Source organism: Colletes gigas, unplaced genomic scaffold (assembly GCF_013123115.1).
Source record: "Colletes gigas isolate AHSC1104 unplaced genomic scaffold, ASM1312311v1 Colletes_gigas_Sc00020, whole genome shotgun sequence".
Taxonomy (NCBI): Eukaryota; Metazoa; Arthropoda; class Insecta; order Hymenoptera; family Colletidae; genus Colletes; species Colletes gigas.
In genome coordinates, this window is record NW_025106649.1 from 4,422,243 (window position 1) to 4,710,600 (window position 288,358).

Genomic DNA, 288,358 nt, shown 5'->3' on the forward strand with positions numbered 1-288,358 from the left:
TATCCGTCTTTTGGTATTCAATAAAGTTCTGTGTACAAGGTTCGTCGCGTGCATTAATCCCGCAGCAAACTACATCCTACAATACCTAAGTATCAAATTTGCAGTCAGAATTGCCTCCCACCCACAGAACCCAGTCTTCCATAAGGTATTCAGAAAAAACAACCTAAACTACTTGCAACAAAGGAAAAGAACACCCCATCCACTCTGCTACAGAATCAGTAATTATCTGAAGGAGCTTGGCATGGAAATCCAGCTCACATCGAGCAGATCCATCCCCAGCATCCCTCCGTGGACCTTTCCAAGAATTAGCACTAACACCTCTCTACTGAACTACAGTCAAAAGAAATCTGATCCAATCATGCTAAAGGCTATGTTCCAAGAATTGGAAGCGGGACTCGCAAACCACGTGCATATATACACAGACGGGTCCAAGCCACCATTCGGATCCGGATACGCAATTGTCAGGAACCAGTCAACCGAAAAAGTTAAACTCCATCACAAAACACCTATCTTCCTATGCGAACTTCAAGCAATTAAACGCGCCATCAAATCAACTTTAACCGACCAAAATACAAATTTTGCAATTTTCTGTGACTCCACAAGCGCCATCTCAGCAACACAAAAACTATGGACAAGCAACCCTGTCATCCAAGAATGTCAAGAAGCCTACACCAGATCGAGCCAAAAGAACAACTCAATAACAGTAATATGGATTCCTTCCCATATTGACATAACCGGCAACGAAAAAGCGGACCGTGCAGCTAAAGAAGCAGCCAACTCATCCACCCCCAACCACCACGACAACGGCACTCACCTGGAAACGTTACTCTCCATTCTCAAAGAAAAAAGTAAAAACTGTTGGAACAAAGAGTGGAGCACATCAACCAAATCCCGTACAAAATTAATCAAAAATGACTTCTATGAAAAATCCATTACCTGGAAATTACCCAGACCAGACCAAGTGAGAGTATCACGAATCATTATAGGCCACACCAAACTGACCCATCAACACCTCCTCCAAAAAACAGGCCCACCAATATGCGAAACATGCAAAGACCTCCTAACAATAGAACACATCATCATCCACTGCAGAAAATATATTCCAATCAGGCAACGGCTCAACATAAAACCAACCCTAAAGGACAATCTGAAGGACAACACATCGACCCAAAATCTATTACAGTACCTCAAAATTACCAAATTGTACAACAAACTCTAAAAATGTATTCTCCGAGTCGCTAATAACCCTTAGCGGTTGATGCGACTTTAAACAAATAAATATAATTTTCCTTGATTGTTTTGAGATAACCGTATCAATTTGTTATGACGAACTAAATAGAACTAACTAGAAACAAAGGAAAGGTGATCCCGTTTGCCAGTTTAATACAAAGTATGGGTTGGATCTTAAATTTTAAAAGGACATAGTCGAATATTTTTAAAGGTACAAAACATAGCGTTTCATTGTAGAACAGTAACATTAGTTAGCAGGTAATGTCATAAAACTGTTTTTCCCAGCTATATCCCTTTTTACTTGAAGTATAAGGTAAAAAGTACGAGCTACAAGGTACGACTATCCGAAAATCGTTCGCATTTTATCAATGTAAATGAAGCGGCCTTTCCATCAGAGTTAAATACAAAATTTTGTAATTTCTGTAAAAACAGAACTTTCATTAGATGTAGGTGGTGCTTGAAATTGTTATGTTTTCACTGTTTTTACGAAAAGTACCATCCAGATTCATGTACTTCGTACATTGAAAATAACATATGTTAAATGTAATTGGTTAAATTCAACTTTAAAAAAAAAATATTCGAAGGTCAGACAAAAATATAATGTCACATTTAGTGTACGATTAAAATATGATTGAAAAAATAAAAAAAAAGAATTTGTTTTGGCAGGGTTTGAACCTGCAGAGCAGAAGCTCGGAACTTACAGGCAAACACTCTATCATTCACGTCACGCTGATTATTGGTGAACATAGTTCTATTTCTGAAGATAACTTTAATAATATCTCAAAGTAAAACCTAACCCAAAACCTGGTACCATTTCAACTTTTCCTTGTTAGAACCGAGTTTTCAATTTGTCTTAGCGAAAATCGCAATCACATTTTGCACATTATTCTAAAACATTTGTGATATTCGTTTTCAATGCGATTTAAGTAAGCATGTAATGTATAAGATTTCATTTAAGTTTTTCTTTTCTAGAGAAGATAGAGAAAAAGTTTATATAATTTTTTTTATATCAAATTTAATTCGTCCTAAGATTTATATGAAACATTTAAAAGATTTTTTATACATTATGCCTATACTTAGCAGTGGTTAGCAGTGGTCAGCAGGGGCCAGCAGAGGCAGGCAGAAGCCCGCACATGCTGGCAGAGGTTAGCAGAGGCCAGCAGAAACCAGCAGAGGCTGCGAGAGGCTGACAGTAGTCAGTAGTAATGGTTATACGTTGCCAGATATGTCAGCAGTGACATCTGAAATAATATGCATATGTACGCTCATACAAAGGAATAATTAAAAAAAATTTCTTTTTTTCAATAATTAAAATATTATCAGGGTGTTTTAAAACGTGCATTTCCGTAAAAAAAATTTCAAAATTTTGTTTTTATTATGGGTACTTTGCTTATGTGTGTCTACATGCATAGGTCGAAAAGTACTGTTGACTGGAAGTCGATTTCAGTTGTTCAAGAGCGAGAAGACAAATGTGAGCTTTTCTCTCTCGACTCCCACGAGGCAGTCCGAAATTACTTCGGGTAGTCTCGGAGAATCGAGAAAGAGTGCATATGTCAGTTTGCCTTTGTCGATTTTCCGAAATTCTACGAGCTCACGTACTTACGCGTGATCTGACGTAGGGTCAATAGTGTACCCTGTGCTCAATCTAGCATATCTATTCTATAATCAATTGCTAGTAATTTCATCGTTTACACGTCAGAAATTCTCGAAGAGTGTATAATAGACAATATTTTTGTCATATTTGTAATAACATTGTAATAACATTTAAAATATAAGTTTAATATGTCGTGTAACGTTTGTCAAACAAAATTCTCATTCTTTACTAGAGAAGTAAGTTACTATTTCTCGTATTTGTTCAAAGGTAGAATAGGTTATGTCGCATCATAATCGTGTAAAAGCGCTTTCGCAAAGTTTTAATTTTGTAATTTAAACATCTAAAACGCTAAAACGTATTTCAGTAAGTTTTCAGTTTCATCGTTTTTCATTGCTGTTATCTCATTTAGGTAGCTTGTCCAGGCTGTGGTTTTTCGTATTGTGCTAAGTGCCTCAAATATAAATATGATATTCCAGATAGAGGAGTGAAAAAGATTTGCGGACGTTGTTACAATAAATATAATTGTACAAAAAAAGTGAACTCTCATAACACTACTGCTATGTCGGATGAGCACGAAGAAGCTTTTGCTCCAGTGGACATTACTAAAAAGTAATATACCTTTTATAGTTATTAGAATATCAAAATTTTCTTTAACTTACATATAATAATGTGATTATTAGATTGGATTCTTTAGAAAATCCAGCAAAGCCACCAATAGTAATGTACAAGCACACCAATCACTGGGACAAATTCAAAAAGGGTTTAGAACCTGCTGATCAAGAAATAGTTGATAGATTACGAAAGTTAAAAGAAGAAGACAAAACTGCAGCTTTAAGCGTTGATGAAATAAAGAGAAGATTAGCATTGTTGAAGGACGAAGATCCGGATGCTAGTAGTCATAAAATAAATGTATAATAATATTGATCAAGAATTTACAAAATTATTTTACTATGCATCCTTCTGTGTACAGTTATCTTATTGTTTGTAGATACATCAAGTGGATACTAGGACAGACCAACAAAAAACAGAAGATTTGATACAGGAGTACCTTCAACAGCTAGAATTAACTTCAGGAAACGATCCTGTTAACGATATTCAGTCAAGGTTAAGATCATTACAGGGTACAAGTGATGTATCCAAGAAGGTATGTAAGTGCAACATAAATAACTTAGATATAATTGTATAGTATACATGGGCGTTCTTTTAGCATTTGAACGAAGATATCGACGATGATGAAAAACATGTAACAAAAACATTAATTGCAAAAGCTTTGGCTGAAGCAGAATTGGAGAAAAAATATGAAGAAGATGTGGACGAACTACAGGAAATGGAAGTCGATGTATGTGTGCCAGATTTTTTACATTTTTATAACAGCGAATAAAAAATTGTGATCATAATATTAATGGTTATAGGCAAGAAAGCATACTGATAGCGAAGATGAGAAGCCTACTTGCGTAATGTGCAATCAAACTGAAGATTTAGAACAATGTTTGGGCTGTCACGGTGACCTCTATTGTCCCATATGCTTTGAGGATAACCATGATGATTTTGAATTGCAAAAACATAAAAGAGTGCCAGCATTAAAACCAAGTCTGTATTGAGAAAAATCGTCAGAATGTTTAGAAAATATGCTTCTTAACAATTGATGCAACATGCAATTTATCATTGAGGCACTTGCTATATAATGTTTACGAAAGGTTTATGAATAGTATCACTTTCAATTTTTATATGGTCACGGATATTATTGTTGAAATAGAAGCATTTATTGCATTGTACACATAAATAATAAATAATACAAATTTGCTAACTATTATATTCATAAGCTTGAAGCTGATATTGTGATCCCATTACACAGTGTTAGTAGAAATTATTTTATGCTATATTTACTCGAATGGAAAGTAGTTTTATAATAATATTAATTAATATGATGTATTTAATGATAAATACACATGCTTTTGCTATGATACAACATTAATTTGTAGTTAAAGAAATTTACTATTAGTTTGCTCTCGATTTTTTACACCATTCTCTGTTCTCGATGTTGGTTTAAGAACTTATTTGCAGAAACGGAAATTACAGTTTGCGAACAATTATTAAAAATTATATATTTCGTTTGAAAAAAGATTGTTACCCGAAGGATCGAATGTTTTATATTTTTAAAATTTGAATGTACCAAAATTCCATGCGATTGTCCTGAAAGCATTATCGTCTTGACAATTAAAATACCAAAGTAAATTCAATGGCCCTATGTAGATGTCAGTAAAGACATCTCCTGACATCTTCAGCGGGAGTCCCCGGAGGTGGTCGGCGTCGCGACGCAAAAACCATCTGAAAATCTAAGCAGGCCTTCTATTTTTAGATGACTCGCATACGTTTGCTGTGCCAAGTTTTCGACGATGTTGGGATCGGTTACAAACGGATAAGACATTTGTCCCTTTTTAATACCATTAAGTGGTCAGCATCAGACATCTTCCTGTCAATTATTAAATCAGCAGATACATATTTAACAAAACGAAAGAAATTAAATAAATAAATTCATTAATCCTTAGCTGAAAAATTCAGGTTGAATTAAAATGAAATGAGGCTAAATTATTTATAAATATATCATTGAGTGACAAAATTATTTGTTTATTCGTTATTAAATTTTTAAATGAATTTCCGTTTCTAGTTCACAGTTGATTTCATTTTCCTTCGTATTATTCTATAAAAGGGAAACGTTATGGTTTATGTCTACAAACAATTTGCAGGAATTTGGCAGTGAATAAGTTGCGTGATGTCATACATGTTATTCTTAACAGGTCGTTGGTACCGGAATTTCCGTTACACCAGCAACTGCATTTTTCGAGGAAGCTTGTCTCGTTACATATACAATATACTCTTTTCTGATCGCATGTGTGTGTTTCTGACTTTCACAATATCAGTTCATTTTCATTTTGTTCATTTTGTTTCTCCATGAACAATCTACCGAGTTGCTAATAACCCATTCAAGTGCTTGATAATGTTCTACTTACGATGTAGGTACCTTTGTATTTGTCTATGTTTTATTTATTGCAAAATGTTTGTAAAAATGATTCGCTTGCAATACAATTTTTTTACAATATAGTAAATAGTATTTTACGTATAGTCGACTTAGTATTAGTTTATAATAAATTGAAAAATATTTCTTGTGGATTCTTCCATAATATTGTGCCACATTTTTATTCACGAAAGTAAATAGTTTTTTTTATTATAACTTTTAGAGCTTACAACTTAAAAAGTAAGTATCAATAAAAATTACGTGAAACCGTATTATTCGAGACATGGAACGGTCTCTGAAATTGAAGATTCATGCTATTTAGGAAACATTTACGAGTTCCTTCAGTTGATTTAACCATTGAAACATGAAAATGGTGTCTTTACTTCCAGTTACGAAAATGTTCTCGAGAGTGTGATTTGAAGGAGTTTCACCAAGAACATTTTTCGTTTTATTACCAGACACCAGACAGCAAATTGTGATTTTCCATTTCAAAATTCGATTAGTTTTGCATAGAATTCTTAGTAATATTATTTTAAGTTTTGCTATTTTTCAGCTCGAAAGGTATACGCTTTTTTCCTTCTTTATCAAACATTGATCTACTACCCAATAATCAGCCTTGATACTAGATATATATTTCGATTCTCAAAACTCTCAGAACTTATACTCGGGCTGAAGAAAGAATTGAGTCGAGAGTTAAGTAATAGTGGGATTAAGCAAGTAATGTAAAAACCTGTGAAGCACATAACACACCTAATATCGACTGTGTATTTAGTTAACGGTAAATTATACAACGGGCATGCAAAGAACGAAAAGAATAAACATATATAATGAGGTTTTGTGACACGTGCAATCAGTAATAGTCATCGTTCACCATCACGAGAAGCAATTAGCAATATAGAAAAAAACTTTCCCAGTTTCTTCCTAGATCTTAACAAACGTTTGATGTTCCGTTTAATAAAAATCTAGTATTTTCTTCAAGCTGATTGCATGTATATTTATTTATACATTAATCCATGAATAATTAGATTATAAATAGGTTAAAGATTCATGTAACGAAATTAACTAAGATATCATTGAGGTTAGGTTTTATAGTCGGCATTTTAAATTTCATCTTACGTAGCATGCGTAGATGTATTGTGACTGTATTTTATGTTTATATACAGGGTGTTCGGCCAACCCTGGGAAAAATTTTTAATGGAAGATTCTAAAGGCTAAAACAGGCATCGTTAAAAAGTTATACAAACATTTCTAACCTCACATTATATATTCGGAAAAGAATTTTTGTCTCGAAAATACGTAGGATTTCGGGGATATGTGTATTCACCAAAAATGATTGTAATTGACCCTCGCTACCAAAAATAATTTTTCCAGAACGATTTGAAATTTTTTAATTTTGTCGACAAAATCAATCTACTCGAATTTTTTTTTCTCGAAAGTACGTAGGATTTCGGGGATGTGTCTATTCATCAAAAATGATTGTAATTGACCCCTGCAACTGAAAATAATTTTTCCGTGAACGATTTGTTGTGATTTTTAATAACTTCTTAACGAAGCCTCAATCAACAAATTGATATTCTTGATTTTCGTCTTATTTTGGCCTCTAGAATCGCTCATGTAAATTTTTTCCCAGGGTTGGCCGAACACCCTGTATATTTTCACATATATATGTCTAATAAAAACTTTTAATATCAACAGTGATGATTGAAACTCACAAGATACAAGGAAATTGTTTCAGTTTGTAGGCGAACACGATTGATTTATAGATGGCAGTGTGATACAGCCTGATTTATGTGCTAGTCATCGAAAATTGTTTATGATTATTAATTTCAAAAATTTTACACAGTATGAAATTGGTTCCACAAAGAAAATTTTTATTAGGCAAGATAATAATAATATGGATTTAATATGTGTTATAGAAAGTCAAATTATTGCACATAATAACATCTTCTGTTTTTTTAAGTTCTATCTTCAATATTAAAATATAATGTATATTAATAGTGTATGTTCATTGCATGTCAAAATTATAACTTGATCGGAAATTTTTAGCAACTACAATATATGGTACAGTTTAAACCGTATAAATTAAAGAAATGGATTCGAAGCTACTGATTTTTGTAAATTTTGTCGAACAAAGACTCGCTATGTTAGGATAAATCATTAAATAGCGAAAAAGAATTTTAAAAAATTGAACGAAGACAACGATAATATGTCTATCTACCCTTAATGTAAATAGCAGAATGAATAAGTAAACAAAAGAAGTAAACGTACACAGGGTGTTCGGCCACCCCTGGGAAAAATTTTAATGGGGGATTCTAGAGGCCAAAATAAGATGAAAATCAAGAATATCAATTTGTTTGTATACGCATGAAAATTAAACTTTACATGGAGATATGGAATTGTGTGTATGCTGCTTTCGATAAATTGATCGAATCGGGTTGTCACAGTGACCAATATTATGAACAAATGTTTCTGTTTGTAAGGAATAAACTTACTAAAGGACTCGGCAAAGATTAAATGGAATAATTACACGGGATGTAGGAAATTGGACCACGCGTTATGGATTCCAAAGATCAGACTATATTTTCATCGAATGCGTTTGTTCATAAAATAGTTACATTCTCGCCACATATTTATACAATCTTCTACCGTGTAGTTTTTTGTTTTGTTTTCTTAGTCAGCCACTCTGTCTTTTCTTTCACGCAGTCTGTTTCTCACATACACTCATACACACGCATGTACGCTTTTCGCCGGAAAAAATACAAAATTTCTGGTTCGAAAGCACGTGATCTCTATGGATTCGTAAACAACATTATACAGAAGAAAAAAGAAAAAAAAAACAAAGGTCGGAAGTAATGAGTATCACCCTGAACAAGGAACCATAAAATGATGCACCCCATTCTCTGTTACGCTAAAAGAGAAAAACACCTAAATAATATGTAGAAATTAGTGAAAATCTTGAAGCTACGTTCAAAATTGTCCATCGAATACGTTCTTTATCGACATTCGGTAACAATAAACGGGATGCATCATTTCTTACAAGACGAACACATACAATTCTAACAATATGTACACGGTTCGTATACAGACACGTGTTTCGTCGGCGACACCAGACGCGTGATATTCAGCGCACGTGACTCACGCCTTAAATCGTCCCAACGGACGTACAATAAATTATAAATAATAATAATAATAGTAATATAAAGTTAGTTAATCAGGCCGTGCGCTGTAATACTAGAAACGGACGTGGCTTCGGTTATTGAAATTCGTCTCCGACGATCCCAACGCGTTTTCGTTAAGCAAATCGTCGGCATTAAAAAAAATTCACGTAATCGTAATGAATTAATTCTTTAGCTATTATCGATATCGGTCAAGTCATAGGTCCTGATAATACAAGACACCAAAAATATCTTGTGCTTTTTCTGTCGCTCCCTCTCTCTCACACATTATATTCCCTTTCATTCAGCTCGTCCAACGAAGGGAAGATGATGTCTGGCACGTGACGTTACTCGGTAAAAATAAAAGAAACAAAACACTCTTACATTGCAACTCTTTGCGTGTGAATGTTTTTGAAACGTATTCGTCGAATGCCTATAAACGTTTGCTGCATACAACGTACAAATAGGAGCTACAAAAGGTTAAGAGCTAAATTTCTGCTTTCGAGCGACAATTTTTACACTAAATACAAGTAACGGAATTTTCTCCTCGCGGTTTACGTTTGACCACATATCGTCGATCGTTCGGTCACAGTTTTAAAAACTGTTACTCATTCAGTTTTTGTCACTGAAAACAGAAATTACTGTGCTTTGCACACGTTGCTCTTTCTCTCTTTCTATCTGTCTCTCTTCCTTTTCCAGTGAGAATAATCGCAACAGAAAACTTTTCTAATCAATTTCGCACTAGTATTCCCCGTGCTCGGGTGACCTTTCTCCTAAAAAATAAAGACAGGAACAGCCTCTTCCAAATGCAAATAGCAGCGCATGAAATGATAATCCAATGTGATAATAATTATAAAAAAAAATAAAAAAAAAAAACAAAAAAAGAAAGAAACGTTTGTTGTTCAATGCGCCTACGAATGCTAAAAACGCTGTTTTCCTGTCGAAGTCGATCAGAAAGTTCTCCTGATGAACAACCATGCGAGTACGTCGATCCACGACGCTTCGATCCGGCACCAAGATCAACGACAAAGCTAGGACGAGGACTTGTGGTTCTTCCAGACCACCAGACTTTTATCTTCGGCTCCCCAAGTTGGTTTCAGGATCAGGATCACGAATCCTAAACCATCGTTTCTCGTTGCAACAATTTGCAAACTTGTTCCATCTTTATTTCGCGTTTGCTTCGGCTCCTTCCGGCGCTGGTAGCGGTATAGGCTTGTCAGAGACTGGTGCCTGTTTCTTCGATTTCTTGCCTTTCTTCGTCGTTTTTGGTGACTGCTTCACCTCGTCCACCTCCATCTTCTCCGTTTTCTCTTTTTGTTTTTTGTCGACTTTTTCTTTAGAAACGTTTTCCTCTTTCTTGGTTTCGTCGGATACAGTCTCTGGCTTCTTAGACGCACTCTCTGGCTTCGTCTCTTCAGAAACTGTATCTTTCTTCCTGTCAGAATCATCCTCTGGCTTCTTCTCTTCGGTGACGTTTTCCGTTTTCTCTTCAGGAATGCTCCCCTTATTTTCTTCAGAAACTTCTGTCTTCTCAAGTGTATTCACCTGTTCGGTGGTCTGCTGCACATCCATTGGCGTAGAGTCGGACTTCTCTACAGGAGCAGCGATGTCCATAGGTTCGGAAATCTTCTGTTGCTCATTGGCTTGATTATTGTCGGGATTTTTTATCTTTTCATTCGAGCTATCGTTGTCTTCGGACATTTTCGACGGAGACGATGGACCAGCTGGTAGAGGTATTGGATCGTTGGTCTGCGACTGTTCCTCCAGTTTCTGATCCACTTCCATGGACTCGCTTTGCTTGGGCTTCTGGACGTCATCGGATACTTGTTTCTCCGGTTTCTCGGGCGTCGTTTGTTGAGAAGGAAGAGGCGCCTTCGACTCCAATAGACTGATGGTTTCCTGTATGGTCCTTATCGCGTTTTTGCGCGCCTGTCGGACGTTATCTCTGCCCTCGGTCTCTATGTCGTCCAGTTTGATCAGCTCCCTGGTGAGCATTTCGTCGAGGTAGATGTACTCTTTGTCCGCTCTCGAATTTCTGGTGTACAATTTCACTTGCTCGGCGAGAGAGTCCACTTCTTTTTGAACAAGGGCTACCCTTTCCAAAGGATCCTTTGGAACGAAGGGTTTGGGCTTTGGTGGGTCTTGCTGTTGCTGTGGTTGTTGAGGCTGTTGAGGCTGTTGAGGCTGTTGAGGCTGTTGTTGTTGTGGTTGTGGTTGCTGAGGTTGTTTTTGCTGTTGTCTCGGTTGCTCGTGATGTTGTTGCTGTGGTTGTCTCTCGGCGTATTGCTGCTGTTTAGGCTGTTGGAACTGAGTTTGTTGTTGCTGTCGACGCGTGGGTTGCTCGTAAGCGGTTTGTTGAGAATAGAATGGATCTTGGAAGTCGGGCGACCATTGGTGGGACCTTCCGAACGACGACTGTCCAAAAGGGGACTGTCTCTGGAAATAAGGCGGTGAATTGAATTGCGTGGGAGAGGGTTCTCGTCTGAAATGTGGCTCGTCGAAGCTTCTAGGTAGTAAAGGTTCATCCCTGCCCTCGACGAAAATCGGTATGTGTCTGATGTTGCTCTGCTGCTGTTGTGATTTCGATTGTTGTTGCGATGGCGGCTGCGGCTGCGGCTGTGGCTGCGGTTGCTGCTGCTGCTGCTGTGGCTTCTGTGATTGCTGAGGTTGATTGTGTTGAGGCGTTATGTCTATCCTGGAGATATACCTCTGTCCCTGTGACTGTTGAGGCTCCTGGTTTTGTTGCTGCGATTGTTGCTGATTCGACGATTGTTTGTTTTCTGGCGGAGCAGACATCGAACGCTTCCCACGATTTCCTTTGCCGGGATTCTCCATGTTGTGGTGGTGTTGACCTATGTCCACCGTGTTACGCAGCCCGTACTGCGGGATCTGGCTCCTCCTGCTCGACTGCTCGAAATTTCGAGATCGATTGTCTTGCTGATTCTGGTTGGCCTCCGATTCGCCGTGAGAGCTGACACCACTCGCACCGCTGGCGGCGCTGCTTCCGCTCGCCTGACTTCTCGCGTCCTCGTCCGAATAACCCTGATAGTTGCTGTTGTTGTTGTTTCCGCCGTTCCCGGGGCCACGATTCCGGTTACGGAACGAACTGTGGAATGGTATGTCGTTTAAGAGATCAGCGAATTCCGGACGACGAGCCGCTAAATCGTCCAAGTGAGACCTAATGTCGCTGCGTCGACCAAAACCGTCGTCGTCGAACAGGAACCCCTGTAAAAGCAAAATGATTCTAGGTAAGATACACGATATTCAAAGTACAATTATTCATGCTAGACTATCGAGGATCTTGAGAACGAGGCTGCTTGTAAGCAATAAACGAGTAATTTTACCTCATCTCTCGTTCTCAGCATTTTATTTATTAACACTATTTCTATTTCAGTTTTCTGTGTAGGTATTTATTTCGATCAAAAGTAGTTTGAAGTTTTTGGTAGAAACAGTATTAATAGCTATTTTTGTATATCAACTAAATAATGCTATTTCTGTTCCACCGTCGAAGTAAAAGCAAACATTGTTTTGCCTTTTAAAGAATTAAAAAATATATATGCGATACGCTACAAGAAGTGCATAATAATTTAATCCTAAGAGCACAATTGTACATCACGGTCAAAATATCTAATAGTTTAGAAAAATGAAACACGATTCTTCATCGTGAAATCATCTCAAATATATATTACAGCGTAATAAAAAGAGTAGCAGTATCATTGATAGGAAGCAGATAACATTGTCTATGTTTATGAACAAAAATTTTATTCTGCACTTTTGACTTATTTTTTCACGAGGAATCGCCCCCTGTACGGTTATATCGCCATTGCCAGAACCGCCCTGTATACTCTGTAAGCCGCTATATTAAAAATAAAGCGACATCGATACGTAACTGAAAAAATAGCGACATCTGTTTCTCTAAATCTAACAAACAAGATTAATAAGAACGAAACGTGTAATGCATCGTTGAGTGTTCGTTAGTTCCGTGGGTGGAGCAAGTGTCCTTGTAAGTGGATCTCAATTAGTAGGTTGAAAAACCAGACTGAAAGTTGAAGTCGATGTTGTACCTTAAGTACTCTAAATCTGGGAGATCTGATTGAAGGGAGCCAAGCATGGAACGCGTTGCCAAGTGTACGTCAGACTCGACATTTAGTAACTATCGTACGAATCGAAGCTCCCGAGCTTACGAGTCGATAAGCTTCATCTAAAGTTGAGGATAGTACCAAGCATTGTTAAATCTGGGGTATCCGACTAAAAAGGAACAACAGGCGATTCGAGTCTGTATCTGGCTGATTTGATTAAAAGGAACAAAGCGTGAAATGTGTCGTTTGAGGAGTTCGTCGAATCTCGACGATATATCCAACGTGGTACTTCTGTTACGTCGCTTCAAGCTGCTAGCAATTGAGCATAATTTCCAACAAAATTGCGAAACCTTATCGAAACTATCAAGCCATGCAATAGCGAAATATTTATTGCTACATACGTGAACGCCGTGAAAGATCTGAAGTTACTTCACGAGGACCAGATGTGCGTGTTTCACAGCCTCGAAAGAAGAAAGGCGCGTTGTTGCTTAGCGCTACAGCGCCTAGATTCGCACTAGCTATTCACGCCGCTTCGTGTACAATGTATTTATGTGGGCGTTTCACTCGTGACGCTGTATATTACGGGTTTTACGTCACGAAAAAACTATATATAGGGCCGGCGCAACGTGCACGTATATGTACCTTCGAGTATGTATTTTTCCGGCTCGCCCACGTGAAATAATTCGGTCAAGCAAACCGTGAAACCACGCGTCCACAAATAATAATGATCATTCGAAAATCCATGAACAAACTTCTCTTTCGAGCAATATTTTTAAACGTCAATTACCCGCATAACACGAATGAGAACTTGACGCGCATACGAAATCGTTTTATTGCCATATCGTTCTGGACGAAATTGGACATTTGCGTTTAGAACGAAAAGTAAATTTTCCTCTAAATCATCGCCCAGCGGGTCCATTTAGACCCATGTAAACTGTTTCTTTCGGAGTCGTGAAGGTTTCGTTTTCTAAGTTTTGCCAGAGTCCAATAACGGATTTCTAATTATTCTGAACAATAATCAAAATAGACTTTGTCTGATTCTAATAGACAATGTCCTGAATACTGAAACAACGTATTTAAAATGGCACTTAACTATCAAATTCTATTAGTTACCTTGCTTCGGTAACCAATTCTAAATTATTGACTCAAAGTGTTGACCATCCCGTTCCAGTAAACGATACCCCAATTATAGGCTACTAAATGACTCCTAGATATTAGAGCATCGATTACTTAGACTATTTTACCGCGAAAAATGTTCCATAGATTTTAAAATTAGCGGCCGCTTTCATTCAGTAGCCTGGTAAAAACACTTCCCAGCACAACCATCTACCAATGCAGTAGCGAAAGACCGTCGTTCGAGCCGGGAACTATGAACACGTGGTTGTAATACTTCTGAAAGCAGTGAAAAGGCTTTGAGAGTTCTGTCTGGCCGGGAGCACAGAAAGCTTTCGCGCGTTTCTCGCTGCCTTTTAAAGGTGCACGCGCCACTCTGTCCCCTTATGAATCACTCACCGAACCGTTAATGTTACGTCTACTCGCACCTTTTTATTTCACTCCACTGTTTTCCTTTTGTCGTAGACTATCGGTTGTGTTTCGTGGCCTACCTATCAAAATTCTTTGTGTTTGTCGCTTACGACTCGCTGTCTACTATTTCTCATAAAAAAAAAAAGTTGCACAGTAATTCTTTTTCGCGATCTCATGACGAGAAGCAATTACTGGACAGCACGTTCAGAGTATCAAAAGCTAAATAAGGAGCGTGGGCCTTCTCGGGGACTCCTTTAAGATGAATCTCTTTCAGAGAAAGAACCTACTCGGAGAACGGATGATTCCTATCTGTGTCATTACACTTAGAATTGTCTTAAATTACGAAACTCTTGTTAGTTTCCTTTTCTACTGGGAACAGACAACGTCGAGCGCGTTAAAAGCTAAAAAAGGCGATCGAGTGAACGTGTAAGAACGAATCCACGTGGGACGCATTCAGTATCAGTGTGTTTTCTTACAGAGAATAAAGAATCGGAGGATTTAGTTAAGAATCGGTTACCTACTCTTAGGCTATCTCTTTCTCTGTAACAAAGCACGGCACAAAGACCCATTAACCCTTTTGCTCTGGCATACTTGTAATAAAATGCGATATCTGTGAATGGAACGCGTCGTTCGCGATCAATACGAGCCTACAAAGCGTACAGCGTACAACAGCATATCTTGGATAACTGCGAGAAACACAGGACCGAAGTCATGTATCTTGTCGAACGTAGAAAAAGATAAATGAAGGATAAATAAGAATAACACAATGTGAAAGTTATTTATTTTTTATTTTTTATTAATGGAACCTTTACTATTATATTTGTGAGGTTTTTCTGATTAAAATTAGACCAAACACGATATAATTTAGATCATATTTGCGTATTTAACCCTTCGAGTACTGTGCCGGAGTCACTTTTAACTCATCACTTTCTTCCAGGCACCCCTGGGAAAAATTTTAATGAGGGATTCTAGAGGCCAAAATAAGACGAAAATCAAGAATACTAATTTGTTGATGAAGGCTTCGTTAAAAAGTTATTAACAATTAAATTCAAAAATTTCAAATCGTTCTGGAAAAATGATTTTCGGTTGCGGGGATCAATTACAAATCATTTTTGGTCATTACATATACACCCGAAATCCTACGCCCTTTCGAGACAAAAATTCCTTACCGTAAATCTAATTAGGTGCCTACATTTTTCGACGAAAAAAAAAATTTCAAATCGTCCTGGAAAAATTATTTTTGGATACGGGGGTCAATTACAATCATTTTTGGTGAATAGACATACCCGCGAAATTCTGCGCATTTTCGAGAAAAAAATTCAGTACGGGCGGAACTTTAAACGTTAATAACTTTTTAACAAAGCCTCCATCAACAAATTGGTATTCTTGATTTTCGTCTTATTTTGGTCTCTAGAGTCCACCATTAAAATTTTTCCCAGGGGTAGACAAACACCCTGTATATCTCTATTAGTGAAATGTAGGTTTGAGTCAGAAATGACTCCGGCACAGACTGCAAAGTCCAATACAGGTTGGATTAATGAACAACCATAACTCATTCTTTTGGCACTCACGAATACGATTCTACACTCTATTAGAAGTAGATTAAAAACAAATTCTTGCCGATATTTGAGCCCAAGTCAAGTTACCCCCAGTAGTAGGGATGACTACTGTTCACTTATCCAATCGAAAATGACTCGCAATTATCCAAGCATTGCTGTATACTTAACGTTTGCAATATGCATTTGTTGTTTGTACATTTTGAGTACCACAAACGCTGAACCAATCTTCTTGGTAAACATACACTATCATCCTATCAACAGTATGGAAACAGTTATTCTAATAAAACACTCAGTAATATTATACACAAAATACTCAGTAATATTTCTTTCAATATAATTATATGATATTCTTAAATAAGACAATTTTGTACGTAGTAGTATTAACATTACTACAAATTATATTTTCCTAATTAGATAACTGTTTTCCTTAAATGCAGGTAAAAATCTATGGAAGACTAGTATTTTATAAGCATTTTGATTTATTCGTTATTCAAGAATTATATTGTTTGTTCCTCATGAATTACAAATAAATCGAATTTATTCGTAATATTTAAATTTCTTGTTCTAAATAACTTTTTCCCCAATATTGTTACTCGCGTTTACACCTCGACAAGATATAATGTTATTTATCTATATAACTTATGTTGTTATTTTGGTGTTCGTCCATCCTTGGGAAAAATTGCCACGGCTCATTTTAGAGGCCAAAATAAGACGAAAATCAAGAATATCAATTTGTTGATTGAGCCTTCGTTAAAAAGTTATTAAAAAATTAAATTAAAAAGTTTCAAATCATTCACGGAAAAATTATTTTTGGATCCAGAGGACAATTACAATCATTTTTAGTCAATAGACATACCCTCGTAATCCTACACACTTTCGAGAAAAAAATCCTTTACCGAAAATATCATTTCTGGCCAAAAATGTCTGTCTGAATTTTCTTGTGTATCTTTAAAACATCATAATTTCTGAACGGATTGAAGGATTTTAATGTTTCAAAAAGCAAATAACGCGTATTTTGATGTAGAATATGTAGAAATTCCAAAAATATCCGAAAACTTGCTCCTTGATCCCGTAAGGCGAGAAAAACCCCATAAAAATGGTTCAATTTTCAAACGGCCATAATTCCTACAATATTAGACAACTTTTCTTAAGGGCGTCAAACAAAATTACTAAAAATTAAAAACGAATTTTTAAGAAAAATCGACAAGGCAAATATTTTTCGGCGAAAAAAAATGTTTTCAAAAGGTTCTGAAAAAATTATTTTCAGTTACGGGGGTCAATTACAATGTTTGGTCAATAGACATACCCTCAAAGTCTTACTTACTTTCGAGACAACAATTTTTTACCGAAAATATACTGTGTGGCCGGAAATTTTTCTATAACTTCTTAACGAAGCCTCAATCAACAAAATAGTATCCTTGATTTTCGTCTTGTTTTGGCCTCTAGAATCTTCCATTAAAATTGTTCCCAGGGCTGACCGAACACCCTGTATATGTATATGTATACGTATACGTGTGTATTTTATGTACACATGAAATAGGGACCTCTACTTAATACATATTCCGCCTTTGATGAACGCGTCGACTCATGTTCTTCCCATCTTCCGATCTCGACGTTATGAAATGTATTAATTATTACGCGGTGCAGTTCCAGGAAAGTGCAGTTGCACACGTTTCACGCTTCGTGCTGAATATTCATCCATGGACGACATTCCTTGCGTTCCATGCCTTTTATGTGACTTTTTGCGATTTTATTGTCGCGCCACGGATCTCTCATCGCGTGCAACGTGACACAGTACACGTGGGCAACCGTGCAACAACCAATAACATACGCTACGAATGCATACGAGTATTGGGAATTCCGGACATTCCAAATCGATGATTTATAACGGAATGACGAATCGCGTTACTATTCGGGCAAAGTTACCGTTTTGACTTCGAAAAAATCCTTGATAGTTAAATTTTGCGCGAATATGTTATTAAGGGGGACATTCTCATTTAGAATTTAAAAAAATCAATTTCTTTTATTTCATTTCCAGAAAGGGTATGCCCTTGAAGATATTCCTATCGATGGCTATTGTTCAATTCGCATAATTAACAAAGTTATATTTCTAATTGACCGATTAACATCAAATTTAGAGGTCACCTTCAGCGCATGTTTGGCTAGTGTTTCATCTGAAACGATGAAACAAGAAAAAAACAATGCATACATGGTTCGCAGTCATTTAATATTCGGAACTTGATAAAGTAATATTACATAACCTAGATATATCTAGCCCTAGTATATCTAAACTGGAAAATTAAGCTATCTAGCACTGAAAGTTTTGTTTATAAATTGGTTCAGTGGTTTCTGAGTTCATAATAGACATATACGTATAAATGCATATAGATTCACAACATCCAAATTAATTTATATAATAGTAGGGACAGTGTCATAATCGCTTAATTTTCCGGATACAACGACATATACCAGGGTTTCCCGAAGTATGATACGTATATCAGCTGTGGTATGCGAGTCAAAAGTGGTACGCGTCGAGTGAGTTAAAAATACATATGATATGCAGGGTGTTCCATTATTCGTAGTGCAAATGGCGAGAGGGTGATTCCCCACGGTAAAATAACTTGAAAATATAAAATAAAATTTTTTCTTATAATGCTTCGTTTCCGAAATAACGATATTTAAAAATTTGTCGTACATCTGTACGATTGAATACGATTTGGCTGGCGCGCTGTTCATTACTCACTGTCTTTAATTATACTGATGTCTTATTCTTCATTTAAAAATTCTAATAAAATTCTAAAATGAGGATTAAAAATACTTCAGTTTACAATGAAAATTCCAAATGGTTTGAACGGTAAGTTCGGCGTGATGCGTATATGCGGCACGAAACGTATTATTTGTTTCAGTTGTTATGCAGGTTAGCGTGTAAACACGGGTTCGAGTAGGGAAAACTGGCGCTATAAATTTTTAGGGTAAGTTGTACCAACGGTTATGAGTTGAACAAGAATACTGCAACGATCATATTTGTTTTCAATACGGGAATCAATCACAGCATCGTCGACGTTCGTTTTAGTTCGTGAATTGTGTGGTGCGAGCAATGACCTAGTCGTGTGCCAGATAAGTAAATCTTTTTCAATCGTAATATTTTGGTCTACTTCGATTATTTAACGTAAAAATATTCTCATAGGTTGTTTACATACAGGGTGTTCGGTCACCCATGGGAAAAATTTTAATGGGAGATTCTAGAGGCCAAAATAAGACGACAATCAAGGATACTAAATTGTTGATTGAGGCTTCGTTAAAAAATTATAGAAATATTTCTGGCCAAAAATTATACTTTCCGTAAAGAATTTTCTTCTCGAAAGTACGTAGGATTTCGGCGGTACGTATATTCACCAAAAATTATTGTAATTGCTCCCAACAACCAAAAATAATTTTTTTAAAACGATTTGAAATTTTTTAATTTTGTCGAAAAATTTCACACCTTCTCGAATTTTTTTCTCGACAGTGGATAGGATTTCGGGGATGCGTATATTCACTAAAAATTATTGTAATTGACTCCCGCAACCAAAAATAATTTTTCCAGAACGATTTGAAATTTTTTAATTTTGTCAGTTTTGTACACCTACTCGAATTTTTTTCTCGAAAATGGTTAGAATTTCGGGGGTATGTCTGTTGACCAAAAATGATTGTAATTGACCCCTGCAATCGAAAATAATTTTTCCAGAACGATTTGAAACTTTTTAATTTCGCGGAAAAATTTAGGCACCTACCCCCTTTGTCGATCTTTGTTTTTCGTTTTTAATAAATTTGTTTGACGTCCTACGGAAATTTAGTTTTGTACTTTTTGTAGATAACTATGAGCTCCATTACCATACTAAATTTCATTACGATACGTTCACTATTATAGAAGTTACGGAGGTTTGAAAATTGAACCATTTTTATGAAGAACAACTTCAAGGAACAATTTTTCGAATATTCTTGGAATTTCTACATATACTTCACTAAAATACGTGTTGTTTTCATTTTCAAACATTAAAATCCTCCAATTCGTTCAGAAGTTATGATATTTTAAACATTTGCATGAAATTCTGAGGAAGCATTTCTGGCCAGAAATTATATTTTCGGTAAAGAATTTTCTTCTCGAAAGTACGCAGGATTTCGGGGATATGTGTATTCGCCAAAAATGATTGTAATTGACCCCCGCAACTAAAAATAATTTTTCCAGAACGATTTGAAATTTTTTAATTTTGTCGTCAAAGTCCATCTCTACTCGAATTTTTTTCTCGAAAGTACGTAGGCTTTCAGGAGTATGTCTACTCACCAAAAATGATTGTAATTGGCCCCCGCAGCCGAAAATAATTTTTCCGTGAATGATTTGAAATTTTTTAATTTAATTTTTTAATAACTTTTTAACGAAGCCTCAATCAACAAATTGATATTTTTGATTTTCGCCTTATTTTGGCCTCTAGAATCTCCCATTAAAATTTTCCCCAGAGGTGACCGAGCACCCTGTATATGTTGACTGGGACTAGTTGTTATTGCTGTCACAATTTGCCCCATCGTAAATATAAATATGAATATGTAGTTGCTATATTATAGAATGTAAGTTGCATACAGTTAATATAAATACTTCACGTTCGGTTGACACTGTGTAAAGTTTATAATATTTTTTAAATTGAATAAAAATGAGAAACTTTTCATATAAAAAATTTTTACATAAAAATTGTATGGTATGGAGGGGTTCGTAGTATGCATATAATAATTTTTATGTAAATGTAAGAATTTCAGAGATTTTTTTAATAGCATTGCATACTATCCTATTTTTAATAAAATAGCATGGATTTAGACAATTTTATTGTCCCCCAATACAAGGTCATTCGATAAAGGGTAACAGGCTGCAAAGTGACTTACATTATAAAAGATGCTCAAAGTGAAGTCCGTACGCGGTTATCATTTCCTAGTTGATTGTAGCACATGTTCATCACAAAACATTAAAAGCTATCGTGTACCAAGAGAAACCAACAACTCCACAAGATATGAAAGAAAGACTCACGAGAACATGTGCTACAATCAATCCGGAAATGATAGCACGCGTACGGACTATAGTAATCCAAGGATTGCAATGTTGCTCGACGCCAATGGGCATCACTTCGATGCATCTCTTATAATGTAAGTCACTTTGCATCCTATTAACTGTTACCGAATGACCTTGTATCGGAGGTCATTAAAATTGTCTAAACCCATGCTATTTTACTAGAAATAGGATATTATACAATGCTATTTAAAAAAGTGAAGATAACCTTGAGATCTTTGAAACTCTTTCACTTGCATAAAAATTGTTACTTGCATATTACGAGCCCCTCCATACCATACAATTTTTATACAAAAAGTTGGTTCACTCTCTATATGCAATTCTAAAGGGAAAAACCATATACGGAAAACGTTGTCGTGAGGCCTGGAAACGAGCCTAATACGGTCGAGAGGTTAAGATAAACGGGAGAAAATAAACCGTGGAGTCGACAAATGGGTCGCGATTATGTTACATTTTTTTATTCTTCCTCTTTTTCTTGTGTGTTTCACGAAGGGGACCACGCGAGAGCCGCGTCCTCGACAAAGAGAGAGAGGGAGAGAAAGAGAGAGAGATCGAGGAGAAACCTCTCCGTTAGTTTATTATTAGCGTCAACAACGCTTGTGTTTTGGAGGAACGAGCCTCGCCCGAGGAGAGCGTACTTGCAGAAGCATTCCCGTCTAAAGTTGTGCGTGCTCGACTAAATGACACGAGCATATTTTATCTCGATAAAAATTTTCAATGTCAAGTTAAAGATACAAAATATTTTATCAATCATTCATCATAATAATTGTCATAATAGATTATTTTTAACTACTTATTTCACAATACATGCATTCGTATATTCCGAAGACTCGCATAAATGCTCATTACAACGATATTGCAATTCTAAATATTCCCATTTATTTGTAATCATAGTTGTAATTATTAATTTAAATATACTTTATTAAGCTCAAGTATAAAAACAGCGCCAACTGTACCTTACCTTGTACGTATTTATGCGTATCGTTTAAAACTATTTTTTCCTGTATACGTTATGTAATAAAGATATTAATATTGTTATGATCATTCGAACCATCCGAACAATGGTAAAAGTATCTTTTGCTCAATTTTCTATTTAAGTAACGACACGAGTAGAAGAACGAAACTTTCAACTGCTTACATCTCAAAAAGGAAGCCTCTGACTAAGTGACCTAGAAATTTTTGTTCCCTTTTAATGCATAGAATTTGTATTTTTTGGCATGAACCACAATTTTTTAAAGTAATTTTAAGACTTACGTTTACACAAAAATCAACCCACTTAAATATAAAGCCTACAGTGTACATAGAATTTTTTAATTCTCAATATTTAGACAATCCTACACGCGCGTGATGGCTTATTAATTTTATTTTACATTTTTGGACTATTTTCTGTCCGAAAATCAATGTTCATTATCTGTAGAAATCTGTGACCACAAAAATTCAAAAATAAAAAGTAACAACAATCGTATAATGTTTAAAGACTGTTTGCTCTGTATTTTTCTACATTCCCGTATTAATATATTTACCGATTTCCGAAAAAATACAAGGCGCGTATAAAAAATTCTTTTCATTTTCTGGTATAGAGCAAATTTTGGTGAAAGCGAGAAGAAATCTACGACTCGACCGGACCAATGTTCCGTGGCATCGAAAAACACGTCACTCCTCGCGGATTCTATTTCTAACTTACACGCGATCTCACGAACAACCAAGAGAAGGTCGAACGAACGACCGGCGACGTTACACCGCAGAAACGAGTCCAATGATACGCATGAAGAGATCTCCGTCGATAGCATGAAAAAATGTAACGAGTGAATTTTCGATATAGCAGGCATTTATGTTAGGCGAGAGAAATATTACGTCTAAATCCAAATTTAATTTTTTATTTGATATGGAGTTATATCTCAAAACTGACAACACAAAAAATAATAAGGTGGTTATAGCTATCAGTATAAACAGTTCCGAAATTTGGTGTCGAAAACCGTATTCACACGTGGATCGTACTGTTCAGTACAATAAATGTTCATGTATGCACGGACGTATCAGAATTTTTTGATGTTTAACAATATTGGTAATTGACCGAAAATCTACACTTTTAATCCCTCAATTTATTTGCCTTATTGACGTGTATACACGCACATTCGCATGAGCGAATAATTTTGTAACTCACTGTATGTGCCAGTATCCTTGAAAAGATTAAGACGACAGTGTACCATCGATTTTTCAACATTGCAGGAATAATAAGATTTATTCCAAAATACTTGAATTTAAATTATCTTTAAAAGTGAATTCTGGTTATTTCAAAATGATGTCCAGACTCGTGTGTAGAGTACGCTTTAGCGCAGTGAATGCGACAGTCTTCCAAAATGGGCACACGCAATTTGTACATTTCTAATAATCTATATCGGTATAGCTATGTATATCTAGTAAGGGAGTTTAACGAACATTAGTTTAACAATGATTGCTGAATATAAAAACCATCACGTTTCTGTAAAATTATAACTTACTATGGAAGCGAATCGAACGATCTAGAAAAGTCTGAGCGGAAACATCCGCATGGATTACTAGGGATCAGAGATAAGTCTCTATTATCGGCTTCTATTATCGTTAAGTACGATTTCAATCGAACGTTGAAACTCGTTAATTAAAAATACGTGTTTAATCATACAGGTATCTCTTAGAAGATTATTTCCGTATCCATGACACGTTTCACGTAAACGAGGGGACTGGAAAAAAAAATATGGCACCACTTACACGGAACGGACGGTCCAAATCGATCGGTTCTCCGAATTCGGATGCTTTGTCCAAGATGACAGGCGAGTCCATTTTGTGGACTCTTTCGATCCGTGCCTGCTTAATAATACGTGGATTCCTTTTCTGCCTCTGTGTTCTTTAATAGTCTGGCTTTTTCACACACTTAACGGCCCGTTGCCGTTAAGAGCTCTCTGCAGGTTAAGGTATTGTTTTTTTTTTCACACGTTTTGCTTGTTTATTCAGGGGATCAGCAAAGAAGCTCGCTAAACTGTGCCGGCGTGGTTAACAAAAAGCCGAACAAAAATTAAACGTATTGGCAACACACTCGTTTTTTTCTAAGGGTCTGTCAATGATTACCAGAAGAGCAATGCGTGACAAAGTCGTTTTAGTCCAGCGCTTCTTCGTTCGATCTTCTTTCTTCCTGCTTAAATTTCTTGTTTTCCTTTTCCTTGTATAGGATGGCCACTCGTGTGTCACTCGTCTCTTTTCTTAGCACTATCACACACTCGCGTATCAAAAGGTTTTGTATTCAAAAAAATTGTTCTTCTCGAGAATATCGAAAACGCACGTCTTCACACACTGCTTTCAGGTCGATAGTGAAACTGTCAGCGCGCGGCCAGAGCAACTTAAATATATATTTGTTGGGTGGTACGTTTGAAACCACGTGATTACCGAGCCGAGCATAGTCGAACGTTCACGGAAACGGCCGAAAGAATACGCGAGAGTATGCTAGAATGTTCCGTTCGTCTCTTTGGTTCTTTCAAGAAACCGTTTATTTTCTGCTTATGTGCATAACCACGCGATGTTTACAGTGAACGGAAAATAATGATTGAATTTATCGGGTGTTTGAATATCTGTATGGATAAATGCTAGAATCGCTCGCATTCGTTAGAACTTGTTAGAAATGATGTTGTAGTCGTTAAAATTTGCAAAGATGATAACATTTTTCCTCGACAATGACTTGCTACCATTATTGAAATAAACACAATACATATTTTTAACACTTTTTATAAAAAAATATTATATGTACGATTACCCATTTCGATTCTGAATTTGCGATTAATAAATAGAATTATAAGATTGCATAACTGTTTGAAGTACACGATAGACACACGTGCAGTATTTAATATCGAAAATGTAATTGTTTAGTTCGTTTTAAAGCCGGGTTAAAGTATTTTTCGAAGGTGATTCATTGCTTCTACCAACTTCGGTCGGTAGTGTCGAGTTTTTCCTTGTTTTCTTTTTACAATCGGCCTGGTGGCAAGGCTGTACTCTGGACTTGTTTACCTATATCCTTTTATAGTAAGCTCGAATACCCTTCGTTCGTATTTTTATTCGAAAAATTGGACAACATGGTTTCTCTCGATGCTGCCTATAATCGTTATAAATCGTCACTATAAATAGACCACTGGCTAAATATAAATTTATTATCGCGTTATGGTTTTTAAAAATAGTATTACGACAAATGGAGCTTAATTTTTTTAAATTTAATATAATCATGAATCATCGAAGGTGTATTATTAGATCACGTCTGATTCAAAGATACCATCGCATCACGAAACATATAGATTACGTATTGCGCCCGCTAAAAATTCAATCGAATGATTAACAAATAAAAAAACTCATGCATCAACGATACGTATTTTTAGAAGCGCTCAAATTACGAAATAGAATTATAGCGAATCTATATACAATACCAAGAGTAGGCAACAATTTTAAGTGGAAATTGAAGAGCATCGAATGCACAGAAAGTTATTAAAGCTATTACATACTGACAAAAAAGCATTGAATAGAATCTCGTCAAGAGTTCATCTTTACCGCGAAGAATTAAAAATAGTTTTACGTTTCATCTGTTAACACTTTGACGGCCACGCTATCCATATATGGGCGACAGGATTTACCATTATGATACTAGAAAAATTAATTCTCAAGTTACGACGTCAAAGGAAATAAGTTTGAATAGAATTTGTGAATTTTAACAAGGTTAAGAAAATAACTACTGAAACAAATTTTAGGTTATGTAGCTTACAATGGTCTAAAATCAACAGTTTACTTTTGCAGAATATTATACGGTTTTCATCTGGCAGTGAACGTGTTAAGCAGGCATTTGAGGAAGCATTTTGTCGCTTGATCTTCCAACGTCAACTTGGCCTCTAGATCGATTCTCGACTGTATTACCAGCAAAGTATGAGGTCCGCCATTGAATATTAGTCACACGATCAAATTCTGGCCCGATTCCAGACTCTTCTGCTTAAAGTGAAAATACGTGTGTGCAGATCGAGTGGCCAGGTAGACACGTTTCACGATCAAGACGTTGCGTTGTGACACGGCAATAAGCCGAGACCTTGCTTGATCCTAACCTAACTTCCACAACAACTGATGTCAGATTTTCGACGTATTAATTCCTATGCTACATAGCAAATGTTGTCGGTAGTATAGTAGAAGCAAGACTCTGACCTAAAGAATTTCATGACTAGAGCCCTATAAATATCCGGAGATAAGCAATCGACAGTAGTAGCGGATACGAGGAACAAACGAAGGGGGGGAGTTGAGACTACAAGGAATTTAGCACAGCCCCATTTGAGCACAAAATGTTTATTCGTTGTTAGACGTTGAATAATCATTTAAACTTTAATATTTCTATTTTTACTTATTATTTCTAAGCATGAGGTTCTTGCATATTTTTCGCAGATTTTGCAGATTTTTTATTAATCCCCTTACCTCCTCAGCTTTTTTTAGATACGTCACTGATCGTCAATTAATTTAGCAAAGTCGCACTGTGTCGATTATAAGTCGAGTATCTTCTACGCAACTGCAAGTGGCATAATGATATTGTGTACATTCTGTGGCTCGGTTATGCCACTGAGATGTAATTAATGAGATATAGGAACCGTCAGATGATACTCCGTGACTGGATAGACGCCAAGTGCAGTAGGAACAAGGTTTTATAATCTAATCGACGATTTTAAATCGCTTTTCAAAAACTTCCTCACCTTTGAATACCATTTCGGTAATTTATTTGAATAGAATTTGTACAAAATTTTTAGTTTCGCGTAGTAAACTTTAATCGTGTTTGATACTTCCTGAAAGTATTTTATATACATATTATAAGATAAATTGTGGCAGCGTAGCGTGGAATTGGTGCAACTGATCAATCACTGATGGTGATGACGGATCGATCCGTGCCGTTTAATTGCGGTAATTGTCATTGCATAATCGTAACAAGAATTACAGGTCATTTTAAAAATTGAATAGCATTACACGCCTCGTTAACGCGCCCTGCCCATTAACAAGATTCGTTCCATATATTTTTAAATCCATTCGTTGCTTCTAATAAAATTATGTCAAATAATCGCTTTTGATTTTGAAGAATTTTGAACACGTTCGTGTGAGTCAAATGATCTTCACGGCTGTTTTTGATTATTAGTAATGATGTGTTGTTCGGTAGCGATGCGCGGGATATTTGCGAACTACTCAAGGATCTCTCGAACTTGAACAACGTTTTATATACATACATGTTCATACATATGATGAATGTTTTCAAAAGAAACTTGACAATAATATATGCTCTATTGTATTTACGTATAAAAATACTATCGTACGAACACCATGGAATAGAAGCATTAATAAATTAGTACAGAAAGAAAAAATGCTTATCGGTTCAAACTCGAAATCTCTGAATATACAGGGTGTTCGGCCACTCTTGGAGAAAATTTTAATGGGAGATTCTAGAGGCCAAAATAAAACGAAAATCAAGAATACTAATTTGTTGATTGAGGTTTTGTTAAAACGTTATAGCAACATTTCCGGCCAGACAGTATACTTCCGGTAAAGAATTTTTTTCTCGAAAGTACGTAGAATTTCGGGGATATGTGTCTTCGCCAAAAATGATTGCAATTGACCCCCGCAACTAAAAATAATTTTTTTAGAACGATTTGAAATTTTTTAATTTTGTCGAAAAATTTATCCACATTCCTGAATTTTTTTCTCGAAAGTGCGTAGCATTACGAGGGTATGTGTATTAACAAAAAATCATTGTAATTACCCCCTGCAACCAAAAGTAATTTTTTTAGAACGATTTGAAATTTTTTAATTGCGCCAAAAAATTTCAGCACCTGCTCGAATTTTTTTCTCAAAAGTGCGTAGAAATTCGGGGGTATGCCTATTCACCAAAAATAATTGTAATTGACCCCCGCAACCGAAAATAATTTTTCCGTGAATGATTTGAAATTTTTGAATTTAATTTTTTAATAACTCTAGAAATCCTCATTAAAATTTTTCCCATGGGTGGCTGCACACCCTGTATAAGAGCTGTCGTTCTGAAAGGTCCCGGTGACCGATCGATATGAAATCTAGCGAATGGGAAGATGGAGAGGTACGGATCTTAAATATAAAATATTAGATTCCGGTATTTAATAGTTTCCAAGATGTTAGGTTAGGTTTGGCTATTTTTTATTTCGCCGAGCGGGGACTGCTTACGGTTCAGAATGAGTGAGACACTATACATATTTACGTTAGATTTGTATAGTATATTGCAAACTAACATTTTCCGGGCCAATAAAATTAAAATTTGACATAAAAATCCATTTTCTGTAGGACACCTTGTAGAAAAATGTATCCAGGGATCGAATACATATGTTATTACTCAACATTACCGTAATTATAGTGTATCTAGTAGCGAAACTTAATCATTTTTGGTCATCGAAATTAAAATGTAATGCAGCTTGAAAAAAGCGCGTAAATTTTAAGCGGAACACTCTATAGAAACTTAGGCTCGATATTGCTATGCGTCATGAGCTATTCAACAGTTGAGGACGATACTATTCCAAAGAATGACGGTTGTATTAGTGACGTCTATGCTATGTTCATACAGACAGAATTCAATATATCGTACGGAAAGTTTTTTTATTAATATCTCGGAAACTATTAATTACCCGAAGCTGAGACTTTAGATTTCGGCCCTCTTCTCCCCTCTCCCCTTCCCACCCCCTTCCCCTCCAAATCTTGTAACGATCGGCCAATGGGGCCTTTCAGAACTTCATCCATATAAGGTTAATATACATATATATAAGGTTACAGTTAAATCGGTGACCCAAAAGTCTTCTCTACTCTCCTATTTCTATTTTTATTGTTTCATTCCTATGTTACAATTGTATGTACAAGTAAACTATGTATAAATTCAACGATGTTTTGACAAACTAAAGTTACCTCTGAGTTTTACGTATTACCAACACCACTTACCTAATAACAGAACGATCGAGCACGTGCTACACACTCGAAAAATATCAAATTACCGCGCTACAATTGAAAAGTATTATTGCAGCGATGCCAGTGAAACGACGAGTACAATTTTTTAGCAATCTTAAATGTTTACTTCACGGTCTACAATATATAGGAAACACAAATCGTGTCGCCACACTTTAACGAACATGTCAATTCATGCACAAGCAAAAACATAATGATAGTTCGTTCGACAGATGACTCACTTCACGTTCCTAACGAGATAGAGATTATGTAATGAATCGGTAATACATCAGCAAGCTGCCATCTGCAGATTCCGTGAAATTCCAAACGTGAATGCACAGCGCTTCGGTAGTCGTGAGCACGAGAAAAAATTAGGTGTATCTATCGATAGATCACGCTTCAGAATACTTGCGAGTATGCAATACCTTTAATTCCATTTATTAGATATTTCAGATTATCCGTTTAGACCTACTTACTGTTCATCGATATCGACAAAATGCCAGAATCTTCCTAGACCGTGAACTACACGAGAAAATATACCTAAAAATCTTTTAATATTCTAATATTAAAATCTAAATCAACTAACTCTCCACGGTGATAAAAACGTTTAATTCAACGAGCCAAAGAATACTAAATGAAAGTGTGATTGCGAGAAACGTCGTAACAATTGCATACCGACGATTCTCGTAATTCAAAATAACCCGTACACAGTGACTCACATATTCGTTCAATTGATGCTAAATTTTTTAATTTTGTTTGTCTTGTTTCTTAACACTTATAGCATGATTATCGATTGCAGCATGTTTGTTTACATCACAGACGAGGTATACGAGTAGACCTTTCACCTTATGTACTTTCGTGGCCCAATCTGACTGCCATACCGACCTGAAAATTCGGAGGTGCTTTTAGCGACCTCTTCTCATGGATGGCGGTCAGTTGAGAAACTATTCACTGAATTAATATTCATGGGCAGCAGCTATAGTGCTGCGTAAACACATGTGACTTGACTATAGAACGGATTAAAAAACGCAACGACCATGACACCTACAATAGTGAATATATTTCAATGAAATTTTTTTCTGAAGTAGAGCTCATGGGTACCTACAAAAAAGTATTAGACAACTTTTCTGAAGGGCGTCAAACAAAATTACTAAAAATCAAAAACGAATTTCTAAGAAAAATCGACAGGGGGTAGGTGCCTAAATTTTTTGACGAAATTGAAAAGTTTCAAATCACTCTGGAAAAATTATTTTCGATTACAAGGGTCAATTTTAATCATTTTTGGTGAATACACATACCTCCGAAATCTTACGTACTTTCGAGAAAAAAATTCTTTACCGAAAATATAATGTGTGGCCAGGAATGTTTCTGTAATTTCATTTTCTGTCTTACTTCCTCTTGTGTTCATTTGTGTAACCTGTTGGTAATGTTGCGAGTGATACGAAAATGGTAATGAGAGTCTAGAGCCCTATAAAAATGGGCCGAAAAAATACATTGGGTGAAAGGTCTATTCGTATACCTCGTCTATGGTTTACATCTTATTGTGAGTATGTTTACTCGTATGGCCTGTAGATAGCAGTCCCGTCGTTCAATTGTGTCAAACACGTTAAATTCCTTTGAAATAATATTGGACAAATTAAATAAAAAAATACGAAATTATTTAATTTATCGATGATAAATAAGCTGTCAATTTATAATCATTACATATTAAGTAAAAATATATTAATGCATTTATTTCCAAATTATCTTCATTCTTAGTGTATAAGAACAACGTTTTCCAAGTAGAAATTTAGTAAACATTGTAATGTATTAAGTGACATTCGCTGTATGTGAGTCATTGTATCTTATTGATTTCATCGCTCTACAAGTATCTATGGATGTACAAAAATATTGCGGCACACTCGTGTCACACTTTGCAGAACATGTAAATACATACATACTTTCAGAAAGCATGATTTTATGTCACTGTACGACAACGAATAACAATTAAAGTAACAAAAGGTCACAACATAAAAATTATAAGCAAATCGATTGTTCAATTTTCTGATTGTTCGATCGCTTTGATACAAAATAATGTTGCTAATGACGTCGAAGAAGTACGATTTCTTCCGTGATGAAGATAAACGAACCTCTTGCGTAACACTGCGACGAAACGAATCGTAAAACTACCGCTTGAGCTGCTCGAACTCGTTACACGGAACGACTGAAAGCATTGGCATCAAGGTGGACGCTAGTTTTGAGGTTAGGCGTAGCGTGTCCTACTTTTTAACAAGAATGGCGGATCTTGAGCGATAAAATTGATTCGGTCATTTTTTTTCATCATATTTTTGAAATAAAAATGCATACGAAACAAATTATATTAATACTAATAGTGTTAATATAATTAACTAATAAGTGTTAATATAATATTAATTATATTAACACCTACAAACATATACATGTAAACACTGCTGATACTAACTCTATGCAATCTAAATTAACATTAGAAGAACGTAGATAATTGCTCAACAATTTTATACAACCATAATGAAATATTACTGAATATTTTTATATTTATCAAAAGCTAAGTAAAGCTTGATATTTCAAAAAAGTTTGTCCATATTTAATTCCTCAGAGACAAAATTTGTACTATCTAAAAAATTCCTTGTTATTAATCTCCATATTCTAGGAGCTACAGTAATTTAAATAAAGTCATGTTTCTGTGTACAATTTATAAAAAATGTATGGTTGGCAAAATTTTAAACTAGGAACTTATCTATTTCCGCGATTCTCATTTTTATCGATCGAAAACCGAGTAAGATCACATAGGAGGTATACGAGACTTGATTTTCAATTTATTTTTCTTTATATAAATATTTAAAATAAGTTACAAAGAAAACGATAAAAGAATAAAGCTAACGAAAAAGAATGTTGATTACGGTTTATAAGTCTAAATAGACATGTAATTAAAAAAAGTAAAATTACACCTACAAAGAACGAACTAAACTTCTGCTTTCCTTGACTTCTGTTTTCAAGATTAAAATGAGAAATTCAATGAAAAACATGTTTTCATCGAGAAAAACACTGGTTCAGAGCCAAAAAAAAGGAAAATATTTCATCGTTTTAACATACCGTGTTGCCATCTAACGGTGCAATAAGCAAGTTAAAAATACAAAACTACACTGTTGTGCAACATCTTTACCATACTAGGGTATATCTAGTATTTTCTATAGTAAATAATTTTTAATTAGAAATAAAGCACCAATTTTTTGTTATTGAAAAGTAATTTAAAACATTATCAAGCTATTATGTGTACTATTGCATGAAATATAAATAAGCTAATTTCAAACAAAAACAGTACGCTGTTTCTACATAGAGACAACATTTAGAATTTTCAATCTTTACATATCTCGTTATACAAATTTTTCAAATTAGTATTTAAAACTCGATATTAGTTTGAAGGACACCTAAAATTGATGTTATTAAGGATTCTATTAAGGATTTCTTTGTTAAGAAAATCCTTCCTAAAATTGGAAAAGCAAACTTGACGAATGGAATCGATTGACCGAATTGTAGATCGTATTCTTCGGTAGGAGTATCCCCATCAAGTCGAGTCTTCGAGTTTACTCCTCGATTTCATCCACGGCGTCTCGATCACTCGCACGATCATCGATAATGACGATCGATGATCTACGGTGATCGATAGTATTGCCAGGAGCGCATGAGATCCGAGGAGGTTGATCGACCGCCGCTTACCAAGTACTCCGACGTTTCATGACGTCACTGGGAGTATGGCAGACCGTTTCTCTTACAGGTAGCGATGGGATCAAACATTAATACGAACTTTGCGAATATCGATGAATTAAATACCTAAATAACAGTTTATTAGAATTAAATAGTATAAAACTATAATTAAAAACTAAAATTAAATAGTATACATAACAATGTCAGCATATAGGCTGCACCGTCACGCAATTGGGACATGTTATGTTTCAAATTTGGTAAAAGATAGAATAGAAACTATGGAGGAAAGAATGGTACGGTAATGTATCATTGTTTTCTAGCAGAAATAATGAATAGTAATACAACTGCTAGTGAAGTACACGTGTACTCAACTAATATCCAAATTCAATTTAATCAAAAACAAAGCGTTCGATGTAATTTTGTTATTTTGATTTTCGTCTTATTTCGAGTCGTAGGATCTACCTGACCAAATTTGTACCATGAATTACGACTCATCCTGTTTAATCTATCGAGAAAGATGGTACCATTCTTTCACGAGAAGGTACAGCGTGTTTACATCCCCACTCCTGTCGCAGTCCGCTGACTCACAGGTATTGGTCGAAAACGGTGACGTAGATCGGTGATAGCCAATCGGCGGACTGCAGCAAGAGTGGGGATGTAAACACACTGTGCGGTTCTGTGCCTTCTTCTCGTGGAAGGACGATGCATATGTACTACAATTCCCATATTGGTTAACACGTTGACTGCCGCGCGCATTTTACGTGGTTTGCCCATGGCGCCGCGCATTTTTACTATTTACACGGCGCTGTAACCAAGTCGAGTGCCGGCCACCGGTGACCCCCACGGCAGTTAACGTGTTAAATGTTGAAATTGTCCCAAATAGTGCACAAAGAAAATCGTTTCTTTCCCATTTTTTTATCGATAGTTCGAGGACGCGGACCACCATTGTATCTCCGTAGTCCTCGAGTTGATTGTAAGTGATATACAAGGGAGTGGCGGTAAAAGCTAAAAGCTTCGCTCGTTAAAAGCTCCAAATGTCAAGGTATCCATCGATATTAAGACTAGAACTACCAACAATTATGGTATATTTTTTTTTGTACCAAAGGAATTAAAACGATAGATACTCGAAGAAATGTATAATGCAATGGAAATAAATATTCATTCTCTTATAGAAAACTACGGTTTTTTAGAAACCCAGTCGAGTAAATACTTTTTATTAGAAACAAATTTTATTAGAAATTACGAATGGGTCATTTTGGCCACTTCGGTAGTTCTAGCGTTAAAATCTGAGCCTACCTTCGTACACTTCTTACGTCCATATACATAATAACATAACTTTCTTAATTTTAACTTTTTCTAATTGAAATTCTTTTTAACATATCGGTGAGAGTTTTCTGATCAAAATGAGATTAAACATGATATAATTTAAACAACATTCACTTATACTTATACTTTACAATATAATAAAGTATTTTTAATTTTATTTTTCTTTATTTGAAAATTTTATAACATACTGGTCAGAATTTTCTGATTAAAATAAAATTAAACACGATTCTCACATTGTTCGTCGAACGTGGACTTACTCTCTATTTTCATATTGTCCAGCGAATGTACGCTTGTCAATCTACGATGTCCATCGAATAGCGTACTCCGTAATGAGTCAAAGGTGACTCCGGCACAGTACTCGAAGGGTTAAATACGCAAATACGATTCAAGTTATATCATATTCGACCTCTTTTATTGAAATTTTATGTAATGCATACTCATTTTACATGTGTATAACGTACATCGTTAGTGTTGTAATTACATTTATAAAAATATTGATTCAAAAAAGACTGTGTAAGATAATATAAATTACGAAACAAATTTTTAACTGGCCAATAAATTACACCAAAGAATAGCATGTACACATTTATTCGCGCGTGATTCGCTGTACAGTAAAAACGTCTCTCGATTACCGCGAGAAGGTGCTTCTTGGAAATAGTGCAAGAATATCGCTCGATTGCGGTAATGTTACACCGACGCTGTCATAACTCATGTACGATCAAGGAAGTACAAGATAAAGAAGCTATCCAGCTAGCACCGTATGGAAAATTTTATTTTAAGAATAAGGTAAACTGTGCTGATAATGCCTCGCTAATGAAACTACTAATTTAAAAGCATTTCTCCTCTTATACTTCCTCGAAGTGCCCGTCGTCAATTTTGTCATTGACACGTAACACCTAACCTCAAAATTTTCGTAGCATGATTCACAACAGTCATTAAGATGCATCGTGTGGAAAATGACACCCCGAATGTGCTCTCTTTCTCTCTTCCAAGAACTACGAGGCTCACCCTTGATTATCCCTTCCACTTTCTCTGGCTGAGCGTCATTCATGAACCGACGGCATTCCTATCTTCTTCGTGGTCTGTTCTGCGAATCGTCGAAGGGAAAGGGCCAGGCCATGCGTTAGGAATTTCAGAATCCAATCTGATATATCATACATAGAATCAATCACGAGAGCCTTTGTACACTCGCAAAATTTCCTGTAGGTATCTAACTTAATAAAAACATTTACATTTCATCAACTAGAGATGGCGTGAACTGTTACTTTTGAATCACTCGTAATTCGATCACGTTCATTTCCAATCATGGTGATTTTTCACAGTGATTCGTGATTCTTCGCGATCGCTTTTGATTGGTGGGGAGCGATTTTTTCACTTTTCATGAATTATGTCCTTAGACTGTATTTGTATTATATTATAATATGGTCTAAAAGCAATGTTGACATCATTTTCTTATTAGGAGAAAGAAAAGGAAAAATTAAAAGTGATAAATAGATGTAAGTATAAGTTTTATTTCTCATTGTTTCAACATACGTTTCATGAATGTTCGTGTAACTTATTTCTTTATAATACAAATATATACAATGTCATATTAATGTATAAAAACGTATATAAATGTGTAATATGTATGTTTTCATATAAATGAACATAAGAACTTTTCATTACTGATGATTTTATACCTTTTCTTATTTTTAAAGCGAGTGTTTTACACCTAAGCAATACTTCTTTTTCGTGGCAACAAACTTATCATTTATTTAAATATTCGACTGAAACAATTTAACATTTGAAATGTACAAAATATGCAATTAAGCAGCCTTTTTCGTTGCTTAGACTACGTTACAATACAATTTAAAGGGTATAGCCGAATAAGGGGGTTAAATGTGCCCTTGAACCGACGCATTTGCAATTCTTTGAATTTCCACTGAGGGGAGTTAGCGTAACACTAACGATCACAGTTAACGTGAACCGCTACTAAAATGCCATCTTTCGGATCACGGTAGTGAATGGAGTTTAATCACGAGCGTGATCGTGATTTTGTGATCACTGTGATAAATCACTGTTAGTGATTTTGCACGCCATCTCTACTATCAACGAATTGTTTATACTCGCATATTAACACGCAATAACCATGATCCGCGGCAAAATATATTTACATTCTTCCGAAGTAAATTAAAAAAACGTAAATTGGTGATCACAGAAATCTTCATACACTCGAGTGATGACACATAATTGTCTTGAACTATAAATACAGACTTTCGGCATCGTAGCTTCAATTAGAGTGTAAAACGGTCTCGAACAGCTTGTAATAATTACTTTTTTATAACATATAATATACAATATGTCGACAAGAAAGGAAATTCGTTTACATGTTTGCAATTTAGTGATACAATTACGGAATGAGAGAAAATCTTATAAATATATAAATTACTAATATTGTTAAAATAAGTCGTGCAACATAATATAATCGAAAAAATTTTAATTTGAGGCGTATACAATAAGCCTAGATCTGGCTGTACAACAAAATTAAACGCTCGTGATATATTCGTACTACAGTTCGTAAAGTGAAAAATAATTCAAAAATTACTGCACCAAAATTAACGTAACATATTTATATGTTGGTTTCGATCAAATTACCAACAATTCAGTATAAATATGTGGGTAGAAATAATTGGTGATAATCCGATCGAACCTATTTTTCTTGATGAGAGATTAACAGGTCAATCTTACGTCAATTTCTTAAGCAGTTAATTGAATGAACTATTGGAAGAAGTTTTAATTGATGTTTTACGATGTACGTGATGCATGCAGAACGGTGCAATAAGTCACAAAAAATAGCTTTACTAAAGAAAACACAGGGTAGTAAAGGGGTGATAAAGAAAATCATGTTTTTACACAATTTCTCTTGTTCTATTGAATACAAAAACGTGCAAAAATTCAGAGACATTTCAGATAGTGGGGCACATATTGTGGAATTTTTTCATATTTTTAAATTGAAAAACTAAGTTATACAAAATAAAAAACCGCAAAAAATGCCAATTACTTATTGAAGCAGTTGCAAAACTATATTTTTATATTTATATAGTAAACAGATGGTATTGTTGTTACTATTATTCTACTATAAAAAGTTATTAACAATTAAATTCAAAAATTTCAAATCTTTCTGGAAAAATTATTTTCGCTTGCGAGGATCAATTACAATCATTTTTGGTGAATAGACATACCCCCAAAATCCTTCGCATTTTCGAGAAAAAATTCAATACGTGCGGAACTTTAAACGTTAATAACTTTTTAACGAAGCCGCCATCAACAAATTGGTATGCTTGATTTTCGTCTTATTTTGGCCTCTACTATCGCTCATTAAAATTTTTGCTAGAGGTAGCCGAACACCCTGTATTTACTTTTAAATGTTCTAAAAGTATTTTAAACATATTTTAACCCGAAATGTATATTGTTAAACTATTGTTGTGAATAATAAATAATCGAATTATAAAAAGATTTGGCATTTGGATTTATGATACAATATTCTAGCACTTTTGACCCCCTTTCCGAAAATAAAACGTACTAAAAATGGGTATTTGAAGCAACGAATAATAAAATAAATCATTTCGAGCTCCGTGGCAGATCCGGTGTTAAGACTCCATGCTATGTGAACTCTTTGAAGAGTTCATAAAATATTTTCTCGTTATATTTTTGCCCTTCAGGCAATCGTGACGACGGCATTTTCCAAGTCCAATATTATATGCGAGAAATGGCAATGGACATCGTGGAAAAAAGGGAGGAAATTGGAACCATCATGGCGGTAATCTTTCCAAACCAAATATTGATGCAGTGACTAGATGAATGGCTATGTTCTGTAAATGTCAGGGATTGATTTTTGTCGCGCGTAAACGATTATCTTTTGCAAGAAAGACACTATTACTAACAAAGTTGAGAAATCAATTGTCGCCGTCCCATTTTATGCATCGAAATTAAATTTGACAAATCGTTCGGTACCCATAAAAATTTAATTTTATACTGTTTTACGTGCGTCGTGAATATTTTATTCAGTCGGCAGAGGTTAACGCGTTCGCTAACACCATATAATTAACCAGATTGACAGAAAACATAAACAGAAAGTTCACGTGATCGACGCTGCTATCGCAGACGAGTGGCTGCTGAACGTCGATGCTCAGGGACGTTTTCTAGTGGCCCCTGAGAAGGGCCCTCTAATATACTTTTCTATACATTAATTTGTATTTTGAAGTGCCTTTTTATTTACATTATTACGTAATAATATTAATAAAATTTAATTAATAATATCAATATTTATAATATTGAGGACGAGTACTTTTTGTTTAGAAAGTTAGCTTCTTTCCTACTATGTAGGGATCTGGACATTACATATTATATTTCGTGCCAGTTCTCATTGAACTGGGTATAGTAATCTTATTCGATCTAATGCATATTTCCAATTATGTAGAAATAAAATATATTTAATAGGTTAACTGAACATTTCGAATAGAGTAATCCACATGTAACAATATGGCCGACCATTTATACTTCATTTATTTATAGGGATATGGATCCTTGTATTTTTACTGTGAATTTCGTGTTTACAATAATAACCTAACTTAAACTTATCTTGTTAAAATTCATCAATTTTTATGCAAATGTACAAGTCTCAATTTATATGATAATTTACTTAAAAATAAATATACTAGCAAATGAAATAACAAATAATATACCTTATGTACAATATTCGCGGTTTTTACCTTTAAATAAAATATAATAAGTTCTCACTGCAACGTAACATTCATGTAATATATGATAATAATCCTTTAGAATTTTTGCATTTATCATAAGAACTCTTCCATTATTTTAATAGTACTCGAAGTTAACTCGAGTTATATTTGTTAAATATTCAAGTCAATGAAGAATTTGAATATTCTCGAATACAGAGTGGTTCGTTCAATCTCAGTCCTATCTCAGAATGTAGAAGTTTTTCAATATTCTTAGAGCGCGAATAGTTTCTCCGAGCTTTTCCTTTGCCGAGAATTTTAATGAGTATTCGCAACGCTCGTTGCATGCGCCGAGATCTCCAAACATCGCCTCGGCGTCTTCGAAGACGTAGGAACGTTCTCGATGACGCCGGGATCTCTCAAAATAGCCGCCATTGATTCTCTTGCCATTCCAGACCCGAGATCTTTGATCCAGAATAATCTGTCGATTTGACGCGTGACACTTTGCACGTACTCGTTATTTCTTGATTCTTAACCCTTCGCGGCCCTATGTCGAGCTAGACTCGACACGATATTTCGTTCCAAACGGTTTTATATTTAGTTCAGCTCGACATAGAATATTTTTACTACCGTTGGACACGTAAAGCAAAATAAATTTTTATGTTTTCGCTCGTCGTCTTTATCTTTGGAAATTCAAATGGAAAAGCTAGGCAATCCAAACCCTCCGTGGTTACCAATATTGTCGTGCTGTTCTTAATAAATAATAGTAGAAAATTTACCTTTGAATTTAACTCTTGATAGAAAATCGAACGAACTTTTTCTGGTACCTAATCGCAATTTTCATTCAAGAAGACATACTCTGGAACAGATGTGGTCCTCGTAAGGGCAAGTTTATAGGAGTAGACGAAGCATCGTACTATTAGAACCCCCCTAATGACATTGAACGCCCCTTTCGAACGAAAGAGGGTGACGACGTAGTGGTTCACGGGGTTTGGAATGAGATCAATATGGCGAGCGTGTTGGATTTCGTGGTGGTGTTGCTAAGGTTGAACCTCAATTGCGAAGGGAGCAGAGCACTTGGCACACCCGGTTATTCGGCCAGTAGCCCGGATATATGAGTAATACCGTTACTATTTCCCGGGTAGTAGTACTGGCATGTGTGCATTACTGTACAACAAGAAATTTGATGATTTAGCAACGACCTTGGAAACTATTTGTTTCTTTTATGATACGCTATAAAAATTCTTTTGTCATTATCATATTCGATCAACGTAAACGGGGTACATCTTATAAGAGATACGTTTTATACGTGGCTTTAAATACATATGTAAATATCATTAATTAGAACTCAATGAATAATTTATAAATCTGTTTACAAGAGAACATATTTTTATAACCTCTCCAAATACGCCCTTCCGGTATGTAATCTGAACTACCTTTATTACGATCATTATATGGCGCTGCTGCTCTGCTGCGGGGTAGAATCTCGGAGAATTTCGTAGGAAGACAGAAAAGGAAAGGAGAGGGCGCGTTTCGACCGGGCCTGGCTAGTGGGATTCATCAGTAAAGGCTTCCTAGCAGGCCCTGCCTTCGACGACTGGAATATTGGGAAGTCGGTCGGGGATTGTATACATACATATACAGGGTGTTCGGTCACCCCTGGGAAAAATTTTAATGGGGAATTCTAGAAGCCAAAATAAGACGAAAATCAAGAATACCAATTTATTGATGGAGGCTTTGTTAAAAAGTTATTAACGTTTAAAGTTCCACCCGTACTGAATTTTTTTCTCGAAAATGCGCAGGATTTTGGGGGTATGTCTATTCACCAAAAATGATTGTAATTGACACCTGCAACCGAAAATAATTTTTCCAGAACGATTTGAAATTTTTTTTTTGTTGATAAATTTCTGCACCTACTCGATTTTTTTCTCGAAAGTGGGTAGGAATTCGGGGGTATGTTTAATGACCAAAAATGATTTTAAATGACCCCCGCAACCGAATATAATTTTTTTAGAACGATTTGAAAAATTTTTTTTTCGTAGAAAAATTTCAGCATCTACACGATTTTTTTCTTGAAAATGGGTAGGATTTCGGGGGTATGTCTATTCATAAAAAATGATTGTAATTGATCCTCGCAACCGAAAATAATTTTTCCAGACGATTTGAAATTTTTGAATTTAATTGTTATTAACTTTTTAACGAAGCCTCCATCAACAAATTGGTATTCTTGATTTTCGTCTTATATTGGCCTCTAGAATCCCCCATTAAAAATTTTCCCAGGGGTGGCCGAACACCCTGTATAACAACCGAGGGATCAGTTGAGCGTTTGTGAGAGCGCGACCCCTCTGGTGGCGAGCATGGGAGGCGGCGCCACAATTAAATTATGAACTTTCGAACAGAATTCGACATAACCACCTGGTTGTATTATTCCTTGGATTACGTTTTTTAATTTAGCAGGTTTTCTTTTAAATGATAAGATATATTGTCAAACGGTGTAGGCCGTCCAAATTGCTAGTTGTCATAAGTGTCCCACTATTCAAAATCAGCGCAATAGTATTATATCATCGCACAGTTTTCTAGAATCTTGAAAAGGTGGAAAAAACATAAAAATTTATAAATTCTGAAATCTTTAATTTGCGTTAATTGAGTGAATTATAACCCATATATGACTAACGTGACAATCAAAGTGTTAAAACATGTGCAGCCGGGTGCTATTCAAGAGTTTCAGAAGGGAGCCGTCTTCGTTGGCTTTTGGGAAGCGCAGACACTCCGCGAAGAACCCAAAAATAACGTGTTTGTTGCCAAATGCTTGCAGGCAAATGACTTACCACTTATTCGCCTCGGCTGGCACGTAAGCGCGAACCCTTCTTCTCTCGTGCCTTTTTACGATAAACGTGTCTCATCGATCGTCTGCGATAATCATTCTGCGACCGTTAGGAATTAGAAAAACTCCTTCGAATACGAAGATACAGTCGCCGCGGAATGTATGTTGACACGTCTCAAAAGTGCATATTTTCTAATTCAAATCAATAATTTAGGAATTAATCGAAAATATATATTAGGTATGTTATTTAATATAATACTAACTATTATGTGTAGCACCAAAGAGGACATAAAGTTTATAATAATGATAGAAAAAATTAAATAACTTTTTTATCGATTGCGGAAAGTATGTTGACAGCATTGAAAGATTCGTAATTGAGTGTATACTTAACAATAAAACAACATAATTAATATGAAGTTTGATACCCTTTGTTTCTTATGACCTCTTTAAGTCTTCTAGGCATACTTTCAAACAATTTATTTATAACATTTTCATCAATACTGTTCCAAGCACTCGGTAGTGCTTGTTTAAAAACTGATTTATTATTTCGAAATTTCTCACTTACATTTCGATCTAAGTGATCCCACAGATGTTCAATTAAAATCAAATCGGGACTTTGATCAGGCCATGGTTCGAATTGAATATCATTTTCATTGAAATATTTCATCGCTAGTTTACATTTATGTTTGGGATCGTTATCTTGCTGGATGATATAATCACCGTGAATGTTCATTTTTAGTATCGAATCTTGTAAATTCTGTTGCAAAATATTTACATATCCTGCTCCTGTTAATATCCCGTCTATAAAGTGTAAATTGCCAACACCATTTGCAGAAAAACAACCCCAAACGCATACTGATTCCCCACCGTGCTTTACTGTAGGCGTTATCACTGTTGATTTAAAGCATTCACCTTGCTTTCTCCACACATATCTCCTTCTACTACAACATCGAAGTTCAAATTTTGATTCGTCACTGAATATAACCTACTTCCAGAAATCTGGTGATTTATTTTTAAACTGTTTCGCGAACGCTAAACGTTTTTTAGCATTAATTTTAGATATGAATGGTCGTTTTTTTTATATTCGTCCTGCGAATCCTGCTTCTTTTATGCGTGCACGAATTTGTGTTTCTTGAATCGGTAGATTTAAATCAAATTTCAACTGTTTGGCCGAAACAAAGGGGTTTTTCTTCACTTCTCATACAATCACCCGATCCTGTTTACGAGTTGTCTTTCGAGGACGTTCAGATTTTGGTTGATTTTCTGCAGTTCCATTCTGTTCTAATCTATGTACTATTTTCCTTACACCTTCTGCAGAAATGTTGAAATCAACAGCAATTTTTCTTAAAGAATCTCCTCTTATTCTTCTGCTAAATATTTGTGACTTTTCTGCAGGTGTGAGTTGTATAGTTTTCGGCACTATAAAGCAATGTTTATAATTTAAAGTGGTATTATATGTAGAACATTGCTCAACATTGAGAAAACAACAAATAAATCATTAATTAACACCTATTGTACAAATATATTATAACAAAATAAGCTCAAAATTGCGTGTCAACTTACTTTCCGCGTGAGCCTTTTATACAAATTTAAAACTATACGTCTGTTATTTATAGTTTCCTGAACTAAACTGAACAATAAGCTAGTAGAACTAAACAATAAGTGATAATTAACTTCAGAGCCTGGAAAAAGAATATGAACACTTGGCTTTTCATCAGAAATACATACTTTCGAACATGTCAACATACATTTCGCGGCGACTGTACATACTATCAAATCGTATACCAGGATTGGGGCGTTATTGAAATAAAGCATCTGAAAAATGATCATCAACGTAATAGTAAAGACATTGGAAAAGTTTCTTTACTTTATTACACTGACCAACGGCAATTACGCGTGGACAAATAAAAAATTGAAACACACCAGATTTTTTTGCTCAAAGATTTGTCTTTGTATCTGTTGGAATGAAAATCACCGCATTCGTTACCCTAGTTGCATGTTCAGTAGTTGGTACCCCTGCCTGGACGATACATGTATATGTTAGCGTCAATTCCTTTTTCAAGGGGTGACACGTGTCAGGGTCAATGCATTTGAGGCTATGACCAGATTCTCAAGAGTATCGTAGGTATCGATACCGGAACCATAAGTCTGTCATCAGACTTGGCCCACTCGAGGCGCGACGAATTCTAGGAGTCGCGGATGTTTTGTTTATATGTCGGCGATAGGGAGCCCCATCGCCGATTCTCGAAAGGTACCGTGCGTGTGGCCGATGACCTGAAGTCATGGTGCTGTACGACACGTGTAGTACGATAAGGATTTTCTAGAAGGATCTGGCCACGGAGTGGGGAAGGCTTTGCCTTTTGGTAAGAGGACTGTGATGAACCCCACGGCACTTACCCCAGAACCTTGGTAAAACGCGGATCATAAAAAGATTCTTCTAACATATAAATACGGGGGGTCACCGCGTGCGCGTCCCCTTCTTCTAGAATGTTCTATCGCGAACCGTCGTGTAAAATGGACAAAGGAATAGTTCTTAGTTAAAGAATTAAAATTACGTTGGACTATGTTCGTGTGCGCGTATAACTATAGTTACACGTATTTACATGTACATTTAGAATTATAAGTTTAGTGTTTATTTAATATACCACGACCACGTGCTACGCAAATCTCACTACATTTGCAGCTCGCGACACGATAGCCAAGTGCAAATTAACCCTCGGGCTAAAGCGAGTTTGACATACCTGGTACAGGCTGTATTTAATTAGAATACTTTTGTAAATAAAGATAAAACGGTTATCTTCTAAGGTTAATTCTATTAGAGTAATTATTTAAAACGCTTGTTGCATACCGAGCCGCGTTGGAGACTTAAAAATAGTCAAACGCACGCGTATCTAACACAATTTTCAAAGCTGTTTTTTTCTCAATAACAGAAAGGATAACACGTAACATTTGTTCCAGCAAATATATGATTTGTCGTTTCAAGTCTGACAAACCTGTCCATCTTTTCGATTTTTCAACGGCATGATTCGCCGTGTTTAAAGTACGCGTTTAATGGCGCTTTCAAACGACGAGGGACCGTGCCAAGAAAGCATAAAGGCGATTTCAGATGCATGTTCTCGCGTATTTTAAGTTGCGAGGCACGTGCCTGAAGCGAACCACGAAAGTTGCACGAATTTGAAAGTCAATCGTCTTGGTAACGTTCTTTCAGTTGTACGATAATCGAGTGAAAACATACGAGTACCGTGAACGGTATAAAAAACGGTGACAACGTTGTTGTAGAACTTTCCTAGTATTATAATTGAACGTTTTAAATAGTTGAAACTTCTAACGAAAACTATTAACTGAGAAGAACATAAAGATAAAAATTCTACTAATGTTTTAAAACGTCATTCTGAAAAAGTGGTTCATAAACTTTACCCGAATGCCAAGAGAAAAAGAACGTCCATAGAAAAAGGAAGGTTAAGAACCACTGATCTATACCTAGATCGACTACAGCGCTCAATGAGTCAGGCAAATCGAGTCAATAATCGTAGCATGACGGAAGATGGCGCCGGTGAACGTTAACGAAACTTGTTTACACAGATTAAGGTCATTGTTGAAGTCTTGCAATGTTATCGCAAAGAACTGTTTACAAACGAAACCACTGAATCACGATCAAAATTTTTGTTCAAATACTTATTTATCGTTAAGATGGCTATGTTCAATCTAAGCACCTGACTTTAAATATCTTTCCTCACTCGGTTATCTTGATACAAATCGCCGGCTGATAAACACTGCACGATACATATCTAATGAGAACGTCTCCAACCAAAATTACTGTACTGTCTTTTATTCGATAAGTAAAATGTCTAGCAGAAGTGAGAACACACACAACTTCGTTAATTTCTTTGTTTATTATACAGACTCCACTTGCGAGCATGTCTAGTTTAATTAACGATGTTACAATAGAACGCGTGCAGATGACTATAAGATAATTGAAAACTTTGCGTCATTAAAAGTCAGGTCGTGCGAAACTCATTTTTGAAGCTTTGATATTTTTCCAAATTTTTGTAAATACCTACGCATAATGTTATTGTTACTATTTAACTTTTCTATTTCTTTATCCGTTACACGATATCAAACATCATTGAACGATCGGATTTTAGTTTATCAAAAAGATTGAAAAGTCCGTTTAGTTTGAAAAACCACCTTTGATATTTTTTACACTTAAAACATGCTCTCTATGTATGTCAAAAATATTTTTAACGATATCCTTAACTGTATTGACATTTTTTTACGTTTTACTTTTATGTATTAGTAGCATTTTTATTTTTGAAGAGTTCAACCTTATGGAAAATGTTTTTTTCTAACAATGTAAAATGATCAAATCAGTCAAAAAAAAAAAAAAACAGATCGTGTGAACGAGCTGTACGGGTCACAAGACCGTCATGAACTATGGCAATTGGCTTCCTGACAATGCAGAACAAGTGATTCAGCTGAATACATATAATGAACAGAAGTCTCTAATAACACTAAACAAGCAACGCACGAAATTAACGGAATCATTGAAAATTTGATCACATTTCTTAGAAAACAAAAAAAAAAGGAAACAAATACCTGTACATATACATATGTAAAAATATACCTACTATGAAACGATAATTACTCGATTACGATCAAATGATCGTTCATTAAATAAAAATAAAATTGCGTGTATGGCCAAACAACATGTTTATATTTATATTTGTTCACATTTTTATCGATCGACTTACGTCGTTGGATTCCGATGACAAACGATGCAGTATTTTTTCACTTCTTTACTTTCTGAAAATATCAAGATTACGACAAGAATAACCGGCAAGCAGAGAAAACTAAATACACGCGAGTGAAACGACGTAGAAATTGGGCCACTCTATAAATAAAGAATTTTAGTACAACGGTATTCGAATCTTACAAGAAGGGGACAATTTTCGTACTTTTAATAAACGATTTCTTGCAACGTTTATAAAAATATCAACCTTAAAATGATTACTTTTATAGTTCATTAATTCTTCTTAAGTAGAAAGGAACGATGGCGCTCCGACAAAGGAAAAACGTTCGATATCTTCGAATTCGATTTTGAATCAGACAATTCACAGACTAGCATGTATAAATTAAAAGGAAGAAGTTTCGTTACAAAAACTTATTTATCACACTCACCCTTGAAAATCCAGCATGTCGTTCGAATGGATCTCGGCCTGATCTGTTGGTCGGTTCGAAGAAAGACTTGCTGTCTTCGTCAAATTGCTGTTTGATCTCTTGCAAAAGTTCGTCGCCCGATTTACCGCGCAGTCTGTCGCCGAATTTCGACTTGTCGCGGAAATAGAAGGACATTCTTATGTGTACGTGTACACGATTCTTTCATACACAGTTCAAGCGTAGCACTTTTCGGGTTTTAATCAAACACTAAGTGTTTCACTCGAAAGAACGTACTTTTAACTACACTCTTACCATAAAACAAACTTTCACACCAACCACGTACGAAGCGTTGCGCGTGACTGAAAGCTCGCGCCGAGCCGCGGTAAGAGTAATCAAAGACCACGCATGCGTATTACGTTTCTCTTAATTGAGGTTCCCCGGCACGAACACGCGCGTTTATTGGTACGCGTTCGATCGTTGACCAATCACAACACGTATCGTCGAAGATTTGTCTCTAAGAACCCCAGAATCTTGATGCAAGTTCCGATGCGCGCAAGAGTCAAGTTGTAACAATCTAAATTTAATCGGCGGCTATTTAAGTTTTGCATTTTTTTTATTTATAAACCGCCACGGAACGTCTCGCGTAATACTTTCATTTGTTACAACGCAATCAAGCATAGTATTCGAAGAAATTACGTTCTATATTATGTAACGATCGAGAAACAAACGTTATAATTAATTGCAATGTATTTAAATGATCTTTAAAAATTATAATTTCTTTATATTCAATCACATCTAATCTTTAGAATACATATGAGATATTATTAAATTATATCGTTATTTTGGATTATTAAAATTATTATTATTATTATCGTTACTTAAAATACGTTAAATGAAATTTCTTCTTACGATGTATAAAAATGATAAGTTTAAAAAAGTTCCATAAATATCCACATTTTGTACACATATTTATGATAATATCTTACGTTTGTTTAAATGCATCATATTGAAGTGATCGTCACGTGAGGATACAAGTAATATTTTAAATAGTTTATGTTGTGAAAGGTGTAGTAAGTTCATTGAGTTGCACAGTTTATACGAAATTTTATCGTGTTTCAATCGTTGAAGTTTTATACGATTAATTACCGTTACATACAATTATTTCAATTTCTTTTTTTTTATGTTTGTATAACCTAATAAGTTCAATCATCTAAAGGTGAATTCTTTATTTTATTGCTTTATTTCAAAACTGTTTTGTTCAAAAATATTTATAATATCAAGTTTAGTTATATACATCTAGAAATTTCGTTGTAATTGTTAAAGTAAATGTAAATTCTAAATATTTTTACGTATAATGTATACATATGCATTATTATTGTTACAGACATAATTAAAGAATAGCAAGATGTACCTCTGCATTATTTGTCAGCATGCGAACATTTCTATTACATATTTACATGACCATTATGTCCAACATCATACCCCACAAGAATTATCGCATGCTATTATCAATCTTCAAGGCTTAAAGTTTATAGGAGAGAAAAGTTTAAAATCTATTATGTTAGGTGACAATAATAACAATGGAAACTTATGTAACCAAGTTGTTGCTGAGACTGAAAAACAAAATAGTCATGATGAAACATATTGTTTATTATACTGCAGTCAGTTTATTGTTTGGGAACAAGAATTGAACAAAAGAACAGAAATATGTGACGATGATTTTTTTAATATCATTGATGATCTTTGCACTGATTTAAGTAAGAAAACACAGAAAAAGAGAAAAAGAGAGAACAAAGCACTTATGAGTAAAATTAAAACAGACAACATTGTTCAGCATAATGAAGATGAAAATATACAAATACAGAATAAAAACATGGAAACATTTAATAATCTTGCTGTTCAAATTTCCACAGCTTCATCAATTTCATCTTGGAATATTGAAAGTTCAAATATTAATACAGTTTCTCATGATAAAATTCTTAAATCAGAAATAAACGAGGAGGTTGCCACTGAAAATGATACACCGTTAACAATACTTGATATTGACGCTAACAAAAATGTTCTAATGTATAATTCATCAGATGATACTTATTTTTGGACTTCAATGTTATCTGAAAATTTTGATTAAAAAGAAATATCTACTAATAAAATAATGTAGTTTTTAAACATCGATAAATAATTGATGAAAATACTACCAAAAATTTTTTCATATTTCAATTAAAACAAAACTCTATATAGTAGTAGAAAGGAAATGTAATAAAATATGTAAAGACTGAATCAAATACGAGGAAGAAGTATATTTTCTGTTTTGTACCAATACTAAATCTGATTGTTTTTTTAAGTGAAACTTGTTTCTTCAAGATTTTAGTTTATTTACAAATATGCTATGATTAGTAAGTTTTTATTTTCTTTTATATGTATGTATTCTGTATTATTTACGTATGCAATAATGCATAGAAATTTCGCTTTACCTTTAGCATATAAATGATGTAAAAAGATAGATTCTTTCTATCTCAAATAAATGTATTATTAATAATAATAATTCCACTTTAATTATAATTCTCCTCGTTATAAAATTAAACATACAAATTATGATTGCGCATTATAAGGGCAACAGATGCAGTATGAATTGCATACTTTACTTTTAGAAGCAATATTTAAATATAAAATTGTATACCGTATTCGTGTAAAAATGATATTCGTAGTTCCACTTTTATACAATTGACAAGGCACGTTATTTTTAATTAGTAACAGTCCATTGAATTCACATCTCCTTGCTTGTGCATTATTAATATATCATCCAAGATAGACTCAAAGCTGGTAGTATACGTAGTCAACCATCGAGTTTTTTCTTCAATGATGGCATCAATGTTTAAATTAAAAATCGTTTGGAGAAAGCTTTGTCTGGTTACACAGGAAATAAATTCAAACGTCTTTTCCTCTGTGCTTTGTATTTCTTCAACCATTTTCATAGAATTCTTGTAGATCGATGCAAGAAGATTCGCATCATTATCATCTACAATTTCTTCGATCACATTGCTAGAGTTACTGAATACCTCCTCGGAATTGGAACTTGCAACATTATTTGGTTGTTCATATTTAATGTACGAAGTATCTATTGTAGCACTGTCTTTGGGTAAAGGCAGCTCTGGTAAAGGTTCATTGAGTTTATATTTCAGAAGGAATGATTTAAGTTTGTTTAATATAGCTGCCGAAGTTCTACACACTTCAAAATCGCTGTCATCTTCTAAAGTAACTAAAAGAACCTAAAATTTGCAACAATAAAATATTACATATTGTTTCGGATAAATATTGCATAAATTACTTACTCCTAAACAATTTTGCTTTGCTAATTCATCCAATGCTTTATTAAGTCTTCGTTTTATTTCATTTTCATTTAATGACATAATTTTTCTGTGTTCTTTGGAAAATGTTACTTTTGGAAAATGTCCATCAAGCACTCCTTGATCAGATAAATGTGACTTTATAAATTGCGTCCAATATTCGAGGGCGTTTGTTTTTACTTCCCAGTGAAGATCAAAGACAGCAGCCATTGACATTGCTCGGGACATTGAATCAATAACGTTTCTCCTAAACAACAGTATATCAACAATTTATAAACAATAGCCATTGCTTCTATATATTTGTACTTACTGCCATTTACAATGTACATATAATTCTTTTATTAAAATTACAGCTTCTTTTCTGACTATAGCTTCACTTTCATTGTTCAGTAAATTAATGGCAACATCCTGAAATGTAAGCGAAAGTATTTTTTCTTATATACTTTAGTTGACGATTTTATACTTATTAGAAAAAACATACAGGTAGATTAAGTTGCGATAATTTTTCTTCCCATAGTCTGTTTATTCGAACAGTAGTTGAAATAAAAGCTAATGCAGATGCCCGAACATAACTTTCACTGTCCGTTTTAGCTATTTCAAGCGCTAATTGTAAGAACTGATTTGTTAATAAAAATTCTTGAAATGCTGGATATTCTGTACATAGTTAAACATATTGCATATTAACACATATTATAATTATATTGTGTAGAAACTACATTCATAAACAATTGTACTTAAAAACTTACTGTCTTCAGAAATTGTAGCGATAGTATTTAAAACTTCTAGAACACTGTCCCTTACTTCCCAATTTGCATTGTGCAATCTTTTGAAAAGTGTTGGTCCTATATCGTTCATATGACTGTCTGTTTCAACAAGTAGTACTAAATTTGGTGGCATAAAATTCTGAATTGCTAACTTACATACTTTTAAAGCTTTTACACATACCTGAAAATAGACTTAATGAGAATATATAAACTACATACAAAGGGTATAGCCGAATAAGGGGGTCAAATGTGCCCTTGAACGAAATGTGACATACGATAGATCCATCGATAGAGCATCAAGAAAAAACGTTCTGTGCCAAATTTTAACCCTCTATCTTGTTTGGAAGGGTAGTTATTGAGAAAATTCGGATTAACGAATTTCTGCCTATTTCCCCTATTTAATCGAGTAGAAAAATTATGAAAAAAATCTGGTGCATTGCGACTATTGAGATACGTGTTTGAGAATTTTTTCCGATTTTTCAATTTCAAATCCTAGGTGTGAAAAATTAAAAACGCAAAAAAACGCAGAAAAATACCGATTTCGTATTGAAGCTTTCGAGACACTAGATTTATATAATTACTGTAAATGCATATTGTCATTGGTTATGTCCCTGAATTTTTTCAGATTTTTTGGCAGGGTGCGCCGTAGTAGCAAAAATGAAAAACTGATTTTTTCGGCGTTTTTCGCGTGAAAAAGCAACTTATACTTTGAATTTTTGTATTCCCTTTAATAGATAACTATATTCTGTGGTTTTAAATATTTCCATGTTGAGTAAAACAGTGTATACAAGAAGAAAAGCAAAAATAAGTCAAGAAAAAAAACGTGCTATGCGCGTTGTATTCAGAAGTATCAGCATTATTTCCAAGAGCTGCGATGGTGCAGTGAGTAAGATGCTTGGCTGCGAGACTGCTGCAAACTTTTTGACGCGCGTTCGCGCCCTGCTACGGTACATTTTTTTTTATTATATTAATTTTTTTTTTTTCAATTTCTAACTAAACGACAATGAAAAACTATTAGTTTATTAATATTTAAAAAATATTTTTACCTAAAATATACGCAAAAACAATTATGGAGCAGTTTCTATTCCATCATTTCTCTAGTCGTATATTTGCTTAAATACCCTACTGTTTCATTTTTTCTACGTTAAATGAATATACGTACTTAGTTTTAAAATCGCATACCTTTAATAACTTTGAATAGTGGAAGAAGATTTCTTCAATAAAAAGAACATTAGCAGTCTTTGCATATAGTTACGGATATCATGATGACAAGATTTATGATGTGCAAGGTTTATGAATGTTTACGTCTATTGGCAGTCTAAATTACTTATTTCAGACGAGAAATTGTTCTCTTATTATCCATTTCCGTTACACATGTCCACATTTCAACAAAGGCGAATATATGTACCGTCAAAAATAAGTGCTAGCTGGTCTGTTATATTATACAACTGTTTAGCAATAATGGACGTTTCATTTTCTATTAAATGTTGACGAGAAAAAGCCGCGACTCCGAAATGATATGGTAAAATATCTTTTTCAAACGAGTTCCTAACTGCTTTACAAAAATCGGATACCTGTTGTTCGCGCTCTAACCCAAAAATTGAAGCTATCATACTATTCGAATTTCCAGTACGCAATTTAAATAAAAAGACAACAATAGCCTGTGTCACAGCTCGTTTTTCCGTATTTCTCATGGACTTCATCATTTCTCTAAGTTGAATTAGATTTTCCCAAGTTAATCCCGTGAATATTTTAAGACGTTCTTCTGATAATATAAAATCACCTATTTTATCTTTAATACTAGAATCACTACTAACTGCAAGGTATTCGAGTAAGAGAAATAAGTAATTTAGACTGCCAATAGACGTAAACATTCATAAACCTTGCACATCATAAATCTTGTCATCATAAATCTTGTCATCATAAATCTTGTCATCATGATATCCGTAACTATATGCAAAGACTGCTAATGTTCTTTTTATTGAAGAAATCTTCTTCCACTATTCAAAGTTATTAAAGGTATGCGATTTTAAAACTAAGTACGTATATTCATTTAACGTAGAAAAAATGAAACAGTAGGGTATTTAAGCAAATATACGACTAGAGAAATGATGGAATAGAAACTGCTCCATAATTGTTTTTGCGTATATTTTAGGTAAAAATATTTTTTAAATATTAATAAACTAATAGTTTTTCATTGTCGTTTAGTTAGAAATTGAAAATAAAAAATTAATATAATAAAAAAAAATGTACCGTAGCAGGGCGCGAACGCGCGTCAAAAAGTTTGCAGCAGTTTCGCAGCCAAGCATCTTACTCACTGCACCATCGCAGCTCTTGGAAATAATGCTGATACTTCTGAATACAACGCGCATGGCACGTTTTTTTTCTTGACTTATTTTTGCTTTTCTTCTTGTATACACTGTTTTACTCAACATGGAAATGTTTTAAAACCACAGAATATAGTTATCTATTAAAGGGAATACAAAAATTCAAAGTATAAGTTGCTTTTTCACGCGAAAAACGCCGAAAAAATCGGTTTTTCATTTTTGCTACTACGGCGCACCCTGCCAAAAAATCTGAAAAAATTCAGGGACATAACCAATGACAATATGCATTTACAGTAATTATATAAATCTAGTGTCTCGAAAGCTTCAATACGAAATCGGTATTTTTCTGCGTTTTTTTGCGTTTTTAATTTTTCACACCTAGGATTTGAAATCGAAAAATCGGAAAAAATTCTCAAACACGTATCTCAATAGTCGCAATGCACCAGATTTTTTTCATAATTTTTCTACTCGATTAAATAGGGGAAATAGGCAGAAATTCGTTAATCCGAATTTTCTCAATAACTACCCTTCCAAACAAGATAGAGGGTTAAAATTTGGCACAGAACGTTTTTTCTTGATGCTCTATCGATGGATCTATCGTATGTCACATTTCGTTCAAGGGCACATTTAACCCCCTTATTCGGCTATACCCTTTTATAAGTTACTTTGAATGCATACCACAGGTATTATTCCTGGATGGTTCAAGATTTCTTGCGCAAGTGATAACAAGCATATAGTTTCTACGCATTCTTGCCACTTTAATTTAAACTTTTCTGTCATTACTGCCAATCCATTGAGAAGCGAGGCTAACAATACAGGATGATCAACTATAGGATCTCCTTCTAGCGGGGATATAAATGTAGATTTCTTTGGTCCATTTTCCAAGTTTCCCACATTATTTGTTCCTATAGTATTCATTGTCTCGTTACAGATATCTGGCACATAATTCTTGAGTACGTGGCACAACGTTTGAAATGTAATTACTGCGATATCCTGTTACATGTACATACAAAACTATTAGTTATGATCATTAACAACTACTTTATAATTAAATATCGACATAAATAAGCAATGATTTCGATAATTATAAGCAATTTTTACTATATTTACCCTGTCCATAATGTCTGTTATTTCTAGAAGTATATCGATGGATACTTTACAAATTTGTGCTAAAGGTAAATCATTCTTATATACAGCATCTCTTATATTATATGCCAACCGTTGTACGGCTGTACACGTTACATCAATCATTTTAGTAAGAAACATATCAAAGAGATCATGAGTTATGTATGTCTGTTTAACACATACAGCTAAAGGTATAATCTATTAATAAAAAAAAAGAGAATTACTATAATTATTTGTTAATACAATTATCATTATGCTGATATGTAATAGGAAAATCCATACCATTATGCTTATAGCTTGATGTTCAAACTTGTGTTGATGTGGTACAACGAATTCATGTAACGATTGGAGTTTCTTCCAATATATCAACAGAAGCTTATTTGTCTTTACTATTTCTATTATATACTTCTTTGATAAAAGCATCATAGATATATAACATAAATCATAAGAGAACTGTTGGGTTATTTCAGCATCAATAGTTTCTTGTCCTTCTCTAATAGCACGTTTTAATGGAATAAGTAAACATAACACTAACAGCTTATGAATGTGTGGCAAAAATGTTGTGCTAATACATGCTTCAAAAATGGCCTTGACTCTCATGTCTAAATTAATAATTTCTTGGCATAATTCAGGTATTGTATTATCCATGTTTGCAAATAATGTATTTTCAATTATACTAGTTAATAAATCTAACGTAGTGCATAGTAATTTATTTTGTTCCAAATAATTATCTTCCAACCCATTACACACCTGAGGCTCAAATGTGTTAGACATTAACGGTGCAGCAATTGCTGTAATAACTTCCTTACAAAATTTTACATTTTGTTGTTCTTGTAAAAGTAAAAGCCACAAAAATGTTTGACTTTCACGTGTCACATACATAGTATGATTCCAGTGCGCATATTTTACAATATCCTTCCAAACTTCTAAAAAACCAATGTCAATCACGTTTTAATTGCATTAATAGATTTAGTCGTATTAAAAATATAATTATATATTGCTCACCAGAATCTATAATCCATTGTCTGCCACTTCGATGTTTAATCAAGTCGGATAACATTGTAGTATAAGCCATTTTAATAGATGCTGGCAAATCGTCTCCATGAATTTTAAGGATATCGCGCAATCTGTTATACACATTCTGGCAGTGCCAGTAATGAAAATGTAGTTCATTGCGTGAAATTATTCCCACAAGTTTCAAAGTAAATATACTTATAGGCTGAGAAGGTTTGCAATCAACATTCCAAACATTCAATGCTTTTAATACCCACTTTTGTAGTAATACACAGTGTTTATAATCTGCTGTACCTGAAATAAATTATTTGAAAAGACTCATATTACTGATTGCATATCTTTGATATGTGTAAGGAGGTATAGTAAATCAAACTATGAATTAGTGTAAAATAAGAGGAATAATACAGAAAAAATGTGTAACAAGTATAACCAAACTAAATCAGAAACATTTTCTCGTATAATTTTATAAATGTACATTATAACATGGTATCTAACATTTCCTTACACTCTTTTATATTCTCAGAAATGTGGGTCAACAGAAGATCAAGATAAGTAGTAGACACGATGTTATAATTAGGTAACAAAAACAATTCCAAAACTTCGGATAACCTTTCATCGTTCTTTAATGATGTCATTGTGCTCTCGTATTAAATTTGCAATAATTATGCAAAAACACTAAATTATTCCTTAATTTTTTTTTAATCTACATATCTTCCAGACAGCCTATTGTACGTCGCAAATTTTAAAAATGAATACTACTTAGAATACTCATATTTTCTCACATTCGTATTTAAAAAACGAGTGTAAGGAAAGATTATAATCCTTTAAACATGTGCAATTAAATAGAACTCGTATAAATCGGAGTAAAGTTACCACTATCAATCAGATTAGATATGTATGTATATGCAGAGATGCCAGAAAAGCACCGCCGGGTGCACACGCACACATGCCAGATACGCGTACGTGAGCTCGTGGAGTTTCGGAAAGTCGACAAAGGCAAACTGACGCATGCCCTCTTTCTCGATTCTCCGAAGCTGCCCGAAGTAATTTCGGATCGCCTCGTGGGAGTCGAGAGAGAAAGGCTCACATTTGCCTTCTCGCTCTAAACAACTGAAGTCCGACCTGTCCGACCTCCCGTCAACGGCATACGATTTGGATTCTCGAGCCGAGATTCTCGACTGCCCAGGCATTTTTACTTTCCGACCTATGTAGGCGCACATAAGCAAAGTACCCATAATGAAAAAAAAATTTTGTAAATTTATTTTACGGAAATACACGTTTTAAGACCTCCTGATCATATTTTAATTATTGAAAAAAAAGAAATTTTTTTTTATTCCCATGTATGAGCACACATGTATATTATTAATACGATTGAATATAAATAGCTGAATGAACTTAAATGAAACTTTACATTTAAGTTTTATGTTCTCATTTCAAAGGCGTGTGGACGGATTCAAATACGTGAACACTAAACGTAACGATGTAATTATATTATTTAATATTTACTAACTATTTAACATAAAGAACATAAAAGAAAGACATAAAACGTAAACGTAAAAGATCATAAACGTAAAACTGTGATTGCTCTCGACCAACGTTCGATACAGAGTGACGTTCCTGCAGTCAAAGTCGACCCTTCCTTATTCCTATCTTATAATAATGATCTAAACAAAACGCACGTTCGAGACGCAGTCTCTAAAACGTATTTCAGCTTAAACCTAAACACCTCACTCGATACCTACTCTAGCTTAGACTAAACACTCCTATCGACGCAAACGATAACGGTTCCTAGCCACACACATACACTCCTTACAGATTATACCTCTTGTTTCATAGTTGTTCCGATATACATATAGGCATAATGTATAAAAAATCTTTTAAATGTTTCATATAAATCTTAGGACGAATTAATTTTTATATAAAAAAAATTATATAAACTTTTTCTCTATCTTCTATAGAAAAGAAAACATTAAATGAAATCTTATACATTACATGCTTACTTAAATCGCATTGAAAACGAATACCACAAATGTTTTAGAATAATGTGCAAAATGTGATTGCGATTTTCTAACTCGTTTCTAACAAGGAAAAGTTGGAATGGAACCAGGTTTTGCGTTAGGTTTTACTTTGAGATATTATTAAAGTTATTACAGGTACTTATTTTTAGAAATAGAACTATGTTCACCACTAATCAGCGTGGCGTGAGTGATGAGGTCTTTGCCTGCAAGTTCCGAACTTCTTCTGCTCTGCTGGTTCGAACCCTGCTTGAACTTTTTTTTTTTATTTTTTCAATCATACTTTAATCGTACACTAAATATGACATTATATTTTTGTCTGACCTTCGAATATTTTTTTTTGAAGTTAAATTTAACCGATTACATTTAACATATGTTATTTTCAATGTACGAAGTACATGAATCTGGATGGTACTTTTCACAAAAACAGTCAAAACATAAAAATTTCAAGCACCACGTACATTTACTGAAAGTTTTGTTTTCACAGAAATAACAAAATTTTGTATCTAACTCTGATGGAAAGGCCGCTTCATTTACATTGATAAAATGTGAACGATTTTCGGATAATCGTACCTTGTAGCTCGTACTTTTTACCTTATACTTCAGGTAAAAAGGGATATAGCTGGGAAAAACAGTTTTATGACATTACCTGCTAACTTATGTTACTGTTCTACAATGAAAGGCTATGTTTTGTACCTTTAAAAATATTCGACTATGTGCTTTTAAAATTTAAGATACAACCCATACTTTGTATTAAACTGGCAAACGGGATCACTTTTCCTTTGTTTCTAGTTAGTTCTATTTAGTTCGTCATAACCAATTGATACGATTATTTCAAAACAATCGAGGAAAATCATTTTTTTTTTTTTTTTATTTATTTGTTTAAAGTCGCATCAACCGCTAAGGGTTATTAGCGACTCGGAGAATACATTTTTAGAGTTTGTTGTACAATTTGGTAATTTTGAGGTACTGTAATAGATTTTGGGTCGATGTGTTGTCCTTCAGATTGTCCTTTAGGGTTGGTTTTATGTTGAGCCGTTGCCTGATTGGAATATATTTTCTGCAGTGGATGATGATGTGTTCTATTGTTAGGAGGTCTTTGCATGTTTCGCATATTGGTGGGCCTGTTTTTTGGAGGAGGTGTTGATGGGTCAGTTTGGTGTGGCCTATAATGATTCGTGATACTCTCACTTGGTCTGGTCTGGGTAATTTCCAGGTAATGGATTTTTCATAGAAGTCATTTTTGATTAATTTTGTACGGGATTTGGTTGATGTGCTCCACTCTTTGTTCCAACAGTTTTTACTTTTTTCTTTGAGAATGGAGAGTAACGTTTCCAGGTGAGTGCCGTTGTCGTGGTGGTTGGGGGTGGATGAGTTGGCTGCTTCTTTAGCTGCACGGTCCGCTTTTTCGTTGCCGGTTATGTCAATGTGGGAAGGAATCCATATTACTGTTATTGAGTTGTTCTTTTGGCTTGATCTGGTGTAGACTTCTTGACATTCTTGGATGACAGGGTTGCTTGTCCATAGTTTTTGTGTTGCTGAGATGGCGCTTGTGGAGTCACAGAAAATTGCAAAATTTGTATTTTGGTCGGTTAAAGTTGATTTGATGGCGCGTTTAATTGCTTGAAGTTCGCATAGGAAGATAGACGTTTTGTGATGGAGTTTAACTTTTTCGGTTGACTGGTTCCTGACAATTGCGTATCCGGATCCGAATGGTGCCTTGGACCCGTCTGTGTATATATGCACGTGGTTTGCGAGTCCCGCTTCCAATTCTTGGAACATAGCCTTTAGCATGATTGGATCAGATTTCTTTTGACTGTAGTTCAGTAGAGAGGTGTTAGTGCTGATTCTTGGAAAGGTCCACGGAGGGATGCTGGGGATGGATCTGCTCGATGTGAGCTGGATTTCCATGCCAAGCTCCTTCAGATAATTACTGATTCTGTAGCAAAGTGGATGGGGTGTTCTTTTCCTTTGTTGCAAGTAGTTTAGGTTGTTTTTTCTGAATACATTATGGAAGACTGGGTTCTGTGGGTGGGAGGCAATTCTGACTGCAAATTTGATACTTAGGTATTTTCTTCTAATTCGTAATGGAGGTTCTGAAGCTTCACTAAGGATGCCGTTGATCGGGCTAGTGCGGAAGGCGCCCACAGTTATTCTGAGAGCATTGTTGTGTACAGGGTCTAATTTCTTTACTATGTTGGTGTTGGCTGAGTTGTATATGATTGATCCATAATCCAGTTTTGATCTCACTATTGCCTTATACGTTAGGAGTAGGGTTTTGAGGTCGGCTCCCCAGTTATTTGCAGCTATTGTTCTAAGTATGTTTAGTCGTTGGTAGGAAAATCATTATTAATTAATTTCTGCAATTATTAATTCTACTGTTTTGTTTATGTTAAAAAGTAAGAACTCTTCTTATTGAAAAATACCACAGCGTGCACAATACTGGTAAAGAGTGGAATCTCATTTTAATTTATTAATTTTCAAAGTATTTTGATTTTCAAAAATCGTATTAATAATATACATACGTGTGCTCATACATGGGAATAAAAAAAAATTTCTTTTTTTTCAATAATTAAAATATGATCAGGAGGTCTTAAAACGTGTATTTCCGTAAAATAAATTTTACAAAATTTTTTTTTCATTATGGGTACTTTGCTTATGTGCGCCTACATAGGTCGGAAAGTAAAAATGCCTGGGCAGTCGAGAATCTCGGCTCGAGAATCCAAATCGTATGCCGTTGACGGGAGGTCGGATTTCAGTTGTTTAGAGCGAGAAGGCAAATGTGAGCCTTTCTCTCTCGACTCCCACGAGGCGATCCGAAATTACTTCGGGCAGCTTCGGAGAATCGAGAAAGAGGGCATGCGTCAGTTTGCCTTTGTCGACTTTCCGAAACTCCACGAGCTCACGTACGCGTATCTGGCATGCGCGCGTGTGCACCCGGCGGTGCTTTTCCTGGCATTTCTGTGTATGTTGTTTACTTTTTCTGCTACTGGCGGTCATTTTAAACTTACTATTAGCAATTGCTTACTTGAAACAAGTAATAATTAAATCAGACATTGTTACTTGACAATGGTTGTAGTATAATCTAAAAAATATATGTTCTAATAAAATTAATAGAATAGACTTGTTAAACAGAAATTAACATGCAAGTGCGTATATGTAAGTACATTCATAAATGTTTTAAAGGTTTCATGATATAATTGTATAATTCAAATGTAACTCGTGTTAATAAAATAAGACGAAAATCAAGAATACCAATTTGTTGATTGAGGCTTCGTTAAAAAGTTATTAACGTTTAAAGTTACGCTTGTAGAACGGCAATCTGAGAACAGCTGCATACGCGTGATAGTGGTTCTCACTCAAAAATCTGTAAGGCTGTCGATGAGTCAGTAAGTAGAGTTTCTCATGCTGAGTGAAAACCACTATCGCATGCACGCAGCCGTACGCAGATTGCCGTTCTACTTGCGGAACTTGAAACGTTAATAACTTTTTAACGAAGCCTCCATCAACAAATTGGTAGTCTTGATTTTCATCTTATTTTGGTCTCTAGAATCTTCCATTAAAATTTTTCCCAGGGATGGCCGAACACCCTGTATATACTGTATACATACACAGTATTATATAACATATAATGTATATTAAAATGAGGTAAAATATGTCTATAATATTTATTTTATATTCAGATTTGTTTCGTTATAATTGCAATTAAATAATATTTTAATAAAATTATTCTAGTTTTTACAAAGTAGATTTTCATGTTACAGTATGATAGGGCAAATACAATGAGAAAATAACTGTTGAAAATCATACTTTCAAAATTTTCATCTCAAATATTTCATGCCACATGATTATTTTTCACAATTGATCTTAAAAGCACAAATCTTTCTTTCGCCAAAAGAAATAATGATGGGGAGTGTTGTCAATTGGATATCGATAAAAATTTATTTACCAAGTACATATAGTTGAGATTATGCACGACGAATACGTTTATGTATAATTACGTATATATTACAACATACATAATATCACAGCTGACTTTAATGCGAACCATGCTAAGCGAGAAGCAGTAAAGTTGCGAGAGTCAAATTTTGCGCTGTATAGACAGAGATGCACAAATACTGCATACTCTTTCTATCAAGTGCAAAAGTAGCAAATTTTCAGATTCTTACAGTTTTACTGTTTTTCGTTCAACATAGCTAGAACTGGAGTCGGTTGTGATAGTCCTGATAGAAGTTGAGAACCTGTAATGCTGAAATTAATACATACATATGTATGTTCCCTTCAAGTCCAGTTTTTGTTGATACGACACTTGTATGAAAGGAAAATAGATATTGGTTCTATCGTGATATTATCTTTACCGTGCAATGAACTTTGTTACTTAATTAATTATAGATATAAAAAATACTTTTGACTCAGTAATCGTTGCAGTGTGATAATTTCGTATAAGACACATTAATTGTGCTGTAAAAACAAAGGTATTTAATTACAATTTATTTGGTCCTGTTAGCTATCATTTTCTTAAATTAACAATTTCTGTTTCGTTATGTATATGCCTGTATTAAATATCTGATATTAATTATCTGATTGAGAATATTATTTTTTATTATGAAATTATTATAATATAATCATTGGATAAATATGTTCATTCGTTTATCCTGACGTTTACTGCTTTATCCATTGTGGCCAGATTTGACATAATTGAGTGCATCGACGGTGATCGTAGTAACGACGAACTTTCTTGACATTTAACGGAGTATGTAGTGGCCGTGTAACGTGAGCTTGACACTTCGGGAAATCGTGTACAGTCCTCCGCTGACTTGAAGTCTCGCGGAAGGAATGCGGGAGAAGTAGAAGGGATACACGTATTCCCACGCACACATTGATCTCTAGCTCACTGTTCATCGCGGCAGTTACACAACATGTGAACTGCCTGAGAGTAAGGGAGCGAGATAGATAAATGGGCGGTCCGACTCCCCTTGCTCCTGTGCCGTACCACGAGACATCAAGTCAGCGGACCACTGTACGGGTACTGTCCTCCGCTGATTGAAGTCTTACGGGACGTCACAGAAGCAAGGGGAGTCGGAACGCCCATTTATCTATCTCGCTCCTTTGCTCTCAGGCAGTCCACATGTGTGTGTAACTGCCGCGACGAATAGCGAGCTAGAGATCAATGTGTGCGTGGGAATACGTGTATCCTTTCTACTTCTCCAGCATTCCTTCCGCGAGCTTCAAGTCAACGGAGGACTGTACCTACGTGGTTCGTATGATAGTATTGTATGTCTGCTTTCCCCATCTCCGTTAAACGCTAAGGAAGTTCGTCGTTACTAGTGTCGCCGTCGATGTACTTAATTTGGCAATTATGCCAAATCTGACCACACTGATTTTATCTCCTTAAATCGCATAATATTCATTTTTTTGAGGTGGCGATTAAAAATACTTATATCTATACGCTTTAAAGTTTTCATTGCCCTATTGCAATAATACAATTTACAAATATTGTAATGTTTACTAATCGTTATATTATTGTACTGCTCTAAAAACTATTAGCCTGTTATCCGTTTTATATTTTATTTCGTGTAACGAATTATAAATCATTTATCCTTCGTTCATGATCATATTTCGGATGTTCATCATTACTTGCTATATTTTGAAAATTAGTTTTTTATTGTAATTTACAAAATATTTTGTATATTGTACGTTTTGTAATATAGTTAAATCAGTGATATTTAATACTTTAATTATAAATTTATTATTAATACTTTAAATATTTAAGGCCTTAATTAATCATATTAGCATGAACGAGATACTGTTTCTGTATTCACTTTACTTCAATGCATAATATTAATTTATACTTCTGATGAGTTTAAATATACTGGAACCTTGTAACATAAAATTATATTAAATTTATGGAATATTTACATACATATGCACGTTTTGATTAGATTAGCAAAGCACATAGTGAAATTCTTTTGTTATCTGAGACAACGTTGTAACATTATTTCCTTTTATGTGAAGTAGTGGTTTTTCACATCTGTTTAATGATATACATTTTTTTTTGAATCTTGAGTGTTTTAATATTTGTTCTGAATACTTTCATGAATATTATTTACAGAATTTTATACACAATTAAAAATGGCATGGACACATTACCAACGTATATTAGCTGTACTTTTGGTTGTAACTGGATCATTTAATAGTTTATCGGTAAAGTAAGTAACTAAATTGACATAAATACAATGTAAAAAATTATTTAATTAAAATATAATTAATTAAAGAAAAATATATATAACTTTATGTAACTAAATATATTTATTGTCTTTAATTTAGATTTGCCGATAAACAAATAGTACCGGGTGAAGATGGTGAGCTCAGGCATTTCAATCATCCGTTTATGCAGTCTTCCTTTATGTTTGTAGGGGAGATGATGTGTCTTGTAGTATTTAAAGTTGTTTATCATTACTACAGTCGTAAAGGTGTAAGTTTTATCCATTAAATCACGGCTGGCCAACTTACGATTGATTTTTTTTTTTCTTAAAAATGTGTCATGATCTACCTATTAAAATCTTGACATTTAGCACATTCAAACTTGTGTCTTATGTACTAATAAGTGACAATGGGGGAGGAGGTTTGCATGTCGAAATCATCTCTTGTTGGCCATTCCTGCATTAGATGAACATATATTACATTTATTAGCTGCAAATATTTATCATCAGAATTGTCTAATTATAGGATGGCTCTGTGGATAACAATACTTTAACTAAAGGATCACAAACATTTAATCCTTTTATTTTATTCATTCCTGCATTGTGCGATATGTGCGCTACATCTGTTATGTATGTCGGCTTGAGTTTGACATACGTGAGTAGTTTTCAAATGTTGCGTGGTGCTGTTATTATATTCACAGCTATCCTTTCTATGAGTTTTCTCAATAGAAAACTAGGTAGCAGAGAATGGATTGGTATAGGAATGGTTTTAATTGGTTTAGTTCTTGTTGGACTCAGTGACATAATAGTTATGGAAAATTCAAATAGTAACACAAATTCTATTATAACTGGAGATTTACTTATTATATGTGCTCAGGTAAAATTATACCATTTATATGCTTTCATTATTAAGTAATAAAATCTGTTTATTTTAAAAATAAGGCAAATGTCAGTTACACAGACTTATTACAATAGATTATAACAGCTGTTCAAATGGTGGTAGAAGAAAAATTTATAGCAGAGCAAAATATACCAGCGCTGCAAGCAGTTGGTTGGGAAGGTACTTTGTAATACTTTTAAAATATAAAATATTCATTTACATTAAAAACAATACATAAAAATGTACTTTTTACAGGTGTCTTTGGATTCATTAGTATATGTATTTTAATGATTCCTCTTAATTTTATACCTGCATCACCTCCGTTTGCTGACAATTCTCGAGGGACACTTGAAGCTACTAAAGATGCTTTTATCCAAATTGGAAACAGTGGTCTATTGCTGATGGCAATAGTAGGTCAGTATATTCATAATTAATTGTAACTTACAAACATCTCATTGATGAAACAATTATAGACATTTATTAAATATATTATTTTTGCACAGGTATTGCATTCAGTATAGCTTTTTTTAATTTTTCGGGTATCAGCGTTACCAAAGAAATGAGTGCTACTACAAGAATGATTTTAGATAGTATTCGAACTATTGTTATATGGGCTTTCTCTTTAGCAGTTGGTTGGCAAACTTTTCATTACTTACAGGTAAATATCCTACCATTACTTTCACATAAGTTAATGCATATTTAATGAAATTCAATTGTTATTTTTTGTAGCTTATTGGTTTCACCATGCTACTAATTGGAATGTCGTGCTATAACAACATTATTATTCCTCAATTAATAAGAAAATGTAGATACCAATTAGGTCGTCATAGACCACCTCCATGTAACCAAATCATTAATATAATGGCAGACGATATTCCAGAAACTCAGTGAAACTTATATTACTCATTCAATACTCTAGGATGTCGACCATCCTGTGTGTGATATTAAGAACTATTATAGTTTCTATAAAGAACGGTAAAGCCTGTGATCTTAATGACATATGAAATTTATGTCTTGCTTTAAAAAATTGATTAAAATTGATTGTATTTTTAAGACTAACAAGATTACAATTTATAAAATCAGTAACAATTTCTATAGATAGAAATTGATTATTAAATAGAAATATTCAAGTTTATTATATAAAATAAGTATTTTGCAATTTTTATGTAAGCTTTTTACACGAATATATCAATTATTTTACAGGTGCTTTGTACATCCGTTCAAATCCATACATAATATCCAATACTAATTTTTCCTTGAAGAAATGTTTTGAATGCCAATTAATATAACAATATTTTTCCACCGTTAAAATTAGTTTGAAAAGAATTAAAAATTAAATTAATAATTTCAAAATTATAATACATTTACGGTTGTAATTATTATAACTAAAATGTGAGTATTTTACAACTACATACTTATTTTTTGATGTAATAGAACACATTAAATAAATTATTTTATCATGGTATTATTTTGTGTTATCCAAAGAAAACTTATTAAAACAATTTAATAAATATGAATAACGTTGCAAAATAATCCTTGATCCTTTATTTTTTATTCAGTATTTTTAAAATTTTACATTATTACTTATGAAAATATTGGTAGAAGGCAACCATTTCCTACATTTTATCCACATATAACAGAATATTAAGTTTCAAGGTGTCGGTGAGACTGAATAAAAAGTTAAAATAATGCTTAAATATTAGACATATTTTATTATTTTGCATACTTCAGACGTAAATCATAAACTACTTTGTGCAAAAAATTGTTGTAGCATATACACATATATAATATGTACGTATTAGCACATTTTGTATACACACATATGTACCAGTATGCATGCATGCATAACTGGTACATGACTAAATGTATCTAACAGAAAGCTTTTGAAATAAAATAGTATTTATATTTTCAATAATCGGAATAGAATATATTTTGTGCTATCTTAGATAAATTACGCCTATAAAGACTAATATATTAGTACTGCACATTAGTTTGCAATTAATTGTAGAATCTTTCCGATTTGCGTCCCCCTTTTTGATTCAATCAAAAATGCTTTACGGAATGTTTCCTTTAATTATACGAATAACTTTTGCTATTTAACGTGTATTTCATTTTTTTATAAATTACTGTCGGCATAGAACCTTTGAACCGCGGTTTCATCGAATATAACTTCGATCCAAGACGGTGAATACATTTATAGTGTTCATACGATAACTCAAACATCTGTTCTAAAAATTTATCTATCCTTTACGGCTATGAGCAAGCACGTATGATATGACCATTAGAACTATCTAAACTTTAAATGAATTCGTAACATTTATTATGCGTTTACGACAGACAATGCAAATGGAAAATGAATTCAATTATATTGCTCCGGCAATACATAGGAAATGTCATCCCAAGGATGTCGGTACAGGCCTTGTTTCAATCTCTTTTGATCCATGTAATGACCTGCATTAACAAAACGTAGAATTATTGTTATTACTTGAGTACAATTTTGTATAAACTATCGAAAAGATGAATACTTACCAATGAAACCTATACTCCTACCAAGAACAAATAAACTATTTATAGCACCAATTTCGATGTATTCCTGCGCTTCTTCTCTAGTGAAACTCCCACTTTTCCTCAGCATGTCCACAAAAGCACAAGCAATAATGCCATCCACGTTAAGAATTAAATTAGGCTTCTTACTTGTAGTTATCTTTTCGACTTCTAATGCATATTCAACCAACGGTTTAGCAGGGAAATTCTCCATTACGAATTCTTTAATAAGCTTTACACGCATATCTGGATTGTTTATGGATTTGATACGGTGACCAATACCCATGATCAGTTTGCCTTTTTTACGCGTATTATTCACAAACTCTTGTGGATGTAACCCAGCATCGTAGGCTTCAGAAAACATACGAGCCGCTCCATCTAATGCTCCGCCGAAACGATCACCCTATTGTTCAAAGTTACATGAGATATTAATGCTAATTTCATAAGTATGGAAAAATATCGTGAAATCTGTTTGTTTTACTTACTATAGTTAAAAGGCCAGATACCAAAGAGCTAACTAAATCTTTACCAGCTCTTGCACAGACAATAGTGTTATGGGCTCCTGACACGGCGGGGCCGTGATCAGCCGTTAACATTAAAGACATCTCAAGGAATTTACAATACAAGATCGGCAGACATCGTTGAAACCACAACAATGAGACTACACCACCAATGCCTACATTTTGTTTAAAAACTTCGGTGACAGGCATTCCAGCATACAATAATTCTTGACCACGTTCGTCGCATATTGATGTCATGAATGAAGCTGGTTTCCGTATTAAACCGAGTTCCTACAAAAATTGATTTATTCATAATATTTATCAAGACACGTATAAAATTCTACTTGGTGATAATTAAATATATTACCCTAGCCCAACTGTAATCCATAGGAACGGTCGGTGGTGGAACTTCAGGTTCTGGAACGATCGTTCCTTCCTTTACGAGTTTTTCATAAACGTGCTGCATCAGATCTCCAAGAGTGTCAAAACTATCGGGAACGTAGGCACCAGCAGCTTTCAACGCAGCGTTCTTGGAAGAAGCTGTTTCCAAATTACTGTGGGCGATTGATCCAGCGTGACCAAATTGTACTTCAGAATTGAACATACTGGCACAGGTACCAATGCACCAAGCAATCAATGGCTTTGTAATCTTCTTTGATTTCAATGCTTGGCACACTTCGTATTCCTCCACACCACCTACTTCGCCAAGAAGAACTATGAGCTTTACTTCGGGATTTTCTTGATAGCGCATTATGTGATCCATAAACGTAGTTCCTGGATAACGATCTCCTCCAATCGCAACACCTTCCAACACTCCATTGGAAGCCTTGGAAATTATATTGTTTAATTCATTCGACATACCACCAGAACGAGAAACATATGCAACGCTAAAAAAATAAGATTATCTTAGTATCAAGATCGATATACCTTAATACAATGTAAGAAGGAAATATAGGATTTGTATTTTTTGTTATGGTAGATGACAAAAGTTACCTGCCAGGCCTATAAAGTTTACTGTGAAGAATATTGTCCATCATTCCGCCAGTATTACCAATCTTGAAACAGCCCGGTTTAAGACCTCCAACAGTAGCTGGACCAATAATCGTAACACCTCTTTCTTGTGCCATTAGAATTAGTTTTCTCGTCATATTTTCGGGTATGCCTTCGGCAATAATAGCAATCGTTCGAATTTGAGGGAACTGCAGCGCTTCAACTGTGCTTTCGTAAGCAGATCTTAAGGATGCAAATGTAACCATAACATCTGCATCTGTATGTTTAGTCGTAGCATCCTTCATTTGTTTGTAAACAGGGATGAGTATCTATTGCGTGTATTAAAAAGAAAAAAATTAAGATTTTTCATCATAATTAAAATAAAATAAAATATTTTATATGAATAAGAAAAATTGACAACTCTGTAAAGTACCTCTTTATGACCCCAGTAAAACTTTTGTTTGTGATCACCAGTGAAAGGGTATACAATAGCAGCAACAGATGGTTCAGATCTGCGACATACGAAGTCAAAGTCTAGCATACTTTGCACTGCTCTAGTTTGCATTCCCCAGATAATAGCTCTGGTTTTATTACTGAAAAGCTGCTTTTTTGACGATCCATCAACAGAGTCGCTTGTTTTTAATTTAGGTTGTTTGGTAGGCGAGCAAGATGCACTTTTTGAAGGTGCTGCAGGACCCACGTCTTGTCCCGAAGGCAATAAAAAGTTTGCGGTGGAAAATTCTTGAGCTTCAGGATCTGGAATCGGCTTTTTACCTAAAGCCATTGCACATATAGCCGTCATGTGGGTTTCCGGGCCGAATACATAAACAGGGATACCGAGTCTTCTACCAACTTCGCGGATAATTCTGAAATTAAAAACACAGAAATGCAATTATTTAATAATGTTCGTCGGATACATAAATTACTTTAAATTACTTTTTTTAAAATGCTTTTATACCTTAAACCTTCTTGATAATTTGGGCCTGCTCTTCTTACAAATATTTGTATTTTGTGTTCTACAAGTTTTGGCTGATACTCTTGTAGTGCCTTTACAATACCCTTAAAAGTTGCAGCTACATTCGTGAAATTAGCAATACCTCCGCCAATGATTAATACCTTTCCCTCTTCTCGTTTTTCTTTCGTCATTAAGCTCAAAATCGTTTTCGCGTAGTCATAAGTTTGCTGTTCACTGGGTGCACCAGAGTATTCACCATAATTTGCTAGTTCGTTTGTGGCGCCCAAGTCACAAATCGTATCTGAATATATTACAGATGCACCTGAAAAAATTTTTTACATAAAAAAAAATGCGTATGAATGCAATTAACCTTGCTAAAAAAAGGGAAACGATTTGACAATCACAATTTGGCTAGAATGAACCAGATTAATCACGTAAATGATACTGCTGTGCGCTTCTACTGACCACCGCCAGCAACCATAGTCCATATCCGACCAGCTGGATTAAGAAGAGTCAACTTCAAGCTAGCCCCAGATTTAGCATCCAAGTCAGCGATGTAGGCCTCTTCTGGATACGCATCCCGTCCAAATGGTGGTGGATAATCAATTTCTCCCCAGTCTGGTCTACATATGAAGTCCGCAGTTGTATCCAATTTAGCAGCAAGGTCAAGTATATAAATTCCATTGTCTGTCACCACCAATGGATTTATCTCCAAGTAAGTGAAATATAAATTAACGTAAAGTTTATAGAGAGACTCAATAAACTTAGCAATTGTTCTAGAAGCAAATAATCACACCATTATTCTTGAGGAACATTTTTAAAATAAACACAATAATTTCACTTTATAAGACTTACTCCTTTTTGTCATTTGCCACATGTACTAATAATTTTTCCATCAGCACAGATTGATCTGGTGCTTTTTCTCCAACAGATACTTCTAGTTTTAAAGCTTTTGCATCAACATCTCCAATATCAACGCCCCCTTCATGATGAAATAAAATAGTATCAGCTTTCCGGTGTGAATAGATACAAACGTAAGCTTCTTCTTCCTATAATTAAAAATATCATTGGTTTATTCTTTTTTTATTAACTCTCTATAGCAGCAACAAACATTTACCTGTTTATGAGGAACAAATGGTTCAATGATAAATGTTCTTAATTTTCCTGTTGTTTTTCCTATTAGCTGGTCCTTATTTATTCTCTCAGCTATCCATTGTTTCACTGTAGCCAAATCTGCGTTCACTTTAATTAGGCCAAGTTTTCCACGACGCTTGATTAACTGATCAGGCTTTACAACCAACTTTTCAGTTAGAAGCCACGGATTGGTGTTTACAACATCTGCCCAATTTGTCTGCTCTGTGATGGCCACAAATCGACATTTAACTGCATTTGTACCAAGAGGAAGTTTGCGATTAATGAGGTCTTTTCCAGTTGCTTCACGAATTGCTTTCGCAGACATCTTTTACCAGTTTCTAAAAGCAAATACGCAAACATTATTCATAAGTTAATAAGTATATTCATACCTTGTTATGCAGTCTCTTTTTATATGGCTTTTTGCTATAACAGCCTTCATTAATCCTAATATTAACAATTAATTATTTAATAAATGATAAAGGCCATTACAATGAAAAGCCATATAACGTAGTATGAGTATAGTAATTATTTTTTTCAAAAATATATAAAATCTTTCATTAAATATTATTTTCTGTTAATATTAATGAAACTTATTCAAAAATAATGAAAGTAATAAATCCATTATTAGTACAAAATTAAATTATCGAACACTATTCTTTAAATATATTTTTGGTTACATTTAATGTTTTACTATAAATAATAAAACATTATTTTTTATATGTTATGACTGATAACTGATCAGTGTTTAAAATATTTTATTTGTAAATTACATAATACACACAGAAAAGAAACGTGCACGTACATACAAGGTAAACGCGAATACCAACTTTAAAAGTTCTCAAGTCTAAAATGTTGAATGTTTCCAAGTAAAAGTTGGCCGACCGCATTCCAGCGTCGAACGGACAGAAGTTATCGAAATTAGTTTAAATATTTGATAATTCTTTCACAGACGAAGTAAATTTACTTTTCATTAATTTTATTCGATTTAACAAATATTAAACAATTTAAAGATTTCTCGAAATATGGAAAAGCTAATGAATTTCTTTTAATAGCATTAAAGTTTATAAAATCATGTAGGAAATTTTTGTTGGTTCTTTATTAAATTTTCCTAAACATTTTATGTTCACATATCATTTAAATCATATATGCATTTTTTCCAGCAGCAATAGATATGTGCATATATTGTACTATCATCGTGCATACAATCTGTAACGTATTAAAGTGTGAACGTAAGTAGTAATTACGTGTGCAGTTAAAATGCAAAATAATCTTTTAAATTACAATACAAAATTCTCATTGATAGGAAAATGCTTGGTAATAAACGATATAAAAAAAATATTACTACAGCTAAAACGTTCGAACGTTTGAATTAAGAATCGACTTTGCTCGATTTTTTTTAATTCTGCAACATTTAGAGCATTATAAGAACGATACAAACACTTCGAGGTATCCGTTGAATTCCAAAAAGAAATTTATTTGAAATGCAGTCACATCAATCGGTTGTCAGTTAAGAAACTAACATTAAAATTATAATTTAAATTAAGATTCATACGTGAGAGCTGCGTAATGACAGCCCCTCCTTAAACATTATAAGATTATATATCTAATAAAAAGATTTAAATTATTAAAAGTCGTATAACTTTTACATTAGTTGGAAAAAGAAATTTCGCATGGATTTATGACGAATACTTTCAACCAATAGTTCGTAGTTACTTATACAATCGTTTACGTCATTGTTTGATTTTTAAATATAGTTCTATGTACATAACTAGTTTTTAATAAATTCATGCAGTATAATTTTAATGGTACTCATGCATTTTTGTATATAAATAATTACTCAATCACAAAAGACTATGAACGAATGTACAAAACAGTAAATGAAAGCACATTCACTCACCGGAAACCTATAATGCTCAACGTTCGAATTAGCGGGTATAATAGAAGTCGACCTTAACCTTCTCGCGCTGTATTTTCTAACCTACGAGATTTTGAATAGAGAACACTGAAAAACGATCCGCCCCACACTGCCGCCGGCAGTTAACTGAACGTTCAAAGTGACATCGTGCGCATAAGTAAAGCCATACCACACGATATCTCGAAGATATCGTACGATTCTACCACTTTTTTTTCTCACGGTCGGTCGTATTAACCTATTTTCTTTTTTTTTCGTCATCACGCGCTGTACCGCTTATATTTCAAAGATTATAATGCAAAGATGTACTTCCTTTAAAATTTTTAGTTTTTAATTTTATAATTTCAATTCTTCGTTTACATTCCGATCATACTATTTTATAATATACACCTGTAATTTATCATAGAATGTATAGTTCAGTAATTAGTTAATCTTTACATTTTGTTTATATATAAATACTTTTGCATGAAAGGAATTTTTGTACTTAAATACAATATGTCGATATTCTTAACTTGTCTATAATGAAACTCGTAAGTTTCGACTTTCCAATAAAATATTTACACGTTTGATGTTACGCATCAGAGTCATGATTATGAAACGTAATGAAGTTTTATTAATGTATTTAATGTAATATTCATTAGGTACTCTAAACAGCGCAAGCAGTTTTATTAAAATTATTCTGGTACATGAATAGAATCATACAAGTCTAGAGGATCGTACGAGGATTAACAGAAGGTCACGTGACTGTAATGCGATCTGTGCTTACCACGTGGACAGATAGCAAAGGTTTTCAAGTTCTTATTATTATGCGATTTATTCATGATTTTAACATCGAATAAACTGTTACGTTGGATTAAATTTAAATAGACGTTCGTTGGGGAAATGTCAACTTATGAAAAAGTTGTTTAACCCTTGCACGACACCACGAGTAGAGAATATTCTAGATTCTAATGCAATCACTTTTTATGTAGTATCGTTAAGTTACACGTACTATTTGACGTGTTTTATCACATATAAACTCGTGAATATCATTAAATCATTTAAAATAATATTATCTCTAAACCGTTAAATTTATGGCATGTCATAGAACACGAATCTTAAGTCCTTTACTATGTATGTACATACAATTAATCGCAATAGAAAATTATTATTCTTTTAAGATTACTTAATGCTACTATACAAGCGGTACTTTCGTAATAATCATGATTCTCAAACACCATCAATTTAATACAGTGATTTTCAAAGTAATTAATATTAATTCAAATATCATATAATTTAATAGTTGCATTTAAAAACATAACGAAAGTTTTATAAATTATTCGTGAACACGATAGAGACTGACTTCGATTCAAGCAACAATTGTTTCGTGGAAGATCTTTGCTTATCTTTTCTCTTGTATCTTCTACATCCAAATGTAACCTTGACCTTTTTGAACAGTTAAAAAGAGTTAGATTTATACATTTAGTAATATGTCTGTGAAAACCAATTCAGAAATAAAAAAAATTACTGAATTCATTTATCCATTTCGTCAAATAATAAACTAAGATTAAATTTAAATTACATACTAAATTTCTCGTTTAAGAATTGCTAATAACATGTTTTATCGATATTTGACACGATTTCTAACCTAATAAAAAATAAATTCTTGAAAATAAATAATTGCCAACATGTTTCGTTGTTAAAAACGTTCTCGTGTTTTTTAACTCGTAATGCATATAGGTACATAAGGATCGAACGAAGTGGGATTTATTGCGTAAACGATTAGCATTTGCTATGTCACGACAGAGTTGTAAAATCTTCATGTATGAATTTTGTTTTCTGGTTCAATAAATGTCAAGAAAACAATGCAGAAACTCGACAGAGAATTAATTATTTATTCCGAGACCAAAATCGCGTAACAAATAAGTTGAATATAAATTTTTTACTGACAGATCAAAGGAAACGTGCAATTGACAATGTAATACTTTAAATATTATAATTACACATTGCTAAAGAAAAACTGATATGTCTGAATATCCACGTAAAACATATCTTGTCAACGATTAATGAAATTTTAACTGTTATAAATTGTGAAAATGATATTCTGGAATGAGGTTATATTTTCTAATCTTTAATCAATATAGATTCTTATTACATCGTTACAATTTATTTACTCATATAACTGACGATATTAGTAAATGATTGTTATGCTATCTTCGATATCAATTAATTAGTATGTACAATACAAAACTTGTATGATAAATTATTGATTAAACTTTTATTAAACATCAATAATATTTCCAATAGAAAATTTTTAAACAGATAAGGTTAGTTTGACATCGCAAGGTTCATGGAAATAAATAAACATAATGTAAAGTAACTTACAATTTACAGGTAAGATAGACGAATGTGAAAGTATAGTATTTTCTGAGAAGTCTTCACTGTCTGAGAGACTAGACAAGGAGTAGTCTACTTAAAAGCACAGGCACCTGAAAAAAACTACTTCACATTCTAAGCTTCAACGACGTTAACTGGTGTGAGGTATGGTTCGAAAATTATTGACGCGGTGTTGGAATTTAAATTATTGCACCCACTTTTATATAATTATCTTTCGGATAACAAAGTAAAAATTGTATGCAATAGGATCATGCCGGATTAATGTAAATTATTTTTAATCGTTCGTGAATTCAGTTTAAGCATTATAGGGCTGTTATGACGTATTCATGACGTGGCAGCAATACGTCATATCGTATGATTCTGATAACTGTATTTATGTACGTATCTACACATGAATTTTAGATTAACTATATACATAAAATTTTGTGCAAATTTAACGAATTAAATAAACACTGAAAATATATTTTTTAAATAAATCTTTGAAATTTGTTATACTATTTCTATAATTCGGAGGGTTCATTCATCGTTTTATCAAAATTTCGGGAAATCGAAATATTCTTCAAATACAATTAATTACTATTACTATTTTCTTTGGTTTTTCTCTGAGATACATATTTAATGACATATTTATACTTTTGAATTCTTAAAATAGACATTAATCATGCTACTGTAACCTTCTTCAAATATTAAATTTATTCTAACCACAGTTTCCATAGCACTTTGTAAGAAATTTTTGTATTTAATGCTACGATACAATACAAATCAAATTTACGAAGGATTTAATGGTACATATATATTTGTATAGAAAGGTAGGGAAGTTGTAAACGTATGAAGCACGAAAAACTTTATAATTTATAAAATATTTCGAAAATTGTCTTGCCTGTTTCTAGTAGCAATTAAAAAGATTGAATAAATTATATTACATACAAATATACTGTTGTAGAACAGTTTTAAACAAAAGAATGAAGTATATTATTTCATAATTCACATGTATGACTGAAATCTGTTAATGTTTATTGTTACTGTATGTACAAATATAAATAACCCATTACTCAGTACGTAAAATGTGCTTATTTCATGAAACAATACTTCTATGTAGATATAAAATGAACTGATAAAAAATAATACATATTTAGATCAATTAAGAAAGAAAGCTAGCTGATTATTATATTCTAGTGTCATACGACGGTAATATGTGTTAAAATATTTGATCATATTTATATTTCCAACAACATTATAAATGTGCTATAAATCTGAAATTCATATTGTTCAAAACAGTAATATCCACTTATTTAAGATATATTTTAATCTCATTGGTGAGAATTTTACTTTCTATAAGTTTGAAATGATATTTTGAAATAATGCAAATATTTCAAATTTTATTAGTAAAAAATTACTGCGTTATATTATTGCATTATAGTATCACGTTTTTCTTCTTTGCTGTGGACATTTTAAATTGGTATACACGATATAAGAAGTATCAAAAATCGTCTTTACATAAATTTTTGAATAATAAATATTCAAATTATTGCTCTTTGTATGATTATGCTCTGTTTTCCAACTTTGCAATAAGATCATGGACATTTTCTATAACACTGTATATATAAGGACGTTCCATTGGATTTACCTTTAACATTGATAAAATCAAATGTTGCATATCCTACAAAATTCAAAATTCAAATATCAGATCTAGAAGTTTTGATCGCACAAAACACATAATCAAGTATACACAATGACTTCACCTCATTGTAAGGAGCATTTTCTGGAAATGTAATATTTGCACTCATAACAGCCAAAGCAACACTATCTCCTCTTTCATATACAGCATCAAAAGGTGATTTAAAGTAACAGAGCGCATAGAGAATGCAGCCTAATGACTGAAATAATATAGTTTTAACGAAAATAGTATTACACAAAAGCATGTTTCAAGAATTCTATCAATATTTTACCCAAATATCTGTTCGTTCATCAACCATACAATAACTTTCAACGTTAAATAATTCTGGTGCTCTATATGGCATTGAACATCTTTCTGCTGCTAAATCTTGCAGCGTTTGTGCTGCTTGTGACCCACATACTTTAATTCTGGCTGGCGCTACAGAACCTACAAAAATCCATGTTCATTTATTAATGATCAACACAATAGGATTCAGATATTTATTTTCTATAGTAACCAAAATGTTGCACCTAAATCCATTATGATAGGTGTACTACCATCGCCAAGAACTATATTTGCAGTCTTTAGGTCTCTGTGAGCTAAAGGATCTGGTTTTGCTTCATGGAAAGCTTTTACACCTTCGCATATTTGTAAAAAAATATTTAAAATATCCAACGCACTCATATAATCATTGTTTTTAGCGCGTCTTTCTAATTCATTTGCGAGTGTGCCTTTCTAAAACCAGAAAATACTTTTTAATTTAGATAATATAAATTTTTAATTATCATTCACATTTAGGTTGCTTCAATTTAAGGTATAAAACTTACATGATAATATGGTAAAACAATTAACGCTTCGCTGGTTGCATTAATGACAGGGTCTGCTGTTCCTTTATATGTAGAATCAATACATTCTATTACATTCGGATGTTTCACAAGATTGTGATATTCTATTTCTTTTGCTGCTAATCTCTGATCTTCTAATCCATGGCAAATTATCTTTTTAATTGCATATTTTTTGTGTGTGATCGCATCTTCAGCTAGAAGTACAGTGCTGAATCCACTAAAATTGAAATTAATTTAAATAGAAAGCAAAATGAATTCATTGCACTCAAGGGACTTAACTTTCTTTTAACATGAATTATTTTTAAGTAGAATTTAAAAACATTATTATTAACTTTTTGTACAAAATAAACAAACTAGGTTAAATGAAATTAAAGTAAAATTATTTCATTAATAAAAGGGAAGACATAATGTAGATACCAAAATAAATGTCGATTTACGAAGTTTAAACGTAAACAAAAGTATTACAGTAACTTATACAAATTTCTTTTATATTAAACTTGCCCTTCTCCAAGATGTTCACGAACTGTATAATTTCTTGAATTTATCGTAATGGTTTCTTTAGAGCATATACAGCCCATTTTTAAAATTAAACTTAAACCGAGGCTGTTCATTTTGTGCCGTACATAGTAAAAGAATTGGATTAATGATACACCTGATACGTCTTTATTGGCGGGCAAACATTTTGACACACGTCACATATGCTACCATGAGGCAGTGTGATGTGATCAAATTTGGCATAATTGAGTCATGAGGTTCAGATTAAGTTAGATATTCGGTTATCAGCTGTTTGCAAACAATATTGGTGGTCATGTTATCCAAATTGTTTAAATCAAATATTTGCAGAAAATTTGTGCGTGGAAAAAATTGTCCTAACAGATGATATTAAATTACTTTAAATTATTTTCTCCAGACAAGTTACATAATAACACTGTAAGGTCCAAAACACTTTAAAATGTTTAAGAAATCGAATTTGAGATGAACAAATTGTACTCGTAATCTTTCAATATGGGTAAAGAAGATGCTTTCAAAGTAATATTTTCACTTTTGCTTAGTAATTTTTTCTTCTTAAATCAATTTCAATAATTAGGAATTTATAGTATATTTTTCGAAACATTGTTAGAAGTATATAATGTTTTAGCAAATACATCAAATTTACGAAATTATAAATATTATTATATAAATGTTAATACAAATATCAGTTGTTATATATAATAATGAATCTTAAGAAATTTATATGTCTATATAATATAATCATTATCATTTAATTATTTATATTACTAGGCAGTGTACATTCTTGTATGGATATTCATTGCAAGTTATTATTTTTGGGGTGCACGAGAGGTAACTGTAAGAGATCCTATTGATGAATCAGGTTGGGTACCAGACGGGGCATTTGCAAATAAAATTCAAACTTCGGATGTGCAACAAGCGGAAGATCCGTATGTGGAATAAAACTCTAAAATTCAGTCAATATCTCTTAATTATTATTTCCTAATACAATAGATGATACTATATAATTCTAACTAAACATATAATAAAAATTTGTATTTGAAATCAAACATGTAATTAATAAAAGGGTGAAATTTCTGCAAAAGATTATTATGTATATTATTCATGTGTATTAAAACGTAAAACTTTGATGTACGAAATATTAGTAGTATATATTTAATGTAAACACATACTAGATTACCTTATACATAGTAACTGTTTTATATTCTTTTAACTATAATGAGCTCTTTATACAACCATAAAATTAGTTATTATCGCATTTTTATTTCTCTGTGAATGTTAACAAGAAATCAAATATTTTAATAAATAAAATGTAATTAACAAGAACATTTAAACGACAAATGTATATCGTTTAATAAAATCGGATCACATTCTAAAAATTTATAATTTGTGGTACTCTTCAATAAGATATTCATGTATAGGAACAGGTACACACTTCTTTTTATTATGATTATTATACTCAACAAATGAGGTCTCTTTCTTCCAGAAAGCATTTAAGATGATGTTACATCGGGTTCTTGACTAATGTTACCATTTAATGTTTCATTAGACTCTTGATTATTCTGTAGCTGTGCTTGCCACATGGAATGATATACTCCATTATAAGAAATGAGTTCTTCGTGTTTGCCTCTTTCTACAATTTCTCCTTCTTTCAAGACGAGAATTTCATCAGCGTGTATTATTGTGGATAATCTGTGTGCTATGATAATAGTAGTTCGATTAACACAAACTCTGCTTAACGCTGCTTGAATGTTACGCTCTGTCTGAGTATCAAGTGCACTTGTTGCTTCATCTAAAAGCACAATTGCTGGTTCCTTCAATAATGTACGCGCAATAGCAACGCGTTGTTTTTCACCTCCACTTAAACGAAGTCCTCTTTCACCAACCTATGCAATTTCAATTAAATATTGTTAATTTTTAATTCATAATTAAATTAAATATAATCTGTCCCATTAATGAGTACTCACTTGTGATTCATAACCATTTGGAAATGAAAGAATTCGATCATGAATGTCTGCGTTTTTAGCTGCCGCTATTACATCTGCATCTACAGCTTCGGTGCGACCATATTGAATATTATATTTCACGGTGTTATTAAACAATACTGTATCTTGAGGTACAACACCTATTGCACGTCTTAAGGAATCTTGTTTAACTGTTTTAACATTCTGTCCATCTATAAAAATCGCACCATATTCTACATCATAAAATCTGAATAACAACCGCATAATAGTCGATTTTCCAGCTCCAGAAGGTCCAACCAGAGCTACAGTTTTTCCTGCTGGAGCAACAAAGCTAATATTTTTTAATATAATTTTCTCGGGAGTATAACTAAACGACACATTCGAGAATTCCACCTGACCACGTTTTACTATTAATGGTCCAGCACCTGGAGCATCAATTACTTCTTGTTTTTCTCTAAGAAGATCAAACATGTTATCCATGTCGACAAAATTCTTTTGTATAGCCCTAAAAATATACAAATTATCTTCAAATTAAGTTCTTAATTTAAAGCAAAAAGAACTAGCATAATTAATTACCGATAATATGTTCCAAACCAATTTAATGGCACATAAAGTTGAACAATGTAACTTGTGAATAAAACATAATCACCAAGTGTTAAACCTTGATTATTCACAACCTACAACCAATAAATTTATTAAACGTGTCTCTTTAATATTTCTCAAATGGACAAAATATAAATATTTTATATACTGACCATGTGCAAGCAAAGTAAAGACCCAGCCAACAAACCACTACAAACAATTACATTTTGTAAAGTATTTAAAATATTTAACGTAATTATTGTTTTCCATTCTTCTATTTGGAATTCTAATATTGATTTTTTATAACTATTCACTTCGTATGCTTCTGCTCCATAATATTTAACTGTTTCAAAATTAATTAAACTATCGACACTTCGTGCTCTTTGAGCATTATCTGCCAAGTTCATACGCCTTTGGAACTTAGTACGCCATTCAGTAACCATAATTGTAGCAGCTAAGATAAATATTGACAATTTATAAAATTTGAAAATGCCTTAATACTAATCAAAATATTGAATCATTGAAAAAGTAAAAATGTACAGTGTAATCACCTATGTAAAGTGCCATAGTTATGAATACAATTAAACCAAACCACTTATTGAAGGTACAAACGAAAAATACAATGGCCACAATAATGTCAACGATTGTTGGTACAATGGAGAAAAGAATGTAATTTAATAAGTTGTTTATAGAGTCTGTCCCACGATCCATAACTCTCAAAACTTCACCAGTTTTCCTTTCAAGATGCCAGCGTAAACTTAAACTATGTAAATGCCTGAGGAAATATATATGATAAAAGTAAATAGGGAATATAATTATAAATTAAACTAATCAGACTTACAAAAATAATATTAATATAAAATTCACCTGAACAATTCAACTTCAATTTCCCGAGTTGAATATTGTTGAATACGAATCCATAAGAATGATCTTAGATTATTCAGTAATCCCATGCCACCTGTGCCTCCACCTTGCAAGAATTTGAATACTACATATGTTAAAATAAGGTCCCACCTGTCACAGAGGTCAAACATTTCATTAATACAACATTTATGTGTATTTTATATGTTTTTCTTAAGAATATTTTGTACCTGAATGTTATAGGAGTTTCTTTAATACTGTCCACAATTTTTCCATTATAAATTTGGACGTACAAGTTTATGACACGTCCTAATATGAGTAATACAAAGCAAAACAAAACTCTTAGTTGAAGCATAAAACTTTTTTCAGGCCATAAAAATGGTGCGAAAACTTTTATCTTATACCAAGCATTCTTCCATGCAGAACTGGTATCATCGGGTCTCTGAAAATAATCATATTATCAATAGTTGTAGCATGTCCAAACAAATTAAGCAAATAATAAACATACAATTTTAGTTTTATTAAATTATCTACACACTGACATTTACTGTATGTGCATATACAGATAATTTGTTTCTTTTATATATCCTGGTTTGTTATTTTTATTCTAGTCGCATAATAAAATTATAGGACTCTCTGTAGCACAATAATGGCTACAAAATTTCTGTCAGATGAAAAACTATTTTGTTTAGGTGATAGTTAAAATTATATTTTTGGACTTACACCTTGATAATATCTTGATCGTGTAGTTGAGCCATCATTAAAAATATGATATTCACCATCTGTATTTCCAGGTATTCCTGGAGCTTTAAGTCCCAAGGCAAAGATGATAAGATTGCTCATGTAACGTAAAACGAATAGTACCATCTCAATTTGGTCCGTCAATCTGTAAATAGCACACACATACACATAGAAAATACCCCACTAGATACAGTCAGCAAGTATAGATCTCCAATTAAAAACATGAACTTAAGAACATACTCGTTTATGCATAATAACATAAGAAGTTTATTTTGAACTTACGTATTTAAATGAAACCACCATTCAAGTTTTCCAATGTTAATAAAGACAAGATTTTCAGTAGCAAATGCTAAAGTCCAAAAGCTCAACAAAACAAGACCATGACAACGTGTTGGCACACTTGGTAACAGATTGTGCCTTTCTACTCGCAATATGTACACGGAATATGGATAAACAATTACAGTTAATACTGTTGTGACAATCTAAAAGTATTATGGTAATTTATTAAGTACATGAAGGGTATCCCAGTTCTTTCCCACACAATTTTGTCAACATATTCTACAAACAAAATTTTAAAAACACCAGTTCCTTATCGCTTGTATTTTTGTTATAACTTCTTAATGAACTATTTAAAAGATTGTGTTTAAATAAGATTTTTTTCTTAATTTTGCTACTAGAATATGTTGGCAAAATTTTGTGGAGAAAAACTAGAATACTCTGTATATAGGTAAAGTGAAATTGTTACCATGTAGCCATAGACTCTTTTGTCATCTAAAACTGTTCCTTGTAGAATTATTCTTATTATACTAAGCATTGGAACAAAGTATAGAAGAATTTTTTGTATAACATATAATTTACTTTTGGGTAACAAAGCTGTAGTAATTTCTGTCCCATACTTTCTGTACGTCCAAAGTTGTATTGTACCAAAAATCAATAGAAACAATGAAATCACTGTAGTACTGATAGTATCCATGAAACATTTTGACACTCCATGATCTACCCAAATCTCGTTAAATGTTATGTTTGGAGGACAATAAGTCATTGTTGTATTCATTTTGAATCTTTCGAAGTTTAATTTTTAATGTACCGTCAAGAAGTTATTAAAAAGATATTTTTAAATAATATCTTCTTTGTTCTTTTTTCAATATTAGATTAAATATTATTTTATTATTCTTGGTACTTTTCCTGTTATTATATTATTTGTAATCGTTATTCTCATTTGCATGTTTGTTATATGAAATTTGATACTTTGATTAATTTATAATTAGGACATCTGAAAAATGATATAATACACATTAATAATATATTGTTGAAATATATGTGTTTTACTTACCAGTATACAACATATGAAACATTTATAAACTTATCTTTAAATGAATCTATGTTATCACAAGTAGTGTGATTATATAAGTTTCATTTATATTGTACTTACATCATAAAAATATAAATACTATATTTATAGAAATAACTTTTAATTAAAAAATTATAATATTTTCTGTTTAGTGTCGTTTATTAAATACGAGTAAATTTGTTAATTGTACACAATTAAATAAATATATACATTTTAGAACAAAGATTAATAAAAATTTAAAAAAATATTCTAATAAAATACTCTGTGATATCACAATTATAAATGAAATTGTTGCAAAACAACCTGTCTGCGTAATAGAAACTAACATAACATCGCGCTATAAAATACTAAAGAGAAATTGAAATAGAATAAATAACAGTTTAAAATTTCACTAGGAGAAAGTTAATGCTTTCATTACAATTTATTTGTAATACAAACCACTTGAAATAACTCGATCTTTTAATCTTTTTTCTAGAAATCTGCATCGTCATGCCTAATGTATAATTTGATTAGCGATTGTAATAATGTAATACCGTACGGGCATAAATAAATTTGAAACTAAAATCTAACCTAATATTGTTGTATGATTAGATGAAAATAATAAAAGCACCTTTACGACGAAAATGCAAGTTACGCCGAAGGAAACACTTTTTCATACGTTTAGAAAATTATCATTTTTAAATATACGAAATTTATATTATCACCTACGTCAGACTTCGTCAAACGCACAGTTTGACAGGTCACTTCAGATTGCTTGTCTTATGTATGCATGCACACAGTGTGGCCAGATCGGGCATAATTGAGTGCATCGAAATCGACAATAGTGACAACGAACTTCCTTAACGTCTAACGGAGTGGTGGGGATAGCAGGCATATACTAACGCACGAGCACCTGTACGTGAGCTCGGCACTTCGCACAACTTCGGGAAATCGATAAAGAACGCTAGTGTGAGTCTCTCCTTCTTGCTCTTGTAAAAGAGAAACAGCTGAAATACGACCTCGCAATAATCGGCATACGATTCCAAGTCTCGACTGCTTCAGCATTTTTACTTTCCGACTTATGTCAGGTATAAAGAACGTACCAAAATGAAAAAAAATTTCGAAAAGTTTTTCATTATGATACTTTCCTTCTACCTTACATAAGTTTGAAAGTTAAAATGCTGGGACAGTCGAGACTTAGAATCGTATGATGCCGATTATCGCGAGATCGTATTTCAGCTGTTTCTCTATCACAAGAGCAAGAAGGAAAGGCTCACACTAGCGTTCTCTATCGTTTTCCCGAAATTGTACGAAGTGCCGAGCTGACGTATATGTGGCTCGTGCGTTAGTATATGCCCGCTATCCCCACCACTCCGTTAGACGCTAAGAAAGTTCGTCGTCACTATTGTCGATTTCGATGCACTCAATTATGCCCGATGTAGTCACACCGCTCGCCACCTCCAGTAGGCGTCAAGGAAGTATCAAGAAACGTTTCTCGTCCACGCTATAGCCGAGCTTTGAGCCCCGAGAGCGTTGCTTCTATAGAGACAATACTGTATCTAGTTTTGATAAAAACGATAAACATAGAAAGAATGTTAAGAAGTATTGGTGGCTGCAATAAATAGAACAAAAAGAGTATATACAGTTACTCACAAAATTGAGCGTACACTTAGATTGACAATGAAAATTAACGGAGAAATAATTAAAAACGAACATATTCAAAAGTAAAAACACAATATATACTTTATTTGAATATTTTAATGCACAATTCTTTAAAAAAAACTTTAATAAAATGAATTATTTATGTATTTTGAACGAAAAATGTAAAAGTATACCTATTTTATCGTCACAAAATTGAGCGTACAGTTGATTAAATATTTAAAAACTGAGTATTTTAAAGTTTATTTTCTATTATCTTTGTTTGAAATTTCCTCAGTCGTATTTAGTTTACGTCACTGCGTTGCTATGTTACATTTGATCGTCGTTTGTCATTGTTACTAACAAAGTTTGCATCATGGTTTCAAGAAGATTTTTAAAACAAATTGGACGAATAATAGCTAGGACCCACACTGCCATACAGAAAATCATTAATAATTATAAATACAACGGTTCATTATGTGATAAAGTAGGATGTGAAAAAAAAAGTACTAAGCAAAGTTGATGAGCGGTATATGTATAGTAAGAAAAATTAAAGTTAATCCGAAAATTAGTATACCAAAACTGACGAAAGAAGTGTCATCAAGGATTAAAAAAACAATATCTACGGAAACCGTCTGTAGAGTACCACACGATAAAGGCTATCATGACAGGGTAGCGAGAAAAATACCTTACGTTATAAAAATACCTTAAATATGTTAATCGCAATGAAATTTTTTGGAATAGTGTAATATTTTTCGATGAAGTAAAAATTAATTTATTTAATTCGGATGGAAGAATAATTGTGTGGAGAAAATGAAATAAAGAATTTAACAATAACAATACGATTTCGATAGTAAAGCACGATGGAGGCTCCGTAATGCTATGGGGATGCATGGCAACAAATGGAGTTGACAATATCGAATTTATTGAAAGTACGATGGACGAGATGAAATATTTCCATGTTTTCAAAAAAAATTTTTAATTTTGAGCTAAAAATTTACAAATGCCCCCTACGTATTACTTCCAACAGGACAACGATTCTAAGCATACGTCGTACGTTGTTAAGGAATAGCTATTATACAACGTACCAAAGTTGTTAAATACTCCCCCACAATCACCGGATGTCAATCCAATTGAACACCTGTGGCAGGAATTGAAGTCAAAATTGAGTAATTATAGATTTACCAGTAAGGCAAATGCAAATGAAAAAATTACTGAAATATGGAAAAATGTTTCCAGTTCAACAACACAAAAATTAGTCGACTCGATGCCTAGCCATTTAAAGGCAATCATAAATGCTCAGGGTTACGCAACAAAATATTAAAATTGACTTTATTCGTTGTTTATGTATAATTCCATTCTTTTAACGCTCAATTTTGTGACGATAAAATAGGTGTACTTTTACATTTCTCGTTACATATACATAAACAATTCATCCTATTAAATTTTTCTTTAAAGGATTACCTATTAAAATATCTAAATAAAGTATATATTGTGTCTATATTTTTTAATATGTCCGTTTTTATTTATTTTACCGACAATTATCATTCCCAACCTAGGTGTACGCTTAATTTTGTGAGTAACTGTATACAGGATGTTCGGCTATCCCTGGGAAAAATTTACATGAGCGATTCTAGAAGCCAAAATAAGACGAAAATCGAGAATACTAATTAGTTGATGGAGGCTTCGTTACAAAGTTATTAACATCTAAAGTTCCGCCTATAGAATAGCAACCTGCATACAGCTGCGTTCGCGCGGAAGGTTGCGGCAGGCCAGTGCTAGTGGTTCTCACGCAGCATGAAAAATTCTACTTACCGACGTTATCGACAACCTTAGATTTTTGTCCACTTATGGGAACGCGAACACCTTACGTTGAATAAGATTCAACCTGTCTTATGAAAATCCAGAAGGGCATATTAAAACTCGCCCGACGAGATTTTCGCAGAGAAAGGGTGAATGCCAGTTCAATACACAATGTTGTGAACAAAAATCACCTACACGCGATCATACACGCCCCACGATTGTCAACAGTGTCCGCAAGTGTCTACAAATAATCCTTTCAGGTACTAACCGAGTTCCGAGTTACTTACGAATAGAAATGTTCTTAATTTTTCAAATACACATCAATTTAAAAATGTAAAAAAGAATTATAGGATAAATGAAATTTTCGCATCGATTTACATTCACGTCGAAGAATATAACGATACTAGCAGCTGACTCGGTGTGCCTCGTGGGTACATAACCTTGCTACAAACTGTAAGAACAATAGTTTTGAAAATTATGTGATTTTACTATTATAACATAAATTGTATATGTCTTAATTGGGTTGTTACATATCGCATAGTGATCCGTGTATGTGAAAGTGTATTTTTATGTAATTCAATTTATACTATAAAAAAACTGCTTCAAATATATATTACATTAAATTAACCTAAAGCTGAGAAACAAATAATTTATACGAACTAATTTACTTCCAGTACAAATCTATTTGATTACAAAATAATCAATCATGGCAAAGGGTCATAAACACATGAAGCATTTAAAGTCTGAAAAAGCTAAAGTGAAACTGAAAGCGAAAAAAACAAAGCAATTACCGAAGGGATTAAATGTCACGAATCCGACGTTCAAAGTTAAAAAAATTGTAATACGCGAACAATTGAAACGCCACAATGACACAGAAATTCTTAGTAAAAGAAAGCTTAATGTTAAAGTAATAATATAAATTATTAATTGGTATTACTTATTTTCTAGTCCATTATGTGTATGTATTTTTTTTTATCATGCATTCGTGTAATTTTTAGGATTTACTGTCACGCCTTCAACATCATAACTCAACAGTTCGACAAGATGCTGTAAGAGAACTGAAAGATATGTTGTCACAACATTCTTTAGATTTACTAAGTTCACAATTTGGATCTCTTCTGCAAGGCATTTGTGCATTATCGCTCGATAAAGAGAGAAACATAAGGCATGATTCCTTGAAAGTTTTGAGTTTAATCCTTAGTCCAGTATCTAATGATCAACTTAGTCCATATTGTGAAGTTTTGATTTCATATTTGAGATGTGCCATGACACATATAGATCCTCGTATTAAAGAAGATGCTCTGCTCTTCTTAGATGTACTTGTGCAAAATTGTAGTAATATCATGGCAAGAAACAGTAATAAAGTGCTGCCAAATTTTTTAGATATGATCTCTAGATTACATACCGAAATGAAACCTGGAAGACAATTAACAACAAGTTTAAATTCCAAAACTACTAATGTTAAATGGAGAATAAAAGTACTGGAACGACTTGCTTCTATGTTTAATTCTATTGTGAGCTTTTACAAATCACAACAAGCTGTTAATTTAAATGTGACTACACGTGTTGTGCATGTAAACAAAAGTATTAGATATATTCCTATTTATTTGAATACAAATTTTCAAAACTGTGAAATTGATTTTGAACAAAGCAACGTTTTAAAAGAAAGTACTGCAGAAAAAACTTTAGATGCGGAAGAACTTATGAAATACGTGGAAGTATTAATGCCTCTTATTTTTGATAGTTGGATGGAAGTTTGTCCAGATGAAAAAAATTTAGACAATTCTGCACTTTTGATTTCTACAGAAGCATTAGAATTATTGAAAAGTGCTGTAGAAATTATACAATCAATAATTGAGTGTATAAATATACTACATACTGAGTGTGATATAAATATGAAATATTGGTTTAAAAGCAATTTTCAGAATATTTTTATAAAAAATTTACTTTCAAAATTTCCTTATAATAAGTTAGCTGCAACTGGAAATTTGCTTTCATCAATACGAAATAGAAAACGTCAAGGAGATTTTTCTATAGAGGAATCATACGATATGTGCTTAGGACATAATCTAGGACTTTGCCATATTTATATATGGTTTACATCAATACATAACGATGATAGGGCCATATCTAAATTAAATAAAGATTATAGTACATCTGTAATTAAGTACTTAAATGGTATTAGAAAGTTCATATTGTTTTACATTAATAATGAGTCTTTGTGTGTTATAGCTTTGTATATAGTTTTTCTATTTCTTTTTTTATAGAAAAACTTGAAAACTGGTCAAGCGCAAATAGTATTGTATTACCACAGTTGATCAAGCTTTTGAGAACGTTATTCTTGAAAGCAAGTAAAATTTGGTACAGAAATCATTTTGATCTCGGTGAAACTCTACAATCAGTTGTAAATGCATGTTGTAATCAATCAAAGAAAGAAATGCAATTACAATTATTTTCTCTCATTAGTGATATTATGTTAGATCATACTTTACATGAATTACACAGGTAATTGCTTTCATTATTCTTCTTTGTAATTTTATCCCTGAATTCAAAACTTTATGATATATTACAGGGAATGCGCATTTAAGGAATTTATTTCAACTGTGCCGAAGCTTCTTTTAAAGCCAAAAATACATGAAAATACAATACAAATAATAAACAAAGTTGTGCTTCGTTACAGAAATTGGATTCAGGAGGAACTTGTAGCAAATCATAATGACATTTTAGGTAAATATTTGAAAACATTTATCTTTATTATTATATACGTATATGTAAATAATGTATTTACTATCTGTATTTCAGAAAATGCTAAAAAAATTGAAATTATTGGATCGGAAGATCAGAAACAATCTCGTCTTATGATATGTAATTTGTTTTATTTCTTAGATGCTCAAATCTTTTATTAAGTAAGAAATGTATTTGTTATAATAAATATAAATGTTACGTTAATATTTTTCGTGTATTATATCTAAAAGAAACACTATTTCACTTTATTAATAAATTAATGATTCTTGCAATAGGAAAATTTGAAAGACTTATCTAATACAATGCAGTCGTCAAAATCGTTAGATTAATATACTTCGACGGTTACTAAAAATATGTGACATTTTATCATATACATACAATAATTACAAATTTTAATCATCAATTATTTTGTACCATTTTGTAGTAAAATTCGTAAGTGATCTGAAAGTAATTCATAATACCTATCTACATACATATACTGGTATGATAATTGATTTCCTCTTCGTCAGCTATACATGTATATATTCGTCTTTATCAATTAAAGTTGAGGACTTTTAATTTCTAATAATGTATTAAATTTTCAAAACTTATCTTAAAATCTAGTTATTATGTTCGTGTTTTGTGTTGATTCGTCATCTACAAATGTATAATTATCAAATGCATACAATTTATTATTGTTTTTAGGTCTCTTATCATTAATAGTTTTTTTAATTTTATTTGCATAAGGCTGTTCTTGTGGATAGGTTACGTTAATGATATTTTCTACGCTTGGCGTTAACGGTAAAATGGGTAATTCATTATTAAGTTTCGGCCAACTTAAGTCATTTTTCAATTCATGCTCTACTCTTAAATACTTTTTTTTAGAATTTTCCGGCCTATAAAACTTTGATTTTAATATTTTTTCAATCATGTACTCTATCACGAATGTTTCAACAAAAACACAAACTACAAAGTTCGTTAGTGCAAGTGCCAAAATAATGATTTTCCAATCGTAAGCCGGAGGCACAAGTATTTCGAGCAAATTTATTATCCATTCTGCAGGATAGACCGTGATGTATGTACAGACGATGGTTAGTAAAATTATGGAAAATATAAATGCAACATTAGTGAAAATAGCTTTTCGATATGGCTTTCCCCGTGAAAATATTATTGCCATTGTTATGTATTGGAACATGGAGATACAATACACGGAATAGTTCTCGTAACATGCGTATTCATTTAAGTCGGTTTGAACGAATGGAACGAACCAAGAAAAAGTACGAACCGCATGATAAGCGATAGCTTGAAAAATAGTCATAATTAACATATGTACAGTCAAGGAGAAAATTGTTGTGAAACTTAAAAGACTAGTCATCGGGGGCTTTTTTACCAATTTCTTTTCATATGCTCGAGTTTTCCCGAAAAATGAGGCGAAGTTAACAATGAGGAATATATCAATGAAAAGAAACTCTAAATCCGATAGGTTTGAATCGATCGAGTAGAGAATAATTACTGACAAAAACTCTGTAAGGGAGTAAGTAACCATGAACTTAAAAATTCCGAAGGATGTTACCAGCGCAGCACGACCTTCTCTTATCACTTTTGGAACACAAGTGATGTCAGGTACCTTAGATGTAAACGGGCTTGCTACACTAAAAAAAAAAAGGTTTCGTTGAACATTAGTATCGAAGTATACGATGATTTAAAACTTAAGGTCGATTAGATCGGTAAAGCTAAGCATTGCAAAGGTCGTAGAATTGAACAGAATACAAATAAGTCAACCATTAAACTTTTTTTGTTACAAGATTAATTATAAAATAGCATCACAAAATTTATAGAAGTATTGTAAATCATAGGACTAAAAAAAGTAGACTTGGATCTATAAAACTTTAATTCAAAGAAAACAATAAGAGTAAAGTTAGCTAGGAGTTTTGTCACGTGCGGTAGGCAATGATATGGTTTATCAACGGTACAGGGTTATCCCCACCATATCGCTTTATCTCGCGTTTCATCGCTTAAATTTGTAAATACATGATCTCCCTTTGAATTAGCGGGACAAATTAACATATAGTGGTGGATAGAAATATAGGCATAGCATGCAATTTCACATACAAACATTTATAACTACTGAAGCAATTGTTTATATTAATTTTTGTTGCATATGCATATGTTTATTTATAACGTCTTACTGGTTTATATATAAAAACAAAACAATATACTTGTTTATACTTAAAATATGTTCTCATCATTTGGTGTCGTTTAATTTTGTCTTGACATCTTTTTGTATACATATGTATAAACAAATAAGGCTGTAAATAAAGATATATGCAATAAAAATTGTTATAAGCAATTATTTAAATAGGTATAAACGTTTATATGTGGAATTTGTACTGTACACAGTATGTCGGAAAAATAACGGAATTTTTTAAATTTAATGAAAACTGCTAATGCTATCTATTGTAACAATATGTAACAAGCTGTATATTTCCTCTACAAAACAAAAGCATCATTATTGGAATCGACTAACGGATTGTCAAGTTATAACGGTTGAAGTGGTAGTACCTTTTGTCACTTGGTCGCAGAAACACAATGGAACAAAGAGCAAATATTAAATGTTGTTTCAAGCTTGGGAAAACTTTTACAGAAACATTTGAATTGATGAAAAAAGTTTATGGTGATGATTGTTTATCCCGTACACGTGTGCTCGAATGGTATAAACGATTCCAGGACGGTCGTGATGCTTTTGAAGATGACCCAAAGCCAGGCCGGCCAAAAAAGAAAAATCGCGATGAGTTGGTGGAAAGAGTGCGTGAAATGATTACCTACGATGCGACTTGAAGTATGAGATGGATGGCAGAGGTATTAAATACGACTAAAGACATGATTCACGAAATTTTTACAAAGAACTTAAACAGACGGAAAGTCTGTGCTCGATTTGTTCCTCGCGCATTAAATGAGGACCAACAGATTGCTCGCGTTGAACATTGCAAGGATCTTATTAAAACAGCCAGACCGAACTGCACATTCCTGGAATCGATTGTGACTGGAGACGAGACTTGGAGCTTCAAGTACGATCCACAAACAAAGCGCCAAAGTGAAACGTGAAAGTTCCCAGACTTTTCGAAATCAAAAAAATTGCGATTCCAGAAGTCACGAGAGAAGACAATGTTGATCTGTTTTTATGATTATAAAGGTATTATATTTCGGGAATTCGTTCCACAGGGTCAAAATGTCAATGGTGAATATTATCTGGGTGTTATGGAGCGTTTGTGGGAAAAAAATCGTACGTTTTATGACAGTGTTACACAAGTTCAAGACGCGGTGACAAGAGTCATTGAGGCGATTCCGCAAAATGATATAAAAAAATCTATGCTGGCATTAGTTGAATGTGCCCAGCGATGTATTGATGCAGAAGGGATGTATTTTGAATAAAAAAAAATAATTTTGGCAAAATAACTAATTTTCTTCTTTTAATTTAAAAAGTTCCGTTATTTTTCCAACATACTGTGTACTTATACTTTTGTCTACCAGTGTAGCTTACAATTCAAAGTTGTTTTTGGGAAGCCAAAATGAGTGGCAAACTAAGTTTCATCCTATTATTATGTAAAAGTGGAACAATTTAATTGTTGTATTTTATAAACTTTACGGTTCTATGTTCACTCGAAATTTTTTTTAGTTTTAGAAGTGCCAAAGTGCTTTGATAGAGTGAATAGATTGTTTAGGCTGTAAAAAATCACTCTTTCATTTTTGTGTGATTTATCTTTTACAACAATTAAAATCTGCTACATTATGTTTTTCGTATATGCCTATTTTTTTAATGTAAATAAACTAGCATTTCTTTCGAAAGTCCACAAAGAAAAATACAATTAAAAAATCCTAATTTATTAAAATGTTCTTGGTGCTGAAATGTATTGTATTTTAACTGTTTTTGCCTTGATTACAAACTTGAAAACCTTGTATTATAAGCACCACATATACATATATGTTGGCGATATTATTAGACGGTGCTTTTAAATTGTTGTAAAAGAATTAAACCCGAAGAAAATGAAATAAAATTGTTGGGACCGGTATTCAAACTGGTTTTGATCAAAAGAGAGTACAGTCTAACTCTCTATTCACTCCACCAAAGCGTTTTCGTACTGCTAAGGTCACCGTTCACGATAGATAATGTGTTGGTGTTAACATTTTTTTGTTAAAAAGGATCATCTTCCGAACATTTGAATAAAATTTGATAAAAGAAATTACGACGGAAGCTATTCTTGTGAGTGTAAATGAATGAGATTGTTTGTTATTTGAGGACAGGGTATGAAGTGGAGCATATACTGCTATGATTAGTTTTTTTACTTTGGGCAAAAATGTTCATATGCAAATAAGTACATGTTCGCTATTATGTCCTGTAAGTTTTATAAAAATTAGGGACTTGAAGTTGATGACTTGTTCTTGTATTCATTTGGCACTACTAAAAGTTTTTCTAAAATCAACTTCGCTGCATGAAATTACAGTTTTAATTGTTTAGTATAAGTTTGAAATGTTACCTAGATTCTGCTTCGGATAAGGATACACCCACGTGCGCGGCTCTCAGAGCGCCGCAATCATTAGCGCCATCTCCGCACATGGCTGTAATGTTTATGAAACCTTTTTATAGCGGTCATTGTACGGCATAATTAAATATGATAAATGTTAGAAAATTGATGCATACCGACATAATAACCGAGTTGCATCAGCTCCAACACTAATTGTTGTTTCTGATCGCTGGTCATCCTCGCAAATATTGCACCGCGTACACATATCTTCGGTATAATGTCCGGATAATGTTCGCGCAACAACTGCCATGATTGACCCGTTAGCGCGAACCGATAATTACTAGTGCCTATATTTTGTTCTATATTTTGTAATTCTGTTATCCTGAGCGCTGTATCCCGAAGACTCTTGAAAAAAAGAGGGAAGCAATTATTACTATTTTTTTCCTATTAAATGTTAATTTTCGAAAATGATTATTGGTATTAGGAATGCCTATAAGTTGTCAGTCTTATTTAATAAATAAATTAACTTCAATTCGACTTAAGTTTCTGATACGTGAACACGTACTTTGTTATTCTATATTGTAAAATAAATTGTGGAATTGTTGTTTTGAACAAAAGGAAAAGTTTTTAATAGTCTAAAATAAAATAGCCGGTTACCAATCTTTAGAAGAACACATACGTAATTGTATGGCGTGATACATATCTGTGGGGAAGTTTTAAAGGTTTTGATTGGTGGTAATATTTTGGTACTGTATTAATTTAGCATGAGAGACTGGTAACATAATTTTAAAAAACATAACATAATTTTTTAGATTGTGCCTCTGTTTTGCAATTTTGTAACAATCGATTACGTATGAGTACCCCTAATTAAATAAAATTACCAATTTCGGAGATAATTCTTGAGCATTGAAATAAATCTCTGGTTGCAGCTGGTTTTCTTTCATAATTACAGTCACGTCTATCACAGATTCTTGCGCCGACAAAATGCCACACTCTTTTGCAACGCTTACTGCAGTTTGAATGTTGTCTCCTGAAATAACGTGTTTTAGCGCTATACGTAATATACGTACATAAATCATTTCGCTTTCTACTAGCGATAGATTGCTAAATCTCAAATTACCCGTGATCATCAAAACATGTATGTTGGCTGTCCTGAGATCCTTGATCACCGGTATAGTCGGTGCTTTCAATCTGTTTTCCATGATGACTAAACCTAAGAACTCAAGGTTCTGTTCGACCGCGTCTCGGGGCAGTTTCGTTATCTGCGTGTCAAAATGCAAACTATGAAAATGGAATGATTTACGACGAAAGCAATGTTGATTACGCACAGGCAGATTGCGATTAGTACGAATAGAATGTTTCTTAAAACGGTCGTATAAAGTATAAAGTCGAGTGATCGACCAATCTTATCGAACACACTTGGTAAAAAATGTCGTATATATTTTTAACATGTTCGCTGTCCACATAGTTTTTCAAGGTTGCTCCATTTTGCCAATATGTGTTTTTTACATTTTTAGACGAAATTAGGTACGGATTTTTGTTTGTATATATAAATTGTATCTTCTGTCAATTAAAAAGAATGTTCAATAGGATGGTTTTTAAACATGAACGATAGAAATCTTTTTTGTAAATTATTCTGGTATCGTTGCTTCGAATAGTTGTAATATATAACAAAATAATTTCTAAACAATATAAGCTCGAAGTTTAATATGCAAGCTAATAGATAAGAGTATATTTTTCATTTTTTTGTACGATACAAATGAGTTGAGAATTATCATCGAAGAAAATTATAATTTTGATCACCTTATTGCTAGTCTCGGTCAATACTGTTCGGCCCATAGCTATAACGCGATAACCTTGTTCCGTGTAGCGTTTTAAACAACACATGATATCTTTTGGGATAGTTTCTGGTTTACTCAGGCTAAGTATCATTTCGGGTGATCCTTTCGTGTAGGCTTTGAAAGTTTCCGATCCCAGTGTGCGTACTATCACAGACATTCGTTGTAGAGAGCTTGAAAATTGATACTGTTGCACTATCCCGATTTCAGATATTTCATTCATGTTCTCCATGAAACTAGTGCTCGACGGTGGTTTTACGATCGTTGATGCTACGGGGTCGTATTTGTTATCTGGTTCTCCTAATATCCATCCGGTACTTTCAAACATCTGCAAGTACATAAATGAAAATGATCGGGAACGTAAATTGTTTGTTTAACACATTGACTACCAAACGAATTTCGGACACATTTCTCTGTGGTCTGACCCCAAATTTCGTATCAATTTACTCGAAGATATATGATCATTGTTTTTTTTTTTAATGCAGATCGTTTGGTTGCGAGAGCAAGAGAAAATAAAAGAAATTGTTTTATTGTTATAAATATGTGGAAATAGAGTGATTTCCCCGCTAGTAGACTCGAAACGAATGTCGTCACTACAACGCTAAAAAAATAAATCGAAAATGTAGAATAATATCTTTTCATAACACTCTTTGTTTTCAAGAAATGACGTGGCACAGCCGATGTGTTAAACGATTGCTATAGTTCAAGCAGAGTCTAAGCTTTGTCAAGTACTTTAACATCTAGAGGATCTCCGCAGAGTTCACCGTCGATTAGAATCAAACTATGACAAACTAACATCCCCTCGAAAAGAGGATGGTTGTGCAATTTAGGAATGCTCCTTTCTGGTTCGTCGGGGACGCCATTCGTGCAAGGTACAATACCCCATATGTCTAAGCCATCTTCCGTTAAAGTCCCCGTCTGTAAAAGTGAATAAAATTCTTAACTTTGAGTTGAATAAATTTCAGAATCAAACGTACGCGGAAGCATCTACAGTAGATGAAATTTCCATAGTTACTAAACGATATACATATATTCTATCCTTCTTCATTTAACCGTAAAAATGTATGGCTTCTCCGTTTCACGGACCTCTCATTTGTTCTTGGATCTCTCACTCTGTGGTCGACTTCAAATAAGGAAGAGATGCTTATTAAAACTAAATAAATAAAAAAGATACTTATTGTATAAAAACAATTGCTTATTATGGATCAAGACTGTATTTCCTAACTACATACTACTTACACCTCGCAAATACGAACTATGTACTCGTTACTAAATGAAAGTAAACTTAAAGTTTCTTCTTCATTTGTACTAGAAAACATTGATGGAACTATGGAAATGTCATTCACTGTACACTCATTTTTTAATTGTATAATATTATGCACGTGAGATTCTCACCTTGTCGAAACACACGCAATTTATACTGCCGGATACATTAATGACTCTATTGTTAATGCAATATATTTGCGCTTTTTTCAATCTCGATTGAGCGTACAGCTTTCCCACTGTCATCGCAGCCGGCAATGCTGGAGGAATCACTATGGTGATTATATCTAACGCTTTTATAGCTATATCGCCAGCCGTGATCCCTCTGGAAGCCTACAGTGGCGTAGGAATCATTATTATATTGTAAAATGCGATTAAGTTAAATATTAGTTTTAGATGAATCGACGTCGAAACGCACCTTTGTTACGATAGTATATATGAAACCACAAGTGGCAATGAGCGCGAGTATGCCAATAAATTTGTAAGAATCCTGATCGAATTTAAAGTCAGCTGGTGGTGGATATAAGATGGCTGCAACTAATCCACCTTTGTTGGTGTGGAAGCCTGTTCGAATGACTCGCGCTAAAACTGGTTCATTGTCGTAACATCTAACAGAAAATGTGAATTAATGGCGACAAGGCCTATTGTATTTAAGGGGTTACATATACCTGGAACCTTGGAAAAACTTGTTTTTTACTTTTTGAAATTGTTTATATCACAATTTGTAACCCATTAGAAACTGATTAACTTTTGTTAAAAAAAATCGTGGCAACAGTTACATGCCATACTCTGTGTAAAGTTGAGCGAACCAGAGGGATAATAACGATTTTTCATCTTCCTGTTTCTCAGGTTGTCACCGATTACTGTAATTAAAAATAGTCCGAACGAGGTCGTGTTTGGACTCATTTTTATCGAGGAAACCTCGCTAATTTACCGATAATACTGTCATGAGAATGAAATTACATATACAAATTTTAATTTTCATTAATTCGGTTTCAGACTCGCTCGAACTGAAAAAACATAAACAACGGTAGGAATATTTTCGTTTCAGTTATTCAAAAACCATTATAATTAACGAAACTATAATCAAGTTTCAATGGCAAGAAATTGATTCCATGAAAACGAGTAATTTGTTGGAAAACAAACTTTCAAAGTTGCTTCATCTCTTTAACACTATTTCTACTGTATCTATTTCGACCAAAAGATAATTAATTGTGAAAATAATTGTTAATGGAAATTGAAAAATGATTAAACTTAGAAAATAATTTCAAGTTATCTTTGGTACAAAATATTGCTAATCATTCAGGTACATGTAACGCCTTAACGTCAATAAAAATTACACGTGGTACAGGTATCGCACCTGGTTTGAATAATGGTAGTGCCACTGTATATCGTGTGATGGGAACATTCTTTGGGATCGTACAAAACGTGACGCGATGGCAATGGGGTTTTCGTTACTGGCACAGACTCTCCTGAAATTGCAACAATAGGATTGCTGATACAAAGAACGGGAAAGTATTTGATATGGATTGTTGGTATCTTACCAGTCAGCATGGATTCGTTTAGTATGCATTGCCCTGTCAACAGTACCGCGTCGCATATAACGGTTGCTTGATGCTTGGGCAGTTCTATAATATCACCGGGCACCAAATCACTGCTGGGTATACTTTCTGAGACCGTCGAGCTTCTGTGCACGCGAACAGTTCCTACGGACGCGACTGTGCCACAAAGATTTAGTTGGTTCTGCAAAAAGAAAAGTTCACGTTTCGCTGTGAACAAGGATTCAGAGTAATCTCGAAGACGCAAATTGACGCTTTGAACCCGGCGTTCCACTGAAACTGTTGCTCACGAAAGTTAAACAGTTACCATTTCTATAATATCCATTTAATAAATTTTTCAATCTATCTTTTGTTATATTTTGTTTTATCACAGAAGAATATGTACTTTGTCCGATCTATTGCAATCGGTCAAATGATCGTTTGAAAAATCAACGACAATGTGCGTATTTGAGGTACGATCCGATTGTGAGTGAGGTTTGACAAAGAAAGTACTCGAAGTCAACTTTGGCAAACTGACAAAATTTTAGTTTCTGAAATTTGGAGTAAAATTGAAAATCCTGGTCATCGGTGATCGGCACTTTAAGTTTACAACATGTTTACGTTACAATTGTTTATAATGGAAGACACTTGTTACAGTTGCGTGAAACACTCTGTATTTGTAAGCAAGTGGGTGTGATACTTCGAAGAAACAAATACGAGGAACAAGAAAGATAAACGAGTTGTGCAGACGTTTTCCGCAAATTCTTATCTACTTTTGCGTCAAGGGCAGACACGATTGAGGAAAAGATATTTAATTACGTCCTGTGAGACCATTCGGAGCCGCTTACGTGATCATAATTTAAAATAACGGAGTACGATTAGAAACCTCTTCTATCAGAGTGACACATCAAGAAGAGAGACCGCTATATGCAAACGTCGATTAGAATCGGGAGAACGTAATTTTTCAGACAAAAATTAATTTTGATCACGACGTATAGGGTTTCTCAATAAGGGCGATAAAACTTTAAATTGTCATAGCCACCGTATTTGTTATTCACTTATTCGAGTTGTGTGACATTTCCATTTATTAGTGCTTTGTAAGTCATCATGGAGAGATTCACAGATGCTCCTTAAAAATATTAAAATTTATTATCAAAACTTTTATTCAATTCTTTATACGCTGGTAGATACCAACACTTTCTTTACCTTCTTAAGTACCCATATATTTTTATATATTGTTACGTTTTCAAACTGTAAATAAAGGGTATTTAATAGTAAAAAATATCGCTTAGATTCAAGTCCTCCTTTGACGGATAAAATGTTTGTTTCATTTTTTTCTTCTTGTTTGCATTTATTTATTGAAATTAATTACACCAGATATACGTTATATCGGCCACAAATAATTCTGTATTGTTTCTAACGAAATAAAAGTATGGAATATAATCGTACTATTTCTCGTGTACTTTGGATACAAAATAAATTATAGCATAAGTTTATTAAAAAAAAAATAGAAAACAAAAACTTTGCGAAAGGAAGACAGGACTAGCCTTATTATACACATTTTGTGAACTCATGTGATTTTGCCTGACGACCATGAACTAAATATTGAACTTTGATGAAGTTGCATTATTGTTATGCATTAGGAAATTCTTTTTTATTCATTTTACCTTTATAAATATGTAAGTTCTTTATTTTGCAAATTAATTAATACGTAGGTTCGGTTTTTTTTTTAAATTGTAATACGTAAAGTTTTTTCTTACAACCACAGGATTATATCTATTAATCTGTCCTAAAATGTTTTCAAGATATTCAGTTTCTGGAACAATGCTGAACACTGCAGCCTTTTGTTGACATTCGAGACAACGAGACGATTACCCAGTGCAAAACACTTGCCCATAGTAATTATCAGAAATACATAGTCACGTACGTCTTTTGCTAAAGTAAACACAGATAACGAATGATCTTGTTTCAAGGATTGTGTTCCTATTTCGATTCATCAAATATTCTTAGTTACACTTAACTTGTGATTCGATTCAACTCTCGTAAATATAGGATTATCATACTAGTGTTTATGCGCCATTTAAATAACACCGGGCTCAAAGCGCCAAAGAAAGATGGAAATGAGTTTTGTACCTTACGGGTTTGTATTATGGAACTTATGATCCCGAACAATGACATGCATATGATTGCTGCAGTATAGTACAAGTAGCCCTCTGCGAACCACACGCATAGCGTGAAGACTTGGAAAATGTAGAACGGATTTAGAACTTCCAGGAGCAGCAACACACCTACACTTTGCACCGGAACGATAATCTCGTTACTGCCGTACACGATGCGTCTGCAAGAACAAAATTATTTACTTGGTCACATTTTTGATCTTCTCAAACATTTCTTCAAACATACCAATAAAAAGTCCAGGGTCGATCGACTGTCGCATTCGTTTCAAATCTCAAAGGTCTTCAGTTACAATTTTTACACATAAAATGCACGGACACGCGTTTCTCGTATCTGAGCGGTTACTCGATCAATTATTTGTGATATGCACATAAATAACGTATACTAAGAATTACATCAATTAAATGCGCGTATCTCTGTAATGATGCTTTAGATTTCAAAATACTATATAACTTCTCGATTTTTCTTCGTACGAGGAATTGATCTTGCAAAAAGGCATTAGAAAGTAGTAGTAATCGGAAAAGACAATTTTAGTTTCTTTTTGGCACGTACTAGATTAAAAGACGTTAATTTATTTTCGTCTTAGACTAATTTAGACGTTCGTTATTATTCGATGCCATTAATTTGAGAAAATAAATACTACTATTTTCGGTTCGCTAATAAGAAAATTTTGTATCGTTTTAACAAAAATTAACGATAGAAGATTTAAGTGCTGTCTTTTTTGTTTATATCAGTTGCACTTATAATATTAAATATTTTTGTTTATAATTTTATAAGATTTATTCGGTATTTGAAGTAGAATAATTCAGGATGACAGTAACTGGGCCCTTTACTTATATTTATTTTATTTATCATCGTATCGTGACCCATTCCGAGCACGGTATTACAGAGTTAATATTTACGAATTGTTTTTAAAAGCTGACAGAAGACCATCATAATTGAAATTATTCTTTGTGCAGTTACGATTTAATAAATTATTGTATCGAAGTATGGAATGTTTTGGAAACAAAATATTCGTGAGTTTATCGTACCTAAGGTATTGCTTCTCTTTAGAAAGTCCTTGATTGCTACTGAGATGAAGGTCCGAGCATAAAGTGTACTTATCGAGGCCTACTAATCTTGCAAATGTGTTCTGCGTGATATCCCAGACGTAGCATTGCTTCTTGCACCAAAATGCTTTGTACTCGAGGACCTCACACTGCGTGCCATTCTCTAAATTGATTTTCAACTTTTTGCATCTGATCTTCTCAAGATCGTCGTTGTTTTTGCCCAAGCTTTTCGATATATCTTGCGTGCTAATAAAGAACAATCGAGTTTGCATGAAACCGGTTTGTTGACATCAAATATCATTAAATCGATAAAAAGCGTATAATTAAACTGACCTCAAGTTTCTAGCAGAAATAGTTTTTACTTCTTTCACGAAGTACGACTTGTATTTTCCTTGATAATTATCCTGTGTACATATTTACGTCAACGATTATCAATCAAATCGTTGGGATTAATTTATTCTGCACGGTGATTTCACTTTCACGCGGATTTATAGTTTTTATATGTATGCCAAGATATGTTAATTTTTAATTTCTTACAGTTCTGCTTATGAGTCACGTAAAAGTCTTCAATCGCCTGAGGTAATGCACATTTGTAACTATATTTTACGAGCTATATTGCCGTCTTTTCATACTAACTTCACTTTTAAATTTTTCGATTCGATAGACGTACGTTTTTTTAAAAGATACAAAACAATTTAATCTAAAACGTACTCTCCGTTATTACATAATAACCTTTTCCTATTTATTTGATAGTTTTAAAATAAAATAAGCACAAATAGGAGCTGCAGATTGTTTGAAAATCCCCCCAAAAGTTCATGATCCACTACCTGAACCGACAATTACTTCAACCCAATATTAACGATATCTGCATACGTTTTATCCAAATGTAATTGGAATTAATTGTTGGAAAGGTATAAATAAATAACAATTCTTACAGTTATGAGCAGTCTTGTTGCACGATTCAAAGGACATTTCTTGTGGGTCGCGTAAAGATGCAACTGAGGATACCAGTGGAAGAAAAGTCTGACCCATCCAATGGTCAGCACGTAAGAGATATAAATTAAGGCGTTTTTCAAACTACTCTTCTCGAATCCATAAACGCGCTGAAAGATGATATTAAATTTTGACACAATCAAAACATTCCGTTATAATTTGTTTTTATTTTTCAAGACACTCACCATATCCTCATCCTGGCCGGTGTGAATCTTTTGCCACTGAATTTCTGACGTTTGGTCATTCTTTACCCCTAAGTAAAGAAAACGAAATACATGAGCTCACTATATTGCATTATTATGAAAGGATTTTAAGTGGATTAAAGTGGCATAAGTTATTGGTTTTCTCTGTGCGTGATGATAGAAAAAGAAATATCGTCATACTTTTAATATTATTTTTCATTATTGAATGTTTGATACATCTTGCATTACGATGGAAAAATATTTTATAATACTGTGGAACACAAATGTTTAAATATCTCGAAACAAGAAATATATAACTTAGGCTACTTTTATAGTACCTTTTAAAACTTTTACGCAATGAAACTTCTTATAATTAGGATCGACAAAAGCAATTTGGACGGTTGGATAAAAAACATTGGGTATAAGTTTCTCAACGTTAACCGTAATCCATCGATTAACATAGATCAGTCTGGAAACGAATGAGTTTAATCGAGCCAATTTGTGTTTAATTAACAATTGATTTAAAAGCGTCACTGGCTGTTACGTAAACATATCGAGTCGCTTGAATCATCACGAAACACTGTATAAGTGTAACGTTTCGATGAATTAAATCAGTTATTAGATTCAAGTAGTTATTTTCGCGTTAAAAGCTGATAATTCCTTTGTAAACATTATCTCGTTAAATGACGATAACGGATGAATGTTATCGTGCCATCAGACGTGATTGCATCTTCAGCGAAAATATGGGTATGTATTTGTGTATGCTCGATGGAAGTTCAACCAGACAGATAATCATGGAACGTGCAAAACTGACTTCTCTTATCTTGGACAAACAGAAGTTCTTTCTTTTTAAGTTGTCTCTATTTCAGTGTCCACGCGAGCCTAAATTATTGACACTGCAATGTCGAAATCAAGATACACGAGTGAACATGTAGATTGAAGATTAACCAATCTTTACATAAACATTTTTTAGTACAATCTATATCTGCGTATTTTATTTTGTGCATTCAAATTCAGTTTCGTTCAACAGTCGGTAAGATTCGTCAAACAGTTACGAATTAATAAAAAAATTGCACGTAATTAACTGTAAATATACTAATCAAATGACAAATTGAAATTGAATATTCTATACAGTGTGTTCGGAAGAATTTTAATGAGAGAGTCTAGAGGCCAAAATAAGACGAAAATCAAGAATATCAATTTCTTGATTGAGGTTTCGTTAAAAAGTTATTAAGAAATTAAATTTAAAAATTTCAAATCATTCTGAAACATCATTTTTGGTTGCAGAGGTCGATTACAATCATTTTTAGTAATTACACATACCCCCGAAATCCTTCGCACTTTCGAGAAAAAAATTCCTGATCGAAAATATAATGTGAGGCCAGAAATGCATCCCCAAAATTTCATGCGAATTTTTAAAATGTCATAACTCCTGAATGGATTGGACAATTTTAATGTTTCAAATGGCAAACAACGCGTATTTTAGTGTAGAATATATAGAAATTCCAAAAATATCCGAAAAGTTGTTCCTTAACCCCGTAAAATGAGAAAAACCCCATAAAAATGGTTCAATTTTCAAACGGCCATAACTCCTACAATAGTGAACATATCTCATTGAAACTTTTTTTTAAAGTAGAGCTCATGGGTAACTACAAAAAAGTATTAGACAACTTTTCTGTAGGACGTCAAATAAAATTACTAAAAATAAAAAACGAATTTTTAAGAAAAATCGACAGTCGGCGAAATTGAAAAGATTCAAATCGTTCTGAAAAAATTATTTTCGGTTGTAGGGGTCAATTGCAATCATTTTTGGTGAATAGATATACCCTCGAAATCCAACGCAGTTTCGAGAAAAAAATTCAATAGGTAGACAAATTTTTCGGCAAAATTGAAAAATTTCAAATCATTTAAAAAAAATCATTTTCGGTTGCGGGGGTTAATTACAATTACTTTTGGTGAATAGACATACCACCGAAATCCTACCCACTTTCTAGAAACAAATTTAAGAAGGTGTGAAATTTTACGACGAAAAAAAAATTTCAAATCGTTCTGGAAAAATTATTTACGGTTGCGAGGGTCAATTACAATCAGTTTTGGTGAGTAGGCATACCCCCGAAATCCTACGCACTTTCGAGAAAAAAATTCTTTACCGAAAATATACTGTATGGCGGAAAATATTTTTATAACTTTTTAACGAAGCCACAATCAACAAATTAGTAACCTTGTTACTATCCATAGATACACTACCAACAAAAAATTTGAAAAACAATGGCTTGCACAGAGTTGCTGTTGAAGAGAAAACGAGTGCAACGACTTAATACACTGAGATTCGGGTGATCTTAATTTTCAAAATTTAGATTCGATTAATAGAAATGTTAATGGGAAAAATTATTTCATTTCGAGGAATGTACAATTTATTACTATATATTATTATCTTCTAGTGATATTTATCTATATGTATTATTAATATTTTCTGTTATCCGGGGTATACTTATAAGTTTATCTCTCAAGAAGTGTTTTATTACTCCTTTAGATTTTCGTAACAATCAACACGTAGATTAATCACTATTTTCGAATTATAGCTAAATTTTTAATACATTTTATACAATGTCATTTTTTTTCTATTTAAAGCTAAATTCATATAACATGCAAATCACAAAATAAGATTTCTGACAAACGATGACATAATAATATTTTTTCGTTGTACCATGTCGCGAATTCAGATAGAATATTCTTTAAGCTTCAACGGTTCGACTAGGTTATAGCATAGGTTAATTAACAGTTTTTCTTCGACCACTTCGAAAATGGTGAAGATGCCGTTAGTCACGTAGGCATGAGTCTTTTTTCAAGAAAAATGATCATAAATCATGTAACTATTGGTGCATGGAAATTCCTCACCATGTTTGCGTTAAAATTACTTTGTGACTTCTGCATTTTTTTACTATTTCTCACAATATTTTTATCGCTTAAAACGAACTTTAACAATGAAAGTTGAAACGTTGTATTTAAAATAAATAATTAAAAATTAATATATTTTTGGTGAAATAATTTTGTCCCCTTAGATTGCTAAAATATGTTATCTTGCTACATTCTTCAATAAGATAAATGTTTAAATCGTTTGTGGCAGTTTATCGAATATTTTGGTTCACTTCATCCTATAATTTTCGGTAGAATTCAGGTCAAAAATTTGTGTGGATGGTTGCAGAACGTTTATACAATGATATAATAACAATTTTTGCACAATTCGTACTTTGTGCTTTGCGTCGTTTTCTGAATAAAACTTAAATCTTTCTCTAATCTCTATGTTTGTATTATTTTTAGTTACTTTGTTGTTTAAAATATTAAAATATTTATTATTGTTTTAAGTGAAAATTTATTTATGATTATTGTTTCCGGTAGTATAGAAAGGAGATATTTGTCTTGTCAACAAACGATGTTCGTTTCACTGAGTCTTGCAAACAAACTGTGTTCGTACTGTAAACATTAAACAATGTCAAGATACAGTAAATGAATATTATAATTTTATACTAAACTTTTAAATTATTGGCGCTTATAGTTTTTTCACTTATTAACGAAGATTCTCTTTTAAGGACAATTATGACTCAGAAAGGATTTGATGAATTAATTATATTATCAATTCAATTGCTTTTATTGCAAAAATTGGATACGAAGAAGAATTGCAAAATTTGCAACCGTAAAGGCTCGAAAAATTCTATTTTAGGGCATAATCTCGTAGAAATTACGTGTTTGCTTATTTAGTTTCTCTATAAAAAGCTTTCGATCGAGTTTTATAATTTGTTATTATTTAACCCTTAAGTGGATTATTAGGACCGTTGCGGCCCTTCGCAAGTATAAACTAATAATTGTTTAATATATGTATGTCAATGTAATTATTTGAAAATTTATGTAATCCTTCATCAGTTCATTATTTTTTAAATGTTGAGTTCCATTTACCAATTTGGTAAAAATTAATATTAAGTAAAATAATTCAGTTGAGATTGAGAGTCCACTTAAGGGTTAATTAATAATAATATAACATTAAATATTTCGAGTTTCATGAATTGCTCGTTCAACCCAATATACAGTGCGTAACAAAAAGTTGTACGCACCCACTTTTTTTCGATTATCTAACGAACGAGTTGTGATCCATGGATGAAACTTTTATATAATAAAGAGCATCTAAAAACACCTATTCTTATTATTTGTATCATCCGAATTGGAGCACACGTTCCCGAGTTGTGCAGCCGGAACAGTTTTCGGCTGGAACGAAAAGTTGTACGCACTTAATAAAAAATTAATTTAGTAATATATAAGACGCATTTTATTGATGGATACAGTGTTTTAATAATTAATGGGACCTCCTTTATTTTCTAATACTAAAAGGAGTCTCCTCGGAACACTTTGGATCAGTTTTTTGAGGACTTCCGGTGTGATCTCGTTCCAAGCGTCGATTATTGCGTCCTGTAGGCCAGCAATGGTTTCGAATTGTCGATGATCCTTATACACATCTCTGGCTATAATTCCCCAAACATCTCAATAATATTCAGGTCCGGACTTATAGCCGGCCACTCCAAAACCGCGATATTCTGGTCCGCGAAAAACTTTTGGGTCTCTTTCGAACGGTGAATAGCGGCATTATCTTGCTGAAAAGTATCTCCATCATCCATATGAGGCAAAAGGAATACTTCAAGAGTGCGAATGTAGTCCTTCGAAGCCTGTCGACCGCTTAGAAATGCAATCCGCGATTTCTTCCCGAGTTTGAACGCGTCCCAAATCATAACACTTCCTCCGCCGACTTGCCGTCTGACCTTCCGGGGTTGTTCCTTCCTGGTATCCTGCCAGCAGTAGTCCCATCTATCAGGACCATCCAGATTGAACTTCTTTTCATCGGACCACCACACATTATTCCATTCGGACGTCCACGCATGGTATTTCCGTGCGAACTCCAACCTGGCTTCTTTATGATGCGATTTCATTCTTGGTTTTCTGGTGATTTTCCGATATTTGATATTGGAATCTTCAACTAATCTTCTTCTAATAGTTGTATGGGATACCTCGTTCTTCAGTTCCGCGGAAATCCGGCGTGTAGACATCTTCCCGTCCGTGGCCAGCTTCTTGATCCTCCGAAGTGATCGCTCATCCAACTTTCTTGGACGCCCTGGAGACTTCTTCTTTCCATAATTTTCACGTAATCTGATGAGGTTTCTAATTACTCCATCAGATCTACCAAGTTCTCTTCCAATTTGTCTCATTGACTGTCCGCGACCGTACATTTCCCATGCACGGTTCTGCTCCTCCACGGATAATTTCGCACCACTTCCCATCGTTGTAGAATCAGAACTACGAGCGTCGATATCGCAACGACAAAAGACGAGTGACGATATTGTAACGACAAAAGACGTTCGTCTATTTCCAGTCTGATTCTACAACAATGTTTTATTAAGTGCGTACAACTTTTCGTTCCAGCCGAAAACTGTTCCGACTGCACAACTCGGGAACATGTGCTCCAATTTGGATGATACAAATAATAAGAATGTGTGTTTTTAGATGCTCTTTATTGTATAAAAGTTTCATCCATGGATCACAACTCGTTCCTTAGATAATCGAAAAAAAGTGGGTGCGTACAACTTTTTGTTACGCACTGTAATATGTTATATTCGTTTTTAAAGAAAAATTGAAAACAAAAATTTGTATGTACTATACATACATATTTGTATCTTTAACGAATAATTTTGATGTAGAAACTTATTTTTGGAATACATTAAAGTGGTTTAATCCCTATGATGTGATCTGCCTACCAAAATTTAAATTAAATTATCAAAATATGTTAAACATCTACCAGAAGTCTTATTTCCAATGCATTCAAACTGCCAAGCTTTCTTATTTTTTATTATGATGATGGTGCAATTAATCGCAGCCGTTTTACAAACAATACCTACAAGGTGTTTCACATCGATGTCTTGCCTAGGTCTGTCGTTTCACTGCATGTAAATTCGATTGAGAATGCCTAGATACGATTGTTAAAGAGGTTTATGAGAATGTTCCACAATTTGCGAACATAAGGGGCTTGGATAGAACCAGCGTACAGTAAACTTGTGGAAACCATTAAGATTCTTGTAAATAGTATAAATCACTTGTATCGAGTTATTCATAGTAATGGTTATGTAATCAATTACTGTTGATGTTCATTTATTATTATTTGTTATCTGATTTATTGTAACATATGGTCTTAATATGTGAAACGTTTAAGCGATATAATTTTCATAAAACATACAAGAAACGTAAACGAAAAATTCTAAAATTTGGTTAATTATACTGTTTTAGATAACACAACTTTTTAGGCAAAAGATGTAGTCATAATTCACAAAAATAGGAATGGATCTACAATTTGGCAAGACACTGTACAGGCCTGCTTATCCATTTTATTATTTATTATTTTGTTTGTTTTTATTATGCGAACTTTTGCCACTCGTATATCATTCATGTTTTAGAGTACATATTTTACACTTAAATAGGTGATACAAAGGTTTTCCACTCTTCTTGTAAGAACAATTGACTGTACAGATTTTAACATCATTTTATCAAGAAAATGTTTTACCTCGAACAATTGTAACAATGTTGTTATCCACGAAAGTACGACTGCTCAAAGCTCTTGTGTTTAGGGGGGCGAGCACCTAAAAATGTCAACTTTCGAGGATAAAAAATATCACATTATTAAGGCTCAAAATGTATTTACTGTATGACGTATATACAATCAGTTGGTAACATCGTTGGAACGCTTACTTTTTGTTAAAATACTGTTAGAATAGGCTAAAAGTGTATATGAGTCGACAACAGTACTATTTTATCTAATAAAGCTTAACCGATCAGGGATCGAGCGCAAAATACAATATACATATTTGAAGGTCGAGCAATAAACGTTCTCTTCCTGTACAGGGTGTTACTAAATTGTATGTCACGAGTCCATAGGTGGCTTCTACACCCTTGATTTGGTGGAAATTAACGTAAGGAGGGAGCCGCAAAATTGACCTCAATAGAGTTTTTCAAGGCCAACAATTTTTTTTGATTATACTGTATTCTATTCATTATGAGGATGAAAAATCTGCAAAGAATCCTGACAAATTATGTTAAAGTTTCATTATAAAGCATCTCTGCTTGTCTGATATTACTTAAACGACCGTGTCTATTGAATAAAATACCTCTGCAGTTTTGTCAACTAGATACTGTACTGTAATATAAAATGATACATTTTTATATTCATTGTATATGTAATCTTGAAAACATGTATTTATTCATATTTATTATATATAATATGAATTTCATTAATGTATTAAATTATATATTTATAAAAATATCGTGTTGTTTACATGATTATTTTCTTTGATTAAAATAATATTAAGCGATGGGTCCGAAAATACTATAATGGAGCAGCCTCTGTTAATTTCAAGCGTTATCGTAACCTCGAGAAAGACAATGCCCTGCGTTAGACAAGGTCGTGCAAGGTCATTCTGCCAATTAAAGCAAATTTTTCTATTTAATCTGAAGGGCATCGTACGAAGCATTCACATTACGGTGAACCCATTAGCTATATGCATTGAACTAATTAACAAAATTACTTTATACGACCTTCTATTACAAGCTACTATTTCCGTGTTGCCTGAAGCGACAGTTTCATTCAAGAACAAGCTGAAGAAATAGCAACAATGTTTCAACACCGTCCGTTTATTTCTTTTTGTGACCGAACATATGTAGGTTTACGACTTTTTGGTGTCGTCCCGTGGATCGTAAACTCGTCTGAAATCATTTTCTCGAGCCAGAGAAGTGCTTCGGAACGTTCCACGTCGCTAATCGATACGAGTGTAACGATACAAATATTTCAAACAAGCGGCACTCACCATTGGATGTTGTCATAACTCCAGTCTTTTGCTGCTGAAATCCGACCGAGTTTCTGGCGTTATTCCCTCAGAGTTGAGTCACCGTCAAATGAGAATTTCCACTTGCACGATCCGATGCTGAAATCAAACGGGATAAGCTTTTATGAGCAAACGAGTCGAAGCTTGATTGCCGGATCTCTCCGCGAAATAGTGAAGCTTCGCCGTAGACGAGAAGCGTAGAACACGCAAAGTTCACCTTTAAGCGCTCGTCAAATAAGGAACAGGTGATTAGGTTTCTTGATGGGCTCATTCTGTGAAAGAAGATACGGCCTGGACAGACGTCAAATAGGTGGTTCGACAATGAACGTGATCACGGTGACCATGCACTTGAATTACATAGTCGACACAATAAATTATTGGCGACTCAAGTGGCAAAATTACAGCGAGCAACGTAGCCTTGCTGAATCATGTGATCCTATTCAAGTTTTCGATCGAGCGTGGGTGAATTGAGACTTGACAATAAGACAATTGTCTCTTGCTGACATTGGCAGGCAATGATTAAAACAACGTACCTTTCGACGATACTTTGTTCTTGGCGGATCGTTCTTTCATTTCTAACAAGTTCTCCAATAGGAGCAACTGAACTTTGAATCGAAATAAAATAAAAACTACAAAATATAATTATGTGCACATTGTTTTATACTTATGTGCATTTGATGACATTTAAATGGCCATCATAATTACATTTAGTGGAGTGAATACGATAAAACTAATTTTCAATTACTGTGGCACATAAATCAAGCTGCATTTCGCCAATAACACGAATGATATTTATTTTGAGATCGTCAACAGTTTGTAGATATTGGAATAAGTTAGAGATTTAGTGATGTCCCCATAAGAAAAAGTCAGTTGGTGGTCAGTTAACACGTATTTCTCCAAATAATCTTGTCATTGAATTTCAACTTTTTATAAGTACAATGGTTGCTCGATCATCGACCGAAGATTAGCGTCTCCCCAAATTCAATAATGTTGCTTATTGACAAAGTCATCCATCCAAAAGTAGACTTCGTCGCTGAAGATGACTTTTTTGGCAAAATCAGGATTGATTTAGATTTGCTCTAAAGCTCAGTCAATGAACTCACGACGCATACGACGCTATGGTCGGATTCTTAAATTAACTGGATTTAAGTCTTTACGTACAATTTACCACGCGGAAGTCTGAAGAATGCTTAATGCTTAAGAACGTCGTGGAATCAATAATTTGACATCTCATGCGATGTATTTTGTTAGTAACTACATTCACAACAGTACACGAACGAATGGATATGACTGCGTCACATTAATATTAACATATAAATATTAAAACGGCGATTTCGTGATTTTGCCATGCATTAAAAGACCATTCTTACCTCGCGGGTCGTACAATTACAAACGGCGGGCCGGATCTGGCCCGCGGGCCGTAGTCTGCCAACCCCTGATCTAGATTAATACCCTTCGAAACGTGACTTTTATTAGATTACGTTTCATAAATTCTTTACCTGAAAGAAATTAAAAAGATATCGTAATAACATTTGTTCCACTTTTTGACAATGTAAGATTTTTTGACAGGAGATATAGTAAAAAATGTCTGATTTTTTAGACAGGGTGTCTGATTTTAATCTATGAATGCGAATTTCTCGTAAACTACCAGTTGTATAAAAAATGATTCGCACAGGAATTGAATGGTTTCAAGAGGGCCATAATCTAGGGTAATTAGTTTTCCTCTAGATGGATGAGTAGAGATATGATGACATACGTTTTCTTACATAGAATCGTGTAATTTTTAATTCACTGATGGATGCAAATCGTTATTCCTTAGATAAAGTATTAAGATATTAATGTCAGAAAATGATTAATTTAGGAGATATTTTAATCTCAATATTGTAGATTGATAAATATTTATTAATAGTATTGACCACAAAGCAATACCGGAATTTATAGTAAGAAACAGTAATTATTTTTTTTAATATAGAAAACTTCATTAAAAAACCTTCGCCAGCATTAAAACTATCCTTTCACAAATACTCATTCCTTTTTTCTTTTTTAATAAGTCTTGCATGTGTTTTTTGCAGGCCTCCGTGAAATCGAGGTTCTTTCCAGCATCTAAGTTTTATGGAGATTGAAACAAGCGATAATTCGAAGGCATAAATTAAGCAAACATGGCAATGGTTGAGATCATTCCAATTCATTTCCCATAATTTTTAACGAGTTCACGAAAATACGCGTTTCGCATTGTTTGTGTGAAAAATTATTTTATTTCTATTGGCTAGTTCTGGCCGTTTTTCGTTTTTTTCTGAATATTTGTTATTGGGTACTCTAATTGGAAACAATCATTGTTGAAATTGTAATTAATGGTTTGATTAGATTACAGAAGTTCATAATTCTTGGAGTGTATACCTGCTTTGGGATTGGTATTAATTAGATATTTGCACTAGATTAAACAGCATTGGATTAACTATTCTATTATCGTGTTCTTTTTGTCTATTATTATAAACAATTTATCTACCTTCACCCGTGAGGTAACTCAATAGTTCAGTCAAAAAATGGTCCATTATCATAGAGTTTCAGAAAAGAATTTTAAACTAAAATTCGATCAACTAAATTTCTTTTACTCAAATTATACAGACTCCAAACATCACATTTAGAAACCATATGGTACTATAAAGAAATTATATAGTATATACTAAGTTAATGTAAATGATTTTCAATGTTATACTACAATATTTTCAATTTTTCAGAAATCTCAGTTGTTATGAAACGTCAATTATATTCAATTACAAAGAATTTATAGTCATTATCATCCTTGAACAGTCTATTAGAGCAATTATCATCGTCCACACTAAAATCTTCAATATGAAATTTTTTAAACCATCTATAATTCTTCCGTTTACAGCACTATTCTAGGAAATATTTTTTGTTATTTGTATCACATTTTTCTCATTGTACAAATAAAAAATCATAATTATGTAAACAAAGTGCATGAAATGTTATTCAAATTGAACAAGAATTTTTACAATTACTTCGACTCTAACTCTTCCTACTGAAGAATTATGAATTAGAAATGGCATGGGTCTTGAACAAGTGAATAACAAATCTGATGTTTGTAACAATTGAAAGATCTATCGTTCGTATTAGAAGATTCTATGTATTATTATTGTTAATATGGCAAATATTTGTATTATAAATCTACGTACGTTTAAAGACACGACCTGCGTTCTTTCAGTAAATAAAAATGAATTCTTGTTGTATCAGACGCGTGATCAAATATTTTCGTCCGGTAGACATACTTTGATCCCAAATATTTATAAAAGAAAAACCAATCTAAATAAAACCAGTTTCGCGTATATGTGCAAAATTTGTATGCGAATTACGCGAACGGTAAAGTGTTAAAGTAGTTAATATAAATTTGTTTGAGTTTAATGATGACGACAGCCATAACATGATCCCCGAAGGCACGTGCTTCTTTTGCCCCTTGTTAGGATCACAGTTGAACTAAAACTGTTCATCTATCTGGCTATTGTATTTTTTCTGTTGTATACTGGCATGTATTTAGTCTTTTAATACTCCTACGGACAAAGGGAGCATTCAATTACAATAGCTTTTACACCTGTGTTAACCAATGCTGCTTGATCGTGCCAGGTCGTGTGCACGAGATTACTGATGTTAATTAAACATATATAAAAGCTATCAAAACTTTTGCACGCATCAAATATACGTATACGTAAATGACAAATATGGTAAATACGAACATAATGTATGGCCCTGTCATGTATGAACAATACCTGGATAAATGAAGAGGGTAAGATAGCCAAGAGTAAAATATCTTCAGGATTGTGTTTGGATGCAAGGAAGTCATTTTGAGCTCCTACTGCGAAGATAAGCAAATACAGTGTGTTAAAACTCCAAAACAAAGACCAGAACATGTGTTTTTTAAAACGTTTTTCATTATCTTCATACGCAGAAACCATTGCTAAAACGATTTCCACATGCTACGAGACACTCTGTACACCAGTGGATGAATACAGAAATATCTATATCGGTGTTTTAAGCCCACTGTTCGTATTCCTAATAAAATTTTACCACTTGGATAATAAAATCAATACACGAATTATACAACGCCGTTTATGTGAATTTAATTTGTGTTGAAGAGTGATAGAGAACAGATCATTGGTACTTGAAATAGTTCGCGAAATACCATATCAGTTGGACAGAAAAACAGCGGTCAAAACTATCTCTTCCCGTTTAAGAGTTCTAGCCCAACTCGGTTGTACAAAATACAACGTATATGTATATGTATAGGGTGTTCATCCTCCCCTGGGAAAAATTTTAATAGGGGATTCTAGAGGCCAAAATAAGACGAAAATCAAGGATAGTAATTTGTTGATTGAAGCTTCGTTAAAAAGTTATAAAAACATTTCCGTCCACACAGTATATTTTCGGTAAAGAATTTTTTTCTCGAAAGTACGTAAGATTTCGGGAATATGTGTATTCACCAAAAATGATTGTAATTGATCACCGCAACTGAAAATAATTTTTTTAGAACAATTTGAAATTTTTCTTCAAAATTTGAAATCGAAATGTCGATTTTTCTTAAAAATTTGTTTTTAATTTTTAGTAATTTTGTTTGACGCTTACAGAAAAGTTGTCTAATACTTTGTTGTAAGTATCCATAAGCTCTACTTCCATACTTTTCATTGAGATACGTTCACTATTGTAGAAGTTATGGAAGTTTGTAGATTAGGCCATTTTTATGAGGTTTTTCTCACTTCACGGTGTTAAGGAACACTTTTTCAAATATTCTTGGAATTTCTACATATTCTTCACTAAAATACGCGTTGTTTGTCTTTTGAAACATTAAAATCCTCCAATCCGCTCAGAAGTTATGATATTTTAAACATTTACATGAAATTTCGAGAAAGCATTTCTGGCCAGAAATTATATTTTAAAGAAATGAAGGTGATCTTGATTTTTTTGCAATAAAAAAATGTTTTGATAATTTTTATATTGCAATTTGTAGCTAACCATTGATTAATTTTTGTTTGGTAAATTTTTCTGTCATACCGACAGAAGTGCTCGAAAAATTGTAGCGACATTTATGTGAGACACCCTGTATAATATTATCAATAAGAGAATATAATGTTGAGAAATATTCGTAAGTATGTGCTCGTCGCTATAGGTGTATCTACATTTTTAGATTATCACTGTCTCCCTTTCATTAGATAAATATCAAGTTTCACATTCTCGTGGAACAGACTGTATGTACTATAAATTTTGCATGATTTTTTTTTAACAGTTTAATCGACTACCTTAAAAGTAATTAGAATTTCGAGAGATCTGCGCAAATCCTTACGAATGGTACCTGTAAAATGACGTAACATCGCGTCGAGTCGTTTCCAATTGACGCCGCAAACGTTCTCCATTTACTTTCATTATTAGTATAAATTTGAAGTATTGACGAAGTCGCGCGCATATAGTTTCCATGTAAAACGTTTAGGCTACCGAGGCACTTTTTTCTGTTATCTGATCCAGCTCAAGTTGTACAGGAATTATTTGTTATGTATTCGAACCACTCTAAAGCCTGAAACTAAATAAATCCCGAGGCTGAAAAACGAGGACAAAATAAAACGAAAGTGAAGCGTGATGAAATTGCGTTTGCAACGTTTTTGCTTGTCTTATTAAAGAAGATATTGTAATTGAGACAAATTTTGAAAAAATATTTTGTTCGGAAGAATACGTTTTAAAAAAGAAACGATACGAAAATTTATAGTTCTCTGTTTATTTCGAAGCGAAATGGTTAACTTGCGTAATTCGCTCAACCTCGTGCAATTTCTTTGTCTAGAAGTAGATAGTACGTTTGATTGGCGACGAGGTGAACATGTTCAGAATTTTCTGCGAAAGCATCGCATCTGTGCGTAGAAAGTATTCCATCGTTGATAAATAGATCGAACGTAATGGTATTTTCAACGCGCATTCAAGGTTCCGAATCGAATACGCGCAACTTCTCGACAAACATATGGTAACGATAATCGTTCTATCGCAGATCGAATTTACGATAACTCGGAAAAGTTGCATCACTGATTTTTCCTCCCGATATCATTCTAACGTGAACTGGTTGAAGAGCAAGATAAAAAAGAATTGAAATATGTAAGCACACACATCGCAGAGATTAATTCTTGGATATCATACACTTACAAAATCTACGTCGAAGATACGCCCTGGATCCTAACATTCGTATTGTACGAAAAGTAAGGTGGCTGTGTAAACAATAACATTATTGCCACAAAATGAAAGGAAAGTTAAAAGGATATCTAAGAGGTACTACAACTTCTCTGCGATAGACAAAAATAATATCTCTCGAGTTCTCAGGTATTCGTTCCAGGTATTCATATAGAATTCGTACCAGTTACGGATTAAACTGCGTAATACACGTTCGCATTCCTATATTGCACTAATTGCAGTAATTTTTCATGACAATTAGGCCAGTTGTCTGCGTCATCTATCGTCGTGCAAAAAACAATTGGTGCCCAACAATAATAACCGTCGTCACTTTCGTGCTTTAAGTTATGCTTTTCCACATCGAAGAGATAGCTAATGATTAAGAAGTCACTGGTTCACCTTTTTCTAGTTACAATGCCACCAGCAATCTTTCGTTATATAACAAAACGAATCGACGATCGAGACACGGGTGATAAAGATGTTGTGGCGCGGTGAGAACGAAAACTTGTAAGAATCGACGGGTCGGCTTCGAGAACCGATTAATAGAGCGTGCACGTTACAAAAGCGACGCGTGTAAGAGGGTAAAAATATTGGTCTTGGCGTGTTTTTGTTATTCGCTAAAAGTATCGGTTTTACGTAATTTCCATTCTGTTGTGAAATGTGTGTCGCGAGACCACCTAGATTTAACCGCGTGTAGCGTCGTTAGAAATGCAACTCGCGCTTCTACACTTTTAGGTAAAGGTTGTTGCGTAATCGCGATTCCTGCGACTTTGGATCGACCGTAACTCGTTATTTCGTAAAGATCGGTGATCTGTAAACAAAAAAAAAGGTGTGGGCACGGGCGCGGAAAGGGGATACAAAAATCCCCCTGTCGTCGGGGTATGTCGGGTCAAAAACGACATTTTCTTACATACTGATTTAAACTACTTTCACTGTAAGTTCTCTTTTCCCTTTTACGAGCGATTAGGACCAATCGGAGAAGTGGCCGTCGCGGCGACCGAAACAATCGAGAGGGGATAAGATTTCTGGAAAATTTTGAACAACGAACGTTACGATTATTCAGCGAACGTCCTCCGAATAGTTTGCTCAAGAATCAACCAGTTTTCAGAACACTAAACAGGTAATATGCGTTTAGCGTAATAACGTTTCTATGAACTGCTTAATTTATAATAATTTGTGAAACGTTGGATGGATTATTGAATGGTACGTATTTTGACTAGCGTGTTCTTCTGTAATAGTTTAACGGGAAATTAGAAAATTCAAAGTCGTCGATAAATATTGTTCGTTTAATGCTGTAACGTTTTGCTTCGAAGTAGAATTTATATTACACTGAGACTTTTAACACTCGACACTCTATGATAAATAGTTAAAATTTTTAAGGACTCGAAAAGAATTATTTAATAAAGTAATATACTGTTCTTAAACTTTCTATCAATTGCATATTTTTATCTATAGTCTATTTATTGTCTATATTTTTTTATAGTCATTCGACCAACGTATTACAGCTTATAAAAGTATGATTGCATTGCCAATAAATAATAGTAAATTGAAAATCAACGACTCTAACAACCTGTCTCTTGTTAAGATTATGGATGATTGCTAATAGCGATTTGCAAAAAGAAAATGAGTTTGTCCCCCTTTTTCTTCGAAAGGCTTGCGAATGCATCGTTATGCTCCGAACGAGAACGAGAGTAAATATAAATGGTTGTTATCAGACGTGAAGGAGATTATTTATTATTATAGAAATTATGTAGAATTGCAGGATACGAAAATTATTTCAATCTTCGGAAAGAATAATAATCGGTGGAAACGTGTCTAGCGGTATAAGTAGAAAACGTTATTACGTGTTTACTTACTCGAACTTTTGACAGCCCTTTCCTTGGTCCGATCCCTTTACTCTCACGGGGATGTAGTCCAAGGTGTTCGCACGAATCCGTGCATTCCCAATGAACCTGCTTTCGAGCAATTTTTGACGCTTACTATTTCTTCACCGATCGCAGAAGATTCACAGAGCTCGTCTCGGTACACCGTAGAATGATTCCTTCCTCAATTTTTTTATTCGAGATTATCGCGATAGATATAAATTGGCAAGTACGGATGGTAAATGCAACAGAATTAGGACCGTTCGACCGTGTCGCGACGAAACGTGTAAAAAAACAAAGAGTAAAAATAGAAGAAAAAGAGAAAACAAAATTAAGACCGCACGTTGTAAACGGAACAAAAATTAAATGCGTACAGTTATATTGCAGAAGGTGTCGGCAAGACCCGATGCTTCGGCGGAACAAATCGAAAGTTGACTTCCGAAAGAACTGACGGAGAATATTAAGTGTCGCCGAATTCCTCCGTAGATATACCGCGAAATTTTCACTACCGTTCGTTAATTGAGTCGGCTTATCATTTCCCAGATGCACAATCACCTGTTTCGCGTCGCGCGCCGGGCTACACTGTGCCATTCTGTATCGTTCCTGGACTGTTGCACAAATTTCCCCTCTCCCTGTCCCCCCCTATTGACAATCGCTCACTTTTCCCGAGGTACGAGTTACCGATAGATCGCACGCCGATGTTTACCTACCTTTTCCGCGCCGAAACGTGACTTACGTCAAACAGGTGAATTAATTCCACGAAAGAGCAGCCGGCGATCGCAATTATTCGAACGAATATAAAAATTCGGTCACGTATTTTTCGAACAATACGCCTCGCCTTGTACGCGAATCGCGTCGGTATCATGATTCCTCGTTCATTAAAACGTACCCGCCGCTACCGCGATAATCAGAAGTCTTTGACTTCTTACGTCGAAAGAGAGAAAGGAATGTTGTTTAAAGATAAGTGTAAACCAAACGAAGAGGAAACGAATCCCGTTTTCCCCAGTGCGGTTGGACTTGACGTGGCACTGTAAAAAAAAAACAGAAAGAAAAGAAGAATGAAAAAGTGTCCTTAACGGAGGATTAGATACGGACAATTAAACAATAATAATTGTCATCAGATTCCATGCACAATAAGTTTTTCCTGCTACTCGTTTCCAGTTTCGTAACGTTCCCGGCAAAAGATAAATTGCGATAGTGGCTGCAAATTACACGAACTCACATCGTATCGACAAGTACTCTGACACGAGTTAACATCCGCTTGTTAATTAAAATTTCGCGTAACCGTTCGCATACGACGCGATCGTTCCGCGTTTTCTCGAAATATCAAACGGATTCGGTACGTTAGAAACTTTTTTTTTTCAATTTGCGCTATTCCCGTTTAACGCGAAAACCGTTTCTCGGTACTCGTTTCGGGATTAATCGCATTGCGTTTGGATGCGTCATGCATATTCTTATACAGAGTGTTCGGCAACCCCTGGGAAAAATTTTAATGGAACATTCTAGAGGCCAAAATAAGACGAAAATTAAGAATATCAATTAGTTGATGGAGGCTTCGTTAATGGGCTTAGTTAATGGGAGATTCTAGAGGCCAAAATAAGATGAAAATTAAAAATATCAATTTGTTGATGGAGGCTTTGTTAAAAAGTTATTAACGTCTAAAGTTCCGCCTGTAGAATGGCAATCCGCGTGCAGCTGCGTTCGCGCGGAAGGTTGCGGCAGGCCAGTGCTAGTGGTTCTCACGCAGCATGAAAAATTCTACTTACCGACGTTATCGACAACCTTAGATTTTTGTCCACTTATGGGAACGCGAACACCTTACGTTGAATAAGATTCAACCTGTCTTATGAAAATCCAGAAGGGCATATCAAAACTCGCCCGACGAGATTTTCACAGAGAAAGGATGAATGCCAGTTCCAATACACAATGTTGTGAACAAAAATCACACACACGCGATCATACACGCCCCACGATCGTCCACAGTGTCCGCAAGTGTCTACAAATAATCCTTTCAGGCACTAACTACTATGCAATTAAAGAAACACTCTATGTGTACATGTACCACGATTGTTCCGAGTTACTTACGAATAGAAATGTTCTTAATTTTTCAAATACACATCAATTTAAAAATGTAAAAAGGAATCGTAGGGTAAATGAAATTTTCGCATCGATTTATGTTCACGTCGAAAAATGTAACGATACTAGCAGCTGACTGTGCCATCGATCGACGAAGTTCAAAAGAAGAAACGCCGAACAGGACCCCGATTTTAAATCACTCGCTTTGCTTATCTCTCTCACACATACATACACGCACTCTACACTCAGTGGAGGCAAAGGGCAGCATCGGCACGTGTTCGACCAGCTAGTCAGATTGAATCTTATTCAACGTAAGGTGTTCGCATTTCCATAAGTGGACAAAAATCTAAGGTTGTCGATAACGTCGGTAAGTAGAATTTTTCATGCTGCATGAGAACCACTAGCACTGGCCTGCCGCGACCATCCGCGCGAACGCAGCTGTACACAGATTGCCATTCTACAGGCGGAACTGTAAACATTAATAACTTTGTAACGAAGCCCCCATCAACAAATTGGTATTCTTGATTTTCGTCTTATTTTTGCTTCTAGAATCGTTCATGTAAATTTTTCCGAGGGTTGGCGAACACCTTGTATAATATTTTGACAGTTAGTTATCCTACTTTATCGATTGGTATTAGCGGTATTTAATTTGTCATTGCGGCTTAAAAAGATACTTACGAGCAGACGTACGACGACCTAGCGTTGAGAAAGGATTATCGATACAATATTTCGAACAACCATGAATAACGTTAAATTCTCTGGATTGCGATTCTTACTACAAGACAGACGAAACGTTAAGTGTTTATCGTCCCAGAATCGACAAGAACAAACATTTTCGCGGTCATCAAAAGGATTTGTATAAACGCAGTCTAGACGAGGTAAAGCAACAGCTTAATTCTTCTCTGTTTATGCGATTTATGCAACAAAAAAGCATTCGATCATTTTCTAATTCCGTTTGCAAATGAATATTAAACTCGAAGTTTTATCTACTAATAAACAAGTTGATCAGCTATGTTTATTACATAAATGGGTGTAATAAAACAGAGGAAATGCAAAATCTCGGGTATTAATGGTGTAACGATATTTGCGATAAAGAGACACTCAAGTAATATAACGAAAATGCCCGATAACATTGTCATGTGTTTTGCTCATTAATAGCCAACAAAGAATTCTGAACGTGATCTCTTATCTCGAGACACACAGTCTGACATATGCCACTGTTGTATGTAGTAAGTATGCCGCGATTGCCATTGTTAATTTTGAAAACCAAGAACCGTAACATATTACTCCATTACAATTATATTACTTTTTAATACCGCGAAATTAACTAGATATAATTGATCTAATAACTATACAAATTTATAAAAAACTTATAGTTATTTAATATTACATTCATACTTTCTGGCAAAATACTAATACATTTTTAATTATTATTCAAATTGGTGTACACCATCAGTAAGTATAAAAATAACATAGATCGAACTCGACTGAAAATTTGCAATACTTTAACCTTTTACCTCTCTCTAAAACAAATAAATACTTATCTATACACGTGTATATATGTATACATACGCGCGTGTGTGACTTAAAAACAACACCTAATTATCTCGAACAATATGGATGACGCCAATATTTATCTGGCCTTGCGATGACCTTGAAAAACTAAAAAAGTCACGTTTGAATTTTTAGATGGAAAGATATATTCTTTATTACATATTCTTGTAGCTAATGTTAAAGTGTTTTTACATTACTGCTATACTTTCCTTTATCTTAAGCCGTTTCTGAGATATGAGCCCTCAAAGTTGACATGTCGTCATGCCGCGCCGGTATTAGCGTTACTTGATGCGATCACCTATACCGCGCCGTGGAGAATTCAAAGAACGCACGGACAATATTGTTGTACAGTCATTGTAAAAATGCCTTTTACTGCGGAAAAGAAAATTAAGTTTTTTTACGCTATGACGACTACTTTAGTCACAGGGCAGTGAGTAAAAAATTTCACAAACCCAAATAAGCCAAAACCGCATACATCGATGTTGAAAATCATTGTTGACATTTTCAAGAAAACTGGGAGTGTAAAAGGGGAAAACCACCGAGTTGAAAGTTGGTCAGAGACAGACGAGACAAACGTGTTGGCTGCGTTTTCACATTATCCTGCACATCCATTCGGACAGTGACAGCTAACAGTGGTGTATCCAAGCGGGTTATTCGTATGATCTTAAAGGAAAATAAATAAAAACCGTAAAAATCGCCAAATGTACACAAACTTTTTCTAAAATTGCTCAACATCTGGAATTTATACGTAATCTGATGATTATAAATAAATGTATTTTGTATACGAACGGAATGATGCGCATTCAAAATTCAAGGATGTAGTCAACAAGAAATTCATAATGGATAGGAAAAAGAATGTTCATTACAGACGCTCTATTATGATACGCTGAGGGATACATAATCGTCAAATAATTGAACCAAATTTTGTTGGTAGAACCATTATTGGAAAAATTTATTTAAGACTTTTGGATTCAAATGTATACCCTGTTTTGGAAGTTCCCTATTTGGAAGAGAAAAGTTGTGGTTCCATTTAATTTTAAAAACAAATGGATTGGTCGTACTAGTCCAAGACCTATGGTCTCTAAGAACACCAGGTTTTTCCGGTTGCAACTTTCTCTGGAGTTATCCGAAACAAAAAATTTATAATACCCCCATAGACACACTAAATGAATTACGAAAAAGGATCATAAACGTGTGTCAAACAATTACACAAAGAATGCTAAACAATGAAAAGCAGGAATTTTTAAAAAGAATGCAAGATGCATATTTTTGGATGGGCAACACGTTGAAGAAAATCGAAAAGACAATTTCGTAGCAGTTTCATGCATACATACACACACACACACACACACACTCTTAATCGGCTCTGTTAGAGCTACTATAATGTACGAAGTCCGACCGAACCACCTCCCCGCGGTGTACAGCAGGTAACACTAATGCCGGCGGTGCGTCAACTTTGAGGGCTTACATTCCAGAAATGGCTTATGCCAGAGAAACGTGAAGGTAGTGTTTTGAAAACGTTTTAACGTCAGCTACAAGATTATCTAATAAAAAAATGTAAGTTGCTATCTAAAAATTCAAACCTGGTATTTGTAGAGCTTTCCAAGGTCATCGCAAGATCAAATAAATATCGGCATCGTATGTTTTCCTTGATACTCTATAACTTTTGTCTAAAACATTTTTCCGTATCATTCATATTTTTCGAGATATTTAGGTGTTCTTTTTAATTCACACACATTATATTCATACTATATGTGTAGATTCATGTTGTTTACATTACTCACCTTTGTGACTTTTCTTGTTTTTTTTCTACCTTAACATCAAGTGGCATTTCAAGTTTACGAATGGTGCAATTCACGTTTGAAAAGAAAACAAAACAATCTACTTGATGCGTCGTGTCAACAAAGAATTTGTTTTGTAAAAGTATTTTATTAAAAATAATATACAGAAGTATTTTATTAAAGACAAGACGAAGAAAATCGTAAAACAAGTAATAAAAATTGAAAAAATTCTATGTGTGCGTCTAACAGTCTGGTAATTGCAGAACATAATTGCAAAGAATTCTCTATCGATCAAATGAATGTAAATATTACCGTAATTTTAGATTCCTGTAGTTAATGCCATGTGTAATCTTATGCAATTGCATAACGGAATGCAATTTTCTTTTGCGAGTCCTGTGACAACTTAGACAATCCGATTATTCATCGTACGAAATCTGCTAAAGCATCTATCAAAAACGAGTTTAACAGGCATGTAACATTTTCGCGCGAAAAAAATATCGATTCGTGTACTCTATAAATATCATAAGTTATATCGATTAAAGGTGTATTTCAAATGAAAAATAGTGTTGCCAGAAAACGATGATCATTAATCACGTAAATACAATTTTTCTCTAGAGTTCAAAGTACGATGGATAAGATTGATAGCGAAATAATTGGCGTTTGTTATATTCCTTATCGTACGGAAATTAAATTACCACGTTATTTTTTACGCGAGTCTTCGGTCGCGCGATTCCCTCGAATCACAGCTAGTTTTCATTTACTTGTTGTCACACGCATTCTCATATATCGTGCGATTTATTGTAACGTAAATGTCTGTCTCACGTAACTAATGTGAGTAAATTGCACTTCATAATCGCACGATCGTGCACCTAGATGTACCATCGGATAATCAGGGTACACCAAGGTTGATCCAATAGATCCGCATTGGCGTACACACAACCACGTCGCGGAGACTAGCTATGGATTTGAGATCATTGATCCTACGCTCGTGATCGATGAGGGCTGATATCCAGGCTAATGGCCTAGTTTACAATGAGCGTATCGAGTTGGTACTATATGTCTGAAGAAGTATCAAACCAAAATAGTTAGCCTAAACGCCTTTGCAGCGCTATAAACAGTTGTGTATTTTAAAAGTATGTAAATGAATTAACTTGAGGTTAGGTATGTCGGCTCGTGGCCATTACAGTTGATTACAACCAAAGCCATAAGTGCATACGATTCATCGAATTAAGTAAAGGATACGAGTCTACCTCTACGAGTGTCCTTGAAATATTTAATTGCTTATGATATTACCAGATTTCCTTTACCGTTTTGTCTCAACAGAGGATGAAAAAAACTTCGTAACGCCCGAAAGACGCAGATAAAATAACCTATTGAATAAAATTTTAATTGTTCGAAATATTTGATTGTAGATACGTCGTTGATTATATCTTTGATTATTCTTCGATCTTAATCGATGAAGATTTCAGTAGCACGCGATTATGGAGAAGAAAAAACAAGTGTACTTAAATATTACTGTTTGCGTCACGTGCAATGATACTTATCTGCAAAGAAATGCGTAAAAAACAAACTTCAGTCTACAAGTTTACGATATTCTAGACATTTAAAGGAGTACTATTGATGCAATAATTGAATAATTAAATAGGTCCAACTTTACTACACAATTTTAATAACCTAATCTCCATCAAAACGAAATATGCTAAAAGCGATCATTCGAGCATGCAAAGTTTAAGGGGAGGAGGGAAGGAGGGAAGGCAATCCTGTAAAAATCTATTACTAGTAATTTTTTAAATAACATTTTGAAATTGTAACATTTTTATAAATTTTTTACATTGAATTCAAATTTGTTAAAACTAATTTTTTAGATAAGAAACAATTTTGTTTAAAAAAATCAAAAATTACATTTTTGTAAAAATTATAACATCTTTTATATTGTTATATTACCTAAAAGACTTCTAATGCGTTCATTGAACCTTCTTCAATAGAAAAATAATAGTACAAATTCAATATTTTTTATGAAAAATATATATATTTATATTTATATTTTGTACATCAAAAAATACATCAGGAATATTTACAGATATCTTACTTTCCTTGAAATTGTGTTCTACATTGTGATGTAAATTTTTATGAACAGTGATTTTGAATATAATCTATTGCTTTTATGCATTCTCGTTTTTTAATGGATAAAGAAACATTCCATAAAATCGTATCAAGGATAACTAACTTTGATTATTGTAATTACTGAAAATGGTATCCATATCTAACTGAGACAACATTTCATCATCGGAATCATTTTCAGTATTATTATAAAGTGATGTATTAGATGAAGAATTTGGAATATGAGACAACTTATGGTTGTGAAATGTTTCTTTGTCATTCTTTAAATCTGACGGAGAGTTAGTTTCAGAATTTTGTGACTGAGTTAATGTATTTATATTTTTAAACTGCAATAATTTGGATCGAACTGAAAGTTTGTTCCGTTTCATAGTATTAAGAAATTGTACACAATTTTCTGGGTTATCATTGCATGGTGTATATACCTTTTTGTCTACTGATTCTGTTTCTTGCACCATGTTTACATTACTTTTGTCAACATCCATTTTTTCAGACATTTCCATTTTTTCTACTTCTGAACACATTTGTATAGACGATGGATGGTCAACATGCGTTTGCAAAATTGTTGAATTATGAGACAACATTTTACGTGTATTTGTGTTTGGGGAAAACTTTTTTAAAGTTTGTACTAGAGTATCAGACTTTTGTTGACAACCATTTTCCATATTTCCTATTTTGTTTGTTACCAATTCTTTATTTTTTTTGTTTATATATTTAGCATCTTTAGATAATGCACTTATAAAATTCTTATTCTGAGAATTTGTAATTTTATTGGAAGAAACTGTAAAGGAAATATCTTCTACCAAATCAAAATTCATCGATTTGTTCATATTCTCAAATGTTTTGTTTACATTTGTATTACAATTTAAGCTTTTTGTATTGAAGTCTTTACACGATGTTTTTAACGATTCTTCTTCTAGAGCTTTTGTAAGAACATGATCTATCTCATCTTCTTCTTCTTCTTCTTCTTCTCCATTTGAAATATGTTTTAAAACTAATTCCATATAATGTGTACGCTCTATTTTACCCTTGTTAGAGTAAATAGCTAACAAGGATGAGGGTGAAATTAGAACTTGATATTTATTTGAGATAAAAGATTCAGAAGTCTTTAATAAACCTACATCACATAGTAATACGACAACATTTGTCTCTAATAAACCTGGATATTTGAGTGGTATGTCTCTATGTACAATTCCTTGAATACTATCTGTGAAATCTTTTAAAACAATAGGGGGATTGTCATGACTATGATCTATACGTTCCACTATGCCTGCCAAAAAATCAATTTTTGTGCTATTGTAACCGTTTGCACTTGCCATTTGTTTTACAGTAGCAATTTCGTATCCTTTTAAAAAACTATCTGGCAAATCATCTAACATTAACTGCCAAGCACCTTCTGTGAATAGATCTTTTGTGTTTTGAGAACAATATTCAGGTAGATTAGAGTCACTTGATTCCACTGTACTCTCATTTTCTTCTAAACTGTTTAAGTATGAAATATGAGAAACATTTGCATCTATATCATCTGGTAGTAAACCAGCTGGACCAGGAAACCTTCTAATTAGTGTCATCTTTTTATTTGACTGTACTTGTGGAGGTTTAATTACAGACTTAGTTTTAAATTCTACTTTATCTACAGATCTTTGTTTCAATATGTTGCACAATAATTGTTTTCTTGATGTCATATGTTTAATATTATCAGTATTTGAACAGCTCTTTTCTTGGAGACTCTTTTTAGGAATTTCATATTTTATTTTACTATTTGGCAATATAGATTTTTGTTGTTGCACGTTTGAGTTATTATTGATTTTAATATTTGTTTCAATCTTTTGTGATTCCAAATTTTTTGTATTATTTTTGATAACTTTATCATCTATATTTTTATTTTTAAGTATTCCATGCACTAAATCTTTTCTAGATAATTGATTATTTCCAAAGCTTTGTGTTTGATCAGATTGTTGTTTTAATAAATTATTTTCATTCAACATTTTTGAATTACTTAACACACTTTGAGTAATAATTTTGTTTGTTGGACTTTTGTTAAACATACCAAGAATTAAATTTTTCCTTGATACTTTATCCTCGTCACATGTTTTGGCATTGTAAAAATTCTTTTTTTTACACAAATCCACTTCATTGTTGGATGAAAGGATGGAATCATTAGAAATTTCTACTTTACGTCTTTTCGGTTCTCTTTCATTCTCGTCTGTTATAGAATGAAGTCTAATTGATTTGTCATCTACATCGTTTAAGAAATCCTAGAAATATGTATTAAAAATTAATATACGAATTATATTAATATTAGTATATACAATAATATTTTCCTATTAAACGAATACGATTACATTTATAAACGATATTGGTAAAAATAGTCAATAAGAATATTTATTTTGAATTTACCTGATCGAGATCCCAATCATCACTCTCAAACATTTTCTAGGTACTAAATTTTTCGTAATTGCAAAAATATGTTTCCGAGCATTCGCTTCTCTTTGAACAATGAATAAAATGCTTGCGAAATTATACAGTAAATAAATTCATATTTTACATCGAATCTTACAAACTGTCATATATGTGAAGTGAAGCATCGATGGCATAGTAAAACATGATATACCCTAAAAAATTTGGCAATGTACGGCGGCCATATTAAAAAGTGAGCGGGTATTTTGAATTTGAATGGTCGAAAGTTAATAACAGTATTATATTTCCATGGATAAAATGTAGGAAAAATAATTAAAAAGCTATCGTTTACAATGAATAATATCAATTTATGAAAATTTAATGCATAATATAAATACAGTTATATACTATTTTTAAAAATACATTATTTCTTATGTATAATCTATTCCATTTTTATTCTGTGTATAACATTCCTTTGGCAACATTGTTTGCAGTTTCTTTATCAAGTAATTTTTCCACAATAGCCAAACCAAAAGCAAATGCAGTTGCTGGACCTCTGCTAGTTATAAGATTGCCTAAAATATATGTATGTATAACCATAAATAACATGTCTTTAAAAGTAGTCAGAATTTTGTTAGCAAGCTCATACCATCAGTCACAACTTTATCCTCTAAATATTTATATTCATCCGTTAATTGATCTTTCATTGCAGGATAAGATGTGATTTGTTTTCCTTTAGCAATGCCATGTGCTTTTAGTGCAGTTGGTGCTGCACAAATAGCAGCAATGACTCTGTTTTCCTTTTCTTGTTGTTGTAGCAGCTTTCCTACTTCTGCAGACTATATGATATGCAAACATAAGTCCATCTCTGTTTTTCAACGATGTTTTATTCTACTTACTGATGCAAAAGCTTTTGAACCACCAAGACCACCAGGCATTATTACAACATCATATTTTTGGTTAACTAAGTCTTTAAGACTTGCATCAACGCAAATTTTAACGTCACGACTGCATTTTACACATGGAGTTTCGCTAAGACCAGCTACGGTGACATCGACCTAACAATAATTTATAACTAAATTATATAAAGTTTTCTTAATAGAATTCAATCAAGCATGTAATTAGTTAATACTCAAATGAAAATAATCTGTCTTTATTAGATAAAGCAATATTTTGATTAATATTCAATGCAAATTATTAATGTTCAAATTTACTGCGTAAATATTTTAAGGTTATATTTTTTAGAAAACGTACTCCGGCTCGGCGTAAAACATCCACCGTTATCACCGCTTCCATCTCTTCCGAACCGTCGGCTATCAATAAAATTGCTGTTTTTTTCGCCATGTCTATGGTATATTTTGCATTCAATTGCAAAACTGTCGGAACTCTATAAACCAACTGCGTAAAATATGAAAGTGTGCGACCCAATATCGACATGAACATAGATGATAAAGAAAGTAGAGATAAGTGGTACTCAATGCCAATAATTGATGTTTGGTATTATCAAATACAATAAGCATACTTTAAAGTATCAATTTTAGATATTAACATAATTTTTATTTAGACAATTAGTAGTAAAGTATTGTAAAATTAATTTTGTTTGAAGAAATCGTATCTCAAAATTTAAATCGGTAATTCTTGCGTAGAAGTTTCTAAAAATATGTAAAAATTTCACGTACGATAAGTACTCAAATTTCTTAGCATTAAAAATATCTATAAATTAGAATAAAATTAGTGATTTTGTAAAAGTGAAATAAATGAATAGATCAAAATTTATTCACCTTTTTTTTTATACAATAAACTATCAACAATAAGCTGTTATAATTGAAGCATCGAAAATCTAAAAGTCCAAAATTTAAATTGCCACCAAAAATTCATTGACGAGAAAGAAACAAGGGAATATGTGGAATTGGAACGCACCCCCACAAAAGAAAAACGAAACAAAACGTAGTACAAGATGGCTGCGTTTGGGTGTTGTGGCTACTGATTTGTGAAAGATATATTCTATAATACTCGATGGTTAATTTATAGTGAATCGTTAAGTTTCTATACCACTCATTTATTGGCGTAATCGGGTCTGTGTGTAACGCGTATACGTGGAAGCAAGTTCATTGGGAGGAACAATGCGAGCACGTCGTTGAAACATTTATCACGGGTGAGTTTGCCTTGAAATTTTATGGCTTTCTACTTTATTTTAACGGTTCCTCGGAATTTTGCCAAGGCGAGGCGCGATGAGACGAAAAACTTTAACGAACGGACCGCAACACGTCAGAATAACTTAATAACTGTTTGCCGTTCGTAATTCCGTCCACGCACACATTTCATTCGCGTTTTCCTGCGTACATGACGAAATTGTGTAAATAGCTGTTTTTTTTTTTTCTATACTTCGCATTGCACATCGATGAGTCAATCAAAATTTTTTATGACGTCCATCACTTCTTGGCACGCTTCAATTATGTTATAATGACGATAAAGCGTTTCAATTAAGTAAAGCTCATTTATGCCGTTTACCGCTTTCACCGTGACTCAAGACCACTTCAAGAAAGTAGAAATATGTATTTGCGAGTGCGTTTTAATGGGTTATTACACAAACATTCAGTTTCCTTTACGAATCTTATAATTCTGCAAGGTCAGAGAATTGTTTCTTTTTTTTTTTAACAATTATGCAAATTAGGAGAAGCTGATGTTTTAGGATTTGTTTACATATTCTTTCATTAATTATAATTTATTCATGTATTATATTATGTAAATTAGAGGTACAAGTAGGAACAATTTCTATGTATTTTCATATTTGGAGGAAAAAATATTTCTACAGTATTCCTTTTGTAGTATCTATAATTTTTTAAGTAAATCTTATTGTATTTTATTATTATTTTCATAGGGTGTATCTTATGTATTTCATTAGACCGATTGAATAGTTATAAATATACGCAGCAAAAAAAAATATAAAAAAGATGGTTCAAAGATAATGATTAATTAATGAAATTATGAGCATTTATTTGCATTTATAGAATTAAAAATATTTGTCACCATGTATCTTGATATTAACAATCATTCTGTGTATGTAACTAAATAATGTAAAAAGTACTGTCATAATAACTGACATCATTGTTGCAAAAAGGGTCATTGAAAAAGAAGCATGTTAGCAGTACTTCTTCCTACAAAATTATTACAAATATACTGATAGAATGACTATACAGTTCAGGGGGTGGATGATAGGAATTTACTGAAAGTCCAAGATAGAAGCCACTCGAAACGCTGGAGAAAGACGGTGGAGCTTCGGAGGAGGGGGAGATGTCCGCCGGCACCCAGGGCGAGATTCGGGTTGGCCCTTCGCACCAGGTTTGCCATATACCTTGAAAACCTTTTTGCTACTTAGCTATATTGCACAATGTACCTAACTCAAGGCTTGTTCTCCTAAGACATGTATTTTGAGTGTATAGATTAAGACAAATATATGATTACCAAAGCATCGAGTAATTGTGACATACTCTATTGTGTTACTTAATATTTTCAGTGGTAATTGCTCTTAATTCATATACTTCAATCGTTCTGTGAAAGTAATTGGAATTAGGACAGTAAAATATTTAAGCGATTTGTTATCATTTAAAATTGTTAGGTATGTGTACATTGTTCAAAAGTTATTGAAGCGTCTGTAGTTTTAAACAACTTTGCATTATAACAAAGAGGTTTGAAACTGTGTTGTTTGTAAATTTATAATGGACATTAGTAGCAATATATAAGTACTATTATTGACTAAGGATATAGAAACATTTATTTGGTAGATAAATTTTATTTTAAGCATATATTATTATGCATACATTGGTTTTGATTAATATTTCATAAATGCTGTTAATATATTTTATTAAAAATGTCAGCAAACATTAAGGTATCAAAGTATTATCGATTTATGTGCTCTTCAAAAAGAATGGAAATGAGGATGTATTTGGGTAACATGTTCCAGGAATATATGATTATTTTGTAATGCTATCAATTGTAGTTATGTTATTTTCAAGAATTATTAAAAACATGCATGGCGTGTGCTTAGTTACAGATTTAGAGCAATTAAGATACCAGTGTTTCTTTAGTGCTTGAAATTCACATTCATAGAATATGTTTTCATTGTCCAATTACAACCTTAATATCTGTTTGTATTTGTACACGCTAAAAGAGAAATTATAAATTTAAATAGTGAAAAAGCAGAGACCTATTCCTTACACAGTTTGGTTGTATGTCGATGGTTCAAATAACAATGATAGTTATTCTTTAAGTCATAATGGTAATGATTCTTATTTACTCAACAGTATAATCCCAACGCTTAACTACCATCCCTCAATTTATTACTATCACTGAAAGACCCTGAATATGATGCAAGTTATTATGATGAAACATTCTATGATAATATGTAAGTTGATATAGAAATAGTAGTATAAGGTTATTTTTATATTTATAGTGGTATTCAGTCACGGTGAAATTGCAGAAACATATTTGTTACAAACAGAAATTATTCTGTTTATATAATAACCCATTGGTTACTTGAACCATCTATGAGTATAATATGTTGCGACTGAAATATTGAAACTATAAAATTTATGGAAAAGCATTTGTATTTTTATCTTCTTGACTTTTCCATAAATATGTTCTGTTTCCATCTTGTAAATATCATGTAATTTGTTGTTTGTGAAATATCGTGTTTTCTTTCTTCGGCTCACTCTCATTTACACCATTCGTATTTATCCATTCACTAAAAGAATTACGTGAATGTGCTTTTGTTTGCTATATTAACTTATATAGCTTTTATTGTAAACGTGAACATAACTAATGTTATTAAATGTAAAGCTATAACATGTGTATAATAATCATACATTATTTGAATTCTCATTTTTCATGCTTATATTTATGATCATTAGTTTGTACACAAACATAAAGTACTCACGCTACTTCTCGTACCAGTAATGTAACAAAAGGAACAGAATGGAATAAAAATTATACTGGCTCGTGTAGATTTCGAAAAGCAAGCCGGAGTATAGGTGCGTACAACTAACTCGCTTTGGCATTGGTGCTAACCACGCACAATCCCGAATTTTGGGTACAGGAATTGGTTTCTTGTCAGGCCCGTTTGCCTGAGTATCGGCCGGGTATACCTCCTGGAGAGCTGCTTCCTGATCCAGAGTTTTCTAAAGAACGAGAGGAGCTAAGATGGATTCCAGCTATGGCATTGGACGGGGATCTTCTGATGTACTTAAGAGCAGCTCGATCTATGGCTGCATTTGCTGGCATGTGTGATGGAGGATCCCCGGATGACGGTTGTGTGGCTGCTTCCCGAGACGACACGACTATCAATGCTCTGGACATCTTTCACGACTCTGGCTATGACCCAGGAAGAGCGTTGCAGGCACTCGTTAAATGTCCCGTACCTAAAGGCATCGATAAAAAGTGGTCCGAGGAGGAAACTGTAAGTTGAAACGACTAAACGGGAAATTGTTTGATTCGGTAGTCGCGTTTTCGTAATCGTACGTGCGGATCGCGTTACTTAGAAGAAAAGGTGCCAGGCACACAATTAATTGGCCGTCGCTCTGTCTCATAGAAACGCTTCGTCAAAGGACTTCGTCAATTTGGGAAAAACTTTTCGAGGATCCGAAAGGATCTTTTACCTCATAAAGACACGGTAATCGAAATCTACGTACACATAAGGTAGGCCGGGATAGTACGAATTATTGTAGATTTTTTTTTTTTATATTTTTAGCCGGAATTGGTCGAATTCTATTATTTATGGAAGAAAACGCCAGGTGCAAATAATAATCGACCTCATCGACGACGACGGCAGGGCTCGCTTAGAAGAATTCGTAACACGCGTAATTCAAGAGCCGGCACTCCCAAAGAAGAAGTCCCTACTCCTCCCAAAGATACTCCGCCAGTTAGTGTCAGTCAGAAAGAGCCCATTTCTGAACCTGAAACAGTACCTGTTGGAACACCGGCTAGTAATAATCCTGGCGGGGAAATTAGTTCTGTGACAGAGGACGATAATTCGGAGGAAGATAGTGATTCCAGAGATACGAATACGAACGGAGCAACGCATTCGTGCCAACATTGCTTCTCAACTAATTCGAAGGATTATCAGGTAGCTGGCAAGGATAGATTATTGCTTTGTACGGAATGCAGAATACATTTGAAGAAAACCGGAGAATTGCCGCCTGCCCCTCCGTATCTGTTCCGCCCTGTGCCTGCGGAATCACCAGATAGCCCAGGGAGAATGCGTACGAGAAATAAGGCCAAGGAAACGCCTAGACCTGCAAGACCTCGACGTACAGGTGGAACCGATACTCCCGATCAAGAGAAACAACAGCAACAGCAACAAACACCAGACAAGAGCAAGAAAAAATCCTCGAGCAAACCAGAAACACCGAAGAAAGGTCAGAAACGGCCTCAAACAGACGAGGTGGATGAGGATAAGGAATCTCAGAAACGGAAACGCGGTGAACGTCCTGAGAGTCCTTCAGAGTCACTCACAACCGATAGCAATTCTCTCATGGATGAGCCTGAAAGAGAAGGAGAAGGTGATACAAACGAAAATCAACCCACTCCAGTTACAGTGCCAACCGAGGAGCCTGTGAGTCCGGCTGTAACTACACCCGAGGAACCTTCTGAGCCAACGCCAGTGTCTACTCCTGTACCAACACCTATACAGACTTTACCAATATCTGTTCCTGTCATTCATACCTTGGATAAGAAACCTTTGTTAGAAGAACCGGCAGAAACGAAAGATCAAATAGACGATGGACCTTTAGCTATGAATCAACCCTTGAAGTTGGAACCCTTACCTATAGAACCAGCCATGTCTCCATCTAACGAAGATATAAAGGAACCTGACCAACAGTTGAATTTGACTACGTCGCAGCCATTAAACATGAACGATATTAGTCAAAATATGCCGCGTAATCTATCACAAACGATTCAAAATAGTGGTATTTGCACATCGACTGGCTCACAAAATATACAAAATTCGCAAATTATGTCTCCAACGCAACAAGGACTGCCACTTAATATGCAATACACATCCAATGTTCCTCCTGTTCAAAATGTACCACAGAACTTATCGCAGAGCATGCAGATGCCACCAAATATGCCTCAGAACATGTCAAACGCGCAAAACATGGGACCAACGCAAAATCTTCGAACTCACGGTGAAAATATGTCGAACGCGCAAAATCTGCCCCAGAGTATACCGGGACCACCATTAAACCTCAATATCTCGCAAAGTATACCGACGAATATAACGCAAATGCCTCAAATGTCGAGTTCACCGCAACCTCTTGGTTTAACTGTAATGTCTTCTGAGAATAGGATGTCTGAACGTATTTCAGACGATAGACTTCCTCCAGAACGAATGCGAGATGGCAGGATACCTGACAGAATACCTGAGAGAATTCCAGAACGACCAGACAATAACGAATCCGAAAGAAACGAACCAAGTAATTTATTTCAGCCGATTCAACCGAGTGGAATTCTGTCTATGGAGAAACCATCTGCCATGTACAATTTGGCTGGCACGCCACCAATGGAACCACAAAATTTGAAGATCAAACAGGAGATTATTCCCCCCGAACCAGATCCACTTCAGAGTTTGAAAGAAGTGAAAGTACCTGGTTTTCAGTCTGGTTTTCCAGGCCCAAGTTTAGAGAATATCAAAAAGGATCCAGACAGTTCCAGTAAGCCACCCACACCGAGCAAACACTCTATGCCTAGTAATCAACCTATTCCACAAATACAGTCTGTAGCTGCATCTCCAACACCCACTCTTCCGCCTCCACCTACGTCTATTCCTCAACCTGTGATGCACCCAGCGCAGCAACCGAGTCCACACATGGCTCATCCGTTCCATCCGCATCATCCATTGATGCATCATTCGTTATTCACCGCCATGCATTCGTACCACCCTCACGCTTATCCAGGATACGCTCCAGTTGGAGGATATCCCTCTTTTCCACCGTATCCTTACGGTCCGGTACCTCATGCAATTCCACCACCGTCGCCGCAGAGAAGTCAAGAAAGTACGACCATGATGACTGCGCATCATTCGAGTACCAGTTCTAGCGTGACAACTAGAGAGGAAGGTGAAAACCTTATCGCTACGCATCATCATTCTTCCAGTATGCATCAAGCCACAACGTTGCATCACGATAAGTTGTTGACTATTTCGTCGCATAGTTCCCACAGTCACTCTTCTTCGCACAGTTCGCATAATACTCAGCGGAAACCGCCACTAGTTTCTGCGGCATGTTTAACGTCTAGCAGTTCGGCACATCATCATCATAGACAGTCGCAACCTCAACTACCGGTCGCTCCAGAGCCGAAAATAGAACCCGATCTTGTGGAGCAGGATCAAGAAGAACCGCCGAGTCCTCGAGGTCCGTCCCCGGAGCCAAGAATCGAAGACTCGGAATGCCACAGGTCGCAGTCGGCTATTTTCTTGCGGCATTGGAATCGGGGTGAGAATAATTCTTGTACAAGGACGGACTTAATGTTCAAGCCAGTCCCGGATTCAAAGTTGGCCAGGAAACGAGAGGAGAGGTCTAGGAAACAAGCGGAAAGAGAAAGAGAAGAACGTGATAGAGCCGCGGCACAGCAAGCTAGAAAAATGACGACTCCGGAGAAGCAACCAGAAGCTTGTAAACCACCAAGTCGAGGGCCTCTCGAACCTGTCGTTTCTCCTTACAACGACAGGTACGACAGGTTCGCGGCGAGGCCAGGATCGTACGCCGATACTCCTGCTTTGAGACAGTTATCGGAATATGCACGGCCACACGCTGCATTTTCACCTGCCAGGCATCCCGCGCCACCGGATCCAATGTTACATTACATGTACAGTCCCCTCACGCGAGAACGCTTGGAACTGGAGCACTTGGATCGCGAGAAAAGGGAACGTGAAATCAGAGAATTGCGAGAAAGAGATCTGAACGATCGATTAAAGGAGGAGCTTCTGAAAGGAACGCCTAGACCGATGCCAGCGCCGGTGGATCCACATTGGTTGGAAATACACCGTCGTTACGCGGCCGCGGGACTCGCGCCTGGACCTTCAGGACCTCCTCAAGCTTTACATCAGTTTGGCCTGTACGGTGCACCACCTGGTCCCAGTCAACTGGAAAGGGAACGTTTAGAGAGATTAGGTAACTTTTACTGTTCCCCTGAATATGCATATCTTTCTTCTCGCATAGTGGAATGAACAAAAATTAGCAACGATTCTGATTCGAAATGGCAGAATCTAAGTTTAGGATCTACGGCGATAGGGATAAAGCGAGATAGTGATCGTTTCCGGATGTTGGCTGCTGCTACAGTAACTACAGGGCCGACCACGAATACATCGGCCCTTCTATACGGATACCCTTTCGTCGCCTCTCCGCTCTAACATATTACAGTAATTCTCGTTTTCAAGTGACAATTTTTACACTGGATTCTAGTAACGGAATCATCCCTGCCAATATCTATGCTTCTTCAGCGTGAGCGATTCGTCGATTCGTGCGGCTGATAAATTTAAAAGAGATCGATTAAATACGCATATAGAGTGTGAATTATTTAAATTGAACATCCAAGTTATTTCCGTTGCTATGGAAGGTCATAAAAAATAAATCTTAATGTGCAAAATAATGTAGATGACTTTTACAGAAATTTTTCGTCGTCGTCTAATGTACGCTTTTAAACCATTGCAACACGGCTTTCTCATTTTTTTTTTTGTACCTTTCATAGCAATGGGAAGAATTTAGATGCTTGATTTAAGTGAATAACGCTGTATATATACTACAGGGTCTCTTATTTTAATTTTTAAATACATATATTTTGGAAGTTACGATGAATTTTCAAAGGTACTTTTAGGGTGTTAAAAAATTTTGAAGGAAACATCTCTGTGTTCATAGGGATTGGTCACTGGGTAATGGCGTCAAGGTTATTTCAAGATCACTTATATTATTTTAAATGACATATGGTATTATTTTTATACCACAATTGTCTCGAAAGTTTGTCACCAGAATTTGCTGAAAATATAGATTTGGTTAGACAACGACTTTGGTATGATCATAATGGTGCATCGTTACGTAATGATTGTTAACATCTAGAAATGTCCTGGACATTTTCTCAAGTTTTAGTGTGAAAATCAAGTATTCAACAGTTTTTTGGTGTATTTATTACTTTGCAGCATCACTAATGACACTAACATAATTAAAAAGTCTTTGTAGAAAACTATTAAGCACTAAGATTAGATTATTAATGAAATTCTATTTATTTTTATCGTTACGTTCGTTAGGTGTAAATGACCCTGAAATAAGCTTAACATTTCTACCCAACGACCTTTCTCCTTGAACCATAATTTTACGGCTAACAAGTTTAAATGTTTTTAACTAGTATTATTTTGTAAAGACATTATATTAAAATGCCTAATTGACCTAATTGCGTATTAAACTCGGACAAGAGTATTATAATATTGTTATTTACCAAAGGAGTGATATATGTATGTAAAGATTAAAATAGGATATTTTTTGTACGATGAAAATGAAAATTTTGATATTTGTCAATATACATATCTCCATGATAGTATTATCAATGGATTTGCGTGGATTTATCGGTGAAAGAATCTAAACATGAACTGCTTCGTATTATAGATTGTGTTTAAGAACCTCGCCAATCCATTTGTGACATATACAGGGTGTTCCACGTGACACTTTTCACGATTATTAATTAGCCCGCTTTCAAGTGAACTGGTGGTCTCAATGTTGTCACTGGAAAGCGGGAATTACTGTACAAATCGGTTTTGCGTGCCGACTTTAAGTGCTCCCTGTGCTATGCTTAGCAGGCCAAATGCGTCAAGCCGGCCCTGTATGATTGGTTGTTGTGTATCGTTACGCATGTCGCTTCGAAAATATTCGATCGTTCAATATGCAGCTACCAGTCGGAAACGTCGGACGTCTGACAGAAGTGTGCCGCATAAAACAGAAAAATTCGTTGTCAGGAGAAAGATATAGTTGGCTAGCGTTAAGAGTACGACTAGGACAGTATGTTTGATCGAGGCGCTGTCGGGTTTAGGGATACCGACTGCAGCCGGCGGGGGGCCAGCGGGTGCAGGGGCTGGCCATCCCGTGGCGGCTCATCACCACGGCCAGCTGGACGAGCGACTGGCTCTAGCTGCTGACCCGATGGTCCGGTTGCAGATGGCTGGCATTTCGCCCGAGTATCATGCTCACACTCACGCGCATACGCATGCGCATACGCACTTGCACTTACATCCGGGACAGCAGCAGGCCCAGCAACAGGCTCAGCAACAGCAGGAAGCGGCTGCGGCTGCAGCTGGATTCCCCCTGCCTGGTAGGTCCTACAAATCAGGATGTCTAAGTACGCTCCTGCACGATGATCGCCCCTTTCACCGACCGCCTGTACTTACAGCCGATGAAAATAGCTTTTGTAGTATATCGGGAAGATAATTCAATTGCTATGTCCCCGAGATACTTGCTGGAAGAAATATAGTCGGGTGCTCGTGGTACACTTATGTAGAATTGTAAGCGATCCTGTTTTTAGGCTAAGAATCGCCAAATTTGTTTCTGGTCAAATGGCTCGCGATTTCCTTGGTGTGTCATGATCCTTGACACGCTATTATTTAAAATGTATACGAAATTCGTCTCTAGGATCTTTACTACCAACATTCAGACGCGCTATCGTCTTCACCGTTTACTGTTTTTCCGAGCTTACTATATTTTTACCATCAAGTATACGTATTTCACTGGTCATAATGATATCCGATGACGAAGGACATAACAAGTTCTATCTAAATCCTGTATTCGGTTCTTGTTGTAGTTTAAATGCAAAATGGCAGTCCAGTGATCGCAACTGCCTTTTAAGTTAACGTAACCAAAAGTTGATTGTTTCCGTCAAAGAAAGTATGGAGTACGAGATATTTTTAATCGAAGAAAGATTAGAAAGAGTATACAGCCTTTTCACTTTAACTATTTTTGTATCAATGTATGTTCCATCTGAAGTTTTAAAGCGTTGTTGCTCCTTTGATCCTCTTTGGTAGGCTGTGATCGGTAAAGCGGTCGATTGCGTGTAAGCGTACTAAAACGTGCTTTTCATTCAATCAGTTTAACATCAGTCAGAATTTAACTAAACGGAGAGCACTCTCCTAACTACCGTAAGAGCTTACTTTTAAAGAAGAAAAACAAGACAAATTTTTCTCTGCGGCAAACTTTTTTTTGCATTTTTCTGTCGCTTCTCTCGCTACGCCATTATAACTTGGCACCGAGCTTTTCGATCATCAAGCTTTTGGGTGAAGGTACGAGCGATAAATGATGATTCGATAACGTTCAAGTAACGTGCAAGTGCGCGAGTGTTACGAGAATTGTATGCGTGTACGTGCGTGGATGGAAGTGATATGGCGTCCGTTTTGCACAAGAATCCTTTTGAAAACCGCACATCACAGACACCAATCTAATTTACTAATGTAACATCAACATATCATTCATAATACTTCAGTCATTGTATCGTTTCATTTGTAATATACCACTATCATCATCATCGTCGTCGTCGTCGTTATGATCATCATCATCATCATTATCTTCGCTAGGCAAAGGAACGATTGTCACTACAAGCAAATGTCATTGAACGAGTCTCACACGCGCTGTCATGCATGTCTGTTTACCCATAAATTTCAAAGCTTAATATATTCTATAAGAACATACGATTATATTTAGGGTTCGCTAATATTTTCTGTGTGTATAGCGGCAGCTGGTGCAAATTATCCTCGACCAGGCTTAATGCCACGCGACCCAGGACTGGCACTTCATCCCGCGGAACTTCTCGGAAGACCATACGCGGACATGGCAGCGCATCACGAACAATTGCAACGTCACCTTATGATGGAACGCGATCGATTTCCGCCTCACGCGTCACTCGTAGCCCATCACGAGGAATACTTAAGGTTCGTCCTTTGAAATCATTATCAAAGCTTGCATATACTGTATGCTTGATTAGACGACCAGTGAAACGGACTAACAAAGGGTGTTTTTTAGACAACAGCGCGAGCGCGAGCTTAAAGTTCGCGCACTGGAAGAAGCCGCACGTGGATCACGCCCTTAATAAGTGTAATTGTATTTATATATTTTAATGATTATCCCTCATAATTAGGAACGGAAAGTGTCTCGTTAGATTTGCAATTAACGAGAATCACCGTCTCGCGGTATTTGACCGCCGTGATTTAAATAAAAGGTGCAAGGATGTAAGTCAAAGACCTTACGTTTAGAATCAGAAATTATTTTTACGGTCTTTTAGAGCTATACAAGTAAACGCAAGATGAAAACGTAAGGATTGTTACGTTATGTAACGTTTTAGTGTAAATACGATACGATAAGGAAAATGATTTGAAATAGTGCTAGGTTAATCTAGCACCATAGAGGACCGCTTGACATGTAAATTTGTCTGAAATCTCTAGGTACATATTACAAGTCCACGATATTACTAAAACGAGATTCGTTCCGTTTGATTTTGATTTACAGCGGTGATAATGCCAAAGTGTTCAGAGGAAAATGGTTCACCGCCTCCTTTAGTCCTTCCGTGCTCACAAGAGAATAATAGAATGTTCCCTCTTTCGTTATCATATGACATTGATGAACATGAATTGTGTCTTTGAAATAAATAAATAATTTTATAATTTGTAGAGTAATTTCCGAACATATTTAGAGGTGTCCGTGCTTTCGTGACGACCATAAACAACAGTTCGCAGACCTTCCGTGTTCTAATATATATAAGAACGTAACTTAAGTTTTAATATTATTGTAATTTCTGTGTCGGACAATTTGTATATTTTCTATATGTATCCTTTAAGATTTTACCCTGAAGACCATGAGCGTTTGATACTAGTTCGATCGAGCGGCTGATTAACTTACTAGAACTTTGTAACAAAGTGACCAAAGTTTAAAAGTTTATAGAAAAACGGTATGTGCGAACGCATAATCTTCCATGGTCGTGCGCTCCACAGATTTCACAGAAATATCCTGTATGGTGCAGGCGCTGGAAATTGATGCGTAACGTTTTTCAGTCTAAGTAATCCTTTATTCTGAGAACCATTCGAACGTGTAAATTTTCCGCTATATAATTAATTCAATGTAATCTAGTTATTTAACTAAGTAAATATTTCATAGAAACGTCCAGTTTGATGGTATTTTTGTTTCTTTTTTTTTATATCTCCATAAATAGCGTCTGAAATGATTTAATAATGACAAAATATGATTTATGTCGTGGAAAATCAACGATTAATGTACTATCATTTGTCTGCTTGCACTCACAAGGCTGTAATATATTTTACTTATATAATATAAATATCTGTAAAAGAATTATATTTGCGTCGCTGTAACCAAATTACAAGCAGACTTCTTTCTATCTATTTTACCCGAGGAATTGAGAAAACGCATCAAAATGAAATTATGTGTAATCGGAAAATCGAATCATTGTATAATTTCCTATTACCAGTTTGCCTGTCACTGGATTCCCTGGACAGAAATAAATGCCTGTCTTATAAAAGACTATCTTTTGGTGTCATCTTATCGTAGTTATATCCAAGTTCTAACGTTAAACGAATTTGTAGATGAGATAGTTATGAGTCGACTGGAAGCTGCATGGAACTGTCCTAATTAATTTTACACATGGAATTTGTTTTCCTTGCTCTTCCTGTCGGCTGTCGGCTTGTTTTTATTGGCTGTAATGTGAAACCCAGCTTCCAACCACTTTACGTAGGAGTCACCACATTTACATGTACCGATTTGTTTGTGTGCAGGAAGCACAAGTGTCACGTTAATCATACTATTCAGAAACCACTTGCCTAACGAGAATAGTACAAAAATTCCATATTTAAAGCAACATAATATTTCACGTCCCTTGTGGCATTTTAATTGAAAAAAAGATAATATCAGAAGTCTTTGGCTACACGTCCTTTGCAAAGTACTTCCATGAAAATTTCTTCTGTATTTGTAAAGAATCTTGTTGGTCAAAAGTACTCTTATTTGATCTCAAAAAATTGCATGTTATTATTTTTAGAAGAGAATTTCTCTTACAAATTTTATAAAACTACTGCAATCTACTTTAATCATATTAATTACTATGTGTTCTAAGCTTTTATTACCTTTTTTTTTCTTTTTATATATTATTATTGTTGACATTACATTGTCATCTCCTTATTTCTGTCATATACATTAGCTGGAATTTGTATCATACACGATTGTTGTGGACTGTCATTAATGTGTTGTGTTTTTAGTAGTGAAGCATCATGCAAGTGCTTCGTTCACCCCTGGTCGGATGCACGTGCAGTTCACATGTGTTATTCGAGTAACGGGGGGCGGGGTTAAGAGTGACACGTCGGTGAAGAGGGAATCCTGGAGGAAGCGACGGAAGCCGCGAAGCTTAGTCATTCATAAATGAGCCGTCGGTGTAGCCGGACGGCTCTTTCAAGTTAACGAAATTGTATAACGATTAACTGATAACAGTGCGGTGCGGCATGGCTGCACGAAAGAAAGAAGAATCGACGAAACAACGTTATCAAGCGAATGCACGCGAGAGGGACCGCACTCATAGGTGAAAATAATTTTTTTTGTTTTTATAAAACACGAAAAATTTCCTTTACTTCGTACGATGGCACGAACTATGTACAATAATACACGTTCGTACTAGTGTATTTATTTCTCCGTTTGTGATTCTAGTATTCTTTGGATATTTTGGGTGTAGATTTAATTGTTGACTTATTGTTATAATAAAATTGTAATAGAAACATTGTATAAAACATGCGTTTATATTTGCCCTAAAAATATGCGTACCAATTATCGTCTATGATAAAAAATTCATTTTGTTGCTGTTATTAAATCTGTTTAAATTAATACAGTTAATGTAACGATGAATTGTACTTTTTTGTATAGATAAAAACTTGTAATTGTCTTTCAAGAGTAATTTTTGGCTAACCAGCTTAAGAATTATATTTATGACAAAAGAGATTTGTAATAACAATGATTATTATTAAATGATGTAATTCATTTAAATTGCATGAATTTGTAATATATGCTCCATAAAATAATTAAATCAATTATGCAGATGACTTTATCACTCAGCAAGCTACAAAATACGAAGCATTTGTTACAAATATTATGTATATGTCATTATTTATATTAATCTCTCGTACAAGACGAAAATATACTTAAAAAAAATAAATTGACTGTTTGTATGCTACTCAAAATAATTAAAGAATTGGATGATTTTGATAAAAAGTTTCAACATTCTGTACAAATTGACCATTAAGTAAAGCTATTGCTGTTTTAAATTCGCAATAGCCTTTTATCTCGAATTTCGATTCTTCAATTTCAATTCGCACGAATTATTTCGACATTTTGAGCAGTATACGAATGAAACTTTGTACCCAATAGTGGAAAATTTGTAAATATCCTGTTGGAGGGTAAGGAGTGCAAACAGCTACAAGACTCAAGAATTCCAATCTTCACTGTGCAGTGTGAACACGGCTTTCAGTGCCTTGAGAACATTAATACCGACGGAACCAGTGGATAGGAAATTATCGAAAATAGAGACTTTGAGATTAGCCAGCAGTTATATCAACCACTTGGGTGCCGTTCTCGTTGCTGGCCCTATAGATCAACCATGTTCACGTGTTGAGGACAACAGTGTTTACTGGACCAATCATTGGACTGATTTACAAACAAGACCCCAAGTTTGTACTTTCTGCCTTACCATGCATAAAAAATACGTAAGTCTTAAGTTTCATCGAACGAAAATAAATACCGCTTCTACGAACAAGATAAATGTATTTACTCTCTTGCGTGTTAAAATAATAATTTGCGTTTACGTTACGAACTTCAATAAAAATCATGATCCAACTGTAAAAAATGATCAATCTAAACGGAAATCGAACAAACATGTAGTAATCGGGACTATTCTTTAATTTTCAGAGCTTAAATAGCGCTTCTGAAGTAATTTCGGATTATCAAATTCCTGAGAGATCGTTATATGATATTCCTACGAGTTCGGCGATGTACTTAAACTTGAACAACGTGTAAAGGCTATGTTATATAAAATAATTTTCCTGTACATTCCCCATATATACACATTATTGAGTTTAATAAAGTTTTCGTTAAATTTATTAACACCATCGTATTTGTTATTTCAGTTGCATTAGCCAGCAAGTGATACTATAATTACAATGTTATATAAAATGTTCTGCTGTAGGATTTATTTTGTATGCCCAGGAAGATGGAGACGAATACCACATTTTCGTGCGTTCACAATTATCTTTTGTCATTTTTCTAGAAACATTCGAACATCGAATGTCGTAAAATTCGGAGCACAACTGTGCTCAAAATAAAGCTGTAATATTTTATCGAATATACTGTTTGCAACGTCATCGTTCGTTTTTAGGCAAAACATTTTTATCGTGTCAATTGCTAATTATATTTATGATAATGATAGATGGGTGAAAAATAAATTCGGTCGCAGTATCGATGTTACAGACAACACGACGACCAGAGTAGTACGGCGGCGAATGTTTCAGTCTTTCGAAGTCAACAATGCTGTGAGGAAGCACATTTTCGTTTTTCTCTCCGTTCTTGTTCCTCGTTTCAATTTCAGTGTTTTTATTCGATTATTCATTGCGAGATAGTCCATAGGCAACATGTTAACTGCTAAGAAACAATTCTACGAATGTTTCTACATCCAGAATTAGGTAAGCTTTGTAAAAAGAAAAAAAAACCATAGTAACCGCAATCAATCACCGCCATTACGAGAAAAATGAATTTATCCGATATTTACATGTTTTAAAGAAATTAGCATTTTAGTCCGATATTGAGATATTTGTGCAATAATAATTTCTTGTTAATAAGTACATTATACCATTATATCAGTCAATATTTTTACGCGACAGTATTACCTGTATGTTGTGAAATAAAATTAATTTTCTTAAATAAAATTCTAACTGCAGGACAATAAAACTTTGATTGTCATTTATGTGTGTGAAATGATTCGTCTGCCGAAAAGTATGTTCGTATTATCGTTATATTATAGCTTAAAAGAAACTTGATAAAACGTCACGCTTTGCACATTATACAATATGGCCCAGAAAATTTTAATGAAACCTTTTTACTCTTTAAAATGTCTACGAGTATCTATCTGTGAGGTGTAAATCTAAATAACGGTTGGACGGATCGAAAATTTAAAATCAGGAAAATTAGCGCCCTGAACGGCGCGTATAACCGCCATCTTGTAAAAGTGTCTCTGTAGTGTTTGGAGGTTTAGCGAGAAGGAACAGCAGCTTCGCCGGAGGCTGGAAGTCCTTTTGAAGTGGTTGCAACGGTCCTTGGCAGTCCCTGGGCACCCAGGTGACCTCGTGCGAGGCCAGGGTACCTTCAAGCTGCTAGGACAAACCCACGGCCAAGAAACTCATTTACACGCCCGACTCTCGCGAAGATGGTGAGCTCTCTTTTACACGAAGATTTTCATCTAACCCTCCGATAAAATTGTTTTTCATTCGAGACTACATTTTCTCGTTGATGTGGTGTTTTGTGTGCGGTACATCGACGCACAAGACGATGTCCGTATTTAATGTTCACGAAGATTTAACCTGTATAGATGCCTCAAATTTCGAAGTCGAACAGACAGCTCTCGCTTGTCAATATTTTTATTAGGTTGGTGCATATAAGATGTCGTTTTTTTTTGCATTTTGAGTTTCGCGGTACGATCACACAAGTTAAACGACATTTTAATTGCCAGTGTTATACTATTTGTTAAATTAAAAAATGTTTCTTACATTGTGTGTGACATTAATTTTTGGGAAAGATTCTCAGTTTGGTATTCAATGTTTTCTATGTCAATATACAAATAATCTGGATGATAGAACAATATCTCTTTAAAAGTCCAATTTATATGGCAAATAAGAAATAATAGGTAATAAATAACAACATACCAAAACAACTATAGCTTAACTCAGACATTAAATTAGAAAATCTGGTAATACGTGAATATTTGGCATAAAATATTAACAATGTTTAAAATATCTGTATATTACATTCTATGTATATCATGTTCACTTATACATACTTTATAATTTTGTTCTTGTACCATATATAAAGATTGGTTGCATTATTTTAATATTAGCCATGCTATTTAGAGTTCGGCATCAACGGGTGGAACTGAGGGGTCTAGTCCAGCCTCTAGCCCTGCCTCGGCTACAAGTCTCACTATGGCTGCTCCTAAGTATGGTACAGTAGTACCGAATCGTATCTTCGTAGGTGGTATTTCTGCTAACACCAGCGTAGATGAACTTACCGAACTTTTTTCCACTTATGGCAATGTTAAAGCTACAAAAATAATTGCTGATCGTGCCGGTGTATCTAAAGGTTATGGATTTGTTACATTTGAAACAGAAGAAGAAGCTAAAAGACTTCAGCAAGAGGTGTGTAAGATGTATTTGCTTGTATTTAATGCCAAATGTAAAATGAATACCATTAATTATAAATTATTTTGCTTATAGTCTGAATGCATTGTGTTACGAGAAAGAAAATTAAATATAGCCCCTGCAATTAAAAAGCAACCTTTCAATAGACCTTTTGATGGTGGTTCTGGGTCCCCACCCTCTGTACCTAATAGTACTTACTATTGTACAAATGGTCAGTGTAATATTTTAACATTAAATGTATATATTTTTATTATATAATACAAATTTTTTTTCTCTACTTATTTTTTAATTAGGTATGGGTCTTATGTACCAAAATGGTATGGCATTTTACAACACTACAGCTCCTGCACCAACAACACCAATTGCTCCACCAACCGATCCAGCAACTATTTATCAAGCCACAGGAGTGTTTGGTAAATTTTACAATGAAGTCATGATCTATTTCTGATAGAATTCGAGTGATTCTAATAATCAAGTTCGACCTTGATAATTAGGTCCGCAAGCTACTGGTCATCAAACTTTTGCACCTGTAATGTACCCGTGTCCTGCTCCATCTCTCTACATGCCACAACAGTATCCGTATTCACCTATGCCGGTGAGTAAAATATAGAGTGAACACTGCCAATTTCTTTCTCCGATACCTCCCTTAATCTTGGGTCTTATGTATGTACATCCTATCATATGAATTGTTCACGGGTACAGCTTGTATTTATATTAAACGGTAAATCGGTTGCGGTTTGACAGACGAATGGTTTGATGGGAGAAGCCATACCACCGGCGTTTCTACCCAACCCTCAACAAATGCCTACTTACGTCCTTCTCGACGCTATACAGTATTGAGGTCTAAAGGTACACGGTCTATGCTAAATGACTAGCATGCAGCGCATCATCCTTGTGCATTTTCTTTGTCAGTCTTCTGCATGGCCTGTCCAATGCATGCACACTTGACCTTTTTTCATAATTCATGATTTATATTAATAGTTTTTCATATGAGTTCTGCACACAAGTTCTTACATTTGATGTACTTCATCTATTCATCAAATATATATTTCTTATGCTTATTACAATCAAAAGTTACTGCAGTATAGAATGTCGCATATTTTTTTCGTCGGCGTGTTTCCGTTACTCTTTTATACTACAATCTTTGTGTTGCACAGAGAATACGCAACAATGCATCTGTAACACACGATGCGTGTCATACTTTGTGATACTTCTTACACACATCGTATCTCCGTAAATATTATTCGTTTCTCTTGAACCATTCCATAGAAAAACACAATACGTATGTTTATATTATGGGCATGCGCAAAAAAAAAAAAGGATTAATAAAATCTGCTCAAAGTAAAGTGTGTAATTCAGCGTCCCTGGAACGCTCTTCGTTATGAAAGGTTCTTGTTTCGTAGCATGTACAATTGACCTTAGTACTTCAGAACAAGACTGATCTCTACCACTTTTAGAATCGTGAATGAACGTTTAAAGAGAGAGGAGTACACAGAGAGAAACTCGTCAAAGACTTCCTGATAATGTACGATATTTTTGTGTAAAATAGATATTTCCTTTAATTTTCCTTCACGATCGTGTGTAAATGCGAATAAATCATTGTCGAATTCTTCTTTTCTTTTGTGCAGTATGAGACGTATTATCCAGGGGCGACCGCCGCCGGAGCTCATCCATACTTGTACCCCACTAGTAATTCGCAAAGTAACACGAGCGGTGGTAACAGTAATTCCGGAAGCGGCAACAATGGCACAGGGGCAACCAGTCCACCAACAGGTCCACCGCCGCTACCATCTTTGCCTCCACCACCATCCGCGCATTTTTACGCCCCTGCTGCACCGCCACCGCATCATCATCCACCGGTACCTACAGGTCCTCCTCCACAGGTGGATCATCTCTACTATCCTTTAGCAGCTGGACCCCACCCACCGCCTCCGCATGCTCCCATGGGATTGAATGATCAGCAGTTGTTGTTTTACGCTGCCGACACCCCATGTCAGCAAACGTCGTCTGATGGCCAAGCTGCTTCACAGGAGGTAAGTTAATAATTTTTTTTTACTAAAACGCGCTTTTTAATTTACTAAAAACGATGATACGTTATCATTGCGAGTTAAGACCTTTGCACATGCAAGTCAGTAAGCTTATAAGGGATGATCGCTAACTCGGAAATTAAAAAAATTAACAAATTAACATGCAGATATTGCGTAATACGTATCTACGTATGCCCTGTATATACCCAAAGTTTCAGAATATTTTGAATTTCCGGTTTGAGGATTATTTCTTGTTAGTCTATTTTATAAAAAAGAACTCATTGTTCGATTTACGGTACTTTTCTAATTATCGTATAGCTAAAACGTGAAATGTAATTATTACGGTCATACGATGCAAGGCACAGAATCATTTTTCCGCCGATCACACAATAGAGTAAAGTACATCTGAAATATTTTTCTTAGATGCGGGTAATTTATGTGCCACAAGTTATATAAGTCATTATAAAATAATGATAATTTGGCAATAGTTATACGATATTTAAAAATTTGAGAATGAATTTTGATACGTGTACTTTGATATGTTATACAGCCCTATACCATAAGGCCGCCTTCATCACGTTTAACTTTGTCTAATGTTTTCAAAAATGTAACGATTTATTTATATAAGTTTTTGCGAAATTAAGTCTCTTTCTTTTTAGTCATTTTATTGACACAGAGTTTTTTCCTCGGTATTCGTACGAAATAGCCTATGTCTTTAAAATTGTTCGATATTGTTTTTGAACCAACTTCATCACTAATTGTTAACTCTAATTTTGCTACAATTTTAGGTGCATTCATCTTCTTTCTTTGATATTTTACTCTTAACTGCGCTGATAACGGAGTCACGACCTAATATAGTTGCGTGGACCACCCTGTATATGTAATCAAAAATAGTTTAATTCTTGAATCGATAATCTATTTTAAATATCGTGTCGATACTAACAGAATATTCTTCTCATTGCTTAGCTACTCGCGTGACCTGAAACATATAGGCTGCATGTATTGAATTCATTTTCAAACCGCAATAATAGCGTTTCAGCTGTACGATTAGCACAGTACCGTGAAAGGAAACGAATTAATGTATCCATGTATATTTGTATCTGATTTTAATTAACCCTTTTGCAGAATCTGTAAACCTATTCTCTTTCAACGAAACACAAGTAAATTATCTCGTTACTAAATATGTGCATCAGTCCAATAAACGAAACAACGAGACAAAAATTATTCAATATTTCTATTTTCTGTTGTTTACAAGTAGATCTGGTGCATTTTAGTTGACATGTGTGTAAAACAACGTGAAGGAAAGTTTACTTTTATATTAGGAGTATGCAAAAGTACGTCGTTTTGTTTTAGTAATTTTTATTCGTTAATAGTTATTTAATAGTATATTATTTCTAATTAAACTATTTTATGTATGCCACTTTTCAGGCAATATTCTTATTCCACGACCGTCAAACGTATTATCGTTTCGGACGATGAAATCGTCGACATGTTTTCGGATTCGTAGATTTCGAAGACAGAAAATAGCTGATATTCGTGGATATTACGTTTAAAAACTCTTCTCTTCCTGTTTCAAAAGCAATGAAAAATAGATAGTGGTTGAGTTGCTATTTGCACATTCGAAAGGTTCGTCCAGGATCCACTTTTCTGTCAGTGTTTGGTCTCATTTGTTACACTTGCTCGATACTAATTTGCTCTTGAACGATTCTGGTATAAGTCTTGCAGGCTTCAGCACAGTCCTCTTATCAAAAGGTACCTCTGCCTTCCCCGCTCTGTGGTCAGATTCTAAGGACAGCATATCCATTCTTTAGACAACGTAATGTCGGGTTTCTGACTCCACAATATATCCAACCATACTAAACTCTAAACAATTAATGGCAAAACGTTCGATACAGTCGATATAATATCTTACATTTCGGTATAAATCCCTGATTCGTCATCAAACAGAACAAACTTTTGCATACGCCTAATATACGTTGTACACAAGGAAAAATGTTTGTGTCAGAAAGGACCACGTTCTGCAGAAGGGTTAACACGTTGACTGCCACGCCAGTTTTCCATGTCTAAAGAGGTCCTCAACGTTTCTACAAATAGTGTACAAGATAGAAATATTCGATAATTTAAATAGCGTATTTGTTATTTTAGAGTATCCCTAATTAAAGTAGCGTTATTTAAAATTTTACAAGTATTAGGATTCTTCTATTGCAAATAATATTGCAACACATTGTAAGTTTAAAGTTTCGGTTAGCAATGACCGCCATGACAGTCAACGTGTTAAGAAGTAAATAGAAAATAGTATGCAAAGCGCGGATATAGACTGAGATTAAGGTACAATGTTTATTTGCAATTTACTGTTTCTCACTGTACCAGTATCCGCGAGTAAGTGAATCGCAAAAAAAAAGAACCATATTCATTACTTCCAACGATCATCCGTGAAAACTATCATCTGTGAAATACATCGTAGGATTCTCGTTCGACATCGAGCCACTCGGAGCAACCACATGGTGAAACACAGGCTGCTGCAGGGTCAGCTACACCCCTGGTGTCCTTAATGCCCGTGAAACTCCCCATGTCTGGTCGTTACACCAATTATCATCCAATCGCGATACACACCGGAAACTTGTACAGCTCACAGACATGCTTGAACGAAAGTGACGATTGCAGTGGCAATCAGATGCATTGTAGGGCCATCGTGTATCACCCGGCAACGGTTTACATTCCTCACGCGCATACACCGTCGTTTCACAACGCTTCCGGCGGTACTAGCTTGCTGCCCACACCGCCGTCAGTGTCTCAGCAGATGTTCGACTCTACTAATAAAAGTCAGAGTTTCAATTCCAGGGACTATTCAAAGTCCGGGCCCGCGAACGGGCAGAACAGTTACACGAAATCCCAGAATCACGGCATCGCGTTGTCCCATCAAGCTCCTTTCGTTATAGCTCAAAACTTAGGGAACTCTCAGTCTTATAAGCACAGTAACGTAGACGGAGGTTATAATAAATACTCGTCGCCGGCGATGGCATCGCGATTTTCCATGCAATATAACAGAAGAACGGCTGCTTCCGCCGTGGGCTCTCCGGCTTGCTACGTAGCGCAAAAGTCCGATAGCTACAATCCTCAGGCTCAGGGTGGCGCGCAAAGGTCTGGGAATTTCACGTCGAACGTACCCGGTCAATCGTACAATTCCCCGTACGCGAACGCGCAATCCAGAATGTTCAATGCGAGTCAGTGCTTCGATTACGCGAACGGCCGCAGGAACAATCCGAACGATCAGTATTTCGATAGCGCGATCAGGTCGAGCAATTACCGTAAGAACGCAGCTAACAGCTACAGGAGTAACAATGGACAAACGGACCACGGAAACGGTTCTAGCGCACAGACGAACGAGACTTACAATACAATCGAAACCGATAACAATGGTTCGCAGGGGGTACAGGTAGCAGACAGCGGTAATAATTCGGAGAAGCCGGTTAGCCCACCGCCAGCGCCTTATTCGCCCATGACACGACCACTTCCAACTTTGTCACCACCCACCTCCCAGGTCCAGTTTTATGCTCCGGCGCAAAACCGTTATCAGCCATCCCTAGCCCCGTCCCAACACCAGCAGCAGCAGCAGCAGCAGCAGCAACAACAGGCTAGTCAGCGTCGGTTCACCATCGCTCCGACATTGTCCGCAAGCCGCAAGCCGACAGAGAAGTACTCAAACTCCGGTTCTGCTCAGACCACCGCTATGCTACGACAGAGCAAGTACAAGGTGAACGGGATCATGCAGACCGGGAACAAAGTGTCCGACGACAGTCTGGGCGGAGCCGGCGACGCGCCACCTGGCGTCGGTAGAATGCCCATTACGCCGCCGGGTACACCGCGGGCTCATCATCCAGGACATCCTGCGGGGGATCAGAATCAGCTGAGCGACACGTGCCATCAAATGCAAGCTCTGAGCCTTTGAATGCTTTCGAATGCGCTCCTATTGTTCATTTTCTTTTTTCTTTTTCTTTGTTTTGTCCTCCGATTCTTCTTTTTGGTCATCTCTATTACACACACACATACGCCAAACACCAAACACAAACACAGAGTGAGAGAGAGAGGACAAGATACAAAGCGCGTGTGTATCTCGATTTCGAAGCCGTATGAAAAGCAACGTCGGACCTGACGGATAGAATCTGCGTATATTCGACAAACCTGCATAAGCATATATATATACATATATATACACGCATATATGATATATAACGGCGTACGATTATTCTCTTGTGATCTCAGTCCCAAATACAAAAAGGAAAAAAAAATATATAACAGAAAAAAAGAAAAACTAGACACATGGACTTGTAAATTATAAATTCTTCGGTAAATTATCAAATATACTAAATTGTTAAGCATTTATAAAAGAATATATATATATATATATATAATAATCTTATTTATATATATATATATATAAATAAGATAAAATATGATATTTAAAGATTATTATGTTAGTTATGGAAAATGATATTCACAATAAATATGTATGTGTATATGTGTATATGTATATATACATATATATATACACATATATATATATATCTATACAAACATATATATCTAAAAGGTCAGTTACATTATCTCTTACAAGAGTTAAATGTTAACGAAGCGAGAAATTATATATCTTAAATAGGTACTACAGGTACGCTACATTATTTAAAACTATAGTATGCAGTATTTGACGTTATACGCGCGATAGGCTCGACAAACCATTGAATCTCACGAGCAAGGCTAGAGTAGGATAGACGGATAAAACAGATGATAGAACAGAAGAAAATTACAAATAACGTTGTTATCGTACAAAGACGAGCGATTTGTTATGTGTTCAAAAAGAAAAAAAAAAAGAATATGCAGAAGGGGTAAATAGGGAGGCAGAATAGAGTTGAGTTTCATAAAACGGTTGCTCAAGGCACTGCCACATCTCTCGTTTTTTATTTTCTACCTGAAATATGGTACACAGTACTTATAGTTTAATTAGAGTAACCGTGATGTATTCTCACGCATTTTCGAAACGGTAGCGGACACTAATTTATTGTTCTATTTTTTTCCCCCCGACAAATTATCCGCGCAAAAGAGTAAAGAAAAAAGATCGTAAATAGCTGTTAACATAAAAAAAAAAAGAAAAAAAGAGATGCCCCATACCCAAACGAATACGATAAAAATAATGAAAAAAAATATATGTAATAATGAATTAAAAAAATGTGTCGGCTGTGAGCTTCAAAGCAAATAACAATAATTAAATTATTATAATATAAAAAGTTAAATAATATTCTACCTAACTGTTATGAACGTAAATTTCTTTTATCTATAACGAGAAATTTGTTATCTCATATCTCGCATATTATAGCTATTATTGTCTATTTAAAACGAGGGGAAAAAAGATGAAGAACTGGTAATGAACCTAATGGTTTGTGGCGCTGTAATTTAAATGTCGCGGCAATTGTGACGGAGAAATACGAAAAAAAGAGAGTGAGACACAGAGAATGAGAGCGAGAGACATATATATCCGAGGGATAAGTAGACGACACGACAAAGGCCTAGAACGCGTAGATTACCCATGAGTCGTTACGAAAAAATTAATTTATTGAGAAAAAAAATGCAAGAGTGCCTTCTATTTGTTTTCGTGATTGTATTGTTGAACATTTGTTGCGTTACGTTCCAAGAGCCTCTAATGTTGTTATAAGAAAAAAAAAAAAAAAAATGTTTGAAGAATGTTGTTCCTCTATTTATTTATTGATTTACGGGCTGCGCAGCCCGCCAGCACCCAGCGAATTTCAAAGTGTGAAAGTATGCTGTTAGAAGAAGGAATTCGGGAAAGAGAATTACTTAGTTGAAGAGAATTTTACGGGAATACTAGAGAAAATGCGATATAAAACAAGGAAGAAAAATCATCGCATATAAGACATTCGAGTCGCGTGACCCCTTTTCTTTCTCATTGTGGTCGTTACAGACGATATTGTAACAATGTAACCGAAGAAAGGAGCAGCTCGTTTCGGCACCTATTTCTATGTATGATACACGAAAGATATCTCAGCAATATACATATATAAATATATACATATAAAAAATATATATATATATAAATATTAACAAATAAACAGACAAAAAAAAAGATAACGTATACCGAAGGTATATGGAATGCGAGACAAAGCGCGTATTTGGGTGTGCGTGTGCGCGAATCTGGATAGGTGGCTGTGATTATTGCGTGCAAGTTAAAACGAGACGACAGTTTACGTGTGTAAGCATTCGTGTGTCAGTGCATCGATGCTATTTCTCACACACTACACACGCATATTTCATACACGTATACATATACGCATACATACCTACATATACATACATTACGTGAAGAGAATGCGCGGAAAGCGCGATTCTATGTTCAGTTTGGTACTGGTCGGACAAGTAGATGAACGTATATAGGAGTGTATCGCTTGATCGCGATTACTATCCATGTACTAAATTCAACGTAGAATGGTGCTGATACGATATAAAATATAATATATACTTTGCAAAGTATATTATAATATAAAAGGAGTCTAAGATAGATATTAGCGGGTATGCGTAGTTGAACATAGGAATATAATTGATGTATATTATACACGGTGTAAGAGGTGTGCTTTCTATAATTGTAGATTATTGTACGTTTTTTTCTGTTTTACGTTACGTGCGATTACGCTTTATCGAAGTCATTAAGGCAGCTTTCAAGAACATAGTCGAAAACGTTATTTTACAAACAATTACTTATATTTCGTTTCTTTCTTTAAATTTCTACAACTTATGGTACTACTAAGACACATTATGGCCTAATTCTAAGAAACTTGCAATAATAAAATATTGTTAGATCAATAGTTGAATACTTTCAAAGTGGAAAACTATTTTGTAACAGTCTTAAGAATTATTTTAACGAATTCCTTTCTCTCGCTTTTTTATTTATAATGACTTTGTCGCGATGGTCAGCTGTAATTTAATGACTGTTGAGTTTGCTTTCTAAAAGAAATCGTCAAAATGTTCTACAATTTAGAAAGCATGCCTTCTAAAACACAGAATTTGATGTATTAAAAAAACATAAATTATACACAAAATGACACGTAGGTTGTACGACAAAAAACTATCTAAGTACTCGATGATAATAAAAAAAATATATTACATATAAAAGATGCATATATTTAAAACAAAATAAAGACATCTGTGCATGAACATTAGCATAGCAAAGAAAAAGTATAGACTAAAATAAGTGTGAATCTCTCCTACAAATATATAATAATAAAATCTTAATTAAAGATATAAAATATACAATGCTCCAATACATATACATTGTATTTGTGAATGTACCTTTCTTGTTCAGTTGCATCTATTTTTTATTCTGTTTGGAGTGGAAAAACGTAGACTAGTAATGGAATTAAAATGAATATGTTTCTTCCTTGAATAGATTGAATGTTTTATTGATTCAATATCGTTCCAGTAATACATTTTACAAGTAAGCCCTATTCATTATTTAGTCTTTTCACATACTAAATAAACGATATAATCTAAGGTATTTGCACTAATACATTGTATTAATTCTACCGTATCACATGATTTACCGTAAAGCGGAAATCTAAATACGTAACAAATCCACTATACAACCGTATATGTTTTATATATTTTCGGTTAATAAAAACGGATGTACAAATGGCACAGTTTCTACTTCATATCATTGACGTGCCATTATCGTGAATATAATTTTACATAAAATTAAACAGTTTTTTTAACACTAGATATTGAATACTTTAACGCTTTAGTAGCGTATGCAATATTTTACTAGGATCACATTGATTATCATAGTTGCTAATCATCACACTTGTTTCGGGAAAGTATCTCTAAAAAGTACTTTTTTTATAATGACCATTAAAAGTTTGGGAATCTTGAACATGGCAGTGCTAAAGAAGCAATATAAACTTAGTCTTACATTTTTGGAGTCTGACCGCTTTGAGTCAAAATGTATATAAATATATATTTTCAGAAATATAAATCTCTAAAAAAGTTTTGTTTAGGAATATTATGAATATTTGGCGTAATTCACCTTTAAGTATTAAATAATGAAAGTAAATGCTCATATTCAAATATAAAATTGCTTTCGTTAGAAAATTCTTTAAAAACATACAAAGTGTCAATATTTGTAAAGAATATACTTATCCTTAAACATTAAGAATTTGTAGAATTGCAGCTACAAGTATAACAATGTAATATATGGCTTGAAATTGTCTTAATAATTATGTGTATTTATGCGATTTATAATTCTGTCGTCATATGTGATGTAAGTGCTTGTACGCGAGTAGCATTGCAACTTTTACATAATACATGATCGTCCAAAGGATAGCAGCCACGCCCCTCGGAATCGGAAGACAGAACCAAACCACAGTCTTCGCACTTGTAACATTGAATGTGAAAACTTCGATCCAGGGCCACGACCCGTACTGTTTCATCTTGACCTGGTTCTGGCATAATTGGTAGCTTACATACACAACAACGCGGTGCAAATTTTCTGTAACGCAAAAACATCGATTTAAACTTATATCATTGATATAAATTGTTTCATATAAATTCAGTAAAATGTCACTTACTTGTGAAAGCACTGTATACAATGAATCTGATTTGTAGCATCAACCGTAAACGGTATACCGTCCAAGCTTTGACCACAAACTACGCATGTGAAACAGGATGGATGATAAGGTTTGCCTGTAGCTCTTAATATTCTATCTAGTATTGGTCTGGTGCAAACGCAACACTTTTCTAATGTATTCAGATAATCTTCCTCACAGTAAGGTTTGCTTTCCAGCGAATAGAATGGTTTACCCTGTAGATTAACTTTACAAACATAACAACAGAAGCAATCAATGTGGAACACCTTGTCCATCGCAGAGCAACCGGTACCTTCCCCTTCAACTTTACGACCGCATTGTGCACAAATTCCATATATGTCGCCATCTTCGGTATTGTCTTCCATTCCTTGCACTAATAGATCAGTCAAGACATCCACCTTAAAAAGAATAATTGTATTTATGTAAGATATATTTCTTAAACATAATAAATTTGACACGCTCAAAGTAGTTTGAACGTACTTCCTTGACCGGAGACACTTTTCCTTGCGGCTGAGTTGATGTAGCAGATCCATAACCAGAATACATAGAATAATTGCAAGATAGCTGCGATGGCGGTCTAGGATTAATCGGTTCGTATATAGATTCATATGTAGAACTAGATTGTGAGCTTGGACCATAAATATCATTTGGATAATTATCCGAAGAGAAATCAGTTTGATAAGTGGCACGTCTTAATTCGCTATAACTGGATGAAACGGGACTCGGTGGAGGTGGTAGTTCTTCCGGTGGTGGCGGGAAGGAACTGCTCGGTACACATGGAACATACTCCGATGGTTCCGGGGGCGGTGGTAAGTCGTCTTTAACATAATAATTTATTGAGTGAATAGATAACAGAAAAACAGAATTTCATAATTACCATGAGCAGGAGGAATATTGCAGTATGCATTTTCTGGTTTAGAATTCCATTGAATATTACTATAAATTATATCCTTTTCAGCTTTACTTCCAGTTTTAACTGGCATAGATACTGGAGGATCTATGTTGCTATATACAACATTTCTTACTGATCTTGAATGATCATCGAGGGGAACTTGAGGAGCCGGCATATTTCCAACATTTGAGTAGTAATTTTTTTCATCATATCCATATTTTGGTTCAAATTTTTCATCTGCCTGACATATGTAGAAGTTGTCATTATTCTGATAAACTTTAGATGTATCCTTCCCATTTGTAGAGGACGACAATGAAAAATCATTCTTCTCGATATTTAGTGGTACATATGGCGAAGGAGAGTTCACGTACAAATTTGATGGCTTTTCATTTGTTCCAGAGTTATTGAGTACTGTACTGTACGATGGCACAGACGCAGCCTTTATAGTATAACTTTGTGGTATCTAAAAAAATGTTACGCAATATGTATCTATTTGAAAGAATTATCTTGAAAATATTCTAATTTTTGCTACTTTTACCATTGACATTTCCATATAATAATGGAACAGACATGTAAAAGAAGCATAAAATATTATTAGCAGCATAATAATTGTGCTTTTTATATTGATTTGCATGATTTACTGACCTGAGGCTGTGATTTTTTTGGTTTCGGTGGTACAGCTGGACCTACTTTTTTCCCAGGTTTAACAGTTTTGACACCATCCCTATGATTGATTTGCAAGCTCGCAATTTGTTGCTCTAAGTTACTGACATTAGACATTTTTCTGTAAACAATAGTATTATATATTTGGGTTTGATTTTTTTTATATTGTTCAGAACGTATACAAATTAGATCAAAATTAACATTCAAAAAGTTATATGCTCTGTGTAAAATATTTATTAACCATGTATTGCAGAACGAGCAGCGTTGTGTAATAGAATATGTGGTACTGAAAATTTTATCACAAGAAATTATCACTAGTTGAGTTTTATATCTGTCAAGTAAAAGTACATACCACCTGCTTACACTAGAATGGAGCTCTTATTAAAAGAACCTTCAAACTCACCTGGTAAATCAATCGATCGGATTGTCCTTTATAAATTTTTATTTCAAACACTTTTAAATTATAAAATCGAACAGTTTTTAATCGCGAGATATCGTCGAATATCTTTCGTACGTCAATTGTACCAGAACTGAATGGCTGACTCATAAATCCCTTATCTTACAACTATAGAAATTCCTTTATATTGACTTTTCGGGTTTGGCCATAGTTCTCTTATGCATCTACAATGCTACATTCAAGCAATAATCGAGGAACTGTTCAAATATTCACTGTGTAGACAACAATTGAGTCATTGACAAACTAATAAATTCGCACTACTGTCACTTTAGGCACGAATCTCCAACAGCTAAAGCACTGACTTTATTTGCGAATGAGTCAAACCACGCCCTGAATTCTACACGACGTTCGTTGTCGTCTATAGTAATTAAATTATAAAAATGTCTGTATCGAACGTGTATAATAACGTGTACGACGCGCGTTTACGAGTCTGTTCCTAGAGCATAAAGTTTTCGACTTTCGACTTCCCAATCAATGGTTCGATATTCACAAAAATAGACCGTTGGATGTATTACAAAGTTACGTGAATTTGATTCAAATACATTCGTTCTTCGTGGCCCAAATAGGTTGACCTTCTACTTGACAAGTAAAAGGACAATAAGTTCGTTTCTTATTCTTTTTTATTTATCAATATTAGTTCACACGATTTTCTTTAAGCGTTCAGAAAGTTGCAGGCCATGCAGATTAACGTTCCGCGCCATCTTCGAACACACGTTATCGACACTGGGATAATTTTCGTTGAACGTATTGTAATTTCAGATTCATTATACAGGGTGTTCGGCCACCTCTAGCAAAAATTTTAATGAGCGATAGTAGAGGCCAAAATAAGACAAAAATCAAGAATACTAATTTGTTGGTGGAAGCTTCGTTAAAAAGTTATTAACGTTTAAAGTGCCGCTCTTACTGAATTTTTTTCTCGAAAATGCGCAAGATTTCGGGGGTATGTCTATTCACCAAAAATGACTGTAATTGAACCCTACAACCGAAAATAATTTTTCCACAACGATTTGCAATTTTTTAATTTTCTCGAATAATTTCACACCTTCTCTATTTTTTTTCTTGAAAGTGGGCAGGATTTCGTGGGTATGTCTAATGACAAAAACTGATTGTAATTGACCCCCGCAACTGAAAATAATTTTTCCACAACGATTTGCAATTTTTTTTCTCCGTTGAAAAATTTAGACACCTAATTGGATTTTCAGTAAGGAATTTTTTTCTCGAAAGTGCGTACGATTTCGGAGGTATGTGTAATGATAAAAAATGATTGTAATTGATCCCCGCAACCGAAAATAATTTTTTTAGAACGATTTGAAAAATTTTTTTTCGCCGAAAAATTTCAGCACCTACTCGATTTTTTTTCTCGAAAGTAGATAGGATTTCGGAGGTATGTGTACTCACAAAAAATGATTGTAGTTGACCCCCACAACCGAAAATAATTTTTCCAGAACGATTTGAAATTTTTGAATTTAATTGTTAATAACTTTTTAACAAAGCTTCCATCAACAAATTAGTATTCTTGATTTTCGTCTTATTTTGGCCTCTACTATCGCTCATTAAAATTTTTGCTAGAGGTGGCCGAACACCCTGTATATTACAGCTTATTCACACGATATGGTTCTTTGAGCGATTCAATCGTTTTAACAAAAGCAGCATTCACACGAGTTCATATCTCTATTTAAAATGTCATTATCATGTGTATGTATACCTACTTCCTCTGTTTATTTATTCATTCTGTTATTTACATTTCGAGAGAATGGATGTGTTACCGTCGTCGTTATTCAATTTCTCAAAAATCTTCTTTCTTTATATAAATTGAATGATTTATCCCATTAAATGAGCCTTTGTTCTACAAAAAAATTCTATCGAATTTAAAATAACTGGAAAGCCAATACATAGCTAATACAACAACGTCTCAATGCCGCAATTGAAGCTGAAGGAGGTTCAATTAAATATTAATATTAAATAAGGTGCGTATAATTAATATTATTGGAATACTTTTGTAACCATCATGTGATGCATCTTTGTAATAAATGTATCATAATTTCTGCAAGTATTATCGGATTCGCTTCATACATATAACCTTGATACTCGTATCTTATAGTAGTTACAACATTACTTTCAGAACTTAAATCTAATATATATATATATATATATATATTTATTGTTTAAAATTTGAATAGCATGCGTTCAAATACTTTCATGAGCCACTGTAAATATGATATTTGAGTACCGGTATGATTTTGTTATTACCGAATTTAATTGTATTTCGTGCTATATGTAGATATACATATAATATTGTTCTTAAGCTATAGTTAGCTTTGTGAGTTATAGAAGATTAAGATTCTTCGTTGTAAATTAGTCCTAATCGTGATTGTAGTTGATTATATAAAAAAACAAACAGATCCCGCTTTTCTTAGAATTGCCTGTATTTTTATTTCTTCGTCAGTAATGTGAGAAATTTCCATCCAATTATGGTTAGAATATACTTCACCAATTGCTCGAAACCATTGATGTGTTATCTCCATCATATCGTTTAACTGAACTGTAAATCTTTTTTTATATCTTATTTATTCTAATAAAAATTCAATGTGGATCATTATTCGAATAAAGATTTTTCTTTAGAAAATTTCCCCGTTATCCGAATAATCTAGATATCATTCGTAAGTAACGAATAGTATTTCGCTCAAATAAATGTATATTCGAATAATGCCTAATTCTGATACGAATGCAGTCGAAGGCAGATTGTATTAAAGTAAGGCACAGTCAACATTATAATTGATAACGAATAAACTCTGTGAACGATAATTTATTTGTGTCGGAGGAAGATACTCGGTTGACACATCATACAAATATTACATCACACAATAACACAGGAGACACGTACACATGGTGCGTAAATATCGCATAAATAATATAAAGCCACGCACTACACATAATGTACAAAATGAAGTCTAGCATATTGCATAAGATGATTCTTTCTATCTTGCACATTTTAATATCTTCGTTATATTTGCTAATACGAAAAAATATATCAGGACTCTATTTGGTTTGAAGTAAAAAATTAACGATAACCTTCAAAACTTGGAAAAATGGGAAGAACCATGATGCATTTCTTCGTATCAGTAAAAATAACATAATATAATAAATTTGGGAAAAAATTGTAATGGGAGATTCTAGAGGTCAAAACAGGACAAAAATTAAGAATACCAATTTGTTGATCGCTTTGTTGAGGCTTCGTTAAAAAGTTATTAACGTTTAAAGTTCCGCCCGTACTGAATTTTTTTTTCTAAAACACGCAGGATTTTGGGGGGTATGTCTATTGACCAAAAATGATTATTATGGACCCCTGCAACCGAAAATAATTTTTTTAGAACGATTTGAAATTTTTTAATTTTGTCGAAAAATTTCATACCTCGAATTTTTTTCTAGAAAGAGGGCAGGATTTCGGGGGTACGTCTATTGACCAAAAATGATTGTAATTGACCCCCGCAACCGAAAATAATTTTTCCAGAACGATTTAAAGTTTTTTTTTCGTCGAAAAATTTAGGCCCCTACCCGAATTTTTTTCTTAAGAGTGGGTAGAATTTCAGGGATATGTGTATTCATAAAAAATGATGGTAATCTATCCTCGTAACCAAAAATAATTTTTTCAGAATGATTTGAAATTTTTAAATTTAATTTTTTAACTAAAATTTTGATTTCCGTTTTATTTTGGTCTCCAGAATCCCCCATTAAAATTTTTCCCAGGGGTGGCCGAACACTCTGTATATGTACAGCCTTATTATCATTTATATGTATGTTTTAACGACCAAGTTCTAACAAATATGAGGTAAATTTTCATTTAAATAAATTCTACTATAATTGAAAATAATAATTGGTTCGTCGTGTACAAATAAAGCTATAATTTTGATTTATTATTCGAGATAAAATTTTCCCAAGTCCGGTTAGAACGCAGCTTTTCTGTTTTTCCAATAGTGCGGAAAAGCCTAAAGTATGAGTTATACCTGACGTCATTCGCTGTCGGGGAAGTCAGTGGTCAGCTGATATTCTTCCTGCTGCATTTTTAATGTCTCATCGTTATCTGAAAGAACGTGACTGATGTATCATGTTACTTTAACGAAACTGAGTTATTACCCATAAATCGGCATGAAACGGCCATTTTAGTTGACTTGGACGCAAAACATGCCTTGTTACAGAATTTCCGAAAAATGAATTTGCCTAGAACCGTTTGGTATGCTTTTTAAATATATTAAATTTCAAAGTTTACCTCTTGGAACTACGGGTATTTTAAATTTATATCATAATTCAGAAAAATTCAGGAATTTAGTCGTAAAACCTCATAGAAATGGTGTTTGGAGTTCGCTGATAATAAATCTAATATTAGAATTCTAAAATTCAAAATGGCAGATTCGATGTTATTGATCTGAATATCAAAATCATATTAAAGTCATAGGAAAAATTTAAAAACATTTATAAAAATAGTAAACATAAACGTTTTTGAGATACTTGACCACAAATGTAACATTATCAATTTAAAATTTTAAATGATGGATTCAACGCGAACAATTTAATTATCGATATCATGGGAAATATATTTTTGAAACATTAAAGAACATTTATCAACAGAACTTTTCCTCGGTGATTGATTTCGAAGAAAGGACTTACCTCGATTCCATAATTGTATCGCTCGTGCGAGTTGTCAAGCTTACGGCCATACCAGTGACGTCACGCACGTTTCATGGTCGGGAATAAGTTCCAACAATTAAATCTGACGGTGTACAAAATAATTGTCAAAAAAATAGCTGAGCAATTTGTTTTTATTACCGCAATTATCCTTTCGGTCATAAAGACTTTTAAAGAAAAATGTTTATACGAGTGCCTATATTTTTCCCGTTTTCTTTTTTCACGAAATAACAATAAAACGGTCATTACAACATTCCTTGCACAGGATAAAAAGAAATTTTTCGCCTTAAGTTCTGACATTGCCGATCTAATTTACCCTTCGTTTTAGTGTCAAGGATATACATATGTATACAGGGTATTCGGCCACCCCTGGGAAAAATTTTAATGAGGGGTTCTAGAGGCCAAAATAAAACGAAAATTAAGAATACCAATTTGTTGATAGAGACTTTGTTAAAAAGTTATTAACGTTTAAAGTTCCGCCCGTACTGAATTTTTTTTTCGAAAATGCGCAGAATTTCGAGGGTATATGTATTCACCAAAAATGATTGTAATCGACCCCTGCAACCGAAAATAATTTTTCCAGAACAATTCGAAATTTTTTTTTTCCGTCGAAAAATTTCACACCTTATCGAATTTTTTTTTAAAAAGTGGGTAGGATTTCGGGGGTATGTCTATTCACCAAAAATGATTATAATTAACCACCGCAACCGAAAATAATTTTTCCAGAACGATTTGAAATTTTTGAATTTAATTGTTAATAACTTTTTAATGAAGCCTCCATCAACAAATTGGTATTCTTGATTTTCGCCTTATTTTGGTCTCTAGAATCTTCCATTACAATTTTTCCCAGGGGTGGCCGAACGCCCTTGTATACATACATACAGTACAATTTTGACTTTTGCGAATAACTGATTATGATAACACAAAATGAAACATCTTAATATAGCATTACCAGACCTATGCTAACACTATTTATACTTTGAAATCTGCATGTGCTTTGCAAATATTAAACATAAACATATAACTAAAATTACACGTTTCTTTTACACTATAAGTAATAAAGGAAAAAGAATGGTATTGGAATTAGAAAAGAAATTTTGGAAACAGTTTCTAGTTTAGCCATGTATAATGAAAAGTCCACAATTGTCAAAAACTATTAGAATTTAGATACACGATGAAAATTATAAAAAAAAATAGATTTTTATAATATGTTTACTATGTGTTCTTTCATATAGTAAACATGCATTTTTTTAAATTATTATATTTCTTATTTCGAAGCATAGTTACGACTTCTTTCCTGGACATTTATCTGACAAATCGATTATCGATACGAATTCGTCTCCCTATTATTTTGGATAATACACGTATTACGACACTTGCACATTTTGTGATATTTTTCCAATATCGATTCGGCGAGAGTTTCGAAATGATATTGTTCCCTTTATCAGAATTCTCAGATCCCTAATGAAAATCACGTACAGCGATAGGACCTGACAGCAACATAACGACAATAAGATTGTCCTCATTTATTATTATTTCAGAGATTAGATTAAATTGTAAGGCTGATATATCTGTGACAAATATTCTTTACCGTTTCATCGTATTCAGCGTTCATATTCTTTATTAATTTGCTACTTGTTTCTATGGCTTGCAAAACGTAATCGTTTCATTGTAAACAGCGCGAAATAAAAAAACCGAGAATTAGATAAACGCGATAAAACATTATTTAGTTTTATTAGAAATTAGGCATCTTAACACATTGACAACCAATTGAGGAAATTCCCCACATTGCGCCACGCCAAAGTGTGTGCTTATAAACACGCAGTAAACGTGTAAACAGAAATTCTTCAGCTTTGCGCAATTTACAATTGAGTAAATGAGTTTGAACGTGGCCATACATCCACAAATGATGAACGTCGTTCGGGACGTCCAGTGGAAGTGACTACTTCCGAAATGATTGACAAAATCCACGATATGGTTTTGAGTGAACGACGAATCAAAGTCTTTCTAAAAATGCAAAATACAGTATGCAAAAACCGTCAATTAGATGTTAGAATGTTATTTACTAAGCATGTAAATTCTAAATTGCAAAACGATCGAGACGAGGCGCACTTTATGCAACTTGTTTTACCAGACCCGACTATCGTTCTAAATTCTTCACACTTTCATTTTCTTTTTCAGTATGTTTTACACGATCATCGAACCAGAGAACATTCTTGTTCACTTTTAACGAAAGTTTTGCTTCTGGTAGCTACATTAACTTGCAACCACGTTAATAACACCGATTAACACACTTTTACTTGCAATTTGAATTTATGTTATCGTTACGCTACTTAGAATTAAGTTAAAATAAATTAATCGAATCTATATTTTCCTTTAATTAGTTTACCGAAGGATTTATACAGGGTGTTCGGCCACCCCTAAGAAAAATTTTAATGGGAGACTGTAGAGGCCAAAATAAGACGAAAATCAAGAATATCAATTTCTTGACTGAGGCTTCGTTAAAAAGTTATTAACAATTAAATTAAAAAATTTCATTTTTGGTCATTACACATACCCCAGAAATTCTACGCACTTTCGAGACAAAAATTCCTTACCGAAAATCTAATTAGGTGCCTTTTTTCGACAAAAAAAAAAATTTCATATCGTTCTGGAAAAATTATTTTCGGTTACGGTGGTCAACTACAACCATTTTTGGTGAATAGACATACCCTTGAAATCATACCCACTTTCTAGAAAAAAATTCGAGAAGGTGTGAAATTTTTCGACGGAAAAAAAAATTTCAAATCGTTCTGGAAAAATTATTTTCGGTTGCAGGGGTCGATTACAATCATTTTTGGTGAATACATATACCCCCGAAATGCTGCGCATTTTCGAGAAAAAAATTCAGTATAGGCGGAACTTTAAACGTTAATAACTTTTTAACGAAGCCTCCATCAACAAATTGGTATTCTTGATTTTCGTCTTATTTTGGCCTCTAGAATCCCCCATTAAAATTTTTCCCAGGAGTGGCCGAACACCCTGTATACCTCTTTATAGTAAGAGGGAATATTGGTGTTACACTTTAATAAATTCTCAACCCCTTTTGCAATTTTGTCGGCAATTTCGTCTCCCATAATTCCAATATACATGAAACCCATCTGAATAGCATTGCAGTAGCTTGTTTGCTTTTAATCATTTCGTTATCTTTCCCGATAATTTGATTGATAATTGAAATTTATGATCACTGTACCTTCTGATGCTAGAAGCGTACTTTCAGAGTCGATAAAAATAATAAACTTTTCATATTTATTGTTTGTCTTTTCTATCAGATTTTTTAAAAGAAGTTCAACAGTTTTATACCAAAGTTATTTGTGTTTTTGGTCCGTCAGAATATAAAACAGAACAGCTGTTGCAATATTTGGAATTTTCGGAAGTCGGGATGTCGTTTTGTGTTCTTTTATTTGAAAGATAACAAAGTATGAAGTTCCCTTAATATGTCTGTGATGCAGACGTTAATAGGTTTTGGTAATTTTGGTTTTCAATTAGAAAGGTTAATTTTATCGTGAAAATGATTTCCGGCTAGCGATGGTATTGCAATGGCCTCGCATCATTTTTAATAATTGCTTCGTGTAAATGATGGTTTAGTATCGTTATGGTCGAAAGAAAAACAAATGGGAAGCGAGAAGCGTATGTACGGTTCTATTGCGCGATTACATTTAATTTTCTTTGTACCGGGGATTACCATTGATTTACTAGCGTTTCAGGCTGTCATGAATATACGACAATACTCTAGACTGGAGATTCTCAACCAGAGTTCATAACTAAAATACATTCGGTCGAGTGAAATTACGAACAAAAGCAGATTAACAAGTAAATCTAAAGTTTTTATTCGTTAGTCATGAATAAAATTTGCCCAACTCGATTCTGAACGCTGCCATTTGTTCCTCGGTGCACGGAAATAAATTTTTGTATTAAGAGGCTTTCATTAATCGATGTATTTCAAAGCAGGAAACAGATTTCAAATGACCTGTCCCTAATAATTACAGTACAATTTCTTAATAACGGGCTTCTTATGAAAACAAAGTTTGAGAAACTCTAATCTAGAGTATGATCTGACAATTGAGCGAATCGACTTGGTCAGAGAAAGAGGTTTCAGGAACGAGAACTCCCACTCCCTTGGACCAGTTGCTACTTTCATTGAATGCTGTTCGCTGTCAGTCGAAAAACATTTATTCGCGAATAACGAATCGAACTTTTAGATTTATTCGTAAACTAAGTTTTGTTCCATTAACGAATGAAAAAACCATTATGAGTTTGAAAAATAGAAACTCCTCTTTGCGACGATTCTCTTAAAAAAATGATATCCGATTTTTTATCGTTATATGTTGCTATTGGTCTAACAAAGGAAGGTTCTTGATTCTAAAATCACGTTAAATGCTACTCAACATTATTATAGAACCTTCAACAAAGTTTTATTTTGAACAAAAGCGCAGCTCGTATCGAAGGTCGCGGCAATAAAAGTAAAATTCATCCGGGCTATCGAGATCGAATTTTTTCTCATCGCTGCAGAGAATCTGGAACATTGACACAAAGAAAAATGCAAATTAGGACACATAATGAACGAAGACGATAATGTGGAAAAATCGTGCTTTACTGACTTGATTCCATTCAGTAATGGACGTTAAATGGCGATCAACGAAGATGTAACGAGTGTCTTTATGATATTTGAGAAGTGAAGATCGCTGCATTTGCTCGCGCATAATAATTATTAATAATAATATTTAGTAACATTGTTCTGAGAAACATTGCATAGAAAGGGTCGATAAGAAAACGTAGAAAAACAAGGTTAAGAATCATTGCTTTGGAATGTACAGAAGCCTGTTATGCATACAAATTTTACTTCTCCGGCGGTTACTAAAATTGACCATTTTTTAAAGCTGATAGATAAATGTTCTTCTTAATAAGAATAAAATACTACGAGAAGCATTTTTCTTATAATACAATATAATATGCTTTCTTTTCTTCCAATAAAAGTCCCCTGAATGTCCACGGACCCCAGTTTGAGAAACACTGCTCTAGTACACGATTATGTATGTATAATACATATATACACATATTACACAATTCTTCGTTACTGCTCGTTAACCGATATTGCATATCTAGCAAAATAAAACGAAAACATTATAGAGTTAAATATTTATATGAAACTCTATCATTAACTAACACAAAATGGAATCGTATCAGTGTGTTATTAAGGGATTTGATAATAACATTTATGAATAAAATATCAATTTTTAAAAAATTTACTTCCCAAACTGTATAGCATTTACATTGTCTGATAAAAATAGTTCTACAGAAACGTAATACACTGTGTATCTCACCATCATTGATCAAACTCTGATATTAATATACGTGAGATCTACATTGATTGAATTTTTATCTTACAATCTCACGAGCGAGAGATTAGTAATAGCAGATGCCGATTTCAATGAAATTGAAATGCTATATCTACCTGTAAATAGCAAGTTTTATATTAATGATTGAGTATATCTTTTAACTGTTAAACTGTTTCGATAAAATCCACTAAAAAAGTGTAAACATATTTTGTAGGACTATATGAATTCTAAAGTATTATTTTTGACCGGCGCAACATAGTTTGAACGTGTTAACCAACTTGAATTGAAAAATAATTATATATTTTCGTTCTTCATAAAACTACAAAATAATAAAATTGATTAGTTCAAGAATTATTCTAACAAAGTTTGAATTTTGGCAACATCTTATCACATTCGAACTCCATAGTTTTATGATTCTGCTTCCGTCAACATAATAAACGATTTTGGAAAAAAATGTTTCACTTACGAATTGATAACGTAATATACAGAGTGTTCGGCCACCCCTGGGAAAAATTTTAATGGAAGATTCTAAAGGCCAAAATAAAACGAAAATCAAGAATATTCGTTTCTTGACTGAGGCTTCGTTAAAAAGTTATTAAAAAATTAAATTAAAAAATTTCAAATTCTTCTGGAAAAATTATTTTCGGTTGCGCGGGTGAATTACAATCGTTTTTGGCGAGTACACGTACCCCCGAAATCCTACCCACTTTCGAGAAAAAAATTCGGGTAGGTGCTGTAGTTTTTCGGCGAAAAAAAAATTTTTCAAATCGTTCTGAAAAAATTATTTTCGGTTGCAAGGGTCGATTACAATCATTTTTGGTCATTGCAGATGCCCCCGAAATTTTACGCATTTTCGAGAAATGAATTCCTTACCAAAAATATAATTTCAGGCCAGAAATGTCACTCCAAAATTTCGTGTGTATCTTTAAAACGTCATAACTTTTGAACGGATTAAAGGATTTTAATGTTTCAAACGACAAATAACGCGTATTTTAATGAAGAATATGTAGAAATTCTAACAATATTGAAAACGTTGTTCCTTGAGCTCGTAAAGTGAGAAAAACCACATAAAAATGGTCCAATTTTCAAACGACTGTAACTCCTACAATACTGAATATATTTCAATGAAATTATTTTCTGAAGTAGAGTTCATGGGCACCTACAAAAAAGTATTAGACAACTTTTCTATAGGACATCAAACAAAATTGCTAAAAATAAAAAATGAATTTAAAAAAAAAATCGAAAGGGGTGCCTAAATTTTTCCATGAAAAAAAAATTTCAAATAGTTCTGAAAAAATTATTTTCGGTTGCGGGGGTTAATCGCAAGCGTTTTTGATGAATAAACATACCCACGAAATCTATTCTTGATTTTCGTCTTATTTTGGCCTCTAGAATCTTCCATTAAAATTTTTCTTGATTTCGTATATTTTTACAAGATACGCTTGGATTTAATATAATTTCTACATTAGAAGAATGAAGGTTTCCTGTATTAACCTATTCAGAATAATTTAATGGCCCATAAGTACATTCGTTCGTATTAAAGTTGATTAAAGAATCATTTTGGTGTGTAGAAGCGTCTTGATGATTTAAAAGGCATTTGGCTGACTCATGAACTGGATTTAAATGTTCCAACAAAAGCAGCTATTTAAAAATGGCTAAAGAACTTTCGCTTGTAAGAATAATCGTCTATTAGAAAAATAGTTGTTTCGTAGTAAATCTGCAGAAGCCCTAGATCGGTCGGGACTTCAGAAGTTATTTGTGATAACAAGAGACCTTGCGCGAGTGTTATTTAAATTACACTATTTTACTGCGAGCATAATGTCGCGGGACATCCCGTGACGTAGTCGTAGTTATTATTCTCAAAACGTGGTGTCTGCAAATTTCTGTACATGAATTCAGAGCTACGGATGAGGTCGGATATCCCCACCAGAAATTAATTAGGAAATGTGGATTCAAAGAGGGGGAAACATCCAACAAAGATAGTTTGTCAGTCTTATACATACGGTTCGTCGCAATGATCAGTGCTCCAGTGTTTTCAGTTTGTTCGTGACTGTGGAGGGGATTGTTGTGTTCTCTTTTCCTTTCAGTTATGTCCGATTTTTGGTTCTGCTGAGTTGCATTGTTTATTAATTTTATGGTAAAATTACATTTAAGAAATGTTTAAGTTTATTTAAAAACTATAGTCCAATTTAATACGTGGCTTATTTTTATTTTTGTGAATGGTTAACCACACAATTACTATTAAAATATTCGATCTATTGTTGTTGATACTTTTATAGTAAATTTTGCTTTTAAACAGTCTCATAAAGAGGTATAATCTAAAATATGTTTATTTCAATTTTTTGTCATTTTGATATTCGTAATGATTGAATTATTGAATTGAAAAAACAATTTATATTTGAAACAGTTCATTATTATTACATTGTTTGCTTATTGAAAGTAATAAAAATAATAGTGTTAATGTATTGTGTTTATATTCTTATACTATAAAGCAATGATTCGATTTTAGACGCATCTTATCAATATACCATGCAAAGTAATCATACTATTGAGGGTAACAATGATTCAACAGTCACAACAGTGCCTCAAGAGTGTACACAGGAAGTGCAAAACAATGTTAAAGCGACAGAAAGTACCTCTTTAACGCATAACAGTAATCAAGCATATTTTGCAGACGAAAAAATTCATATACCAAATGAAGATAATGTAATACAAGTTGTTAAAATTAAAAAGAATCAATATTTACAATTACATAAAGATATTAAATACAAGTGGATTTTTTTACAGGCTTTTTTTAGTTTTAGGAAATTATGGGCTTTTACAGGTCCTGGATTTTTAATGTCCATAGCTTACCTTGATCCTGGAAACATAGAATCTGATTTACAATCTGGAGTAGCTGCCAAATATAAGGTACTTTACGCATAATGCTTTTACTTAATAAAATATTATTTTATTTGTATTTTTGTTTTAGTTACTATGGGTATTATTAAGTGCAACAGTTTTAGGCCTTGTTATGCAAAGACTAAGTGCAAGACTCGGTGTGGTAACAGGTTTACACTTAGCAGAAATGTGTTACAGACAATATAAAAAAGTACCTAGACTGATTTTATGGATAATGACAGAAATAGCTATAATCGGTAGCGACATGCAAGAAGTGATAGGGACAGCCATTGCCCTGTCACTATTAACAAACAAAGCGTAAGTGGCTGATAAGATTATTAAACTGTTACTATCCTTAATAACTAAACTAAATTTATTAAATACTTTAAAGAAAATGAGATATTCTTATTGTTCGTTAATTGGCATTTGTTTTACATATTCAATTTGATGTACGTTTAATGACTCTTTATGTGTGATAAATTTAATGTTTCAGAATACCTATTTGGGGTGGTGTACTCATTACAATAATTGACACTTTTACATTTTTATTATTAGACAAATATGGTTTGAGAAAATTAGAATTTTTCTTTGGATTTCTTATCGCAATAATGGCCGTTACATTTGGTTACGAAGTATGTTATACATTGTATTAAATTGTATCGTTAAATTTATTGGTCCTAATGATTAAAAAGAACATGTTTATTACAGCAATTATTCCATAATATAATTGTTTCAGTATATTGTTTCTGCTCCTCCACAAATTGAAATAATAAAAGGCATGTTTACACCTTGGTTCAAGGACTATGATAGAAATATGTTATTAAAAGCTGTGGGGATTGTTGGTGCAGTCATAATGCCACACAACTTATACCTTCACAGTGCTCTTGTTAAGGTAAGGAAAAAGCAGAGTAGTATGAGTAACGTCAGTTATTTGAAATTGAGAAAGGATAATAGGTAAAATAGCTTCTTTAATGAATTTGTTTTCAATTTTCAGTCAAGAGACATTGATCGCACGGAACCGAAAAAAGTAAAGGAAGCAAATATGTATTACTTCATTGAGGCTTGTATTGCATTATTGGTTTCCTTTATAATTAATGTATTTGTTGTAGCAGTTTTTGCAGACGGTCTTTATAGAAAAACTAATTTAAACATTGTAAGTACAAGAAATATATTGTTAATTTTTAAATATTTTTATAAATGCTGCTTGCAACTGATAGTTATACATATTTTACAATTTATTATATTTTAGTATAAGATTTGCGAGGCAAGTAACTTTACTATAGGGATGGAAACATTTCTTCCAGTAAGTAATAATAAAAAAAAGCTAATTTAGACTTAATAATTACAATCTTATTCCTATATTTAATTTTATAATTTACAGAAAGACAATGAGACTGTTTCAGTCGATCTTAATACGGGTGGTATATTTCTTGGCTGTGCCTTCGGTGCAGCTGCAATGTATATATGGGCTGTTGGAATTTTTGCTGCTGGTCAGTCTTCTACAATGACAGGAACTTATGCGGGACAGTTTGCAATGGAGGGTTTCTTGAATCTGCAGTGGGCTCGATGGAAACGAGTTCTTTTTACACGAATGATTGCTATTATTCCTACTTTCCTCGTTGCATTTTACAGTGATATAAATAATTTAACTGATATGAATGATATTTTGAATGCTATTATGACGCTTCAGTTGCCTTTTGCAACTTTGCCAACAATAGCATTTACTAGCAGCTCTCAAATAATGGGTGAATTCCGAAACGGAATGTATGTAATCATTGGCATATTTTCATTTCTATGTTTGCAGAATTTCTAATGTACACTTTTACATTTCAGAGTAAATAAGGTTGTTGCAACAGCATTGTCTGCTGTAGTAATATGTATAAATATATATTTTGTGATAAATACTGTCCAAGAAGATTTGCCACATCATTGGGCAGTGATACTCGCAATTTCTATATATTTCATTTTATACCTTTTATTCTGTTTTTATCTGGTAATTCATATGGCCCTGAATATGGGTGCAACTTCTCTTGGTAATCACTGGGTATGTATTAAATAATAGTATTAACTAAATGTATGCGAAAACCCGAGGGTCGGAACAGATCGGGATCCCGATAATGTTTTAGATTCATAAGAGTATTCGGGATTTTCGAAAGAAAGTATAATTTACAAGAATGTTAAATTATAAAAGTTGGAAGATGGAGTGAAAATGATGCATGAAATCAGTAATAAATATATTATGCATACTTATTAGTATTTTGAATTTATTATTTTCACTTCATCTTGTAACTTTCATACTTCTATACGTTACAATTAATTGTTTTCCCGGGAACCCAACCCAATCCCGACAAAAATTCTCAAACCGATCCAATATTTTCGGGTTTTCACATACCTCTAGTATTAACGTTGATAATTATTACTAATAATTTCGTTGTTCATTTCTATTACAGTTTGTAAGTAAATATATTGGCAGTCCTGTAAGTACAACGCTTGGATTATCTAACCCAACTATATATGCAAGGTGAGAATTGTATACATTAATAAGTTAAAATATAAATTATAATAATTAAAAGTATTCGTTAACCGATCACTCATTTTGCGGTATATATTATTTAGATATGCAAATAAATCATGTTTTTCATGTATATATTATAGTATACGTTGTAAAGATTGTAACTAACAATATAATATAAATATAAATTCTATTCTATCAAGAATTCGTAATAAACAATAGCATGAAATAATCGACTATTTTTGTAAAAATTGTGAGAAATTCTTAATTTGATATGCATAATGGTAACACATTCGTGCAATATTTATAAAAATTTTACTCATATATACATATATATATGTATGTATATGATATTATGTGCATAATTTTAGTACTATAATTATATGCATGTGTATCATCAATTGTGATTATACTTAAAAATTCTATGTTCTCTATCAATTTTCACATTATTATATATGTTACTGTTTGTGCAGTTTATTGTATTCAATTGCCTTTATAAAATTTATAATATATAATTCTTTACATTTCTTCAAGATTAAATCCTACTGTGCAATGTGTGTGTGTATAAAAATCCTGAGATTATGCTTTTGTGTACACTTGTGTGTGTGCGTGTGTGTCTTGTATTCAATGTGTACACTGAGTGTAAAATGTAAGTTTGCAAATTAACACTATGTATGTAATACTAACATGTGTATTCTGGAAAAGCTGATTCTGTTGTTCTCTGTCATGTAACACCTTTGGTACGAGGAACTAGATACAATAGTATTACTTTTATTTTTTAACTAATTATTTGTAGGCACAAAATTTTTATGCACTATTGTTTATTAAATGTATAATTAATTTATACTTGGACTATTAAATAAAAAAGAAATTTTTTGATAAAGTAAATACAAGAAGTATTAATGATTATTCTGATGTTAACATTTATTAAAATAATAATCTTCTTTTGTAAAGAGTTAAACAATAAGATTAAAGTAAGTGTATATGCTTCTCTTACCAGCTTATAGTATTGTATTAAATTATTTCCATAAGCTATATCTGATATTTATAGTTACTATAGTTTCTTAGTAAAACTAAAGTGTCTAATACATTTTACATATCAAATAAACTGATGCCATAAAGACTTTGAATTATTCCTTTTTCATTCATAGCTTCTTCAATGTCTCAGAAACATCATTAAATATGTAATCAAGTTTGTCTCATGCAACTATGTTAAACAAGGTGCCTTCTAAGTACAGAAAATGTGTCAGTTTTAAAGCAATCGCATCATCTGACTTCAACATAACATCATATATGGTATGTACTAGCATTAAAATCACTTAGTATTATTCAATACTTTCAAGTATCAAATACTTACAATACAATTGATTAATATTATATTGCTAATATTGTATTGTAAATATTATAGTATTTGAGTTGACATTGATTTAGCATTAAAAAGTTTTAAAAAATATAAAGAATGTAACTGTTCATCAAACAGTTTCCTAAAAAAAATTCTTTCTAAATTCTAGTGAAATCAATTTATAACTTATTCATTGATATTAATATATTATATGAAGTGGGTGTTTATATGAATAAAATAAAAATCTTATTGTTAAATTTTATGTTACAATTACTGCTATTTTAAGTTAAAAATAAATTGAAATTATAAAGGGAAACTGCATGTATGTATTCAATTCTTTTGTTCACACTTTTGTTCACATGTATGTTTACTTATTCGTCAGTTGCTTTATGTCTATTATTATGTTTGTCATAGTCATTTTGATAATAATTTCTTTTATCTTTTGAATCACTAACCAAAGATATTTCCATTGCATGTACATTTTTAATACACAAAAGGGTGGACACACAACGCTAACTTGATTTTAAAAATTTCCTGCCGAAGGTAAGACATCATTGCGCGTTCTCTTATATTGTCATAACAAAAAATTTTGTTTCAGGCTCTATTTTAAGTTCGTTAACCAAGATATATAAAACTAATATACGTAATATTTCAGATCGAATCCGGCGTTTAATATTCAAGAAAGTGCGACAGGAAGTTTTAGCACAATTCCAGACTACTGACGAACAAATAACTCTAATTGTAAATATATAAGATATTAAATAATATATTATACATACTCACGATTCAAATTTTCTTTTATAAATGTGAACATTGTACAGAATTTAAAATTCATAATTATACAAATTTTACACGATAGAATCGTGTATTTAATATTAGTTGAATATTAAATTTTTATTATCGACATATTATGCCAATTATAAAATACGTGTTAAGTTTGTTTATGTATATTTATCTGTAAAATAAAATAATTTAAAAACTTTAAAACAAGTGCAGTATATAATACAGATAATTTTAATAAATAGAATCTCTTTTGTTTAGGCGCACATCGAAAGACCTTGCATTACATCTATGAATATTAGGGGTTTGCGAGATCCCGATCGGGACGGGAATTTTTCTCGAGATCGGGATGAAATACCGAAAACATTCGTGATTCCCGCGAATTTTCAGGATCCCGAAGTCATTCGGAATTCCCAAGAATTTCAAAATCTCAAAAATGTTCCGGATTCTCGACATTTTAAGTTTCTCTATACTTCCAACAATTACCATAAGACGAAAGCCATTGTGTTCTCGAAGATTACATATCTTATTAATCGGGAATGTTTATGATAGTAATATTGTACTAAATAATTGCAAATTTCGATAATTCTGACAATGCAGAATTTTAATATCGGTAGATATTTCTGAATAGATAGTCAATCACACAATTGTGTTCCGAGAATCCCAGATATTATTCTATATCCCGTACATTATCAGGAATCCCGAACATTTTTGGGATCCCGTATATTCTCGAGAATCCCGAATCTTCGCGTGATCACGTGTATTCTTGGGAATCCCGAATCATCTCAAGATCCCGCACACCCCTAACGAATATATTAGGTCAACAAATAAATCGTATAAACTATAAATTATCATAAAATGAATACGTTCGTATCTGATTTTCTTTAGAAGAAATTTTATCACATTCTATCCTATGTAATCGCTTTAATTCATAAACAGAAAATCAAAGACCTTGAAAGATAAACAGTATACCGCTTGAAGAGTACATAATACAAGCTGTGAGTTAGTCTACCTGTGACCGCCGTTAAGTATTGTTACCTCAAGATACATAAACAGGTAATTTCAAATTAAAAGTTCCGTTTCGAGCATGGAGCTAACTGAAGAAATACGATTAAAAATACGATACAATTTTGTTTGTATTATTTATTTATTTTTAAATATCACAAAAATATTCCGAATAAGATACATGTATACATATTTGTACATTTATTTCGATGTTAAGCAATAAAATATTGTAATTGTAAAATAGTTCAGTTAAAAAAAGGAAAAAGAATTCCCAGGCCAATTATACGATCGAGCAGGAAGTTATTTCTTCTTTAGCTTCGTGTATTGTCTCTTTTCCTCTAAATCTAACTTCTTATTTTTTTTTTTATATAGAGAATGTTATTCGTAAATGATATTTCAAAAGAGTAACAGTAAAATGATTAGATATATCTTTCATTGCTTAAGGACAATGCATGTTTTTAACTTCTATACCTTACAACAATGACTAGACAATCTCTGAAATATCGTAGATAAATACATTTTCTACATATACAAGTATTTAAATGTTACAGAACTTAACAGTATTATAACATATATATGAATCCAATTATAATTTATACTAAAACCAAATTGTTCTTCAATTTACAATTTGTTAACTCTTTGAGCAGTGAGTTTTCATATAACTGAGAACGATGTTTCAACATGCAACAAACAACTGATTAAATAGTCGTGTGTAAAAATGTCAAAGTCAGGTGTGAATTAATGGCAATACCAATACTTTGATATAAAATTTAAAAAGTATTCGCATGCATATTCATATTATAAGTAAACTAAAGTATAATATAAATGTACATTCGTACTGCTCAAAGGATTAATTAATGTATAGTAAATAATATTTACCCTGAGGTAATTGATACAAATACATTAACACAGCCGTTATAAGTATATTTAAACAATTTTCATTTCTTGTAGACGTATCTGCAATTACAAATTCCACTATTAATATTAACATTTTTTTTTTAAATCGTCCATTGTTAAAAGTAAATGTTTAATACTTCAATTTTTCTCACAATTAATTTGTAAACTATTTCATGCCTCATCACAGCTTATTTTCTCACATGTTTTTAAAAATCAAATTAAGTAACGTACCCTTTTGTAATCACAAAAAGTGTTAGGAATCTAATACCTTTTTATCAAGCTAGTAAAAATCATTACAAAAGTTATAAAACAGCTTTGTTTCCAACAGTTAGTAAGTAATATACAGAGTGAAGTGGAAACTTTATCCATCTAAGATATTTACTGTACCGCTGTAAACATAGAAAAAAAAGTGTAAGTTATAGTAGCGTTAGTTTTTTAGAGGAGGTGTAAAGGAGATCTTAAGAACAATTTTATTTTTTAAATTAGAACGTCATACTTTTTTATCCTTAATGAGATAGGAACTATTTAGACGATTTCAACGAACTATAAACGAGATCATTCAAGTTCACGACAGGTCATAAAAAACGATGGAATAACGATTCTTACGTTATAATAGATGTTCGAAATGATAGCCGTTAGTATAGATTCAATGTTGCAGTTTTTGAACTGCTGCATCATGTATACATCTTATAATTTTTGTTTTTTTTTTTTGAACGCACGCATTAACTATCCTGTACTTCATATTTTCTAGTTTTACAGATCTTTCTTTGCACACAATGTTCATTAGTAGACCAAGAGAGTCCAATAAATGAACTGGTCACCAGTGACCCTTTCTTGTCTCCTCTACCATTTATTCATTTAAATTTCTAATAAAATTCTAAGAGTATTCTTTATAACGTTTTCATATTGAATGTCAGTTAATGGCATCACTTTAACATCTACTACAACTTGCCCTATTGCGCTAAAAATAAAGAAATTCAGTATAAGTTTGATATTGTTACATATGCCGAACATTTCGTTCCCCAATTTTTCCGTACCACTTGCGTGCATTAGGAAAACGCTCTGCTACTTATCTACCCTTTGGAATGTAGAGTCAGTTCCCACGAGATGCAGCTGCTCGGTGATTAACGAAGTTCGGAGATTATCAAATATGGTAATGTCTAACGTGCATCTGAATCCTCCCCCACAGATTTTTTGGTATATAAACCCCTTGCTTTCCTTACTCGGGGGATCAGAATCGTACAGTTACGTTTAGAGTTAACATCACGTCTCGTTACGCTGTCCACGGTTTTGATAGTCAGTTGCATCTCGTAAGATCGGGCTACACCGTTCGGGTTATATTATATTTAATAATTGAAAGTTACGAGGTCAATTAACATATCCTGAATCCAAATACAAATTCTTACAACTCAGTGGCTCCTCGATTACGCATCGAGTTCGTCCACGCAATCTAATACCATCCTAGTGGCTCCCTGATTACGCATCAGGTTCGTCTGTGATTTATCCAACCTCCCAGTAGCTCCTCGATTACGCATCGAGTTCGTCTGCGTTTATTCCAACCTCCTAGCAGCTCCCCGATTTCGCATTGGATTCGTCTGCGTCGTTATCAACAATCCTAGAGACTCCCCGATTTCGCATCGGGTTTGTTCACGACGTTTCATCCTCCTACGGCTCCCTGGTTTCGCACCAGGTTGGTCTGTTAGTGACTCCACCCTAGAGGCTCCCTGATTACGCATCAGGTTCGTCCTCGTTATCAATTATCCTAGCGGCTCCCCGATCTCGCATCGGGTTCGTCCGTGCACCTAACTAACAACTTGATATCATATTCCATACTCTCTCTCGCACTCGCAGGCCACGCACGCTGCACGGCCCTGGCTCATAACAATATATGCCCGAAGATTGAGTCCTCAAGCCAGGCACTTATGGAGTAGATGGATCGATTCTAATTGTAGAAACAGCCCCGATCGACTATCGAGCGTAAGAAAGGACGAGTAAAAGAGAAGGAGGTCCTTCTCGGCTGCCGAGCTTTGTGGTGTGCCAAGGGGAATCTCCGTAGATCAATTCGAGCATATATCCAATTTTTATTATATGAAGTTCTATTTAGAAAATAAGTCAAATTTGAAATTTCGTTTACGCTTTCACAAAAAAAACTAACGCCACTATAATACGTTCCTCGTCGTACTGTACAACTTTTGTACACATTTTTTTCTATGTCCAGAAACAACGGAAATATTTTAAGCGGACAAATTTTCTGTTTCACTCCGTATGCGGACAGTAGATATTTCACAGGATACATTATTTTTTGCTCACTAAAGTATCGTATCACCAATAAAAAAGTACAAATATCTCCAAAGTTTTGAAATGTTTTATGAAAGATCTATCAGCCTTTCTCGTGTCAGTAATTTATTCCCTACAGTGTGTAAAATTAGATACGAGTTCATCATTTATCTTTGCGTTCCTAATCACTTAATTATGAAGACATTGATTATTACAATAAAAGCAATATATCATTTTCAACAATACGACGTTGATTATATAGGATCCGTCGTTAATCGAAGGTAATACTGATTATGTTCTCGTTTGTAATGCCAATAAATAAAGCCAATTACAGACAAAATTAATAAAACTAACATTAATATTGAAGATGTTAGTATCGCTGAAACAGAAATAAAAGTTTTTTTAATTCAATATTCTAAATTAGTATTTTTTTGAAATTATGTATACTGAATTATAAAATAACTATTATCGTTTCAACTTATAAAAAGTATAAAAGCAGTATTATCTAAATATAAATTAAAAACAGAAATTTTAATGTAATTGAAATTTACCGATAACTGCTGTTGTATTTATATTGTATCCAAATTTATCCCAATCCATTACACATTCTTTTTCCCAATTTATAGGTATAACATTTTTTGTTATTGCAATAAATTGATTTAAAGGACATAATGTAATACAATCGGGTAGTGTTAAAAGAAGTGGTTCCGAACTCGAATTTTTATAAGAAACCTGAAAAACATATATGAATTGTATATAGAATGTATATGACCACTTTATGTTTCAAATATTTCAAATACCTACCGTTACAAAATACTGATTTTTTAAATTTACTCTTAATTCTATGAGAATCATAGCAGTGTATGGTGGGCAATGAGGTTCAAACACACCCAAAGTCATTAACATATTGGCAACAGTTTCATCATGGGCACTATACATCCACACTTTTCTATCAGGCATTAAAATATTTTTTGATTTTTTCTCCATATGATCTATCATTTCTCCCAATAATGAACCTGTTATCACGTTTCATGTACATACAGAATTACACAGAATTGATACGTATTCGCATATAATAATAAATGATACAAATGCAAGGTACATAGAACTTATATCTATTAAATGCAGATCAATGAATAGCATGTACCTGATTTTAATCTTTGAAGTATTTTATTGTGGGCTCTGGTTGTAAAACTTTTTGCAGCGATTGGTTTAAGTTTATCTGGAAACACAGATTTTGTCCATTCTGGTAATGTCTTATTATAAAGATTCTATAACATATATATTCAATTAATTAATTGGGTTTATTAAATGTACAAACAAGTCAAATTAATGAAATTGAATAAAGAAATTAAAAATACAAGCGATATCATAATCTTACCTCAATAAATAATATATCGTAAAGTTCTGCCACTGTTCTTAGAGATGAAATTTTATTTCCTGATTTTTTTGTTAAATATGCATATAAATCTTTATTTTCTTCATCTATGCGTTTCATTTCTGGAGATTTGAGAACTTTTTCAAATTCATAATTATATCTAGGACAGTACTTTCTAGCAGCCAGTACATAGTCTTCATTTTCAGGAATAGTATGAACAGGAATAGGCATCCATTTGATATTGTCCCATACTTGATTACCATTTGGTGGATATAGGCCAGCAAGATGTGCTTCTGCTGACATTAAAGTGCGATCCACATCGGTACTTTGGACATAGATATCAAACGGAGAATACAAGTCAAGTAGCAAGCGTGAATAGCGTTTGCGGAGCCAATGGCCAAGCAGCAGATGTTGATGTTTCCCAAGCTATATACCATATAATAAATACATTAATGGTCATTTAAATATTTCAGAATTAAATACATTTTAAAATATGATTGTACTTGTAGTCTGTACAATAGTTGGTTTTTTTAATTTTATATTATGTTTTATGCATTCTTAAACCAATATATTATGTAAATATATTTTACACAATATTTTATATTATCAAAATTTGATGTATTATATTTATAGATTTCATAAATTAACACACAATATTTTCATAATGTCCCTTACGCGAAATATGAGCATTTGAAATAATTAACAAATTTAAATAATATACTATCAAAATGATTATATTCCTATCAGAAAGAAAAAGTGACATTATCAAAATAAATGTTATAATTGGAATATACTCGTATGTATATTGATAAATAACAACTTACATTTGTTAATTGGCCATATGGAACAGGCCAAATACTTTGATTATTATAGGGGTCATTGATATAAGAAGTTGAAGGTGTCCTATCTCCATGTCTATACAACTATAAAATAATTAACAATTATTGGGCAAATAGGAGTAATTACGTACAAATAAATTGAACAGTTCGCTTCGCATGGTTTTTCATGAATAAATACAAATTTAGATCAAATGTTAATAATGTAAATAAGTAAACTGAAGAATATGTGCATTAATTAAAGCGTTTATTTTGAAAAATAAATGAAGAAATGCTTCTCATGATTAGTTCAAACACATTTGCATATTTGACTCTTTAATGTTTAACACATCGTTAACATACAATTTAAGGGTGAAAACGTTATTTAATTATTTTTTCTTCTCATACGTTTGATTTCAGGAGAGAAAGGAAACTTCAAACTTACGATATTTGCGAAAATAATGGACCCCAAATCTGTATCCTCTGCACGAAACAGGCTTATAATAGAAAATGCCAGGACTATGATGAGCAGGTTCGTTTTCATGTTTCAAATTTCTCGATTTGTCTAATACTTTCTGACCTCTACTAAAGAGGCTTCACGTGGAAATTGAATAAAGCATCGATCTATTGATTGCCACAACCTGTGGAATACTATAACAATTCCAACATCTTTTGACAACTAGATTGGCGCATGTTTTGCTTTTGTCAGATGTGTTGGAGATTACACGTGCAAGATTACACTTGAAATACAGCTATAGAAAGCTACAAAAATCCTAAAGTTGCGAAATTCGTCTTGGTGCTTTGTTCTCCCAATATCATTCCCCACCCCCTCTTCTTGATTTGTGCAGTGGATTACTCATTTCGGCAGTGGTACTCATTTTATATGTATATCTTTCCTAAAAAAATATCTTATCTTGTATTTTCGTTTGAACTTTAGATCTCCGATAAATTAAATTGAAACATCATTTTTAACGATTAATGCTTATGAATTTCCGAAAACATTTAATTTATCAATAATAAATTATTGTTGCAACTCTTTAGAACGGTAACAAATAATTGCATATGATCATGAATATCAATTTTGGTAATTATTCCGAATTGTTTATTTACTAGTATATACGTACTGTATATATAACTGTGTTAGTTACAGGTTTAAATTTAATCTTCTGCATAATTAAGACATATTAAACATTTTTTAATTTATTTTATTGTAATAGTACGAAGCAGAAAATATTAATTTGAAGGGACCGCACCAAGTGTGCTTGTAATTGGTTGTGAAACATAATTAAAAATAACAATCATTGTTTTAACATATAATTAAAAATTGTAATGTATTTTATACAACGTCTGTACATAAATTTGATAATACATCTATTTTCAACTTAAAATTATATAAAAAGAAGTCGGAAGAAGGATTTCATTGTATAATTGGGAATGATAACAGTACCATCCTACATTACAATGTTTTTATAAAAGAGTTTGCACGTTGTAATCTATTTTACGCCGTTAACCAGAATTCGCAATATAAAATTCGTATATAATCTTCGTTTCTATATTACAATATATGAATACATACAACTATTTATAATACATACATATAAGTCACCTTAGACACCAGATTAATTCACCTGTTTTTATCATATAAATATACAGAGAGCAATCAAACTTGTTTCCAAATCTTTTTAATTTTTAAAATAAATACATCTTTTTGCGTGTGCTATACAGGTGTATATAAGCAATTCATAGAATTTAAAAATTTTACATGATTAACCACTGTACTATAATCGTTTTTTTTATATAAAAGAGGGATCACATTTTTCATCTTTTGCCAATTTAACCTCTTAGGCGTCCACGTACAGGGTTATAAATTGAACATTTTTGCACGTTTCTTATTATAATTATTTTGCGTTATGATGCGAGCATGTTCTTTATATTTTCAAATAGTTTCAAGATACAGAAGGAAAATTCTAATGAAGAGCCATCAAAACTCTCGGTCGTGTTTTATAAATACATAACAGTAAACCATCTAAGTGATTAAGCTTGAACTTTCGAATTCAGTTTAGAAAAAGTATTCGGAAAGAAAAGTTCGAGCAAATGAGTGTCTCTGTATTTGTAAAATTTGTTATGTAATGGTGGTGTGTATTTAGTAAGTGGTATATAATCAAATTTGTGGGCCGCTTAAGGGGTTAAACTGTAAAAATTTAGGTTTGGGGCATATTAAAAAAAAAAATTATGTACCAATACCTAAATGTCTCTGTGTTGTTTGCATCCAATGTTATCTAACAATAAGTAATGGAATATACTTTGAACAAGACAACAATAATATTTAAATCAATCTCCGCTGACGATAACGTTGTCTAAGAGAAATTAAAAATTGTGCTATAAACGGCCACAAAATTAATATGGTAAATAATCGCGGTGAACATTCTGGTAAAGGCCACCATTTTGGATACACAGTTGTTGTAGGCTGTTTCTAAAAAGACAATGAATTATTCAGTAATTAAATATGATAATAATAAGATATAAATTTGACTGTAAAGTATATTTACTATTGGCGGTGCTAATGCTTGTAATGCTCGACCTTCTAAACTGCGTACTCTAGCTGTTATTCTATCCAAGTCTCGTTGTAAATTTTGCATAGTTGTAGCTATTTGATTAAAAAACTCTGCATTGGATTTTTCATCTTTCTTGACCCGTTGTCGACCTCTTTCTTGTTTACTGTCTATTACTGTTTCTGTATAGCTATTTATGTTGGCATATCCGTTAGTTAATTCTGAAGGATTCTCCTTCAAGACAACTAGTTCGCTAATTTTATCATTAGTAACACTGAAGCCATTAGATATTTTTTGAGAAGAAGAGGCAGTTGTTATTATATCCTTCTGCGACCGTTCTGGTGCAGACTGTAAATAAAAGATCAGTTCCGGTCATATGGATCAAAATTAAAAATAAATTTAACACAGCGCATATTTCATAATAACAATAGCTTACTTCAACAGTATCTATAAATTCTTCTTCCTCGCCATCAGTATCCGGTGGTAATGGACTCGCACTATTGCTACTAGCCGGGCTAGTTTCTAAACTACTTGCAATGTGTCGAGTCATGTTACAAACTCTGTGTGGCGATGTTTCTCTAGATGCTGCATAAAAAATAATTAATGTAGAATTGTTGGTCTTCGTTTTATAATCTTTATCAATCGTAAATGTAAAATATATTTGTAGCTCGATAACTTATCAGATATCTCAACAAAACATAAAGCATGTATATTATCGTTATTTACAAATACTAACCCAAAGGTGAACTAGATAATGGTGAGCCAGGTTGTGAACGTATACGTTCTAAAACAGGCCCAACAAGTAATTCCAAATCCTCTGCTGGAACACTTTCATAAAATGTGTCTAAACTGCCCAAGAAATTAGCTACCTTGTCGGTATAAGACATTGTCTCTATGATCTATCAAAATATGTACGTTAAATGTTAAGCAACAATTTTTAAATATTAATTAATACATAATAGAATTATATTTGTTTTTGAACGCAACCTTTTTTAATTCTTCCACATAATTATTCATAGCTTCTGTTTTACTCATATTGCCCAAACGTGTCCAAGCATCCCACTTTGCCTTCTTTACCACTTCCCAGAAAGCAGGTTTTGGCTGTTGACATGGCCCCTCTGTTGCTTGTTTATAGTATGCATAAAAACGTAGCATAATTTCATTGCTAGGTTGATATACTCCTAAAACATGGTACAACATATTAAATAATCTACAAATGACTCTTTAATGAAAGCATCTATATTACCATTTCATTATTAGTTTGGAACTACGATTTTGTCAACATTAAACAAGTTATTTTCATTTTAAACTATATCTTTATAAAAGATTTAAAATAATAGAATATATATTAACATTAAATGTTTTTTCTGCATCAAAATAAATGCTTTGAACAAAACTGGCATTTATTGGTTACCATTTCATATGTATTTAGGTAAAAAAAAAATTATTTTAAACCAATAACGTTGTTAATAAATCAAAAAATTAATGGTACTATCCATAAAAATTCAAGATATAGTTGCGATTATTCAAGAGGAACGTTCCAGTTTTAAGCACAAAGTGCAGTGCAGTTCACCCATTCCTGCTCTGTTAGAAAGTGAAATGAGAGCACACACATTTACTTAGAATAAATGGAAAGTACATTTCTACATCTATGACTTTAATAATAGTGAACACATACATTGCTTCCAATGTAATGCCAAAATGTGGCTCTAAAATTGCATAAGTACCTTTTGTACAAAATTTAAATTTGTAGATTATATAGGAAAGAAAAATTCAAATATATAATTGAATAGCTCTTATTAAAATTTGTGTAAGAGACTTTTTCATATTTTAATACTGTTATGCAAATTCATATATTGTATACTTTCACAAATGTTTTCAATGATATGCAAAAAAATAAAAGGAAATGCTTACACTTTAATAAAGATGTAAGATGATAGATATAAAGATAAAAGAAAAAAATATGCTTATCTATAATGATATGAAGAGAGTAGAAGTTACTTATACGCATATATATGTATGTATTAGTACTAATAATTTCTCTCTTTTTTTATGTTTTATTTTTATTAACATCGTTAACATTAATAATTTACAATATTTACTTTGCCTCGCATATAAGCAATTTGTGCTTTGACTAGTGTTGCAAAAAGGATATGAATGCACGTCGTTAATTAAAAACGTCGTGAACGTACTAGTCGCGTTTGTATGACAGATGCGGATAAATATTTGATCAAGTCAGACATGAACTTTGTACGATTGCTTTACGACTACTCGATTTGCAAATAAAGTAAATATTGTAAATGTTCTGTTTATGTGTTGCTAATTAAAGAGAGAACTCGTTTGTCGTGTCTCGGGCGAATAAAAAAAGTAAGAAAAAAACATAGGGCAGCGTACACACCGTGGCTGTAGTTAGTAAAATATTTTGCACTCTGAATACTGTAACGTACAAGGAAAGAAGGACAATAATGGAACTTGAATTTCCGCAAAACAATACATAATAACAAGACGGGAAAATTGATCAGACAAGTCAAATTAATTGCCTAAACATTTTACCATTTTTTGGCAGACTTCTGATCACATTAACAGCCGCGTGAAACTTCTCTTCTGTCGTCATGGCAAAATCCGCAGTTTTTAAGCAGACAGATATTCACGTCTGCTTCGCTTTTACGTTACTTCGTTCTCGTTAATATCGACCACTTCTAATAAATTTAGTCAGTGTATTTTCAAACAGACACTTTCGATAAAAAAAAAGAAATTGACAAGTTGACTACCGGATTGAACGAAAAATCTGTATAAACGGTGGTACAAGAAGAGAATGACAGATAACCGATTGATGACTGGCGATCGTCCGTACGGTGATCGTATATACACAACAGCGCATGCGCGTTAAATGATTGGATAAGCTTAACCCCTTCTTTTACGCAGTACGCAGTGTACCACCGACACCGACTGCTTTCAGGACCAGGAGTTCTGCATTATTTGGTATATTGCTTGAAATAGAAATGTTTGAAATACTATTCTCAGGAGTAGTCATTAAATGAATATAAACAGAATAGCGTTTCACATATAATTAATTAATTTAAAGAAAAAACTCGTTTTATTTGAATCGTCAAAACTAAATATTTTATGTATTATGATAATGTCACAGAGTAACATATAAAGGTGACACTCAGAGATGCCAGAAAAGCACCGCCGGGTGCACACGCACACATGCCAGATACGCGTACGTGAGCTCGTGGAGTTTCGGAAAGTCGACAAAGGCAAACTGACGCATGCCCTCTTTCTCGATTCTCCGAAGCTGCCCGAAGTAATTTCGGATCGCCTCGTGGGAGTCGAGAGAGAAAGGCTCACATTTGCCTTCTCGCTCTAAACAACTGAAATCCGACCTCCCGTCAACGGCATACGATTTGGATTCTCGAGCCGAGATTCTCGACTGCCCAAGCATTTTTACTTTCCGACCTATGTAGGCGCACATAAGCAAAGTACCCATAATGAAAAAAAAATTTTGTAAAATTTATTTTACGGAAATACACGTTTTAAGACCTCCTGATCATATTTTAATTATTGAAAAAAAAGAAATTTTTTTTATTCCCATGTATGAGCACACATATGTATATTATTAATACGATTTTTGAAAATCAAAATACTTTAAGATTGAAAATTAATAAATTAAAATGAGATTCCACTCTTTACCAGTATTGAGCACGCTGTGGTATTTTTCAATAAGAAGAGTACTTACTTTTATAACAAACAAAACAGTAGAATTAATAATTGCAGAAATTAATTTGAGGGGGCTGGAGGTTCAAGTGACAAACCTCAATCTACCCCAACAATTATTAAAGAGTTTATTTCCGCGGGTGTCGGGGGTGTAGCCACACGTAGGTCAAAGTTAATAACACTGGCTTCGCAAACGCGCGACGTCTTAGCCAGACTCGGGTCTAAAATAGACTGGGGGTTTTCTTCTCACGTCCCCTGAATATATACAATTTCTTACCCTAATAGCAAAGGTAGAGAAAAAGAGACAGGACAGAAAGACGGAAAAACGAAACTGGAAAATACTCAGTGTAGGAAAAGTTTAGCGAAAGAGAGTCATAAAAGTCAAGAGGCTCGCCGGGCCCGGATCAGGGTGGTCCGAGGCCCAGGCGAAACCTTGAGGGAAAACAGACGCCTCGCACGGCTCTGGTCGCCAAGTGTTTAACAGGACGACCAGGCTCGCACGAGACCCTGGGAAAATGGAAAAATAGAAAGCTTAAAACTATCCTTACATTCCATTCCCATTCATACTCTGGCAAGGGCGTAGTGGCTATACAATGACCGCTACAAATTAATAATGATTTTCCTCGATTGTTTTGAGATAACCGTATCAATTTGTTATGACGAACTAAATAGAACTAACTAGAAACAAAGGAAAAGTGATCCCGTTTGCCAGTTTAATACAAAGTATGGGTTGTATCTTAAATTTTAAAAGGACATAGTCGAATATTTTTAAAGGTACAAAACATAGCGTTTCATTGTAGAACAGTAACATAAGTTAGCAGGTATGTCATAAAACTGTTTTTCCCAGCTATATCCCTTTTTACCTGAAGTATAAGGTAAAAAGTACGAGCTACAAGGTACGACTATCCGAAAATCGTTCACATTTTATCAATGTAAATGAAGCGGTCTTTCCATCAGAGTTAAATACAAAATTTTGTTATTTCTGTGAAAACAAAACTTTCAGTAAATGTACGTGGTGTTTGAAATTTTTATGTTTTGACTGTTTTTGTGAAAAGTACCATCCAGATTCATGTACTTCGTACATTGAAAATAACATATGTTAAATGTAATCGGTTAAATTTAACTTTAAAAAAAAATATTCGAAGGTCAGACAAAAATATAATGTCATATTTAGTGTACGATTAAAGTATGATTGAAAAAATAAAAAAAAAAAGTTCAAGGCAGGGTTCGAACCAGCAGAGCAGAAGTTCGGAACTTGCAGGCAAAGACCTCATCACTCACGCCACGCTAATTAGTGGTGAACATAGTTCTATTTCTGAAAATAAGTACCTGTAATAACTTTAATAATATCTCAAAGTAAAACCTAACCCAAAACCTGGTACCATTCCAACTTTTCCTTGTTAGAAACGAGTTTTCAATTTGTCTTAGCGAAAGTCGCAATCACATTTTGCACATTATTCTAAAACATTTGTGGTATTCGTTTTCAATGCGATTTAAGTAAGCATGTAATGTATAAGATTTCATTTAATGTTTTCTTTTCTAGAGAAGATAGAGAAAAAGTTTATATAATTTTTTTTATATAAAATTTAATTCGTCCTAAGATTTATATGAAACATTTAAAAGATTTTTTATAAATTATGCCTATATATCGGAACAACTATGAAACAAGAGGTATAATCTGTAAGGAGTGTATGTGTGTGGCTAGGAGAACCGTTATCGTTTGCGTCGATAGGAGTGTTTAGTCTAAGCTAGAGTAGGTATCGAGTGAGGTGTTTAGGTTTAAGCTGAAATACGTTTTAGAGACTGCGTCTCGAACGTGCGTTTTGTTTAGATCATTATTATAAGATAGGAATAAGGAAGGGTCGACTTTGACTGCAGGAACGTCACTCTGTATCGAACGTTAGTCGAGAGCAATCACAGTTTTACGTTTACGTTTTATGTCTTTCTTTTATGTTCTTTATGTTAAATAGTTAGTAAATATTAAATAATATAATTACATCGTTACGTTTAGTGTTCACGTATTTGAATCCGTCCACACGCCTTTGAAATGAGAACATAAAACTTAAATGTAAAGTTTCATTTAAATTCATTCAGCTATTTATATTCAATCGTATTAATAATATACATATGTGTGCTCATACATGGGAATAAAAAAAATTTCTTTTTTTTCAATAATTAAAATATGATCAGGAGGTCTTAAAACGTGTATTTCCGTAAAATAAATTTTACAAAATTTTTTTTTCATTATGGGTATTTTGCTTATGTGCGCCTACATAGGTCGGAAAGTAAAAATGCCTGGGCAGTCGAGAATCTCGGCTCGAGAATCCAAATCGTATGCCGTTGACGGGAGGTCGGATTTCAGTTGTTTAGAGCGAGAAGGCAAATGTGAGCCTTTCTCTCTCGACTCCCACGATGCGATCTGAAATTACTTCGGGCAGCTTCGGAGAATCGAGAAAGAGGGCATGCGTCAGTTTGCCTTTGTCGACTTTCCGAAACTCCACGAGCTCACGTACGCGTATCTGGCATGTGTGCGTGTGCACCCGACGGTGCTTTTCTGGCATCTCTGGTCGGAACCTTTGATGTTCGTTATCCCAATTTCGGGAACCTCTCCACAGAGGCAATGTTGTCAATGTTAGTATTAGTACCCCTTAAACATAAAGGTAGGCAAAACTTTTCAATCGACGAGCACCCTTTACATATAGAAGATGAGCGAAATGTTTCGACCAAGTGAAATGTTAAAAGTATCGGGTAAGTGGGTAACCCCTAGTCAGTACCCCTTAAATATACAAGTTGGTTGAAAGGCGCACATTTGACTTCTTATTCAACTTTCCGAAGCTGTCCGAACTAGTCCGAAACGCCGGAATACATACACATGGCTGTGATTAGTGTGTGTCAGTGGGGGTAGTTTCTATTGGATCAGGACAATTCTGAGGGAGGATCTAAAATTTTCCTGAAGAAGGGACAAACGCCGAGAACCACGAGAAGATTTTCGAGGAAGATCAGATAAATTCTCGAGAGAGTAGAGCGAACATTAAAATAATCGAAAAGTTCCGATATAATCGAAAATTTACCAAGTTGGCTGTTAATAAATAAAATCGTTGAAGTTACACCGAAAATTTTCTGTTTTATTTTGCCCGCCTCGTTGAGCAGAGCGTTCAGCGCTCCACGGGCACCAACCCACCTCCTTATCCCCCTAGACCGCCGATCGGGACGCAACAAAAACAAAAGAAATATCAAGTAAGCATGTTCATACTGTAGTTTACGGTTTTAATGTAATATAAATATATACAATTGATGTACGAAGTACATTGGATTTAAAAAGAATTTATCCGTATTACAACAAATGTTTAGATGTGCTTCAACCTCTAATTAATACAGTCACAAACACTATTGAAGCCAGGTATCAATAGAATAATAATTTACAATTATTTATAAAAATGTTTACATAATTTGTATATTTATTAATGTATATTTTATACAGAGAATTATAATTTGTCTCTCATTTATAAAGAATTACCATTTGTTTCTCATTCACCAGATTAAAATTTTCTAAAGACAAAATGATGTCAATTGGTCGTGGTCGTGGTCGTGGTCGTGGATGGGCCCAATGTGATAAAGATCCATTATCTAAACCAGGAAAGTTATTATGTTCTGAGGATATCGATTTTGCTAATCTTATTAATATTATCGATCATATCACTGTGGAAAATTTGGAAGAACAAACTAAAAAATTTGCACAGCTTTGCACAGAAGACCATTATGAGTAATATATCAAGGCTTAATGCATTCTTTATTGTAATTTATATTAATGATTTTTAAAATACTTCAATTAATTTAATTAATCTAACTAATTGTAGAGAGATAAATGATAAGCTTTATGAACACGCTGTGAACAATAGAGAGTTTGGTATGAAAATAATTCTACTCTATTATAAGAATCTTACGTTTAAAAGCTCTCTATGGAAACTTTTAATAAGTAAGATGCAAAATCAATATGACAGTATGTAATGTTTTTTTATATCAAATTGAAATGTTACGAAGCACAATGTGAATTTATTCACCAATTAATTTAAGCTTTTTTGTTATGTTTTGAATTTAGGAAGAATAGAATTGAGAGAAGAGACTACAACAATGCAATTCTGTAATATTGTTTCTTTATTCTCTAGATTTGTATATGTATTATCTTTTGGAGACTTGTTCAGAAAATTACAGTTAGCATTATTAGATTATATGGAAATGTTATTAGAAACAGCTTCTCCAGAGGAAATTGAAACTTTCACAGAACAAGTATGTACTTGAATTTCAAATTTTAATATTATTTATCCTCTTTGTTTGACTAATTTACGTTGTGATTTCAGATAATTGTTCATGGGAAACATATATATAGAAACTGTAAAGAGGAAATGGATAAATTAATGGTTATATCAAGGCAAATATTAATCGAAAAAGATTTGCCTCTTGTATCTCGTCAAATGTTATTATACGCGATAGACTTGGTCAATCACAACTTTGAACCACTTCCTAAGAATTTACAAGAATTTTATGAACTACGACTAGACAAAAATTTTATACAAAATAGTATACCTGTTTTATGCCTTGGTAATGACAAGTAATATTTAACACAAAGATAGTAAAAAATATACTTAAATGACCTGAAAGGAAAATTTTGTGTAGTTGTATTTGATACAAATTGAACTGCGTAGAGGAAGTTTAAGAGAAATTCGAGGTTCGAATGCGGAAGATCTTGATCGGAATAGAATACTCAATATGAGATACGGTTTTAAATGAAGGAATTATACAAAATTCCATTTTAAATTTACAAGGCACGATACAGTGAATTATAATACATTTACCAAAACAAATAACAGTTACACAAGTATTTAAATATAATGACAGTTTACACACAACAAAAATAAGAAAATAAAGTAGATTTAGCTATTAAATATTAATAGACTCTTCTTTATTATCAAACTTCACACAACCTCATTTTATATGTCAATAATTGTATAAGATTTAAGGTAGATTATTAATGAATGGTGTACAGTGCTGAACATAGGTATTGGCACAGTATTAAAAATTTACACGGAAATACATGTTTTAAGACCCCCTGATCATGTTTTAACTATTGACAAAAAAGAAATTATTTTCATTATTCCTATAAATGAACATATGTATATACAGGGTGTTCAACCACCACTTGGAAAAATTTTAATGGGAGATTCTAGAGGCCAAAATAAGACGAAAATCTAGGATACTAATTTGTTGATTGAGACTTCGTTAAAAAGTTATAGAAACATTTCCGACCACACAGTATATTTTCGGTAAATTTTTTTCTCGAAAGTACGTAGGATTTCGGGGGTATGTCTATCGACTAAAAATGATTGTAATTGACCCCCGTAACTGAAAATAATTTTTCCAGAATCGATTTTCCGAAGTTGCGTGAAGTGCTGACCTATCGTAACATGTAGCTCGTGCGGTAGGGCTTTCCCCTCCACTCTGTTAGACTCTAAGGTAGTTCGTCGTTACTAGTTTCGCGGCGAAAGTGTGATGGACATTCGTGGGAATTTTGGTCATGCGCACTGGAGCGCATGATCACTGCCGTATACACTTAACTAGAATTTAGGGTACCGTTGGATCCCAGTAAGGAACAAAATTTAAGGAAGTTACAGGGAAAGAGACAAAAACAAACAATTTTCTCTTAATCTACATGAGTATAGCTAGAGAAATATGTAGGGGATCTTCGATAAGTTAATTTTTGTGTGATTGGCGAGCATTTGAGGTAGAAAGTTCAATTTTGTACAAAACATGGGAATTCCCAACATGCACCTCTTTTTGCACTAAAGATACATCTATGGTAGCGGATGACAGATAGCTATGAATCAGTTTACGTATGCGCAGAAAGGAATCCCACGAGGAAAAATTCCCACGAATGTCCATCACTGGTTTCGTCGTCGATGCACTCAATTATGTTATCGGTCACACTGGTTATGCGGAGCTCGTAGTTCCGCATATACCTCATTTTGATACATATAACCAATGTTTTACATACTTTATTTAAATGACATATAGATAAATGTACGTATTTAATAATGATAATCTGTTGATTGAATCGAAAATTCATTATAAAGTTTAAAAAACATTATCTAGTATTTCATTTGCGTATCAACTAGAAGTCTACTGACAAGACGAAGAGAATGCATTAATGTGCCATTTTCTTAATGTGTAGAATTAATTGATTTCTGTGCATAAGGAGAGTATATGTATATGCTAAGTGAGGTTAGACACACCAAATAAGTAAACGAAGTTTTAGTCTTTTAAAGTACAAAATAAAAACACCAGGTATGAATTATAAATATTAAACTATTGATGTATATATTAGTAATGTGATTGAAATATTATCGATATTTTATTGTTTTCATTCATTGCATTATTAAGAGTTGAGATAGATTAATATATCAAATATAAACAATTCAGTAAAGAACCAATATAGTTTAAAAGACAATATTTAGTACAAATTTTGTATTGTGTATTACGTTTTTTACTTGTTAATTTTTTCAATTTTTTAGAACAATGGGAGAACGTAAAGGAACAAATTTGTATTACCCACCGGATTACGATCCTCGTGTCGGTGGACTCAATAAATTTCTTGGTACCCATGCGTTACGTGAGAGAGCACGTAAACTCCACATGGGTATCCTTATTATTAGATTTGAGATGCCATATAATATATGGTGCGAAGGATGCGGCAATCACATAGGAATGGGTGTTCGTTACAATGCAGAAAAGAAAAAAATTGGGATGTATTATAGCACGCCCTTATATCAGTTTCGCATGAAGTGTCATCTTTGTGATAATCATTTTGAAATAAAAACTGATCCAGCTGTAAGATATTTTGTATAAAATATTCACAACTTAAAGTTATACAGGTTCTAATGAAAATATTTTGTTTCTAGAATTTAGACTACGTGATAGTAAGTGGTGCAAAACGGCAAGAAAATCGGTGGGATCCTAAAGAAAATGAACAAGTTGTACCAGAAACAAAAGAAGTATCGTGTAGACTTTATGATGATGCAATGTATAAATTGGAACATGGTATAGAAGATAAAAAAGTAGCAAAGTCGCGTGATTCTTTGTTGGAAAATGCAATAGCATTGAAAGAAGCTACATGGAAAGATGATTATACTTCAAATTGTGCACTGCGCTCTGCATTTAGGGTATGATAACTGTTAAATATACTAATTTTTCAGTGCCATTATAACTGTTATCAAAGTTTTAACGATTATTTACTGTTAAATTGTTTACATTCTAGACTAGGAAAAAGGAATTACAGAAAAGGCAAGGTATTGATCATATGTTACTTACAAAAAGTGGTTTAAATATTGATTTAGTGAATGAACATGAAGATGATGTGAAGTTGGCAAAGTTACTAATGCATAAAAAAGGTAATATAAATAACGTACTCTTTTAAAAATTAGCATTCAGAAGTTGACTTTTGTTGATCAAAATTATCACAATATTTATTTTATATATTTTAGGAGAACAAAAAAGTAGGCACAATCCTTTGAAACGATTGGTTTCTATTGTGCGTTCTAGAAATGAATTAAAAAAAGCATCATATCCTGCGTTAAGTAGTGATGTCAAGATACAGAAAGATCAAACACCAAAACTTCCAGAGTTGAAGCCAAAACATACATCAAGAACAGTTACCAGTACATCGCTAGTTACTTATGATAGTTCTGATTCGGATAATGATTCATAGTATTCTTTATTTATAAAATATGTAATATATTGTAAATTGTGTGTGTAATTAATACAATTTCTACTATTTTGTTTATTAAACATGTACTATATTTATATATAATAATTAGAAATTAGTAGTGATGTAGCAGGCAGATGTAATTCCTTGTTACATACAGACATAGTGTGTTTAACATAAGTTGCTTCTTTAATCCTTTGTTTTCTCCACTTACAATGATGCATTCCATGTAATATACAATTTAATAATTTTAAAATAACATTTTTTAATAGCTGAATATTCCAAATTTTGACCAATCATTTTCATTCCACTTAATCCGTGTTAGAGGATCCTCTTCCTTCAACATAGTATAATCTTCGTTGTTCTTCATTTCAACTATTTTACTGCCTTTAAGAAATGAGTTTTGTACATGTTGCATTTATATTATTATTTTGATACATATACAAATCGTAACATCGTTTATTACAATACCTGTTGGATTACTTTTATGAAATTATTTAAATTTATTATTGACTCGAATTAGTAAAATTTACTTAAAAATTGAGGACTTTGCTGTACGAGTAAATTTCAAATTGTAATAATCTGTCTTTAAAAAATTTATATAATTAATATTATTTAAATAATGTTGCAAGGCAATTATTGGCTATATCCTATTTTTTATGAAGAAATTAATTATAATATCTACTTAGTTTAAACAAAAATATATTATTACATTTTACAGAATTCAATTTTTTATTCTATTGTGGTATATTAGAAAATCAATAATTAAACTTTAGCATCGAATTTAATAATGAGTTAAAGGTTACTAAATGGTAGAAATCTTTATTATAATAATAAATTTTTTTTTCATCTTTTTCATTTATATTATTTTGTTTTCATTCTGGGAAGACTTCTATAAGCTTATTTTTTAAAGACATTTTGCATTATTTTATGAATTACATTCTAAGTGCAAAAGTTTGTTATATTTATCAGAAAGTACTTCATATTTGTATATTTATAAACTATCTTATTTCTATACAATTTTGCAATGTTTTTATTTATACATCGATAATAGGTTGCTGTTCCATAATTGCGGTAGTTGTAGAAACCAATCTCTTCTTTACTACATGTATCTTTTTATTTGAAAGGCAAATGATGTAGCAATGGTCAGGATATGTTATGGATATTTTATCAAATGCCTCGTTGTTGGGAAATCCTTTAGAATCGATTTTATTAGTCAGTGTGACTAAACCCACAATAATGTTTGCAATTTTTTCATCATTTTCTAATTCACCACCAGACTGAAAGGATACAGCATCATTTATTTTACTACTCTAATTAACACGTCAGATTTAGAAAGCATCCACCAATCTATGCAATCATTTCTGTTAGTGTCGTATAAAGCAAAATTACCGTTAATACAGCCCCATCCTCTGTTAAAATCAAATATCCAATTTGATCTGGGATACGTTCCAATAAGAGCATGTTTTATCTATGAATACAAAAAATCAGGGATCAAATATATCTTCTGTTATTTTTAGTATTTTTAAAGAAACGGCTACATATGCATGTGCCTGCGTACTAACCTGTTCGAAGAAAATTGAAACGACGAATGCGTTAAACGTAACAAGTGTTACGGATTTACATACAATCAACGAATAATGAAGGGAGTTGAATAATTCGAGTAAAGTTCATAATTTAATCTCGTTGAGAGTGAAACAAAGTGAAGACAGTCATCAAACTGTCATAACAATGAACTTATTTTCTGTTTGCGTGGAGGCTCTGCTGATTCTTTAATGTCGGCAATACAGGAATTTTTCTCGTGAATTGCGATATCATCAAGTGTATTCAAATGAAAGATCTACGAATTTATTGAAAACAGAGAATCGTTATTACATAAGAATCCGTAAGAGATACTATTTTGTATTTTTAAATTTTACTGTCTGAATAAATTGTTTGACCCGTAAAAAATATATTTTTTTTTACGACAAAATTCTTTTTTTTATGCAAATGTAGTTATCAGATAATTCTTATGAGTGGCAACCATCTATTTTGAAAATTATAAAATATCGTACAAATGTTTATATTTTTTATGAGATGTGTTTGAAATTTTAATGATTATCTGAAATATCTTTTCACGTTTTATTTAAATGTAACGAAAAATGTCCTTTATACTGTGCATTTTAAAATCTGGTAATGACGCAATATATCCTACGAAATTGCAAGCTCTGTAACGTAAAAAAAAAATTTTCTTATTATTCCTAATGGTATCCAAGAAAGTTCATTCCTTTTGCAAGACATCGTAAAAACTCATTGCATCTATACCAAAGGGATATAAGTATTGCGCAGGGCCGCTATCAGCAAATGTTACGCATGCGCAATGCCGTCCCAGTGGTTCTCTGCGTCAGCCTTGCTGCGGTATCAGATACGCTGTCATTCGTTGCGCGACTTTCGGGCGCGCTAGTTGTTTCCTTATCGTGGTACATTTGCATGTATACGCGTTTTCGCCACGGCGGGACCACGTGGTTTCCGGTACACGAACGGCAGTTTCGGGGAAACGATCCATCCTTCGCGTTTCCATCGAAATTTGTCCGTCATGCGGCCGAGAGTCGTTCGTGTAACGAGCTTTCTCGACTTGGAGATGTTACTCTCCGTTGTCATGGTTACGACGCGCGTGTAACCAAAGACTTTTTCTCTGTTTGAATTCATACGATGTCGTTGTTCGACTACGTCGTTCTCAATAAAGTTTCGTTAACAGTGTGCGTTTCGATAAAAGCTGTTGATAGTTTTGTTAACGGTGCGGTTTTCGATAAACGCTGTTTTAGTGCGCGAACGTATCGTGTTCCGAGAAAGTGCGAAATGTGACTGAATTGTTCTTGCTGATCTGTCGTTGCGATCCGGCCGCTGAAGTGACGCTTCACGTTACTATGTCCAGAAGGAAGCAGGCAAAGCCACGATCTCTCAAACGTGAGTACGCAACATTTTTTTTTCGTTATTAGATGTGCAACGAGTAGACGGTGTTGAAGTTTCGAAATTCAGGACAATTATGCAAAAGTTTTTATGCGTGGCAGCTGTTTTTTGTTTCTTTTATTTCGTACCTGTTTATGAATTCGTTGCTGACGATTACAACACGTGTAAACGTATTTGAAATTTATCGAGGCCTTGAGATCAAGGCTGTGCAAAAACAATGCCGCTGGAAAAGTATGGTTTTCGTAGATGCATACAAATATTGTTTCGTTCTTATCACGAGGAAGTTTAATGTAAACGTTGGTTTTGAAACAATTAAAATGCACGATACAAATGGAGTTTAAGAAAGGGTCACATGATACGCCTAGGAGGTTATGAAAGATGTCGCTATGAGAAAATTTAAATATCCAATGTTTTAAAATTACTATTTATGACTGATTTAATACTTTTTTAAAATTATCAATTAAACAATCACTTATTTAAATGAGTTTATATTTAGAAAGATATTCTATAATACGAACATCTTAACATTAGAACTACCGACAATTATAGTGTGTTTATTTGGACCAAAGAAATTGAAACGATAGATACGCGAAGAAATATATAATGCAATGGAAATAAGTGTTTATATATTCTCTTATAGAAAATTACGATAAATTTTCAAAAATTCAGTCGAGTAAATTTTTTACAAGTTTCATTAGAAATTACGAATGGGTCATTTTGACTGGTTTGGTAGTTCTAGTGTTAATACGCTGTATTATTATTAGTGTCCATTATTTCAAAGAATGAAATTGAATTCAGTGCATCAAAATGTTGGAAAAGGTTCATACGAATGTAAGGTGCTGTAAGTATAGGAATATCACAATAAGTATACGAGATAAAACTTTAAATTTGAACAAACATAAGAAGTTGAAAAGATGATATAATAATTGAAACAGTGAAATCACGTACACGTGACAGCGGCCGTCAGAGATTTACATGTATTCGGTTCGGGAAAATTTTTAGAATAATTTAATGCAAACTTTAATTTTGCATTAAAATGAATTTTATTTATTTAAATTTAATTAATTGAGGAAAATGATTTTTTCAATTACTGCGAATTTCTAAGCTAAAATTCATTCAAAGGTAATTGTGTAATATTGAATTTGTTTTTTTCATCAGCTATAACGTTATAAAGTCAAAAACTACATAGTACTATTTAAAAAAGTCAAGATGACCCGAGTTTTTGAGCTTGCACTTTGTTTTCTCCTCGAACTACCCATTAATTTATATTCCAAATATCATTCTTGTCAGGTTAGTGTAAATGAAAATTAATAAATTAGGATGAACACTCTGTATATACATATACTATTGGGAATAGTACACCTGGTGCTATCTTTTTGGTTGGCAGTGTAACCGAAACATCTGAAATATGGTATTCAGCGAAACTCGAGATTTTCGAAATTTTTAACATCCCTGGGAACAATATAAACTTTCGAGATTTCGTCTTGCGCTCGAATGAAATTCTCGTTTAGCCTTGACTCGATATTTTCGAGGTTTTGCACGCCCCGTTGCTCGAACTTTTTTAATATTGGCGAACTGTCGCACAGTGGGCAATTTAAACGATCTAGATGGACAAATTTCTTAAGAAACATGTACATGAATTTTTTGTCACTATCTGTTTTTAATACATATTTACGGTTTTTAACGATAATATAAACGCATCGTAATATAACAATAATAATAATAATAATAATAGTTATGGTGATGATGATGATATAGGATTTCGAAATTCTATTTCTGTTTTTAACCATTCCGCATTGTTATACAAGAACCTCTCTTTCGTGCGGTTACATCTTTTCCATCTTTCAGAAAGTTTATAACAAAAATTTATAATTTTATTTCTAACAATTTTCAATATTCTTTCTTCAGCATTTTCGACATCAAAATAATTAACAATGTATGAATGCAGTTTCATGTTTATGGCGTCGCCTCCCATGCTCGCCACCAGAGGGGTTCGCACTCTCACAAGCGCTCGACCGACCCCTCGGTTGCTATATACATTATGTAAAATAAGTTCCCGGAATTTCTCACTTTCAAATCCCACAATGCATGTATCGAAACAAATTTTTGTGTGTAAGTAGGCAATATTGTATTCAATCGTTACGCTAAATTTGATCGCAATATGACAACCAGTGTGTTTGTTGCGTCGCGAAACATGTCGTTCCATTTATAATGGCAATTCAGCGTTTACATTGACGCTACAAGCCATTAGCTAAATGTATTTAGTGTCAATGTAAACTAAATCACATAATAACCGCCATAAAGGGCCCGCTCCAGCGACCTCGCGACTGGTCCTCACCGTTGGGCCAGGGTTTTTCCCGACACCTGGGACGCGCGGTCCACCCTCGCGAACACGAAATGCAAGAAGTATCAGCGTACCAATCCCGAACGAAAAGGGTTCTGATTGGATGCGGCTGGCTTCTTGCATTAGGATATAAGGCGCGAGATTTAGCATACAAGAGACACAAATTACAAAATGTCGAAACATCACACACAACGCCGTACGAACGAGAGAGGGTCCATGTCCAAGAGAAATACAGTCCACTACAACAAACCAACGCCTTGCATATCAACAGACGTGCAAGAAGAGCTCTCGACGTGCAACACATTGCAAGAGCTCTCTACAGTATTCACGGCAGTTATTTACACTAGTCGATCTCGAGTGTGCTCTGCGATTTTTGCGATGGAAAGAACTGTCGAGCAAAGAATTTACTTTAAATTTTGCGTTTCTAACGAAATTTCTTGTGCCGAAGCGTTAAAAATATTACAGAAAGCCTATGGTAAGTGGTGCCTATAAAAAACGCAAACATACAAATGGTACAAGGCATTTAAAGAGGGCCAAGAAGAAGTGTAAGATTTGCCGCGTGCCGGCAGATCGTCAATGATTTCGACCGACGAAAACATCGAAAAGATAAAAAAAATGGTCATCGATAATCGTCGCTTGAGTGTTAGAGAGGTGGCTCAAGAAGTGGCTGAATTTTCTACAAAATGAACGTTGAAAAACAGTTGCTGAAGACATGATTTCACGAGCTTCTAGTGACTTTACCTTCATGAAACGTATCATAACCGGTGATGAAACATGGGTTTATGGGTACGATATGCAAACAAGTCAACAATCTTCGGAATATCGCTTAGAAAATGAACCAAACGGAATTCCTTCCAAATGGACAAACAGTAAGTAAAGAATATTATTTGAGCGTCATGAGACGCTTGCGTGAAAATATTCGTCCGAAACGGCAAGATGTGTGGAAAAACAATTCTTGGATCCTGCAGCACAATAATGCTCCGTCGCACACATCGATCTTGGTACGCGAATTTTTGGCCAACAATTCAACAAATGTAATCGAACAAGCACCGTATTCACCAGATATGGCCCCCTGTGACTTTTTCTTATTTCCGAAACTCAAATTACCCCTTTGGGGAAGACATTTTGAGTCGATAGAGGTCATAAAAGAAAATTCGCAGAAGGAGCTGAAGATGCTACCTTCTTCAGCGTTTAAAAAGTGTTTTGAAGACTGGGAGAAGCGTTGGTGTATGCGCATTGCTTCTGATGGGGCCCACTTTGAAGACGACGAAATAAATTTGGATGATTACGTAAGCAATCTGAGTTTTATTTACAAATTCCGGGTACTTATTTTACATAATGTATATATGTATATTCCTCGAACAACTTCCCAACATCCCAGTCGTCTAAGGCAGAGCCTGCTAGAAAGCCTTACTGACGAGTCCCCTCTTTTCCTTTTCAGTCCTCCTACGATTCCCACAAGTTCCTAACTGCAGCGACGCAGCGCTACATGTTCATATCTCGAAGAGAGTATAGTCCGGGCCACGATATAGCGAGGTCGTAAACTCGAGTCGGTGTCAAAGTTTACACGTTTCAGCTCCCAAAACAAGTGAATTGACAGAAATATGAGCAGCTAAGGACCTTAGACCGTAGTCAGGGCCGTACGAAGAAATGTTTTATCTAATGTCGCCACTTTTAGAGGTATCGTAACAGGTAAAGGTCTTACTTAACGGTCTTCAAGTCTTGAATATCTTAATTTATGCTTATAATATATGCACGTATAAAATGAAAAAAGGTAGTGCAGTTACGGACACAAAAAGACATTCAGAAAGGCACTCTCAAGCAAGATGTAATGTACGGCCCTAAGTGCTACAGCAGTAGTCGGTCCCAAACCTCAAGAGTTTAGTTTACGATCTCGTTATATTGTGGCCCGGACTATACAACATAGCTTCCTGAAAATACATATAAAAGCTACAGGAACAGGTTGGGGCAACCAAATTTTGGCCATATTAGTACATCAATATATGTTCCTTAAAGTAATTAAAGAATTATTAAAGAATAAAACGGAAATCAAATTGGTACACTTAATTAAATTAAAAATTTTACAAAATTTTCTAACATGCTAAAGATATCTCCTTTAATAGCATGTACTGATGTAATAAATACAAACTAATAAACGTATAACAAACTAGATACTACCTTTTCTATTAACCATAGCAAAAGTTATCACAGAACACAAAAGACATTTAATATTTGATAAATGTATAATAGTTTCTGGCTTAAATAACCTAGCGGCATAAAAAAATTGTCCGTATAATATGAATGAATACAATGTTATTTTACCTAGCAATCAAACGATTTTCATGAAGTTAGGCATTTTACAGTATGTATGAAATAAATTTATAGGATTTGGGGCTGCTTCGATAACATGAATATTTTCATTTTGTCCACCCGGATCTATGAAATTAGCCACTGTGTGTCGTGATTCTGTACCGCTGTGTATTGCTCGCCGAGTCGAATTCAATGTCACCATTTTGTTCGGATGTAGCGCGTGCCGCGAGAGTCGATTAGCGTGATCCGCCCCTCCGTACTCCGCAAATGAAAGGCCTCGAATCCTTCTGTGTACATCGCATTCGATTAGTTTCTTGCCAGGGCACAGGTGTCCGCGAAGGAGGGAAAAAAGAGGGAAGTTGTTGGTGTGGTGGCGAGAGGGTGGGGACGGAAGAAGGTGACAACATTGCGTTACAATAGGGAGAACACAAAGGCGCAAGCGTTGCCCTCGGTCGACGACGATTCGAACGGGACTCTCGAGCATACGTGTTCCGGGATAATCGGGATAACGAGAGAGACGGATAACCCGTGGTTCGTTGTCGCGAGACGGAGAGAGAGGTTCGCGCGACCGTAGGGTGAGGAAAGAGGAACAGGAAATGAACGTAATAGGGTAAAATCGAGACAGAGTATAACAGAGTTGGTTAAACTTTATTCACGATTAACGAATAAAAATTTTAGGGGATAATGGTACACATTGGATGAGACAATTATCGAAAAACTTTGAATTTTTCTATAATAAAATTGTATCTATAGCAATGTTTGGATAACTACGAGTCATTTTTGATTGGATAAGTGAACTGGTGGTCATTTCTACTACCGAGAGGGGCCCTTGACACTCCAAAGATGAAACTTTTTATTTTTCTTTTTAATGAAACTTTTATCAATGTATTTGCGAGAGTTTCCCGATTGTGCCGGAGTCATTTCTGACCCACACCGATATTTCACTAATATACAGATATATACAACTATCTCTTAGTACTTACCCATATACTTGGTACTGTATCCGTGCCTTGAAGAAAGCGACGAGTCAGAAGTGACTCCGGCACAGTACTCGAAGGGTTAAGTACGCAAATACGATCCAAATTATATCGTGTTTGGTCTTATTTTAATCATAAAAACCTCACAAATATATTAGCGAAGGTCTCATTAACAAATAGTAAAAAATAAATCATTTTCACAGTGTGTTATTTTTATTTATCCTTCGTTCGCTGTCCTTTTCTACGTTCCGCAAGATACAAAGCCGAACGTCACAACGCGGCTTGTGCCTTTTTGTGAACTGAAAACCCATGCTTTTGTAACTGCGGGACTACAGCTATCCGAGATTTGTTGTACTTGTTCTGAAACTCTCAACTTTAAGAGCTTGTATTTTTTCAACAATTTCGATAACAGCAATCGATGATTTAAACTCCTCTTTCTCGCACGGACTGCAACATATTTCAATTCGAACAAAATCCCTGACATCGAGCACAAAAGTGATCGATTTGACGTAGAATGAGCCGAACACGACTTTAGCATTCGATGCATCATCCGAGTCGACGGAATGGTAAAGAATATTTCATGCAACGTGTGCATTTTTCACTAATATTTTTACACGTATCTATCTAATACATACGTATGTATATTTACAGAAATACGTCTGTTTCGTTTCGTCTGTGGTATTTTTTATTCGTTTTCATTTAAACTATTATTGACATATACCTTTATCCAATTTTAGCGAATAACACTATTCATAGAAGCTCATATTTCTTTGTTTTACTGAAACATTTCGTTGACTGTTTAAAAAATGGTAATGATTTGAAGCTATAGAGGAAAAGGTAGGATTATGAGATAGGGTAGAATTATGAGATATTAAAGTTTTGAGCCATACGCAGTATTGACATATACAGGGTATTCAGACACCCCTGGGAAAAATTTTAATGGGGGATTCTGGAGGCCAAAATAAGACCAAAATCAAAAATACCAATTTGTTGATGGAGGCTTTGTTAAAAAGTTATTAACGTTTAAAGTTCCGCCCGTACTCAATTTTTCGCTAAAAAATGCGCAGGATTTCGGGGGTATATCTATTCATCAAAAATGATTGGAATCGACCCTCGCAACCGAAAATAATTTTTCCAGAACGATTTGAAATTTTTTTTTCCGTCGAAAAAGGACAATGTTAAGTCATAGAGGGGTTTACTGACCCAAGAGCGTACAGCCTATGCTATACACCGTTGGAAAGGTCTCGCCAAGGCGAATCGACTGATACCGTTTTTAACTTCGATATCAGATGGGATCATGTCGAAAAATGGCCTCAAAATTCGAGATTTTGCGGTTTTGAACAAAAGAATCCGGTCGTAAAAGCCCATCCGGCCCGAGGGACCTCGGGTAGGCACCTGAGGGAAAACCGAGCGGTGTAAGCGATACTCTAGCAGATTGGGACGGCAAATGTGCCCCACCACCTTCATTTCAGTGCCGTGTTGGGCCTGCGTTTGCCGCATGGGCCCCGTTCGAAATGCCCAGGGCGAAATCGCCAATGGATCAGTTGTTTTTCATGAACATAATATATTCATGATAGACGATTCGCAGGTATGAGTTGGGAATGTGCAGGTTAGTATTCAGTATTCACATCATTATGTTTCGTTCAATCAATAAAATGTCACTCCATTCACTATTGTAAGTGACGCATTAGTCTGAATTACATTTAAAACAGTAAGATATACATTGTACCCTTCGTTACAATGTAAAGCGAGTTAGCGTTAACACTGGCGAGAGGGTGATGTAGCGGCCGGCGACAGGTAAGAAAGAGACTTCCTCGCCGCCGGGCCGAGCGACAAGGATGAGTGTGAAAAACAATTGAATGCGCGAATGTATGTATGTGAGTGAATGTGTGGCCGCATGGGCCCAGTCTAGAGCGAACCATCGCAGCGCATAGTACAATAAAATATTTCCTAAATCTAAACGGCAGTTTTATTTCCGCGATCCCATAAGTGGTGACCCCGACGTGATAGCGTGCAAAAGTGAAGTGCAAGCGCGTCGCAAAACAGAAAAACTATGGAATCGACGGATGGAACAGTCGGAATCGCAAAAGTTGCGGTACGCGTACCACCCTTTTTTTCAACGAATCCGAAATTGTGGTTCGCACAACTCGAAGCGCAATTTAATTTAAACGGCATCACGATAGACAGTACCAAGTACTGGTACGTGGTGTCCAGCCTCGAAAGCAGGTACGCAGAAGAAGTTGTCGACGTAATTACGAACCCTCCAGCCGAAGGAAAGTATGATACGTTGAAGACAGAACTGATCGCGCGTTTGTCCACCTCGCAGGAGCGTAAGACGAAACAACTTCTAGAATTGGAGGAAATAAGTGACCGAACACCATCACAATTTCTACGTCATTTACGTAGTCTGGCCGGTACAGAGGTCCCGGACACATTGCTGCGAACTCTCTGGTCAGGACGTCTTCCAGCAAACATGCAGACAATTCTTGCTACTCAAACGGATACTCCTCTGGACAAAGTAGCAGTTTTAGCCGATCGAGTGTACGAGGCGACACAGACGCAACGCGTAGCAAGCGTCGAAACAAATTTCGATTTTGTCGCTCTCAAAAAGGAGTTGCACGAAATCCGACAGCGGCTGGATCAATCACGGCTGAGAGAACGATCGCGTACACGTCATACTAGAAGCCGTTCACGCAGTGCAAGATACGATCCAAATTGCGGACTGTGCTGGTATCATTGGCGATTCAAGCAGAGATCGACCAAGTGCGTTACACCTTGTAATTGGCAGCAGGGAAACGACAATCCCCGTCACTAATCGCGGCAATAGATGACGGACCAGAAGGACGCCGCCTTTTTGTGACCGACACAAAAACAAGGATCGCGTTTCTGGTTGACACCGGGGCAGACTTGTGTGTGTTTCCGCGATCGCGAGTGTCTGGCAGACGAGCGAAGTGTACATACCAACTGTACGCAGCAAATGGGACAGTCATATCGACGTACGGTACAATAACATTGTCGTTAGACTTGCGATTACGACGAAATTTTATGTGGAACTTTGTGATAGCAGACGTGGACTATCCTATAATTGGTGTGGACTTTTTGGTTTATTACGGACTATTAGTGGATGTGCGAAATCGGTGCCTTGTGGACAATGTAACGTCGTTGACGGCGCCTGGAAGACAAGCCAAAGAAGCCGTGAACACGATTCGGACAATCAGTGGAGAGTCGCAATATCATCGTTTACTCGCCGAATTTCCCGATTTATGCCGTCCGGCGGGAGTGGAACGCACAATTAAACACAATGTGCAACATCATGTCACCACAACGCCAGGACCGCCTGTTTTTTGTCGACCACGACGCCTAGCATCGGATCGTTTTAAAGCAGTTAAAATGGAATTCCAGGAAATGCTTCAACAAGGTACGGTAAGACCGTCGAAGAGCCCATGGGCATCCGCTTTACATGTAGTCCCAAAGAAGGACAAAGGCCTTCGCCCGTGCGGAGATTACCGAGCCCTCAACGCACGAACCGTGCCGGACAGGTATCCAGTACCACATATTGAAGACTTTACGCAAACTTTAGCAGGTAAGACGATCTTCTCCACAATAGACCTGGTCAGAGCATATCATCAGATCCCTGTCGCAGAAGAGGATATAGAAAAAACAGCCGTGACAACACCCTTTGCGCAAACCTTTCAGCGTTTCATCGATGAGGTGATAAGGGATCTCGACTTCACATACGCCTACATCGACGATTTGTTAATCGCGTCAGCAAATGAAGACGAACATGTACAGCATCTTAAGACATTATTTACGCGTCTGAGTGAGTATGGCATCGTGATAAATTCAGCGAAGTGCATGTTTGGACAAGGCGAAGTGCGTTTTCTCGGATACCAGGTTAATGAGTGCGGTATTCGGCCAGTTAAAGATAGAGTCGAGGCAATAACGGAATTTCCGCGACCTAATACTATTAAACAATTAAGGCGTTTTTTAGGAATGGCAAATTTCTATCGAAGATTTATTCCGCGAGCCGCCGCACTACAGCAGCCGTTAAACCGTTTATTAGAAGGTTCAAAGAAAGGAGACGCTCCGGTAGAATGGACTAGCGAAACAGAAACCGCGTTTAATAGCTTAAAATCCGGTCTCGCGAATGCCGTATTGTTAGTACATCCGAAAGACAATGCGCCGATTTCTGTAACGGTCGACGCTTCGGATGTTGAAATCTTTAACAGCCTCTCAGCGTAAGTACAGCGCGTATGATAGAGAATTGTATGCTGCTTACGCTGCGGTAAAGCGATTCAGACATTCCGTAGAAGGGCGTGATTTCACTATATTTACTGACCATAAACCTTTAGTATTTGCGTTTCAACAAAAACCCGAAAAATGTTCACCGCGACAATTCCGATATTTAGATTTTATTGCACAGTTTACTAGTAAAATTTCTCATATTAGCGGAAAAGATAACATTGTTGCCGATGCGTTGTCGCGTATAGAAGCCATAAAATCAGCGGTCACGTACGACGAGTTAGTCGCAGCACAAAAGGATGACGAAGAATTAAAGGAGCTCTTGGCATCCAACACACACGCACTTCAGCTACGGAAGATAACATTGTCCGAAAGAAGAGACGAAATATATTGCGATATCTTAACAAACACTGCACGGCCATACGTTCCAAACAAATTAAGACGCAGAGTGTTCGACAGCCTCCACGGATTCTCACATCCCGGAGTACGAGCTACTCAGAAGAATATTATACAAAAATACGTCTGGCCGGGAATAAGAAAGGATTGTGCAAACTGGGTAAAAACTTGTATTCCTTGTCAGAGATCCAAAATAACAAGACATGTATCTACAACACCCGGAGATTTTGTGAACGCAAGTGAGCGATTCGAGCATGTTCATGTGGACATAGTCGGACCATTACCGATTTCCCTGGGCTATAGATATTGTTTAACGTGTGTGGATTGATACACACGTTGGCCGGAAGCAATACCCATAGAAGAGATAACCGCCGAAAGAGTGGCAAGATCCTTGCTCGAAGGATGGATTGCAAGATATGGAGTCCCTCGAACAATCACCTCTGATAAGGGACGACAATTCGAATCTCACCTCTTTAAGGAACTCAACCGCCTAATAGGTGCGACTCATATTACAACTACAGCTTACCATCCTGCGGCAAATGGTATGGTGGAAAGATTTCATAGGCAGCTGAAGGCCGCGATCAAATGCCACGAAACAGAAGCGTGGGCAGAAATTTTGCCGGTGGTACTTTTGGGAATTAAGATGTCGTGGAAGGAAGATTTAGGCGCGACACCATCAGAATTAGTTTATGGAACGAGTATTAGATTACCAGGCGAATTTTTTAAAACAGAATCTACAATAGATACGGCAACATTTATAATTCATCTAAAGAATCAAATGAAACAGATACATACAACCCGTTCCAGCAAGCAGACATGGTACACGAAACGTTTTTGTATACAGGGTGTTCGGCCACCTCTAGCAAAAATTTTAATGAGCGATAGTAGAGGCCAAAATAAGACGAAAATCAAGAATACTAATTTGTTGACGGAAGCTTCGTTAAAAAGTTATTAACAATTAAATTCAAAAATTTCAAATCGTTCTGGAAAAATTATTTTCGGTTGCGGGGGTCAACTACAATCATTTTTGGTGAGTACACATACCTCCGAAATCCTATCTACTTTCGAGAAAAAAAATCGAGTAGGTGCTGAAATTTTTCGGCGACAAAAAATTTTTCAAATCGTTCTAAAAAAATTATTTTCGGTTGCGGGGATCAATTACAATCATTTTTTATCATTACACATACCTCCGAAATTGTACGCACTTTCGAGAAAAAAATTCCTTACTGAAAATCCAATTAGGTGCCTAAATTTTTCAACGGAGAAAAAAAATTGCAAATCGTTGTGGAAAAATTATTTTCGGTTGCGGGGGTCAATTACAATCAGTTTTTGTCATTAGACATACCCACGAAATCCTGCCCACTTTCGAGAAAAAAAATAGAGAAGATGTGAAATTATTCGAGAAAATTAAAAAATTGCAAATCGTTGTGGAAAAATTATTTTCGGTTGTAGGGTTCAATTACAGTCATTTTTGGTGAATAGACATACCCCCGAAATCTTGCGCATTTTCGAGAAAAAAATTCAGTAAGGGCGGCACTTTAAACGTTAATAACTTTTTAACGAAGCTTCCATCAACAAATTGGTATTCTTGATTTTCGTCTTATTTTGGCCTTACTATCGCTCATTAAAATTTTTGCTAGAGGTGGCCGAACACCCTGTATAAGGAATTAGGTACGACCCCATACGTTTTTCTTCGACACGACGCTACAAAAAGACCTTTCCAGCTGGTATACGATGGCCCATATAGAGTTTTGGAGCGAAACGCTAAAACATTTAAATTAGAAATAAATCGTAAACCGACAGTAGTATCAATCGACCGTTTAAAGCCAGCTCATATTCTGAACGAAGATTTGCCGGAAAATCAATACACTCAGTCTCAGTCCATTGTACATTATCATCAAAGTAGCAATCGTATTGTAAATTCCGAACAATTAAATACACAAAACCGAGAACAGCGATATAATCTACGAAGACAAGTTAGATTTCCAGACCGTTTTCAAGCCGGATTCAGTTAATAATAGTAGTCGTAACACAATGTGTAAAATTTAACATTTAAAACAGTAAGATATACATTGTACCCTTCGTTACAATGTAAAGCGAGTTAGCGTTAACACTGGCGAGAGGGTGATGTAGCGGCCGGCGACAGGTAAGAAAGAGACTTCCTCGCCGCCGGGCCGAGCGACAAGGATGAGTGTGAAAAACAATTGAATGCGCGAATGTATGTATGTGAGTGAATGTGTGGCCGCATGGGCCCAGTCTAGAGCGAACCATCGCAGCGCATAGTACAATAAAATATTTCCTAAATCTAAACGGCAGTTTTATTTCCGCGATCCCATAAGATATACAAAAACTGTCGCAAGGTAAAATTAAACGGCATCGTATTATGCACAAACTGAATATAATTCTATTCATTTTTATACAATTGATGCAACTGTATCCTTTTTTTAAATGGAACTCTATAATTTTGATCGCACTATTCAATGCAGTTTTTTAATCTCCACAAAAAAAAGGTATTGATACTTGTGTCTTAAATCTAATAATTGAAGAGTTATAATACTCTAAATTTACTAAATTTTATTAACAAAAAATGAGAAACGGAGAAGTTGTAAATGACACGAGATCAATACTAACAGACAATTATTTATTTAGATCAGTACTAATAAATTATTTATTAAACTAAGTTATAATATTAAACACAAATATGGAAAATAAACATTGTTTCTACAAAAAAAAATTGAAATTAATTGTGTACCTATGGGTTATTTGCTTTCACAATTTTGACAAACATATAAATCATGTTGTTTAATGCACTCTTTGTGTGCCTAATCCTTGCACTCTATGCATTGCACTAAATTTTCCATTTTGTTTACTAAATGTTGGAAATGTATCCGCGGGATGGCGTGGCGAGCGGTGCGTGTGTGAGTTCGTTTCAGTTACCGTTATGGCTAAGAGTGTTTCTTTTCTTTTCTCCCGAGCCATTTTTTAAAGTTTGGAAATAAAAAATAGTCACTGTTGTAATAATTCGACCATTAATTCCATGATTTTAGCCATCGAAACTGCACAGGTGTGCATCTGTACATTGTCTCGACGCAAGAGGAAGTTTCTTGCTTCGATCGACAATAAAAATGAAACCACGTGATGGATATAACTGAAACTTTAACAGTTGTCTAGTGAGTCATGATGCTTACTAAAAACAAACCATTTTTTATGCTACGAGCGCCAGGTCTTCAATTTTCTGACTTATCGAACGGCCCTCGTAATTCTGCAAAAGAAAAAAAGCAATAGCTCAAATCGTAAGAATAAACGAGCCAAAAATGTAGCGAACTTATAATATTGGCCAGCATTGTGTTAGACTTTATCGCGAGCGTAGCCTCGTTGTCGCAAAAGTTGCAAAGAACTTGTAACGAGTGAATCTGATAATTGTATACAGCAACGGGGTTAAAGAATCGAAGAGAGAAGCTAGGTTAGAATAGCGAAGATGTTAAAGTGGCCTGTTTCCAGTGGAACACCCTGTAGAGTGGGTCTTGCGGTGGCAGGAGGTACGAGAGGCAGGAAGAGGAAGATGGAAAGAGGGAGACAGAGTCAGTAGTCAGCCAGGATGGAATTAGGTGGAAACCCGCGGGACTGGTGCCTCTCCCCACGGAATTCCCGGCCTCTGTAATCACCAGTTCTCCTATCCTATCCAATTCTGGTCGCGCTGCTCCCTTCCTCTTCTCGCTTTTACTATTTTCTCGCCTCCTTCCTCTTTCTGCCCTTTCCAGCGTCTTTTTCCCTTTTTTTTTTTAAATTCTTTTTTTTTTCTCATTTCAGTTCTCTCTTTTTCGTTCGCTCTCTCCCGTTTCGTCTAACGTTCCACATCGTCTACGGCTCGTTTCTTCCTTCCGCGGTGCTATTTCCTCCCGTTTCCTCATCCTCTTTTTGTCATCGCGTTGAGATCCACCGTCCGTTACGCGTCACACGCGCTTCGCGCATCGCGCCATGCAAATTCCGCGGGAATCGTGGACCGTGAAACACCTGGTGCTTGGGATCTCTGGGAAGCTACAGTGGTGGCCATACACTTAAGAACACTTAATTAAATTGAATATTATGTTTTTTTTTTATTTATACACTACCAGGTATGTAAATATGAAACCGGAATTTTTCTACAGAAAATACACGTTTATTTTATAAAAATGGTAAAAAATACTTTATTCGAAGTTTTGCCCATCACTAGCAATACATTTTTCTCATCTCTCTGACAATTCGTGGATGCCACGTCAAAGAAACTGTTCCTTGAGCCATTGTCGTACATTCTCGTAAGATGTGAAGTACTGCTCAATTAGTGAGTGCCCCATCGATGCAAATAAGTAATAATCAGATGGAGCCAAGTCTGGTGAGTAAGCCGCATGCGAAAGTATTTCCCAACTAAACGCCTCAATCGTTTCCTTGACCACTTTATTGATATTCTGGTCGTTTTTCACGCAAAGCTTGATTCAAATCGATCATTTGTTGTTGGTAGCGTTTAGTATCAACGGTTTCGCTAGGTTTTAGCAACTCGTAATAGATCAGACCTTTCTGATCCCACCAAACACAGAGCATTGTCTTGCGCTCATAGCGATTTGGCCTTGCAGTCGATCTCGATGGTTCACCTGGAGTTACCCATGATCTTTTACGCTTAGGATTCTCGAAATATATCCACTTTTCATCGCCAGTCAGAATTCGATGGAGAAATGACTTTCTTTTGTACCTGGTGAGCAGCATTTCGCAAGTGGTTTTTCGGTTTTCCTGCTGTCTTTCATTCAGTTCACGTGGAACCCATTTTCCCATCTTTTGGATCTTTCCCATGGCTTTCAAACGTATGGAGACGGCCTCTCGTGTCACGTTTAATTGATTTGCGAGTTCTTGTTGCGTTTGAGCGTCATCCTCATCCAACAATGATTGCAACTCGCTGTCTTCAAACTTTTTCGGTGGTCTTCCACGTTCTTCGTTTCTCACGTGAAAATCGCCACTTTTGAATTTTTTAAACCATGCAAAGCACTGTGATTTACCAAGGAGCATGCTCACCGTAAGCTTCGACAAGCATTCGATGCGATTCTGCAGCGGTTTTTTTCAAATGACAACAGAAAGTCAATGCTGTCCGTAAATCGTAGTCTCCAGGCACAAAATTCGACATGTTCAACGTTATTAAAAACTATGCCATTGTATGAAACTTGTATTGTTGTGAGTTGCAAATCCTTATCACATGTCAAAACAAAAAAATAGTGTCAATGAAACGGTCTCAAGGTAACAACATTAACAGTTAGCGCCACGTATGGGGAATTCCGGTTTCATATTTACAGACGTGGTAAACATATAATATAAAAGTGAATTATATTTTTTACAAGTTTAGACGTAGCAGTTACATAAACCAAAATAATATTTTTTGATCGTCAACTTTTGGGAAGTTGTTTTGCATTTGTGAAAGCTACAGTGGCGGCCATATACTTAAGAACACTTAATTAAATTGAATATCATGTGTTTTTTTTGTATTTATACACTAAACATATAATATAAAAGTGAATTATATTTTTTACAAATTAATATAACTACACGTGGAACGGAGTTGGAACACTACATATATTTTATTTGCATATACTAACTGATGACAAGAAAACTTTTAAATAAAATCAATTTTTTCTTTTTATTTAACAAAAAAACATAGTGGAACTGTTATTTTAGTGGTACAAAATTGAGGGTATACGTAGGAATTTTAAAATTTCGCAAGTTTTTTATTGTTTGGAAGTTGGTACAATTTATGGAGAAGTCCTGTGAAATTTGACTCCGCTGTAGGAAAAATGACAGGCCAACCACGGAGTGATGTTCATTTTAAGAATCATTACTCTATTGGTGATGTGAACACGAATGTTGTTGCGTTGAAAAATGACGCCATTTTTGTTGAATAGCTTCATCGAGGCGATGCGTTTGTTGAATATACATAGAGCTTCGTTCGCATTGACCAGTCTCGTTGTTTTCACGGAGCTCGTAGTTTGATCGAACACTAGGAGAAGCAAGTATCGAAAGTACTCGTTATTATCGAGTTGACATTTCATTTCTCGAACCTAAAAATAAAATTTACATCCTGTATACAAATTTAAATTCATTTTCAATCAAATAAACAATTTATAATCGAGTTTTATCGCACACCAGTCTTATAATCGATAGGAATTGCTAAAACTTTATTGAAGACAGCATAAATAATAATGGTTGACATACTCGTCGGATAGAGGATGAAATACCCTTTAAAACGAGTGTTCATTCGAGTCGATCGCGTGGTTAGTTCCGAAGATATAAGGGTTCGAAGTGTTTGTTTACTTCTCATTGTTGACATCGCGAGGTCATTGCCCGCGCGTGCAAATAGTAAACAGTGCGTAGTAAATTCTTGGAAATACTACGTCACTCGGTCACGGCTGTCACGAATGCACGTCTGCACGTACGAGAGTGAGGTCCGACACGTTAGACGGAGACGGAGACAGACAAATTAAAAAAATTACCCCTTCACATAAATTATGATATTACCAAAACGGAAAGTCAGACCGACATAAACGAAAAACCATTTCAAAAAGGAAATGTTACTGCTTCTAACGGTGCCTCAATCATACGCGTTAATTAGTCTGTTGTAACACGGAGAGATGAATTTTAAAAATTACCCCTTTATTTAAATTACGATATTTCCAAAACGGAAAGTCGGATCGACATAAACCAAAAATCATTTTTAAGGGGAGCCCTTGCCACTTCTAACAGTAGCTCAATTATGGGGAAAACACTAGTGGTGTTGGAATTGTACGCGTGTAAAGTTTTTAGACTGTTCTAAGACAGTGGAAACTGAAGATTCCCTTCTTTCATCCTCCATTCATTGCTGTATGTTTCCTATTTATATTGGAAACTAACCAGAATTTGATACCAAATTTTGTCCTGCTTTTTAAAAAAAAAATATAAATGATTCAATCGGTCGTGGTAGGCAAGACAGACTACATATGTTTTTCAGAAAAAAAATTTCATAAATATTTCGTTCATTGTACGTATACTATAAAAAAAGTCGTGAAGTTAAGTGGCGCTAAAATAACATTGTATGTTAGAAACTCTAAATGAAATTTTAAAAAAGGTCATTTGACCGATCGTGGAAAACCTAGCTGCAAGTTTATGAGGATGGCCTATCAAGAAAATATACATATAATTATTCGGCGGAGAGTACTAGAAGCTTCTTTTCTGTGCTGTCTGCTTATACATATATTCGCAAAAAATCGTCTCCTTTTCAACCGTAGCACGTATACGCCCCCCGCATCGTATAATAATTTAATGAAAAGCCGCTAACTTAATCCTAGTTAGAAGTTACATTATAATCACTATAACCACCGGTGCAGGAATTAGGGCTGTCACTGCAAAAACTAATAGCGGATTAAGTTTTAGAGGAGCCACGATTAAAGGGATTAAAACCGTAAGCTGGAAATTTACATTGTACCACTGGTTCCTGGGCCTGTCTGATGCGATATTTCTTGAATTATTTCTGGCCAATCGACTCACGACGAATTAATCGATCTTTCGAGTTTCTTCGCAAAGAATAGTCATATTTGAATCGACTATAAAGGTGAACAGACGATGACTAAGATTTGAAAGAATGATATTAACTCGAATTTTTCTATGTCTTATGTATAAATAAAATTATTTTTATATGTTCTATATTGCATTAATTTCTGCACACCATTGTTCTAACAATGGTAGTATTGACATTTATTCTGATTACTGCCAAATTGAGTGCCGGTCACCGGTGACCCCTATCGAATTAATATTTTCCTATTTAAAAAAATTATTTTAATTAGAAGTTCCAAAATTAACACGACCGATTAATATTTCCCTCGTGTATCCGTACATATTTATCTCGAATTTATTTAAACAAAGGTACGCAAACTTATAAAACGATACGAAATAATAATTCGAAACGAAAGAACGGTAACGAAAGTCACGGCGAAAATCTTCGATCGCCGAATGAAACCCGTTAATAATCGTACGGGTCGGTGTGTTAATTAAGAGATTATTATTATGCATTCACGCGAGAGACGCAAATTACAATCACGACCCTGAAGCATAATGCGCAGTGATTCGGTTCGTTGCGTCCTGCTTCCCGGTTATAATGTTTACGTTTATACGATCAGAGACAATCGAATATGTTCCTATATAATGTCGAATACTAATGACAAATATTAATTGCAAATCTCATAACGAAAAGTTCCTGTTCGATATCACCATGATTGTTTCAGAGAGTAAATCTATTCTCTGGAGCAAATAAGAAATATTTTATGAACATATAGACTTTACATAAAATTAAAATTCATATTTCTGAGTTAATAGACTAAATTAAGCACGGGAATAATTGGTACAAACATACTGTTATTTACAATAGATTGTGCCCAGAGTGATTCCAGGAATTAAAAAATAAATTGAATATATTGAAAAATTTGTATGATATAATGCACTTCTTTTTTTAAGTATTTTGTTGTATGAATTAATTTTTCTCACCACTCCTCGCGTGAAAGTATTAAGATACGACCATTAAAAAATGTAATCTCTTATGAAATATTTCGTTCGAAGAGTAGTGCAACGCTCAGAGATCGTTGCTCCTTCAATGCATGGATAAAAAATTGAAAGTAACGGTTAATAGGAGCGCTATAATTGAAAACCGAAATTGAAACCACGACTACGTTGTTAGAATTCTGGAACAGCGGTCGTATCTTTGGTAAATTTGAATAATAATGAGTTACGGGTTTGAAACTTCGAAACAAGTTGTCGTAAAAATTAAATAGCGTTATTTCTTTGAAGATATTCTTTTTCAAATTACTGCTGCTAGAACGAGCCAAAATACCTTGCATTAACTGAATTTTTGTTTGCATTAAATGCGATCTGGTATCGTTTTATAATTCGTACTAAATTGAATATCGTATTATTTGTACCCGTAGGTGTACGTGAATTTTAATATAAAAGTAGAAACCTGTTAAATTTATTCTCTGATGTTTAATGTGCTCATAAGCGTGGGTCAGAGATGACCCCGATCTGTCATTTGAGCATCCGTCATTGTTAAATGTGTTCTTCGTAACAAGAATTTTCTCGAAATATTTCTTGGTTGTAATATGTTCCTTCCCCGCGATCAAGAATAAAAAATATTGAATGTTTTAATTTTGTATTTCATTTCATGGAATTGATAATAAACACTCTGATATATGAACATTGTAATTTGGTAATATAAATAACAAATCGGGGTTAATAATTACATTAAAATCCATGCAAGCCTGAATAGTTAACACGTAGCATATATTTATCTAGTATATTTTTGTTGTATTTATAAGTTATTACTTTTTTCTTCCTTTAAAAGTGTATATAATATATAATTTTCTTTCTTTGTAAAATTTCCCAAAAATTACAAAAAAAACGAAACATCTGCTTTTTCATTTTTAGACTAAAATTAGTTCTTTTCATGCACTTTGAATTGGTATTTCATCTGCTTCTGAATGCTCTACTCTTGAGATAACTTGTTTTTAAAATCGATGAACCAATAACGAATAATAACAAAGTTATCGCCACGAGTTATCTAAAAAACGAATTTTATTTGTTTGTAATTGTTTTATCTGTTTGTTATTTATGTTTAAATGTATTTAAAAATATATACAAGTTTGCTTCGTTTTTATTACGCGTACAGAGAAATATTAGTTTTAATTAGTTATATCACGTTAAAAATTACATTTGCAATATATAAATGCAACTAACGTATCAATGATATGTAAATAAGACTATTTTACCTGAAAATGGATTTTTGATTTTTTCTCTCTATATGGTAGGAAAATAAGAAGATATCCTACATATTTTCTTTGTCGAACGAAACGTATTGTTATAAGAGGAGCCAAAATAGGGAACAATGACCAATCGAACGAAAGATAACAAAGAATAGAGTGCACGGGAGCCGTTACCGTCGAGATCCGTGAAATTCGACGAATTTCGAGCGACGACAAGCACGTGGAACCAGTTAGCTCGTGGAGATATGATTATTTCGTGGACGAGTGACGAGCAGAAGTAGCCCAAAAGCCGACAGCGCAAACAGATGGGCCTCCATTAACGCAATTACGAACGGTTCCGATGCACCTACGGATCGTCCACGTTATGACGGGCATTGGAATCCATTAATACAGCTTCGGTTGCGCCCAGGTTCATTATCGTGCATTAATTAGCGACACCCTATATCACCTATGTTCGCAATGCTATCGGCCAGGCTTGCTATTTCGTGGCTAACCGCGTGTTCGTGATGCGTTCTGTACGTGATGGTGGTGGTGCTTGCTGATCCGATAGGACGACATCGAATTGCTTTCGCCGGAAACGCGCGATTTCTGCCCGCTCTCTGTTCCTTCAGCAACGAAATTATGCTCTCGCGTGTACGTTTGGATCAAACTCGATCAGCGATTCGCAATTTTCGTCGCAGCGAGCTCGGCGACAGGGAACTCGGTTGATACGGTACGCGGAAATAAACAGCTTTTTCGCTGCATCCATCAAGGGGCCATTCTACCTTGTAAACAACAAAAGATGTTTCCTTGTGATTTTTTTTTGCGGGCTATTAAAAAGCGATTAATTCCGGGTTTTGTGGATATATTTCTTATATAGAGTGTTCGGCCACCCTTGGTAAAATTTTAATGGGAGATACTACAGGCCAGAATAAGACGAAAATCAAGAAGAAAAAGAATTTTTTTTACAAATACGGTTAGGATTTCGAGGGTATGTGTATTCACCAAAAATGATTGTAAGTGACCCCCACAATCAAAAATTAATTTTTCCAGAACGATATGAAATTGTTTAATTTTATCGACTTTGTCCACCTATTCGAATTTTTTTCTCGAAAGTGTATAAGATTTTGGGGGTGTGTCTATTCATCACAAATTATTGTAATTGACCCCCACAACCGAAAATAATTTTTCTAGAATGATTTGAAATTTTTTAATTTTGTCGAAGAATTTTAGAGAATTTTGTCGATTTTTCTTAAAAATTCGTTTTTCATTTTTAATTCATTTGGTTGACGCTGTACGGAAATGTTGTTTAATACTTGTTTGTAAGTATCTATGAGCTCTACTTCCATACTAAATTTCAATGCAATCCATTCACTATTATCGGAGTTATGGCCGTTTGAAAATTGGGCCATTTTTCTGGGGTTTTTCTAACTTTACGGGGTCAAGGAACAACTTTCCGAATATTTTTAGAATTTCTACACTAAAGTACGCGTCGTTTGCATTTTGAAACATGAAAATCCTCCAATCCGTTCATGAGTTATGACGTTTTAAACATATGTATTCATGAACTTTCAGGGGAATCATTCCTGTCTTTGGTCAGACATTGTATTTTCGGTGAGGAATTTTTTTCTCGGAAATGGTTAGGATTTTGATGGTATGTCTATTTACCAAAAATGACTGTAATTGACCCTTGCAACCAAAAATAATTTTTTAAAAACAATTTGTAATTTTTTTTTCGCCGAAAAATTTGTTCACCTACATGAATTTTTTTCTCGAAATTGGTTAGGATTTCGATGATATGTCTATTGACCAAAAATGATTGTAATTGACCCTCGCAACCGAAAATAATTTTTCCAGAATGATTTGAAATTTTTTAATTTAATGTTTTAATAACTTTTTAACGAAGCCTCCATCGAGAAATTGATATTCTTGATTTTCCTATTATTTTGGCCCCTAGAATCTCCCATTAAAATTTTTCCCAAAGGTGGCCGAAGACCCTGCACATTTCTAAAGTTCTCGCGCGAAGTTAATTCAGTATGGGATAGAGACGAAGCAACTTGAAGTTTATTTGACAATAAGTAATAGGCGTCGGAACAGTGTCCGATTTCGCGTGGAATGGCTGTGTAGCCCGTGCAAAGGAACGCGTAAGAAGTATACAAGCCGTGATAAAGTGGGTAGCGTTCGGGACGTTTGAGACGGTACTGTTTAAAAAGTGCCAGGCATGCGGAAGGCTGCGTTACCTGCCCAGGATGGCGAAGAGACGACGGGGAAAGACTGTTTCAGCGAGACATTCCCGTGATGCGGTATTCCTTTGAGGCGAGGCCACGCGTTGACGTTCGCCGACTTGGTGTCCCTTTTGCGGCGAATCGTGCGTCGCGTGCTACGAGAATCACAATCGCCGGCTACCTTTTGTACGTGTCGCGTGCACCAGTTGCGTCTGCTCGACCTCTTACATCGCGCATTTACTCTCTCGCGAGCTTGGCATGGCGATAAAAAGGTCAGGCGATGTATTAGGGGAGACCGGGGTCAATCGCGACACTTTCACTATTCGTACAGTACCGGGAAAATGTATTCGGACGTGTTGTTCTTACACTCTTATCAACTTTTTCGTAAAATCGTTTACTGTTAGTTCGACGTTAAGGTGGCAGTCTCATGTGTACGTTGCAAGATTTAACCATCTTTATTATTTTTTTTTAACTAAATGTTACACCTAATGCTATAAATTATTTTCGCAATTTACTTAACACGTTGACTGCCGTGGGGATCACCGGTGGCCGGCACTCGACTTGGCTACAGTGTCGTGGGGGTCACCGGTGACCGGCGACACGACCAACAGTAAAAATACGCGGCGCCATGGGGCAAACCACGTAAAATGCGCGCGGCAGTCAACATGTTAACTATCTTTTCGAAATACAAAATAAATTTTTCAATAACTTTTATTGGCTTTTCACGTTTTTATTACGCCCACAGTAAACATGTATTTAAACACTGGCGTAGGTGATTGTAGCTCTCAAGGTTGATTAAATCGAAATGATTGTTATTCGGTAGGTTTCCTGTTACGGTAGTCAACGTGTTAAATAAAACACCGACACCTCGAAGATTCGAGACCGTTCCAGAACGAGGCATAATTAAAAAGCTGTCGGTAGTCTTTGCTGAAGTCAGCGCGCGCCGACAGATGATCCAAAGGCGCGGCGACATTAAAAGTATTCTCAGAATCTTACGATAGAAAACTTGTTATTACGTTGTATCAACTTGCCAAGAGCTCGACGAAGTCCCGACGTCGGACAGTCGGGATCGTTCCCTCGTCAGTAACGGCCCGGACTGTCTGTGTTCCCCGTTGAAATCGGGGTAAAAAGTGTGGTTCGAGCGCGAGAATTACTGTACCGTGCCCGTTTGGCGGAACGACTCTGTCCAACAAACGAGAGATCCAAAGCAGCTGGTCCACATCGCTCGATAGAAGAAATATTTCGGCCGGAATGGCGGCGCCAAAGTTATCCGCAATATACCGAGTGTGCTCCAGGTAGCGTGTCGGAGCCAGAGGGTATTCGTCGGCGGATGCGAGGGTCCCTCGGGAGTCTGAGCCCGCGTCAGAGCTGGCCGGGTTAGGTTCCCGCGGGAATCAGCTCGACTTCCCTTGTAGCAGCCACCCAGCAGCCAGCTCTACCGCAGCAGAGCAGCCCTTCCCAATGGCTGCTCGCTCGGCTGTCTGGCTGCCTGTCACGAGTCCAAGACGTACGGCGGCTGCAACCGGGGAGCAGAGATAGCAGTCGCTCCGGATAACCCGCAGGGCGCTCCTTTATTCACGGCATATCGATTAATGACTCGAAGCCCTGGTGGCTTCCTAACCGCTCCTCTTCAGCCTCCGGGATCGACGTCTCGGGGTATCCTGCGACCTGCCGATCCCCCAGAGATATCGTTAGCGAGATTATCGTAACCGGTAATCGACAGTCATCGTTTCTCTTCCTTCGAGGCATCGTAACCGGCTGACCCTTCCCGGAGCTACGCTGGGACCAAAGGCACTCTCTTCGAGTTCCAAGTCGATACCACTGCTCCTTTTGCCGGAAGAATTACAGTTGCGGACGAAATTAAGTGAACAGGAAGGGGAAATAGGTCTGAATTAAATCTAATTAAAGTAGGACAATAGAGTTCCGATTATCCGGCACCCGGTTATCCGGATTGTCCGAATAACCGGCATATTTGCTCCGACTATTCTTCGGTAAATGTTACGGATTATATTTCACACAAGCAAAGAAGTCACAACTGCAAGCATCCAGCAGTGACGTCGATAGTAAACAGTAAAGAGTTTCAAATCATTCTGAAAAAATTATTTGTGGTTGTGCGAGGCAATTACAATCATTTTTGAAGAACAGACATATACCCGAAATCCTACGTATTTTCGAGAAAAAAATTCAGTAAGTGTGGAAATTTCTCGGTGAAATTAAAAAATTTCAAACCGTTGTAAAAAATTATTTTTAGCTACGGAGGTCAATGACAAACATTTTTGGTGAATACGCATACCCCCGAAATCCTACGTACTTTCGAGAAAAAACATTCCAATAGGGAGACTTTGTCGGCGAAATTAAAATATTTCAAGTCATTTTGGAAAAAATTATTTTCGGTTGCGGGGGTCAATTACAATCATTTTTGGTGCATACACATATCCCCGAAATTCTACGCACTTTCGAGAAAAAAATTCCTCTCTGAAAATATAATGTGTGGCCAGAAATGGTCCTCCGAAATTGAAACATCATAATTTCTGAACAGATTGAAGAATTTTAATGTTTGAAAATGCAAACAACGTGTACTTTGGTGAATAATATTTAGAAATTCCAAGAATGTTCGAAAAATTATTCCTTAACTCCGTAAAGTGAAAAAAACCCTATAAAAATGGTCCTATTTTCAATCGACCATAATTTCTATAAAAATGAATATATTTCATTGAAATTTATTCATGAAGTAGAGCTTATGGATACCTACAAAAAAGTATTAAAGAACATTTCCGTAGAGCGTCAAACAAATTTATTAAAAATGAAAAGCAAATTTAAAAAAGAAATCGACAGGTTAGTTTCAGGAATTTTTCAGTGAAATTAAAAAATTTCAAATTATTTTGAAAAAATGATTTTTGGTTGTGGGGGTCAATTACGATCATTTTTGGCGACTAGACATACCCCCGTAATTCTACGTACTTTCGAGAAAAAAAATTCTTTACCAAAAATATAATGTGTGGTCAGATAATAAAATTCTTATCTAAACAAAATTTTCTAATAACGATTAAAAAACAAACAATTACGTATCTCTTACTTATTAAATTAAAATTCAACTTATGGGATCAAATATTCTACGACGGATACATAAAAATTTAATTGTTGGTTTTCTGGTTTATTATCGAATGAAGTGTCCATCTTTGATGATGTTTCAAAATGGTGGAGAAATCTGCAGTGCGTAGCATAACTATAGTACCACTGACATTTGTAAGATTTTTATAGTTTAAAAGAAAAATTCAAAGAACTGTATAATTTATAATTATTAATTATAATGTAATTTAAAAGGATACAGTTCGATGAAGCTTGAGAATTATCTTACAATTCAGTCTTCAGACTGTAGTTTAAGATTTACATTTTAAGTGCAGGGTGGAAGTATTCCGTGTGGTTCCCTGCATGTTGCGTCTTAAAACACTTTTATAGGGGATTCGCAACGGTTTATCGTGGAGGAAGGTTTAGTCTCAATATGCAGTTATCATTTTCGTGCATATAAATTGGCTCATGATAATACAGTTCTCTGATGTTAACAAAAATATAGCTTATCGTTCCTTTTGTCGTTCTGCTACAGCGAACAATATTTTTCGAAAAGTCTTTCTTAACAGATTCATACTCTGGATAGATATTCAAAGTCTGTCTAACGTTCATATTCTGTCGACACAATAGATTAAATTGACATATTTCTATAGTTTAATAAGAAAAGGAACATTGCCTATCTTATTAAAGTTTTATGATTTTATCAAGAACATTTTGTATACAAAGTTCTTATGTTTTGAAAACTGAAACCAATATCGTAACTGTTTTCGGTCCTTGTTTCAAAATTTCATGGGCAAACGACATGCATGATTGCCCGAATAAATAAACAACGAACAAAGGTATTTGCACTTAAAAATTGAGGCATCCTCAAATTTCGAACCGTGTTAGAGCGAAACCGTGTTGTAAAGGGGATACACGATACATCGACGTCCTGAACCCTCACGTTGTTCGAGGACCAACTGGGGTAATAGACCCAATTACCCTAACCGCCCCTATTATCGGGCAGTGAATTAATTTTTTAAAAGTTTAGAAAGAAACATCAAATAATTTTCATTTTAAACAAAAACAAATGACGCGTTGAACTGGTCTCGTTGAATAGGGTACGGTAAATGCGACAAGGATTGAATTTTATATTTTGAATAAATATTTGATACTCTTTTCAACAATAATATAAAAATATAAAAATGATTGATAATCGATTCTGCGATCCTAAAAATTTCACAATAAATCATGACACAACACTAAAAATTTGAAAATTTAATTTTTCATTTCGAATAAATATTTGATTTTCTTTTTAACGATAACATAAAGATATACGAATGATTGGTAATCGATTCTGCGATCCTAAACATTGCACAATAAATCATGACACAACCCTAAAAATTTGAAAATTTAATTTTTCATTTCGAATAAATATTTGATTTTCTTTTTAACAATAACATAAAGATATACAAATGATTGGTAATTGATTCTGCGGTCCTAAAAATTGCACAATAAATCATGACGCACCCCTAAAAATTCGAAAATCAGTTTGTCGCCGCTATATGTAGAACTGACTATATCGAAACATTTACTGTAGGCAAAAATGAGCCTGGCCTTAATTTCTTAATTTTCGAGGTCGATGGAAATTTAGAAAACAATAAAAATTCATTAAATTTATTTTCGTTTCGTTACTAAATTCTTCGATACGGATCGCCGTGCATCGTTACCGACTGTAGGTACCTCTTTTTACGGACCCCTTCGTCACGCGCTGTTACGAATGTATCTGAAACCGTTATCGAAAAGTACAACGCTACGGGGTTAAGCCGCAATATGCAGTTATCCCCTGACGAGGGTGCACGCGGGTCATAATAATACGTCCGTTTAACGTCGGCCAGGCCGCGGCGGGTGGGCCGAGATTGCAACCTGTATTTTCGAGAGCTTACATCGCCATCTTCGTTCTGGTAGCTGAATGGTCCTGGAACTGCGCTACGTCTAGGCCCAGACAGTATTACGTGCCTTCTTACGTTCATATCGTACATAAACACAGGTGCACGCGACGCATAAAGCTACACGTGGACCGGGGGGGCTCCGCCGAGATGATAGCCAATCCCCTTACCTTTACGATTATTGTCCGACCAGGCTATTCTGCCTTGCCGCCGAATTGTTTACAGTATTTACGATAGATCGAGTCCCGACGACGAAGCAACCAGATGCATACCAAGCAGCCGCAAAGGTTACTCGATATTCCGCGTACCGTCGATGCTCTTATGGATGTTAACCCTATGGAGCGAGAGAAATTGGGGAGTTTGAGAGAACTTCGTCCTGAACTCTGGGATCTTAATTTTGGAAACTATAGCGCGGGCGTTGGATCGAAAGGCTCTTGGCAGATCGAGAGTCTGATACTTGGCGGAAGAAATTTAGGATAAGACTGTTGGGATGTGGATCGGTGACTCTCCTTCGAGGATCAGAGATTTTACAGTGTTCCTATAAGTGTCATTAGTCGGTGAATTGATTGCTATTTGTTATTTTATGTAGAATTCATTCTTTAGAGTGGATCCCACGGGGACACCTTGTCTATTCTGAACGCCTATAAGCGTTTAAAAATTTTCAAATCGTTCTAAAAAAATTATTTTTGGTTGCAGGGGTCAATTACAAGCATTTTTCGTGAATAGACATACTCCCGAAATCCTACGCTGTTTCGAAAAAAAAATTCATTCCCGAAAATTTCATTTCTGACCATACCATTGACATGTTTCACTGAAATTTTATGCGTATCTTTAAAACATCATAACTTTTGAACGGATTGGAGGATTTTAATGTTTCGAAAGGCAAACGACGCGTATTTTAGTGGAGAATATGTAGGAATTCAAAGAATATTCGGAAAGTTGAACCTTGACCCCGTAACGTTAGAAAAACCCCCTAAAAATGACCCAATTTTCAAACGGCCATAACTTCTACAATAGTCAATGGATCTCATTGAAATTTAGTCTGGCAGTAGAGCTCATGGATGCCTATAAAAAAGTATTAGATAACATTTCCGTACGGCGTCAAACATATGTATTACAAATCAAAAATGAATTTTTAAGAAAAATCGACATGGTGTAGGTGCCTTCTGGCGAAAAGAAAATTATTCAAATCGTTTTGAAAAAATTATTGCCAGTTTCGAGGGTCAATTAAAATCATTTTTGGTGAACAGATATATCCCCGAAATCCTACGCTGTTTTAAGAAAAATTTCGAGTAGGTGAAGAAATTTTTCGGCAAAAAATTTTTTCAATTAGTTCTGGGAAAATTATTTTTGGTTGCTGGGGTCAATTACAATCATTTTTGGTGAATACACATACCCCCGAAATCCTACGCACATTCGAGAAAAAAATTCGTGTAGGTGGACAAGTTTATCGATAAAATTATAAAATTTCATATCATTCTGAAAAAATTATTTTCGGTTCCGAGGTCCAATTACAATCATTTTTGATGGATAAATATACCCTCGAAATCCTAACCATTTTCGAGAAAAAAATTTCTTAGAGAAAATATAATTTCAGGCCAGAAATATCACACCAATATTTCGTGCGAATCTTTAAAACGTGATAACTTCTGAACGGATGATGAATTTTAATGTTTCATATGGCCAATAACGTGTATTTTAGTGAAGAATATGTAGAAATTCTAACAATATTAAAAAAGTTGTTCCGTGACCCCATAAAGTGAGAAAAACCACATAAAAATGGTCCAATTTTCAAAGGGCCATAACTCCGATAATAGTGAATGGATTGCATTGAAATTTAGTATGGAAGTAGAGCTTATAGATACTCACAAAAAAATATTAAACAACTTTTCCGTACAGTGTTAACCAAATGAATTAAAAAAGAATAACGAGTTTTTAAGAAAAATCGAGAGCTAAAATTTTTCGACAAATTAAAAAATTTCAAATCGTTCTGGAAAAATTGTTTTTGGTTGTGGGGGTCAATTACAATCATTTTTTATGAATACACATACTCCCGAAATCCTACGCACTTTCGAAAAAAAAATTCTTTACCGAAAATATACTGTGTGGCCGGAAACGTATCTGCAGCTTTTTAACGAAGCCTCAATTAACAAATTAGCATCCTTGATTTTCGTCTTATTTTGGCCTCTAGAATCTCCCATTAAAATTTTTCCCAGTGTTAGCCGAACACAAAAAGAAATTAACAGAAATATGTTTGCTCGTTAGAAGATGTATATTTTCATTTGTTTAATTCGTTTCTCTAAAACGCATGTTTGCATAAACACAGTGCAGTAATAAGAGATAATGTCCTAAACTAAAGAAAAACCATGTTTGTGGAAACTAGTAATTAAAAGAATGCTTATCAAGGTGAATAATAATATAATTCATGTTCTGTTAGTCACTGTATGTAAAGTAAATTTCAGCGCTGTTTTAGTATTATTTATTAACGGGAAAACCCTTCAGAACTCTACAAAAATACTAAGTCAAAGTAGCAAGTACAATTTTCTAAAATAATTAACGCAGAATATTAGAACTAAAGGTAGGTTTGAACAAACGACAAATCAGTGATAAAATAAGAAGCAAAGATACACTTTCGAGGTCTAGTAATCGTAATTAAAGTGATAAACGGTCGAAAGGGGGACGAAGTTCGTTCGCAATTATCGAGACAAGGATAGGAGTGACGGAGGAGTCCTCGATGATGGACGAACCATTAACTCTTGGTATTGTCGGTTGCACGAAGTGCGTTGGCTGCTCGACAGAAGCCTTGACAGCTGACAGGGCGGAGGGTGCGAAGGTTCAATCGAAGGGCGGTTGCCAGCGGTGCCTTGGCTGATGTCTTCTAGAATATTTAAGACCGGCTCCATCCCTTGGTTCGATGTGCTCGTTGTTTCTTGTCCGCAAGCTAATGCCTCTTGTATGGAATGGTGTTCAGCCATCTCTCTCTGTCTCGAGGTTCTCCGATAAAGTCGACGGTCGCGGGACTTTTCTTCGGTAGCTTCGTCAAACTTTCGCGATTACCATGCTCTCGAGAAACACATCGTTGTCTTGTATCCAATTTGTTCTCGGGATACTTTACGGTTCTTCTTAACTTCGAACATAATTTTTGCGAGGGAGTTCGTTATTCTTACTAATAATCATTCGGGTAGAGTATACTTCTAGATAAACTTTTAGATTTCTTTCAACCCTGGAATATGCACTCTGGATTCTATTGTGACCGTGAAAATTTCCTGCATAAATAAATAGAAGGTGGTTTAAACGTTATTACATACGGTTTGAAACATTTAAGTTAAATTAAATTAAATTCAAGTGTTTACTTTGTAAATCGATATCTTCTATCTTGTATGTAAATATACAGAATGCACTTAATATGCAAAAATATAAGAAATACTTCAAATGAAATACGAATTATTATATTTAGGGGTTGAGACAACTTTCTACAAAGCTCCCATTTCATCAATTCTAGTAATAAAAATACGAATTTCCATAAAGGTTTGCGTTCAACATGGAAAAATATTTGGCGCTTATTCTTTTATTTTGGCTTGTTTTCATATTTATAGGGATGAAACCACCCCTTAAAGTTCATGAGACGAGATATAAAAGTTCTTACTATATCGTTAGCTTGAAGAATATTATAACATTGTGTTAAATGAAACTTGATATGAATTTAATTTATGGTCATAACTTATGTAGAAATGATATTCTCGTCAGTAGTCATCCTTTCGAAGGGGAAAACTATTTCTAATTATTTAAATATGCATGTACAGTGAAAACTCGATAAATGTCCTCAAGAGCTGTTCCATAAATGATACATTTTTATCCCCACCACTAGGGGGATCCCCCTTGAACCAGTGAGGCGAAGTGTAACCGGAGACGTAGCGGCTTTCTTTAAAAATCTTTATTGCCTTCGTCAACTTAGTTTAAATGTCCCTGTCAGTGTGACCACACTACTGTACAAGAAGAAAGTTTTTTATTTTTTACTTTTTTTTAATAAAAATTTTACTATCATGTGGGGAAGATTTTTCTAATTAAAATGAGACTAAACACGATATAAATCGGCCAATATTTGTTACCATAATATTGAATTAAATATTGTGTACTCGTATCTTCGCAAGGTCAGTGGATTGGTACATTTATCGAACAGTGGTAGCTAACGAAACCCCCTATTTCATAAGTGTTGCAGTTTTTGATCACTTACGAAACGGTGGAACTGTTCCGTTTGAAAATAGCTACCTCCCGTTCGATAAATGTAGCCAGCACCTCGATGCGTCGTTCTTTGATATTTCCGAACATAGAAAAGGGCAGCACAAGAAGGATAAATAAAGAGAGAAAGACTCGCAAGTACAATATTTAATTCAATATTATGCTACCAAATATTGACCGATTTATATCGTGTTTAGCCTCATTTTAATCAGAGAAATCTCCCCAACATAATAGTGAAATTTTTATTAACAAAAAGTAAAAAATAAAAAACTTTCTTCTGTGCAGTAGTGTGGTCACACTGACGCGGATATTTAAACTGGGGCGATAAATCCGAGTTTCAGTCCCTCTTTCTTCTTTAGCTACTGACTCTTTCTACGTTCGAAGCGTCGGCAAACTACAATCAAATTCGAAAGACGATTCTCCTATTCCGTAAGTGTTGCTGACCGGACCCGGAGTAGCGACATTTATCGAGTTTTCACTGTACATGAAACGATTAGGGTAAGACCAAGGATAGTTTACCCTCTAACAAGGGTGACTAACGTCAAACATGTCATTAACTCGGTACATTATTTACAACAAGTTTTACTTAACACAATGTTATAATAGTCTTCAAGCTGACAAGGCAAAGTGCCTCAGGTTTTAATGGTCAAGTTTTCGTTTCGTTTCGTAATATGAAAACAGACCCTTCTTCTGTCAATTTAGATCGGCATATGCTGGTCTCATTTTCAGTTAATAGACGATTATTTGTATCATACTTATAAATCGAGCCAAAGAATTCTGCAAACAGATTTGCAATTGAGTTATCGTTAATGGCTGAGAGATTCCGGTAGCATATAATATTTATTGATGTTACAAAAGAATGACTTACAAGGAGAGGACAAGGCCTTTGAGTGACCGATTTTGTTAAAACTTTGCACGCTTGTAGATTCAGTCATCCAGTTTAAGAATATATAACATTATAGAGGCAGGCACTCGATAATTTTTTAGATATTAATGATTAAAGTTTCATTATTATCTACAAATATAATTTTAATCTCTTAATCAATTATTACTATGGGACGTGATGGCAAGGTAAGAGACTTCTATCCAGTTGGTTTAAGTTCGATTCTCGTTTTAACTACATTATAAGTTTTTTCTCTTAATATAGATCAAGAATAGTCAAATTATCACATAAAAACATTAATTATCTTTTAAATAAAATACCTCTATTCCTAACATAAATTTTTCTGCATTTGCGAAGTAAATGGTTTTTAAATGCTTCCTTTGTTTTCAGCTACTGTGAATGGAGAATTTCACTCGATTATCAATATCAAATTTTTATATTCTTATATACGTTATACATTTTAATAAATATAAAGAAACTTTATTTAGAAGTTTTTTTTTTGTAATTCGGGTTTTACGTTGCATCGATCATTAGCGACGATTAGGACCTGTTTCCTTCTTTTCTGTCCGGTCATATGCAGTGGTAAATGTTGATGTCCTTTAGGTAGTTCAGGGTATTTTCTATGTGTTTCCTTGTCGTCAGAACTTCTGTCGATGTTATTTTATATTTCTGTCTTTGGGTGTTATATCTTCTGCATTCGAATAGGAGGTGGTTGGTTGTAATGATTTTCATGCAGACAGTGCATATTGGTGGTTCTGTTTTCTTAATTAGGTATTCATGTGTGAGTTTGCAGTGACCAGTTCTAGGCCTGGCCATGATCATCCTGTCTTTCCTTCTCATATTGTTCCTAGGCATTATTTGGAAGAAGTCTTGGGTAACGTCGTGTGTTTTTATTTTCTTAGATGTGGTCCATATTTTATTCCATGTTTGTTGTTCGATATGGCGTAATGTGACGATGAGGTCTTGCTGCGAGACTTGTCTGCCGATGTTATCTGGTGGAAGTGCTGTTGCTTCTTTGGCGGCTGTGTCGGCTGCCTCGTTTCCTTTGATGCCTTGGTGAGATGGAACCCAGGCTAGGGATATTTGTTTACCGTTATTGATCAGGTCCGTATAGGTATAATGGATGTTTAGAATGACTTCATGTTTGGTTTCACGATTTACATTTGCTATTGCCATGAGTACACTCATTGAGTCGGTGAAAATGGTGGAAGGTTGGACATTGTGGTTTCGTATGTGGTTAAGAGCTTCAAGAACTGTCCAGGCTTCTGTTGTAAAAATGGATGAGGTTATTGGAAGGTGGAATTTTTTTGTCGTGGTGTCGCAGACGATGGCAGCTCCTACTCCCTGGTCAGTCTTTGATGCACAAGTGTATATCATTTGGTGATTTGGGTATTTGTTGTATAGTTGTTCGAAGTGAAATCTGTGTTCTGTGCTGCTTATTTGGTCTTTGGGAAGCTTTGCGAGGTCGACGTTGGTTTCTGGTGTTTTTAAGATCCAGGGAGCTGATTTTCTGAATTTACATGAAATAGTTGGTGTTGATATAATCACAGTGAAACTATCGTATTTGGCAATTCTACCATACATTGGATTTGGAAGCTTGGGTTTTTTAGCTTGTAGGTGGGTATATCTGTTTATAAATATGTTGTTGTATATGGGATTATTTGGAGTGGAGGATACTTTGACTGCGTATTTTATACTTAGGTATTTCCTTCTTTGTTCTAATGATGGTTCTTTTGATTCAAACAATATGCTGTTTATTGGACTAGTCCTGTAGCTTCCAGTGACTGTTCTTAGAGCGGCGTTATGTATTGAGTCGATTGTTTTTAGGGTATTGGGTTTAGCCGAGTTATAAACTATTGACCCGTAGTCGAGTTTGGATCTGGTTAAAGCCTGGTAGGTTTCTATAATGATCTGTTGATCAGCTCCCCAGCTATAATTTGCTAAAGCTTTTATGATGTTCATTTTTTTTGTGCATGTGGTTTTTAGATAATTCATATGTGGCCCCCACGTTAGCTTATGGTCAAAGATGGATGAGTCCAAGTATTCTAATGCTGTCTACTTTTTCGATTTCAATATTTCGTATGTAGAGATTAGGGGGAAGTATGGTTGTCTTGCGTTTTCTAGAAAAGATGATGTATTTTGGGGGGAGAATTTAAGTCCTGATTTTTCGGACCATGACAGAAGGTCGTTGATGCTTTTCTGTAAGAGTTCAATGATAGTGGATAGGTTTTTCCCACTGCAGGTCATTGTTAAATCTTATTTAGAAGTTAATTAGCATTCTTGTGTGCGAATTTCAATATTAAAATTGACGTATATTCAGAAAAAGAACTTATGTAGTTATCAGGAATCGAACTTGGACCTACTAGGTGGGAGTCTCTGATTTTACCACCACGCTCCATAGTGATAATCAACGTTCCATAGATTTAAACTGTATTTGTAGATAATAATGAATCATTAATCATTAATATTTTAAAAATTACTGAGTATCTGCCTCTATAATGTTATATATTCTTAAATCGGATAACTAAATTCACAAGTGTGCAAAGTTTCAACAAAATCGGTAATCTGAAAGGTCTGGCCCTCTCCTTGTTAATATTATGTTGCATGTTCATTTCAATTTCGCAAACATATTTATGGTAGCACTCTTTGGCAAGATTTTTACATTTATCACGTAGAGCAGGAAAGTGTAAAGTAAACATTATACGAGGCGGTTTTCTTAAGCTTGCAATGGACTAATTTCTTATTATTTGAGCAAACTTTTGGAACATATGCTTCTGTGGCGCTGCTTCGCTGCCGTTAGGAACTCGTGAAAATCGTAGGAGGACTGAAAAGGAAAGGAGGGGGCACATTTCGTCCGAGCCTGCTAGCGGATTCATCAGAAAGGCCCTAGCAGGCCCTGCCTTAGACGATTGGGACATTGGGAAGTTTTCAGTTTCTTTTTTTTTTTTATCTCGTTCTTCTGATTCTTCTGCAGTACCCTGGGCTGGAGCCCTATAACCTGCACTTAAAGTGTTTGTTAGTGTCTGTAATGTTTATGTAGATGTGTTATTGTGGTTTTCCTTCGGTTAGAGCTCGAGGGAAAAGTTTCAAAAACCTCGTGTACATGCATCATGCGATGAGTGTGGTGCTGTGGATGATTAGTTGATGATTAGTCTGGGAGTTTGTATTCGTATCTTTAATGGTATATTTTCGGGGTTGTAATTTCCTAGTGTCACTACTAGGGGGTTTGGATGCTGGAAGTTAGTAACTTGAACTGCGGTGGTCAGCTTCATGATATGCTCGCGGATATACTCGATTTTTGCTTCCTCATGCAACGAAGCGATTGTGTGGTAGCGCGTTTTGTATAGTATGATCCGGAGGTATTTGTTTTGTACAATTTGGATTTTGGATATGTGTGTTGTTGCTGCGGTGCACCATACTGGTGCGCCATACGTGAGGATGGGGGACATTGGGAAGTCAGTCGAGGAATGTATACATACATATAGCAACCGAGGGGTCGGTCGAGCGCTTGTGAGAGAACGACCCCTCTGGTGGCGAGCATAGGAGGCGACGCTACACTTCTATAGCAGTGTAGATACTATCGTAAAACAAGATTGTAGCGGACTCAACATCGACATTTAACAGCATTTCATCCCATAAAATATCGTCAAAGAAATTATTCGTGTTTCAATGACTGCCACGTTTAAAGTTGTAATAGCAATAGTTGGTTCTTTAAACATTATACGATACGGTTCTCTTAAGCTTGCAATGGACTAATTTCTTATTATTCGAGCAAACTTTTGGAACATATGCTTCTATAGCAGTGTAGATACTATTGTAAAACAAGATTGTAGCGGACTCAACATCGACATTTAACAGCATTTCATCCCATAAAATATCGTTAAAGAAATTATTCGTGTTTCAGTAACTGCCACGTTTAAAGTTGTAATAGCAATAGTTGGTCCTAATGAAAATGCAATTTAATAAAGAGCACACTGGCGTTGCGAGAAGTTTTTAAATGGCGTCCATAGGACTCACGATCGTAAAGCATTGTCGCGTGTCAGATCGTGACACAAGTTACCACGCCGAGGAACCGTTCGTTGCTGTATATCATCAAAACGCGAAACGACGAACCGTGTTTTCGGAATGAAATATACCCGCAGAGCGCACTGACGTGGCTGCCGTATAGTAGAGCCATCCGTTTGTCACGTGGGGCCACAAAATTAAACTTAAAAAATTACATCCCTGTCCACGTGGCCAACAGGTCGTTTGTTATTTTGCATGCAACCGCCTACCCCCGCCACGCCTTCTCTGCTATCGTTCTATCTTCTTTTCGCCCCTCTTTTCTCTCTCTCTCTCTCTCTTTCACCCTGACGCAAGCACGCTCGACGAACTTGCCACTCCGGCCGATTGCGAGCGTTTTCGAAGGTGTCGAATGCGGATTTTTTTTTTTTTTCAACCGACTTCAGCTTTTACCTAAACGAGAACATTCGTCACCCCGCTCGACTGATTAACCCATTTACGTGTTCGCGTCGCTTCTCGTTTGCGTCGTTACTGCGAACTGACCAGTGTTTCGAGCAGGACCGCGACAAACCGCCATATTGTATGAGCGAGATAAATTAAATACTTTGATTTCTTTGTAACGCCAAAGTGTTATTTACTATGATTTCTTCTCCAAAAGATCAAGATCGAAATTTTTTTTTTCAACATACAAATAGTTTCTGTTTTGTTAACCGTAGAATATAAGCTATTATTGCAAAAATGAATTGCTTATAGACAAAAACTGTAAATGTACTAATATGTATTTCTTTTTCTTTGCCAGAATTCAAATTTTATATTATATATTAAATGAAGTCTTTTAATCGTAGGAAATACACTTTCAGCGAGGGATGACGTAACTAATTTTGTCAAAGAAAGAAATATTTTCGTATTCAATTTTTAGTATTCGTGACATGATTCATATTTTTATTATTAGAATTAATAAAATGGGAGCTTTATAGAGGGTTGCCTCAATCCCTAAATATAACCCCTCAACCCCTAAATATTTCTTATATATTTGCATATTAAATATCGACAGTACTTAAATATTCGAATATTAAATTATTCAAATAATCCCTTATTTATCTCAAGCTTTATTTCTTGCAGACAACTAAGGGAAAATTAAAGAAATAAAATTGCCTAAATGGTACCTCAGCTATATTTCAAATTCAGTAGAATTTGCAAGAAATTCAATTGTTTCCTGTTTCGAGAAAATATTACAGTATTAAGCAAACTCTTTATTTATATTTATTATTACTTCGCTTGACAAATCCTTGGTTTGTTCACCCCATTAGACAAATCTCCCATAATTTTATCACATTTTTAATTAAATATTTGTCAATTTATCCGTGAAATTATGGTTACATTTTATTCGCAGCAGTCTGTATTGTGCTTCTAAAACGTACTGCGTCCGAGTTACTCGTGTCGTTACGCTTGATACGTAAATCTTGTTTAGTAGCTGGCCGACAGTCCGCAAAAAGCTTATTATTAATCGTTTCGGTGTGTCTTTGTGCTACTCGAAATCCATATTCATATTCCGTGGAATGCGACGCGCGCACGAGAGTGGAATTACAATTTCGTTGGTTGTTTTTCTTGGCAAATACAGATTTTATTCTTCGCTGGTGATATGCAAATGAAACGGAATTAATGGTTGCTTGTCCCTCCGCAGGAGACGAGGAGTGGGACGACGGGAACGAACAGAATGTCCTGGAGGTAGCGGAGCAGGATAATGGGACAACGGGAATTAAGCGTGAGTGTTACTAAATACTTTCCCCGTTATTAAATATTTGCGTAAATCTGCCAGATAACGCGCGTTTTCGTTTCATTTTCTTTCTCTCGTTCCTTTGAGAACTTCACGACATATTTAACCGGATAAATTCAAAGTAACACTATTTATCGTTCTATTCGAATATTAGTTAATATACCGTTTTATCGAATTGTATTTGTTTAGACTTTTTAGACCATCGTAATAAAGTCATGCAGACTTGCAAAATTCTTTGTTTCGATCTTGTTTTTGGGTTTAACTGTATTACTGTTGTCGAAAGTGTTCTCGTATAAGGTAAATAAATGGAATAAAAATAACACTTATTCACAAAATTATTAAATAAAAATTAATTTTCATTTTAATGGAAGTTTCTTATTATTAAATCTCGAAGAAATTTCTTTGAATTTGTTACGAATGACTGTTATAAATGATACAATTTCTTTATATACATATTTGTATATTATGATGTACAAAGTTACACATATTTTCCCTGCATAGAATTTTGATTCCTTTCGTCTAACTTTTCCTTTCTCGAGTCTATGCATATCTAGTATAGTTGATAATGTGAATTATTTACATGCATAACGTGTGCGAGATAATAAAATAAAAATAAGACTAAAGTATTCTTTTGCCAATTTTCGACATAAATGATATTTTGTTTATACTTTAGCTTTTGTTGTCACAGGAAACCGTTCGTGGTATATCACGAGACGGAATCCGTTAACGGTTCAGCGTTGCACACGTCGTGGTTTGCACACGGCGTGGTTTGCACACGGCGTGCAATCGCCCTTTCGGTTAGGGCGATCGTCGATTGTTAAATCGAACCGTTCTTAAGACGAGCACCGTGCCGTGCGTTCATCAGATCGTCGCGAGTTCGCGTCCAGACACAACGTAACAGATCATTATGTGTTTCACCTTATATAATAAAGTCTTCTGCTCGTTATCGTTATATGTGCCTATACTTTCGACCACAGTGCATCTCCTATTGCTATCCCATTAACAATAGCTTTTAGAGTAAGAAATAAAATATGCGGGCGGTGTGATGGTTGGTTTATAATTAATCATTTAATCGGACAAATTTCTCGTTATAGAAGACGAAGAAGAAGATGAGGAGGAAGAGGAACTGCAGCGTGCGTTTAGTCGTCATTCCGAGGGTGAGCAAAATAACATAATAATCGTGTATCTTTAAATTAACAGAGTATTTTATGATTTTTTTTTTAAATTTCAGGAGTTTAAAGAAAGATAAAAAATATAAATTTTAGGTTGATTCTAGTACAGTGTTTCCCAAAGTGGGTTCCATGAAATAATTTTGGGGTTCCGCGAGACAAGTTGTGATATAACATTAAAATAAGATCAGCTGCAATATTTTCATAGAAACGCATTAAAATATTAACAAACTTGTTATTTTAACAAGAGGTCGGGAACTGAAGTCACCGTATTGCACTGGTTAAATTTTAATTAATACGTCTGCTTAGGTTTCTTATTATCTAAGCTTAACCTATTTTTAAACTGCACTATACTTATTCACTCTTTTGTCTTTTAATATTTTTAAGAAACTAACTCTTGGTTTTTACTTGCACATGCTTGCACGTTCTCGCTCTGCTTAACCCCTTAACGCTCACATTTTTCGGGTGGACCAACAATGATCAGTTTTCTTTATTGGACTTGTTTCTAAACTGTATCAAAATGCGATTTTTGTTAATTACAATGTTGTATCTAACTTATAATTTCAAGGAAAACCGATATTGTCATCCCTTAAATCGATCCATTAAACAAATATCATTTTTCAAAGCAGTCAGACTCGGACATGAGCGTTAAGGGGGTTAAGCCAACACACTGGGCGCTACCGTCGCGCCCCACTTCTCATTCGTCCTTCCACACCACACCACACTCACTGAGGCGGGCGATTCAAACCGATTACTTTACTTCAACAAAATTATTAAATTAAACTATTAAACAAATTAAACTATTAACAAATTCAGTCAAATTTTCTTGCCAAAGGCATTATCGTTTATTTGTCGTTTCAAAGTCGTTTATTCTAAGATCAGCTCATTAGATCCGAACTGTTCTAAGAAAGTGACAGGCTGCCAGAAATGCATAGGCATCTGAACGGTTCTTAAGGGGCCATTCTATCTTGTAAGCACGAAAAATATATGTTTTTTTGTGTTCTTTTTTGCGGACTATTAAAGAGCGATTAATTCCGGGTTTTCTAGATACATTTATTATATATTTAGCTATATTTACGAATTGTTGCAACACATAATATCTATTGATTGCGTTGTTTTTGTTGATCAACGGCGCCCGACTGCGTATGTGATATCTTGCGAACAAGTTTTTCGAAATCCAAAAACCAACGATATTCTTAATATAGATGAGTTATAGCATGAACTAGGATCTTTTCAAAAGAACAAAAAATGGCAAAATTGCAACTATTTTACGAAAAAATACTGAATATTTTCATATATTCGGTTGCTTTTTCGTTAATGAAAGAAAAAGTATAATATACATCGCAATTATACTAGTTCATTCTATAGGGAGATCAGTTCTATAGATACTGTATAAATTTCATGTTGATATCTTAAGTAGTTTTTTTGTTATCACATACACAGTGCCAAAAAATTTTTTAACAACTTATGTTGAATTTGACTGATGCAATGGCATGAATACATATTCTAATTAAAAGAAAAATCGTATTGTAAGGCAATCGTCAACATGAAAGGTATCAATAAATATACGTGCGATCAATGCCCGTAAGTCTAGTGTTAAAGTTTCACGTCCAGTTGTTATATTAATATTTGGTAAATATATGTTCGAGACTACATACTAAAAGAAAATGCAAAAAAAATTCAATTGTTTTAATTGCACAAAGTAGAAAGGCAACTTAAAGTTTTACGTCCAGTTATACCTGCGCGTGATACATTACAGCAGACTATAACTTCGTTAGTTTTCAGAATTTCAATTTAATATTTGGTAGATATATTTTCGAGACTATATACTAAAAGAAAATGCAAAAAAATTCGATTTTTTAAATCCCACAAAGTAGAAAGGCCCCTTAAGGGTTCCACAAGAAAAAAAGTTTGAGAAACCCTGTTCTAGTACAAGTTATAGTTATGTGCACTTAAAATTTTAAGCCAATTGGTCAAGTAGATTTTCAGACACCCTGCATAAACTTCCAACGACATTTACAATTTATCATGGAAGTTGTAAAAAATACTCCCTTAAACCGATTTCGAGGGGTGCAATTTCCCGATTCCCATTCCGAGGTAAAAACAACGAGAACATTACTGAATTACTGTCGCGTCTGATTCACTCTGTTGCATGGGACTGATTGAAAAAGTCCTATCTCCGTGCGGCGTATTCAGTTCCTCGCTCGGCCAGTTAAAAGATCAACGCTGGTTACATTCAGCCTGTTCAGAGATCTATTTTCGCGAATCTCCGGCGCTGGTTTTGAATACTCGGCACAATGAAGTATTGCAACCAGGCAACCGTCGTTATGCGCATAACAATGGGGCAAGAATCGAGGGAGGCGCGTGTAGTCGATGCATTCTGGTGCATTACTTTTATCAGTTCTCGCGGGACGTTGCCTTGCACTACCGCGACGCAACAATGCGTTCAGACGCATCGTCATTGTTCGTAGACGCTCAAGAAGCATAGTCCCACCTTAGACTCTATGAATATGGGATTCCTTCGTCCCCAAGGATACACGACGGTGTTGCGTGAATTGCGCGCCGTCCAACGAATGCGCGTTTATCCGTTTCCGGTTGGTCTTGGACCGTTCGAATATTTTATAGCTATTCGAATGCTACGAATAATCTTCGAATGTTTCGTATTCGAACGTCGTTCTGTCAATGATCGATTATCGGGACGTTATTGAACTTGCAGTGTCTCATTAATCCGTTCGTACACACCCTCGCGTTTGTAGAAATATGAACGTTAAGGAAGAGATAAGAACGTGGAATGCTTATCGTATCTTTTTATTTAAAGAGTTTTAGAATAGCTTAGAACATACGGTTTTTGTTGTGTATTTTTTTGCACAATTTTTTTTTAAACTGATGTACGAGGTCTGTTAAAAAAATAATCGAACTATTTTAAAAAAATTTTTTTTATTTAATGTACAACTTATTGCTCTTTGTCTTCTTCAAAATACTTGTTCCAGCGATGTTTCTATTTTACGGTGCATTTCTGGAAAGCTTGTTTTGGAACATCCTTCAATGCCTGTGACGAATTTTTCTTAATGTCCTCAATTGAGTCAAAACGGCGTCCTTTCAGCACTGATTTTAATTTTGGGAACAAGAAAAAGTCGCAGGGAGCAAGGTCTGGGGAATAGGGAGGTTGGGGGAGGACAGTAACTTGATTTTTGTCACAAAACTGGCGAATTAACAAGGCTGAGTGAGCAGGCGCATTGTCATGGTGAAAGAACCATGAGTTGTCTCGCCACAACTGTGGTCTCTTTTTGCGAATTTTTTCTCGCAACCTTTTTAAAACGCCTTCATAGTACTGAGCGTTGATTGTTTGACCTTGAGGCAAAAATTCAAAATGTACAATTTCGATGAAATCGAAAAAAACAGTGAGCATCACCTTGACAGAGGACCGAACTTGTGCTTTTTTTGGGTGTGGAGATCCTTTGTTAACCCACTGTGATGACTGGACTTTCGTCTCAATGTCGTATCCATAAACCCAACTCTCATCCCCCGTGATGATCCTTTGAATGAATGTTTCATCATCGTCGGCTTTTTTAAGGAGTTCCTGGCAAACGTTCACTCGATGTTCCTTCTGCACTTCGGTCATCAAACGAGGAACAAACTTTGCTGCAACTCGATGCATGTTTAATTTTTCGGTCAAAATCTCATGACATGACCCAATTGATAATCCAACCTCTTCTGCAAGTTCTCTGATAGTCAGACGACGGTTAATACACACAAGATCTTTGATTTTCTGAATGTGAATGTCATCAGTTGAGGTCGAAGGCCTTCCTGATCGACGATCATCTTCAATTGATTGACGACCATTTTTAAATCTGGTAAATCATTCATAACACTGCTTACGAGAAAAAGCATCACTTCCTTAAGCTTGCTTCAAAAGTTGGAACGATTCCGTGAATTTTTTCTCCAGTTTTACGCAAAATTTCACGTTGCATCGCTGCTCTCGTAACTCGGACATTGCGAAAATCGCCACGAACAGTGAAGCACGTTGAACTCAAATAGCAATAACTCGGAAACTAAACAAGATGTAAACAATTTGTAGAAAAAGTCAGTTACGCGGAAGATTATGACAATTGCAGTGCTGCCAACTGTTCGTTGCAATGACGATACACAAACACATAACTAAAAAAGTTCGGTTATTTTTTTAACAGACCTCGTAAAATCGGATATCTAGAAAATAGGGTGTAATATGAGACAGTACCATTTGTGTTTTAAGAAAGAAATTACGAATGAAACTGCTTTCAAGTGTCAAAGTGTTACTGTCTTTTTTACTATCGTAAATGACTATGGAATTATACGTTTTCGTGCATTTCAAGCGTCTATTATTCTTATCTAATTTGTGGCGATTGAAGTGTTTAGTGTATAGTTATACGGGGGTCGACTGACAACTAAAGTCTCTAATTCTATGAAATATGTTTGAAATATTAATCAATTGATCTCAAAATAAAGTTTTATTTTACTTCAAAACACGCAGATCCTGAATTTTCGACATGGTGAATTTGTGCAAAAAAATACAAGTCTCATAAGAAGAGCACAAACATTATTTTATGAATAAATTAAAAATGTTGTGATATTCAAACCAACAGAAGTCCATGGATTTACAACACTTTGTACAAAAAATGACTGGTTAACCGATAACGTTAAAAATACACAACAAAAGTATATCTATAAACAATTTTCAGGAGAAGATTAATGACGAATTAGGGAAGATGCACAAAAGATACTGTTTTTCTCAGATGGTTGGTGAATTTGTGACGTTTTGGAAGTCGTGGCTTCAATTATCGAAGCATCGTTTGAAAATTGTACGATGTAACGACGTTGCCCTCCATTCCGCTTGTCGCATTAAATTTCACGGAAGGGCTGTTTCTATTCGGAATTTCTCCACATATCGTGCATAGCATATGGGGTGGAGAAGAAGTGCTAGCTGTGGCAATTCCTTTCAGAATGGTAATAGGGGCTCAGGTGGCAAAGGTGATCCGACCCTGCTTATTATGTCGATATATCGCGTCGAAAGTACAGGCGCAGAACAATAGTATCTTAATGATACAGAGGCCGGATAGTTTTCCTACTCGTACATCATTGAATATACTTTTATAGCTTCCTTTTTCATCTCCAGTTCTCGTTTTTTACTTTACCACTTATAAATAATTAATTTACAACTTATAATTTCGAAAATAGAAATTGAATTTGAAAATTATAATATTAATTTTAATTTTAATTAATATTAACACGTTCGTTGCCCAGCGCAATTCGGTTGAGTTTCTCGCGGGGCCCAAATCCGACTGTTGGAACGCCGAAACATAAACAGAGCGATAAGCGGGAAATAGCAAAAAATCCAACTGAAAGTACTATTAACTTGAATAAGAGAGCGTCACCCATATTTGGGTGATGGGGCCCCCACGGAAGCATACCCGTCACCCAGATCTGGGTGACGCGGCGACGAACGTGTTAATTGTTATTTGAACGTGATAACGAATACAGTAAAGCATTTCAGGTTGCTTATATTCCGAGCAAATACGATAATTCTTGACACATAAGTTTTCAGAGTTAGTTCAATAATTGAACCGTGTAGTTTGAAAGTGGCCTAACTCCATTTATACTTAAATCAAGATATTTAATGTTTACATGTACGTTTAGGATGAAACTATTGCATCCAGAGGTGCTCAAGAAATTGTTTCATGCATCCTGAAACATGTTAAAAATTTAAGAAGTGAAAGACACATTATAGCTTACAGTGACATGTGCGCTGGGCAAAATAGAAACATTAAAGTAGCTTTAATGTGGTTAAAAATTGTCCAAACTTTGGAAAATAATGTGGAAATCATAGATCACAAATTTTTAATATCAGGACATTCGTTTTTACCAAATGATAGAGATTTTGGCGTGGTAGAAATGTCATTAAAAAAAAATAATTTACTGTTCGTTCCCCGAGATTATTACAAGATTATTAAAAAGTGTCGGAAAGGTAATAATTTTATTGTAAATGAAATGAGACAAGAAGACTTTGTATCAACAAAATTATTCGAAGACGCAATTTTTAAAAGGGTAAAGAATTCTGATGGAGAATCAATAAACTGGTTAAAAATATGTTGGATGCGTTTTGTCAGAAATGAACCGTATAAAATTTTCTATAAGACATCAATGAATGAGAATGAAAATTTTAAAGTCCTGAATTTATTACCACGTCGGGGTAGATCAAGAAAGTTCGAAAATATTGTATTGACACCACTGTATAAAAATATCAAACAAATTACAACAGCAAAATTCAAGGACATAACTGACCTATTACGATATACATATACCACCGGAACATCATGATTTCTTCAAATCCCTTTCACACGCACAAAATGTAGATGAGTAGTAAATTGTTTTGTAATAAATTTATGTTTGTAATTTTGTATGTTATGTAGTTAAAAAATGTTTTGAATGGCATAAATTATGTTTCCAAAGTGTTTTAAAGATATGTAAAATAAATTCAGTATTGTTTTTTTCAATTTGAAGCATCTTAAATTATGTTGAATGGACTTGGGCACCTTCAAATTTTATAATGAGTCTGGTTGTTAATTTTGAAAGTGGCCTAACTCCATTCTTGATAAGAAAACGCATATTATTCACTTAATAATTGCCACTATTTTAATAGGAACTATAAATTTAACACACTTAGATACACTTAAGCAGTATGACTCATTAGTATCCTATACGTATATTTTTAAATTCATTGAAACGCAAAACTTTAAATATCTCGATTTGAAGATAAATGGACTTAGGCCACTTTCAAAATAAACGGCTCATATGGTATATTATTATGCAGTATGATTCACGTAACTGTAACAAGCCATATTATTTTTTTTAGTCGAAGTTAGACAAAAATGGACTACATATTTTTTTTATATGTTTAATAATGCACGTGCATTTTAGATTATTTTTGCAAATGAGAACCTTTTTTTTTATCGCATACATCGAAACCTCTCATTTTGATTAAAAAAGCATTAAGATAACGCGGTCGAAAAATTATTCGTAAGGTATTTTGAAAGAATGTTTTACTAAAAACGAGTTGAAACGCCGATACAAGGTTTAAAAAGTCTTAACACGTTTCGTGTTTCGTAGTATTTTTTAAATATATTTGTGAAAATATTATCCCTCCTCTCTCGTTTTTAAATATTTTCTTGCGTGAAATGTTTTTGAAAGTGTCGTTTCGTTTAAATTATTATCGTATGCAATTGTAAACGAATAAAAGCGATGTTAAAAGTATATCGTGACGTATTTGTCTGTGTTAATTTTAACAATAATTTACCGATGTGTCCACATCGTTTCTTTAAAAAGCAGCGCCGATCATCTCGTGACAGCGGGGAAAAAATCGCGGCACGGAACAATGTATCAGACATTAGCCGAAAAATTGTCCACTTTCGGCGTTGGTTACAACCTCGAAAATACGCAGTGAATCTCAATTAAACGAATTACATACATCGATTCACGCGGGCGCGGAATAAACGCCCGGAGCACGAACATTTTCCACGAGCAGCTTTATGCATCCCGGAGCATAATATTCTTCAGGCGTGACCGAACACCCTGTACAGAGCTTGTAATTTAACTGCTTTCATAAATTAAATAAAAATAAATAACTCGTTACCCTAATATTTTCCGGAAATATTAAGTGTACAAATGAATAATCCAAATTATGTTAAAGTTTCTTTGTGATTTTTTTTTGCGAGCTATTAAAGAGCGATTAATTCCAGGTCTTGTAGATACATTTATTATATACTTAGCTATATTTACGAATTTTTGGAACGCATAATATCTATTGATTAAGCTGTTTTTGTGAACTATGATGAACTAGGATCTTTTCAAAAAAACAAAAAATGACAAAATGGTAGCTATTTTACGAAAAAATACTGAATATTTTCATATATTCGGCTGCATTTTTGTTAATACAAGAAAAAGTATTGCATATACAGGGAGACCAGTTCTAAAGATACTGTATAAATTTCATGTTGATATCTTGAGTAATTTTTTTGTTATCACATACGCAGTGCCGAAAAATGTAGTTTCGAGAAAAACAACTTTTAAGTTCGTTAGTTTTCCGAATTTCAATTTAATATTTGGTAGACATATTTTCGAGACTACATACTAAAAGAAAATGCAAAAAAAAATTCGATTTTTTAAATCCTACAAAGTAGAAAGGACCCTTAAGCAGTTATAAAATCAAGTTTAAACTCAATAGATTTTCCCGCTCTTTTGCGGTCATACAGGGTGTTCGGCCACTCCTGGGAAAAATTTTAATGAGGCATTCTAGAGGCCAAAATAAGACGAAAATCAAGAATACCAATCTGTTGATGGAGGTTTCGTTAAAAAGTTATTAACAATTAAATTCAAAAATTTCAAATCGTTCTGGAAAAATTATTTTCGGTTGCGGAGGTCAATTACAATCATTTTTTGTGAATACACATACCCCTGAAATCCTACTTATTTTCGAGAAAAAAATTCAGTACGGGCGTAACTTTAAACATTAATAACTTTTTAACAAAGCCTCCATCAACAAATTTGTTATTCTTGATTTTCGTCTTATTTTGGCCTCTAGAATCCTCCATTAAAATTTTTCCCAGGGATGGCTGAACACCCTGTATAGTGTTGACATATAGCTAGTTAAAACAAAAGATAGTTTACCAAAAGGCCCAACATAACCTTCAAAAGTATTCAATTCAGTGGAGTCGATAATGGCAACAAGATAAGGTGCATATCCGACACTGCATTTTTTACGAATTCCAACAAGGGAAAAATGCTGCAAAAGCATGCGAATCGATTTGTTCCTTCCTCGGTGAAGGTGTTGCATCGTATGATGTGTGCGCATTTTGGTTTAAGCGGTTTAAAAGCGGTGATTTGAGTCTAATCGACAAACAACGCCCTGGAGGCCCTCGGAAGTGCGACAAGGATGATTTGGAACAACTGCTCGCTGAGAATGCGGCACAAACGCAAAAAGAACTTGAGGACAGTTAGGAGTAACCCAGCAAACGATTTCCAAACGCCTACGTGAGGTGGGAAAGATCCAGAAAGTAGGAAAATGAGTTCCGCATGAACTCACTGCAACCAACAAAAATCAACGAGTGGCAGTGTGTCTTTATCTTCTCAATAAGCAGCGTCGAAAGTCTTTCTTGTGGAAAATCGTTACGGGTGATGAGAAGTGCATACTCTGTGATAATCCGAAACGCAGAAAGTTATGGATAAGCATCAACATTGGCTGCAAAACCCAATTGCTTCGGAAAGAAGGTTCTTCTCTGCATTTGGTGGGATATCAAAGGCGTGGTTTATTAGGAATTGTTGAAACCGGGTGAAACAGTTACTGCGGACTGCTACCAACGTCAATTAATCTGCTTGAGTCAAGCATTGGAACGAAAACGTCCGTATACTGGCAAAGGAGAACTTCCAGTGAAATTGTTGCATGAAAACGCCAGGCCACATATTGCTTCCCATACAAATGACACCATAATGAGTCTTGGCTGGGACGACTAGCAGCACCCGGCGTATTCACCAGACATTGCTTCCTCTGATTATCACCTGTTCCGGTCGATGCAACACGCCTTATCCGATATGCACTTCCAATCAGTGGATGAGATCCGAAAATGGCTTGACAACTTTATCGGGTCCAAAAACGTAAAATTTTTCCGAGATGGAATTCATCAGCTGCCTGAAAGATGGCTTAAAGTTATAGAAAGTAACGGCGAATACTTTGATTGAACAATTCAATTTACTATATTTTAAAATGAACATTGAATGTGGCTGAAAAAATTGGATTATTCATTTGTTCACTTAACAGTTTCGATCGTTAAATGCGAGCAAATTCGAAACGTTCGGAAATATTCAGGAAAGTTCTGGCGGCAACGTTGTCAGCTTTTTGAAATATTAAATTATTCCAGTAGTTTCAGCCGTAGTTCTAACGGCGTTTCTAGGCACTGGTTAAAAACGCGTTCGTCGGGTTGTAAGGGGTTTAACAAACGGTCGGTGGAAGATTCTGTAGCACCAACGTTGCGTCATTTTATTTCGAGGTAATGACCAGCGTTGGCGGAGGCCATGTATTAAAGAAACGAAGGAGCCTCGATGTTTTCAGGGCGAGCAGGTAGAGAGGAGAGGCATCGAGGCATCTCCCGTGGGAGTCGGTGGCCTCCTCGGGGATACAACCTCGTTCCGAGCTCCTCCAAGCCGGTTTTACCTTGGAGTATAAAGCGCGCGCAAGTACACTTGGCGAAAGGTAACCTGAAATAATAATCGGCCGGGTACAGGGAGGAAACGGATAAAAGTCGGATCTCGCTTCCTCCTCGGGGAGGAGGAGCACGCCCGCGGAGAAAGGTACGAATCTTTCGAGCTGGCTCTTACCAGTTACGTAACAACGACTCGCGAAATTTTATAGGGCTGGAGAGATTGGTCCCGGAATCGTTAGACGAGATTATACGAGGCTCCTCAGAACGCACCGACTTCGTGGCTTTTAACGAGCCGGATACGTGTCTGATAAATGAAACGCGTCGACCCGTTTTATTTAAATTTGTTCATTTACAAAAAAGAATAGATTTATTTTACGAATGACGCGCTAATGTAAGAATGTGTTGATTTTAATATTATAAGACTCGATGATGAGTGTAGTCTCATGATTGTGAAATTTCAGAAAGGGTTTAATAAAACAATGTTTATATGTATATTAAAAACCTCGACACGAACTCGTGGGATGAGCTGACATTCGTAACTGTTATTCAGCAGATGCAAGAGCCACGCGATACACGGGGTTAACGCTCAACATTGTATGGGAGTCTTTCTGTCGATCGGTCTCTATACCCCCCCAGATGCATATCATCGGTGTATTATTATTATCCTGGGAATATTGGCTCGGTCTCATCCTCTGGAGGTCGCGTAGTCGAGAGACGAAGAGGATGGGGTTAACGCCTTATAGCGGCCACCGTTAGAAGAATTCAGAGGGTGGCTTCCACGCGATGCTTTTGCTAGCTTTTTTTCGCGGAAAGGGTTGTCGACGCCACGATCCTCAACCCCGGAGGGTGCCGATTATTCGAACAACAAGCTCTCGTATACATCGCGTTCTTTCTTTGCCCCTCTTTCCATCGAGCTGGATGCAGCCAATTAGGAATTAGCGACGCGCGCGTACGTTGTCGCGGAATAAACGGACGTCGCGAACGGGCCGCCGTGAATCTCGTTTCAGATGCCTGAATAGGAAACTGTTTGCGTGGAAATGATCCGAGGAATTGAGAAAAGCTGAACGCCCTCGCTGATCGTCGCGAGCCGGGCCGAATCACCGTGTCGTCGAACAGTCTCATTGTTCTTTTAATCAATTCTATCTGGCTGAAAAGTTTCTAGTTACACTTTACAGACACCCTGCACACCTCTACCTTGTGTCAATATTTTACCGTAGTCTATGTCTAAAAGTATTATAATTTAAAATGTTAAATGTTAGGACTTACAAATTTTTGTTATTATGAAAATATTATGACGTGTAATGTAAATCAAGCCCTTAAGTTCATCGGTCGTTTTTCTTTTGAACTTTAATACTTAACACTCGCACGATGGTTGGTGGGTCTTTTTGGACCCAGGCAACACTTTCTTGTGATTCATTCTTTTCCCCTAGTTTCTAAACGTTAAGCTTTCTGGTATTCACTATGCACTTAGTGATCATTTATATTTAATTGGTATTTTAAGAGCAAGGGTATAATAAAACTCGAAAATATTTAGGGCATAATTATAATCATTATGTCTTCCGTCAAGTGGATAAATATTCTATATTATTATAGGTTAGAAATTTAAATATATAAGTATTGGAAAATGTAAGATATGTGTCTAAAAAGACCCAGTCGTACGAGTGTTAAGTAGGTATTCAAAATTCTGAAGTTTCCTGATACAATGTAAATAGCCAAAATAGTCCCAATCCTGAAAGTATGAATATTTAAAATTTTTTTCTACCAAATCAAATGACATCTTTTTATATTTTAATTTGGAATTATTTTTACGTTATTGTTATAGTCATTTTTGATCGTTTGGAAACAGTGTCAAGCTGAACAAGTTGTTGAATTCCCGGGATTGCTAGAATTTTACAGGGACACGTTTTTCGTTTGTTTACGATCGATTGCACGCAACAGAAAATTAAATGTTTCCTTAATTATTCTTTCGATTATACCACATCGCGAATAATGATATTTATCGCGAGTAAGAGTGCAGATGGTCGGGTACGTTCGCGGTGCAATCCCAGAATCGTCCAAGTAAAAGTTGTCGAGCCGATCCCGTGACGAATTGAAATCCCTGACATTAAGAAAATGGGGGATCTCGACTCCCAGCGGGAGGAGTTGGAAGGTCCTTCGACCTGATGGTGGGTGACGAAAAGCGAGAGGGCGGTAGGAAGATTATGCGAAAGCTGTTTGAGAAGCAGCGTCTGCTCTGTCTTTTAAATAATACCGATAAATACATTCAGTGAAATTTCCACATTTGGTACGTAAAAAGTGGTTGCGTCCTGATTGTAAATACTAAGTTGATTACAAAGATAATTGACAAATGGTAAAGTGTACATTCGTCTTTATCTGAATAATTACTAAGAAACGTGATTTTTTAAAAATAAATAAATTCTATAATTTCATTTAGTATACTATCTTATTTACATGGTAAAAACAAAGTGTTTTATGGATTAGTAGTGTGTACTACCACCGTTTCCTTTAATAACTTTAAAAATTTCCCGAAATTTCATACGTATACAAAATCATAATTCCTGAACGGATTGGAGAATTTTAATGTTTTAGAATGCATACAACGCGTATTTTGATGAAGAATATTTAGAAATTCTAAGAATGTTAACCCCGCAAAGTGAGAAAAACCCCATAAAAATGGTTCAATTTCTCGTTTTTATCACTTGATACGTAGGTTTAGTCCAATTATCCGTCATATTTGATTGCTCCAGTGCTGAGTATGCCAGATAATCGGAATTTTACTGTACAGTATATTTGACCCGGTAAATTACATTTCTGCATTATGCAATACACATATGGATGAAATAGATCTTTTTAATGTATAACTAGCCACCCTCAAAAGGAATTCGCAAGCAGTCTTAAAAATGACGTGTCAATATTTTTTGTATTTATTTATCTCTTCTAGCTGTATAAGTTTGTAAAAAAGGACATTGTCCGTTAAATTGTATTATTTAATAATAGTAATTTTTAAAAACGAGCTTAAGAAGGACAAGTTCTAGCACAAGGCTCGACGATCCAATAGTTTTACATCGGGAATTTTCTATTACGGAGACTCGTGGAAGCAAAGTAGAAAAATTTGATTAGCAAAAGGTTGAATTTGGTGTATAAAACCGCAAATTTTGTGTGTCGAACTTGATTCTGGATCGAAGTGTATGCGTTGAGCTTGAATCTCATCGTCGCTGACGAGGAACGAGCGAGGCAGGGCATCGTTCGGTGTGCTCGGGCACCGCAAAGGGTTAATAAGACGCGATAGAAAATTTAAAAAGACACGACCGACGGGCGAGAACTTTGGTTCTCCGCGGGATGGTAGAAAGTCCCTGTAGCCGGTGGAGTTGCGACGTAGGATCCAAGAGGAACGGGAGGAGGAGGACGCGGGTGGTAAAGAGGGCGTCGAGGGACGAGGAGAGGAGGAGGAGAACACGCGAGGGGAGTTGGGCGAGGGTATATTATGGGGAATGCCAGGAGAATCCCGAGGGACCGCGAGAACAGCCCAGCGCGCATGCGTCGAGCTGATTAGTTCTCCCTCTTCCCTTCTCCTCTCCCTTCCCTCCTCTCCACTTTCGCGTTCCCGAGTGCTGGCAGCGCCAGAGGAGAGCACGGAGTCCCGAGGGATCTGGCCCCGCTGCCTCTTCGCACTTTCCACCCTCTTCATCCCCCTTTTTTCTCCTCTCCTTCCCGTTTCTACTCCCCCCTCCCGCCCCTTACCGCTTTCTGTGTACTTTGCCGTCTTTCCGTTTCTCTCGATTTCGTTTCGTTCTTCTCTCCCTCCCCCTTTCCACCTCCTCTTCCTCCCTCTTGACTGTCAGCTCCCTCTTTCTGTTTCTCTTTGGATTTTTGTCCTTCGCAGTTTCTCGTTGCTTTGTCTTCGTTCTCTTTCGCCCGACCGCGGCTTCCACCCCCAACGTTTCCACGTATTTCGAGTATCGCGACCGCTAATGAAGCTTTTCCCTTCGATGCTAGAAGCTTTCGGAGGGATTTTGCGCGCGAGAAGTTTGGGCTACTTCCAAAACTCTTCGGGCAAGTTTACCTTCGATACGTTCCGGCTAATATGTACAGCGTGAAATCGTGGACACGTGGTTCTACGTTCGACCCCAGAGTCGCATACTAAGGACAATTGTAGAAATCAGTCGATTCTTGATTTTTTGGCGACAGAAATTTTTTTACAAACTGAAACCTTCGTATTTGCCGGAGTTTTGTTTTTGAGTTACCAAATCTCCCCGTATCACATAAATTTTGTTTAAAATAATATTATTCAGATAATAATTGCTATGTTTTATTATCAAGTATTTTTGTTATTAGATGGCCGTAAAGGGGTGACAAATTGTGCGTCGCAATAACGATAATGAAGTTTCACTCGTAAAATATAATATAAGCGACTAATGATAAAAATACCTAGTAATAAAATGTAGCATTTATTATCCGAATAATATACGCGATACAAAAGGAAAATAAATTGGTTATTATTGCATGTTTTCGAGTTTTTGCGCCCGATGAACAGAGACGAGACATTCTCGACGAACGCGTATCCGTTCGTTTCCATCCAGGTAAACGACATAAGAAGGTCGCGTTAATACGATGCGCGCCCTTTCATCCCTTCTGGCCATTATCTATCAGCGTAGATCCCTCGCGAGAGAACATTTCGAGTCACGAACCGCGGTTGTTCTCGAATGGCTCTTGATCAAGAGCAAGGAAAACGGCTTTAGGTACAATGGCACTTTCTCGGTGCGACTGTACTCGCCGATATAAGGCTGTCCCAGGTGACGAGCTGCCTCGGGCCGTGGCACAGCTCTACGTATCCCTCGAGACCGACTCTAGGTCTCTCTTTCTCTCTCTCTCCCCCTCCCTTCTAGCTCTTCCGATCCTCTCGTTTCCCAGCACTTGCACAGGGGATTGGCGAACGTGCACCAACGTACGTGCACACACGTGGATCGTCGATACGCGAGTTACATGTGCTCGCGCGTGCCGTAGATGCACCTGCGCTGCGCGCGATGTCAGCTTCGAATCACTTCCAGCTTCTAGATAGACCAGAGAAATTATTACACGTATATTTTAATTTTGGTTCCATCTTTTTCTAAAGCTCATCTTTTAGTTTTGAAAATATACAAATAGCTTTAACCTTGCCGCTGCCTTCAGAAAATTGTTGTCTTACCTTTGTATTATACAGGGTGTTCGGTCAGTCTTGTGAAAAATTTTAATGAGAGATTCAAGAGGCCAAAATAAGAGGAAAATCAACAATATCAATTTCTTGATCGAGGCTTCGTTAAAAAGTTATTAACAAAATTAAATTAAAAAATTTCAAATCATTCATGGAAAAATTATTTTCAGTTGCAGGGATCAATTACAATCATTTTTGGTGAAAAAGCATACCCCCGAAATCCTGCGCACTTTCGAGAGAAAAATTCTTTACCGAGAATACAATGTCTGATCAGTGACAGGAATGATTCCCCTGAAAGTTTATGCGTATGTTTGAAACGTCTTAACTTTTGAACGAATTGGAGGATTTTTAAATTTCAAAGTGCTAAACAACACGTTTTTTCAGTGGAGATAATGTAGAAATACCAACAATATTTGAAAAGTTGTTCCTTGACCCCGTAAAGTGAGAAAAGCCTCATACAAGTGGTGCAATCTTCAAATAGCCATAACTCCTACAATAGTGAATGGAATGCATTGAAATTTAGTATGGAAGTAGAGCTCATCGATACCTACAAAAAAGTGTTAGACAACTTTTCTGTAGGGCATCAAACAAATTTATTAAAAATGAAAGACAAATTTTTAAGAAAAATCGACAGGGCCTAAATTTTTCAGCGAAAGATAACAATTTCGAATCGCTCGGAGAAAATTATTTTCGGTTACGGAGGTTAATTACAATCATGTTTGGTGAATACACATACCTCCGAAATCCTACGGACTTTCGAGAAACAATCAATAAGTGCAGAAATTTTTCGACGGAATTGAAAAATTTCAAATCGTTCTAAAAAAATTATTTTTGATTGCAGAGGTCAATTACAATCATTGTTGGTGAATAGACACGCCCTCGAAATCCTAACCATTTTTGAGAAAAAAATTCCTTACCGATAATATAATTTCAGGCCAGAAATATCATTCCAAAATTTCATGCGTATCTTTAAAATGTTATAACTTCTGAACGGATTGGAGGATTTTAATATTCAAAAATGCAAACTACGCGTATTTTTGCGAAGAATATGTAGAAGTTCCAAAAATATTGAAAAAATTGTTCCTTAACCCAGTAAAATGCGAAAAACCCAATAAAAGTGGTCCAGTTTTCAAACGAGTATAACTCCTACAATAGTGAATCTATTTCAATGAAAATTTTTCCTGACGTAGGGCTCATTGGTACCTACAAAATAGTACTGGAGAAATTTTCTGCAGGGCGTCAAATAAATTTATTAAAAATGAAAGACTAATTTTTAAGAAAAATCGACAGGGTCTGAATTTTTCACCGAAAAAAAGAATTTCGAATCGCTTTGGAAAAATCATTTTCGGTTGCAGGGGTCAATTACAATCATTATTTGTGAATAGACACACCCTCAAAATCCTAACCGGTTTCGAGAAAAAAAATTCTTTACCGAAAATGTTTCTATATTTTTAATGAAGCCTCAATCAACAAATTAGTATCCTTGATTTTCGTCTTATTTTTGCCTCTAAAATGTACACCCCATGGTTATAAGAGCATACGTTTTCGAGAAAAATTATTATATTTACTGATTTTTGAGCATCCCTTTAAGAAGTAAAAACTAAACTTAAAACAGAATAATAGAGTGAAATATTAAATAATTGAAATCATAATTCAGTGAAACGGAATAAATAAAACATCTTAATAATTCTGAAGTTAAACTTAACGTTATTCTAAATTGTCTCCCTAATTTCTAGAAACATATTTCACACAGCTTTTTTAGAAATAGAATATCCTTAAATATATTTCTGAAACTTAGAAAATAAGTAGAAAATAATGTAAGTTTTCCTTAATAAAAATTTGAATATTTCTTTTTTACATTTTCTTTTGTGACACGATTACTTTGTAAATTTTCTTACATTGTATTGAATATTTTAGTTTGCGTTTACAAAATAAAGGTAAAATGTTGACAGAAACGATGCAAAGTGAATGAATATGATTAATAAATTTTAAACGCGTGCTCTTATGTCAACACCTTCACTCGACAAGATCTAATCCTAGATTTCCGCGCAAGTATTTTCAGTTTAACCGGTACTCGCGCGAAATTAAAGTAAATTCGAAAATCTCCTCGTTCAAATGTTACTTCCATCGTTTATTAAACAGTTGCACCGCGTGTAAACACTAATCTGGCGTACATCCGCAATGCCTTCAGAACCGCGAACGCACCATCCGGTTGCAGTTGCAGTCGCAACTGCACGAGTTTACCACTGCGAGTACAATCGTATTAGATATGAGCGGGGAATAGCGGTGTCGAGAGAGCGAGTTTATAATGACGGAACGGGAAGGTCTAGTCGCTCGAGACCGTATCACACATTTTCCACGCGTGTTGGCTAGCTGCTCACCTCCACACAGTCGAGACATACACACTCACATGCCTCGAAATGCACGCGCGCGCTAGAGAGAGAGAAAGAGAGGATCTCTGTTAGAAATCAGAAATCAAACACTCAATTTAACTTTGATATCTGTCTGCCAACCAAAAATTTTTCACGTTGATCTAAAGTACCAGGATGTATCAAAATGTTGTGTCTTGACTATCATGGGAGAATTCTACGCGTTTGGATCGAAGATCTGTGAAAACAATTTGTGCTTCATAAACAATGTTTTTCTGGATATATTTAAGAGATAAGAATTTGTTTTTTTTTGTATATTTTCTAATGTATAATAATTTAGAATACTTGCTTTATCGACCACTTAGAAGACACAGGACTAGTATTAACAAAAACTATTACCATATTATTAACTGAACGAGATTTAAACGTGCAACTAGAATAATACTCTGGCTTGGTGAAACAGACATTTTGGACCGTTTCAAAATATTTTTTTCGAAAAATATCGTTACGCCGTACAATCAACAAATGCATATCGCAAACGTTACCAGTACTCTGTACACTCTGCGCGCTCGTATCGATCGTCAACGACGCGTTCGGTATCGATTCGCGACGCGTTCCCTTCACAGAGATCGCATTTTACTAAAAGCATCCAGGATCGGGGAAGTCAATTTACAAAAGCAACGTCGATGCAGAATTTTGAATCGGACAACCATATCTCGACCTATTTCCGGTGTCCATTTTTCTCCGTGACACTCGTCACGGGATGCGGGCCAGTCGATAAACTTTACCCCCTTTGAAACAAAAAGGAGAAAAAAAAAGCTACTTAAAGCCGGGTCTGACCCCGAACAGGATCGTACGCTGCGCCATTTCTCGCGGAAATACCGGCTGGCGGTTTCCGCAGCTTTCAGATATGGCCGCGCATCGACGCGAAATTAAAAAAGTTACAAATTACACAATCAGCGTCGGGGGTTCAGCGAAAGGCGAATATCACATTCTGCGCGTAAGGGCGTAATTACGAGTACGCGCAATCCGGAGCGGGGGGCACGGGTCTCTGACGATGAAGAAAATAATTACGTCGAGCCACGGAGATTAAAAAACCATGCAATTTTTGTGCCAAGCATTTTTCCGCGTATACGCGGTAAAGCCGGTCGAATAACGCGAGGGTTGATTACAATGGACGCCCGCGAACGTTTTCCACTGCAACGCACGCGTATTTCACGCGCTAACACACGTGTATTTACGCGGGATCGTTTGCGCCCGCGCGCGTGCGCATTTATCACCGTCACGTTCCCGAACGTGTACGCAAATACAATACGCGGAAACGCGTGTACAGAGTGCCCAGGAAATCGTGGCTAAGAGTAACAGCCGGTTCACGCGATACAATTTTTCCACCAATTCGGTTATTTTACCGTCGCACAGTGCAACATTAAAATTTTAATGGGGGATTCTTGAGGCCAATATGAGACGAAAATCAAGAATACTAATTTGTTGATTGAGGCTTCGTTAAAAAGTTATAAAAACATTTCCGGCCAAAAGAATTTTATTTCGAAACCGGTTAGGATTTCGAGGGTGTGTCTATTCACCAACAATGAATGTAATTGACCCCCGCAGCCGAAAATAATTTTTTCATAGCAATTCGAGATTTTTTTACCGCTGAAAAATATAGGCACCTACACCCAATCGATTTTTTTTAAATATTCGTTTTTCATTTTTAATAAATTTGGTTGACGCCCCATTGAAAAGTTGTCTAATACTTTTTTGTAGGTACCTATGAGCTCTACTTCAGAAAAAAGTTTGAAATATATTGGCTATTGTAGGAGTTATGACCGTTTGAAAACTGGACCATTTTTATGAGGTTTTTCTTACTTTACTGGGTTAAGGAATAATTTTTTCAATATTTTTGGTATTTCTACATATTCTTCACCAAAACACGCGTAGTTTGCATTTTTGAATTTTAAAATCCTCCAATGCGTTCAGAAGTTATGACGTTTTAAACATACGCATGCAGAGCAACATTTCTGACTTGAAACTATATTTTCGGTAAGGAATTTTTTTCTCGAAATTGGTTAGGATTTCGGAGTACGTCTGTTCACCAAAAATGTTTGTAATTGACCTCTGTAACTAAATATGATTTTATTAGAAGAATTTGAAATTTTTTAATTTCGTCGAAAAAATTCTGCACTTATTGAATTCTTCCTCGAAAGTGCGTAGAATTTCGGGGGTATGTGAATTCATCAAAAATGATTATAATTGATCCCCGCAACTAAAAATAATTTTTTTAAAACGATTTTGAATTTTTTAATTTCGTCGACTTTCTGCACTTATTGCATTTTTCTCTTGAAAATGCGCAGGAATTCAGGGTATGTCTTTTCACCAAAAATGATTGCAATTGGCCCCCGCGATCAAAAATAATTTTTCTAGAATGATTTGAAATTTTTCAATCTTGTCGAAATATTTGTCCATACAATCGAATTTTTTTCTCGAAAGTGCGCAGTTTTTCGGGGGTGTGTCTATTCAGCAAAAATGATTGTAATTGACTCTCGCAACCGAAAATAATTTTTCCGTAATGATTTGAAACTTTTGAAAATTTCAGTGAAACATGTCAATGCTATGGTCAGGCATGACATTTTCGGCGATGAATTTTTTTCTCGAAAGTGCGTAGAATTTCGGGGATATGTCTGTCCATCAAAAATAATTGTAATCGACCCTCGCAACCGAAAATAATTTTCTCAGATGATTTGAAACTTTTTAATTTAATTAAAAAATTAACGAAGGCTCAATCAAGAAATTAATATTCTTGATTTTCGTCTTATTTTTTCCTCTAGAAGCTTCCATCAAAATTTTTTCGACGTGTGATCGAACACCCTGCATAAATATAATGATGATAGATCATAATGAAGGGTGCTCGATTCGAACTGAAAATCAGTTCCAGGCTTGTCACGGAACGTGTACGAACGAATCGCTCGTACGATTCCGAAGAATCTCAAGAAGCGACAGTTTTTTGAGAAACAACCAAAGAGGACGACATAGAATACCACCTGTTATTCGGGGCGCAAACGAATGAGAAAGCCTCGAGGAAGTTTCCTGGGCTCGCTAATAACTCCAGGGCGCCGGTGCTCGTTGTCGAGGCGCTTTAGTCTCCGCGGTAAAACTTGGTAACTCGAGGAGATAAAGGTAGCACGAGTCAGTGTCCCGAGGCCATACTAACGATCCTCCTCCTAGATCGCGCTCGTATCTCCCGGTCTCATCTTCTTCTCGAAGATCTCGTCTCCTCCAGCTAGCCGCCAAGTCAGCGAGCTTTGTCAGCCGCTTTGGAAATTGTTCTGCCTCGATTTCGGCGTTTTTCTTGCCAATTCTCGCGAAAATACGCTCACGGACGCGCCACCGGTCCTCCCTTTGCCGAGGAAAATGTTGAATTCCATCGTAATTTCCGGCCATTAATACCCGACAGAATAAACTTTCTTAGGAAGGAATGCTGCCCGCCGATCAATTCCCACTAATCTCTTTTTCTTGATTGTCTGGCAAAGAAAATTAGACGCGACGAGGCGCTCTCTTTGCTCGTAGGAGTTTATTGAACAATGTTTCTTGCGCTGCCTCCTGGCTCTTGAGGGTTTAATCTTTCGCGAGGAGGTTTAATTTCTTGTCGGTAATCTTTGCGAGGGAAATGTGCGACATTGGGACCCGAGGACATACCGACACCAACGTAGCTCTGATATTATTATTAATTCTGTTTTCTTGGGGATTAAGTTAGAATAGAATTTTGTGATTTACGCGAGAGGAATCGGAGACTCGATAGTCTCGCAAAGCCTTGAAGATAATTAAGGAGGTATTTAAGTGCGAAGTGCGTTTTTTTAAACTTTCTTGGGGAATTTTTTACGAATTTATAAGTCCTTTTGAAGGAAGGCTCGAAAGGTTTTCGTAACGCGTGGTTCTCCAGTTCCACGGAGCGGCGTTACAGCCCAAGGAGAGAAAGATTAGCATAAAGTTAGTACGGCAGTCGATACCTATATGTACGCGGGAAAGTTAAGTTGGCTTGCGCTGCTGCCGGCTCTCCAGTCCCCAGGTACTCTGCCCTGACTCCGTCACATTTCGATACGGGCTTAATACCGTATTCTAGGACATCATCCACCGACAGAATACAATTTCTTCCTCCACACTCTAACGAACTTCAACGTATGCCGCGTTCGCGATATTCGGCGCCATATTCGGCCGCCACCGGCGCTCGCCTCTGTTCCAGGGGAACCCTTTTGTCGCGTTGGGTGTCCCGGGTCAGTAGACCAAGCCTAAACATGCAAATTACTTGTGTCAAGAGAAATCGAAAAGTCCATTACCATTCTGCAATCCGGGGTTTCGGTTTCGAGGTGGCTACAATTTAAATTTAGGGGTCCGACCACGGCCGCTGATTAACGCTAAATCTACCATGATCTATCCAAACGACCGTTTTGAAACTTTCAAAATGTTCTATACTCATGATTAACGCTAACGTATTCAAACAACGATACTCGAATTTCTAAATAGTTAAAATTTAGTCGTGACGTTTGAGTATTTACAATATAGTCGAATAGTCCCTGTTTGGGTAACGATACGTATCAGTATTAATGAGAATGTCAATTGGATAGACCCTCATCGCTACTGGTATTAATACTGATACTAATTCTGTACATACATTGAAACCTGTGATAAAGCAGACTACACAGAGTTGAGCAGCGATCGATTTGCTTTTACGCTTGCAATTGATCGATAACGATCATGTAAATCGTAAGCGTCAATATATCATTTTTCAATAAATCAATAATTCATCATCGTTTGATTGCCTTCATTTTTATTAATACTTTTTAGCTTTTGTTTCTCCGAGGATTGATCGATAACTAAGGTCTTCGATCCTGTAAAATAAATTTGAAATCAGAGAAACTAATGAAATTGATCTCAAAGAAAGTAAATTTATTATATTCCAAACGTAAGTACATATTTATTTTTCTATATGATCACCATATTTTCAAATGCTGTATCCATTTTCTTTATTTCGTTTAATCAAAAATGTTAACTTTCCAATACTTCCTCAAACTTTGGGAACGATTAAAAATTGAGGATGTTCAATTTGAATTCTACAGAGAATATAATCTTCCAACGTTAAAAATCCTACCATTGATCGTCGTTTGGTGCACTCATAAATCAAACTCATGATAAATGACACTATTAACTTTTCAATACTTTCTTAAACTTTGAAAACAATCAAAAATCTGAGGATCTCCAATTGGAATTGCACAGAGAATATAATCTTCCAACATTACTTCGATCGGTGATCATCGTTTGGTGCACATAATTCAGAAATCGAACTCATGGTAAATTACACTATTCAATTTTAATTAAACCTGTGCAACATCGTTGCACAGTAAACTGAAAGATTCCATGTTTAGGCTAGACACTCAAGATTATCGAATGCAGGTTAGAATTCATTTATATCCCCATTACTCATACAATGGCGTTATTAAAGACCTTAGTTATCAAACCTCGTATTATTCAACCATAATCATTGAAGTAATTATTTCCTGACAATGAGTTAATCGTATCCGGCGATTACATTCGCTCTATTCACGTTATTCATTGATCAAGATTACTGAACACTCAACAATCGTAATTTTTAATTACTGGTTTGATGATACACAGTAATTAAACGGTTGATTATTAAAATAAATGATCTTAGAAAAAGATAAGAAAGAATGATTTCTTCGTGATTGATTTAGAATGTAGTTCTACGCAAAGGAATCGAATAGTGTCATTAAATTGGTGGTTCAATTACATTACAAGAAGGCAAAAAGCATCCTTAAATTAAGCGTGCAGAGGGGTGGAATTTGTACCCGACCCTTTGGAACAGCCAACAACCCTTTCGTTAGCGACTACGTCAGGAGACACGGTTAGTGTAATAATTTTGAGATCGTAGTCACGCTAATTCCTCGACTAATTGGCTACGTCAGGGTGATGGAGGGTGGGACGGAGGCGAGCTTATGGCCTCGTGGCGTCATGTTTACGATACGCAGGTGTGTGCGTCGCTTTATGGTTCATCTCGCGTCGTGAACTATGGCCTCGATCGATACCAGCGATACACTCGACCATCAGTAATTTCGGGAGATTGATCCCACTTTACTTCTGAAACAAACATCCAAAACCAGCAACACGAAATTTCTAACATTCATCGTCGAAGCGTCGGCTACAAGAAGCGAGTGCAAAAATATTATTTTCTCGAATGCCTAATTTCGAAAAAATAATATTTAATAGTAGAATAAATTAATCGTAATTTTTTTAAATGGAAAGGTTGTTCACAATAACCTTCTCGTTAGTCGTTTTGTTAAGATCCAACAGTTCAAATTGGATGGCAACGTGCAAACTCGAAAGAACTTTTCTCGGATGCAATTTCTCGTTTCCTGTCGATAAAAGCTTCTTATCTTTATCTGTTTATTGTCTCGTACGATATTATCGTGTAATATCCACTTTTCACCACTTGTTACGATTCCATTAAGAAATGGTTCGCGCTCGAGCCGGGTTAAAAGAAAACTGCAGATATTTATGCGTTGCTGGCAATTGGTTTCCGATAGCTTGCGCGGTAACCATTTTACCAAGCTTGTGTATTTTCCTAGTTTCTTTTAGGTGGCGAGATACAGTTCCATGGAAAGAATTAAGCCTTTTTGCAATCTCGTCGACCGTTACTTCTGGGCCCGAGTATACAAGACTTTGTAAAATGTCGTTGTAAAAGTCAACAGGTCGTGGTTTATTATTAAAATTGCTGTTCTTTTTCTTGAATCTTTGTCGTCGAACGACATTAATTTTGTCCTCGGGAATTGAAGACAAACATCTAGCCATGGAGCCACAAAGGACTCTATATGTGATTATAAGCTATAAATGTATTAACATATTTTAGTGTGGTATGTTATTAAAACTACTCTATAAACCCTTTAACACAATTTCAGAACTTATTTCTGTCTGGTAGTGCCGTCTCATATTACTATCCCATTTTTTAGATGTCTGATTTTGCATCAATATAGAAAACGCGAAAAATCCATAGGTTCTGTGACATCCACAATATTTATATTCGTGCGGTTCATTTCATATGAAATTCAGAATTTTTTAATTTCGACTATTCTGAGAGTCTCTAAGTTAAAAAATAAGAGTATCTCACGTTTCTGCCGCTTCCTCTGGCAAAGATAGAACTTCCTATCGTCCTGAGCGTGGAAAGGTTAAGAATCATCGCGTTAGAGTCACCTGGTGCAGGTCCCAGGTCGTCGCGAGGACGTGCCAGATTCGTAGTTCGTTTTTGGCGGGGTTAGGGGTCGTACGTTTCGAAAAGTCGTCGCGGGCAAACGATTCGAGGCCGCTGCGAGGAGACGTCCCAGCAGGGACATCCGGCCAAATTAATTCCTGCGAAGCCAGCCTGGTGTCCGTGTCCCACGTAGAGGTCCATCGGAGGTGTAGACACGCTCGCGGCGGGGTTTGTGTCGGTGCACGCACACGGGTGGCCATCGGGGGCAATCCTTGTGCAGCGGCGAAGTACAAGGAACAGCCATCTTTCTCAGAAAGAAATTAAAGTTTTCCCGAAGGTATACTTTCTCTTTTTCTCTCGTCCGTGCTCCCCTGGCTGGCCTCCTTCTTCTTGCTCCGTGGGCGTTAGGGTGGGAAGGTCGAAGGATACTGGCGCAGGACATCGTCGTAGGACGCCGAAGGCTGCTCGAAGGGTGGCTCTGGCTAGCCTATTGCTATTGTTTGCGGTGCTCCCCGGGGACGGACCTGCCCTTAACAGTGCCATGTGCCGATGACACTGTACCGGGTGGTCGACGTGCAACCCGAACCAGGTTCCGATTATCGAAATAACGGGTTTTTGAAATTGAAACGAAGCGAAAGATACGAAAAATAATATGGAGTTCCAGTGTTCTATATTGATGTGCAGTAGAACCTCGTTTATCCGAACGAAATACTGCTGGACCTCAGTTATACGAGGCTGGTCCCAGAAGTACCCGACTTAACAAAAAAAACACAAGAAATTTTGGAACAAATATCTTTATTTTTCAACATAATCTCCTTTTAGCTGGGTGCACTTTTCCCAGCGATGTTAAATAACTTCGATATAATGAGAACCATCGAGCTCCTCAAAATAGCCATTAACCGCAGACTCCACCTCCTCATCAGTGGAAAATCTTTTACCACCGAGCCATTTTTTCAAGTTTGAAAAGAAAAATAATCCGAAGGTAGCAATTCGAATTTTAACTCCTGGATTTTGGCCATCGCGATAACGGATGTTTGAACTGGTGCATTGTCTTGGTGAAACAACACTTTCTTTTTCGACAAATGCGGTCGTTTTTCCTTGATTTTGCCACTCAAACGCGGCAATAACTTCGCATAATACACGCCGTTGATTGTTTTTCCTTTTTCAAGATAATCAATGAAAATTATACCACGCGTATCCCAAAAAACTGACACCATGATTTTGCCAGCTGATGAAACTGTCTTCGCTTTCTTTGGAGCTGGTTCTCCTTTTACAGTCCATTGTTTCGACTGTTCCTTCAACTCAGGTGTGATGTGATGGACCCAGGTTTCATCCATGGTTATGAATCGACGCAAAAACTCGGCTTTATTCCAGTGAAACATCGCCAAACACTCGATTGAAACATCCTCACGACGCTGTTTTTGTTCCATTGTGAGCAAGCGCGGCACCCATCTTGCGCACAGCTTTCTCATATCCAAATTTTTGGTCAATATGCGTTGTACAGCAGTTTTTGAAATGTCTACCACAGGGATCGGCAACCTATGGCACGCGGTGGAATTCTCAAATGCGCTCTACATTACTCTACAAAGGTATCAAATTCTTTTCCTCTGGAACTCCTCTATTACAACAATGTGATGGACATATACTATTACTTTGTGGTAAAAAGAATTAAGCCAGCAATTTGAATCATATTGGTAGAATGGCTTGGCACACCCCAGCTAAAAGGTTGCCGACTCCTGTCTGCAAGCTCGCGCACTTTCAGTCGACGATCGTCCAATACCGTTTAGTGGATTTTCTTCACCATTTCTGGTCATTTCATTTAGTCGACTATTGCGGTGTTTGTCTTGTCAGCTCGTATGGCCTCGTTTAAATTCTGCCACCCAATATTTTATTATTGTAAATGAAGGAACTGGCTCCCCTAGAATAGAATCTAGCTCAATTTTGATATTGATTGGACTAAGACCTTATCAAATGAAAATATTGTATCACATAACGATGACCAGTTTTTTCCATGTTTACAAATTCACTGGGAGCGTTCTCTATTAATGGCTGTCAAACAAATACTAAACAATGTAACGTCTTCAAACTTGAAACTTAAGCTTTGTAAGGTTGGTACTTCCGGCCATAGTCATTTTTTTTAAACAATAATCACCATCTATACCTCAGGCCGGGTACTTCTGAGACCACCCTCGTACAGACTCGTGACCGAACTTTTATTATCCGAACGGCGGTCGAGCGTATTCTTAATTACACGAACGCGTATTCTTAGTTGTAAGAACCTGTATTCTTAATTATACGAATGCTAACATTTGGTTATCGATTTAATGGACCGCTAGGACTTCAGTGAAACGTTATATTTAAAATCTGATTTAATCTTGAAGAAAATCCTGTAGATAATAGTCAATGTTTGTAGCTTTCTGATTTTTTTGATATACCATATGATTGAAATAAAATGTTAAAAGCTGCATTCTCAGAAACTAACGAAGATATCGACTTCTTTCTTTTTCATTTTTAATTAAATGGTACAGAATGCTAATTTTTTCATGAGTAACAAATTCTTTCAGGGATACTATTTTGAGGAAAAAGGGGCTCTCCTATAAGTATGTTTAGGAACAAGTATTCCAAGCTAATTTGATTGTGTGTACAAACTTGTGCAACTATGTTCAATAAAGTGGCTCAAACATATGGTATTCAGTAATGGAAAATATATCATTGTCATTTAACAGTTTGAAAAAATCGTTTGAGAAACTCGATTAAATTCATTTTACGAAGGGATGTCTACAAAGGTGGGATTAAAGAGTTGGCATAGTCAGAGTTGCAACAAAGCAGGCGCAAACGGGGCATGTGCCCCAAGGCGCCATGTTACGAGGGTGCCTTAATGGTGTCATTAAAATTAAAATAAATTAAATTAACTACTTTGACACTTTATTGTCTACATAATTCGCGCAAAAACTCCGCGTACATTCTTCGAAAATGATTCTGTCTACCACGGTTTTTTGTTGTAAAATTCGTAATTAAAATTGTACGATAATTCTGGGCAAAATTTAAATGGGAAATTTCAAAGGCCAAAATAAGACGAAAATCAAGAATATCAATTTCTTGACTGAAGCTTCGTTAAAAAGTTATCAAAATATTTCAAATCATTCTGAAAAAATTATTTTTGGTTGCGAAGCTCAATTGCAATAATTTTTTGTGAATACACATACCTCTGAAATGCTACCCACTTTCGAGAAAAAAATTCGAGTAGGTACTGAAATTTTTAGACGAAATTAAACAATTTCAAATCATACTAAAAAAATTACATTTAGTTACAAGGGTCAATTACAAGCATTTTTGGTGAATAGACATACTCCGAATTCCTACGCAGTTTCGAGAAAAAAATTCTTTAGCGAAAACTAATGCTTCTCTGAAATGCGAATCTTTAAAATGTCATAACTCCTGAACGGATTGGAGGATTTTAATTTTTTAAAATGCAAACAACACGTATTTTAGTGGAGAATATGTAGAAATTGTAACAATAATGAAGAAGTTGTTCATTGACACCGTAAAGTGAGAAAAACCCCATAAAACGGGTCCAATTTTCAAACGGCCATAACTCCTACAATACTAAAGGTATCTCATTGAAACTTTTTTCTGAAGCAGAGGACATAGATACCTACAAAAAAGTATTAGATAACTTTTCAATAGGGCGTCAACGAAATTTATTTAAAATGGAAAACAAATTTTTAAGAAAAATCGACAGAGTTTAGGTGCCTAAATTTTTCAGCGAAAAAAGAAATTTCGAATCGCTATGAAAAAATTATTTTCGGTTGCGGGGGTTAATTACAATCATTTTTGGTGAATAGACATATGTACTTCCGAAATTCTATGCACTTTCGAGAAAAAAATTCAGAAAGGTGGACATAGTTCTGGTCGAAATTAAAAAATTTCAAATCGTTCTGGAAAAATTATTTTTGGTTGCAGGGGTAAATTACAATCATTCTTGGTGAATAGACACACCCTCGAAATCCTAACCGGTTTCGAGAAAAAATATACTGTGTGGCCGGAAATGTTTCTATAACTTTTTAACGAAGCCCCAATCAAGAAATTAGTATTCTTGATTTTCGTCTCATTATGGCCTCTAGAATCTATTAAAATTTTGCCCAGGCGTGGTCGGATACCCTGTATAGTACAATCCAATGTATTTAACATGCATCGGGTACAAATTAGTTTTCGTTTATCGAATGAATGTAGTCGTGTGTTTGAACTTATACATATATATTATTATTATTATAAATGTTTACTACCATGAAATGTGTAACGAAGATGACTTATACAGGGTGTTCGGCTAACCCTGGGAAAAATTTTAATGGGGGGTTCTAGAGGGCAAAATAAGACGAAAATCAAGAATACCAATTTGTCGATTGAGGCTTCGTTAAAAAGTTATTAACGTTTATAGTTGCGCCTCTAGATAGGCAACCTGCGTACAGCTGCGTGCGGGCGATAGTGGTTCTCACTCAACATGAGGAACTCTACTTAGTGACGTATCGACAGCTTCACAGTTTTCTGAGTGAGAATCACTATCACGCGTACGCAGCTGTTCGTAGATTGCCGTTCTACAGGCGGAACTTTTAACGTTAATAACTTATTAATGAAGCTTCAATCCACAAATTGGTATTCTTGATTTTCGTCTTATTTTGACCTATAGAATCTGCCATTAAAATTTTTCCCAGGGTTAGCTGAACACTCTGTATTGTTAAGGTCAATTTTACAGGAAGTTTTTTTAACGAATCTCCACCGCGACAAAATGTTGTACAAAAATGAAGAAAAATTTTATGCACCTTACTTTTTGGAAATATACAGTATAGGTGCAAAAATCGAGGAAAATAAGGAGTTAGACAGACGATGGCGCCCATTCACGTATATTTAATTGTCTCTGATAACGTGTCGCGACCGATAACAAAAGAAGACGTCATCGGAGGGACGAGTATTATATTGCGGAACAATGGTATCGCTCGGGGAAGAAGCCACTAATTTCAAAGCAGTCTTGTCCTCATCGGCTGGTAATTTTATTTCCGTGGTATAACAATATCATGTATGAATCGTGTAGTTCAGCAGGGGAACAAAAAATGAGATACTATTCTTAAAATCCGACTGTAGTAAAAATGTTATATCGTGTATAATTTACTGAAAAAATGTTCTCGTATTTATAATAGATCTAACTACAACTTGCGGTTATCGAACAAGCATATAAGTATATTTGAAATCCTTATAATAGTGTCCTGAACAGTAAATTTTTTTTTGTCGAAAACGCAAATCAATGTAGAATTGTTGAACGATTCCAAAGCAATTTTGCGATATTATAATAAATAAATAAAACTTAAAAGCATTCAAAAATAAAAATTAAATGAAATAGTTGTGTTTCCCTCTTGAAATCGAGTAACTTTCGTGTTTAACATTTTTCCCAAAAATGTGTTGTTTTCGGAGATATTTAGATTAAAAGTTTTCAAACGCACAACCTGTATATTAATTTTAAACAAATATAGTTTTATTGTATGATTTTTAAAGTAATTATATCCGATCAAAAAATCACTAGTTTATTAAAACGCGTAACTGAAAAAGGATCTGCGGTTAGAAAACGTTACTCGCGGCGTTAATTAAAGTCGTATCGAAACAACGAATATTCCGGAGCTTAATTGAATTGCCTGTGTTTGTTCGATCGGTAGAAAATCGGCGATATAATCGCGAAAGTATACGGTGACACCTTAATTGAGGGTAAGCAACGATTAAAATCAAATTTGGACGGGGTTGTGCGAGGCCGTGACGGTTCTCGGTGGTTTCCGGTATCGATTTTAGATTTGGAGTATCGAGATTCGTTTCGACGTTTCCACGGGGTTTTTTTTCCTCCCCCCATCGTGCTTTTAGCCGGAACAGATATATTTGCGAACGTAGGTTGCGCGTGGCTGCTGAAATCGCGGCAATAAATATTAAACAACGTATAAATTTCTTATGAAAGCTTGCATTAATGCGACCAACGGTCGAATTGGATTTCGTCCCGGGTTCTCCGTCGATCACGATCCCGCGGATTCGAGGGATGAAAACGCGCTCGGGTATCTCGCGATGGTAATTAAACGCGCGGCTATCGATTGCGCGCGTATAAATTAGAATACGTGATCGCGACGACAATTTACGAGGGTCGTCTGAAAAGTCTTGAGCCTCGACACGAAGGTGGCGTTTCTCGTCAAAACCATTTTGGTAGTACAATGGTATATGCTTTGACAAGTACCTGTGAAAATTTCAGAAATTTTGGACGCCCAGTTGTTGTTTGGCAGTCGTTTGTGTCAGTCGATGTCAGTATTTTTGTATAGATGGAAAAAATCGAAAAACCTCGCAAATTAAAACCGAAATCGACGTTGATTGCGGGGACTCTACCCCATCATATGCCACCGTGAAAAGATGGGCAGCTGAATTTAAACGTGGGCGTACTAGCTTGGCTGATGATGAGCGTTTGGAGCGGCCAAGAACTGCGAACACTACCGATAATATCGAAAATGTTCGCAAAATGATACTGGAGAATCGTCGAATCAAGGTTAGAGAGATAGCAGAGGCTATAGGCACATCAAAAGAACGCGTTTGTCACATCAAAATGGCCGCATTTGAAGAAGAAGAAAGTGCTGTTCCATCAAGACAACGCACCAGCTCACACTTCGGCTGTCGCCGTGACCAATATTCACGAATTGCGTTTCGAATTGGTTGACCACCCACCGTATTCACCAGATCTGGACCCCAGCGATTTTTTCCTCTTTCCTAAGCTCAAAATATCGCTTGGAGGACAGAGATTTCCATCGAACGCAAAGTAAATGGCTACTTTGCGGGGCAAGACAACAACTACTATTTGGAAGGGTTAAAAGAGTTACGGCATCGCTGGAAAAAGTGTATTGACTTAAGAGGAGACTATGTTGAAAATAAAGCTATATTTAACTGGAAAAATACTTGTTTCTATGTTAGGCTTAAAACTCTTCAGACGGCCCTCGTACGAGGGTGGTCCCAGAAGTACCCGGCCTAAGATATAGATGGCGATTATTGTTTAAAAAACACATTGTTTAGTATTTGTTTGACAGGCATTAATAGTGAACGCTCTTAGTGAATTTGTAAACATGGAAAAAATTGATCATAGTTATGTGACGCAATATTTTCATTTGAAAGGTCTGAGTCCAACCAATATCAAAATTGAGCTAGATTCTATTCTAGGGGAGTCTGCTCCTTCATTTACAACAATAAAATATTGGGTGGCAGAATTTAAACGAGGCCGTGCGAGCTGACAAGACGAACACCGCAGTGGTTGACCAAATGAAGTGACCACACCGGAAATGGTGAAGAAAATTCACAAAACTTTATCGTCGACTGAAAGTGTGCGAGCTTACAGACATGGTACAACGCATATTGACTGAAAATTTGGATATGAGAAAGCTGTGTGCAAGATGGGTGCCGCGCTTGCTCACAATGGAACAAAAACAGCGTCGTGAGGATGTTTCAATTGAGTGTTTGGCGATGTTTCACAGGAATAAAGCCGAGTTTTTGCGTCGATTTACAACCATGGATGAAACCCGGGTCCATCACTTCACACCTGAGTCGAAGGAACGGTCAAAACAATGGACTGTAAGAGGAGAACCAGCTCCAAAGAAAGCGAAGACAGTTTCATCTGCTGGCAAGATCATGGCGTCGTCATTTGGGATACGCGTAGAATAATTTTCATTGATTATCTTGAAAAAGGAAAAACAATCAACGGCGTGTACTATGCGAATTTATTGTAGCGTTTGAGTGACAAAATCAAGGAAAAACGGTCGCATTTGGCGAAAAAGGAAGTGTTGCTTCACCAAGACAATGCACCAGTTCACACATCCGTTATCGCGATGGCCAAAATCCAGGAGTTAAAGTTCGAATTGCTCCCTCACGCACCCTATTCGCCAGATCTAGCCCCCTCGGATTATTTTCTCTTTCCAAACTTGAAAAAATGGCTCGGTGGTAAAAGAATAATGAAGAGGTGGAGTCTACGGTTAATGGCTATTTTGAAGAGCTCGATGGTTCTCATTTTAAATAGGGTATCGAAGCTATTTAACACCGCTGGGAAAAGTGCACCCAGCTAAATGGAGATTATGTTGAAAAATAAAGATATTTGTTCCCAAATTTCTTGTGTTTTTTTTGTTAGGTCGAGTACTTCTGGGACCACCTTCGTATAATTCCGTGCGACGTTTGCGCGTGCTTTCGAGTCGAGATTTTATAAAACTCGATTGGTACGTCAGCGTCAGTATCCGGGCATCGAGAGTTCTTTTCGATTGTTTGACTCGAAAAAATGCGTTTCTTTGCGTGGATTTTCTGAAGCTCTCAAATCTTAAGGAGGACGGAGAGAAGGGGGGCACTGTGACGGATTGAAAAAATCGAAGTTTTTGTTTATCTCTTTTCAATGCTTGGGGCTTTAAGAATGGCCCCCTAAAATATTAGAATTCGAAAGAACGACAAAGTTTCGGACTAATGTCTTAAATAGTTTTCATGTTACAACGTCCTAAAAATGACCTAGTTTTTCCGTGACCATTACTAGAGGACCCATTTAAATTCGAATTACTTAGGGCGCGAGTATCGTGATGATTATACTAGTCGATTCGGTTATTAGTCCTTCTGGAAACCTATGATTATTTCGAATGGAATATTTTACTAATGACCTCTTTCGACGAAATCGCCTAATTGACTTCTACGTAGCTAGATTAAAATGACCAATGTATATCTTTCCTGTTTGATTATTTGTCGTTAACTTACCAATTATGCATGTACTGCGCTAATTATGCACGAAAAATATGTAAAATATGCAAGCAATATGTACAATTTACATGTACTGTGTACAATATTACCCAAATCATATTCACGTATTTTTGAAATTAAAAAACTTGGTCCTATTCATAATATACAAATGTTGTTTGTATAAAATACCAATGCACGAAACTCACCAATTGTTGAGTATGATGAACCAGCACCGACGATGATGATGCTGTTGTCCAGTGAAGAACTCTATGGAAGTGATCGGTGACGTCGTCTAGATAGTTCTACTGGATTCGTGCTGAGATGCAAAGAAACTGTGAAGAACTAAAATAAAAAATTATTATCTGTTGTTAATATTACAGACACTTTTAATATAATATAAAAGACTCTACATTTGGAACTAATCAAATCTTCCTGAAAGTTTTGAAAATTTAAAACTGCAATAATATAATTTGAAGATATCAATTTTTTTTAAACGTACATGAAACAAAATACAATGATACTTATATTTTTCGGTCGTGGAGCATCATTTAATACTTCTCCTTGACGAAGCACTTACTCTAATATCGTTAACGAACAATTTCATTCTTGAAAAGAAAAATTGAAGAATGTTAATTAAAATGATAGAGACTATCACGCGACAGTAAATAACGCGACCGAAACTCAAGATCGCCAAACGAGTGACTCCACTGTCGCGATTCAAAAAAAATTCACAACTGCACAGTAAACATTGACTCGACCTTTTGCATGTGCCTAAAATGCAAACGATAATCTGCTGAAAGCTACTGTGCTTCGAAAAATAAAAAACTGTTCACGTATATTAAGCCTGGCGTAGCCATTTAAAAAGGCCAAAGCAAAATTAATACGATATTTTTTTGCTATTTATTTGCTAATTATTTGCCAAAGAATTAATTTTCTTGCTCCAGCCGTTTTTGAGAAACAATGGCTACGCTACCGTAATATTAAGCTGGCGTAGCCACTTATTGTATCTCTGTACGTAAGACAGATATCAATACCATTCTTGCGGCATATTTTGTTGCTAATTTATTGCTCTTAATCCACTGAATATTAATTTTTTTGCCCCAGCCGTTTTCGAAAAACTGTGGCTGCTGTAGCTCAATATTAACCTAACGTAGCCACATGTTGTATCACAGTAGGTAACAAAGCTATCGATACCATTCTTGCGGCATATTTTTTTGCTAATTATTTGCTATCAATCCCCCGAATATTAATTTTTTTGCCGCAGTCTTTTTCGAGGTCGTTTCTCGAAAAATACTGCAGCAAAAAAAATAATATTCGGGGGATTGATAGCAAATAATTAGCAAAAAAATATGCCGCAAGAATGGTATTGATAGCTGTGTTAGGTACAAAGGCGCGACACGTGGCTATGCTAGATTAACGCTAGTCCAGCGCGGTCGTCGTTTCTCGAAAAAGACTGCAGCAAAAAAATTAATATTCGGGGGATTGATAGCAAATAATTAGCAAAAGAATATGCCGCAAGAATGGTATCGATAGCTGTGTTAGGTACAAAGGCGCGACACGTGGCTATGCTAGATTAACGCTGGTCTAGCGCGGTCGTCGTTTCTCGAAAAAGACTACGGCAAAAAAATTAATATTCGGGGGATTGATAGCAAATAATTAGCAAAAGAATATGCCGCAAGAATGGTATCGATAGCTGTGTTAGGTACAAAGGCGCGACACGTGGCTATGCTAGATTAACGCTAGTCCAGCGCGGTCGTCGTTTCTCGAAAAAGACTGCAGCAAAAAAATTAATATTCGGGGGATTGATAGCAAATAATTAGCAAAAGAATATGCCGCAAGAATGGTATCGATAGCTTTCTTAGGCTCAAAGGCGCGACACGTGGCTATGCTAGATTAACGCTGGTCCAGCGCGGTCGTCGTTTCTCGAAAAAGACTACGGCAAAAAAATTAATATTCGGGGGATTGATAGCAAATAATTAGCAAAAGAATATGCCGCAAGAATGGTATCGATAGCTTTCTTAGGCACAAAGGCGCGACACGTGGCTATGCTAGATTAACGCTGGTCCAGCGCGGTCGTCGTTTCTCGAAAAAGACTACGGCAAAAAAATTAATATTCGGGGGATTGATAGCAAATAATTAGCAAAAAAATATGCCGCAAGAATGGTATCGATAGCTTTCTTAGGCTCAAAGGCGCAACACGTGGCTATGCTAGATTAACGCTGGTCCAGCGCGGTCGTCGTTTCTCGAAAAAGACTACGGCAAAAAAATTAATATTCGGGGGATTGATAGCAAATAATTAGCAAAAAAATATGCCGCAAGAATGGTATCGATAGCTGTGTTAGGTACAAAGGCGCGACACGTGGCTATGCTAGATTAACGCTGGTCCAGCGCGGTCGTCGTTTCTCGAAAAAGACTGCAGCAAAAAAATTAATATTCGGGGGATTGATAGCAAATAATTAGCAAAAGAATATGCCGCAAGAATGGTATCGATAGCTGTGTTAGGTACAAAGGCGCGACACGTGGCTATGCTAGATTAACGCTGGTCCAGCGCGGTCGTCGTTTCTCGAAAAAGACTACGGCAAAAAAATTAATATTCGGGGGATTGATAGCAAATAATTAGCAAAAAAATATGCCGCAAGAATGGTATCGATAGCTGTGTTAGGTACAAAGGCGCGACACGTGGCTATGCTAGATTAACGCTGGTCCAGCGCGGTCGTCGTTTCTCGAAAAAGACTGCAGCAAAAAAATTAATATTCGGGGGATTGATAGCAAATAATTAGCAAAAGAATATGCCGCAAGAATGGTATCGATAGCTTTCTTAGGCTCAAAGGCGCGACACGTGGCTATGCTAGATTAACGCTGGTCCAGCGCGGTCGTCGTTTCTCGAAAAAGACTACGGCAAAAAAATTAATATTCGGGGGATTGATAGCAAATAATTAGCAAAAGAATATGCCGCAAGAATGGTATCGATAGCTGTGTTAGGTACAAAGGCGCGACACGTGGCTATGCTAGATTAACGCTGGTCCAGCGCGGTCGTCGTTTCTCGAAAAAGACTACAGCAAAAAAAGTTAATATTCGGGGGATTGATAGCAAATAATTAGCAAAAGAATATGCCTCAAGAATGGTATCGATAGCTTTCTTAGGCTCAAAGGCGCGACACGTGGCTATGCTAGATTAACGCTGGTCCAGCGCGGTCGTCGTTTCTCGAAAAAGACTGCGGCAAAAAAATTAATATTCGGGGGATTGATAGCAAATAATTAGCAAAAAAATATGCCGCAAGAATGGTATCGGTAGCTTTGTTACCTACTGTGATACAACATGTGGCTACGTTATGTTAATATTGAGCTACAGCAGCCACAGTTTTTCGAAAACGGCTGTGGCAAAAAAATTAATATTCAGTGGATTAACAGCAATAAATTAGCAACAAAAGATGCCGCAAGAATGGTATTGATATCTGTCTTACGTACAGAGATACAATAAGTGGCTACGCCAGCTTAATATTACGGTAGCATAGCCATTGTTTCTCAAAAACGGCCGGAGCAAAAAAATTAATTCTTTGGCAAATAATTAGCAAATAAATAGCAAAAAAATATCGTATTAATTTTGCTTTGGCCTTTTCAAATGGCTACGCCAGCTTAATATACGTAAACTATTCTACGGAACAAATCCTGATTCTACCAACTGCATTGCGCGCAGTTATCGACATTTAAGAAAGAAAAATTGTGAAGTTCAATAAAAACGAAATTCAGTAAGCACATATATGTGCTTTCTTCATTCCCATTTTTCTCTAATTTAATGTTTTTCATAGGAAACTGTTTTTCTTTCTAAACTACGAATATAGTTTTGTCAATTAAATATTCAATATCCTGAAATATATAATCAAAATGTAGTATAATTTAAGTAATTCTAATTTTCAAATAAAATTTCGCTAAAAATATGAAAATGTATAAACATGCACACATACCCACGTGTTACAATAAAATAGATTTCATCAATATTAAATTTCAAATTCGTCCGTTGCATCATGGCGTCGATTGCATGCCGGTAGTGTTCCTTGTATGTACACGAATTCCAGTCAAGGCTATAACAAAAATAAAACACAAATTTCGATCAAATGCATTAAAATAAATGTAACTATATCATAATTAAGTAGCAACTGAACACGACTTACGTTGTATGAGATTGCAATTTTGTTTCGAAATATGGTAATTGATACCTATTAGATATGTAAAAACAACCGCGGAACTGATTCAACTTTTTTCACGTTTGCGACTAAATTTATAATAGAAATGTATTAATATTAATCGAGGGCACCGATAACGAGTGACGGATAATACTTGTAGCGATTAGAAGCGTTTAAACGCGAAGCTGTCAACGTGTCTCACCATGCTAATTTCCAGGAAACGACTTTCGACTTTTCACTGTTGCAAATTAGTCGATGGGGAGTGTGTCCGCTGGTCCATCGTCTCGATTCACGATGTATATTTCCGAAGGAAAGGTTAACCTTGCATCTGAAATAATGTTGTTATTACACATGGTCGAGAGTACCCTAGGTGGAGACAGGTGCTATAAATTAAATACATAAACATTCCAGACAAACAATTGATTATTTAATAATTTATTATCGTTCATACTATTGTGATGTCATAATGCGATGCATCTAGTCTGACATTTCTTGAAAATCGAATCTCGATTGATTATGCGATACGTAAGCAACTCGATCGATCGAAATACTTTAATTCCAACCATATGAACGTATAATGTGTAGATATTAACTTGCGATCTAAGTTTCAATCAATATTTCTTTTTAAATGTTTGTTAATGCGATAGACGAAATGTTTCCATTTGCTAGCATTGTCGGTTTTTAGTAAATAAGTTAAATATTTTTTTTCTGAATCACAATTCTTAAACGTAGACTACAAAAAGTATAGAATATACAAAAACATTAATTTTTCACGATGTTTGTACTTTACTTCGTAGGACACTAACTCTATTAAATGACTGCACTAACTTATTATTCATCTGTGCCTATTCCTTGTGTGTTACAGAATATTTTTTAAAGTAATTGTATTCTTACCATTGCAAGCATTAGTAAGCCACTGACAGTGACCCAATTTACTGGTTATATTTTAAAAGCTCAGTTAGCTGTGTTTACGCAGCTGCCGGCTGCTCGACCTAACCTTGGAACAGGGCTCACGAATTCCTTGCCATGCGACACTCTATTGTATGCATTGTCTGTGCTTCTTATACGCGTGTCACGAAAAACATTGCATGGAACATCTATTCCATACTTCGTCTATGCCTATATGAATTACACATGGGTAATCTGTACCGACTTGTGCACTTCTTACCATCAGTTTGTCAAACTCATCGACTCAGACTAAAGAAAGATCCCTATGCTAGTATAGTAATAATTAAAACAAAAAATTTTAGAAAACATGCTATAATACAAAAGGAATAGGCACATACGAGTCATAAATTAGAACAGACTCAATATGTAAGAGTTTGTGTTTTATGAACCAAAGTACAAACATTGTGAGAAATTTATGTTTTTACAACGTATACCACGTCTAAGAAATATAATTTTGGAGAAAAATGTAATTTATATACCGAAATCGACAACACAAACATTTTGTCTATTGTTGCATTTACAAAAATTTATATAAATATTATAAAGTACATATTTCGATCGACCGAATTACCAACGAATAGCATAATAGATCGATATTTCATCTTTAAGGTACACTATCGAATCTATCGAATGTATCGAAAGACAGACGCTTCGCATTGTGACGCCACAAAAGGATAAACGATAATAAATCATTAAATAATTAATTGTTTGTTTGCAAAGTTTATGTATTTAATTTATAGCCTCAGTTTCAACCTAGGACACCCTCAACCACATGTAATAACAACATTATATTCAAGATACAAGGTTTACCTTTCCTTCGGAAATATACATCGAGAATCGAGATGTTGGACCAGCGGACACACTCCCCACCGACTAATTTGCAACGGTCACAGTCGACATTCGTTCCCTGGAACGTGACGTAGCGAGACGTGTTGACAGCTTCGCGTCTAATAAGGTACGATCTTTTTACTCCTTGTCATCTAAACGTTTCTAATCGTTATAAGAACTCTCCGTCACTCCTCATCGGTGTCCTTGTTTAGTATTAATACGTTTCAATTATAAATTCAGTCGCAATCGTGAAAAAAGTTGAATCAATTTCGCGGTTATTTTTCCATACCTAATACGTATCATTTATCATGTCTTGTTGAAACATAATTACAATCTCACACAACGTATTTCGTGTTCAGTTGTTACTTAATTATGGTATAGTTACATTTATTTTAATGCGTTTGATCGAAATTTGTGTCTTATTTTTGTTACAGTCTTTGACTGGAATACAAGTACATACAAGGAACTCTACCGGCATGCAATCGACGCCATGACACAACGGGCGAATTTGAAATTGAATATTGATAAAATCCATTTTATTATAACACGTGAGTATGTGTATATGTTTATATATTTTTATATTTTTACTGGAATGTTATTCGAAGATTAGGTTTACGTAAATTGTACTGTATTTTGATCGCGGTTACATATTTCTAGATATTTAATATTTAATTGACAAAACTATATTCGTAGTTTAGAAAAAAGACAACAGTTTCCTGTGAACAATACTAAATTGGAGAAAAAGGAAATCAGGAAAGCACATGTGTGCTTATTGAATTTCTTCTATTCTCCCACACAATTTTTTTTTCAGAAATGTCGATGACTGCGCGCAATGCAGTCGGTAGAATCAGTGTTTGTTTCGTAGATCATCGTTTGCATTTTAGGCACACGTGAAGGTCGAGTCAGTGTTTACAGCGCAGTCGTAAATTTTTTTCTTTCTGTAGAGTCAATCGTTCGGTATCCTTGATCGTCGGTCGCGTTAATTTATTGTCATGTGATTGGCTTTATCATTTTAATTAACATTTTTTTAATTTTTTGTTTGAAAATTAAAGTTTCTCGTTAACGATGTTAGAATAAGTGCATCATCGAAGAGAAGTATTAAATGATGCTCTACAATCAAAAAATGTAAGTATCATTATATTTTATTCTATGTATGATTAAAAAACAATTGATATTTTCAAAATTATATTATCATAGTTTTAAATTTTCAAAACTTTCGGGAAGCTTTCATTAGTTTGAAATCTAGTCTTTTATATTAAATTAAATATCTGTAATTTCAACAACAGATAATAATTTTTTATTTTAGTCCTTTACAGTTTCTTTGCATCTCAGCACTGCATCCACAAATCCAGCAGATATTTAGCCGACGTTACCGATGACTTCCATAGAGTCCTTCACTGGACAACAGCCTCATCATTGGACTGTACTACTTCATTATACTCAACAATCGGTGAGTTTTATGCAATATTTTGTTTTTCCAGCCCCCATACTTGCAAGTACATAGTAACATACAATGTTTCTTAATTTTTTAGTTCAGTTTAGTGACTTGTACTTCGGGGTTTTTAGTATGATAAATAAATGTTCCATAGTTCAATAAATGATTTTCGTTTTTTTTTTTTTATAGTTTTCGTGTTTCACGTTGAAATATAATTTAATTATTATTTATCGAAGATATCAATGTCTAATATTATGTTGCATATTATTTTTATTTTTTAGAAAATTTACTATGACGACAAAATCGTCCCAGAACATTTTAATTAACAAATTAATAAGTTTACTTCACTGATTTATATTAAATTTTCTAAGTCGATTATTTTATCGTAAAATCTTGATTAAAGCCTTTTTTCAAATAAGTAAATTTTAATTACAATAATCTTCCTTAATAACATTTTTTCAATATTAATGTAAAGGTGACTCTGAGGGGTAAAAATATCTGATATTCATGAATTTTTGTTTGAATAACTATAGTTAAGTTAAATTAAACTTTTTTTGAGGATATAAAGAGATATGTTTAAATTACAGAAAATAATTTTTTTATAGCCATTCCTTTTATTATTGATTATTTAATGTAGAATTTTGTTAAATTCTTGGATGATGCAATTTCTGTTTGCCTTTTTTGTAGCATCTATCACACTCGTCAGATTGCAAAAAACAAACAATTTTCTTAAATTTAGATAGTCTATGCTGGTATCGAATCTGTTTTAGGGTAAAAAAAATAAAAAATTGAAAAGTCTATAGTATTTGAAAGAAAAATTACTTCTCTACTTTAGATAACTGGACTTTATGTAGACGAAGAAAAAACATAAAAATAAAAACTGAAATTGTAGGTTCAGTCTCTGGAAAAATATACATATATCTAACGAATAAAAAAAACCGTGTTTGAAGTTGATCAATCAATTACTTTTTATATTATCTTAGACGTTAATTTGAAGAGTGTGGTTTTGAGAAAAACATGTTTGAAGTTTTTAATAAAGTTTCGAGATACGTCTACCGAATAACACTTCATACTTTTACACGTTTTACAAAATAATTCGTAGCTTTGTTATTTTTGCAAATTCAACCTTAAAATTTCGGGTAGTTTATTCTAGAAACTCTATACGTTTGAATTACGAGAAAAAGAAAAATTGGTTTTTTGAACCCGTTACACAAGATTCCCCTTAAATACCAGTAGATCATACTTTAAGATAACCTTTCTAAAAGTGCACTCTATTAATCGCGTGGTATTCTTGGTGGTGCACCACTCCGGACCCGATGTGACCGGGCGGTCCCGCTAATGTTCTCGGAAATTTGTACGACGACGTTTCTTCAGCTTGCGATAGTTCCGAAGGACTCCAGAATTCGATATTCGATGGGTCTGTATCCGCTTTTGCGATCAATTATCTCGAAAATCAAGTCCACCTTACGTAGAAGTTTTATTGATTTTTCTCTCGACGGATAGCTGGTGACGTAACTTGTGGTTCGTTTCAAAACATCGTCTCCTCGATCTTTGGTGTCGTCGAGTTTCGAAAACGGTACTTCACAGGGGAGAAAAAGAGTACGGATCGAGAATTCGTCGTTACGCGAGTCCGAATCGTCGCATGATTGAAACGGCTGGCCGTACGTATGAAAGAAACGCCAGACGAAGCGCGGGCGCGAGCGCAAAATCCAATTTTCGTCGAATGAGAACCATCGCTATGAGAGCCACTGCGGTATTCCCGCGGGACCACTGGGAGCAGTGGGAAGCCTCTGTGCCCGTGCTGGGGCTATACCCAGCTACACCACGGAAGGGGGGGACTCCCCAAGGAGGTAATTACCCTCCCTACGTTCGCCCAGCCACCCACAAGCTATCGCAACTTCAACTCCTGCCGGAGTTACATGCTAATACAAAACCAAAACCGGTTCCCAACAGCTTCGAGTGCCGTCGAAATTCATACATATATACGCATCCACCGGCGAGAATCGTAATGACGTCGAGGACCTGAAGAGTCCTGAACCCTTCGCGGCCGCAGGAGCACGGAGTCGAATCGTCGATGGGCTCCTCTTGCATCCTCGGGACCGACGAAATTTCGAATTTACGTATTTTGTTTACTTCGTTACGACAATAATTAACGAATACTTTACTGTCTGATCTATAAGGAAAGAACGTGCAGGCAGCCCTTGTACAGGAAGCTTAATTGTGCTTATTTGTAGTCGTGTGAATGCGTCGAAACTGTGTATTGTGAAATGAGAAAGTAGAACGTCGAGTATTCGAACTAATAGGGAGACAAATTCGTTCCGATTATCGATTTTTCGGATACCGGTCTAGGAAAACCCCCAAAATCACATTTTGTGGCAATGTGGTCTATACCACACGCGAAGAGTTCGATTAATCAACTCTCTGATAGCTTTGGGATAGCGTTAGGGAATCCCAAACTTTTAACATGAAATTCCAAACTTTTAATTTGAAATTCCAATCTTTTGACTTGAAATTCCAATCTTTTGACTTGAAATCCCAAACTTTTGACTTGAAATTCCAAACTTTCAATTTGAAATCGCAATCTTTTGACTTGAAATTGTAAATCTTAGAGTTTAATTTTTAAATCTCAGAGTTTAAATTTTAAATCTTAGAGTTTAAATTTTAAAACTTAAATCTTAAATCTTAAAGTTTAAAATTTAAATTAATTTAATTTTGTCTTGCCTTGCCTTGCCCTGGTCCCACCCCACTCCACCCCCGCCTTGTCTTGTCTTGATTTATTTTATTTTTATATGAAAAAAAGCGGGACACCCATCCCGTATTGCCCCGGCCACCGCAGCTTAACTTCGGTGATCGCGCGAGGACAGGTGCACTCCAAGGTGCAACAACCTTTAACAAAGTTTTTTTTTAATTTATCCATAATCAATTTGTAACCAACAAGGTTTTTCATTGTGAATCGCTATTATAGTATACGAATACACTAAACTATACATATTTCCCTACTGTAACGATACAATTTTAAATTCATTGTTCATTATTAATATTAATGTAAAAGTAAATTGAGGAAAACCCAAAAATTTGCAATCATTTTGAAAAACTTATTTTTGGTTGCGGGGTCTAATTGCAATTATTTTTTATAAATACACATACTTACCGTCCGAATTCTTACGCATTTTCGAGAAAAAAATTCATGTACGTGCTGAAATTTTTCCGGTGAAATTAAAAAATTTCAAATCGTTCTGGAAAAAATATTTTCAATTGCAGTTGTCAATTACAATCATTTTTGGTGAATAGACATACGCCCGGATTCCTACTCAGTTCCAAGAAAAAAGTTCCAATGACTGGTTGTTAAGATTTGACTAATTAAATTAAAAAATTATTGTCGTTCTTGCGACTGTTTTGGGGTAGGTGTTAGAAAATTGATGATTGGAAGAGTTGATTTTGGCTTTTGTGGACATTTATGCTGGTTGTTTATAAGGTTTAGGGGAACAGTAGGTTTGGTTTTACTGACTACGAGGGGAGCGGTGGTGTTCTTTTGGGGGAGAAACGTGGCAGTGATTTCGTTAGGTGGATATCGAGCTGGAAACGTTTTGGAAGGGTTGTTCGAACGTGTATATCAATTTGATTTTATTCGTAAGAAACTTTTACGTTAAGGATATTATGTTAAATCGAATCAAACGAAGGTATCATCTTTTTGTATATTTTATCCAAAAGAGCGCGTAGGTGAATGTAAATATTCTTGGCGTTAACACAAACGTTGACATGTAGTTTATTAACTGGAAAACAATCTTAAGAAGATTATTATTCGTGAGGATTGATTATTTGATTAATTCTGATCTAAATAATAAACAAGTGATTAGAAATAATGTATTTAATAAAACCAATGTTGAAACACTATGTTTTTATTAATAAATTACATATCAACATTTCTTCCAAGATCAAACGAGTTTATAGTTTACTTAAATATTATGTTCAATTCTATTTTATTTACAGTCTAAGCTTAAAGAAATTTTTGTCGGATATACAGTGGATTGTCTAATGAATTCTTAAGATTATAAAATTTGCAGGTGCAATGCTAGCGGTAGGCAATTTGTATAATCTGTTTGCGAACGCGTATGGCTTGTTACAAGAGTAAACAAACTTCCGTGACTTGGAGCACTTACTCCATCGGATTCGATTTATTCAGGCGCGTGTTGAATCAAACTACTTGCGTGGTTAACTGTTATTACTTTGACGGCTGCTGTCACGTATGCGTGATTTCATTCTTTGTAATAATAATTTTTGACAAGAAGTACAAAGCGTATGACATTTTCTCGTTGGATAAATTAAGTCTTTAGAAAACAAAAATTGCAAAAATTCAAATAAGAAACTTGTATAATATTTTGTAACTAAAATTTAGAAATGTGGGTATTTATTAAATGACTTGATTGTTACGAAGAACGATTTTAGTAACTGGGTCAAGCTGTAGCTTTGACTCAAACGAAGATAGGTTTAATGACCTCTATTATCCTATTATACGATTTTTTTTCAAGTGACTATCTAATCCCTTTACATAAATCGATTCTTTAAAAGCTATAGAATTGTTGGAAACATAATAATTTAGGAAATATTTCGTGTTTCTTCTGTCAGACTTTCTAAAAGTAAAGAGCATTTTCACCCTTTTGTTTTGGCAAATAACCGAAAAAAGAGAATTTACAGGAATTGTCAACATTTGAACACAACTAAACAATGCGAGGAAACATATCAGGAAACGTGTAAGCTAACGTTAATACAATGGAGTATTTGTAGTATTCTAAAATAATAATATATCTCTTAAAATATTCAGTTTTTGTTGACCTAAAAAATTGCATTTATATTTTACATCGATGCTCTTGGAGAAAAAGTCGTGTCATAGGACGATAGATTTCGTTAAATCATACAGAACTTTTCTCTCCAATTTTGTTCCATCTCCCCTTGGAAGAAAGCTGCAACCTGGTTTTATTATTAATAGAATAAAAACATGAAATTTAAATACGATCGTTGTAAATATTTGAATTTAATCAATAATTATTTTATATAGTTTTGTTATTTTTAAATGGTTTAGTTTTAATAATAAAATAACAGAATTAAATTTAATATCATCTTGTATTTAAAATTATGCAAGAAAAATATTTCCTGAAAACGCTGGTTTAAATAAAAATATATTTTATTATCGCTTTTTTTCAAAATCTTTTTCGCTATGGCGTCGAACGATCGAACCCAAAAAGCGTGCTATTCGTTATAAATAATCGCACGGGTAGAACCTGGAAAAATTCGAGATTAAGGGCTCGATGTTCCACGAGTAGAGGTCTCGTCATAATGTAACGAGAAATTTATAATTCCAGGATGTGGAATTTGTTGTTGTTTTTTTCCACGTTCACGCAATATATTTCGGTACCAACGAGAAACTGATTACCAACAGTGTCCCAAGCGCGGCCTTGGAACTCCCAAAAGTCATACTCGTAAAAAAAGACTATTGTACACCGCGGACTTCCGG

At 34.8% G+C, this 288,358-nt stretch overlaps 25 protein-coding genes and 1 long non-coding RNA gene across 58 annotated transcripts in view; 12 read left to right on the forward strand and 14 right to left on the reverse strand.

Annotated features, from left to right (window-relative positions):
- Positions 1-241: 241 nt before the first annotated feature.
- LOC122400903 lies at positions 242-1,219 on the forward strand. Its single transcript, XM_043402640.1, has one exon. It carries the CDS (start codon positions 242-244, stop codon positions 1,217-1,219), a length of 978 nt encoding a protein of 325 aa, XP_043258575.1.
- A 1,692-nt stretch (positions 1,220-2,911) lies between these two features.
- Positions 2,912-4,607, forward strand: LOC122400813 (abscission/NoCut checkpoint regulator). The gene is made up of 6 exons (XM_043402481.1): positions 2,912-3,060; positions 3,234-3,433; positions 3,505-3,733; positions 3,813-3,968; positions 4,032-4,163; positions 4,237-4,607. The coding sequence occupies exons 1-6, from the start codon at positions 3,013-3,015 to the stop codon at positions 4,423-4,425; spliced, it is 954 nt and encodes a 317-aa protein (XP_043258416.1). The 5' UTR covers positions 2,912-3,012; the 3' UTR covers positions 4,426-4,607.
- Positions 4,608-8,420: 3,813 nt separating this feature from the next.
- LOC122400929 (BAG domain-containing protein Samui-like) lies at positions 8,421-47,317 on the reverse strand. 3 transcript variants are annotated; one of them, XM_043402704.1, is made up of 2 exons: positions 47,014-47,317; positions 8,421-12,220 (listed from the first exon to the last, which is right to left on the reverse strand). In XM_043402704.1, exons 1-2 carry the CDS (start codon positions 47,185-47,187, stop codon positions 10,160-10,162), a joined length of 2,235 nt encoding a protein of 744 aa, XP_043258639.1. In that variant the 5' UTR covers positions 47,188-47,317; the 3' UTR covers positions 8,421-10,159. The 3 variants fall into 3 exon arrangements, 2 of the variants coding, with proteins under 2 accessions (XP_043258639.1, XP_043258640.1); XM_043402705.1 differs by lacking the exon at positions 47,014-47,317 and adding an exon at positions 24,001-24,963; XR_006259401.1 differs by lacking the exon at positions 47,014-47,317 and adding an exon at positions 29,242-29,433 and having other exon boundaries at positions 12,103-12,220.
- A 953-nt stretch (positions 47,318-48,270) lies between these two features.
- LOC122400708 lies at positions 48,271-49,177 on the forward strand. The gene has a single exon (XM_043402294.1). It carries the CDS (start codon positions 48,398-48,400, stop codon positions 49,118-49,120), a length of 723 nt encoding a protein of 240 aa, XP_043258229.1. The 5' UTR covers positions 48,271-48,397; the 3' UTR covers positions 49,121-49,177.
- Positions 48,471-56,490, reverse strand: LOC122400707. Of its 3 annotated transcripts, XR_006259380.1 has the most exons (11): positions 56,072-56,490; positions 55,558-55,860; positions 54,835-55,478; positions 54,538-54,750; positions 54,106-54,420; positions 51,083-51,281; positions 50,818-50,990; positions 50,647-50,744; positions 50,322-50,583; positions 49,670-50,258; positions 48,471-48,605 (listed from the first exon to the last, which is right to left on the reverse strand). XR_006259380.1 is itself a non-coding variant. In XM_043402293.1 (10 exons), the coding sequence occupies exons 1-10, from the start codon at positions 56,180-56,182 to the stop codon at positions 49,737-49,739; spliced, it is 2,736 nt and encodes a 911-aa protein (XP_043258228.1). In that variant the 5' UTR covers positions 56,183-56,490; the 3' UTR covers positions 49,176-49,736. The 3 variants fall into 3 exon arrangements, 2 of the variants coding, with proteins under 2 accessions (XP_043258228.1, XP_043258227.1); XM_043402293.1 differs by lacking the exon at positions 48,471-48,605 and having other exon boundaries at positions 49,176-50,258; positions 56,176-56,490; XM_043402292.1 differs by lacking the exon at positions 48,471-48,605 and having other exon boundaries at positions 49,176-50,258.
- Positions 56,491-58,514: 2,024 nt separating this feature from the next.
- Positions 58,515-59,492, reverse strand: LOC122400904. Its single transcript, XM_043402641.1, has one exon. The coding sequence runs from the start codon at positions 59,490-59,492 to the stop codon at positions 58,515-58,517; it is 978 nt and encodes a 325-aa protein (XP_043258576.1).
- Positions 59,493-61,955: 2,463 nt separating this feature from the next.
- Positions 61,956-65,969, forward strand: LOC122400770 (solute carrier family 35 member F6). Of its 3 annotated transcripts, none has more exons than XM_043402409.1 (9): positions 61,956-62,056; positions 63,694-63,790; positions 63,909-64,056; positions 64,311-64,661; positions 64,760-64,844; positions 64,920-65,078; positions 65,168-65,322; positions 65,394-65,639; positions 65,868-65,969. In XM_043402409.1, the coding sequence occupies exons 2-8, from the start codon at positions 63,714-63,716 to the stop codon at positions 65,553-65,555; spliced, it is 1,137 nt and encodes a 378-aa protein (XP_043258344.1). In that variant the 5' UTR covers positions 61,956-62,056; positions 63,694-63,713; the 3' UTR covers positions 65,556-65,639; positions 65,868-65,969. The 3 variants fall into 3 exon arrangements, with proteins under 3 accessions (XP_043258344.1, XP_043258343.1, XP_043258342.1); XM_043402408.1 differs by lacking the exon at positions 61,956-62,056 and adding an exon at positions 62,656-62,838; XM_043402407.1 differs by lacking the exon at positions 61,956-62,056 and adding an exon at positions 62,865-63,001.
- Positions 65,970-66,356: 387 nt separating this feature from the next.
- LOC122400811 (ATP-citrate synthase) lies at positions 66,357-75,225 on the reverse strand. Of its 2 annotated transcripts, none has more exons than XM_043402479.1 (11): positions 75,064-75,225; positions 70,771-71,125; positions 70,509-70,702; positions 70,119-70,429; positions 69,657-69,975; positions 69,132-69,564; positions 68,702-69,027; positions 68,076-68,595; positions 67,694-67,999; positions 67,194-67,611; positions 66,357-67,115 (listed from the first exon to the last, which is right to left on the reverse strand). In XM_043402479.1, exons 2-11 carry the CDS (start codon positions 71,110-71,112, stop codon positions 67,024-67,026), a joined length of 3,261 nt encoding a protein of 1,086 aa, XP_043258414.1. In that variant the 5' UTR covers positions 71,113-71,125; positions 75,064-75,225; the 3' UTR covers positions 66,357-67,023. The 2 variants fall into 2 exon arrangements, with proteins under 2 accessions (XP_043258414.1, XP_043258413.1); XM_043402478.1 differs by lacking the exon at positions 75,064-75,225 and adding an exon at positions 72,685-72,820.
- Positions 75,226-76,247: 1,022 nt separating this feature from the next.
- On the reverse strand, positions 76,248-78,303 carry LOC122400780 (serine/threonine-protein kinase 16). The gene is made up of 6 exons (XM_043402433.1): positions 78,079-78,303; positions 77,560-77,794; positions 77,263-77,467; positions 77,025-77,179; positions 76,818-76,952; positions 76,248-76,735 (listed from the first exon to the last, which is right to left on the reverse strand). Exons 1-6 carry the CDS (start codon positions 78,186-78,188, stop codon positions 76,619-76,621), a joined length of 957 nt encoding a protein of 318 aa, XP_043258368.1. The 5' UTR covers positions 78,189-78,303; the 3' UTR covers positions 76,248-76,618.
- Positions 78,304-79,330: 1,027 nt separating this feature from the next.
- Positions 79,331-84,380, reverse strand: LOC122400938 (ATP-binding cassette sub-family B member 6). 5 transcript variants are annotated; one of them, XM_043402725.1, is made up of 11 exons: positions 84,291-84,380; positions 82,981-83,508; positions 82,518-82,717; positions 82,218-82,380; positions 81,725-81,936; positions 81,501-81,647; positions 81,185-81,408; positions 80,807-81,087; positions 80,628-80,728; positions 80,055-80,556; positions 79,331-79,973 (listed from the first exon to the last, which is right to left on the reverse strand). In XM_043402725.1, exons 2-11 carry the CDS (start codon positions 83,287-83,289, stop codon positions 79,581-79,583), a joined length of 2,532 nt encoding a protein of 843 aa, XP_043258660.1. In that variant the 5' UTR covers positions 83,290-83,508; positions 84,291-84,380; the 3' UTR covers positions 79,331-79,580. The 5 variants fall into 5 exon arrangements, with proteins under 5 accessions (XP_043258660.1, XP_043258662.1, XP_043258661.1 ...); XM_043402727.1 differs by having other exon boundaries at positions 84,295-84,362; XM_043402726.1 differs by having other exon boundaries at positions 84,197-84,326.
- Positions 84,381-87,276: 2,896 nt separating this feature from the next.
- On the forward strand, positions 87,277-89,912 carry LOC122400939 (testis-expressed protein 10). The gene is made up of 6 exons (XM_043402730.1): positions 87,277-87,555; positions 87,681-87,913; positions 88,005-89,184; positions 89,274-89,511; positions 89,579-89,733; positions 89,809-89,912. The coding sequence occupies exons 2-6, from the start codon at positions 87,713-87,715 to the stop codon at positions 89,910-89,912; spliced, it is 1,878 nt and encodes a 625-aa protein (XP_043258665.1). The 5' UTR covers positions 87,277-87,555; positions 87,681-87,712.
- Positions 89,913-90,042: 130 nt separating this feature from the next.
- LOC122400936 (polyamine-transporting ATPase 13A3-like) lies at positions 90,043-119,907 on the reverse strand. 4 transcript variants are annotated; one of them, XM_043402721.1, is made up of 20 exons: positions 119,657-119,905; positions 119,277-119,372; positions 112,575-112,703; positions 111,187-111,303; positions 103,295-103,362; positions 103,052-103,219; positions 102,450-102,520; positions 102,099-102,362; positions 101,026-101,230; positions 98,899-99,097; positions 98,715-98,826; positions 97,773-97,962; positions 97,487-97,687; positions 96,824-97,009; positions 96,057-96,419; positions 95,374-95,515; positions 95,135-95,283; positions 94,430-94,658; positions 94,266-94,347; positions 90,043-91,382 (listed from the first exon to the last, which is right to left on the reverse strand). In XM_043402721.1, the coding sequence occupies exons 4-20, from the start codon at positions 111,200-111,202 to the stop codon at positions 90,344-90,346; spliced, it is 3,684 nt and encodes a 1,227-aa protein (XP_043258656.1). In that variant the 5' UTR covers positions 111,203-111,303; positions 112,575-112,703; positions 119,277-119,372; positions 119,657-119,905; the 3' UTR covers positions 90,043-90,343. The 4 variants fall into 4 exon arrangements, with proteins under 4 accessions (XP_043258656.1, XP_043258655.1, XP_043258657.1 ...); XM_043402720.1 differs by having other exon boundaries at positions 119,277-119,905; XM_043402722.1 differs by lacking the exon at positions 112,575-112,703 and having other exon boundaries at positions 119,277-119,905.
- Positions 119,908-126,915: 7,008 nt separating this feature from the next.
- Positions 126,916-129,382, reverse strand: LOC122400817. Its single transcript, XM_043402486.1, has 2 exons — positions 129,212-129,382; positions 126,916-129,069 (listed from the first exon to the last, which is right to left on the reverse strand). Exons 1-2 carry the CDS (start codon positions 129,242-129,244, stop codon positions 126,916-126,918), a joined length of 2,187 nt encoding a protein of 728 aa, XP_043258421.1. The 5' UTR covers positions 129,245-129,382.
- A 264-nt stretch (positions 129,383-129,646) lies between these two features.
- Positions 129,647-131,542, reverse strand: LOC122400711 (protein dj-1beta-like). Of its 2 annotated transcripts, XM_043402306.1 has the most exons (5): positions 131,264-131,542; positions 130,466-130,609; positions 130,111-130,269; positions 129,861-130,050; positions 129,647-129,786 (listed from the first exon to the last, which is right to left on the reverse strand). In XM_043402306.1, the coding sequence occupies exons 2-5, from the start codon at positions 130,553-130,555 to the stop codon at positions 129,665-129,667; spliced, it is 561 nt and encodes a 186-aa protein (XP_043258241.1). In that variant the 5' UTR covers positions 130,556-130,609; positions 131,264-131,542; the 3' UTR covers positions 129,647-129,664. The 2 variants fall into 2 exon arrangements, with proteins under 2 accessions (XP_043258241.1, XP_043258240.1); XM_043402305.1 differs by lacking the exon at positions 131,264-131,542 and having other exon boundaries at positions 130,466-130,709.
- Positions 131,020-144,634, forward strand: LOC122400709 (arginine-glutamic acid dipeptide repeats protein-like). 8 transcript variants are annotated; one of them, XM_043402296.1, is made up of 9 exons: positions 131,020-131,366; positions 132,412-132,553; positions 134,307-134,666; positions 134,799-134,879; positions 134,958-138,378; positions 140,285-140,563; positions 141,971-142,169; positions 142,249-142,332; positions 144,501-144,634. In XM_043402296.1, exons 2-8 carry the CDS (start codon positions 132,506-132,508, stop codon positions 142,325-142,327), a joined length of 4,467 nt encoding a protein of 1,488 aa, XP_043258231.1. In that variant the 5' UTR covers positions 131,020-131,366; positions 132,412-132,505; the 3' UTR covers positions 142,328-142,332; positions 144,501-144,634. The 8 variants fall into 8 exon arrangements, with proteins under 8 accessions (XP_043258231.1, XP_043258232.1, XP_043258230.1 ...); XM_043402297.1 differs by having other exon boundaries at positions 144,498-144,577; XM_043402295.1 differs by lacking the exon at positions 144,501-144,634 and having other exon boundaries at positions 142,249-144,134.
- Positions 144,635-144,690: 56 nt separating this feature from the next.
- LOC122400712 (transcription factor 15-like) lies at positions 144,691-146,331 on the forward strand. 3 transcript variants are annotated; one of them, XM_043402308.1, is made up of 3 exons: positions 144,691-144,814; positions 145,688-145,988; positions 146,191-146,331. In XM_043402308.1, the coding sequence occupies exons 1-3, from the start codon at positions 144,738-144,740 to the stop codon at positions 146,296-146,298; spliced, it is 486 nt and encodes a 161-aa protein (XP_043258243.1). In that variant the 5' UTR covers positions 144,691-144,737; the 3' UTR covers positions 146,299-146,331. The 3 variants fall into 3 exon arrangements, with proteins under 3 accessions (XP_043258243.1, XP_043258244.1, XP_043258242.1); XM_043402309.1 differs by having other exon boundaries at positions 144,698-144,814; positions 145,736-145,988; XM_043402307.1 differs by having other exon boundaries at positions 144,708-144,814; positions 145,682-145,988.
- A 1,194-nt stretch (positions 146,332-147,525) lies between these two features.
- On the forward strand, positions 147,526-155,033 carry LOC122400704 (atrophin-1-like). Its single transcript, XM_043402287.1, has 7 exons — positions 147,526-147,703; positions 148,401-148,685; positions 148,764-148,899; positions 148,982-149,101; positions 149,183-149,283; positions 150,317-150,721; positions 153,180-155,033. The coding sequence occupies exons 1-7, from the start codon at positions 147,701-147,703 to the stop codon at positions 154,662-154,664; spliced, it is 2,535 nt and encodes an 844-aa protein (XP_043258222.1). The 5' UTR covers positions 147,526-147,700; the 3' UTR covers positions 154,665-155,033.
- A 3,946-nt stretch (positions 155,034-158,979) lies between these two features.
- LOC122400733 (thyroid receptor-interacting protein 6) lies at positions 158,980-162,117 on the reverse strand. The gene is made up of 6 exons (XM_043402345.1): positions 161,319-162,117; positions 160,898-161,036; positions 160,238-160,715; positions 159,841-160,178; positions 159,343-159,758; positions 158,980-159,263 (listed from the first exon to the last, which is right to left on the reverse strand). Exons 2-6 carry the CDS (start codon positions 161,030-161,032, stop codon positions 159,011-159,013), a joined length of 1,620 nt encoding a protein of 539 aa, XP_043258280.1. The 5' UTR covers positions 161,033-161,036; positions 161,319-162,117; the 3' UTR covers positions 158,980-159,010.
- Positions 162,118-163,151: 1,034 nt separating this feature from the next.
- Positions 163,152-179,017, forward strand: LOC122400931 (protein Malvolio). 6 transcript variants are annotated; one of them, XR_006259402.1, is made up of 14 exons: positions 173,410-173,570; positions 173,943-174,139; positions 174,221-174,343; positions 174,405-174,631; positions 174,807-174,945; positions 175,050-175,205; positions 175,308-175,466; positions 175,563-175,616; positions 175,695-176,077; positions 176,147-176,357; positions 176,764-176,834; positions 177,977-178,121; positions 178,665-178,710; positions 178,823-178,901. XR_006259402.1 is itself a non-coding variant. In XM_043402712.1 (13 exons), the coding sequence occupies exons 2-12, from the start codon at positions 173,963-173,965 to the stop codon at positions 178,681-178,683; spliced, it is 1,719 nt and encodes a 572-aa protein (XP_043258647.1). In that variant the 5' UTR covers positions 173,410-173,570; positions 173,943-173,962; the 3' UTR covers positions 178,684-178,710; positions 178,823-178,893. The 6 variants fall into 6 exon arrangements, 4 of the variants coding, with proteins under 4 accessions (XP_043258646.1, XP_043258647.1, XP_043258644.1 ...); XR_006259403.1 differs by lacking the exon at positions 178,665-178,710 and having other exon boundaries at positions 178,823-178,942; XM_043402712.1 differs by lacking the exon at positions 177,977-178,121 and having other exon boundaries at positions 178,823-178,893.
- A 968-nt stretch (positions 179,018-179,985) lies between these two features.
- Positions 179,986-186,134, reverse strand: LOC122400800 (prostatic acid phosphatase-like). Of its 2 annotated transcripts, XR_006259391.1 has the most exons (8): positions 185,765-186,134; positions 185,329-185,427; positions 184,508-184,930; positions 184,274-184,397; positions 183,931-184,142; positions 183,678-183,858; positions 182,410-183,505; positions 179,986-182,358 (listed from the first exon to the last, which is right to left on the reverse strand). XR_006259391.1 is itself a non-coding variant. In XM_043402466.1 (7 exons), exons 1-7 carry the CDS (start codon positions 185,861-185,863, stop codon positions 183,381-183,383), a joined length of 1,263 nt encoding a protein of 420 aa, XP_043258401.1. In that variant the 5' UTR covers positions 185,864-186,134; the 3' UTR covers positions 179,986-183,380. The 2 variants fall into 2 exon arrangements, 1 of the variants encoding a protein (XP_043258401.1); XM_043402466.1 differs by having other exon boundaries at positions 179,986-183,505.
- Positions 186,135-186,702: 568 nt separating this feature from the next.
- On the reverse strand, positions 186,703-190,729 carry LOC122400801 (acyl-CoA-binding domain-containing protein 5). The gene is made up of 6 exons (XM_043402467.1): positions 190,425-190,729; positions 188,859-189,052; positions 188,608-188,770; positions 188,308-188,456; positions 187,869-188,219; positions 186,703-187,792 (listed from the first exon to the last, which is right to left on the reverse strand). The coding sequence occupies exons 1-6, from the start codon at positions 190,483-190,485 to the stop codon at positions 187,646-187,648; spliced, it is 1,065 nt and encodes a 354-aa protein (XP_043258402.1). The 5' UTR covers positions 190,486-190,729; the 3' UTR covers positions 186,703-187,645.
- Positions 190,730-194,834: 4,105 nt separating this feature from the next.
- LOC122400802 lies at positions 194,835-196,599 on the forward strand. The gene is made up of 5 exons (XM_043402468.1): positions 194,835-194,988; positions 195,127-195,351; positions 195,446-195,588; positions 195,688-195,875; positions 195,947-196,599. The coding sequence occupies exons 2-5, from the start codon at positions 195,149-195,151 to the stop codon at positions 196,199-196,201; spliced, it is 789 nt and encodes a 262-aa protein (XP_043258403.1). The 5' UTR covers positions 194,835-194,988; positions 195,127-195,148; the 3' UTR covers positions 196,202-196,599.
- A 975-nt stretch (positions 196,600-197,574) lies between these two features.
- Positions 197,575-199,413, forward strand: LOC122400740 (coiled-coil domain-containing protein 130 homolog). 2 transcript variants are annotated; one of them, XM_043402359.1, is made up of 6 exons: positions 197,586-197,663; positions 197,759-197,927; positions 198,155-198,470; positions 198,542-198,802; positions 198,898-199,030; positions 199,124-199,413. In XM_043402359.1, exons 3-6 carry the CDS (start codon positions 198,159-198,161, stop codon positions 199,345-199,347), a joined length of 930 nt encoding a protein of 309 aa, XP_043258294.1. In that variant the 5' UTR covers positions 197,586-197,663; positions 197,759-197,927; positions 198,155-198,158; the 3' UTR covers positions 199,348-199,413. The 2 variants fall into 2 exon arrangements, with proteins under 2 accessions (XP_043258293.1, XP_043258294.1); XM_043402358.1 differs by having other exon boundaries at positions 197,575-197,927.
- Positions 199,414-199,509: 96 nt separating this feature from the next.
- On the reverse strand, positions 199,510-201,119 carry LOC122400741 (ragulator complex protein LAMTOR4 homolog). 2 transcript variants are annotated; one of them, XM_043402360.1, is made up of 4 exons: positions 200,910-201,119; positions 200,737-200,815; positions 200,388-200,624; positions 199,510-199,815 (listed from the first exon to the last, which is right to left on the reverse strand). In XM_043402360.1, the coding sequence occupies exons 2-4, from the start codon at positions 200,806-200,808 to the stop codon at positions 199,807-199,809; spliced, it is 318 nt and encodes a 105-aa protein (XP_043258295.1). In that variant the 5' UTR covers positions 200,809-200,815; positions 200,910-201,119; the 3' UTR covers positions 199,510-199,806. The 2 variants fall into 2 exon arrangements, with proteins under 2 accessions (XP_043258295.1, XP_043258296.1); XM_043402361.1 differs by lacking the exon at positions 199,510-199,815 and having other exon boundaries at positions 200,208-200,624.
- A 951-nt stretch (positions 201,120-202,070) lies between these two features.
- The window catches only part of LOC122400739 (zinc finger protein 423 homolog), a 225,186-nt gene continuing 138,898 nt past the window's right edge, over positions 202,071-288,358 (forward strand). The window contains exons 1-3 of the mRNA XM_043402357.1: positions 202,071-202,290; positions 240,372-240,452; positions 241,559-241,621. Coding sequence (XP_043258292.1) covers positions 202,251-202,290; positions 240,372-240,452; positions 241,559-241,621 — 184 coding nt within the window. The 5' untranslated portion in view covers positions 202,071-202,250. The remainder of the gene's footprint in view (positions 202,291-240,371; positions 240,453-241,558; positions 241,622-288,358) is intronic.
- On the reverse strand, positions 218,427-279,704 carry LOC122400742. The gene is made up of 4 exons (XR_006259387.1): positions 279,624-279,704; positions 279,417-279,533; positions 275,659-275,794; positions 218,427-218,639 (listed from the first exon to the last, which is right to left on the reverse strand). It is a non-coding gene; the product is annotated as an uncharacterized LOC122400742 (long non-coding RNA).

Excerpts from the sequence above, each read along its gene's own strand:
- LOC122400813 (XM_043402481.1), top strand. The coding sequence starts at position 3,013 with ATGTCGTGTAACGTTTGTCAAACAAAATTCTCATTCTTTACTAGAGAA. Across the intron at positions 3,061-3,233 it reads TCTCATTCTTTACTAGAGAA|GTAGCTTGTCCAGGCTGTGG; the intron begins GTAAGTTACTAT and ends TATCTCATTTAG. Across the intron at positions 3,969-4,031 it reads CAAGTGATGTATCCAAGAAG|CATTTGAACGAAGATATCGA; the intron begins GTATGTAAGTGC and ends GCGTTCTTTTAG.
- LOC122400801 (XM_043402467.1), bottom strand. The coding sequence starts at position 190,485 with ATGACGACAGAAGAGAAGTTTCACGCGGCTGTTAATGTGATCAGAAGT. Across the intron at positions 189,053-190,424 it reads CAGAAGTCTGCCAAAAAATG|GAGTATATCAACCTAGCAAT; the intron begins GTAAAATGTTTA and ends ACCATGTTTTAG. Across the intron at positions 188,220-188,307 it reads AATTTATAGATACTGTTGAA|TCTGCACCAGAACGGTCGCA; the intron begins GTAAGCTATTGT and ends TTTTATTTACAG.
- LOC122400817 (XM_043402486.1), bottom strand. The coding sequence starts at position 129,244 with ATGTTTGAGAGTGATGATTGGGATCTCGATCAG. Across the intron at positions 129,070-129,211 it reads ATGATTGGGATCTCGATCAG|GATTTCTTAAACGATGTAGA; the intron begins GTAAATTCAAAA and ends ACATATTTCTAG.
- LOC122400733 (XM_043402345.1), bottom strand. The coding sequence starts at position 161,032 with ATGTCTAATGTCAGTAACTTAGAGCAACAAATTGCGAGCTTGCAAATC. Across the intron at positions 159,759-159,840 it reads AAGTGTCTCCGGTCAAGGAA|GTGGATGTCTTGACTGATCT; the intron begins GTACGTTCAAAC and ends ATTCTTTTTAAG. Across the intron at positions 159,264-159,342 it reads TGTATACAGTGCTTTCACAA|AAAATTTGCACCGCGTTGTT; the intron begins GTAAGTGACATT and ends TTTGCGTTACAG.
- LOC122400740 (XM_043402358.1), top strand. The coding sequence starts at position 198,159 with ATGGGAGAACGTAAAGGAACAAATTTGTATTACCCACCGGATTACGAT. Across the intron at positions 198,471-198,541 it reads AAATAAAAACTGATCCAGCT|AATTTAGACTACGTGATAGT; the intron begins GTAAGATATTTT and ends TTTTGTTTCTAG. Across the intron at positions 198,803-198,897 it reads CACTGCGCTCTGCATTTAGG|ACTAGGAAAAAGGAATTACA; the intron begins GTATGATAACTG and ends TTTACATTCTAG.
- LOC122400712 (XM_043402307.1), top strand. The coding sequence starts at position 144,738 with ATGGCTGCACGAAAGAAAGAAGAATCGACGAAACAACGTTATCAAGCG. Across the intron at positions 144,815-145,681 it reads GAGAGGGACCGCACTCATAG|GGTAAGGAGTGCAAACAGCT; the intron begins GTGAAAATAATT and ends ATCCTGTTGGAG. Across the intron at positions 145,989-146,190 it reads TTACCATGCATAAAAAATAC|AGCTTAAATAGCGCTTCTGA; the intron begins GTAAGTCTTAAG and ends TTTAATTTTCAG.
- LOC122400704 (XM_043402287.1), top strand. Across the intron at positions 148,686-148,763 it reads CTAAAAGACTTCAGCAAGAG|TCTGAATGCATTGTGTTACG; the intron begins GTGTGTAAGATG and ends TTTTGCTTATAG. Across the intron at positions 149,284-150,316 it reads ATCCGTATTCACCTATGCCG|TATGAGACGTATTATCCAGG; the intron begins GTGAGTAAAATA and ends TCTTTTGTGCAG.
- LOC122400800 (XM_043402466.1), bottom strand. The coding sequence starts at position 185,863 with ATGAAAACGAACCTGCTCATCATAGTCCTGGCATTTTCTATTATAAGC. Across the intron at positions 184,931-185,328 it reads CATATGGCCAATTAACAAAT|CTTGGGAAACATCAACATCT; the intron begins GTAAGTTGTTAT and ends TATGGTATATAG. Across the intron at positions 183,506-183,677 it reads AAATACAACAGCAGTTATCG|CGATACTAACATCTTCAATA; the intron begins GTAAATTTCAAT and ends TTTCTGTTTCAG.
- LOC122400708 (XM_043402294.1), top strand. The coding sequence starts at position 48,398 with ATGTACCTCTGCATTATTTGTCAGCATGCGAACATTTCTATTACATAT.
- LOC122400780 (XM_043402433.1), bottom strand. The coding sequence starts at position 78,188 with ATGAACAGCCTCGGTTTAAGTTTAATTTTAAAAATGGGCTGTATATGC. Across the intron at positions 77,468-77,559 it reads TTGTTTTACCATATTATCAT|AAAGGCACACTCGCAAATGA; the intron begins GTAAGTTTTATA and ends TTCTGGTTTTAG. Across the intron at positions 76,953-77,024 it reads ATGAACGAACAGATATTTGG|TCATTAGGCTGCATTCTCTA; the intron begins GTAAAATATTGA and ends ATATTATTTCAG.
- LOC122400811 (XM_043402479.1), bottom strand. The coding sequence starts at position 71,112 with ATGTCTGCGAAAGCAATTCGTGAAGCAACTGGAAAAGACCTCATTAAT. Across the intron at positions 70,703-70,770 it reads CATTTGTTCCTCATAAACAG|GAAGAAGAAGCTTACGTTTG; the intron begins GTAAATGTTTGT and ends TTTTAATTATAG. Across the intron at positions 68,596-68,701 it reads AAACTTTATAGGCCTGGCAG|CGTTGCATATGTTTCTCGTT; the intron begins GTAACTTTTGTC and ends TTATTTTTTTAG.
- LOC122400939 (XM_043402730.1), top strand. The coding sequence starts at position 87,713 with ATGGCAAAGGGTCATAAACACATGAAGCATTTAAAGTCTGAAAAAGCT. Across the intron at positions 89,512-89,578 it reads ACTTTACATGAATTACACAG|GGAATGCGCATTTAAGGAAT; the intron begins GTAATTGCTTTC and ends GATATATTACAG. Across the intron at positions 89,734-89,808 it reads AAATCATAATGACATTTTAG|AAAATGCTAAAAAAATTGAA; the intron begins GTAAATATTTGA and ends TCTGTATTTCAG.
- LOC122400929 (XM_043402704.1), bottom strand. The coding sequence starts at position 47,187 with ATGTCCTTCTATTTCCGCGACAAGTCGAAATTCGGCGACAGACTGCGC. Across the intron at positions 12,221-47,013 it reads GACATGCTGGATTTTCAAGG|GGGTTCCTGTTCGACGACGA; the intron begins GTGAGTGTGATA and ends TTGCTTTTACAG.
- LOC122400707 (XM_043402292.1), bottom strand. The coding sequence starts at position 56,201 with ATGACATCATTAAAGAACGATGAAAGGTTATCCGAAGTTTTGGAATTG. Across the intron at positions 55,861-56,071 it reads TTCTGAGAATATAAAAGAGT|GTACAGCAGATTATAAACAC; the intron begins GTAAGGAAATGT and ends AATTTATTTCAG. Across the intron at positions 55,479-55,557 it reads ACAATGGATTATAGATTCTG|AAGTTTGGAAGGATATTGTA; the intron begins GTGAGCAATATA and ends TTGGTTTTTTAG.
- LOC122400938 (XM_043402725.1), bottom strand. The coding sequence starts at position 83,289 with ATGAATACAACAATGACTTATTGTCCTCCAAACATAACATTTAACGAG. Across the intron at positions 81,409-81,500 it reads ATTGAAGTTGAATTGTTCAG|GCATTTACATAGTTTAAGTT; the intron begins GTGAATTTTATA and ends ATATTTCCTCAG. Across the intron at positions 80,557-80,627 it reads TGGTTTGGAACATATTATCG|GGCTATACAAAAGAATTTTG; the intron begins GTAATTAATTAT and ends GTATATTTTTAG.
- LOC122400936 (XM_043402721.1), bottom strand. Across the intron at positions 97,688-97,772 it reads TATATACTATCGTAACAAAG|GCTTCCAGAGGGATCACGGC; the intron begins GTGCGTTTCGAC and ends ACGCCACTGTAG. Across the intron at positions 96,420-96,823 it reads GAGATCCTCTAGATGTTAAA|ATGTTTGAAAGTACCGGATG; the intron begins GTACTTGACAAA and ends ATGTACTTGCAG.
- LOC122400770 (XM_043402409.1), top strand. The coding sequence starts at position 63,714 with ATGGCATGGACACATTACCAACGTATATTAGCTGTACTTTTGGTTGTA. Across the intron at positions 65,079-65,167 it reads ATTGCTGATGGCAATAGTAG|GTATTGCATTCAGTATAGCT; the intron begins GTCAGTATATTC and ends ATTTTTGCACAG. Across the intron at positions 65,323-65,393 it reads AAACTTTTCATTACTTACAG|CTTATTGGTTTCACCATGCT; the intron begins GTAAATATCCTA and ends TATTTTTTGTAG.
- LOC122400904 (XM_043402641.1), bottom strand. The coding sequence starts at position 59,492 with ATGGAAATCCAGCTCACATCGAGCAGATCCATCCCCAGCATCCCTCCG.
- LOC122400741 (XM_043402360.1), bottom strand. The coding sequence starts at position 200,808 with ATGCTCTTATTGGAACGTATCCCAGATCAAATTGGATATTTGATTTTA. Across the intron at positions 200,625-200,736 it reads AGGATGGGGCTGTATTAACG|TCTGGTGGTGAATTAGAAAA; the intron begins GTAATTTTGCTT and ends GTATCCTTTCAG.
- LOC122400711 (XM_043402305.1), bottom strand. The coding sequence starts at position 130,654 with ATGTTCATGTCGATATTGGGTCGCACACTTTCATATTTTACGCAGTTG. Across the intron at positions 130,270-130,465 it reads ATGTTTTACGCCGAGCCGGA|GTCGATGTCACCGTAGCTGG; the intron begins GTACGTTTTCTA and ends AATTATTGTTAG. Across the intron at positions 130,051-130,110 it reads GTTCAAAAGCTTTTGCATCA|TCTGCAGAAGTAGGAAAGCT; the intron begins GTAAGTAGAATA and ends CATATCATATAG.
- LOC122400903 (XM_043402640.1), top strand. The coding sequence starts at position 242 with ATGGAAATCCAGCTCACATCGAGCAGATCCATCCCCAGCATCCCTCCG.
- LOC122400709 (XM_043402296.1), top strand. The coding sequence starts at position 132,506 with ATGTCCGCCGGCACCCAGGGCGAGATTCGGGTTGGCCCTTCGCACCAG. Across the intron at positions 134,880-134,957 it reads TTTTACCTCATAAAGACACG|CCGGAATTGGTCGAATTCTA; the intron begins GTAATCGAAATC and ends TTATATTTTTAG. Across the intron at positions 140,564-141,970 it reads AGCTGGATTCCCCCTGCCTG|CGGCAGCTGGTGCAAATTAT; the intron begins GTAGGTCCTACA and ends CTGTGTGTATAG.
- LOC122400802 (XM_043402468.1), top strand. The coding sequence starts at position 195,149 with ATGATGTCAATTGGTCGTGGTCGTGGTCGTGGTCGTGGATGGGCCCAA. Across the intron at positions 195,352-195,445 it reads TGCACAGAAGACCATTATGA|AGAGATAAATGATAAGCTTT; the intron begins GTAATATATCAA and ends AACTAATTGTAG. Across the intron at positions 195,876-195,946 it reads TTGAAACTTTCACAGAACAA|ATAATTGTTCATGGGAAACA; the intron begins GTATGTACTTGA and ends TTGTGATTTCAG.
- LOC122400931 (XM_043402711.1), top strand. The coding sequence starts at position 173,963 with ATGCAAAGTAATCATACTATTGAGGGTAACAATGATTCAACAGTCACA. Across the intron at positions 176,078-176,146 it reads GGTGAATTCCGAAACGGAAT|AGTAAATAAGGTTGTTGCAA; the intron begins GTATGTAATCAT and ends TTTACATTTCAG. Across the intron at positions 176,835-178,822 it reads AACCCAACTATATATGCAAG|ATCGAATCCGGCGTTTAATA; the intron begins GTGAGAATTGTA and ends GTAATATTTCAG.